Source organism: Melospiza melodia, chromosome 16 (genome assembly GCF_035770615.1).
Source record: "Melospiza melodia melodia isolate bMelMel2 chromosome 16, bMelMel2.pri, whole genome shotgun sequence".
Lineage (NCBI taxonomy): Eukaryota > Metazoa > Chordata > Aves > Passeriformes > Passerellidae > Melospiza > Melospiza melodia.
Window position 1 is genome coordinate 963,366 of NC_086209.1, and position 261,635 is coordinate 1,225,000.

The 261,635-nt window shown below is 55.7% G+C and overlaps 12 protein-coding genes across 29 annotated transcripts; 3 read left to right on the top strand and 9 right to left on the bottom strand.

Annotated features, from left to right (window-relative positions):
* Positions 1-22,686: 22,686 nt before the first annotated feature.
* On the bottom strand, positions 22,687-26,782 carry LOC134425529 (small ribosomal subunit protein eS4). The gene is made up of 7 exons (XM_063170188.1): positions 26,743-26,782; positions 26,451-26,528; positions 25,754-25,934; positions 25,225-25,322; positions 24,027-24,198; positions 23,449-23,606; positions 22,687-22,847 (listed from the first exon to the last, which is right to left on the bottom strand). Exons 1-7 carry the CDS (start codon positions 26,743-26,745, stop codon positions 22,746-22,748), a joined length of 792 nt encoding a protein of 263 aa, XP_063026258.1. The 5' UTR covers positions 26,746-26,782; the 3' UTR covers positions 22,687-22,745.
* A 651-nt stretch (positions 26,783-27,433) lies between these two features.
* HDAC8 (histone deacetylase 8) lies at positions 27,434-46,365 on the bottom strand. 4 transcript variants are annotated; one of them, XM_063170184.1, is made up of 11 exons: positions 46,228-46,365; positions 45,763-45,815; positions 44,269-44,399; positions 42,540-42,681; positions 40,179-40,291; positions 39,115-39,192; positions 38,630-38,738; positions 36,891-37,063; positions 35,175-35,269; positions 33,049-33,154; positions 27,434-29,568 (listed from the first exon to the last, which is right to left on the bottom strand). In XM_063170184.1, exons 1-11 carry the CDS (start codon positions 46,309-46,311, stop codon positions 29,174-29,176), a joined length of 1,479 nt encoding a protein of 492 aa, XP_063026254.1. In that variant the 5' UTR covers positions 46,312-46,365; the 3' UTR covers positions 27,434-29,173. The 4 variants fall into 4 exon arrangements, with proteins under 4 accessions (XP_063026254.1, XP_063026255.1, XP_063026256.1 ...); XM_063170185.1 differs by having other exon boundaries at positions 46,271-46,359; XM_063170186.1 differs by lacking the exon at positions 46,228-46,365 and adding an exon at positions 45,959-46,076.
* Positions 46,366-47,052: 687 nt separating this feature from the next.
* On the bottom strand, positions 47,053-67,663 carry PHKA1 (phosphorylase kinase regulatory subunit alpha 1). 2 transcript variants are annotated; one of them, XM_063170182.1, is made up of 33 exons: positions 67,503-67,663; positions 67,241-67,399; positions 66,713-66,760; positions 66,077-66,245; positions 65,629-65,711; positions 65,373-65,453; positions 64,865-64,963; positions 64,614-64,760; positions 64,238-64,291; positions 62,674-62,796; positions 62,468-62,563; positions 61,615-61,722; positions 61,343-61,421; positions 60,763-60,897; positions 59,617-59,726; positions 58,838-58,982; positions 57,828-57,906; positions 57,330-57,409; positions 55,350-55,526; positions 54,862-54,956; positions 54,554-54,693; positions 54,269-54,425; positions 54,029-54,108; positions 53,751-53,829; positions 53,535-53,664; positions 53,057-53,158; positions 52,537-52,652; positions 52,190-52,228; positions 51,430-51,474; positions 51,003-51,173; positions 50,432-50,485; positions 50,094-50,294; positions 47,053-49,843 (listed from the first exon to the last, which is right to left on the bottom strand). In XM_063170182.1, the coding sequence occupies exons 1-33, from the start codon at positions 67,578-67,580 to the stop codon at positions 49,670-49,672; spliced, it is 3,633 nt and encodes a 1,210-aa protein (XP_063026252.1). In that variant the 5' UTR covers positions 67,581-67,663; the 3' UTR covers positions 47,053-49,669. The 2 variants fall into 2 exon arrangements, with proteins under 2 accessions (XP_063026252.1, XP_063026253.1); XM_063170183.1 differs by lacking the exons at positions 51,430-51,474; positions 52,190-52,228.
* A 5,285-nt stretch (positions 67,664-72,948) lies between these two features.
* On the bottom strand, positions 72,949-74,817 carry BMP15 (bone morphogenetic protein 15). The gene is made up of 2 exons (XM_063170907.1): positions 74,499-74,817; positions 72,949-74,009 (listed from the first exon to the last, which is right to left on the bottom strand). Exons 1-2 carry the CDS (start codon positions 74,815-74,817, stop codon positions 73,234-73,236), a joined length of 1,095 nt encoding a protein of 364 aa, XP_063026977.1. The 3' UTR covers positions 72,949-73,233.
* A 2,945-nt stretch (positions 74,818-77,762) lies between these two features.
* On the top strand, positions 77,763-89,732 carry SHROOM4 (shroom family member 4). Of its 2 annotated transcripts, XM_063170189.1 has the most exons (10): positions 77,763-77,903; positions 81,227-81,378; positions 82,473-82,604; positions 83,081-85,070; positions 85,268-85,329; positions 85,742-86,341; positions 86,515-86,937; positions 87,021-87,207; positions 87,777-88,049; positions 88,131-89,732. In XM_063170189.1, the coding sequence occupies exons 1-10, from the start codon at positions 77,778-77,780 to the stop codon at positions 88,398-88,400; spliced, it is 4,215 nt and encodes a 1,404-aa protein (XP_063026259.1). In that variant the 5' UTR covers positions 77,763-77,777; the 3' UTR covers positions 88,401-89,732. The 2 variants fall into 2 exon arrangements, with proteins under 2 accessions (XP_063026259.1, XP_063026260.1); XM_063170190.1 differs by lacking the exon at positions 81,227-81,378 and having other exon boundaries at positions 77,838-77,903.
* A 4,645-nt stretch (positions 89,733-94,377) lies between these two features.
* Positions 94,378-116,334, top strand: DGKK (diacylglycerol kinase kappa). 5 transcript variants are annotated; one of them, XM_063170191.1, is made up of 30 exons: positions 94,378-94,484; positions 95,457-95,701; positions 105,672-105,782; positions 105,898-105,978; positions 106,206-106,310; positions 106,519-106,651; positions 106,838-106,944; positions 107,367-107,492; positions 107,641-107,743; positions 109,208-109,370; positions 109,467-109,575; positions 109,742-109,881; positions 110,016-110,097; positions 110,557-110,648; positions 110,911-111,010; positions 111,257-111,497; positions 111,721-111,819; positions 111,930-112,029; positions 112,436-112,543; positions 112,996-113,092; positions 113,171-113,278; positions 113,418-113,531; positions 113,664-113,798; positions 113,884-114,050; positions 114,164-114,281; positions 114,369-114,455; positions 114,548-114,664; positions 114,744-114,846; positions 115,363-115,493; positions 115,885-116,334. In XM_063170191.1, the coding sequence occupies exons 2-30, from the start codon at positions 95,504-95,506 to the stop codon at positions 115,957-115,959; spliced, it is 3,450 nt and encodes a 1,149-aa protein (XP_063026261.1). In that variant the 5' UTR covers positions 94,378-94,484; positions 95,457-95,503; the 3' UTR covers positions 115,960-116,334. The 5 variants fall into 5 exon arrangements, with proteins under 5 accessions (XP_063026261.1, XP_063026264.1, XP_063026266.1 ...); XM_063170194.1 differs by having other exon boundaries at positions 115,366-115,493; XM_063170196.1 differs by having other exon boundaries at positions 114,563-114,664.
* Positions 116,335-116,480: 146 nt separating this feature from the next.
* CCNB3 (cyclin B3) lies at positions 116,481-121,030 on the bottom strand. 3 transcript variants are annotated; one of them, XM_063170910.1, is made up of 12 exons: positions 120,967-121,030; positions 120,261-120,379; positions 120,096-120,179; positions 119,818-119,936; positions 119,227-119,329; positions 118,826-118,927; positions 118,570-118,662; positions 118,177-118,314; positions 117,583-117,738; positions 117,148-117,297; positions 116,859-116,989; positions 116,481-116,710 (listed from the first exon to the last, which is right to left on the bottom strand). In XM_063170910.1, exons 1-12 carry the CDS (start codon positions 120,968-120,970, stop codon positions 116,638-116,640), a joined length of 1,272 nt encoding a protein of 423 aa, XP_063026980.1. In that variant the 5' UTR covers positions 120,971-121,030; the 3' UTR covers positions 116,481-116,637. The 3 variants fall into 3 exon arrangements, with proteins under 3 accessions (XP_063026980.1, XP_063026979.1, XP_063026978.1); XM_063170909.1 differs by having other exon boundaries at positions 118,826-118,924; positions 120,096-120,191; XM_063170908.1 differs by having other exon boundaries at positions 120,096-120,191.
* A 3,009-nt stretch (positions 121,031-124,039) lies between these two features.
* Positions 124,040-134,548, bottom strand: LOC134425533 (protein eva-1 homolog C-like). 2 transcript variants are annotated; one of them, XM_063170198.1, is made up of 8 exons: positions 134,434-134,548; positions 131,268-131,467; positions 127,154-127,277; positions 126,829-126,981; positions 126,522-126,665; positions 126,294-126,365; positions 125,862-125,951; positions 124,040-125,166 (listed from the first exon to the last, which is right to left on the bottom strand). In XM_063170198.1, exons 1-8 carry the CDS (start codon positions 134,513-134,515, stop codon positions 124,781-124,783), a joined length of 1,251 nt encoding a protein of 416 aa, XP_063026268.1. In that variant the 5' UTR covers positions 134,516-134,548; the 3' UTR covers positions 124,040-124,780. The 2 variants fall into 2 exon arrangements, with proteins under 2 accessions (XP_063026268.1, XP_063026267.1); XM_063170197.1 differs by lacking the exon at positions 125,862-125,951 and having other exon boundaries at positions 134,434-134,526.
* A 1,958-nt stretch (positions 134,549-136,506) lies between these two features.
* LOC134425536 (chloride intracellular channel protein 2-like) lies at positions 136,507-145,301 on the top strand. The gene is made up of 6 exons (XM_063170206.1): positions 136,507-136,891; positions 141,263-141,372; positions 141,794-141,919; positions 142,904-143,010; positions 143,395-143,576; positions 143,721-145,301. The coding sequence occupies exons 1-6, from the start codon at positions 136,835-136,837 to the stop codon at positions 143,880-143,882; spliced, it is 744 nt and encodes a 247-aa protein (XP_063026276.1). The 5' UTR covers positions 136,507-136,834; the 3' UTR covers positions 143,883-145,301.
* Positions 145,302-145,307: 6 nt separating this feature from the next.
* LOC134425535 (interleukin-22 receptor subunit alpha-2-like) lies at positions 145,308-158,121 on the bottom strand. Of its 2 annotated transcripts, none has more exons than XM_063170205.1 (10): positions 157,382-158,121; positions 155,724-155,865; positions 155,220-155,340; positions 154,295-154,467; positions 153,397-153,575; positions 152,814-152,967; positions 152,404-152,531; positions 151,907-152,074; positions 150,440-150,517; positions 145,308-146,908 (listed from the first exon to the last, which is right to left on the bottom strand). In XM_063170205.1, exons 2-9 carry the CDS (start codon positions 155,776-155,778, stop codon positions 150,488-150,490), a joined length of 1,008 nt encoding a protein of 335 aa, XP_063026275.1. In that variant the 5' UTR covers positions 155,779-155,865; positions 157,382-158,121; the 3' UTR covers positions 145,308-146,908; positions 150,440-150,487. The 2 variants fall into 2 exon arrangements, with proteins under 2 accessions (XP_063026275.1, XP_063026273.1); XM_063170203.1 differs by having other exon boundaries at positions 145,308-147,022.
* A 151-nt stretch (positions 158,122-158,272) lies between these two features.
* On the bottom strand, positions 158,273-165,294 carry FAAH2 (fatty acid amide hydrolase 2). Of its 4 annotated transcripts, none has more exons than XM_063170199.1 (11): positions 165,097-165,294; positions 164,916-164,998; positions 164,507-164,640; positions 164,024-164,233; positions 163,501-163,620; positions 162,879-163,014; positions 161,968-162,085; positions 161,513-161,632; positions 160,497-160,608; positions 159,678-159,872; positions 158,273-159,064 (listed from the first exon to the last, which is right to left on the bottom strand). In XM_063170199.1, the coding sequence occupies exons 1-11, from the start codon at positions 165,292-165,294 to the stop codon at positions 158,889-158,891; spliced, it is 1,602 nt and encodes a 533-aa protein (XP_063026269.1). In that variant the 3' UTR covers positions 158,273-158,888. The 4 variants fall into 4 exon arrangements, with proteins under 4 accessions (XP_063026269.1, XP_063026272.1, XP_063026270.1 ...); XM_063170202.1 differs by having other exon boundaries at positions 161,129-161,632; XM_063170200.1 differs by lacking the exons at positions 158,273-159,064; positions 159,678-159,872 and having other exon boundaries at positions 160,503-160,907.
* Positions 165,295-202,924: 37,630 nt separating this feature from the next.
* On the bottom strand, positions 202,925-218,983 carry TSC22D3 (TSC22 domain family member 3). 2 transcript variants are annotated; one of them, XM_063170216.1, is made up of 3 exons: positions 218,637-218,983; positions 204,723-204,774; positions 202,925-204,172 (listed from the first exon to the last, which is right to left on the bottom strand). In XM_063170216.1, exons 1-3 carry the CDS (start codon positions 218,957-218,959, stop codon positions 203,927-203,929), a joined length of 621 nt encoding a protein of 206 aa, XP_063026286.1. In that variant the 5' UTR covers positions 218,960-218,983; the 3' UTR covers positions 202,925-203,926. The 2 variants fall into 2 exon arrangements, with proteins under 2 accessions (XP_063026286.1, XP_063026287.1); XM_063170217.1 differs by lacking the exon at positions 218,637-218,983 and adding an exon at positions 205,061-205,240.
* Positions 218,984-261,635: the final 42,652 nt, after the last annotated feature.

Consider the following 261,635-nt stretch of genomic DNA (forward strand, 5'->3'; position numbering starts at 1 on the left):
CAAAGTCTGTCTGTCAGCTCTTTTTTACCATTTATTGGTGGACACTGCTTTCTTGTAACTTGATTGGAGGTCAGATGTTGCCATGCCTCACCCCCTAAGCACCAAGCTTTTCCATTCCCAACTGACATTCAATGGACATGTGTACGCCTTCTTTTTACCTGTTCTAGGCAGCCCATGCTGCCTGGTGGGAACAATACAGAGGAGGGAAAAAGGGAACTGTAATATACGTTGGGAAATAATTCATGCTATAAAAGAATGTATTTTATAAAGATTGTGAAATCCAAACGAGTCTCTGACCACAAGCAGCCTGAGAGGCAGACATCTATTCAAACTTTGAAATTCCTGAAGAAGGCAGGATAACAGTCGGCATTTAGCTTATGAATAGACACACCCAGTCATCGGAAGATACCTAAGAGCGATCATTGCCCTGTTGATAACATCGATCAAGATAGCTGAAGTCCTCAGAAAGATACGTGTGAATACGCAACTTCCCGGGATTCGATCAACGCAGGCTATCAACCAGGAAACGGCGATTGTCCAGCTCTGCACAGTGAAAGAACCAACTATGAATATGCAGAGTTACAAAAGAAACTTGGACTCCTTTGCCTCAGACATAATAAACTGTATAAAACATCCGCGCTTAGAAGTGGCTCTTGTGAACAGGGAAGGGTCCGATGTGTAAGAGGTTGGATCTGGGATCACCCCGTGCTGAACCTGGCTCGACGCTTTCTCTTTGGCTCTGGTGGTTTTGAGGACCATATTTTGGTGGCGGAAAAAGATAAATAAATATTTTCTAATTTTTGATAATTTGGCTTTTGATTGATCATTTATAACAATTCTGGTGACCCTGACGTGATTTGAATTTGCGGTTTGGGGACCTCTCTCCAGTCAGGAGGTGCCCCACTGATTTCAGTAGTGTGATGGGATTGGGAGTTCGTAAAACCAATCAAACACCGAACCAAAGCCAGAACCACAGCCAAAGAGGGATAAAATGGGCCCAGAGCTTTCAGAAACTCAAAACACTATGAAGAGGGATTTCCAAGACTGCGTTCCTTTTTTTCACTTGGAAAATTGACGTGCACAAAGAATCCACACAGGAAAAGGAACCGTGAGTACCGTGTGGTTGAGTGGGATGTGATCGAGCATGTGTGTGAGACGTGATTCTATCACAAAGCGAGTGTGGGCCCCAAGATTGCAGTTCCACTCTCCCGCAAGGGAAGTGGTTGATCAAGGGGGAAGCGAGTGCTTTTTCTTGTTACATGTGGGAGCTGGGACTCGTAGAGAGTTCAGGGGGTTGATCACAGTTGGGGTCAGGAGGGGAAAGAATGTTCCCGAAAGATTTCGGTAGCCAGTCCACCTTCTGATCTGGAGAAGCAGGTAAGAGAGCTCGATACTAGTTGAAAGACCCATGGAGCAGTTCTCTGTGCAGCTGAGTAGACTTGTGGTGTTTCACAGACTTAGGAAATCGATACCGGACCAGACTTGGGACTCGCGTCGAGAATCTCATCCGAAGGACTCAAGGTGAGAAAAATAGCAAGTGGGGTTTTTGGGAAAATGGGACTGAAAAAGAGTAAGTGCCAGAAAAAGCCCCTGGAAAAACTTCCCCAAGATCCCGAGAAGGTTTTGCCTGAAATCCCGAGGGGAAGCCCATTGGGATGGATGTTGGAACATTGGGACGAAGCCCCAGGAGGGTGGGGAAATCCAAGGAAAAGATGATACATTTTTGTATGGAAAAGTGGGGGGTGGGGGCGGGGAAAAGGAGATAGTAAAATACATGGTTTGGCCAGTGTTTGGCACTTTCAAGATAAGTACGTGCGAATCCCTGTACAACCACGTAGTCGATCACCGCCTGCAGGATTTTGAGTAAATTGAGTACGCTAAGATGTGGAAATACACTTGTTCAGGATTGTACCCTATCAGAACTCTCAGATGCTCAGCAAACCTGGGCAAGGAGTGGGAACCACTGGAAAATCTTCCATCTCCGTACCTTGTCCCTCCGCCCCAGCTCCTGCCAGTCCAGGTACCTCATGCGCCCACGTTGCCTCCCGAGGCATCGATCCCACAGGGAGAGGCTTCGGTGCCACTGCTCCCACCGGAGCTGGCCGCAGTGCCTTCCCTCCCACGTGAGCAGGCATCGGTGCCTCCACTTCCATGATAGCAGCCCCAGCCACCGACCCTTCCCAAGACTGAGGAGAAACAGATATTTTCCTCAAAGAAAGCAGGCTCTCCTCCCGCCCATCGAACAAGGCGAAGGACAAGAAGGGCAACCAATGGAGGTAGTGATAACGAGGAAGAAAAGACCAGGAGGTACCAACGGCTCTGGGAGTTATCAGCTTTGTACACGCGCTGATCAACACTGGGGACATAAAGGCTTTCAAGAAAGAGATGAAGAAGTTGATGGACGACCCTTTGGGGATGGCAGAAAGACAAGATGAATTCCTAGGAATCAGCATCTACACGTACGAGGATCTCAATGCGATCCTGAGGTTGCTGTTCAACAACGAGGACAGAGAAATTTTCAGACAAGCTGGGATCAAGGACTGGGAGCAGAGAAATCCCCAGGGGGGAGAGAGGAGATCAGAGGTGGCTGGACCAGAAGCCATTTGGAACACCCAGACAGAGGAAGTGGGACAGAAAATTATAAACTTGAGAAATATGTTAATACAACATATCTGGGAGCCGGTGCTGAAGGAACAGAACATGAGCAAAGTACTCAGGGAATGTCAGGGAAAAGACAAGACCCCACGAAATGGCTGGAAAGGCTCTGAAAGAGTCTAAGAATGTATTCTGGGACAGACCCTGAATCCCTGACTGGGGTGGTCTTGTTGAAGACCCAATTTGTGACAAAATCATGGGAAGACATAAAGAAGAAATTGGAAAAGATAGATGAATGGCAGGACAGAGAACTGCAGGAATTGCTCTGAGAAGCCCAGAAGATCTACAAGAGAAGAGATGAAGAAAAGCAAAAGATTCAGGTGAAAGTGCTAGTGGCTGCAGTGAGGGAGGCACAGAAACAGGAACAGGTCAGAGACTCGGCAAAAACAGCACTAGCGAAGAAACAAAATCCTTCCCAAGGGAAGGGCTCAAACAACCAGAAGAAGGACTTTGAGTGCTACTACTGCAAGCAAAAAGTGTACATTCGGAGTAATGTCCCAACAAGGTCAAAGATGAAACTATGTTTCAGGAAGATTAGGTGTGTCAGGGGCTTTCCAGTTTGGGGTCTGGAATACCAAGGAAGCCCTTGATAAAATTGAGAGTGGGACCCCACAGGCAGGAGATTTGGTTTTAGTAGATTCTGGAGCTGAGCAGACCATGGTGCAGCAGTTACCATGAGGGTGCTTTCTGAGCGATGACGCAATGATGGTAATTGGAGCAAAGGGGGAGCCTTTTAAGGTTCCAATCATAAAGAATGTCGAAATAGGGATGGAAACTAAAAAGTGTATAGCAAGTATGTTATTGATAAAAGATGCAGACTTCAATTTCCTGGGAAGGGATTTGATAGTGGCATTGGAAATTGGTTTAGCAGTGCAAGATTCCCAGCTCAAGGTGAGATTGTATCAACTCACCACTCAGGATGAGGAGAAAATTAATCCGAAGGTTTGGTATGTCCAAGGGGAGGCCGGGAGACTGGACATAGAGCTCCAAAGGAACGTTGAAGCTGTGCATATCCTGGCACAACATCCCGATTTTGGCAGTGCAAAAGATGGATGGTAGCTACAGGCTAGTGCAGGATTTAAGGACTGTGAGTCAAAGGACTAAGACACTGTTCCCCACGGTCTCGAATCCTTACATCCTGCTGAACAACATCTCTCCTGAGGACATGTGGTACAGTGTGATTGATTTGAAAGATGCTTTCTGGACCTGACCTTTAGCAAAGCACAGCAGAGATTACTTTGCATTTCAGTGGGAAGACCCAGAAATGAACAGAAAGCAACAACTCAGATGGACATCGTTGCCTCAGGGCTTCATTGATTCTCCAAACCTTTTCAGGCAAGCACTCGAACAAGTGCTGAGTCACTTTGTACCAACAGAGGGAACAAAATTGCTACATTATGTAGATGATTTGTTGATTGCAGGTCCAAGGGAAGAGGATATGAGGATGAGCACCAAGTTTAAAAGCTCATTAAACATTTTAGGGGAAAAAGGACTAAAGGTGTCTAAGTCAAAGTTGCAGTTCACAGAGCCCGAGGTCAGATATTTGGGACATTGGTTAACCAAAGGGAAAAGAAGTTGGATCCTGAAAGGGTGGTGGGGATTATTGCCCTACCACCCCCACAGACAAAAAGAGAAGTAAGGCAGTTGCTGGGGTTGTTGGGATATTGCCGGCAATGGATTGAAGGATACAGTGAGAAGGTGAAGTTTTTGTATGAAAAACTCACCACAGACAGAATCAAATGGACAGAAAAGGATGAGGAGGAATTTAGGGGTGTCAAGGACGCACTCACAGCACCACCAGTGCTGAGCCTCCCTGATATGAGACGGCCATTCCAGCTGTTTGTGGACGTGAGCAATCACACAGCCCATGGTGCGCCGACATAGGACTGGGCTGGGGTCAGGAAACCGGTGGGTTACTTGTCAAGGCTTTTGGACCCTGTAAGCAGGGGCTGGACCACCTGCTTGCAAGCGATCATAGCTGTAGCATTGTTGGTGGAGGAAGCCAAGAAAATAAGTTTTGGAGCACCTTTGGTAGTATTCACGCTGCATAATGTGCGGGGTATACTACAACAGAAAGCAGATAAATGGCTCACAGATGCTAGGTTGTTGAAATATGAAGCCATTTTGATTCATTCATCGGATTTGGAATTGCAGACAACAACCATGCAAAATCCAGCTCAGTTCTTGTTTGGGGAAGCCTCAGAAAAGCTAGTCCATGACTGTGTGGAAGCAGTCGAATTGCAGATAGAAATAAGACTAGATTTGGAAGAAGAAGAATTGGACAAAGGGGAAAAATGGTTTGTAGATGGCTCAAGCAGGGTGATTGAAGGGAATAGGAAATCAGGATATGCAGTTGTGGATGGGAGAACAGGAAAAGCGATAGAGGCAGGCCTTTTGAACACAGGTTAGTCGGCACAGGCTTGCAAATTATACACAGATCTGCGAGCCTTGAAAGGACTGAAGGGAAAAAAGGGAACGATTTTTGCAGACTCTAGGTATGCCTTTGGGGTGGTTCAAACCTTTGGGAAAATTTGGGAGGAAAGGGGGTTGATCAACACACGAGGATGGGGACTGATGCACGGGGAATTGATGCAGCAGATTCTGGAAGTGATAAGGGAGCCACAAGAAATTTCAGTTGTCCATGTGAAGGGACATCAGGCAGGGATGCAGTTTCGGACCCGGGGAAACAATTTGGCAAACCAGGAGGCCAAAAGCCTGGCATTGGTGACGGTAAGGTCCCCAGAGATTGAAGAGATTGAGGTCCCAGACAAGCCTCTTCAACCCTCCCAAAAGGAGATTGAAAGTTATGAGAAAATAGGGGGAAAATTGGAGGAAGATAAGTGGAAATTACCAGATGGGAGAGAACTAGTCTCTAAAGGTTTTACCAGGAGAATTTTAAGGAGACTGCACCAGCGAACACATTGGGGGGCTCAGGCTCTAGGTGAACAATTTTTGAAGTTCTTCGGGTGCAGAGGAATTTATGAATTGGCCAAACAAGAGGTATAGGGATACCTGATCTGCCAGAAAATTAACAAGACTAAGGCAAGACAGGCAATCCTGGGGAGTTGCCCCATTGCATACCGAAATTTTGAGAGAATCCAAGTTGATTTTACTGAGTTGCCCAAGGTGGGAAAGTTCAAATTTCTGCTTGAAATGGTGGACAAATTAACCCACTGGGTGGAAGCTTTCCTCAGTCCAAGGGCAACAGATCAGACAGTGTCCAGAAAATTGCTGGAAGAAATTGTGCCCTTATATGGGGTAGTGAATTACATTGACTCAGATCAAGGGACTCATTTTACTTCAAAGATTATTAAGCAGATGGCAGAGGCACTAGGCATTCGATGGGAATATCACACCCCGTGGCACCCCCAGAGCTCGGGACAAGTTGAAAGGATGAATCAGACCTTGAAAATGCAGTTATCTAAATTAATATTAGAAACTCAGATGTCCTGGCTGAAATGCCTCCCTCTTGCCTTGCTTAATATCAGGACTATGCCTCACCCAGAAACTGAGCTCTCACCATTCGAATTGCTATATGGAATGCCATATAAGCACGGGATGCCGCTGGTACACCCCAGGTTGGAGGACAGCCAGATTCAACTGTATTTACTAGTGATAAATAAAAACCTACAGGAATTGAGAAAACAGAGGATAGTATCTCAGAGCACCCCTCTGGGATTTGCTGTCCACAAAATTCAACCAGGTGACAGGGTGCTTGGAAAAGTATGAAAAGATGTACCCCTCTCCCCTCACTGGGAAGGCCCCTTTCTTGTCCTTCTGACAACGGACACGGCCATACGGATAGCGGAAAAAGGTTGGACACATGCGTCCAGAGTGAAAAATGTCGAGCATCAGGAGGAGGCTCCCAAGTGGAGGATCACCTCTTCTCCAGGCGACCTAAAGATCAAGCTTCATCGTCCACATAAATGACCGAAGGGGACCGGATAGGTTGTATACTGTCAGACTGTGTGTGCTATCCGTTTGAACACTTCAAGTGTGAATATTGTCAAGGGGTTTTTGTTGTGCATTGTAGAAGGGGGCAGAGACCAAACGAATTGTGCATCTATTACAGCGACCTGAGGAGGTCGCTGGGGTGAGAGAGAAGGACGAGAATCTTATTTCTTGATCAGAAGGCTGGATTTATTGATATATGATATATAATACATTATAACTATACTAAATAGAATAAAGAGAGAAGTTGCAGAGCTGCTAAGCTAAGCATAGAATAGAAAGAATGAATAACAAAGTTCTGTATCCAGGGGATCTGTCCCCGAGCTTGCTTCTGTGATTGGCCCTTAATGGTACACATGGAAACATGAACCAATCACAGGTGCATCCTATTGCATTTCACAGCAGCTGATAATCATTGTTTACATTCTTCTTCTGGGGCCTTTGCTTCCCAGAAGATGAACAAATCTGAAAGAAAGGATTTCTGTGAAAAAATGTCTGCGACATGCACCCAGTGTTTGGAGGAGGAGCTTGAGCTGACTGACCACAATCTAACCCTAGTCACAACTTTAGGTATTATCGAATTAGACTCACAAGAGTGGTTCCACATTTTTCAGAATGGTGTGTGTGGAAAGCTCAAATCTAAGGCAGAGATATTGGATGTGGAGTGCCAAAAGTCAGTCAAGGTACCGTGCAGCTCACATGCTGTCAAGATACTGAGGTGGAGCGCCTATAAGAGGAGGTATGCGGCAACGTCCAAGAATGTATTCCCTGAAGAATACTCCTGCTGCCACGAAGATGGTCTACCTCGCTGCTGGTGGCACGCCAGGTGGCGGAGGCAAAGGCAGAGAAGTGCGCCTAGTGGGAATCCTGATTGGCCTGAGCCTAGCCATGTGCGGGACACAGAGTCTGCACATTGAGGCCCTGATCCATGATGGAAATCAGAGCTTTGTGGATGAGTGCAGTGAGTGTATTCAGATGGTCCCGACTGAGCCAAGGGACAAGGGGATCTCAGCATACCAAGCCCCAAAGGAAAGCATCAGGTAGTCTGGCAAGTACTGTTTGACAAACAGCACTCGGGTAAAATTGTGTAGAATGGGCAAAAAGATCCTGTGTTTAGATCTGAAGGCTGTGACACAGAACAGACAGCCAGACAAGCACAAACACGGAATAATGAAAAGAAATGTGGAGCCAATGTCGATCCCCATTTGCAGTCAATGTAATCGGACAATGTGGGTCAGGGGAAAGACGGAATCGATTTTTGTCGCATATCATCCAGTGAATCCATTGTGTTGTGACAATTCAAAGTTGGGAACATGGGTGATGAACAGGAAAATGTACTGGGTGGGAAGAAATACAAAGTCTGATAGCAAATTCACCCTGAATAGAGAGCTGACCATATTGGATTTAGCACAGGCAAACAACGATAGAGTTTGCAATATGATAGAGCTGTCTGTTTTGCGAGGAACAAAGATGGAATAGATCCTGAGGGAAAAATGAAAGAAATTACCCAGGAACTGAAAATAAGGGAGTCCGAATTAAGAAAGAAAAGGGTGGAGCAAGAGAGGATTAAGACTCTGATTGAACAGTACAAGCAGCTTGAGAAACAATACGCTGATGGGGGATTACCTTCCCCAGATCAAAACTTATTCATTGATTTGGTTCAAGAGATTGCCACCAAATTGGGACTGTCAAACTGCTGGATTTGTGGAGAGCTGAAATCAGCAGAGAAGTGGCCCTGGAAGGGTGAGAGTTTAGCTCTGGAAGAGCTTTTGAAATGGGACAATCCAAGGGTCTCAAAATTGACACAGAGACCTGAGGGATGTGTGTTGGACCAGTGAGTGATGGGAACAATCTGCATCAGTCAAGAAGGGAAGGAATATACTGAAAGGGTGGGATATACTCTGTGTATAACCATTTTGTCGGTAAATTCAAATAGTAGGAGCAAAGTCTGGCAACCAGAACCTCCTACAGGATGCTGGAGTCAGAAAAACGAGAGAAATTGTGATTGGAATGGTCAGATGGGACTTTACTGGGTCAAGAGTCCCAGAGCTAATCTGTATCAATCCTTGGGAGGGCTGAAAGAGTATTGGGGCAACCCAGGGAAAATTAATATCAGGTGGAAAGACCCAGATGGAATTGATTGGATTTGTGGAAAGAAAGCGTACAGTGAATTACCTCCCAGGGGGAAGGGATCATGCACTTTGGGCATGATCCGGCCAGTTTTCTTCACTCTTCCTCGAACAAAAAGCAACCTGCTAGGGGCCCCACTATAAGAGACCTTGAACAGGGAGAGAAGAAGCTTGAAGAAAATGATAGCTGTCATAAGTAGCAGGCAAACTTGGGGGGAGGAAGAATAGACAGCAGCAAGGCTAATTGATGATTACGGGCCAGCCACATGGGCTCAGGACGGAAGCTATGGATATAGGACTCCAATCAATCTGCTGAACTGATTGATCAGGCTGCAGGCAGTGGTGGAAATTGTGTCAAATCACACCTCAGAGTTCCTGGACTCATTAAGTCGGCAGCACACTCAGGTACGGGCTTTTCTGTACCAAAATTGAATAGCTTTAGACTATTTGCTGGCCGGGGAAGGGGGAGTGTGTGGAAAATTCAATGAATCAGAGTGTTGCATTGAAATTTATGATTATGGAGAGACCATAAGAGGTTTGGCAGCCAAAATAAGAAAGTGGCCCATGTCCCAGTTCAGAAATGGAATTCAATGTTACAGTCATCTTGGTGGGACAGATTATTTGACGGGGCCTGGTGAAACAAAATAATGGTTTTTGTGTTCTGTTCAGTAGCAGGAGTCATATTCCTTCCATGTCTAACACCTTGTTTTATTAGACTGATACATTCCATGGTACAGGGTATGCAGATAGCAGTAGTACCTGTGGACCTGGAGCTGGCTTCCAGAAACAGCGTGTCCAAAATCATGAGCCTGGGAGAAGGAAAGTGTGCAAGCAGTGCTGCCAAAGTACTGGCAAAATTTGAGAAACAGGTCACACGCAACGAGAACAAATATAATGGTTATCAAGGGATCCCGCAAGGATAACAGGGCGTGATGAGAATTTAATAAAGCCTTCTCCTTGTAGGAGACCCGTAGAGGTGGAGGGTAGATGTAGAAATTAAATAGATAATAGTAATTTGGGTTGTAGAGGGAGCATGAATTAATGTGTTGATGTAAAAGGGGAGGGATTGTAATATACGTTGGGAAATAATTCATGCTATAAAAGAATGTATTTTATAAAGATTGTGAAATCCAAACGAGTCTCTGACCACAAGCAGCCTGAGAGGCAGACGTCTGTGTCTATTCGAATTCCAAAATTCCTGAAGGCAGCAGGAGAGCAATCAGCACTTAGCTTATGAATAGATGCACCCAGCGTGATGATCACCACCATCTTCAGCCATCGGAAGATACCTAAGAGCGATCATTGCCCTGTTGATAACATCGATCAAGACAGCCTTAGTGGTCAGAAAGATACGTGTGAATATGCAACTTCCCGGGATTCGATCAACGCCAGCTATCAACCAGGAAACAGCCTTTGTCCAGCTCTGCACAGTGAAAGAACCAACTATGAATATGGAGAGTTACAAAAGAAACTTGGACTCCTTTGCCTCAGGCATAATAAACTGTATAAAACATCCCCACTAAAAGTGGCCCCCTGAACAAGGGAGTGTCCGATGTGATAGAGGTCGGATCCAGATTCACCCAGCAACGAACCCAGGCTCAATGCTTTCTCTTTGGCTCTGGTGGTTTTGAGGACCATATTTTGGTGGCGGAAAAAGATAAATAAATCTTTTCTAATTTTTGATAATTAGGCTTTTGATTGATCATTTATAACAGAACTATGGGGAGAACAGAGGATATTTAAACTACAATAACATAACTATACATCAATAAAGCTTCTCTTAATATTCACACAATATTCATCCCTTAATTGCAAGAGCCAATCATCTCATTATCCATTGATAATATTGTTGTAGTGTGTTGTGTTATGTTAGTTTGCCCAGTTGCTCTCCCATTTTGTATAATGGTTCTGTCCTCAACTGTTTTCCTGCCACTGTATTGTCACTGTTGCTATGGTTTCTCCTGCCCTATGCCCTGTCAATCCCATTGTTATATAAGTTCTTCTCCCCCTGTTCCCTTATATGGGAGCATACTCCTCCCTCCCTGGGCCCTGCCAGTCACTCCCTACTCCACCTATTTTCCAGAATGTTCCTTACTTCGGGAGCTATGATTGGCTGTGGGACCGGGGCCCCTCCTTTGTTATGTATCGATTGGTTCCCTTTTACTGTCTATTACCCTAAGTTCACTCCCTCTACGCCCTGGATTGGTTCTGGTTGAACCCCACCCCTGGATTCCTCCCCCCTTTATAAGTCTGTTGCACTCGTTGTTTGTGGTCACTCCCTGTTGGACTTGTGTTGGGTGCAAGCCAGATTGTCATTCCCTGGCTGGCCTCCATCTAGGCAATAAACCTGACCGTCCCCAGAGAGTGTCCGTCTCTCGTCTCGTCATTCCTTGCAGCTTGGTATTGGACTCACAGCGACCATCTCGTCCCCACAGATGCAGCCCAAAAGCCACTGCCACCGAGGGGCGTCCGTAGGAGCGATCCTGGGGCCCTGTCACCGGGATTGACTCCCCACTGCTGCAGTGGGCTGTTGGCCGCCCTTGCTAGCCGGACGGACACTATTCAAGGGCTGCTGACTGCTGCATAATATCTGTAAACAAGTATCACATTTCCCTCAAAAGAAAACAAAATGCCAGTAAAACTTTTATGCAACAGTCTTCATTATCTTTAGATGGCTTTGGAAGGGTAATAGTTCTGTATTGTGCATCTCAAGGCACAAGAGACATTTTCAAACACCGGTGCAGACCGACAAATCCTAATCTCTGCCAGCAGACAAGTTCTTTAGAGCATTCCCTCATCAGAGAATACAGACAGTGAGCATATTTCAACTCATGGCTCAGGTCTATTCCTTACCAGTCACTAGGGAAATAAACTTCAAAATACTCTGCAACCGTTGTAAAATCACTTCTGCTGCCATCCTGGACTTGGGACCCTGACAGTCTGGGAGCCCCCCCAGCAGTTCTGCCCCGGAGCCAGCCCGTTCCTGGCCGGCAAACCTGTGTCCTCTGCTGCCAGCCCCGCCACAGGTCACGTCCATGGATCGGTCCCTGCCGCAGCCACTGAGACCCCGCCGCTCGTAGGGAGCGCTCAGACACCTCCCAACCTTGACAACCCCAAACCTGGCGTGCCCAGGTGCTCCTGACATTCTTTCTCTTTCTCTCATCAACTTATCCTCTTTCCTCTTCAAGGAGGGCCCGTTCTGCCAAGGCTTTTCTGGTCCCCAGTGTGGCATTGAATAACCTCTTAACAACCATGTGTTAAGATACTTCTCTGCCTTTCATGCAAAAAACTTGCATTCACACTTCTGGTCTCTTCTAGCACCAAGATGTCATCACTTCACATTCTAACATCTCAGAGTTTCCTAACTACCTCTCTACTTCAACTCCTCTCTTTCTTCTCTCTCAATTGTAACCCTTATGGGATCGATATTTAATCCTCCCCTATTTCCTTCTCCAGTCCTAACTTCTTTGTTGATTTTTTTTCTCCATCCTCTTGGCTTAATTTCAAAACTCTAGCTCTCATTTTCCTATTTTCTGATATAACTCTTATTCTTAATTGCACTTGTAAGACTCTTCCCAATAAATTGCTACCTTCCCCTGGGACCAATAACACATCTCCCATCTAAATTTTAGTTTCTTCCCTCAATTACCGCATCTTTAATGACCAGAAATGTAAAACTTTCTCTTCTTGCCCCTGTTACTTTCACTATATGTTTGCTCACACTATAACCTTTTGGAACGTTTAACAGGCAGGTTCTCTCTCTCCCTGTGTCTATTACAAATTCTAATTCTTCTTCTCAGGGACTCACTTTTAAAGTTATCACCTGCTCCAGATGGTATTTGTCCCCCCCCCCCAAAAATTAGAGCCTATGACTTTTTTATTTTTTTATGGGCCCATTTCTTTAAAGATTTTCAGATCTGCTTACTTAGGACCATTTTCCTTTTTCTCTCAAGTTTGTTTATCTATTTATTTGGAATTTCTTCTTTCCCCTCTAAAAGCTGTCCCTCAAAAACCTTTTGTTTTCATATTTCACCTTTGATATGCTGTCTCATTTATTCTCTTGGTTATGTAATTACGATAACTATTAATGGGTTTACTCCCCTCCTCATTATTTTAACCCCACTCAGGAGGTACAGTTGGCATTTTGTCTTCTCTGGGGGTCCCCACAGATTATCTTTTTCTTAAGCTTTTATTTCAGTTGCTCTCATTAATTGCTTTTCTTCCTGAGAAAAACATTATTTTCATTACCAACCACATCTCTTCTCAAGTATAAATGTTTGGACCTAAAAGTTGGTCTAATTGTTCAGCTATGCCTATGGGATCCTCCAAATATCCCTTTTAATTATTTCTTAAAATTTCAGACCTCAGACAAAGTCAAAGGAGCATTTACAAACTCTGATCTGTCCCCTCTTATGAGAACCTCTCTTAATGGAAATAGACCAATCTCTTTATCCCATTCTTTTTGGATTTTTATCTTCTATAGCCTTTCTCCCGTATTTTTAGGAAGAATCAGGAGAGGGCTTTTTTCTAACTGAACTTTTAGTGTTGGGATAAGGTGATTCCTTTAGAGAGTTCCCCTGAGCAGCCGGAGCTGTGGTTACCAAGGGAATGGAGCTCAGAGCAGGACGGGGAGGCTCGGCACAGCTCAGGGTCTGGGGGCTCCAGAGGCGGGGTCTGCAGCCGGGATGGCCCGAGGGGATCGGCACAGCTCAGGGTCTGGGGGCTCCAAAGGCGGGGTCTGCAGCCGGGATGGCCCGAGGGGATCGGCACAGCTCAGGGTCTGGGGGCTCCAAAGGCGGGGTCTGTGGTTGGGATGGCCCGAGGGGATCGGCACAGCTCAGGGTCTGGGGGCTCCAGAGGCGGGGTCTGTGGCTGGGATGGCCCGAGGGGATCGGCACAGCTCAGGGTCTGGGGGCTCCAGAGGCGGGGTCTGTGGTTGGGATCGCCCGAGGGGCTGTTCCTGTGCAGACCGAGCTGGAGCGGGGATCGCCCCCTCACGGCTCACGGTGGCTGATCCGGCACAGACAAAGCCGGGACTGACCCCGGCTGCGGGAGCCGACACAGCCAGGGATGGGACAGACGGGACAGATGGGACTCTCTTTCGGTGCGGCCAGCGCGGTGACCACGGTGCACAGGGCAGGACAGACCCGCACCCCCGGCACGAACTGCGGAGCGGCCGCGGGCCAGGCGGCCCGACTGGGACAGACGGACTGGGACAGACGGACTGTGCCGGAGCCGGCACAGGGGCTGGGGGGGTGCAGCTGCGAACGAGTGGGGGAACGAACGGGAATGGATGAGGTAATTTTGTTCTCAGCTTTATACTTTCCCCGTTTTTCTTTTACTGCCTTTCAAAAATGTTATTTTCTTACAGTCTCCCCCCTCCCCAGCATGTGGTATACTCTTTTTCTTCTGGATTAAACGGTTTTTACAAATAAATCCAGAGTTTAACTTAACTTAAATCTAAACTTCTGCTTGGATACTTTGAAATGGTCGACGAGCCTTCTCATACTGTTTTTCTCATCACCCTTTTATTTATCTTTTGGCAAATTATACATGTTTCAGGTACTTGCTTTTCTACTCTAAAAGTCTCAGTGCACCTATAGTTGTTTTAAAAAAATGATCACACAAAGCCCGAGTATCCCACCGGGCTTTTTGATACATGTCCTCTGCTATTCCCTAGTAAGAGTTTTATTATCTAATTGTCTTCCATCAAGACGTTTCTTTTTCCCCAATTTATATTGTTCGCCACCTATCTTGTTTTAATTCCCTTTTTTTTTGCTTCTCTAAACTTTGGAATTTCCAATTTTTTTTCATTTTGAGTTAATATTAACTCTTTCAGCTCTATTTTCTGCTGCATCTTTAGCTTCTTGATCTGCCAATTATTTCTTCTTATTTCTTATTTTACCTTTTGGTGTCCTTTAATATGTATTATTGCTATCTCTCTTAGGTAATTTTAATGCCTCTAAAACCTCGAAAGTAAGTTTCTCATGTACTAATCTTTTTCTTCTTTAATTAAGTAATCTCCCTTTCTAAATTTTTCTTTAGGTATGTGCTACTCTAAAGGCATACCTTGAATCAATATATAACTCCTTTCTTTTGTGTTAATTTTTCTAATGCTCTTTTAAAGTATATAATTCACAAGTTTGCATGTTTTTTCTCATCAACTTCTGCATATCCTGTATTTTGCAAGGAGTTGTATTTCTGTTTGTTAACATAACTCCCAAAGTGCTATCTTGGGGTATTTCTGGTGGTAATTTTTTTGCTTTTCTTTTCCTGTATCCACCTTACTGGATTTCTGTCTCATTTTTCAATTTTCTATCTATTCATCCCCTGCTTCCATTTTTCACTTTTTACTAACAACTTAAATACCACTTTTCTTTCAACTACTTACACCCCAAAAAAACCCTTTTTCTCACACTGCTTTTCAATACAATCCACCTCCCTCCAAGAGATATGGTGAGGCTTAAAGTGCACAATCTACATTACCTACACTTTCATTCGTCTACATTCACTCACTTTTATTTCTTATTCACTTTCACACATTCCTTCACACTCTCAAGACACAAAGTGGATCCTTATTGCTAGAAAATCACAGGTCCTTGTGGCCCCCTCTTTCGCTTTGGGGTTTACCTCCAGGTCTCAGTGTCACCAGGCCCCCTAGAAGGGCCCTGACTCTGGCTGCCTCTGGTGCCCGTTCCCCTGTGAGGCTGTCTGCGTGTCTTTCACACTCTTCAGCTACAGCCCCTCACACGCCCAGGGAACGCTAGCTTGGTTCGCAGGTCACTCGCTCCTCTTGGGCCCAGAAGCCCCCACCCAGCCGGGAGCTGCAGCCTGGTGTGCAGGTCACTCGCTCTTTCCACACCTCCCCCTTCCCACCTGCCCAGGAAGCTGAGGCTGGCTCTGTGTGGGTCTCACTCTCACACACCACAAAACAACAATAAGGTACCTTTTACTTTCACATCACCTATTACAAGTTCAGGTGTTAGTGGCCAGTCCCGGTGCTATTGGATATCCCTCAACCCAGCTGTGTTATCCAACCCCAAATGCTCTTGGGCAATTTTCCCCTCAATCCTGCCATGTTATCCAATCCCAGATGCTCTCGGGTAATTTTCCTTCAATCCAGCTGTGTTGTTCAACCTCAGATGCTCTTGGGCATTTTCTGTCCCTCAACCCAGCGGTGTGGTACAACTACAGATGCTCTTGGGCATTTAATTTGTTTTGCTGTGTTGTCCAACCCTGGATGTTCTTGGGCATTTTTTTATCCCTCAATCTGGCTGTGTTGTTCAACCCTGGATCTTGTTGGGCAAAAATTTTTCCCTCAATCTAGCTGTGTTGTCCAACCCCGGCTGCTGTTAGGCAAAATTTTCATCCCTCAATCTAGCGGTGTTGTCCAACCCTGGATGTGGTTGGGCAAAATTTTCATCCCCCAATCTAGCTGTGTTGTCCCACCCTGAGTGTTCTCGGGCATATCCTCACTCGGACAGAATTCTGCTCAACCCTGCTCTTGGATGCTCTTGGAATATAAATCCCTCAACCCAGCAGGTTTTAGGAGCCCCTCCTGTCCTGTTTCCTAGTGGATTGGCTAGGAAACCTTGCTCCCCACCTCCGAGGGGTCCAACCCCTCCCTGAGACCCAGTCCCAGTCACCCCCGGGGATTCTTTCACTCTCTTATGAGTCGCTTTGTCTCTTTACTGGCCGCTTTTCCAGCGCAAAGTCGGAAACGCAGCGTGGGAGACTCCGCACTCACTTGGCAGGTCTGGGACAACCAGCCCGCCTCTCATTTACACGCATTCATCCCCCCGTTCCTGCCCCCCGAGAAATACTTACCAATCCTTTTTCCTTCCCGGATTATTCGTGCGCACTACTAGTCCTAGGGGGCCAATTACCGCGGTTGTAGGGAGCCTTTTGCCCTTCTCTTTGTTTTATTGCCTCCTTTTGTCCACAGATCGTAACCTGCGTCTGTCGGTCACTTCAGGGGAAGCAGAGCGAGGCTGCCAAAGAGGGCAGGGCGCGCCTTCCCCACTCGGACTCTCCTAAAGCACCGGCAGCGAGGTGTTAGCAACCATCCTCTGCTACCAAATTGTGAAAAACGCCAATCACTTGCTTTTAAAATTTTAAAAGTTCAATCGTAATAAAATGGTTAAAAGGAATAGTAACACAATTAGAGTAATAACAATTTGGACAAATTGAATTAAGACAATATGAGACAATAAAAAACAAAGAGTTATGGACGTCCGGGTACCTTTTTCTGGGCATCACAAGCCCAAAAAAGGACCCCTGGTAACAAAGGATTAACCCTTAAGAACAATAGCCCGTTGCATATTCATACACTTTATACATTATGCATAAATTCCATTCAAACACAGGATTCTGTCTGGGCAGTGTCAACTTCTTCCTTCCAGTCCTAACAGCGCCTCCAAGGCGGGAAGAAGTTCGTTTCTTCTGATAAGAAGGCAATAAATTCCCTTTCTCTCATAGATTTAGGTGTCCTGTGGCTGCTATCTTGCTGCAAGCCCTTTCTGTTAAACAAAGCATCTTACATAGCATAGTTTCTATTTTAACAATTTTTATAACCTAAAACTATATTTAACACAGTACTTAAGAAAATTAATACAACATTATTTTCTAACACAACACATATAATATTCATTTAAATATTTGCGAAAAGCCAATCATAAAATACATGCATTTTTCACACTCTGTGTTTATAAATTGAGACAGAGCAGAAGAATGACAGGACTAAGGCAGAGCAATGGGGGGGAAAAAACAATAAAAAGACAGAAGACAGCAACAGGCAGCAGGCCAGATTAACAAGAAAAACCAGGAAGAGCAGACCAATATAGAAACCAAGGAGTGAGAAAGTGGGATACTGTGAAAGGGAGAAGGATGCTGGGATAGAGACAATGAGAGCAACAGAGAATAACAGAGATATGAAGAACAAGAAAAAACAGGGCCAGCTGGGTGGAGTAATAAATATCAGGGTTGGGGAAACAGCAAAAGGATCACACTAATAAATGAATGGCAAATTGGAAAGGGAAAGTGTGAGAAATCAGTGGTCACTTTTAAAATTTCAAAGGTTCATTAAACCTTAACAAAAATAAAACAAAGGACTGAATAAGAAAAAATTACAACGCTGGAAGTCTCTGTGACCAGCAGCCACGTGTTTGTCTAGAAAACGAATGGTCTGCTTTTTATACTCTTGGCCCGTCCCAAAGTCTTTTCAGTCAATTCCTTCTCTGCCATCCATTGATGGAGATCCCTTTCTTACAACTTGATTAGCGGTCAGGTGTTGCCGTGCCACACCTCCTAGTAACAAGCCTGCCCCCCCAAATGCCCCGACCAGTGACTACAGTACAAGGGGGAAGGGAAAGAGGACTATGGGGAGAACATATAACGTAACTGTACATCTATAAAACTTCTCTTTACTTACACATAATATTCATCTCTTAATTGTGAAAGCTAACCATCGTATTGCTTATTTATAACACAAGTGAGATCCAGAACTGAAACAAACAGCAACAGTTAGCAAAACAAAAGGATAGAGAGAAATAAAGGAAGGAGGAAAGAGATAGGAATGCAGGAACACACTGCAGTAGACAGAGGTACAGAGAGGAAAAAAATGCCAAAGAACAGGCCAGATAAATTGTGAAGAGAAAAGAGGCATATTCACCTCAGAACAAATCAATGGAGAAGTAAAAAACAGCTGTAAGCTGCAGAAGAGAGACAGAGGATAAAAAAAGGAGACAGAACTGGTGAGGGACAGAAGCACAGAGAGAAAAAGGAAAGGGGGTGTGGTAGCGTGATAGATGAGTAATGCGATGATTGACTCTCACAATTAATAGACAAATATCATGTATATAGGTTAACAAAAGTTTTATTGATTTTTTTTTTGTATTTTTGATAAGGTTTAATAAACCTTCCTAAACTATGAAAAGTGAGTAGCTGTTTCTCACAGGTAGGAAGAGGAAGCAAGACAAATAAGAGACAAAAGGAGAGGTATAGGGAAGCAAAATAAAATAGTCACAGCAGCATGTGAAAAAAAGCGGGTCAGGAGAGAAGCAAAGAGGCCTTGAGACACACAAGACGGAAGACAGGGCCCAAGGGACCTTAGACTTACCTCAGCTGTGATTCTTGGATGATTCTTGGCACTGCCGGGAAAATTTACCAGTTTGGATGCATCTTTCCCCTTCTCACCCAGTGAGGCAGGCTTTCACTTGTCTGCAGAGACCTGCCGGATGGCCTCCAATTTTTATTTGTCTTTTTTATGGCCTCTCCAGTCTCTGCCACAGCAGCTCCTCTCTGAGCCAGTAAGTGCTCATCCTGTCCCTCTTCAACCTACGGCCTGGAGGGAGTAAGGCTGGTACTAAGGTTGGAAATTATATACAGTTTCAGTTTTTCATGTAAAATTTTTAAATTCTAATGTAACTTTAGTCAGTTTAGCTCGCAGTTGCCCAGGGAGAAGAGAATTGAAGTTTCTTTTCAGGGGACTGGTTCACCAGGTGAGGTCTGATGAGCTTAAACTCAAGGGACTGGAAGTAGCTCAGAAGATACACAAAAGGAAATAACCATTAACAACCATCAACATCAGACAACACTCCTGGTGTGATCAGAGACACCTGCTCTGAGAAAACAGAGATAAGAATGAAAACCTAATTAGCATTGAAGGTGAAGAAATCCGTATCCAACAGGAAACCAAATATTAAGAACTGTGCAACTTGGAAATAATTGAGATTGAACCAACTAATTTCTATGGGTTTTGACTGTATAAAATACGTGAAAAATGGAGTAAAGAGTTGAGTCATTGAATTATTTTCTCTGCACAATCTGGGCAATGTGTGGATGAAATTATTTCTGTTGCACATCCTGGCCAGAACAACATCCTGGCCAGAATAAAGTAATGCCTTGATTCTCTAACACTAAAAACTTTGAAGAGCTGTTTTTGTTTTTCCTGCAGTTTCAGTGACACTAATGTGAAAAGTCTGTTCACTCTCCTGTGAAAATTTAAAAAGTTTAATAAAGGACCAAAGGAGACAAGGACTGCAGAGCAAAGGTTATTATGGCCGGGTGCATCTTGGCACTCAGCCAAGACCATGCCTGCTAGTTTGGAAACACCCTTTATACACTATTCTACTACATCAGCCTGTTACATATTCATAGGCCCTTATGCATAGTAAACATTTTCCCCAAACTAGTTTACATGTTCCAAGAACTGTTCAGCATGGTTCCTCCTCAGTTCCACCTTTTTAGAGCATGTGTATTCCTTGGTTGGGGTTTTAATCCATTCTTATCATCTCCTGGTTTTGGGCCTTGATCCACACTGCCTTCAGACGGCGAGTGCTGATAGTTGGCAAATCTGTAGCAGGTGTCCTCATCCTGTGTTCACTGGATGTTATTTCATCCAAGCAGGCATTTTAACGCAAGCATACTTATATCAGCTATTTCACTAAGCTTAATTAACAACAGAAATAAAAACAGCATCTTTGTCAGAAAGTTACTTTAACATCCCACATATAAATCCATTTTAATATTTGTGAAAAGCCACTATTATAATATGTATCTATAACACTAACGACCCAAACAAGCCCCAGGCGGGTGCAGTCACTGGCATCATTGCCTGGGGATGCTTCGGGGAAGAATGGACATGCAGACGCTCAGCTGCGGCCTCTCGCAGAGGGAAAGAAGCAGCAGCGACTGTTATTACCGTAGATGCCTTGCACGAATCCCTCATTCTGCAGGGGCTTCTGGGGGACACCTCGACGGCCAACCTGCCGCGTGGGGTGGCTAGTGGACACAGGGCAGGTTTCAGGGGCGATGCTGGAGCAGAGGCAAGGGCACAAGGCGAACAGGGGCGGTCGAGAGGCTCAGGAGAGCTCTGGCCACATGGAGAGACACCCAGCTCTGGCCTCGAGATGTGGCCGCCCCCGCCCGGGCCGGCAGCCGCGGCGGTGGGCTGTAGCTTCTTCCCTGCCATCCGCGGCGACCCCGAGGCGGCTCTTCCTCACTCGCTGAGGCTTTCTGTCATCTCACCGCTGCCGCGACCTCATCCCTCTTCTGCCGCTGCCACCGCCCGGCCCCACGCCCAGTGCTCTGCCACGCCGCTCCCAAATATCCGCGCGGGCACCAGGCCCGGCGGCCGCGAGGGGCACTCAAACGTTGGGCGGCAGCAGCGCTCCGACAGTACCGGCGCCGCAGTTCCGCGCTTTGCACTCCTAGCGGCGCCGACATGGTGCCCGTGGGACGGCAGCGGAGCGTGCTTACCGAGAGGCGGCTCCCAGCCCGGTCCCGCACACGCGGGTTTCGCTGGGCACTTGCAGTGCGGCAGTTTGGCCAGGGGGCGGCAGCAGGGAGAAACCCCCTTTGGCGGTGAACGCGCATTCGCGGCTTTCTTGGCTGCAGGAGCAGCTACTAACCGCACGGTGGCGCCTCAGCGGGGCCGCCTTGGGGGCCCTGAGAGCGGGAGGACACAGCCGAGGAGCGGGGAAAGGACACGGAGGGAGGCGGGGAGATGCACGAGAAACACGCAGAGATGACATACACCAGATCCACCCGCGATGATGCTCAGCAGACAGTTCATTTGGGATAACCCACACGAAGCAACCTCATGCGGCCAACTGACCCGCAGTGGATAATCCATTGCAATACCCACCCCCAAACTGCACACACCACCTCGAATTTTCCCACCTGTCGTTTTCATTGCCATTTTGGAATTTTTTGCTAGTATAACAACTGGGTTTTTCTTTCCCAAATATTCAATTTGCCTATTTTCTAAAGCTTTTTCACAACATAAAAACCAAGTGACATTTGCTTTTGGCTCTGTGCATGAAAATGTGGGGATTTTCCCCACATTTCTAGCTGCTCACATCTGTGCATCACAGGACAGCCCAAGCACCAAGCCCACTGCCAGCACCATGAAAGACCCTGGAGATGCTGCTGCTCTGAGCCTGTGCAGCATCCAGAGGGAGCAGCACAGCAACACTCGAGGGAACATGGGCAGTGCCACAAGCATTCAGCTTTCCCGAGAGCGTAACATCAGAATACAGCTGGCTGCAGACACTTCATGAGACTCAATTACATTTCACCATGGACACCTGATGAAGCTGATAGAAGATGCCAATTTTGCAATCGTGCGCATCTGTGCCCCATCCATCTTGGAAGACAGGTGCTCACAAGGCTGACGCAAGCAGGCACAGTGGGAGAGGCCCCAGGACTCCTCTTCCCCAGGCTGAGCAGAGCAGAGGTTGTGCCCTCAGCCTCTTCTATGCCTCCATCACTCCAGCTTTTCCACTGGCATTGCTCCAGTGCCCATTACTTGCCTGGACCTGGTGGTACACCATGCACAGCATGCCCAGGCACAGACTCCCCTTTCCTACAATGCCTCTTTCACCCTTCCTGGCACAGCCCAGTTGTGCAGCTGCCCTTCCTGACTGGACGCACTGCCCACACCAGCCCACCTTGTCCTCCAGGGCCATTCCCAATGTCACAACCAGTCCCCAGCTCCTTGGCTCCTGAAGGCCAGGCTGATGCTCAAGTGTCCCCAGCAGCCCATTCCCCTCCGGCTTAGGTCAGGCTGTCAGTGTGATCACTTGCACCCTCCACCTCCACAGAAAAGACATGGAGGAGCAGTCCCACTTGGACACTTAGTGCCAACACCCTTGAAGCCAACAAAGCTGGGGTAGCCCCTCAAACTGATCTGGCACTACACTACAGGAGAGCCCAGCTAGCTCTCCCCATGTCCTTGCTCCTCCTGCACATCCAGAAGCGTTCGTGCAAACACCTTTGCAGGGACAGACAGAGCAGTCTGAAGGCTCTCCCACCCTTCCTCCTTGCCCTTCTGGAATAAGGCTGTGGTACTTGCTCAGACAGGAGAAGCAGGACCTTGTGGGGAGCAGGGCCTGGCACTGGCAGCATGGCTCCCCACCCTAGCCCCAGAACACTCCCCAGCAGTCAGAGCCATGTAGTAAACAGTTTAATTAACACACTGACAGCACCAGAGCCAGCCTGAGCTGGACTTTATCCGCTGCTCTGCTTGGCCGCCAGTCTCTTGTCTCTCTCTTCAGCAATGGTCAGGCGGATGCCCTTTCCACGGGGCAAGGAGATCCATGGCTTGTTGCCCTGCAGCAAGGGAGAAGAAACCACTTCACATCAGGAAATCCAGACAGCAACACAGCTCTCTCTCTCTAAGGGGGAAAGCAGCACAAGCCCACCCCTGCTCATGCTGGGTCAGGTGTACATGGTGATGGCACTGGTGCAGCAGAGGCCCCTAAGGAAGGTGCCAAGGATGCACAGGTCTACAGCTGCCTTTCAGTCACATCCATGAAGAATGCGCTTCAGCCAAAACCAAAACACTGTCCCTCCATAACCTCAACAAAGAGTCTTCAGGGATGGCAAAACAGCAGAGGTTTTCTGGGGGGCACTCGGAGTCACAGCAGCTGCTCAGATCACACCAAGTCTGAGCACTGGTCAGCCCCCAGGTCTACGGTTTCAGGGCTGCTTCTTGAAAACACAGTCATTGCTAAAGTTGCAAATGCTTCTTCCCCTTCCCAGAGCAGGAAAAATACAGGGAGCCGAGTCAGAACTGAGGCCAGCACTGAAGCTCCACTGTGTGGGAAGACAGCTGCCCAAGGAAACAGCAAGGCTCTTTCAGCCAGCAGCTCCTCACAAGAGAGAGCCCCTCTCAAGAGAACCCCCCCACTTGGCACCTCCACAGCCTTACTTTGCCAATAACGAAGATGTTGGACAGCCGGGTGGCAAAGCTGTTGCCGTTGGCATCCTTCACATGAACCACATCAAATGACCCAGGGTGCCTCTCCCGGTTGGTGATCACCCCAATACGGCCCAAGTTTGCACCGCCGGTCACCATGCACAGGTTACCTGAGTAAGGGAATACAGGTGTGATAAGAGCTGGCACCACAGGTGTGATAAGTGCTGTGAAGTCCTTCCACTTGGGCTCTCTGCCCATTACCAAACATTCCCATCCCACCCGTGCTAGCACTGCTCACAGCTCTGTGACTGAAACTGTCTCTCATCACCAAAAGACAAGCTGAAGCACCTCTCCACCAGCTCGCTGCTTCTACCTGGCGCCTCAGAACTGCCAAGTCCCTGTGAAATGTTTCCCACTGCAGGAAGAATCCCCTGCTCCACCTCCAGGTGGACATGCTCCTGGGAAACAAACCCCTTCTCAAGGTTGACACCGCTGCCTCTCTACTTCAGTACAAATATGCCTAGCATTTAACTTTGACTGCTCTCCGCGGCGGGGAAGGGTACAGGGCTTTAATGTGATGCAAGACCTACCTGTGTCAAACTTAATGAAGTCTGTGATCTTGCCTGTCTCCAAGTCAATCTGGACCGTATCATTCACCTTGATGAGGGGGTCTGGATAGCGGATAGTGCGGGCATCATGAGTGACCAAGTGAGGGATTCCTTTGGTGCCCACAAAGATCTTCCTCACCTTGCACAGCTTGTACTGCAAACAAAACCCAACATCTCTCAGCTGAGGCAGCGAGCAGTACCTTGGACTAGGGAACTCTTGTACTCCAAAGAGCCACCAGCCAGCAGAACACCCAGACACTCAGGGCTTACACATGAGCCCACGGAGTGACCTGCCTCAGTAACTACTTTTGAACAGCTGCCAAGCAGCTCTGCTACAGCCCCACACCAAAACACCTTTGCTGTTGGCAGTAGCAGCCCACCTTGAGCTTCAGCCTCCCCACAAACACTGGCTGCACTTTCACAGCCAAATCTTTACCAGGACAGTTCCCTTATTTTTCCCCAAAGCCTATGGAACACAACAGAGACAGAGGCTGCATTTCTCCAGGACCGAACAGAGATCTGTCCCCTCAAGGGCACTGATTTCTCTCCTGCCTATCACCCTAACTCCCTCAGGCCTCTCTGGACCTCACAGATCAACACAGAGTAGTCATCAGAGAAGAACATCACAAGGAGAACTACACCATAGTTGGCTCCAGCACAGCCAGCTCTGCCATCCACACAGCTGCGTGCCTGCACAGCCTGCCTTAAAGAAGGAGATGCAAACCAGAGAGCGGCACTGCAGCTGAGGAACACCATGCCTGAGTTAAGGAATGCATGAGGAAGTTGCTCCCCAGCATCTGGGGGGAGTACGCAGTTTTGTTGCTCTGGGAAGAAGTTCAAGGCTTTTTTGCCACAGACAGTTCCATGTTTCTAGTCACTGTTAGCTGGCAAAGCCAAGACTCCCCTCCACCCCAAAATTCTCTGATGCCAACAGCATCATCTCCGGCACCAGACAATGACCCTACAGCCATCTGTGAACTACTTCAATGTAACAAGGAGATCTCCCCCCCCCACACACAGGCTTCACCACAACTCTGAGTGCCCCAATCCCAAGTGCAACATGGCCTCAACTGTCAGAGAAGAGAGACATCAGCTCTCATTCAGGAGATACCAAAGAGGAAGGACTGCCCCAACCAAACCCAAGTGGGCCCACCCTTACACCACCATCAAAGCTCCTCACCTTGGCCTCCTCAGGTGTGATGCGGTGAACAGCAAACCGGCCCTTGGTATCATACACCAGGCGGAAATGCTCACCTGTCTTCTCAATGCTGATGACATCTGATTGCAGACAGGGAAATATAACAGCAGCTGTTATCAGCTCACTACCCAAGACCCTAACTTAGGATGAAGTTCACGCTTAAAAAGAAACAGAAACTGCTGAACAACACTTAGGATGTGACTGATGAGGCTGGGATTTACCCTTGAGGAAACACTCACAATCTTTTGCAGGCAACAGACTGCAAATTAGCAAAAACTGCTGAAGGCTGGAATCTGAACAGCAAGGTACTCAGGTCAAGCAGGCACTTACAGGCTACAAGTATATGAGTATGGTACTCACTGGAGTGCACAATTCCAAACTAAGCAACCACTGCTTATATTTTCTTTAACTCCAGCCGGGAAACCTTACCCCTCAAATAATGCCAGCCCTACAAAACACTCTCCTTCCAGTGTAGAAGAGTTGCCTAAGGAATTGCCCCAACCCTACTCACCCATGAAGCCTGCAGGGTAGGTGATGTCGGTGCGGACTTTGCCATCTATTTTGATGAACCTCTGCATGCAGATCTTCTTGACCTCATCTCCCGTCAGAGCATACTTCAGCCGGTTGCGAAGGAAGATGATAAGGGGAAGGCACTCCCTCAGTTTGTGTGGGCCTGTTGATGGGCGGGGAGCCTGCCGACAGAAAGTTTCTGCTGGAGGCTCAAGCAGCATCAACCACCCCACAGAAGGAAACCATAGCGCCAAGAGCTCCCGCAAGACCACGGAAGGGCAGCGGCACAAAGCGCAGCTGCCACGCAGGCAGCGACCCAGCGACCGGCTCAAGCTCTCTGTTCTTGGTATTCACAGTAGTCTCCTTAAGTCCTGCCAGCCTCACAGAGCACAGTCCCCAACAGAGCACAACCATCCATCTCAACTCGGAGGTGGAAAAGCACAATAGACAGATTAAAAGAGTACATCCAACGACCCTATCACATCCTCCGCAAACGGGGGAACACGAACGCTATCCACAAAGACCCTACCTCCTGCCGCTTCCAACTGCCCTTGTTCACGGCCGGCCCCACGCAGCACCCGAACACTTCTCCTGATGTGACTGCGGCTGCCATGACCCCAGGCCCCACCTCCGACCCCAGACTGAACCCCAAACCCACGCCCGACCCCAGCTTTAACCCAAACCAGGCCCGCACTCACGAAGACGCCCGTCAGCTTGTCCAACATCCAGTGCTTAGGTGCAGCCACGCGCTTCAGATGCTTCTTGGGGCCGCGGGCCTACAGGACGGGACGTGTTAAGCGGTGTGTTACGGGCCGCCGCCAGGCCCTGCCCCCCCCAGCCATCCCTCCCCGGCTCCCTCCAACTCCCGTCCCCCAGACCCAAGCGCCGAGCTCCCTCCCGCGCTTGTCGCGCAGGGAGGGTGGCCACAGCCCGCGGTGAGCGGCGGATGGCGGCGGATGGCGGCGGGGAGCCGCACCACCGCGCTCTCACCATGGCTGCGCTCTGCCGAGAAAGGGCGGGTGCTTCCGGCCCGCCGCGGAAGTACAAAGCATGGCGGCAGTGACATGCGTCTCCCCCTGGAGGCTCGGAGGTCCCGAGCCGCTCGCGAGGCGACAGATCGGGACAGCTCGTCCCTTCCCGGCGACCCCGACGGGGACACCCCGCTCCGGGACACGGCTCTCCGGGACTCCCTGCTCCTAGCCGGATGCTGTGGTCATCCCGGTTATAGCTGATGGCATGGGACAGCCCGCTACGTTCTGGCCCTGCGGTTTCGGAGAGCCCAGCCAGGGATAACACACCTGTGTCCGGACCTCTCCCTGCCCACACCTGCCCTCCCACACCTGTGTCTCCCCCCTGCCGCGGCCCCTCCCCGGGTAGAGCTGGGACCCCACGCAGCCCCAAACCTGATGCCCGGCCTTAGCGCCCACTACTGAAGGCGGCTCGGGGGTCAAGCGGTCCCAGCTGCCCTCCCCAGGGCGGCAGACGTGTCCCCACGATGCTCCGGAGTCCCCGGGACAGTCCCAGGCTCCCGCATCCTGCCAGGCAGCCCGGTAAGCGCAACAGCCCCACACCTAGCACGTCTCCGCAGCATCGCTCCCGTAGCAGGGTGTGGCTGGGACAGAGGTCCCATCCCCCAGGGTGACTCTGTCACCGAAAACGTCGGGATAAATGAAACTCTACGTTTAGATTAGAAAGCAGCATTACTTTATTCAGAGTGCTGGGTGAATAGAGGGAGCTCCACCTATCACACACACTTGCAACTTACACACTTTGCACACTTCCAAAACTTTTCATTACTTATGCAAAGCAATTAATGTTCATTTGCTATAAAATACATAGTTCTCTTCATTAATTAGTATTTTATCTTCTACTGGTTACAGATTTCTTACTTCTCATGCTCATGAGCCTACATTTTCAGTCGTTATGATCTGTGAAAAATCTGTTCACTCTCCTGTGAAAATTTAAAAAGTTTAATAAAGGGCACTAAGAGACAAGGACCACAGGGCAAAGGTTATTTCAGCTGGCTGCATCTTGGCACTCAGCCAAGACCACACAGTTATCTTTGGGGATACCACTTAAATACCTTTCTGTTACATCAGCCTGTTATATATTCATAGGCCCTTATGCATAGTAAACATTTTCCCCAAACTAGTTTACATGTTCCAAGAACTGTTCAGCAGGGCTCCTCCTTGCGTCTGCCTTTTTAGAGCATGCAGATTCCTTGGTTGTGGTTTTAATCCATTCTTATCATCTCCTGGTTTTGGGCCTTGATCCACACTGCCTTCAGACGGTGAGTGCTGATCGTTGGCATATCTGTAGCAGGTGTCCTCATCCTGTGTTCACTGGATGTTATTTCATCCAAGCAGGCATTTTAACACAAGCATAGCTCTTTCACTACTATGTCTAAGTTTAATTAACAACAGAAATAAAAACAATCTTTGTTAGAAAGTTACTTTAACATCCCACATATAAATCCATTTTAATATTAGTGAAAAGCCGCTGTTATAATATGTATCTATAACATTATCTTACTATCTTTTTCCCAGATAAGACAATTGCTGAATTGTCTTTGTTAGTTTCTTTATTTCTGGGTCATGCAAAATGTTCTTGCAGACTATAAATTTTGCATTCCATGAGTCCAGTTTCAGCTGGACTCTCCCATGCTTAGTCCAATTAAGTGTATCAAAGTTGGCTTAGCAAAACTTAAAAGTTTTAGTAATTTTCCTGACCTGCATTCCTACAATAGCAGTTTATGAAAAACCTTGCTAAGTGCTTGGCTACGGTGGAAAATTACACTGTTCATGATTGATTAAAACAATTCATTAAAAATTTTAACTAGAAAAGTTACTAGGAAAGTTGTATAATTTTCAACAACAACAAGGATGGGAACATCATAAGCCGAGAAGACACACTGGAGCTTTGGGGGGCCCACTCTCCTTCCATCAAGGGCTGCTTCACACAATGTCCTTCGCCGAAATGGACAAAGGGCACAGCCGTGGGAACAACGATCCTTCCGGATTTCATTACACGGCGGCTGGAGACGCCTCGCCCGTCGGGCCCACAGCGACGCCGGCGCGTTTTAGGACGGGCAGCGCGGCCGCAGCTCCTCCTCCAGCCCCGTCCCACACTCGGCCGGGTGTCGAGCGTTCCCCGCTGCCGCTGCGCTGGTGCCCGGGGCGCCGGGACGCTGCTCACTGGTGAGGTGAGGTAGGAGGCCCCCGCCCCAGCCGCGCTCCGACCGGCAGGTCCGACCGGGAGTCGAGCTCGTGGTGACCAAGCCAGAGCTCCGGCAGCTCGTCCGCCCTGCTGAGGCCAAGCTCCACCACCAGCGACCTGAGCACCTTGTCGGCCGGGTCCGAGTCGATGAGGCCGGGGCCAGCAGCCTGGAGGGGGCGGCTCCCCGCGGCTGCGTCCCCAAGCCCTAGGCGAGCGGCGAGCCGGGCTCCGGGGGGCTCCAGAGTCTCCCCGGGGCGCGGGTCTGGACGTGGAACTTCTGCAGGCACAAGATGGCCCACAAGGAGGTTCGGACCCGCCTTGGGGGACCACAGGGGCGGGGAGCAGGCGCAGTCCCTACCGCCGGCATCTCTTCGGCCCCGAAAGGGTAGCAGCGCAGGATCGCCACCACGAGAGGTCCTTCGTGCCCCGGGGAGGGGACTGTCAACAGCTCATCTCCGGCGTCCACGAGGACACTGCAGCGCCCAGAGGAACGCGGGCTGCCCCAGGCGGGTCTGGTACAGCGACGTGCCCGACAGGGAGGGACTGGAACGGCGCTCCGGCTTGGCTCCCTTGCGTGGGCGGCAAGACGGCCATCCCACTCTGGATAGGGAATGTGAGGATTTCAACCCAAGAGGCATCTCACCTAAAAGCCACAACCCTTGACACTTGTGGGGTTTCCTATTGTTTATTTTCCCAACTGTGTTCCTGAAACAGCTCCCACAGCTCTCACAAGGGCAGTCTACCTGCTGTGGGGACAGAGCACATGGGGCCCCGAGGTGGGTCAGAGGCAGCAGTTGGCCAGCTTCTCTACTCCCTCATTCCTCGCATTTTTCCCTGGATGGGCAGTCCCAAATCCTGACATCTCCCCAGGGCACTGGGATCCTTTGCTAGAGCAATGGCAGCAGCAGCTTTCTGCCAGTGGTCACCACACAAGACTGGTCTCACCACAGCACACGACACCAGGTGCCAGGGGTACATGGAAGCAGGCAAGAGGTCAGGAGTCATGGGAGCCACATCCTGCTGACCTGTCTCCATACCAGATTTCCTGTTCTTTCAATCAGCAGTGAAAAACAACAGAGCAAAAAACAAAGCCAAGGCCAGGCTGGGAACCCCTTTGTCTTGCTGTTTCTTCCAGCATAATCTAATTAAAGCCACAGGAAATATGCTTTCCTCCAGTGACTAGGCATCTTTATAAAAAAACAGCACAATAAAAAGTCCATGGGCTAGGAGAATGAGGTGACAAGGGCGACAGAGGCCAGGTTTCATGGCTCCTGGCACTGGGAGAGTTCTGCTCCAGATACCTGTATACCTGTTGCCTTGCTGAGACACCTCGTGGCAGCTCTCATGGGGCACCAGAGCATCTGGAAGTTCATCCAAGATCTCCCAGAAGAGGAGCTGCCACAACGCCCTGCATCGCCCTTGACATTCTTGAGAGGCTCTCCAGGCTCTGGTCCCTCTGTGCAGGATTTCAGGAGCTCACAAATGGCTTTGCAGTAGGTGGGAAGGGGGAGGGGGGGTGTGCTGTGGAAAAGAGCACTGGCAAGACAGGGTGGGTGGAAGAAGAAAGGAAAGAGCTGGAGGAGTATTTCAAGTATTTTATTTTTTAAAAATTCCCAGTTAAAACCACAATGGCTATGCCTTTCTGTGGGTAAGAAACACAACCAGGGTAGCTCTCAGGCTCTACTTCCCAAGTGGGCAGCTCTGAGGCTGTGGCCCTGCCAAGTAGGTAACACAGCACTGGGCTCCAGCTGGGGAGGGCTCACAGCTCTGAGCAGCTCCTCTCTTAAAATACATTTAAAAGCAGTTGTGAGAACAAACTGTGGTGTTAAAAAAGGAAGGGGAAAGGAGCAAGGGAGGCTCTCCCAGCACTGGACGGCTGTGGCTGGAGGGCCCACACTCCTGCCTGGGAAGAGCCACAGAGCTTGTGGCATGCGGCAGCTTTTCTTCTTTAAAGAGAAAAAAAAGTTAACCAACCAACAGTACTTTCTTTGAAAGATTCCCTGCAGCCACAAATTTCATCAGTTGTTCACATAAATATGCTGTCTTCCCCACAGGAAATGCTCTTGCCTGAGCCTTCCTTTTCTGCTAAACAACGTGCTTCAGATTCCCTGCAAACAAAAGGAAGCAAAAAAAGGGTATTTCCACTGATATTTTAGCCTGATGGAGTGACCTGGCAAGGGGTGCCACTCCCATGCCTGATGGACTAGACCATGATATGGGAATTCCAGCCTCAGCACAGATCTCAATTCCTGCTGACCCCTCACTCCCTCTGCAGAGGCTGCTGCCCTCATTTGAGCCAAGCTTTGGAAATTACCACAAGGGGACCTTGCCAATGCTTTCACTATGCTGAATGCTGCTTCGGGATTTATGGACCAGCATCCGAGATGGGCATGCTCACTCCCTGCTGCCTTGTCCTTCTTTCAGGCTGGATTCACAGACAGGAGTGCACAGCCCTCCCCCACCCCTTCCAGCTCTGGAGTGATGCTGTTCCTCCTGCCCTCTTGGACATTTTCCCAGGGAAGGGATGCCCTCTCCCTAGGATTGGCCTGTGCTTGGTAATGGACACCTGAAGGCATCCACAGCCACTGGACTTCCTATCCTACTTCTAACACCAGCACACTGCAGAAAAGGGGTGCCAAGCCCCATCATGCTGCTCTGAGCCCCTCTTGCAGAGAGAGACAAGACAGATGGGTAAGGGCATTGAATGAGTTTCAGTGCTGGAGCTGGCAGAGCTCACCGAGCTGCCTGTCCTGGACTTGAAGAGCTTCAAGTCCTGCCTGCTGGAGACCTGTTCCAATTCCAGAAAGCTATTTCCCACAGCCTCCTCCTGGACCAGCTGGAAAGACACAGACTGGATGGGTCGTCTGCAAAGGGGATAGGGAGGGAGCTAGCAATGGGTGGTGATCAAGGGACTTTACATTGTCTTGCAGCCTGTCATAAGTGGGGTCCCCCAGGGACCGATACTGATACATATTGCTCAACATTGTAAATTACCTGGGTTGAAAACAACCACAGCACCCAACTGGGTGCTGCGGTGAACAGGTCAGAAGGAAGAGGTATCTTAAGAGAGTAGGACAGGCTGGAAGACTGGGCTACAAATAACAGTTTTAAGTTTAACAAAGGCAAAACCAAGGTCCTGCTCTTGAGATAGAAGGTGGCCAGTTCAGGCTGGGATTTGTGTGACTGGGAAGCAGCTTTGTGGAAATGGATGTGGGGATCCTGATAGGCAGCAAGCTGAATGGGATCCAGTAGTGTGCTGCTGCAGGAGTGAAGCAAACTATATCCTGTGCAGCCTGTGTAGGAGCATTACTAAGAAAAACTGGATTATCTCATTCCAGGTCCATCAGACAAATGATGAGTACTGTGTCCAGTTATGATCCCCACAAATCACGAAAGACATGGACAGAGCAGAGAGGGTCCAAAGGAGGACCAAAAAGGTGATCAGATGCTGGAGAACCTGCCCAATGAGGAGAGACTCTGCCTGTGGAAGAGAAGGCTTAGGAGGGACTTCATCACAGTAATCTAGTACTTGAAGCCTGCTCTGTAGGCTTCAGAGGACAGAAGCTCTCTCTTCACAAGGAGGCACATGGAGAGGACAAGGGACAACAGGTGTGAGTTGCACCAGGAGAAGTTTCACCTTATTTTAAGTGCTTTTTTTTTACAGCGAGAACAATCAATCACTGGCGGAAACTCCCCAGGGATGAGGTAGCGGCCTCACTGTCAGAAGTTTTCAGGACATGACTTGCTAGGTAATCTTGTCTATGATCCCTTTCCCACTAAAAGTTTGGACTAGGTGATCTTTGAAGTCCCTTAGAACCTGGGCTGTTCTATGATTCCAAAAAGGACAAGGCCCCATGCTCCCCTACCCAGCCAGAGCAAAGGCAATGGCAACTTTTGCTACAGGAACCCATTACTCTGTACCACCAACCCTGAAAATCCCAAGGGATGTGGGAGGCCAGTGACACTGCACTAATGAGCAGCCACGTGAATGTGGTTCATCTTTCCAGTCAGTGAGAAAGGCTCCAAGAAGCTTTTCTGAAGCCCTCTCTAAAAAAACCTGTAAGCCTGAAGCAAACACACCTTTGATAGAGTTCAGAATTTCTTGAATTCTCTGTGGCTCATTGCGGTCTGGTCTGCAGCTTGGTGTGATCTCCAGCACATAATCAGGACCATACTCTGTGAAGAACTGCAGGGAGGAGGAGAGGAAAATCAACAGAGAGGTCTCTGAAGGCTGAGGCTAGACAGAGGGCTCCCCATGGGTTCCTGTTTGTAAAAAGGCAAAAAAACATTTCTCTACCTAAGGGCCACATGTAACTTCACTACATCAAGGTGGTACTTCAGCAGTGTCTGTGTCCACCTGGAGTTTTCAACCGCTTCCCAGTTCAAGGGATGGGAAGCAGAGCCAGTGAAGCAACCAAAAAGCAGTCAAATGTCTATCCCAATGCTTTATTTGGGAAAGCTGTTGACACTCATTTTACACACAGATACCTGCAAATGGGATTTTTTTACTATTAAATTTCAAGTGCTGTAATCACATATCCTACTTGTCACTTCCCATCCTGCTGAACACTGCACTGACATGACTGTGAAACACCTGGGAAAGGAAAAATCAGTGTGCTGGAAGGATACTGTGTCTCTCCTGGCTGAGTGCTCAGACAGCATGCAGGAAATCTGCAGCACATGGGGTCGATGTGCTAACGCAGAATCACAGGTTACTGTGAGCCACTGTGTCTGGCCAAGACAGGGTCAGTTTTCAGAGTAGCTGGGAGGAGGCATGGCCAGGACACGGAGGTTATTCTACACCATCTCTCATCATTGCTGAGGGCAGGGGAAAGGGACTCTTCCAGACAGAAGGGATTCCTTCCAGCTTAAATAATGTGGCAGAGGAAGCCATGCGGTTTTGTCTGTTGTCAGGGGGCAGGGGTGTTTCTATGTGAATTGTTTTTTGTTTTCTTGTTCCCTCTGTCATTAGTATTGTCACTGTTATTATTTAGTAAATTGTTCATGCTCTTAGCAGGAGCACTAAATTGGAAAGTACCATTCCTAAGACAACTTTAATTGCTGCCCAGTATGGAAACAAATTTGATTCTAAGCATTTGTTCATATTAGGTAGAGAACCACTGGTCACAATGCTGCTTGGTCTGTTCATGTGGGTGTGGTATGTATGTGTGAGCATATATGTGTTCCTTGTGATGATATTTTTCAGAGCAGGAGAGGGATCAGGACTGTTTTGTTGCTGTACTCTGTGATACCAGTTTATGAAATTATAACAATGGCAAGGAGGGTCATTTGGGATGTGTATTCAGTGTTCCTCTCCTACCCTTACCTTAGGCACTACCTTTGTTAGTCCATTAATAATAGTACTCGGCCTGAGGGAGAAACAGGAGAGGATGATTTTTCCCAACTTGTCACTCCCTCTTCCTCCTTCAGGCCTGTTACAACAGCTTTTCAAGAATTTTGAATTCTCTTTGGATGTTACAGAAAGTATGTTCTTGTTGCTATGGTTGCTATGTCTCTTATGTGTCTCCTCAGTACAGCTGATAACATGTTTAGAGTCAGTGGAGTTCAAACCATGTTGAGAGTCAGGACAGAGATTTCTAGGAAGGTCATTCAGAGATCTGCCCCAAGGGTGGACAGTCATGAGAAGCATAGAAAATGGGAGGAAACGGGCCAGCTTCTGGGGAATTCTCTGCTCCAGTGGTTTGGAAGTTCATCCCTGTACAACTACAGGACCCTAATATAGTGACAGAATATTTGCAAGGTGCATTCTGTGTCAACTCCAGAGAGAAGCAACTTATTGGAATGTGCTGGGCCCTGGCTACTCTTTACCAGACACTGCTGGTCACGAGACAGAACCCTCAGGGGGAGGACGAGGAAAGCAGAGCAACAGGCACTGTGGTCACTCAAACTTCAGCTGAAAAAAAAAATTAAAGCCTTGAGAAGGCAAAAGGCACATCCTAAAGAGCTCTTTGAGGAAACCACGTAATCCTTTTGCCCATCCTCTCTGTTACTATCTGAGACTGGAGTTTACGGGCACATTAAACCCCTCACAGAAAGCTGCAGACAGCCTCTGGTTTTGGGCACGAGCACCAACCATACTGCTACATAAGTGTCTTCACAAAACAGGACTGTGTGGCAAGGATGCTGTGTGGATTAGGCAGAACAACTGGCTCTTCTGCAAGGAGACGGGTTTTTCAAAGCATTACCTCATGATCAGGGATCTCAGAGGACAGTGTTCTCCCAAGGATGACCCCAGTCAAGTATGTCCAGCAGCGAGCGGTGTTGGCAAGGTTGTAACCTCCTGTTTCCAGCAAGAATTGGGATTTGAGGAGGAAGAGTGAGGAACGGGAAAAGAAAAAAAGAGATTTAGGTGGAAGGAACAAATCATGAAACCACTGTGTGCAGGTTACATGAGTTCAGCTATTTCCTCCACTCAAGCCATGCCCAAAACCTGCCTTCTGCACCTGCTGGCTACACAAGGCCAAGTCTGAATGACAGTGTATGCAAGAGCAGACCACTCAAACTGAACCCCAGTTACAACCAGCGTGGCAGAGGCCAGTCCTCCAGCCACCATCTCAGAGTCAGGATGAGCTCACAACCCCATGTGCTCAACTCTCTCCTGGCAACAAGAAGAGCCATTCTCAAGTAGCAGGCTGCAGCAGAAATGGGGGCTTCCTCCTTTTTAATACCAGCCTTTGACCTATGAAGCAAAATACACATGCCCAGCCATACCCTGGTGAGCTCTTCAGCACCGTCATGTTTGAAAGGACAAATGTGAAACTCATCACTATAACTTGCAACTGTTTTACACTGAAATGAGATTTCACAGTGAGCAAGAAATGGTTACCTACATGGTAAAGGAACATGAGCCCACAAGGAGAAACCTTAGCTGAAAGCAATCCTGCAAGAGACTCAGGTATGTTTTTTTCCAGAACAGAGGACTAGAAGAGTAAAGGGAGAAAAGCACTTTGACAAGACAGACCATATTATTCTGATATTCCCTTCTGTCTGCAGTGGGTTTTTTTCCCTGCTTTTTTTTTTTTTTACTCCTCCCCCAATTTCCACTTCAAATGCTTCCACATGCTCCAGTGGTGGACACTCCTTTGCTGTTTTCACAAGTGACACATAGTTGATCCTCATTTTTTAACAGAAGTTTTGTGTTTTGTTTGACAGGTGACATCTCCAGCACACTCACAGACAAGCCACAGCAGGACTGAACACTGATAACCTTTCCAAAACAAAGGACATCAGGCACATTAAATATTAGCCTTAATATGCTATACATGATTTCCCCATCTAAAAAAGGACAACACCTAGACTGCTCCGGCTCCAGTCATGGAGCTCAGGGGCTTTCCCTGGCACACAGGGGCTTTTGTGGTTCTGAAATGCTCTGTTAATATAACACCTGTCCTGTGCTCTCCCCACTGAACAAGCAGCTGATTAGGCAACACAACAAAGTCCAGCTTAGCTTTCACTGGGTATCAGAGCCCTGCTGTATCTTGCAGGCCTTGTCCCAAGCCCCTGCTTGAATCTTAATGAAACCATTCATCACCAGGTGCCCAAGGTAGGTTTGGGAACACAGTGTTCACTTTTAAAGTGAAGCGCCAAAGGGCTGATCAGTAGAGATGGGAATCAGAGATGTCACTGAGAAGTCAGGGTCAGTTTGTTGGCCTCTCCTCTTCTCCAGAGGAGCCATGCAGCTTTTAACTCAAGATCTGAGTCAGTACTGAGACTTGCACCTGTCAGTATAAATGATTTCAGGTGTGAGAAAAGAGTATTATGCCTCAGTGCATCCTCCTGACACTGCCCAGCAGTCACCCTGCTAAACCCTTGCCAGTCCTGAGCCCAAGGGCAGGCAGGCACTCGAGGCAGGGTCACAGGAGGACAAACACATTTCTCTGAGAACAGCAGGATGCACTCACCTCCTCCCAGGACAAGAGTTGCTAGCTGCCACTGCAGGACATACTTAAGGCACTTCCCCACTCCCTCAGGTGTCATGTTGAAAGAGCACATGGGGTCTCCAGCAATGGTGTCCGCCCCCAGCTGCAGCACAACTGCATCAGGGTTGAAGGCAGCATACACCTCCTTCAGCACTCTAGAGAGAAGAGAAGCAGTCCAGTTACTGCCAGCACAGCCCAGAGGAATGCTGGTGGCATGGCCCTGGTCACTCAGATAAACCAATGCCTCTCAGGGTTTCTGCATTCTCTGCTTCCACCCAACTCACACCAGTTACACTACCTCTACTCCCAGCCTCTGCTCTGAGCCTTCTACCTCCACAGCAATTTTAGCTCTCAGAGCACTTATCAAAAGGCTGATGAATGCAAACATGATAACATGGCAGAGGGGGATCTAGTCCTCACCAGTTTAGTGGTAGCATCAAACTCCACATTTACAGTCTGCCTTTTGGCTGCACGATGGTCCAGGGGCTTTTCTGCCCTGTGAAAGTTATAGTGGAGGTCAGGGTCTGGCAAAACAACCACCCTGAACTCTCAGACACCTCTCACCAGGACAGGCCAGGAGAGGACAGGAGAAACAGAGGAAGACTGGCTAGGGTCTTACTCTCCTCTCTCCTGTATGGCTCTTGAGGCAAAACTATGAGGAGAAGCTCTGTGCTGGATGTAGTCAGCCTGCAAAAACCAGCATTGGACAGAGCTTCATGCTTCAAGCCCATTGTGGTTTTGGGAAATACGGGCAATTACCCTCAAACAACAGCTGGATGAGACATCCATGGTCATGTCCATGGACTGCCTCCCAGCCAGGATAGATCTCAGAGATCTCTAAGTCTCTTTGCAGAAGCTTCAGCTCTACACAGCTTGAAATCTATTGTAAGTTATGATGTCCTTCAGCTGTGAATGCACGCAGCAGGCTCCTCCTGAATGGGTTCCTGACCCCAGAGCTGCCTTTTGAAAGCATGTCCTCCAGCACAAAGAGGGCTGCTCTGCCCCAGCAATGGCAAGCACCAATAAGCCAACAGGAGGCATGGCCCCCTGCATGACTGCCCTACTGGCCTACAAGTTTAGAGAGGTTTCCGCCCTCAAGTGTTAGAGGTGGACATGCTACCACATCCTGCAGCCCTGCACTGAGACTCCTCTCCCCTGGAAAAGAACAAGACCTGCAGCCCAGTTTTGACATGGGCAACAGCTTGTGAGGTCCACCATCATCTGAAGGACACAGGGGACTGCCAGGAGGCAGCTCTGTCACTGTCAGATATTCAGCCTACAGCCTTTTATTTTTCCAGCACAGACAGAAGGTGCTAGGAAAATGCTTTTAGCTAAGCCCCAAGCATATGTTCCACAGTCAGAATTCAGAGCACTTACTTGAAGAAAAAACATCTAGCCCTAAGTCCACAGCTAAAAAATACTTGTCACTTCTCAGTCTCTTCTTAGATAGACACCTGTGGAGGTGTATCTAAGGAGACAGGCTAACCCACGGCAGAGACCCCTCCAGCCACCCACAATGTCTCTGTATATTCAGTTTGTCTAAGGATTCATACAAGACCTCTGACAACTTAAGAGTCCATGTTCATTGTAATCAAAGGCTGCAACAGGGGAAGGGACAAGGCTTAAGAAAGGACTGTAATTAAAAACACTAAGCTGTGTAGTATCTTATTCTCTCTCTAAAATCCCATCCAAGCCAGCTGTATAAGAGCAAGAGGGCTTACGATTCACAGATCTGGTAATATTTTTCATCCTGGATGCCATCTTGAATGGGCACATTCACGCTGTAGTAGCGACCTTTTCCCAGGCCAACATCTGTCACATCACCAGTGCCTGCACAAGAGAAACACCCCAATTAGAAGGGAAAGTAAAGCAGCAGCAAGAGACGCGTGGGGTGTCTCAAAGGCACGATGAGAGCCAGGACATTCAGCATGTGTATGAAGAAGTCCACTTGCCACCACCAAGAAAGGTGGGGTGGAGTGACCCAGTTCTATCCTTCACCCAATTCTGCCATGCAGCATCAAAGGAACTCTGCCTAGAGCTCAGCTACAACCAGAAAGGGGGAAATGCAAAACATGTAGCTCCCCCTCTTTCCTTTTCCTGGGTCGTGAGAAGAGACAGCAAGACATGCTTTTACATCTTGTCTTTATGGAGGCCTCACCAGTGACGTGTGAACCAAATGAGCACAAACCTCACAAGTTCAACTTGCCTGGGAAAAATCCTGGTGAAAATTTGTGCAGAGAAACAGTCATGACCTTCGAGGTGAAACTAAAGGCATCCTCAACTCCTATTAGGAAATTGAAAAAAAAAAAAACGTTCACGCATCATTTATATAAATGACAGTCTGAACACACTGAGTTGCTTGATACACACAGGCAGCAAGCAGAGAAGGAGCACCATAAGCAAAGTAGAAATGCAGATCTGGCTCAATACGTCTTCAGTCCACAGAGACTGGAGTTCAACTGCAGCAAAGATCACAACTGCTACGAATCTGGCAGGTCTCGTGCTAATCAGTACTGAATGGATCTGAATATCTCACGTCACTACCCATGGTTGCAGCACTTGCCTGTGCTGCTAGGCCTGTGAAGCTGGGAGAGGGATCCAAGCAGGGCTCACTTGGCCAGAGCCTGGCTCTGATCAGAACCAGTGCTACTGGGCTCTCTTGCTTTTTCTCAATGCTGCTGTGGTTCAACGTGCATTTTCCTTAAAGACACTATTAAGACAGCGGGCATGGAGAGGGAAAAAAGAAATAATAGGAAACTTAACAGAAACCAAATACAGGGAGAAAATGGAACAAAATTAAACACGTCATAAAATTTAGGAGAGCAGGAAATGTTAAATGGGGTAGAAACAATGTCCCTGAAGGAGGGAGCAGTTTCGGCAAGGCCAGCTTTGCCTCTAGATTTATAGTATCAAGCCTTCTTTTAAAAGCAGCACTTACTACTGGCTACTTCCCTCTTGCTATGGACACTTTAACAATTAAACCCTGACACCAACTGCTCTGCCAGGATGGGAGACTGGGACACATTATCTGTTGCTTTAGGTACAAGACTTCTGCCCAGACCCACAAGAGAAGTCTGAGGAGCAGCATTGGGCAAGTCTGTAAAGCAGGACAAGGCATAAATAGATTGGGGGAACTCCACTGCACCGAAAGGAGCCGAAGCCATGGCTGTTGCAGCAAGTAAACCCCTGCTGTGCAGATAGGCCTTGCCTTCTCCCATTCCCTCCTGAGTCTGTGCAGCTGTGCTGTTTGCAGCCTTTGCTGGGCCTTACCATCCCCATGATGCAAATCCAAATCAATATAAAGGATGCGGTCAAATTTCTGGCGCAGTCGCAGGATCCCCAAGACAGCGTCATTCAGGTAACAGAAACCAGAAGCTTCATCCCTGTGAAAACAATGTGTGTGACATTGAATATTGCCAATGCAATCACCACTGATTTCAGCATTCTCACTTTAGCTTTGCAAGTGTCCACCTCACAGGGGCACAGAGGAGTACAAAAACTCAGCCCAGCAGTGACCAAGAGACGGGTCAGGAACAGTTCAAAGCATGGCTGGGAAGCACAGAGAACAGGACTGCTTGCCAACTGCTTCTCAACTCTGGGCTTTCTGGCAGCTGGGTAAGCATCAGTCAGCTCTGCAGAAAGACACTGGTTTGAGGAGGGTACCTCTGACCACTGCGCTGTTGAACAAATAAAATGTTAGCTTTCTGCACCTGAGACATTTTAAAGAAGTTCAGAGCCACCTGACTCAAACCCACTCTCTCTGAGGCAAGAGGACATCCCCTTGGCAATTTTCCTGTGAGTTCTGGACTGGCATAGATAGGCAGCCACTCCATCCCTGCTGTCTGGGTCACAAGTCCTGGGATGGTCCTGGCAGTGAAAGGCAGGCCCAAGCCAGTCACAGGATTCTCCTGCTGTTTTAAAGTCTCAGGCTATGAAGGTTAAGCCTCTTGCCAAAGTAACTCCCTCCTTTCTCTTCCCAGGAAAATGCAAATGGCATGTCCCACATGCAGTCCTCAAGATACAGCTCCTGGGCTCAGCCAGAGAGTCCCAGCAGCTAAACAGAGGACAGGTGTACCATGTAAAGATATATCACTGACATTAATCAGGGACAGCTTAATTGCTGGCATCAAAGGAACAAGAAAGTTTCTTGACCGCTACTCCAGCCTCACTCCAAAGTGAAGTCTCCCTCACCACTTAGCACCAGTCCACATGCTAAGTTAAATCTGCTCTGGATAGCTATTTTAAAGCGAAGCTTTATACTTGGCAACAGGAGTACCCAAATTCCTTTTCCACAAATTATATCAGGATACAAAATGCACCTCTGGGAAATTCCTCTTGACTTCCAGTCACAGCACTCAGCTCATTCTCTCTGATATTTCCTGCTCAGCAACAGCTGGGAACAGTGAGGAGCAAGCCAGGAGTGGCACAACCACACTCGCTTTCACTCTCTGCAAGTGCCATGGAGCACATGTGTTTTCCAGTGACTCTCTTCATTTATGGTAATGCTGAAAATGGAGGTGTTAACAGGTATCCTGAAAATCTGACTCAACTGTGATTATGTACTTCTCCCCTCCCTCACAGCCCACAAGGAAGCTTGTCTTGAGCCCTCTGTCCATGCAGTAATACACATCTCTGAAACTCAAAGCAGAGCAGGACACCACTTCAGTCAAAAGCAGAGCAGTGTCGGAGCTGCAGTTCAGGACCAGCATTTGGGATTCCCCTCTGCTGCCCTAAATCCACCCAGCAAAGTTCTGAGTATCACTGCCAGAACGGAGGGTGAGGCTGCCTTGAGAAAAGGCACTTACTCAGCATCTTACTCTCAACCCCAAAGGCATCCTCTGAACCAAGAGCTTCCAAAGCTCCAGGTCATTCCTACCTTTAGGACCCTGGAAAGAAACTAAACCACCAGACAGCAGGTGTTTTTGACAAAAGGAATGTATTTTGGTTTTTGACAAAAGGAATGTATTTTGCTAGGACACAGGTCCTAGAATCAAGCACCTGCAGTTTGGAGTCAGTCTGACTGGACTTTCACATTGGACTGGCATCTACCCTGAACCATCACACACCAAATTACTGGGGTGACTGGGAAGACTCCTTTGGGATTGGTGAGTATTAAATGCCTATTTTTAAACAGACTCTTTGCTTCCCAGAACAGTGCTAATAGCTCAGCAGCAGCAACACTGCTAAGACTTTTTCCATTGCAGGCATTTTTTAAGCCATGCAATCCAGACAGAATATAACAGGAGATTTCCCAAAAGACATCAGTTCTGCATAGAGCGAGAGCTCAGCTCTGCTGAGTGCAAGTCTCCTTCCACAGCAAGCTGCAGCTGAAGCCATTTGCAGCCAAGTGCCCACCAGGAAATGGGCTGAGATGTTGTGTGAGTACACCTGCCCCAGACCTGCTCTGCAGCACATGACAGTGACAGCACCAGCTCTGGGCAGTGACCTGCCTCCTCTCAGGCCTCTGCCCTGCCCCCTGTTTCCTTCCTCTCTATCTCCTGCCTTCCCTCACACCTTGCTTTCTCTCCCAACTAGATCACTGTGCCCTGAGGGTTCTCAGGGAAGCTGGGAGCTGGGAAGCAGGGTTCAGACACCAGATGAGAAACCGCAACGGAAGAATTGCTTTCTTACTTCTTTGCATGATGCCACCCTCCAGGCCAGTTAATTGCTACTTTGCACTTGCCATCCAGCAGGCACTGGGCTGCAGTGATGGTGGCTCCTCCCACAGCCGCTGCATACTCAAAGATCCCTTCAGTGGCTGGACAGTCGTAACCTGCAGGTAAGAGTCCATGTAAGAGTTTGCACCTCAGACACAACAGGCCTTTTCCTCCAGGGGAAGCACATTCCTTTTGTTGGAGTCTTCAAGACAGATCCAGGCTGGAGCAGCCTGTTCCTGAAGAACTGACCCCATGGAGGACCCATACTGGAGAAGTTCTTGAAAAACTACTACCCATAGGAAAGACTAGCACTGGAAAAGTTCATGGAAGAGAGTGTCCTGCAGGAGGGACCCCACACACACATGGGGCAAGAGTGAAGAGGAAGGAGCAGCAGAGAGGTGTGAACTGACCACAACCCCCATTCCTTGTCCCTTTACACTGCTTGAGGGGGAAAGTAGAAGAGCAGTGAGTGAAGCTGAGTCTGGGAAGAAAGCTGGATGAGGGGGATGGTGATTTCAGTTTTATTTTGAATTCTCACTATTCTACTCCATTATTAATTGGCAATAAATTGAATTAATTTTTCCATGTAGAGTCGCTTTTGCTGGTGACAGTAACTGGAGACTCACCTCCCTGTTATTATCTCTACATGTTCTTTTCCACTGGATTTTCTTCCCTCCCCCCCCACTGAGGGGGAGAGAGACTGTATCTTGGTAAGCACCTAGCAATAAAAACCCCAACCACACTACAAAAATCAACCCACTACAAAAAGCAACAATCCAAATGTTTTCTTGCACTCAGTTCGTTTAAAAATGTGTCCTGAATCAACTTTGAGTTGTGTGCCTGGGTTGCTGAACCTACTGGTTCCTCACACCAATCTCACAAAAAAAACTACTTTCAAGTCTCTGTCTACCTGACCAGACCCTGGCATGGTCACTGACATACCTCTTCCCTAAAAATGGACATCCACAAACTAGCCAAGCCTAGATAAACTGTAGGTCTATGTCTGTAATACGATCTCCACTTAGTCCTACAGCAGCCTCCGTGCAGCTGTTGCCCACAAAGCTTGATATCAGGGCTGCTTGTCTTCCTGTAGACAGAGCAGCTTCAGGAATGTAAAGTCTAAGGCACACTCATGAGAGCAGCAAAGAATCTGCAACTCTGCCTCAGTTCTGGGTCGCTCTTCCCATTCCTGATACCAAAACTGCCCATAGCCATCTCACCTGCTTTACCTGCTGCATTTCTCAAGCTGTCTTAGGTCCAGGAGGGCAAGAGCCCTCTGCTCCACACGGAAGTCACCAGATTGCTCTGCAGCTGCTCTGGTCACTACAGCTCCAGGCCACTGTTCACACATGCCCTCCCCACAGCAGGCTTGCAGCAGCCAGTCCCAGCTCCAGCCCGAGGGCAGCATCAGGGTCTTCCATCCCATTCCAGAGCCTCAGAGCAGCAGAGCAACCCAGTCAGCAAGAGACAGGCCAAGCTATACAGAGCAGCAAAGTGAGGCTAGCTCTACCCTCAGCTGGCACCAGGGAAAGTGCCAGCCTGTCAGATGACTGCTGGGGTTCAGCAACACCCCGTTAAAGAATGTTTCCTTTCAAAACTAAGTCCAGCATCCCCCTGAGCTCACCCCTCTAACTGCAGCTCCAGCAAAAAGCATCCTGGCCCTGGCACTCAATTAATCTCTTGCCTAAGATGTGCATCCTTACCCAGTCCATACTCCACAGACTCCGGGTGGTCATCATCCCCCTCCTCACTGACCTTCTGCAGGTGCTGCAGGTAAGCATCTGTGTGGAAACTCGCCATTTCCTCCATGGAGGCCACTTTTGGCTTGACTATCCTAAGCAGAGAGGAAGAAGGGATCACATCAAGGCAAGAGGATCCAGTGTTCAGCTGGAATATCCAGCTTTAGCCTTTAAAATAAGAGCCTTCTTTTGGCTGTTACTGTTGTAAAAGCAAACAAAACTCCCTCTTCTTCTTGCACTGGGCTGTCACTCAAGTTAGAAAGCCACCCAGCTGAGCTGGAGCAGGCCATGCCCGTGGTTTGGGGCGCCCACCCCTGTGAAGAACACTGCAGGTGCTGCCTGTATTAACCTTCCCACTTTGCTTCAAGTTTTTTTTCCCTGTTCTGCATGTTCTCTCTGTTTGTGCATTCCCCAGCATATCCAACATTCAGTTAACACAGAGGAACTAATGGAGGGAAATGCCCAGGCCCAGCAGAGCCCTGTGGCAGGACCTCAGCCTAGATCAGGAGCTGTGCAATGCCTCTCACATGCTGTAACCTGCACCAAAGCAGAGACTGTCACTGTTCCAAGCAACTTGCACAGCACCTTCCTGGGTCTGGGTGCTTTGCAGTATGCCTAAACAAATCCTGCAACACACTGAACCCTCCCCAAAACTTGGACAGTGGGAGCACGCACAGGCAGTGCAGCACAGCTCCGTTGCTACAGGAAGAACATAGGAAGCTCCCAGCTCCAGGCTGGCCCTGATGCTTCCGATCCCATGCAAGGGCAAACAGTCCTTCAGGTCTGCTCTATAATGATGCCTGCAGTCATTTCCCAAGCACACTCTACCAGAAAAAAAAATTCTTTTAAAAAAGAAGTCTCAAAAAAACCTTCTGGTTGTGCTGAACTGGAGTACATTTTTTCTAAGATTTTAGGAGAAGCTTCACAAGAGGGACTGAGCTCTGCCTTTCTTATTTCTCCCTTCACCTTGACGCCCCAGCGTCAAGAGCTGAATGAGGCAGCAGGTACCTCACTTCTCTGCCCCAGATCTCATCCGGTCTTCTCTCCTGAATAGCACGCAGACCTCACAAAAAGTCTCTCAGATATATTACAATGCACCTAAACAATATGGTCCCTCTCTGCATCAGCACTGACTGATCAGTGGATCTGGAGCAGCACCAAGACTGTCACCCTACTCAGGAGTCTCAAGCATGGGGGTGATACACACTCTGTAGAGAAAGCACAAGGCTATAAGTGCTCCACCAAACCAGGAGGTAACCATAAATTACACCTGCCACAATTACTGTAATCGTGTCCATGTAGCAAAACAAACATTTTCCTTTAATCCCGCAAATACACACAGTGAGGGCTCCTATAATCACACCACCAGCAGGGACAGTGTGAAACTTGAAGTTACTCAGCACCTTCCAAACCTTAGTGGAGACTAAAACATTCCTTCACAGAAACGGGAGCACTTACTTCATTTGGTCAAGCAAGCAATATGCTTCAATCAGTGAATGCACCATGCTGGCCTAAAGAAAAGAATAAGACTGTGAGAGCAGGAAACATAAAGCCAGCAACCAGGGGCCCAAGGACTCGCAGACGAGGTGTGGCTCAGACTCCTCCCAGCAGCGACTTTCCCTGCCCGGGTCCCTTCTCCGGCCCGTGCCCATACCGTGTGAAAGGGCCTTCCGGTGTCCCGGGCAGAAGCACAGCCGCGCACGGCCTCCCGGGAAAGGGAATTGTCGCTTCAGTGTCCAAGCCCGCGGTGCCAGGGGCGATGTGAACGCACAGACGAGCCATCCCCGCTCTAACCCCACACTCCTCTCGCCGGGAGTTTCCCCCGCTTCCTCCTTTCCTACCGCCGTGCCGGGCGCCGGCTGCCCGCGCCCGGGCCTCACCGCTGTGCTCCCCGCGCCCCCTCGCCCCCGCCGCGGCGCTGACCCGCTTGGGCACTTTGCAGAGGGAGTCGCAGAGGGTCACGTACTCCGGGCTGTATACGTAGACCGGCGGCGGCACCGCCGCCATGGGAGCCGGCACAGCCGGGACCAGCGCCCGCAACGCCGCTAGTCAGGGCACGCCACGACCGGCAGTTCCGGCCCCGCGGCGTGCCGGGAGCTGTAGGCCCGCCCCGCCATTATCCTTCCTCCTGCCGCGTAAGAACAGGCAGCCTACGCGTGTTAGAGGCATTTTTATTGGGGTCTCCACGCAGCTCGGGTGGTGTTTATTCTCTAAGAATGTAATTTTAAAAAGCCCGTGGCCTGCACGCAGCCCCCCACGTGGCGCCCGCCCTGCTCAAGGAGCCGCAGCTCAGGAGATGCCCGGGCCCCCCGACCCCAGGCAGCTCCCACCGGGTCCCTCGGGTCAGAGGGAGGCGCCGGGCAGGGGCTCGGGCCCTTTAAGGCTCCCCTGACGGGAGCAGGGATCACCAAGGGAGGGATTAGCCATGATAAGAAAGATGTGTGCTAATGTCTTTACAAACAATTCCAAGGGTGAGGGTACGGGTGTTAACGTCTTAGAAATGGGTCTTAATGTTTCTACCCACTTCAAGCCACAGGTTTGTTACAAAACGCAGACAGTTTGATTCCTGAAACAGACAAATGGGTCCACACGAGCCTGAGTTTCTGAACTTTGGGGGAAAAAGACAGGCTCGAGGGGAGAATATGTGGTAGACCGTTTGGGAAGGCTGTACCTTCCCAGTATCTCAGCAGATGGGCTAAGAAGGAGGGCAACAAGCACCTGGGAGTTTAAGATAACAGGAAGCTGCACTTTCTGAAACCTAGAGAGAGCATATCCCACAGGCTGATGTCCCAGTGGACTCTCTCCCTTTATTTGAATAAAGTTGCAGGACTCCTCTGTCTCCTTTATGGACATTGGCTTTTCATAGCATGATCTTCCCTACAACCACATGTACAGAAGAGCTTCTGCCCCAAGAGACCACCTGGCTTTGAGGCCAAACCAACCTGGACATCAAAAAACACAGGCAGGCACAGAGGAAAACATCTGGCTTCGGAGCCAGCCATATCCACAGTGGAGTGGCCGACTTTTGCCTGGCAGCCACTCCTGCACTCACAGCCAGCCCAGGGTGCACCACAGGCTACATGGGCTGAGAGTGGCGCATGACACGGGCACTGTCACCCTGCCAGCTCGAGAGAAAAGTACAGCTGCTGTCCATCACCCTCTCAGAAGGAGCTCAGGCTGTGACATCTACCTGGCAGAATCCACATCTTCTGTGCTTCCTAGAGTGGATGTGGCTCCTCAGACAGAGCTCCCATGAAACCACACAGCCATCCAAGCCTCTGGGTGCAGGGACTGCCAGAGCCTTTCACTGGGAAGCAAGGCAGTGGTGAGAACAACTGTGTTCAGTGTGGCCAAGATCTGCCCACCCTCGGGGCTCAGCTATGAGAGGATGTAGAAAGATTAAGGGGCATAAGGGAGTCTGAGAAAGACTCGTAGAACCAGGCTCTGCCCTGCCTGACAGGGGAACAGCCACCCCAGAATACACAGGTTCAAGGGGATCCTGTATGCTCCCTTGCCAGGTGAAAGCAGTAACTTAAAAGGAGTGGGTGGAGGCAAACCCCCTTCTTGCCCACCTTGCTTCCCCACATGCCTCTGTACAGCAGGTATGAATCTCTCCTGTGGAAGGCCAGGCAATGGATGATCGGATGTTAGTCCATCTACACCAGAGGTGTTGCCATGGCTGTGATACCCCCAGACCATGTCCACCTCTACAAGAAAGATGGGTTACAGTTGTAGGTGACTCCTTTCTGAGGGTCCAATGTGCCACACAGACAGTCCTCTTAGGGAAGTCTGCTGCCTTCCTGGGGCCCAGGTTAAGCACAGCACTAGGACACTTCCCAGCCAGGTTCAGCTTCAGACTGTTATCCACTGCTGCTCTTCCATGTGGGTGGCAATGAAACTGCAACACACAGTCCAAGGGCAATCAAAGGAGACTTCAGGGCCTGGGGATGGTTTCTGGAACAGAGTTTCTTTCCTCTGTCCTTCCAGTTGTGATCAGTGACATTGAAAGAGATGGACTCAGTCTGCTGAATATATGGCTTGGTGGCCGATGTCACTGCCACAATTTCAGGTTTTTTAATGCTTTTTCTAACAAAGCATGCTGCGGTTAGATGGGATCAACCTTTCCCAAAGGGAAAGAGGATCTTTGCTCAGAGCTTTGCTCACAGACAGCTGTAAACCAGTCTTGGAGGAGGACATAGATGATATCAGGCTGGCCTGTGACAAGCCGTGGGACATTGCAAGGTCAGGGGGTGCAAGTGAGAGTTCTTGGCCTGTTGCTCAACATGCTGAGTGTACTGGAGCACACCTGAAGTCTTAGGGAGGTGAACTAGGGAGCCAAAAGGGAACCCCACTTCCTAAAACCACTTTCTGGCATGTATGCCTGATCCTCATTAGTCCAACTGCACCATCCTGAGTGGGGGCTGACCTGCATGGTAGATTAGAGCAGGGATCTGCTATGTCCCCATCCTTCTCTGTGCCCGGCTGTGGGAGATGGAGCAGAAGCCAGAGATGAGCATTAAAAGCATGGTTTTGATTGCAGAGCTAACACTGAGTAGCCAGCTCAGAGCTGCTACACAGGGCATGAGAACTCAGGAATCTGTCACTTGGCCACTAGAACCACTGCCAGGGATAGAGTAGATGGCACATAAGGGCTGTCACTGGCATGTCCCAGCTAGCCAGAAGCCCTGTACTAGCAGCTTGGAGGTAAAAGGGATCCTGGCTACCATAACCTCCCCAGCTCTGCACACAGGACACCCAGCAGGGGATGATGGGCTGCCTGCTACCAAGCAGCACAGCTGTGGCTGGGCTGGACCATATTGATTTTGGATGTGCTGGGAGAAAGGCTCAGGCACCATCCCCTATTCCTCTAGCAAAACTTTTCCATCGGCAGCAGGAAGAGCAAGAGCCTCAGCCTGCACTAGCATAAATCCTGCAGATTTGGAATAATAAGCAGCACAGAAGAGGTTAAAAACTGCAAACCTGTTAGAGACAGGGAGAGTTTGAGCTGGTCAGAGAGCATTGTAATGCCGAGCACAAGAGTCTGGTCAGGGGAACCCTTTCCAACTCCCTCAAACAGAGGTCTTTCCAGGGATGATGAATCAGGAGGAGTCATGCAGACAGAACCTTCTAACACAAGCACGCTTCAAAGCTCAGCCTTTCCTTTGCTCTGCAGGCCACACAGGCACAGGTCAGCTTAGGACACATGCCTCCTGTGGAGTTCCTCAGAGGGCTGCTCACCCACCAAGAGGCCAGGGCTAGGAGGAGAGATGCAGACTGCCTTGCAAACTAACCTAGTGTTCATCTTTACAAGCTGTATGAAACAACCATCCCAGAGCACCCGCAACCCAGTGAGGAGCTGCAAGAGCTACTGCATGGAGCAGCCATCTGTGGGCAGAAAGTCGTACACATACAAGGCCACCGACTTGGACAGGTAGGTCATGGTGCCAAACCGGCCGCTTGGTGCACTGTCATACAGCAGGCTGCAGATGCCTGTCGAAGGATCCCTCTCCAGCATGTGCTCATCAGCACCCAGGGCTTTCTGGATTTTGGACAGAGAAGCAGAGAGACATCATTAGGAAAAAGGGCAATCCCATTATCAGCTTCCATCCCAAGTATTTTCTGTTGCACTCAGTGTGACACAATGATGATGAGGAGTGGGAGGAAGACACTATTGCTTTGCTGTGCCCCATGAACACAACAGGGAAAACACGCAGGGCTCTCCAAGTGGGTGAGCCCTCCACAGGTATGGGGAATGTAGCCAGCAGCCCTGGGTGAGGCCTGGCCCCTACCTGCTCCTCATAGAAGAGGTCATTTGCTATGTGCAAGATCTTTTCCACAGCTATGATGCCACCAATGGTGTGCACCTCCATGTCCACCAGCATGGTGAGCACTAAGATAGCTTCCACCAGCAGCTGCCTGTACTCTGGCTGGGGCACACGGTTGAGGACAGATTCCACATGCACAGCAAACTTCATTTCCCCTGGGGTCATCTGTGAGAAGGTAGAAAGAAGTGTACCTAAAGCACTGTATCACCTGCTGAACTCCTGAGTTATGCTGGGCAATCACCCACGGTAACCAGCACACAGCAACCCATGTGCCCCATCCCCCATTCACATGAACCTCCTACCTCTCTGGTTGTTGAGGAGGGAAGAACAAAGCCCTCCACGGAGAGACCATGGCACTGCAGAACAAGAAGGAGAGATCATGGTTATGGCTTGGAGAAGCATCATGCTAAGATACATAGGTCCAGCCCACGAATTTGCTCCCACTTGAGCACTGGGGCATGCTGCCCATACACCTCAGCGCCGCCTCCTGACTCCATATAGCATCACTCCTTTGCCATCAGTTCAGCATCAGCCAGAGCCCCCTGCATGGGGCTCTGCTTCCTGGCTCACCATGCTGAGGATCAGCTGTGCCCAGATCACCTTCAGCTGTGGCTCCAGCCATGCATTTGTCTGCTTGATGCATGAAGCACCTGAGCAGTTCCCCTCTGCAAGGTACAGGCTGAGGCACGTCCTACAAGACTACAAGGCAAGTGCACGTCTTCTACAGCTTTCCAAGGTCAGCTGCAGGCCTTGTCCCTGAAGCATATATCTACACAACATCAGGGACCAGCCCCGAGTGCCTAAGTCCCCTTGGCAAGGCTGGTGCCTGCGACCAGAGGCTCACATGCATGGAGAGGCACCAGTCTAACTCACCTTCTGCAGGACCTTCCAGACCTTCTGGTAGAAGCCCACAGGGACACGGTTAAGGGCCCCATCCAGCCGGCGCCTCCGCTGCCACTGGCCCTGCCGGCTGTCCGTAGTGCCCTGGTCTTCTAGCACCCTTGAAAAGGAGTCCTTGCCCAGCAGCTCTGTGTGTCCAGCAGACTGGGCAGACAAAACAAGAACCACAGAGACTGCTGCAAAGTTAAATATCCCACAGGAATGCAGCCTGCTGCTGCTGCTCAAGAGTTTGTTGTTTGAAGTTCTCCAGCCTCATTCCCAAGACAGAGCTGCTACCCCCTGCCCCCAGCAAAGCCCACCTTACAGCCCCAGCTCCCTGTAGCATCCCCCAGAGCACAGCTCCTTCCTGCAACCACAAACAAGACAGACCCCATGTGTGCAGCCAACAAACATAAGTTACCAGAGAGGACCTGAGGGTGGTGTCTCCGGACTGCAAACTGAGGGGCTGAAGGAGAAAGGGAGAGACGGAAATGAGACCATGCCAGAGCAGGGCAGCAGTCACAGCAAACAGAGCAGCAGCAGCACAGATCACGGTCAGGGGCCAGGGCTGGCTGGAGACAGAGGGAGTTTTGAAAGGAAAGCTGCAGAGGGCTGCACATGCCAGAGCCACAGCAGCAGTGGGTTTGCACTGGCCTGCACACAGGAATAGGACTGCTACTGCTCTGCTGGCTTGCTCGTATGGGCAGGGATTTAGTCTTGAGCAGACAGAAGGACCAGTAGGAAGGTCACTGCCCACAGACAACCCTGTGTGATGTCAGGTTTCACACTGCAGCAAGTTGGCCCTAGCTGCTGGCATCAGCCTGGCCCCAGCAAGCTCTGTCCTCTGTCTCTTTGATGACAAGACATGTTCTAGAGCTCAGGACTCCTCCTGGACATAGGCACAAGAGGAGGTCATTGACATTTGTAGCTGACCACAGGCCTCCTTCCCCAGAGAAGAAATAGCTGGGGAAGCTGCAGGCAGGACCCAGTGAACTGTCCAGCAGAGTCACTGCTGGTCATGGCACTGGCAGCATCAAGCCATCCTGCTCAGCAGATTTTGTGGGTATAATGGAATGTATTTGTAGCTGAGGGAACCTTATTGACTTGTGCATGCAGGGAAGCTGCCCTGGTGCATGGCATGAGGGGCAAAAGCTGAGGCTGCAGGACCAGGGAGGCTTCACCTTACTCCCAGGCAGAGATTGCCTACGTTTATCCAGTTGCTGCAAGAGAACAAAATGAAAGTTCTGCTGTTGGAAGATGCCCACCAAGATGCTGGCCACACCTGAGACACCACATGGTCCTCCTCACCCCTGCACCTTCTCAAGCACCCCTGTGCTCCCACTGAATTGCCAGAGCAACCCCTACCCACTACCAGATTCACCCCAACTTTCCCCTCAGGACAGAACTGCAGACAAAATTAGCTCCTGGAAGCATCTGTGTCTCCCACTCTTCCATCAGCTCTGTCTGGTTTGTAGCTGGTTTTCACCCACAAGACCTGTCGTGAGTGGCCTGCACCACCTGCCCTCACCTGTTTGATTTCACTTTTCAGCCTGACGAGGCCAGTGCGCTCAGGCCTGGTGGTCCCGACAGCTTCCATGTCACAGATGGAGACAGCAGTGGTGAGTGACGAGTCCACTGAACGCACTGGTGGGGAAGAGAGGTCTAGAGTGGGCAACATTGCTCAAGGCATGGCCATCCCTCGTCCCTCATTGCTGCCCGGGCACCGGGACCTCTGCATGACCTTGCCCTCAAACATGATAGCATCACAGATCCATGAGCACAGTACAGAACTGCTTCAATTTAGATCCAACCAGGTCAAGTGTCAAACTAAGCAAAACTCAAATAGCCACGAGATTCGGGACTGATCCCAGAAATCACTCAGCCTCATTCCTTATGAAAGGCAGAACTTCCTGCTGGACCCCTCCAGTACTGAAGCATCTGTGCTGAACATGGGGGAGAACAGGGACAGCGCTCAAAGGTAGGAACACGTAGATCTGGCCATGCTGTGCACTCAGCTTTGCCCTGAGATGCTCTCTGCTGCAACTCACCACTCCTTTCCACCCCAAACTCCTTGCCAGAAAGGATGTGGTAGAGGAGACTCTTCATGTCTGATGGGCTGAGATTCATCAGGTTCTCCGTGGCTTCTCCAGCTGGAAAGAAGAGAACTGTGATTTTGTAGCCTATCTCACAGTCCTCCTAGGACATTTCTACCCTGCATGCCATTCTGTGACCAGGGGGAGCACTGGTACAGGAGCTCATCTGGCAAGGACATACACTAGGCTCCTGATGTTGCCTATAAAATGGAATCTTCCCATGGCCAGCCCAACACATGCTGGGATGGAGACTGCAGTGCAATCACTTGTTTGTACTGCTCAAGAACATGTCCAGCTGCAGACACTGGCACTTCCATGCAGGGTCTTGTCTTAGCCTGAGCTGCCCACTTTTAACAGTACTACTTTCTGGCTGACAGAGCCCTAAGCATCACAGCACCTACCCCAGCAAGGGTGTTGTCTCTGCCACATGTACCTGAACAACACAGGGAGTGTGCCAGCTCTGTTGCCATCACCTGGATGATGAGCCCAATGCGGATGCGGAACATCTCAGCAAACAGTGCAGGCTGTGTGCGTATGTACATGGCTAAGTACACCATGATCTCCTAGAGGGACAAAGGCAGATCACCTCACTGCTGCTCACCAGGGCAGATAGCCAGCTTTAGGCTCCCCTGACACCCCAGCCCCTCACCTGGGTAAGGATAGACACACTGAGGTTCTTCTCACTGGCTTCATCAATAAGGTGAACAAGTTCCTCATAGGGGATCGGGCTGGGGTGTGGACAAACAGCAGAGCAGGTGAGAGGCAGCAGAGCAAACTTTGCATACCCCCAGTCTGTACAGCCCCAAGAGAAGAGATATAGGCTGGGGACAGCCGCCCAGGACCACTCCTGCCCATGGACCCCAGAGCAGCAGGCTCACATCCAGACCCAGCCCAGCATGCTTCGGGAGAGAGAGGTGCCACACTCACGTGGAGATTGTCTTCTCACGTGGCTCTGGGGGCAGCCCCACTGTCAAGTGTTTCTGGTGAGACAGGAGGTCAGTACAGGCCTGGGGACAGAAAGGCAGCTGCTGTCAACAGCTGAGGGTTTGGGGGCTCAGCACAAGGCAGAGGGAGACAGAGCTGATGCAGCCATGGTTCTCCTGCTCACTCTGCTGCCTCCTCCCTGACAGACCTCAACCTGTTAGAGGCTGGCTGTACAGCTGTTACCTCATCCAGAGCTTCAACTTTCTTCTTGAGGATACCAGAGATGTAGCGAATCAGGGCCCACTGGCGTGTCTCCCCCACCCGCACATACAACTCAGTGAGGAGCTCCTTGATGGTGGGGCCAGGCTCACTATCAAGCCCTGTGTGCCACTCGGGTCCCCTGTGAAGATGAAGGAGGTGCTGCGTTATGTCCAGCAATTTGTCTGTCGCAGCTCCCTGGCAAGCCCCCTGGGCTGTGCCAAACTCCTCTATGCACAGTGAGCCCTCAGGACACAGAGATCATCCTACTTGAGGATGTGGAGCATGTAAAGGATGTCTGCTTGTTCCTGCAGTGTGGGGCAGATGCGCAGCTGGTCCACCAGTGCCTTGCAGTCCACATTTCCGTCCTCATCACGTGGCAAGTTCATCTCTGCATAGAGCGCGTGGCTCTGGAGGAAGGGAGACCTGTGCTGATGATTAGCATTACCAGCACCCTGCACCAAATGGACCCATGCATATTCTCCCTCATCAAACAACAGGACTTCCCCTTGCAATCCTGCAAGGACACTCTGGCTATAGCTGAAAGGATAGCTCAGTCTGGGAGAGACAGAACTCACCTTGCCATCCAAGTCATGCTGGTGGAGTGAACTCAGAAGCTTAACTGACTGCTGCGATGCCTGGAAGATCCTGCTGGGGACATACATCCCAACATCTAAAAAAAACCCCACAGGTTGGCAGAGACACATCTAGCCCCAGTCACCACTACGGTGCCTCAAACTACCTCAGACACTGACACTGCTCCCCACCCAGTCCTTGCAGAGAAGTTGGCTATGGGAGAAGGAGCCCCTGTCCACCCATTCAGAGGAACACCGCAGGGAGCTGCCATCCTTTATTGAGTTTTCATGGGGCTGCCCAGGCACCAACTCCAAGACAGTCCATGGCCAGGACTAACATGATCAACATAAAGCGCCTCTGCCCAGGTGAAGGCTTAGCTTCTCTGCAACCCACGGGAACCCTAGCATCATACAGCTGTGAGAGCTCCCAAAGCACTTCAACCTCACCCCTGGGCTCAAGGGAAGATGTGGAGGGTGTTGGAGTTACTCACTCTGGACATGCAGGTCCTTGGCCTTGGATGCCAGGGACATGAGGTCACGGGTGGTGTGGACAGCAGCCCTGAAGCGGCTCAGCCCTCCCCGCTGGGTGGTCGGAGGCAGGTTTGACTGCGGAGTCGTGCGCTGCAGCAGGTGATCCAGATACTGAGCAACCTCATCGTCGGTGTCCTCTGGAAGGGAAAGCAGCAGAGCAGGAGTTCAGCCACTTTGAGTCATAGCACCAAAGGCCCAGAGAGCTCCCACCTGTAAGAGAAAGCTTTGCTGGCTGCACAAAGTGACAATGTAGGGCCAGTGCTGGCAGCCAGGTAGACTAATGGACAGTGCCAGCAGCCAGACACACAAAGCACCCCTGTTCCTGCATGACTCCTGCCTAGGACACTGCCTGCCCTAAACTGGGGCTCTCTCCATGTCCCACGTTGACAAAGGAAGCAACAGCATGTTGCTGCAGCATGTCTCTGATCCAAGCCTGTGCAAGGACAGGAACGTCCCACTCAAACCCTGCAGGAAAACCCTCACACTCCTTCTCTCCAGGGAAGAAGTGGAGAGGTACAGCCAGAGGCAGCTTGTCCAAGCAGAGACCACTTACAAGCACCCAAGCACAGCAAGGGCATCTTCCAAGTAGGACTCCAGCAAGGGAGCAAGGCAAGGTGGGTTTGCAACAGTTATTTGTAAGTTGGAGTTACAGGAAGAGTTATGGTTCCTGCCTTGCTCTTTGCCCAGCTTCAAGCAGCTCCCAACACCACATCAGGATCACCAGAGGCACCATGCACTAACAGCAACATGGAAGATGGTGCTCAGAGGCCAGGTCTCTGCTCAGTCAGGAGATAAAAGTGAGGGGATGCCCCTGGGGGGGAACTGCCCCAGATAAAACACAGATGTCAATGCACTAACAGTGGGCCAGGGCAAAGTTATGCTGCTCTCCAACTGGCAAGCTCAGAGATGTGTTGGGCCCAGGAGACAAGCTGCTGACTGCACCTGAAGCAGCATGGCATCCCCTTTCCACCCCTCAACAGCATGGCTTGTGACAGTGCCTGAAGGCTAGGCTGGAAAAGTCCTCTAAGCACCACCCTTGAGAACATTAACCTGGCTGCAGCATCTGACCACAGGAAATCTAAAATTTAGCATCTTTGAGATGTTGTTGAAAGGCCAGGCAGATCCTCGCGCTGGAGCTGGGAGGCAAAGCAGACACCTTGGACAAACCCTGATGCAGCCTGTAAGGAGGCTGCGATGAAGTGAGAGAAGGGCAAGAAAAATGAGCATTCAGAGTCCCAGCAGTGCATTCACTGGCTGCAGGAGCTGCAGAGGTAAAACAGATAGTGGGAAGGCTGATGATGACCAGTGCTAGGTCACACAGGAGATGTCCGGAGGCCTGCTTGAAAGGGGAACAGCAAAACTTGCACCCTGCATGGTCCCAGCACAAGGTGGGGGTCCCTTATGCTGTGATGGGCCAAAGCATTCTCAGGTACTCTCTATACAGCAGTGAGGCTTCAATTTGGCACTCACGGGAGTAGCTCTGCCAAGGGGAGTGGCAAAGGCTTTGGGAAAAAACAGAGATTAATTAGGTGGCTCTTCCCCACCACCTTGGTCAATGTGCTATCACCTTCTGCACTGCCATTTATGCATCAAAGACCCTCAGACACATCTCCCAAGCTGAGGCAGGCTGCCAATCCTTTATCTCTTCTCCACACAGCATCTTATGAAGGTCAGAGCTGCTCATTCCAGACAAGGTTGACAGAGAGCCAGATGGGAACATGGTGAAAACCCAAGCACATGAATAACACAGCGGTGTATGCTGGCAGGGAGGTTGGGTGTTATGGTTGTAAGAGTGAGTTAGGCATTTGCCACCCCACAGCAGTGACTGGCCTGTTTTCCCTTACCATCCTCTGCTATCTGCAAGCCATGCAGCCACTCCTAGGTGTCTAGCTTCTCAAAGCTGTCACTGCTGAGCCTGTAACTCATGGCAAAGACCTTACCCTCTGGCCCAGGGTCCATAAAGCTGAGGTGCGTTCGGCATGATGTTGTCAGGAACTCCGACAATTTACCAGTCTGAATTCTGGGCAAGAGACAGGAAGGTCACATGGAGAGGAAAGGGGAGGTGATACCCTTGGCTTTACCTCCTGGCTCCTGCCCTTTGATGGGGAGAGACATGTTCACCAGGAGCATTCACACACTGGTGTCTACTTTAGCTGCTTGCAACTCTTTCAGCTGTGGGTAGGCATGGAAGGGGTGCCCAAAAGCTATTAGAGAAATCCTGTAGCCATGGATTTGATGACATGAAGAGCCATGTCCTCTCTTTCATCTCCTCTGTTGGGACTGTAGCCCTAGGGAACGCTGATAGCCTAGCACACCCCAGTGTATCTTCCCCAGCTTGCTCCCCTACACCCTATGCTCTGCCCAGCAGGTATCCTCATAACCAGGCTCTTGGAGGCCATGAGCCCTCTCCCTACTGCACTGCAGGAAGCTGCACTCACCTTGCACCACCAAAATACCCATCCTGCAGCTTCTGAAGCATTGCCAGCACCGTGGGATGCACACTGCTGCTGGTTTCATCTGTGTGGAAGATGCACAGGCAGTCAGGCCCTCATGCTCAAACTCACCCCCAGAATGTAACCCAGGACTAGGTGAGCATTCAGACACCCAAGGCACCATGGCCAGACCCTTACTCTGGGGTATGTGGTCAGGCTGTGGTACCAAAAGCACCACCCAAAAAGGGAAATTCTGGACTGTCCAGGCTGGATTCAAGGAAAACCATGCCAGGATGCACTCCAGGCTCCACGGATTTCACCCTTGGCTGAAGCAGACAGTACCAGACAGCAGCCCCTAACAGCCCCCTGCTCTGTCTCTGCCTTTCACATAATGAAGCAGAGGAGTGGGCTGCTGTCGAGGTCAGGAGACACCACAGCAAAAGGCACAGAAATTAAGGGGATTTTAAACACACAAGGAGAGACAGAAAGGCCTTAGAGCAGAACAAAGTCACTTTCCTACACCGGGCTCATAGGGAACCTGTGAGCTGCTGCAGGCAAGCCAATTCTACTCTGTGCCTTTGCTCCTTCTGGTTTACTGTTTTCCCCTCTCTGTTGACTAGGAAAGCCTTTAGCAGGTGCTCAGTCTTAGGGAAGAGTCAAGACACAGAAAGAGCACCAAGAACACTTCTACAGAGAAATTGTGGTTTTGGTCTTGCTCCCAAAAGGCCTTTCCACAAGCCTATTTGCCTGGAGCCTGGATACGTCAATGCCAGCAAACAGCCCTTGAGCTGCAGGTACTAGTGCCTGACAGACAACCCTGTTAGCTGCCAGGCCAGCTGCCCACTCAACATGGCTCCTCTGAGCAGTAAGCTCTGCACAGGACACTACTGGCAGCTGCAGCCTCACCATGTCCCTGTTATTGAGATGGTCACATATTTGCCCACCCCCTTCCTCCTGCAGAGCCATTTCCCAGGGCTGCTCTAAGCAAATGCCTTGTCACACTGGAGCATCTATACCGAGCATGGTGTGGGAGATGGGGAAGGTGATGGTTGGTCGCCCAGTCATCCTCCACCGGCTGCACAGGTAGGAGAGGTCTGTCCTCAGCATCTCCACAATCATCTTGTTGTCAAGAGCCAGGTAGAACTGCTGCTGGTCTATGAACTGTGAGGACAGCAAGAGACATGATCAGCCCTACATGTAGTCATTAGGTCCTTATGGTGCCACCTATGTCTTCCCACAGGCACACAGTCAAGCTAGCCATGCTGTGCCCCCAGAGGGCACCTGCCTTTGCACTAACAGCTCATCCCTTACTTGGCATCAGCTAGTACAGCCCAGCAAGGGACCCTCAAACCCCAGGGCAGCTACTGGCCACTAACAACTAGGGGGACATAACTAACACCATAGCTCAGCAGCAGCAGCAGCATCCAGCACCACACAGTGAGTCCATGTTGTGCCTGTTTCAAGTGAATATGCACTCCCCATAGTGCTAGGTTTGGATTACTGCTTGTTCCCTGGACACACGTCCCTGGCCTGCCATCAGCATCTTCCTGGTGTTCTCGTCAGGGTGAGCAGGGATTTTCATCCAATACTGATCATTAAAAGGCTCAAGCTGTCCCAACATCCACACAGCCAGGACCACCAACTGTGCTGCCTCATGCTACAGAGTTGGACTACTCCACACTGCCAGGCTGTTTAGAGAGTGTATCTTAGAACGAGTACCCAGCCATTGAAGAAATTTTCTGCCCAGTTTCACATCACAGAATAGCTAGGAATGAGCCTCTGCAATGTCACTCACCTGTGGGGTAAAGGTAAAGATGCTCTTCCTGATTTTGTAGAGCTTGGAGGTCCCAAGGACACCCATATGCCGGTAGGGCCGTCCAGTAAGGCACATCTGCTTGTTGCGGCCTGGGAAGGCAGGGAGAGGAGTTTTTAGTACAAGCCTTCTCATGAAAGGCTGCAGCAGCAAGTAGTGCCAAGCATCTTGTTACCAGCCAGCAGGGAAATGCTGGTTTGAAGTTGGGATATCCCAGAACTGTGTGTCAAGCTGGTACAGTTCTAAGGGACAGTAATTCTGTCCCCAGACCTGCCCAGAGGAGTAGAGACATGGTGAAACAGCGACACACAGCCTGTCCTGACTTCTGCAGTGTCACAGCTTCTGGTCTTCGGGCACGTCCGAAGCAGGAGCAGTGCTAGGGGTGCCCGTCTGCATAGGGCTGGGCCCCCTAAGCTGACAGCTCTATCAGCATTCCAATTGCTCCTGGATGACTCCCAAGGCCCAGGATGGTGCAGCAACAGCATTACCCCTTGCTTGTCAGCTCTGGCAGCTGCCAGGCTGCTCCCCTGCCCATGTCACACTTGGCCTTTTGGTGGCCTAAATTAGCTGCCAAATCAAATCACAGCAGATCAGGTGTCTCCTTTGGCCCAGGCTAAATCTCTGGCTCCTGCAAAACAAACCCCATGCCCAAGGGTCTGCAGCATCAAGGAGCAAGCATGCAGAGGTGAGCACATCCTCCCTTCACACTCAGCCCTGCCCCCCCACCAACAACAGCCATACTGCCTGAGCTCTGGGCCCTTTTTGCCAGGGACAGCCAGAGGACGCTTCCCGGGGTCTGGCTAGCCTCCCCCGTCCAGATCTGAATACAGGAACAGAAGACAACTCCTGCCCACATAAGGTTCAACATCTACCAGTCTCTTGTCTCTTCCTGGGGTGACTGTGCAACTGCAAGCCAAAGCTCTATTCCTGTCACAATCACACTAAACAGCACTGTCTGCCACTTTGTTCCCCTTTGGCATCAGCGGCGTTATCAGGCCTAGAAATGGGCAGCAGAATCCTCATCAGCCAAGCAGAGAGCAGGACATGACTGTCTATGAGCAGGAGTGCCAGGCGTGAGACAGAGCCTTCTGCACCCCATTTGCTGCAGGAGCAGGGAGCCCAGCTCACCCAGCCGGGCATAGATGTGGCTGAGGATGCGAGCAGGCTGCACTCTGATGGGGTAGACGTCGGCCACAGTCTCCACGTTAATGCCTTCCTTCTGCAGGATTGCCTTGATCTCCTCTGTTTCAGCCAGGATACACACTGTGGATGGAAGACAGTCTCAGTGCAACAGAGGCACAAAGGTGTGTGACAACAGTGCCCCATGCCTTTGGGGACACATACAAGGCACCATACCACAGAGAAGAAGCTGTCTGGGGTCCCTTGGGAACCAGTTCCCACTGCAGAAGTCTGCTTTGCTCCTCCTAACACTCTATACACACAAGTCTTCCTCACCAAGTGGCAGGAAGACAATTTTCAACCTCTCTGCAGAGGAGGCTGCAGCAGATGATAGTTTTGTGGGTCAACACGGGATGAAATGGAAGGACTTGCACCCCATCTTCCACCTGCCTTGCAAGGGCTGAGACTGGGCTGTATTGGCAGCAACCCATCAAGCAGAGTTACCCCAGAGGCACCTCTGAATTCTGCCCAGCCAGAGTCCTCCCCACCTGCCAGACTCAGGGGTTTGGGACTGGTTCCTTTCCCTCACCTTGGACCACCACATCAGGTTTAGGGACAGTCGCGAAACGGCGGTTGAGGGGATCTATTTCACCAGGAGCTAGAAACCCCTGTGGGAAAAAAGGTATAAAGAGATTAACATTTTATGGGTAGGGTAGAATGGACGATGCCTATGGACAACTCACCTTTAAGAGGTCCTGGGGGGTGGAGGTGACAACTTCCCCATGGTGGGTGGCAGCATTTGCACCTTCCCAGCTCAGAGCCTGGTCCCACAGCCCTCCCCAGCACCCAGGGTGACCCTACCTCAGCCATCAGACAACCCAGGATGTAGAGGGACTGTCCCCACATGTGTGGCAGCTTGCCCATGGGTATCCTATCCACAGTGTGTGGATTCCTGTATTCTTCATCCACCTGGGAGACAAGTCAGGAGGTCAAGAAGGGATCTATAGACACAGGATGCTGAAGGAAGCATCCTCACTGCATCTTGAAGTCCAGCAGTTCAAGGCTTAAAACAAGGCCTGACAACAGCATTTGTCACAGAGCCAGGTTACATTCCTCGTCTCTTACTATGACTTCCCCAGGCATCTGTGTCAGACAACAGAGCAGCTGCTCAAGCCATGTTTGGTTTCTCAGCTCAGGCCATCCCACTAGAGCCGGCATGCCCCAGGAGCACCCAGAGATGCTTTCTGATACTGGTGAGGAGCAAATCTCTCCTGGATAACCTGAGCATCAGGAGGCTACTGCTCTTAGCCCAGGCCCACACAAATTCCCTCACCACTGATCTGGAGCTCAGCACCACCTACTCAGCCCAGGTCTGCTTGTCCTGAGCTCTCAGAGCACTCAGTCTCTGAGCAAGCAGATTGTCAGCAAAGAACTCTTGTGTGTGGGAACAAGAAATGCTTTGGGAAAAAAACCCCAATTTTTATCACAGTTTCATAACAGCTCCAAGCCATCCTTTTTATACATGAGGTTTCCATGCACTACGTGTGCCCCTTCACTAACAATTTGGGTTAAAACTTAAAACTTAATTATCTGATAATAAGACCAGGAGTTTCAGCACTGGACTTTCATGATCCTTGTGGGTCCCTTCCAACTCAGAATATCCTGTGATTCTGTAAGACACTCCTGCTTTCCACCATAGCTCAGGTTCACTCACCTTATCTGGTGGGACACTGTAGAGCTCTGGCAGCAGGTGTACCCCATTCTTCCCCTTGATAAGAACCCCTTCAAGGGCTTCCCGGTACTCCTGCACCTGAGAAGAGAGGAGAGGAAATCTGCTGCCAGCTACCTGCTTCCTTCCTCCACACACTGCTCCTGCCAAGGAATTTTTTCCACTAGCCCAGCAGGTCTCACTTCTCTTACCTGCTCCATGTTTCCACTGAAAATCCCATCAATCATCAAGTATGCCCAGAAGAGAGGCCACTCACACTCAATGTTCTCAAACAGCTTCAGCTCAGCAGGTTCATAGTAGAGGCGTTTGGGGTCCTGTAAGTGACATCAAGGCAGGTGGTATGTGACAGGATCCCCTCAAACTGACAGGGCTTCTCCTCCCTGTGAGACCCTAGCCTCAAATGTCCTCCCAGCCCTTATTTGCAGATAGCCAAGGAAGAGCTGAAAAGCAATTTCACCTCCAGCCTCTGTTTTCTCCACTGGACTACCCCCTCCTGAGCCCCCTGCACTGATAATGGAGAGACTTACCCTTTCTGGGGTCTACATCCCCTGTGCCATGCTGGGTCCCCTCTGCCTTGCCTGCTCTGCCTGAGCCTCTCAGCATCTGTCTCCTCCAGCATCATCAACCTGGCCCAGCCAGGTGAGAGGGCTTGGCCTGGTGACACAGGGCCAGAAAGGTTCCTTCATGGCCCTCCTGCCATGTGGTGCCACTGTGAGCCCAACACAAGGGAACCTGTCAGGATGAAGAGCTGCCTGCCCAGAGCCCTCCCACCACATGGCAGGAGGGCTGTGTGGTGTAGTGTTCTGTGTGGTGTAGTGCCCTTTCTTCAACCTTCCCTGCTAACTGCTCTGTCTGCTGCAGAGAAGGGAGAATGTTTGCCTTAGCAGACTGTTCAGGCAGACAGGACAAAAGGAACAGATATCTTCTACCTGGACTCCAGCCATAAGTTTCCAAAATCCCATCTGACTCCAGCTAGATGTATGCCTCTGCAGGCCCTGCTGTCCTTTCCATGCCTCACAGCTCCCCAGAAGTAAGTAATCCACAACTCTGCATGCTGCCAAAGCTCATAAGCACTGGGAACACTGGATTGGAGATGCTGCTCTGGCTCTGGAGGAGAGGCAGCCACACATACTGCCTATTATGGGCAGGTCTGCAGAGGTGCAGCAAAGGAGAAGCATTCAGAAGTACTCAAGACCAAAGGTTACAGGCCCAGCAGCTGGTGATGACTTAAGAGCCTCTAAATATCATTTCCTAGATCAGCAGTTAACAAATGAGACTGCTGCTTACAAAAATTTCCTGTTATCTCTCCCCAAAGCAGCTAACTCTCCACTTGCTCCCAGGGCCATTCTGACAGTACCCAAGCTGACTGCTGGTCTAGGAGAGACAGAATTAGCTTCGTGACCTCCAGAGGTACCTCGCTCAGGGCTGATGCAGCCCTGGAAGAGCCCACCTCAGCAGGGCTCCCATGCTGGGCACTGATCCCACCTTCTACCAGACTAAGAAAGACACACCACCGGGTCTCAGGATACAGGCAAAGCCAGTCTCTGGCCATCTGCTATGGGCGTGGGTGGGACATACCACCTTCCCAATGAGCTCTGGCATTTTGGGAAGTGTTGCCCAGACCCATGACACTGCCTGGGGCTTCTCAGGGCTCCTGTCTTCCCAGTGCTCCCTAACACAGCCTTTGTGCTGCATCCAGGCAGGCTGCTGCTTGGCAGTCAAGTTGTGCCAGGCAGCAGGGCTGAGGAGCCTCACCTCTTTGGGAGTCCTGTATCCATCCCGGAGGAAGCGGCAGCAGCCATAGCGGCCCTGGAAGGGAGGGAAAGATTGGCTGAGCAGAAGGCACAGTGTGAGGCATCTTGTACTTTCAATGCAGAAGCAGGGGCAGGGTGTTTCCTTCAGCCAAACACCCCCTCCCTCACTCATCCAGCACTCAGGTGCCACAATCACAGCCTGGGGCCAGAGCACACAGGGCTGCTTCTTTGCACACCCCTGCCACAGGTCATGGAGACTGGGACAGGACATGCCCCAGCAACTCCCCACAGAACACGTTTTTGGGAAAAAAAGGGCTACAACAGTCTGGACTGCAGCTGTCTCCTGGGAACAGTGAGACAAGGGCAGAGATGCTCACCTGCAGCTTGGTGATAATCTCCTGCTTGGTGATTTCTACCAGCTCGCTGTCCTCCACAGCAAATGCTGGGTAGGAGATGACAGAGAGCACACTGGCATCCACCTCCTTGGATGTGGAGGCCCTGGGCAGCATTGAGTGGAGGATCGACTGGGCAAAGGGGAAGGCAAGGTGGTTAGGCTGTCAGGCTAACACTGCAAACCCAGTAGATCACAGTTCCTCTGGCAACAGTGTCATGGCCAAGGGGGTCTCACCTGGCAGTGCTGCACTTCGTCTGACAGCACCCATATCACTGACTGCGGGCCTCCCTTGGCTCCAAAGAGATCCAGCTCATCCAGTGCCTCCAGGGCAGCCTGCAAGCAGGGTGAGACACAAAGAGACATGTCCTTTACCTTGCTGTTCATTTGTAAGAGCTCTCATTCCATGCTAGTCCCTCTGTGTAAAGCACTGCCCAAATTTAAAGGAATTTGAACCCTGCTGTGGTTGCAGAACATCTCTGGTCAAAATGGGACATCTCCAGACATCAAAAGGGTCCGGGACATTTCTGCCACACACCCCCAATTAACTTTTCACTCCCAGTTCAGGCAAAATCCAGGCTAGAAGGGCACAGTTTTATCCCAGTGCACAAGAAAATAGGTTCCTGGGGAACCTATCACTGCATTGAGCCTCAGCAGTTCAACATGCCCAGCCTGCCCTGTCAAAAAGCAGCTCAGGGCCACTGGTGCTCCTCATCCCACCAGCCAGCATTGCTTCCCAGCTCACCTTGGCCATGCCAACAGAACTGGCATTCAGCTCGGTGATGCCCTGGTTTGTCTTGTCCCCACGCTCCCATATGCCAAAGTCCTGTGAAGCAGGCACTGTTTCAGAACACACCGAGAAAGCCTTTGAATCCCACCCATCCATGGTGCTTCAAGAAGGTGCTGGTGTGGCTCAGGTGGAACCCACAGCTGTTCCTGGACACCAGTGCAGTATCGCCACCATCGGAGCACACCCCTCCTCCCCAGCACATGCTACCCACCGCAGTTTTGTAGGCAGCTTCGATGTAGAACACAAGGTTCTGGATAAAGTTGACTTCATCCAAGCTGTGAACTATGTGAAGGCCTAAAGCAGAGGGAAGAATTCACATTATGCTCCAAGCCCACAGGCATACTCAGAATGGGGCTGCAGTAACCCAGGGACGATTCCACCCCACTGCATGCCTGCCCAACGGGAGCTATGTCCTAGCTGACTCCATCTCCACTCCCACCCCTTACTGGGCTGCACTGGGGCTTCAGACAAACGGGCTTTTGGAGAGACCAACATCAAGGGGCCCAAACCCGCCTCAGGTACTGTGAGCATAAGGAAACAGTGGGGGTCACAGAAGCCATTGCAACAGCTTGGTACCCAGGACACTGCATCCAAACTGAGACTCTGAAGAACCTGAAGAGTAGCATGCTCAAAGCTGCAATGGGAGCCGCCAGCATTACCTGAGGCCGTCATTTGTGCAAGCATGAGGAGGTAGAGGGAGGTAGCATCCATCTGTAGGTGACCCCATTCGTGGTCTCCTACCACGGTGGCACAGGTGTGGGTGTTATATTTGGCATGCAGGCAGTCCCTGGTGCTCTGACTGTACTTGAAGGCCTCTACCTTGTCCACCTTGAGAAGGGCAAAGAGATGCAGGCATTCATTGAACCCTGTCTACAGAGAGAACTGACAGCTCCTGAGCCAAGGGCTGCCCTATGCCATGAGTGGAGCACATGGAGTCACACCTGGCAGGGCAGAAATTCTGCAACCCCTGGGCTGAGCCCCACTGCCACAACTGCACCATGCAGAGAGAAAAGGGTTTACCCCAAATGCCCTCAGGGAGGAGGAGCTGTAGAATCCTGCCAGGCCTCATGACAGGGAGCAGCTGGCAAAGGCTCCACTGACTGCCAGCCCACAACTCAGGAACTTCAATCACACCCATGACAGATGCTCACTCAGAACTTATTTCAAGACTTGCTGGAAGGGAGCCTTCCCTCTGCTCATCAAGGAAGGCTGGGGGAGCTAGGACAACAGCCTCTGTGGTACAGCAGGGCTTTAAGGAGACCACATGACACTCAGAGGTACTCCCCAGCCCCTACCTGTCTCATCATGCACTGGAGCAGCCCCTGCATCAGCTTCACCACGCTCTGCAGGAACAAGGAAAATAGGTTTGTTAATCTCCAGGAGAAGCCCTGACTCAGGATCAGCTGGCCGCTGACCTTTGTGGGGCTCAGTGTCCGTAATCAGAGCCCCTGCTCACATTTTCACAGCCCCTGGGTGACAGCAGAGGGAAGATTTCTTGGTCTGCCAGCAAGGCCAGGTTGCCATGCTGTGCAGGAGGACAGAGGGCATGGCTGCAGGACATGGCTCCCCAGCCCTTGAGAAAACGTCTGTGGCCCCAGATCACCCCAGAGCCAGAGGTCTAGACCCTCTGGTTGGGCTCCAGTGTGGTCTGGGAAGAGCAGGCTCTGACATCCATTCCCACTGCCTCCCGTGTCGGGGGAGAGCCGCGTCCTCGTCCTCACTGCACTGCCCCTGACCCAGCTGTGACCTGTGGCTGACCAGACCGGGGTGACTGCGGTCCCCGAGTGACACCAGCCCCGCCCCCGGCTCCTGCTCCCTCCTACCTGCTCCAGCTCGTAGGCCTTGGCCTTGTCCTCGTCGCGGTCGGCATTCTTGCGGTAGGCCAGGCCAAGACCCCACACCGCCAAGATGCTGTACACGTTGTCCCGGACCCAGGCGTCCTGGTGGTCGGCGCTGGCGGGGAGCAGCCCCGTCACCGCGTCCTGCGGAGGGGACGCACCGTTCACACACAACTCCCTGGCCCAGCGGCCGGCGGGGCGCGCCGGGGCCCCGGGTCTGCTCCCCATTCCCGGGCAGGGTCCGCACCTGGTGGCGGAGGATGGTCTGCTGCACCAGGCGCCCGTAGCCGTCCAGACGTACACCCGAGTTGCTCCGGCTCCTCATGACGGCGGCTACAGGATGGGAACCGGCACCGGCGGGACGGCACGGGTCCTGTCAAAGCCCCGCCCCGCTCCGCCCCGCGGCACCGCCTGCTCGCTGCCGCCGACGGCGCTACCCGAGCACCGCTACAGGCCCTGAGCGGCCGCCCCACCCGCGCCGCCCGGCGCTCCTCGCCGGCGGTGGCTTCGGTCCACGGGGCGCTCAGTGCCGAGTGGGCAGGACCTGAAGGACACGGAGGCCCCGAGGGCGGGGCGGCGGGGGCCTTCGGCGCCCCCTGCCGGGCCAAGGCCGAGCAACGCTGAGCATGGATACGCGGCTGCAAGGACAGACACCCGGACGGACACACGGATAATCACATACACGGACGGACGCGCGGACGCACGGATACCTGTGCCGGTGTGGAACACATACACGGACTGGTGTGTGGTGTGGCGCAGGGACGCAGGATGTGTTCGCGTACTGGTGTGAGACTGTACCGACACACAGGCGGACACACCGATAGGTACGCGTACCAGTGTGCGTCTGTACGGACACGCACACGTAAGCTAGGTGCAGACACAAAGACACGCATGTGGACAGAGGCATGGAGACGTCCATAGGTGTGCACGTGCACGTAGGAGCATGGGCATGCACACACATGCACACTTACAGGTGTGCACTTACACACCTACCTGCACTGGAACACATGCACAGGCAGACTCGTGTGCACACATACCTCCACACGCACACATGTGTACACAGCTATGCTTTGCTTTTCTGTGTGTCCATAGCACACAGAAATACACACACACTTGTGCACCTATGTACGTTCACAGGTGTGCAAACCTGTGGATACCCACAAGTACCCTCACCTATAAGCACACATATGCATAAGCACACAGTCACACTTCCCATGCACATACACAGTCATGCACATGGGCACACACAGGCTTACACTGCATACACCTGCATGCACAGGTGTGGGCAGACACGTGCATCATACAGATGTGCACCCACACAGGTGCACCAGCAGCATTTGGGCACACAGTGGGTTCCTGAAGACCACAGCACGCCTCATCCCGGGGACCCTTTTGGGTAGCTGGGGGCCAAGTGGGTGCTGCATTGGACTCTGCAGCTGTTGGGCGAGAGACAGGACCCCGCAGGTGCCATGTGCCACCCTGAGGCACACATGATCCTGTCATCCATGTAATCTGCCTTTGCACAGCTGGGCAGAGGCAAGAAGGTGCTGAACGTGGGCAGGGTGCATTAGGTTTATTTTCTGTACAGAGCATCTGGAGCAGCCCAGCCACGGCATGGCCCCAGGGAGCTAAGCAGCACAGTCTCCCCCTGGCCCAGCCCACAGGACATACGGCTGCTGGAGAGTCCTGTCCCAGCAGTGAGTGCACACTGTCCCTTGGTCTCTGGGGATTCTAGTGCACAGTGGACATTCCTGGGGATGCTAGTGGCTGTCGGCACTCATACTGTGGTGGGGCACACCCCCAGCCCTGTGGGGCAGAGCAGCCAAGAGCACTATGCCAGGGTGTCCAGAGGGAGAGCATCCCTGAGCTGGAGGCAGCTGGATGGGGGGGCCAAAGCTGGGCTCTGCTGGGGGGTGCCTAGGCTGGAGTCACTGGAACTGGAGGACACCACAATGGTGGGCACAGGAGGTCCCTGGTGGGCAGTGAGGGATAATGTAGGGGTGGGGGTCCTAGAGTCGAGAACTCCCAAAGTTGGTGGGGTTGGGTTACTTGTGAGGCCCCATGGCTGGGGACATCAGAGTACAAGGAGCAGGCCACAGGGCTTGTAGGGATGAGACACATTAAGAGTCCCAGTCATGCACACAAGCCTAGGCAGGGGGTGATGTGGGGGATGAGCAGGGGTCCCCAGTTACCACAGGCCCTGCTGACACACTGAGTGCTGTGCCAGCAGTGGGCACCCAGGGGTCTGCTGCTCTCCATCCTCTAGAAGGGTGTTGCATGGGCCATCTGGGGGGCCACATGCCTCCCACCCACTGGGGCTCCTGGAACACCCAGAAGGGCAGATGGGGAAGTGAGGAATGTCCTGAGTCACCTGGCACCTGCCCTTCATGCCAAGACCCCCCTGGAGGGTGCTGTAAAGAAGCAAGAGGAGGGACAGGAGTAGTGCTAGGCTGATGGTGATTCCTGGGGATGGTAGTGGGGACTGCACTGGCCCTATCACCATTCTGACTGCTGAGGCTTCCATAGTCTTGCAAACTCCATCTGTCAGGTGCCTCCTCTCAGGCACTGCTCCTCTCAGGTAATGGCTCTGCACAAATATTTCAGTGGCCCTGGGCAGAGAAACAGCCCCAGCTGGGGGCTGCCAGTATCTCTGCAGGGCACCCACAAGGCATCTGGATTCTGGCTAGCACCGTTTGCATCCAGCTACAGTCCTGGCAAGGTGCCTGGGGAGCACCTGTTCTCCACAGCTGGGTGATCTCCATCCTGGTGCCCCTGTACTGTGCCCAGCCTAGATTTACCCCAGCACTGCAAGGGCACGTGGGACACATCCCCCCTCTGCCCAGTGCCAGCCTGCAGGATGTGGGGTGTGAGGTGTTCATGCCCACTTAGGAGGGGCAGCAGGAGGGATAGTGAATTGTGGGATCTCAGCACCTCAGGATGGAGGTGCAGAGAGGCCGAGAGCACCCTTGGGGGGCTCGGGAGTCCTGGAATGTTGCCAGAAGTGTCTGGTGGCTGGACTTTGATCCTACACAGGAGACGACACCTGTATGAGGATAGGAGGATTTCACTGGGGTGAACGGTGAAGGGATAAGTTAATTAGAGTGTAAAACACAGGGTTTAGGATTTCTGTACAGGGGGGTCTAAAGAAGTAAGATGGAGGAATTGGGGCGTGTCCTGTCCTTCTTCTTGGCCTCCATCTTCTGTGGTGATGGTGGCACTTTGGGATTGGTCATTACTAGAAGAGCACCGGTTAATAAGGGTAGAAGGTATTGGGGAAAAATTATAAATATTGTATACGTAACTTCGAGTATAAAGATAGGTGACCGCCCCGGGGGCTCTCAGTGTGCTCATGGCTGGCTTGCTGTGCAGACCTCTGTTGGGCTGAAAGAAAATCTTTTAGATAAACAATTAATAAACACCGAGACCGAGAAAAGATCAGAAGTCTCTCCTCGTCCTTTGAAGCGCGGGCTGTCCAAGGCCACCCCGGGCCTTTCCAGGCCACCTAAACAGCCGAGAAACCGACAGTGAATGGGCACCCTGTGGAAACAAAACAAAGCCTCAGTGTGGGGTGTGGGGTTTGGGGCAGGGGAAGGAGCTCAAACAAGGCAGAAGGGAACAGGGATGCACTAGCTGGCCTGGGGGAGAGAAAGGGGCTAGCAGCAGCTCCACAGGCAAGATCCCTACCTGAGGGTGGGTTGGGGCGCATGTCCCCAAAGCCAGGATTCCTGGTGGTCCCCAATGGAATGCCAGGCTGTGCCCAAGGGCTCACATAGCTGCGGGATCTGCAGGAAGATCATCCCTGCAAGGTGCACCCAGGCAACAGGCCAGGGTCACTGCACCCTGCGCCTGGCAGTCTCAGCAATGATGCAGGCACAGAGCTGGGGTCATCTGGGGACAGTGAATCTTTCCCTGAATCACTGCTCCTCCATCTCTGTGGCAGCACCTTTCCCACAATCAGCACAGAGGTGATCCTGATGCTGGAGCAGCCCCTAGGCACCCATGGGTACTCAAGGAAGGGGCCCATCCCAAAAGACTCAAGAGCCTGTTGGCACAGTGCATAAATGGACACGGGGCTGGGGTGACAAACGCCAGTGCTCACCCAGGTGAGCACTTGGTCCAAGGGGTGCTGGCAGCAGCTTGGGGGTGAGGGGGGCACTGGCATCTAGGGGTATCCAGGGCTGGGAGCATGCCCCTCTCCATGTCTTTTATCATCACTTGTCTGCATGAATCAACAGAACATGGTTAATGATTGATAGGGCTCAGATATGTGAGCTTCCAAAAAAGCAGATGTTCCCCAGTCATCACCAAGACGTGGCTAGCTGGGGACAAGGGGCAAGAGAGAACCTGGGGCTCTGTGGTTTCTCAGTCTTCCAGGATGGGAAAGAAACTTTGAGACTGGCAGGAAAGGGAGGGATTGGAGTTGACAGCAGCCCATCCAACAGCAAACACGGGAAAAATAAAACTGCTGAAACATCCCCATGGAGCTTGGGCCAGCAATAACAGATGGGGCTGGACCCCAAGCAAGAGGAGACCCTGGCAAAAGCATGAGCTGTGGAGAAACAGCACCCAGGTGACAGCGCTGGTGCCAAGGATGATGGCTGCCACCTATGCCTTGCTGCTCAAAGAATGGAAATTTTGCTCCAGCACTGCAGACAGGGCATCATATCCAGCAACAGTCAGGTTTGTTTGCAGATACCTACCCACAATAGCAACAGCAGAGAAATGCCTTGGCCATGGTGACAGACAGCCCCAGGAGACCTGGCTCATTGCTCTTCCATGGTCTCCTAGGACTTGCCCCATACAGAGCGATGCGGGGCATCTCTCATTCCCAGACCCATGGAGGCAGCTGCCTGCAGCCACATTTGGTCTCCTCTGCACTAGGGCAGGTCAATGCCCCAGGGGAGGCACTTCTCATAGGCCCTGCTTGAACCAGCTGGGATTTACCCCTGCACCCGCCCCCTCCAGTGAAAGCACAAAGGCAGGGCACAGGGATACAGCCTAGTGCAACCTATCCCAGGGTGCACTTGCTGCACCCTAGGGGCAGTGCAAGAACAGGCCAAGATGGTCTTTAGCAAAATCAATCAATTTATTTATTCACAGTCAAGAAATAGAGAAGAGTCAGGCAGCAGGGGTGCTGAGAGTGGGACTGATCCTTCTGAAAACAGGGACATGCCAGGAGCCCAGCAGAGCCCAAGGCCTGTGTGACAGCAAGAGTGCAAGAAGGTAGAGAGACATCTGCAACAGGAATCTGACCTCTGGGAACAAGACCTGAGCCCTGCTAGAGGGCAAGCCAAGGAGCTGAAGAACAGGTGTGTCAGAGGAAACAGCAGGCAGAGCCCAGCACAGGCAGCTGCCTTTGCCTCTAGCACCGGAAGCAGAGATGGCAGCTCAGGTCCCTCCAGTTTTTCACAGCCCTTCCAGAGCAGAACTGCAGGGAAGGAGAGAGGCTTCCTCACTCCAGCCCAAATTCTCAGCCTGGTGAGATGCCTCTGCAGCTGAGACTAGATAGGGACGGGGTGCACGTGAGTTGGGAAGGAATGCCACAGGCAGGGTCACATCAGATCCTGACACCACCAATGTGTCAGATGCAAAACACAGACACCTGGACTTCCTACCCTCCCTGCCCTCCCTCCACCAGGAGACTCCCAGCCACCTCCCAAGAGCTTGGTACTCCTGTTTAGGGACACAGCTCATATCTGAGAACATCAGGCCAAGCCCCCCTGCCCACCAAAACCAGGCAGCAGCCATGGGGGCTGCAAGAAGGACAGATGCCACGGGGCAACCACCCCAGCACAGGTTCCTGCCTTTAAAAACCCACAATTTACATAAAACTGTCATTGTAAAACCTCCCCACTGAGCAGCACTGCATGGGGAGGGGAGATGAGCCAAGTGAGCCCCAGGCAGAGCAAGATAAACCCTAAAGTCCAGATCTGCAGGAAGAGGCAGAGCCCAGGGGTGATGTGCTGGGGCAGTGGAAATTACCGGCAAGTGCAGGACTCTGCAATCATGTTCTCATACTCCTTGTACAGGATGCCTCCATTGCGCTCAATCATGAGGACACTGATGGGGCTGTAGCGATAGGGCACACAGGAGGGCCGGGGCACATTGGCATCCACAAGCTGATGAACAAAACTCTGCACCACAGCATGGTTGGGTGCGTGGAAGTCATAGCGGAGCAGGTGGGGACAGGTGCCCTTGCAGTAGCGTGGGTTGTAGCGGTGAGGAGCGATGATCCAGTGGTCCCAGCCCAGCTGTGCAAAACTGACAGGGAAGGGGCGGAGGGAACAGTCACTCTTCTCCCCTCCCTGCTCCCGCAGGTACTTGGGCAGGTCATGAGCCAATGTCCCTGTATCACGTCGGTGTCGGTGGGGCTCTGCTGCCAGAGGTGTGAACCCTGCCTGAGTGTCGTTAAGGTAGAGAAGGAGGAAAGGGTGGCCGGGGGCCACAGGGGCATCGTGGCCTCCTGCTCGGCCAGCACGCACACAGACATGCCGCAGTGCCAGGCTCCCCATGCTGCTGTTCCCCAGCACCAGGTAAGGGGTGACATCAACTTCGGCCCAGCCATCATGGGAACGGGCAGTAGGGCTGAGCAGCACCCTGGGCGGCTCGCCAGCCATCACCAGCTCCAGAGCACAGAGAAGGCGACCGTGGGCCAGTGACAGACTGGGCAGGTAGACCACAGTAGCTCTGAGGAGGTGCTCGACCTCTGGCTGGCCCTCCATGTGGTAGGTGAGGGCCTGCAAGTACCAGCGACCTGCAGGGAAGCAGTGACCAAGTACCCTGTTAGCATAGTGCAGGAGGCACTGTGGAGCACCCCTTGCTGTCATGGTGCTGCCACAGTCCCACACAGCACAGCAGAGCCTGTGACACCCATCTGCCCCAGCACAAGGCAGAAGCTGCAGCAAACAGAAGCCATGAGACAAGGCTTGCTGGTGGAATGAAGGGCAAAGAGTCTGCAACATTTCCTATCCTCTCCACCAACACCATTAGCCTGGCAGAGCATCAGGCAGAGTAGGAAGGAGAGAAGGGCACACAAGGGCCAGCTATGCGCTTGCCCACCTCACCCCTGGGGCACAGCCTTGGACTCCTGCCAAGTGGAACCCCACAGCCAAGTGCAACCCCAGCCAGGACACTGTAGAGAGGGGGAAGGAAGCAGGCAAGAGACCTCACCTTCAGAGCTCAAGCCCACCCTGCTAGCTCTGCTAAGCACACATACCATCCTTAGTGCTCACCGGTTCCTTACCTGCCCAGGGCTGACTCCCATGGGAGCTGGCCTGCACCAGGCGGATGGTGTTGGTGCCTAGGCTGCGGCTGCGGCGGGGTCGCCCTTCGCGGTCAGCAGCACGCCGGTACAGATTCAGCATGTAGCGCAGGGGCTGTCCGCTGGCTGGCCCCGCCTGCCAGCCCAGGCTGCCTGGAGCCCGCGTTTGCAGGGCCTGCAGGAGGGGCAGGGTGGGGACAGCAGGCAGGGAGCCAAGGGGCAGTGGGGACTGGTTCGCAGCTTGGGAAAGGGGCAAAACAAGGAGAAGGAGGAGGCTGGTGAAAGGGTAGGGCATAGCCATGATAGGTGAGTGTCGGCAGGGAGCAGGTAAGAGGGACAGGGTGGGTGGGGCTGGCCAGCAGAAGAATTAGGGAGAACCTGCAATCGTGCTTCTCCTCACTTGGGAGGCAGAGCTGACTGTGGGCACCAGCAAAAGGATCCCAGCGTGCTTCCAGCTCCTATCAAGACAGGACAACCACACCGGCTGCTTCAGCTTGGCACAGGAACGGAAAGGTGGGGGGAATCTGTATGCAAAAAGGGGTACAAATTCCAGACTAAAATCCAGGAGCAAAGCTGGCCCAACAGAGCCTGGCTATGGGAGCTGTAAAGGTGCTGGGGTAGGGGCGTGGGGTGAAGTGGGGTGGGAGAACCAGCTCACTCAGCCCACCTGCTCTCGGCTCAGCCTCCTCCTACAGGGTAGGAGGTCCTTGCCCAGGCCCATTTTAAAGGCATGGACTCAATCAGGTTTTAAAGAGCCAGAACCTCCCTGGGTCCCAGGGGAGTGGGGCCAGACAGAGCCTGAGAGGGTGCTTTCATGCAATGAGAGTCCCTCCAGCTACCTCCACTCTGTGCTGACATTCCATCAGCAGCTCATCACCTTTGTGCCCATTGCTGCATGCTGGTCTGCATTGCCCCAAGCAGGCACAGAGCCTGGAGTTCTGCTCCCCAACAGCCCCACAGCACAGCCAGGCTGCCCAGTGCCTCACTCTATCCAGCTGGCACTAAGACACATGGGTGAGCAGAGTGACCCTGAGCCCAGCAGCGGTATGTCTGGGTAAGCCAGCAGTACCCCACTGTAGGCATCATCCTGCCACCACCATCACCATGCCTGCAACTTTGCCTACCTTGACCAGTTTCCAGGTCTTTCTGCCAGCACCTGCTCAAAGCTGAGAGGTGAGCGTGGTGCTCACCCTCTCGCTGGCGTGGGCCATTCAAGTCACTTTCTGTACTGGGGACAGTGCTTGCCTGGGAAAGACCCTCTGGGCACACCACAGTGTGGTTTGGGCAGCTGCATCAAGTCCCACCTCCAGAGCCCCTGGTGCTGTGCCCTGACCCACAGTACACTGTTGCTCTCCTGCTGGGATGGAAGTGGCCAGGGGGTGAGCACACTCCTTGGGAATCACTGGTGCAGGCACAGGGACATGGGGAGAGCTGGAGGGATTGTACTGGTGTCTGCTGCCCACTGTTTCTGGTGCCAGCTGGGCACAGTGCTAAGGGCTTGGAAGGGCTGTGTAGGGGTGTGTGTGGTGCTAAATGTGCTATGGGGCCAAGTGAAGAGCCAGGGCACAAGAGCCCTCTTGCCTGGCCAGGCAGCCCTTGTTACTCATTTGGGAAAGCGCACAAGGGGCAGACGAGCCAGTGAACATTGGGAAGTCTGGGCATGGCAGCAGCCAGTCGTGATTTGGGGGCATTACAAGGCAGGTGGGGTTGGGGTGGTGGACATGTCAGTGGTGGACATGTCAAGGCTGTATGGGGGGAGCTATGAATCTCTCCTGGGTGGGCTCTAGCACTACAAATAGCCCAGGTACCACTCCCCCTGTGCCCTGTGACACTCTGGCTGTACTGGTCTGGCTGAAGCTGGGCTGCACAGGGAGCAGGCAGAGTTCAAGAGAGGTGCTTGTGGACAGGGACTAGCAAGAAAAACTTGAGACCCTTCCAGCACTGAATGAACCAGCCTGGCACTGCAAGCTGACCCTCCCAGGCCGTGGCGGGCAACCAGGGCTGCAGGCGCTGCTTGCAGAGCAGAGCTTTCCAGGCCGGTTGTCTGGGAAGGAGATGAGTAAGAGTCATGGCCCCAGGCGGGAAGGGAGGAGCAGGACTCTTGGGAATCCATGCCGATCCACTCCCACCATCCCTGGCTGCTGTTGCTGGCTCTTCCCCCTGCCTCAATTTCCCCCAGGTGGTACAGCTGCCTCTCCTGGGTGTAGCAGGGAAAAGACAAGGGTGAAGAACGGCCAAACTGCCAGGTATGCCCTAAGGTGCCCGGCAGGATATGGACAGGGTGGGGGCTGGCATGGGTAGGTCAGACAGAAGCCAGCAGCATGTGCTGGCCTGCAGGCAATGGAGCTTGGGGCACCAGTGTGACTACATGGTGGGGAGCCAGGGGGGTTGCATCACCCTACTGCCACCCCCTCGTACCCAACTGAGTGCTGTTGAACTGCCACCGTGCCAGGCTAAACTGTGCTAAGCAGTCCCTGCTGGTGTGCGTTCCCAGTGGCACCATATTGTGCTGAACTGGGTCATTTTGAGCTGAACCTGTGCATGGTAAAGCTAAGTCAAGCCAGGCCAGGCTCTGCTGACTGAACTCTGCCAGCCCTGCTTATCAAAGTCAATCAAGCTGAACTGCCCTGAACAAAATTGGGCCAGGTCAAGTGGAGCTAAGCCAGATGAGACCCCTGCTTGTTCTGTGCTGTACCAAACTTAACTTTTGGCAGCCCTGTGTCATGTTGAACTGAGCTGAGACAAGCCAGAATGTGCCAACCCAGCTGAACTACACCGAGGCATGCCAGGCTGAGCCATGCTGGGTCAGTTAACCCATGCTGGCCCCCCTGCCATCCCACGTTGAGCTGAGCTGTGATGTATCGTGCTGCACTGAAGTTTGCCAGCCTTCCATATCATGCCATGCTGGGTTGAGCTGGACTGAATTGAAATACGCCGGCTGGGCTGTACCAAGCTGAGCCAAGCAGCTCACTTCAGGTCCCTGAGCTAAAGGACGGCATGCCAAGGTACTGAGTAGAGAGGTGCTGTGCTGTGCCATTGTGTGCAGAGCCATGCCATGAGCTGCGCTGAGCCGCGCCGTGTTGTGCCGTGCCGAACTGTCCGCCGCCGTCCCCCCGCGCCTCATTGGCGGCGGCGGAGCAGTCCCGGTGCGGAGCGGCCCCGCCCCGCACTCGCCCCGCGCCGCTCAGCCCGGGCGGGCGGGGGTGCAATTTCCTCCACAGTTCGGGGCCGGGCCGGGATGGGGCTGTAGCTGTAGCCGCCATGGAGCGGGCTGAGGGCCGGCCCGGCGCCCCCCAGTACGTGCATGTGCAGCTGCAGGGGGGCGCGCCCTGGGGCTTCACGCTGCGCGGCGGGCTAGAGCACGGCGAGCCCCTCATCGTCTCCAAGGTAGGAATAGCCGGCAGAGCCCCGTGTGGGCTCCGCGACATCCCCCCGCGAGGGGCCTCCCGCCCGTGGCGGGGCGCGGGAGATGGGAGGACACCCGGGGCGCGGCGGCGTCGGGGGTGCGGGGAGCCGCGGCCGCGGGGACTTGTATCCTGGCGCGGCGGGACGGGGACGGCCACTCGCACCTACGATCTCCGCGGCCCTCCACTTAGAGTCGCAGTGAAGAGTGAGAGCGAGAGGGGCGGAGGGACAGCCCGGGCCCGGCGGCAGGAAGAAATTCCTCTGGCACATCCGTTGGGCTGGCGGGGGCGGCCCCCACATTCTCCCTCACGTCTTTCCCGGTCCCGTCCCGCGGGCTGTAGCCGGGGGAGGTCAGCCCCCTGTGTGCCCATCCGTCGGTGCCGCGCCTCCGGGCGTTCCGGGCACCAGACTCTGCGGGACGTTTAGTGCCACGGTGGGGGAACCATAGTCCGTCCCGTCATGCTCTGGAAGGCAGGGGCAGGACCGTGCCCGGGACGGGGTTGGCGCCGGGGTGCGATGCCGAGCGGAGCCCGGCCGCAGTCGGGAGCAAATGGTGAGGGTGACCCCTGCGGCCCCGACGTCTCGCCACACAGAGGGTCACCGATTCCTGCGGCCCCCGCCAGCGCATCGCTCCGCGGGGAGACCCGCAAGGCAGCGGCCAGGGGAACTCCAATAGCCACCCCTCCGGCGTGCCCGGACGGGGTCCTGTCGCCGGACGATTTGGCCGCCTGCCCGCCCGGTGTCGCCGTCCTGCTGAGCCGGGGTGCGGCGGGCCGGGCTGGCGGCCCCGGGGCTGCTCCGTGCCTCGAGCCGGGCCGACTGCGCCCCCGGGGCGTTCCACGCCCTCGGCGGGACGCGGCCAGCGCGGTCTGGCTGGGGGAGCTGGAAAAGTGGCTCCGGTCCCAGCCCTGCGCCCTGAGGTGGCACCGCCGGCGGGTGGGGAGCCGGGCGCCGAAGGAGTAACTGCCCGCGTCCCCACTCGCTGCTGGCCTTCGGGGTGATGGGTCCCCGTGGGTCCGCCGGAGGAGGGATGTTCCTCACTCACCACTTTTGAGAAGGGGATTGGCTTGCGGGCCGCGGGGTATCGGCCCCCGCGCTCCCACGAACACGCAGCCACCGCGTGTGCTCGGTAGACAAAAGGGGCTTGTTCCAGCGCTTTGTGCGTTCAGGGGAGGGTCCCCCCGGGGTCACCGCTCCGCCGCTGCGGCCGGCCGAGGTGTGTGCGGAGAGGGGGCGGCCCTCGTCTGTGGTGCGGGGGGTGCGGGCCGGAAAGAGGAAGGGCGTCCCCGCACGCGATGACTGAGTTTGGCTTCTGAGCCCACTCCGGGCAGGATCCCTTTCTGTGGCAGAGTCCCACGGCGGTGCTCACATGCGGTCTTAAGCCTTCCATGGGGCTGCAAATGCCCTCCGGCACAGGCTTCCCTGAGCACGTCAGGGGCAAGGCGGGAGGTTGGTGTGGCGCAGGGTGAGCACAGCTCTGGCACTGTTCTGCTTGTGAGTCCTAAGACAAGTTTCTCCTGAGACAGGCAGACATTCCCGTGAGCCATCTGGTGCCCACCATCGGGGCCCAGAGTGAACTCCAGGGATGGTGTTTGGGAAGTGTCCTGGGCTGGCTCAGCCAGGCAGGGAGCAGGCAGTGGCGTTTGGTTGCCAGTGCTGAGTTCACTGGTGGCAAAGGCAGAACAAGGGGCTGTTTGTGCCAAATTTAGCTCCTTGTGAGTGATGCCAGGGCTGAGCCTGTCCATCCTAGTGCATGTGATGGCCCAGACATAGGTGCAGACCTAGTGGTGTCCTGCAGCAAGTGGGGACACCTTTTATCTCTGGCTCATCCCCATGGCGGTGGCAGGCAGGACTGGTGGGCACGCATCTGGACAGAGGACTGAGGTGAAGGTGCAGCCTGCCTTGCACGGTCTGCTGGTGCCTGGTGGTGGGCAGCAGCATGGCAAGGGGTAAACCCAGGTGCTCCACTGACTGCATGGTAGGACTGGGAGCCCTCACAGACAGTCAGGGTCCCCTGCCAGGAAGGCAGCCCCATGGCTGACATCTGGGTAGGAGGGCAGCCTGCCTGCACAGGCAGGCACATTGGGCTGTGCCCAGCCTGGGTATGGCATTACAGTGCTAAGATCCTTGGGAAAATGGGAGAGCTGTTGGTTCTGGGCACAGCTATGCCAGGCAAAGCCATAGGGCAGTGGTGCTCTGGGAAGGAGGCTTGGCTGCCCCTGCCTTTCTCCCTCCGAAGGTGACATTTTGTCCAGGGGTAGTGAAATACCTCCTGAGCCCTGCCCAGCATTAGGGCTGGAAAGTGGTGCCCAGGGGCACGTGCACAATGACTGACCTGCTAGGAAGCCATGTGTGCTCCCTGGCACTGAGGTCTGGCTGCTGCCCAAACTGGTCGTGCAGGCACTTTGAGCAGAGGTCATTCCCTGGCCAGGCCTGGGAGCAACTGGGCAGGGTGAAGAGCCCATGGGCAGGGTGGGTGCAGGAGTCCCAGCATGGGGCCAGGTTAGCTCTGCCGTGCAGGTGGCTATAGGGTCTTGCCACATCCACACTGGGCATGGGGCACCCCAGGTCCTGCCCCATGCACCTGCATGCCCTGTGCTACTTCCACCACGGAGAAGCAGCTCCAGTCGCTTGCCAGCCCTGTGGTGTGGAGTTGGCAATCCCTGGCCATTGCAGTGGCAGGATGGGCAGAGATCAGTGCTGGCAATGGACACTGCCTAGCCCAGCCGGGCACTGCTTGTCCCAGGGCTGCCAGGACTGCCCCTACCAGCTAGGGCAGAGGGCATGGACCAGGATCTCATGTGCTGGCAGCACCATGGCTATACTTCCTCTAAGCACAGCAATACAGGGTGCCATGTTCATTTTGGCCATGGGTGTCAGGGAGGGTAGGCATGTGCCAGGGCTCAGCACTTCTACTATTGTCTCCTATGTGCACATAGGGTGGGAATAGCATCCTTTGGGCATTGAAATCACCACCGGTGCCCAGACAGGCTCTATGTGGGGTTGGAAGCAGCAGCAGGGGGCTGGCATCCATGCTGGACAAAGGGCCCTTGTGCTGCCTGCGAGGGAATCTGCTGGGATGGGACATTTTTCTTTCTCTCCCCTCCCTGATGCCCTTGCTCAGAAATTCACGCGACCAGAGAAGGGGGAGAGCCTGGCCCCACAGATCCCTCTGGGGTGCCTGGGGCTCAGGTACCTTCTCGGAAGCCTCTTTCTCCCCTGACACGCGGTGGCCATGGAACATCCCCTGGGATATTCTGGGGGCTGTGCCCCTGCCCCCCTTGATGCCCCTCTCTGTCACCCAGGTGGAGGATGGGGGCAAGGCTGCACTGTCCCGCCGGCTGCAGCCAGGTGATGAGCTGGTGAACATCAGCGGGACCCCACTGTACGGATCCCGCCAGGAGGCCCTCATCCTCATCAAGGGCTCCTACCGCACTCTGAAGATGGTTGTTCGCAGGTTGGCAGTGCTGTGGAAGGGACACAGGGAGGGCCAGTGGGGCTTCACCTGCCTGGGGGACTGGCAGGAACCTGGAGGTGCCCCTTGCTGGGACAGGGTGGGGAGCAGCCCCTTTGCTGCTGTCAGCACTCCCGCTAAGTGGGGGTGCCACATCCAGCAGAGCCAGGGTAGTGCATCAGGCTCACCACCCCCTCACTGGGCGGTATCCTCAAGCGTGGCCGCTCCTCTCCCTTCCTGCCTGCTTGCCTGCCTCCTGCCTGCCTGCTTGCCTGGGAAAGGAAGGAGAGGCAGGGCTGGGCCTTGCAGTCCCTTCCCCCCCAGCCCCTCCAACTGCATCCATTCCCTGGCTGCATCCTGACTGAGTCCAGCTCCAGCAGCACTCAGGGGCAGGGACGGCGCAAGGGCACTGCCCAAGGGGCAGGGATCCCACGGGACTGTGCTGGGGCTCAGCATCATCCATGGTGAGTTTGGGGGTTCTGGGAAGTCCCTGTGCTGACCTGACGGCTTGCCGCTCTTATCCAGTCATTAAATGTGGCAGCACTTGGCAGTTGGGAGGTACAGGAGGTGGCTTCTGACCATGTCTGTGCAGTGGCATTTGTTGGGTGGGCTGGAGATTCCTGTGGATGCTGTGAGGGGTGGGACAGAGACCAGCACAGGACCCTTCCTAGAGACATGATGTGGCTGGTGCTTGCTGCAGATACTGAGGGACAAAAGAACAAGGGGGAAGGTCAGGCTTGCAGTGGAGACAGATGTGGCCCCAGTGTCCCTTGGTGGAGCTAATCCAGTCCCAGCAGAGACGCTTGCCTTGCTCAGGTCATTGCCTATGGGCTATGCAGGGGCTGTGTCCTAGGTCTCCTGTTAATGCGGCAACAGGGATGCTGCAGTCTGGGGAGCCCTGGCCAGCTGGGTGAGCTGTGAGATCCCCTTGCCCAGTGCCGGGTGCTTGCAGGACTGGACCCTCCTTGCTGCCATCCCCTTTGGGCGGGCACTGGCCTGGGGGGGACCAGGAAACCCCGTAGGAAGTGACTTCAGCCCCGGTTCCTTGGCCTGGCTTCCTCCCCATTCTTGTCCTTTCCCGCTGTTGCTCTTGGCAGGAGGAGCGTGCCCGTCTTCCGGCCCCATTCCTGGCATGTGGCCAAACTTGCCGAAAGCCGCCCAGACGTCCCCACCATGCACTGCCCGGCTGATGCCTTCAGCTTCTCCTGGCCTTCGGGGTGTGATGTCAGGTGAGACCCTGGGGGCAGTTATGAGACTGTGCAAGGGGAGAGGGCAGACAAGGACGCCCCTTGGGTTGTGGCAGTGGGGGTGGCATAGGGGGTCCCACGGTAGTTTCGGGCATTCCTCCTCATCCTGCACTACCCTTTCCCCTGGCTGTTTACTCCCAGCTCCCGGCAGGAAGGGGCGGTGGCTCTGCTGGAGACAGCCAGGAGCTGCTTAGTCCCACTGTCCCGGCTGCCAGAGCTGGGAGGTCTCGAGTGGCTGGAGTCACACACACCCTGTGTTCCCTGTGCCTGTTCCCCTTGCCAGTGCCAGGCAACCTTGGTGGTGGCCCCAACCCTGGGGTGAAGGGCAGGTTGGGGTAGTGCTGCCCTGTGCTCTGTTGTCCCAGGGAGGGTGTTGGGGGGGGATGGGCTCCTTGGAATCTCTGTGGAGCTGGATGAGGGGCAGCAGGTGCCTGTAACACTGACATGGGGCTAGGCAGCAGCAAGCTGTCCCTGCAGTGGAACCCACTGTCCTGGCACTGCAGCACTGACCGGAGCAGCTCCATCGGGAGCATGGAGAGCCTGGACCATCCCAGCCAGGCCTGCTATGAAGGAGACCCCTCACCCGTTGACCAGGGCATGTACCACAGTAAGCGGGACTCGGCCTACAGCTCCTTCTCTGCCAGCTCCATTGCCTCTGACTGCGCCCTCTCTCTCCGTCCTGAAGAGGCCGTGTCCATTGATTCCAGCCTCCAAGGCCCCCGCAAAGCCCCTGACAGGCACTACCTGACCACAGGGGCTGAGCCATCTGCCAGCTGGCACCCTGAGGCCTGGCGGGCACCAGTGCCCCCCCAGCCCCCTGTCAGGAGGGACAGCCTGCGAGCAGCCCCAGCTGGCAGAGGGGACAAGTGCCAGGCCTCAATGTCAGCGGATATGCTGCATGCCAAGGGCCGGTGGATCTCTGACACCTTCCTCTGCCAGCGGGATGGGGAGGCAGAAATAGTGGGCAGGAGGAAACTGGCGCCATACCCCACAAAGGACTGTCTCTCTGCTGACCAGTATTACATGCTGAGCTCCCACCCGGACCGTTGCCCAGCTGAGCCACTCCTGGGGGAGAGCATGGAGTCTGACAACCAGCCATACGTGGATGACAGCATGCACCAAGTGCCTGATGCCACAACAGCAGGTGACAACCCATTGCTGTCCCCTCTCAAGGGCCACGTGTCGCACCGTCACAGTGCTCCCGAGCAACTGCTGGCCTCCCAGTTCCGCTCTCTCCAACTGGGCACCAACAGCGGGCGAGCCTCTCCAGCCCCCAGTGGGCAACACTGGACCTTGTCTCCGCTGCATCCTGAGGGCAGCCGAGGGGGAACCACAGGGGCTGCCCAGGATCCCCCGCACTGCCCAGAGCCTGGCTGCCGCCCACCGCCCTGCCACTGCTGCCCTGAGCTGCAGCAAGCCTGCGGGCAGGATGGCCGGGGGGCAAGCCCAGTACTCAGCACTGAGGGGCCAGTGGAGGAGGAGAGCCGTGGAGGGGCCCGGCGGGCTGGGGGTCCTCCCCACCGCTCTGCTCAGATGCGCCGCCGCAGCGACCGTTTTGCCACCAGCTTGCGCAACGAGATCCAGCGGCGCAAGGCCCAGCTGCAGAAGAGCCGGGGTCCTGGTGCGCCTCTGCCTGGTGAGGAGCCAGTGGAGGAAACTGAGGAGCCCCCAGAGGGCAGTGTACTGGCAGAGCGACAGCCTGCCCCGTCTGAGTGTCTCAGCCCCGCACCGAGTGAGGAGAGCAGGAACTCTGGCCGCTCAGCAGATCGGGGCATCCCCACTCCTGACCCAGCCCCTAAAGGGCCCTTGTCCCCTGAGCGGGTGGTGCCAACAGCCAGGGGCCGCTGGCGCTGGTCCCCGGAAAACAAGCTGCAGCCACAACACTCGCCCAGCCACAGTGAACTGGAGGGCTACGGCCAGGGCCCGGCGGCCTGCAGCTCCCCACCACCACGGGGCAGCGACGAAGCAGTCCTGCTGCCCTTTGCCGACCGCCGCCGGTTCTTTGAGGAGAGCAGCCGACTGGCACCACCCCGGCACAGCAAGCCGCCAGCAGGTGATCCCAGCACCTTCCAGCCCCCTGGCCCTGAGCACCGGGATGTCCGCCGCCTCTCTGTGGACCAGCCCTACAGCCCACCCTCACCCAGCCGCCCTGGCTCCGCTGGCCCCTATGCTGAGTGCTGCCGGGAGCAGCCCCACTGCTACAAGCCACTGGGGAGGCCAGGGGAGCTGGATTACCTGCGGGGCTTTTCCTACCCCTACGGGGTTCCCCTGCGCCCTGAGCCCTGCCGCTACTGTGGAGGGGACCTGTGCCCGCCACCACGGCCCCGTGGCCACACATGCCGCTGTCACCCTGTGTCCTGGGTGCGCTGCCCTGACTGCTGCTACCCAGCTACCCATCCTGGGCGACAGGAGAGTGATGCCTGGCCCCTCCGGAGAGCTTTCGTTCCAGTGAGTAATGCCCTGTGGGACTGTGCTGGGGAGCAGCACTGACACTCCCTTGCACCCCTGGACTATGACCCTGGGTTGGGGTGGGGGGTACTGTTCCCCCATTTGCCCTGCAGACTGCCTGCAAGTCTTCTGTGCCTGAATGGGGATGGGACAGCGGTGCTGGGGGATGGATTTCACACTGCCTCCTTCTCACACAGGAATTTCCTCAGGGTGAGTGGGAACCACCTTCAATCACCAGGAAAGTCAGCCAGTCCATCAGGTGAGCCCATGCCAAATGCCACGGTGCTGGGATGTGTGTGCCACTCAGTGGGGACCTCAGGGAATGTGGGGACTGCCTGGGGGATGTGGGGACTGCCATGATTTTGACTGGGATGTAGAAAGTGCCTCCCGTACTTCCTTGGCCATCCTTGGCTGGTGCTCTTTGAGGCAGAAGGAGGCACGCAGGGCAAGAGTGTGTGAGGAGGTGTCCACAGCAAAGGTGGTCCCTCCTTACCCTTCCCCAGGGTTCTGGGGCCATCTCTGGGGAACTGTGCCCAGCAGATAAGCCTGAGCTTCTCCCACCAGTGTGACTGGATGACTAGCTGGGGTAAATGAGGCAGGGCATGAAATGGGCCTGAACTGCCAGATGGGTGACTGTGTATGGGAGGATGGGTGCCTCCTTCTCTTCCTAGTGAGCTCTCCAGCTGCCCACCCGGTTTCCCAAGGCTTGGCCCATTCCACACCTGCCTTGAGAGCACCGAGCCAGAGTGGCCACCCTGCTACCGGGCCACATCCACGCATGACCTCTTGTGGGATAGTGACCACCTGGCCCAGACCCCTGAGAGCCCCCCGGATCCGCTGCACCGCCCACTAAGGGGCAGAGCCTTCTCTGAGAGCCATCTCAACCTGGAACCTTCCAGCCCCTGGGGCTGTGACCAGAAGGACCTTTTCCGTGCCAAGCTGGACCCTCCCAGCATCCCCAAAAAGAAGGGCCCTCCACCTCCCCGCCCACCTCCGCCCGACTGGGAGAAGTACAGACAGCGTCGGGCATCCCAGCACCCGCCAGATGGTGCTGGGCATGGCTCTGCCTTCTCTGCTGCCCCAATGCCAATCCGCAGCATTGCTGTGGCAGTGAGGGAGCGGTCACAGAGCCTCACTGGGGAGCAGAAAGGCCAGTCCTGGGGGCACACTGCTTGCCCCCCTGCTCCGTCAGGTGCCTGGCCCCGAGCTGAGGCCCCCAGATCACTCCGCAGGACTCCTGGGCCCGATGCTGCCAACGCTGAAATTTGCAGGCAAGTGGTGCCATGGCATGGGGGTGGGCTCTTGTACCCTGTATCAGAGCATCCTAATCCTTAGAGCACCGTGTGGGATTTTTGTGTTGCGGACTGTCCCTGTCCCTGACCTCTTTCCCTGGCATGGCCATAGCCCTGAGGGGAGCTGACATGCCCTGGGTGGGTGTTGACAGGGTGTCAGGAGCCGGGGAGAAGCGGACAAAGATGAAGCGGTCTGGGGAGATGGAGGAGCAGCCCCAAAGGCTCATCCAGAACCAGGAGCAGGGCCGTGCCAGTCCCCGTGGGGTGGGTGAGTGCTCCCTGTCCCTGCATTGTGGCTCTTGCCCTGCCATGCCGGAGGCACTTAAGCCCAGTTCTGGGGCAGTGGAGGGGGTGAGCTGCCAGGGCAGCTGGCCCCAGCCCCGCTGCATGGACTCTGAGGAACGACTGTGGGACGTGGCTGTCAGGGACCATTCCCTGGCCAGTGTCCTCGCCCCCTTGGCTTCCCCTGGCACCGCCAGTGAGGTGATGGGTGAGCTGCTGGTGGCTGGGGAGCGACCGGCCTGGCGGAAGTGTCTCCAGCAGGACTGGCACCTGGAGGCCCTGCCACTGGACAGGTAGGGCTGTCACACCACCGGGCCCCATACCAAGGGCAGGCTGACACCCCCCAGTGCTTATCGCTGTATCTCTGTCTCCCCAGGCAAGGGTTTGAGCCCATCTCGCTGCCTCCCAGGAGTGCTGCCAGCTCCAGCACCTTCCCAGTGCACTTTGGTGTTGCAGTGGGCAAAACTGAGCCACTCAACAAGGTAAAGGCACTGCCGGAGGTAGTGGAGGGGAGCTCGGAGGATGAGGAGGAGGAGGTGGACCATGAGCTGGTGGAAAAGAAGGTACAAGACCCTGCTGGGAACAATTCCCTTGTGGTTCCCCACTGTCCTGGCCAGGTGCTCATGGAGACTGGGTGCATTTCTGGATGCTCACGGGGACTGAGGCATCACTGGTTGTTCCTGGGAGCTGGGGACATCACCAGGCACTCATGGGCATGGGGGTAATTGCTGGACACGTGCGGGTACCAGGAACATTGCCATATACTCACATGGGCCTGGGGCATTGCCAGATGTCTCCAAGGACCAGGGGCATTGTCAGGTGCTTGCAGGACCAGGGAGTCTCACCAGATGCTCGTGGGGACCAGTGGCATCTACAGATGCTTGATGTTTGCAGGGACTGGGATGTTCCCAGATACCCACAGGGACAGGGGCATCCATTAGGTGCACATGGACTCTGGGACATGGACAGATTCTTGTGGGGACTGGGAATTGCCAGTAGCTCATGGGAACCTGGGGTACCACAAGGTTCTTGTGTACTGTCGGCCCCAGCACAGCGCCCCTACGCCTCCGTGCCAGTCCCCTGATCCCATGGGGAGTGGCCCCAGTTCCCCCTGACCCCTTTGCTCTGGCAGCTGCAGCTGATCGAGAGTCTGAGCCGCAAGCTGGTGGTGCTGCAGGAGGCACAGCGGGGGCTGCAGGAGGACATTAGTGCCAATGGGGCACTGGGTGAAGATGTGGCTGCTCGCCTGCAAGCCCTCTGCACCCCAGGGGAGTTCGACAAGTACCGCCTCTTCGTGGGTGACCTGGACAAGGTGGTCAACCTCCTGCTCTCCCTCTCGGGTCGCCTGGCCCGGGTGGAAAGTGCCCTGGGCAGCCTCGGGCCACACGCCCCTGCTGAGGACAAGGTGGGCATGGGGGAGGGGACCCTCGCCCACGAGGTTTTGGGCTGCGGGATGCCCTGCCAATGCCAGCTGTCTTTCCCACAGCTGGCCCTGCGGGAGAAGCAGCGGCTGTTGGTGGCACAGCTGGAGGATGCCAAAGAGCTGAAGGAGCATGTGGGGCGGCGTGAGGAGGCAGTGGGTGCCATGGTGGCACGGTACCTGCCCCCTGAGCACCTTCAGGACTACCAGCACTTCGTCAAGATGAAGTCAGCCCTCATTGCTGAGCAGAGAGAGCTGGAAGAGAAGATCAAGCTGGGCCAGGAACAGCTCAGGTGCCTGCGTGAGAGCCTTGGCCAGGCCTCCAAGGACTGCTAGCCCCCCTACCCAGTCTCCCTCTGGGATCCTGGCTGTGATCCCAGATTGCTATCAAAGAGGATCCAGCCCCTTGTGGATTCTCCCAGTGTCTGTTCATCTGTCCAGCCCCTGCCTTTTATTTATTTTTCTGATTTACCAGGCAGGGGAGGGGGTTGCCAGTCCAGGTGCTGACAGGAGTTGTTGTGCCACAGAGCTGTCATGGGCTCTGGCCACTCAGCAGCCTGTGGCCCAGCAAGACCAGATGGATGGATGCTACCACCACTCTCATGGGTCTTTCTATGCCTATGAGGTCCCTCCAGCTTGTCCTGGACACCAGTGCCTGTCTTGTATCTGGTGCTGCACCACATGCCTTAAACATCCCCCAGCTACTATTCATGCAGCATCTGAAAGGGTTAAACCACGCTCACCAGCTGTCCTGTCTGTTTGCCCAGCTCTGTCCATCTGTGGGGGGGGGGAGCTGAAGGAATTTCAGCCCCAGCATCCTCTTCCTCCTCATTGTGTCAGAAACAATGGTCCTGGCCAGCAGGTTCTTAACCCACTCCCTGCTGGCTGAGAGACCACAGGGGGCCGAGGTGAGTGCCAGTAGGTGTTGTGTACCTGTGTCTTGGGATGGTACCCTGCCAGGGCACGGATGTTGGGACAAATACACTGAGGCCTGCGCTACTCTCTGTCACCAATGCTGTGGGCATGGAGACAACCCAGCCTCAACCAGCCCTCACCTGTAGCTTCTAACTCAACACCAGGAGCGATTAATAGAGGAAAAACCACATTAAGGACAAAACAGGGTACCTGTCCCCTTCTTTCTGCTGCAACAGCCACAAATAGCACTTAGATGTCACCCCTGCCACTGTCCATCTGTCTCCAGGGCATGAGCAGGTGCCTTCATACTGATTTTGCGCAGGGGTTTAATGCAACCAGCAGGAGCTTGGGGCAGGGGGGTAAACGTTTTGGGGAGGCATGTAGGCAGCAGCGCTTTGGTGTGGCCCCATAGCTGGACAACCCAGCCCAGGGTTCAGGCAGCATCCATGCCTGCCTGTGAGCTCCAGCAGCAGCCCTGCTGTGTTGTTACCCCTGCTCTGGGCTACCCTTTAGCCTGTTAAACACTACATTTCACACTTGCCTGACTCTACTGTGGGATGGTGCCTGGCAGGAGTGGGGTCCTCAACATTCCCTCCATCTCAACCACCCCAGAATCATTGCTAGGACCAAAGACTGCACCCCCTGGGGGCCATGCTGCTCTCGTGGTGGGGTTCAGCAGCCCTGCCTGCATGTTGCTGCATGCCATTGTATCTCTAACAGTAAAGCAGCAGCAGGAGCTGCACTTCTGTTCTAGCTGTCTCTTGCATGGTTTGTCCCTGTGCCCCAACAAGTGGCACTGGAGCAGAGAGAGGGTAATTGCTCCAGCTGGGATGAATCAAGGCTTAGCAAGCTCTTGGAAGCTGAATTCCCCCGTGGCACAGGGGGCACCTGAAGTGCAGCTGTGGGCAGGGTCTCTTCTGCTCCCAGTGCTCCTAGGCTGAGTTGGGGCACGGGTCAGTGCCTGGACTCATCCTACATGCCAGGATGCATGTAGGAGTCACGGCGCTTGGGTAGTGGATACAGGGTTTTCCCTGGCAATCTCTCGGGGCATAGCTGCCAGAACTTTTGGGGCAGCCCCAGGGAGGGGGTGGCCGTGCCCGGGGGGATGTCCCCGTGCTGCTGCTGCTGCTGAGCCTGTTCCGGGTGCCCCGATTCACCGGGGTGCCCCGATTCACCGCGGTCCGGCAGGGGGTGCCCGCTGCCCTCCCCGGGAGCTGCTCTGCTCGCCGGGAGCGCCGGCGGCCGCTGGGCGGCGCCAGTGCTCGGATGGGGCATGCGCGTGCAGGCGCGGGGGGGGTGTGGGAGCGCAGGTGCGCGCGAACACGCGCGGGGGGGGCTAGCGGCGCGCGCGTGCGCAGATGTTGGGAGGGGCCCGGGGATGCTCCAGGGTGAGCACAAGTGCACGGGGCCAGTGTGAGTGTAGGCGAGTGGGTACACACCCCCACAGTGCACACACACCCCCACAGTGGGTTACACACCCCCACAGTGCGTACACACCCCCACAGTGGGTACACACCCCCACAGTGCACACACACCCCCACAGTGCGCACACACCCCCACAGTGGGTTACACACCCCCACAGTGCGTACACACCCCCACAGTGGGTACACACCCCCACAGTGCACACACACCCCCACAGTGCGCACACACCCCCACAGTGCGCACACACCCCCACAGTGCGCACACACCCCCACAGTGCGCACACACCCCCACAGTGGGTTACACACCCCCACAGTGCACACACACCCCCACAGTGGGTTACACACCCCCACAGTGCGCACACACCCCCACAGTGGGTTACACACCCCCACAGTGGGTTACACACCCCCACAGTGCACACACACCCCCACAGTGCGCACACACCCCCACAGTGCGCACACACCCCCACAGTGCGCACACACCCCCACAGTGGGTTACACACCCCCACAGTGCGCACACACCCCCACAGTGGGTTACACACCCCCACAGTGCGCACACACCCCCACAGTGGGTTACACACCCCCACAGTGGGGTACATACCCCCACAGTGCACACACACCCCCACAGTGCGCACACACCCCCACAGTGCGCACACACCCCCACAGTGGGTTACACACCCCCAGAGTGCGCACACACCCCCACAGTGCGCACACACCCCTACAGTGGGGTACACATCCCCGCACAGTGGATACACACCCCCACAGTGGGGTACACACCCCCACAGTGCACACACACCCCCACAGTGGGTACACACCCCCACAGTGCACACACACCCCCACAGTGCGCACACACCCCCACAGTGCACACACACCCCCACAGTGCACACACACCCCCACAGTGCACACACACCCCCACAGTGCGCACACACCCCCACAGTGGGTTACACACCCCCACAGTGCGCACACACCCCCACAGTGCACACACACCCCCACAGTGCACACACACCCCCACAGTGCGCACACACCCCCACAGTGGGTTACACATCCCCAGAGTGCGCACACACCCCCACAGTGCACACACACCCCCACAGTGCGTACACACCCGCACACCGGGGTACACACCCACACAGTGGGGTACACACCCGCACACCGGGGTACACACCCCTACAGTGGGGTACACATCCCCGCACAGTGGATACACACCCCCACAGTGGGGTACACACCCCCACAGTGGGTACACACCCCCACACCGTTGTACACACGTGCATGCACACAGCAGCGTGTTGGCGAGTGGCTGGAAATGTGTGGCGTGCGAGCATATGGCAATGCAGGGGATACCGGCACATGCACATCAGTGCATACAAGTGAACATGTACGCACAGTTGGATGTGTGCACATACACGTGAGCACACACAGCTGAACTCTTACATAAGTGAATGCATGCACACACCTCTGAGCATGCATGTTCTCATAGTTGAACACATGCCATATGTGTGGGTGCACATGTACAGGGCACAGATCCATGCAGCTGCACACAAGTGTTAGTGGCGAGTGACTGCACGTGCAGGTGAATGCATGCACGGGGGAACTTGTCCTATGTCTGATGTGCACGTGTGAATGCATGCCCATGTTTATAAGTGCGAGTTCATAGGGCTACTTGTGCAAGCCCTTGCATGTGGATAACTGCAGGCACAGGGAAACTGTGCCCCATGACCCATTCAAAACACCATTGTCCCTCCATGCAGCTCCAGCTGCTGCCAGGTGTGACTGTCGGCCCACAGCATGGCAGCATAGCTGGCTTGCTGGATACAGGGACCCTCAATGCTGGATGTGGCCATGGCATGGGGTGTCCTGGGATTCCTTTGTGAGACTCCAGAACTGCAAACAGAACCCACAAAGGTAGGGTAGCCCCTGGCCCTGGTATCTGTCTCCCCATCATGATGATCTCTCCATTATACAGATCCCAGATCTGTCCCACAATGTCCCATACACCTGAGCTGGGGAAGGATGAGGATATGGCAGGTAGTGATGCTTTAATGAGAGACCCCTGCCACATGAGGGAGATGGGGAATCCTGGAGCATAAAAGTCCAAACCCCATAGTATGGTACACATAGTAGACCCCCCTCACTCCCACAGTCCATTACAGCCCAAAAAGGAAAGCCATGCATTGGGAAGGGACAAGAGAGCGCTTCCTGTCCCTGTACTGAGGCAGAATGGCCCAGCAGGAAGGAAGGGATATGGGGCTCTGCCAGCATGGAGAGCCCAGAGCAGCAGTGGGTGGGAGATGAGTGCAGAAGCCCATGCAACACTGTGGGATGGAAAGTGAGGCCAGAGCTTCTCTCCCCAGATGTTTGGTGGCACACCTCCTGTGTGCATGCATGTGTGTGTGCTCCAACACATGTTCCAGGGCATGCTCTATGCAATCACACCTCTGTGGGGCTATCTGCATGCATGCACACCACAGAATCACAGAAAGGTTTGGGGTGGGAGGGATTATTGAAGGATATTCTGTCCAATTCTTCCTGCCACGGGCAGGGTTAGGGTTAGGGTTAGGGTTAGGGTTAGGGTTAGGGTTAGGGTTAGGGTTAGGGTTAGGGTTAGGGTTAGGGTTAGGGTTAGGGTTAGGGTTAGGGTTAGGGTTAGGGCAGGAACATCTTCCAGGGATGTCGGGTTGCTCCAAGCCCTATCCACCCTGTCTCTGAACACTTCTAGAGATTGGCCAGCCACAGCTTCTCTGTGCAGCCTGTGCCAGTGCCTCACCACCCCCATGATAAATTATTTCCTCTTTCTGTGTAATCCAAACACACCATAAGTCACTTTATAACTGATGCCCCTTGTCCTGTCTCTACATGCCCTGTGAAAAACTCTCCTTTTGGAACCTCCTTGATATACTGAAATGCTGCTTTAAGGTCTTACTGGAGCCTTGTCTTCTAAAGGATGAACAACCCCATATCTCACAGTCTGTTTCCACAGCAGATTGTTTTCAGCCCTCAGAGCATCTCTGTGGTGTTCTCTTGACCCCCTCTAACAGCAGCACATCCTCCTTGTGCCGGAGACCCCTGATCTGGAGCCAGCACTCTTGGGCATGTCACCAGAGGACAGCAGAGCAGATGGGGAGAAGCTCCCTCCCTCATCGTGCTGCCCACCCTGCTGGAGATGCACTCAGGACATGGCCAGCCCTCTGCGCTGCCAGCACATTTGTGTGTGCGTGGAAGTGTGTGGCAGCATCTGTGTATGTGCTCGGCCGTGCCTCCATGTAACGCCATATGCCCATATGGTTGCATGGCAATGGTGCACACACTCACCTGTGCGTGGGGTGTGCGTGTGGGTATGTGCACAAAAATGTACGTGGCCACAGGGTGAATGCTCACCTGTGCCAGCCGTGTGCCTGCCCTTGTCCATGTGGGGAATGCACAAATATGTGCACAGTGGTAGTGCACGTGCTCGCCCATGCCCACAAAAATCTATGTGCAGGCACGGGGTGCATGTGCTTTCCCGTGCCCGGGGCGCGCAGGCCTGTGTGGTCTGTGACTGCTTGTGCATATGCCTGTGTGGAGGTACACACGCATGTGCGGCTGTGATGCCTATGCATGTGCTGGCCCTGCCCACCTGGGTGGCGCATACACAGGTGCACTGCAGTGGTGCATGTGCTCTCCCGGGCCCATGCATGTATCCATGCGAGGGGAGCATCCGTTTGTGCACGGTGCAAGCCGTGTCTGCCCGTGCGTGTGCGAGCCTGTGCACACGTATGTGCGTGAGCACACCCACCCGGTGTGTCCGCCGCGCCTCCGTGGGCGGGCAGCGCACACGTGCGTGCACGTGCTCTCCCGTGCCCGCGCGGGTGCCGCACACGGATGCGCGCGGGGGCGCGCGGGTGCCCGCTGTGCCCGCATGCTCGGGGCCGTGCGTGGGCCGCCCGCGCCGCGCAGCAGCGCCCGCCGTGCCGAGCAGGCCGGGGCTTGCGGCAGGGGCAGGGCCGGGGCCGCTTGCGGAGGCACGTCCTGGCGGGGCCGGGGGGCCTGCGGACGGCGGGCCGGAGAAGGAGCGACCTTGCACCAGCGGCGGCGGCGGCTCGGGTCGTGCAAGGTGTGTGCGGGGCGGGGGGCGCTCCGCCTTCTCCGTCCCGGGCGTGCTGCGGGATGCTCGGCGGGGATCCGGCACCCGGCAGCCCCGGGGCTGGAGGAGGCAATGCACCCGGGGGCGGGGGGGGGGGGGGGGCGCGGGCCGCAGCGCTGCCCTCGCTCCCTCCCTCTCCCCGCAACGCTTGTTGCTGCGCCGAGAGACGGCACCGCGGTTGCCGGCAGCCGCGGGGAAGGGGGAGGGCGCGGCGGAGCCGGCCCGTGGTAGGTGCATGGGGCCCGGCACGGCGCCGTGGGGTGGCCCCTGCCACCCCCAACCCGGCCACGGCAGCCCTGCTGTCGTCCAGGCTCGCTTGTCGGGGTAGGTGCCTCCACCAGTCCCTCCTCAGCCTTCGGGGCCGGCAGGGATGCCATGGGGACGGCTTCCCCCGCATGCGGGAGCCCCGCGCTCCCCCATCCATCCCAGCCCAGCCGCAGGCACCTGCTCGGGGCTCGCGAGCCACGGGCGCAGGAGGTTCACCCATCCCTTTCCAGCTGCCGGAGCCAGACGGATGGCGGGGTCCGGCTGCTGCTTTTCATGGAGATCCCTGCGCTGTCCCCGGCCACGCAGCGCAGCCCAGCACCTCGGGGGTGGGCAACAAGGAGAAATAGCACAGGCTGTGGGAATGGCTTCCACCCCTCTATGCACCAATGTACCAATGCCCGAGCATGGGGCAACCACAGTCTCCTGTGCCCAAGTCAGGGACAACGTTGGGATGCCAGGTAGGCTGAGGAATAGTTGGGACAGTGAAAAAAAAGGCAAGGAAGGAAAACTTTGCCTGCAAGGATGCCACCCTGAGTGACATTTCTGGGCAAGGATGCACCATCTCTCTTGATTTCCAGGGCTGCACCTCCCAGCTATCAGAGCCTTACAGGATGAGGGGGCATGCATGTCTCTTCAGGGCTTTTCCTCCATTCCTGTGTGTCCTTGTCCTCTCAGGGCTGTCATCAGGGGCTGCAGAGCTCTGAGCCAAGCCAGATTGGAAGATGGCTGAGAAGCTGGTGCCTGGGGACCTGTTCTCGAGGAAGACCCGGGAATCAGTGTCATCTCTGGACTTGGACAAGCTGACACCCATCTCACCCGAGGCTGGTGGTGAGGAGTCATCCGACAGCGAGGGCGAGCAGGAGGACAGTTCTCACAAGCTCATCCGGAAGGTTTCCACCTCGGGGCAGATGAGAAGCAAGGTCAGGGGTGGGGGATGCCGGTGGTGAGGGGCTGGCTGGGTGTGGGGTCACTGCTGAGGACAAGGCAGGGGAGTTTATCAGGGTGTAAATGGGTACAGGTTCTTGCTGCTGGCAGGCTTGACCCAGCCACAGCTGGGAGGATGTTGGCCCCCTGTGTCCTGTGGGAGGGCACATAGAAACATGCAAACCTCACAGTGGTAGTGTCAGCATTGGTCCCATGGGGCTGTGAAGCACGGATTTCATCCCACTATTCAGGGACAGGGTCTCTCCCATACCCAGAGAGCCCCTACCACATTGCCTTCATGCTGCATTTGTATCCCCTGGGTTCCCCTTACCTGTCCCTGGAAGAAGAGGACTCTTTTTAGGATGTTCCATGGATACTCTGGGACTGAGATTTAGGGTCATGACAGTTTTGTAGGCTCCTCGGATCCCACACCCTGCTGCAGGCATTGTGTGTGTAGGGCTTGGTGGGTGGCAAAATGGAACCATGCATCTTTCCTAGTGCCCTAGATCAATTTGGCTGTGCCAGCTCCCCTGCAGGTGCCATTCCCACAGATCTAGTCCCCAGTGGTGGTTTGCTGGACAGATGGGAGCACCTTTGAGATCAGACGTGACACTCGTATTTCCCAGCCATTAGCATGACAGCAGCTGGAGTATGTGTGCGTGTGTATCACAGTTTGCTCAGAAAAAGCTATTTTGATAGCTTACAAAATTTGCAAGATTACCCCTACAAAATACTGGGTGTGGTGCCTTTAGCCAGACAGGAGTGCGTGGTCAGAGGTCCCAGGTCAGGACAGTGAAATGCAATGCTGGCAGAAATAACCTGGGCCGAATGGCCAGGTAGGATGTGAGGAGAGAAGGAGGTTTGGGGGGACATTTTGGGGAGGGAGGATGCAGACACAGTGCTTGGAGGATGCTCTGGATGACATGCTGATCCTTTGCATCCACCTTTCAGCTGTGGGAAGGAGGTGGTGGAATGAGTCAAGGCAGTGCCTGAAGTGTTGGGCGGCACACGGGGGCTGCTAGAAATCCCCCTACAGCCAGCTTCCCGTGCCAGCCTCTCCTCAGTGGTGGCTGTGCTGCTCCGACACGGGGGAGAGCTCTGAAAACACAGCATAGGAACGTAGTTGTGGAAAAGAGGGCTATTACTGGACTCTGGTGTTGGGTGCTGAGGGCATGAAGGAAGGGGAATGAGGCAGTGTGGGTCTGGTGGCAGCTGTGGGGATGCTTGGAGCTGGGGCAGGCTCCCCTCCTGCTGTCCCTGTCTTGGCTGTTGTGCCAAGCCTGGTGCACTGGCATGAGGTGGGGCAGAGGTTACCTGCTCAAGGGTATGGAAATTGCATGCTCCCAACCTAGCACTGTGGGGTTTTTCCACTTGGCAGTAGAGACTTCTGGGGCATGGGGCACTGAAGGGGCTCTTATTGAGTCCCTCTGGCTGCTCAAGGAACATACCTCAATTTTCCCTTCTTTGAAGCGGGCTGGCATCAACTCTGCCCTCTCCAAGTTGGATGCCAAGTGGGTGAAGAGGGCTATGCTGGTGCAGGGTGTTGGGGAGGAGGCACAGTGGGAAGCCAGGCCAGTGTGCAGGATCATGGGGATGCTTAGTTCTGTGTAGGAGCCCTCAGCACCCTTCTGGAAGGGTGCTGGAGTTTGCCATGAAGCACTTGCCATGCTGTGGGGCACAGGGACATCACAGGGAGCCATCAGTGCCAGGAAGTCTGAGGGGAAGGGGCAGATGGCTGGGCTATGCCCATGTCCTACAGCAGCAGCACAGGAACACGAGCATGCTCTGAGCCACAGCCCAATCGCCAGAGCCCCCCATACCACAAGCAGGTTCTGGCCTCGCTGCTGACAGGCTGCACGTGGGGAGAGGCTGTCTCCCTGCCTGCGGTGGTTGCTGCCCATATCCTGCTTGGCATCAGCAATTAGCCATGCAGGAGGTCATGCTGTGCAGCGTGTCAGGGGAGGCAGGTGGCATGATGGATGAGCAGGTGGAAATGACATGTCTGGGTTAACAGCCCATGGAGCTAGGGGAGAGAGTGAGAGCTGGCAGGGCTGGAGCTGAAGGGGCCTGAGAGTGAGCTGTGTATGCCTCCCCTGCCACTTCTGTGTTTTCAGTGTTGCGGTTCAGTGTTTTTCCCGAGGATGCCTTTGCCCTGGTCCAGATGGGCAGGACTGCACTTGCCAGCCTGGCATCTGGTTGGATGGACTCCATCCTTTCCTACGGAAATGAGGATTTTTGGATGACATTGTGCAGTATCCGTGGATCTCTGGGCTTATATGAGTCCAAACCCGGCTCACTCAGGACCCAAGCCCACACGGAACCGCACGAACGAGATAAGAGACGAGAAGCGCTCCCTGCCACGTGGGTCAAAGTGTCCAATTTGTTAGTGTGGGACAGATCACCTCTGGTGTCGGCGACCACCCAGGCAGCAAAGAGAGCGTGGCTCACCTGCAGTGGGGTTTTGTGCCCCAGGTGGTGCGGGCGGGGAAAGAGAACCACGGTCAATGGGAGCGACATCCGGGAGGGGTGAGGGGAGGGACCATCCGTGGGACAGACCGCAGGCATACAGAACCAGGGGGTTATGTGAGGGGAACTCATGTGAAAGGGGGAACATGCCATTCACGTGACCCAAAAACATTTTTCCCCAACACCCAGTGTAACTAAATTCCTATTTAGTGCAATACAACAACATTGCTGCTGCCACCCAGGTCAGGCTTACAGCCCTGACACGGCACATGTGCTGCCTGTCACTCCAGCCACGGCCACAGGGTGTGTGCCATGGCAGGCACCTTCCTGAGTGACACCCCTGTCTTGACATCCTGGGCACCCAGGTGGGGCTGGGGCAGGGAGAGGGAATCATTGCCTGCACCCCAGGGACAGGTACCTAAAGAACACAGTTTATAAGGGAGAGTTCAGTGCCAGAGTGGCAGCTCCTGAGACAGCAGGTGGTGGGGTGTCAGGGCTCACTGTCATATTTTGGGTCAAATGGGGTGGGTGGGGTGCTTGAGAGGGTCTATAGGAGCCTGCCATGTTGCGGGGCTGGGAAAGGTCAGGACCCCCACCCCATCCACACTGACTGGGGAGGCCTTGGTCTCTGGTGATGGAAGCAGGCAGCTTCTCCCACTCCAGGGTGGTGTCCAGCCCCTGGGACAGGAATAGGTGAGGATCATTTTGGGATCTGTTGAATCCTTCTGATTGCTGCTCCCCAGTTCCAGTGCTTCTGCACTCTGAAAGCTCATCCCTTCGTCAAGCCTCCACATCAATCACATCCCCCCCACTCCACACCTCCAGGCTGGAACTGTGCACACCCTGTGGGGTGCTTTGTGCCAGCATTGCTGTGGGGGCGGCGAGGTCGTTGTGCTCAGTGACAAAAACAACTGCCAGATGCAGGTGTCCCTACTGGAGTGAAAGGCTCCAGGATGGATGGAGTCTTGCTGACATTCTCCCCCCACCCCCACAATCCTCCTCAATGCATCTGGGGGCTGCCAGTTGCCTGTACCAGGTTTTAGGAGTGCAAGTGCAGAGTGGGAGGGGGATGTGATGCTGTTTCCCAGCACTGGTCCCCTTAGGGCTGGGCTTGTAGAGGAGGTGAAGGGAAGAGAGGGCCTGGTTCTGGGGCTCACCAACGCATTTGAGTTGATAGGGGTGGTGGGTCACATCCTGCTCACGTGTCTGGGGCATTCATTCCCCGGCCCTGCCTCAGCACAGGCTCTCCCAGCAGCTGCCTCCCAGTGAGGAGGCAGAGAGTGACCCAGCAGTGCTGTTTGGCTCAGCAAGTGACAGGTCCTGGGGTGATTGCACCCAAGCTGGGAGGTAGGGGCATCAAGGGGAACACAGTGGGGTGCATGCCAGGGATCCAGGGTTGCCCGTGGCATGGGAACAATGTTCATGGCCGTGGTGAGCAGGGGTAACCATGGCTTGTCTGCTGTTTGGAAAGGGGAATCCTGTTCCTGAATTCCTGATCTTGAGGTACATCACAGCTCTTTGGTGGGGCTGAGGGACCCACCAGAATCCTCCCATGGGGCTCAGGGAGGTCAGTGGGGTTATTGGTACCCCTGTCCTTGCTGCAGGTATTGAGCATCCTGCAGGCTCAGAGTGCCCCAGGAATGAGGCAAGCTGTACCTATGCATAGTGGGGTGTTGGGCTGCTGTAGGGAGCCTGGTGAGGCAGTGCTATAGAGCCAGGCTGTGGGGAATGTTGCCCACTGAGTGCTAAATCCTGGCCAAAAGATGAAGAAAGAAGGTAGAGCTGGCTGGGGCCAGGCCTGGAAACCTTTCTTCTGCAGCAGGAGGATGGACCACAGCTCCTGGGCAGTGCACCCTCTAGACTTGACGCTGGTGGGACACTAGAACATCTCTCATACAGAGAGAGCCTGGGAGAGCTGGGACTGTTCAGCCCGGAGGGGAGACTGTAACCACGGAGTCCCTGGTTTTTGAAAGGCAGGGTGCAGCAAAGGGGGAACCAGGCTCTTCTCAATGGTGTCTGCCAATGGAGAGAAATGAAAAAATAGGAAATTGCACCTCAACACAAGAAAACACTGTCTGAGACCAGAGAGGCTGGGCTTGCTGTCATTAATCAGGGCTCACCAAGCTGGTGCCTGGGGTGTGAAGATAGCCCCACTGTCACTAGCCGGATGTTTGTGAGGTTACTCAAGCACTCTGCCCTCTCCATGCTAACTTTTTCTGTTATGTGAATGTCGTTCTTGTCCATCAGCTCTTTCCCACTCCTGCTGGGCAGAGTGGGAGGGCTGTTCCCACCAGCATTGGGGCACAAGGTGTGGGGGTGAACTAGTAAAGGTTGGCCTGATGCAGGATGCTTGCACGCATGATGCTTGGGGACCGATGTGGCTGTAGATAGGGAAGGATGACCTCATTTCTAAAAAGCAGCTGCTGGATAATGTGCTCTAGGGGGGTCGCCTTTCTTCTAGGGGCTCCTTTCCTCATTCCTCTCCTCCTGTTAATTGTCCGCTGCCTTTTAATGGTCTTATGGGCACAATGTGAGGGCGTGTCAGGACTGGTGCTAGAATCTCCTTTTAAGCATCCACCCAGCACAGGGAAGGGATATTGTGGTTGGTCCTACAGTGGCAGAAAGCTCCATCCTCTGGGAGAAGCTGAACTTGTGGGGCCATAGCACCTGTCAGGCACCGAGCCCCTTGACTGCCCAGTGCCGGAAGAGCTCTGCTGTGTCACAAAGCTTGATAAGGTTTCCGACTGACTCCCGCCTGTGGGGTGCCTAGCAGCTGGTGGAAGCCCTGCAGCTGGGCTGTTTGAAGTCTGCCAGCTTTGCTCTGCTGTCCTGGTGCCTGCTGGCTCAGCTGGGGGATGAGCTCTTATGCAACTGGACCCCAGCTTGTGCCCAGTGGGCTGCTGCACTTGGAGCAGGAGGGTGGCTGCCTGGAATGATGCTGGTGCAATGCAGGTCGGTGTGTTGACAAGTTATCCTCTTTTCCCTCTTCTCCTATTGGGTGAGGCATCGTGTGGTCACAGGGACAAGTATGTCCCTTCAGGAGTGGTGTAGGGTGGCCAGCTGTGTGGGCAGATAGTGTGGTGCTCAGGAGCCACATGTATGGCATTCCTGGGTAACAACCATCCTGGCTCTTCTCCAGGCACCGCTTCGCTGTCCAAGCCGATCCCAGCAGGAAAACCCTCCTGCCCCAGCTGTGGTCCGACCTGGATTCACAATGGGCTCTTGCCAGGAATGGTGGTGACAGAGCTGGGAGAGGGGGGTAACGGAACAAAGCAGCATCCTGGGGCTCTGCTTTAGGGCTGAAGCAAGGGCTGGCATTTCGGGTTGTAACCTGACCTGGAAGAATCCCTGGACTGCTGTTCAAACCCCCTGCTTGTGCTGAGCACACAGGCAGCCTGTGGCATGATGGCCTCTGGAAACCTGCCCAGTCCTGGCACAGCACGTGGCTGGCCATCCTCCCAGGGCCATTTTTACCTGTGTCCTCTCTGAGGCTCTGCTGCCACTTCAGCTGCATCTGACCTGGAGGTGGTAGTTTGTCTGCAGACACTGTATGGTTTAATTCTCACCTTTCCCTTCCTGCCCTGTGCCTCTGGGATTCCCCCGGTGCTGGTGCTGAGCCCCCTGGGCTGGAGAGAGCAGGGAGGGACCTCGGGATGGGGCAGTGGAGTGCTGGGACAGAGCCCGACAGGGGAGCTGGCCTCTGGCTGCTGCTGGGCAGGTTATATGTGGCTCTGGGTGTGCCGCCTTGGTTGCTGAGGTGAGACCAGCTCCGGCTTTGCTGAGGCTCCCTGCAGTGCTGCCTGGGGCTTTCCAGAAAGAAAAGCTGTGGGTGGGGTGAGTGGAGTGGCTTGGGTTGGTTTTAGGGTGTGGGTGGCACACTGTGCTTTACAGCTGTGCAATGACTAGTGCAGAGCTCCCAGCCCAGTGAGCCAGTGCTCCCATTGTCCCCAAAACTCTCCAGGAAGAAGAGGCAGTCCCTGTGCTACAGGTGCTCAACTCCAGCTCTTTTGAGCTCTAGGGTACCTAATAGCCACTTACTATACAATTGTGGTGACCCTGGTGCTCTGGACAGGGCTTTGGGGAGTTGGCACAGCAGGGGTGATGCCACCCTGGCATGGCCTGTCTGCCCTTGCCATTGTCACCCCTTTCCTGTTTGCAAAGAGGAAACCCTGGGCTCACCCAGCAATGCTGTGCAGCATACATTCCCACTGTGTGGCTGGGCCTGCAGCTGGCACTGGCCATCAGGTGCCTCTCAGGTGTCCTTCTGTTGTTCATTGCAAAAGCAGGGGTCCAAAACCGTGGAGCCGCTTGGGAGCTGCTCCCTGCCCCAACAGCTGGAGCAGGTCTCATCTGGCTGAGACCCATGGTCAAAAAATGAATTAGGTGGGTGGCTTACCACAGTGAGATCCCAAAACAGCCCTCCGTCACCCCAGACTTGTGTGCCTGCCCAGGCAGCGTGGGACAGCTGGACTCCAGGGCTTATTTTGGAAAGGGGACCTGCCTTATTTTCCCCTGGGAGGGGTTGTCTGGCCCCGTGTGGGCACCAATGGAACCTGTACCACGTGGCATCACACACCAGGGATGATGGAGCCTGGATGAGCAGCTGCTTACCTGAGGAGTTGTGCAGCAAAATGCTGCACATGGCAACACAGAGGGCTTGGGCTTTGATGCCCAAAGCAGCCTGAAAGGGTGGCTGTGGGGAGAGGTGCCCCCTGAGCTTCTCTGCGCCAATTTTGCTGCCCTGTGTTGGTTTGGCTAGGGATTAGTCTGCACTGGTGGAAAACTGAGGCACAGTCTCCCCAGCCGGGGTATTGGAAGTATTGTGGTGAAGGTGGGAGAGCTATCACGGGTGTGGTGGTGAAGGTGGGCGAGTCAGGGCAGCTGCATTCTGTCCCTGGGACGGCCAGGACTGTGACATCTTGGGGCTGGGTGATGACTTTTTGCCACTGTCAGGAGCTGCTGCTGCTGCTGGGGGTGTTTCGGCTCTGACCCTCCTTCGCAGGAGTGGGTGCTGAAATAAACAGGGCCAGGAGACTTCTTCTCCTGTGTAATGCCTTTATTAAAAAGTGATCAGCTCAGGATTGGGCGGCTCGACGGGTCTGCAGCGTCCGTCGTCTCCCAGGGCGACTCAGAGGAGGAGGATATGCGCAGCTTTGTCCACCAGGGGCACAGCTGGGGATCAGATCCTCTTGGGAGCCTTTTTGGGTCTCCTGATCCCATAAGATGGTGTCAGATGTTGCCCCTCCCACTCAGTCGGCCTGGTCTCAGCTCCGGGGTCAACTCCCATGGTCAGGGCGAGAGGGTCCGAAGGTGTTCCGCGTCTCTGCAGGCTCAGCACTCGGTTCCTCACGTCCAGACATCACTCTAGTCTCTCAACTCTTAGGTGGCTCGTTGTTTTTGGGGTTTCTCCATGAGTTTGGAGATGGGGGTCTCACAAAGCATTCTGGTCTTGCGAGTCACTTTGCATAACCCCCCCCACCTTCTCAGGTGTCTTCACTATTCTGGGAAAGGTACAACTTAGCTTCGGGCAAGGTCCCCACCCAGGAGAAGAGCCATTACCTCGCCCCAGCCAGGGCTTTTACTAATACAAAAACAACCATTAACGACAACGACCCGTGATTACAATAACAAAACACACAGAACTTGGGCAGGGCCAGTGGTCTGGCTGCCTTTTTGAAACTTTTTCTCATAAAAAAATATTAACCGAGTTTTTGTTCATAACAGGTGCCACCCTCCTAGGCAGCCCGTCCTTGCTGTGTCCTACCCCCAACGTGGCCCTGGAGCCAGGCAGAGTGCCCATGCCCAGCTGGCCTCAGCCCCGGCTGTGATAGCCCTGAGGCGCCAGCATGGACCCGCCCCTTCTTCCTTCTCATTGTCATCCTTTTCTTCCAATGGCCTCCCCGCCCTTCACCGTCACAGCTCCTGACACCACTGCTCGCTGTCACACACTGCCTGTCCTGTGCAACAACAGCGGTGACTGCAGCAAACATGGAACCTGTGCCTGATGAGGGCAGCCAGGTGTGGTGGATGTGGCGCTGGATCCCCCCGGGCTATGGCAGGACCCTGGCTTGTCCCCTGGTGTGGGACAAGGACTGCTGGGTGCATGATTTGTGTGCGGGTCTGAGGTCACAGCTGGACCCCCCTGGAGGGATCCCTGTGTGCTCTCACAGCTGAGAGGCCAGGACAAGGACTCAGTGGGGTGCTGGCACCGGGACCGCGGGGCTCTTTGAGCCTGCACTGACATTCCGAGGCACCACGGTGATTGATTGACCGCAGCCAAACTCTGCAGCAGTCTTGGGGAGTGATAAAGGCTTAGAACATCCCTCTTCAAACTCCAAGCTGGAAGAGAGCAGGGAACAATGTGGTGGGTGCCCCAGGGAGGTTCAGGAGGGTTATGCATTTGGATAGTTGAAGCTCAGGGAGCACCCCAGGTGGGGTTTTAGCTTCTTTGTGAAGGCTTCTGCTATTCCTGGTGGTTTGGCCATCTGGTTCAGACCCATGGGGCAGTAGATTAAGGCTGAGACCTGGGGCTGGTGTGTTTGCAGGCTGATGGGTGCCTGGCTGCCACCTTTTGCAGCACATGGGTTGGCACAGGAGTGCAGAGCCCCGCCATGCTTCCCTTGCTGTGCCCTCATGCCCAGTGCTAATTTGCTGTTAAATGTGGCTTGTCATCATGTGCCTGGATTGGATACAACCACTGTGGCAGCTAATTGCAGAGAAGCAGCTGAACAGAGCTGCCGGTGGTGTTTAAAGAAGATACAATCATAGATGAGGCAGTGCCAGAGCATCTCTGCCACCTCTTTCAGGCTCATAGCCATGTTGCAAACACTAATTAATTGAGTCTTGTAAACACCACTGCAAGAAGGGTAAATATTGGCAGGTGCTCTGTTTCGGGGGGGGCAGAGAACAGGCAGCCAGGTTGCAGCGATGCACTGGGCTGTAGGGGATGCTCTGCCTGCTGCAGGCTACCCTCAACCCCAGGTTGTCCTCTCCAGGGGCTGTGGGGGCAAGACAGAGCTGGCTGCGCTCCGGCTCTGCTCCAGCTCTGCTCTCCAAACCGGCTGGGGCCGCAGTGCCCAGGTAATGCCACTTTGAGGATGCAGTTGCTATCTCTGGGGCACTAGTCTCCTCTTAAAGGAAGCTCTGCTGGCTCCAGTTCTGCCCTTGGCTTCTAGGGAGCTGCAGCAGGGTGAGGATCTCCAGGCACTACCCTGGGGATGGAGAGGAAGAATCAACAGGGGAGCCTCTGCACTGCTGGAGACCTGCATCTTCTAGTCCTGCCATGCCCAGCAGCCTCCTTCCAGATCACACAGGCAGTGCCCAGTGCCCAGGCGATGGTAGGCAGGGAACATAATTTGCCCTGCTACATGCAGCAGAGAGTGAGCCCCAGAATGTCCAATCTGTGCTCCTGGGGACCCGGGGACTGGTGTCACAGGGGAAAATGGTGGCTTTGGTGATCCTGGGGGGCTACAGGAGCTCAGGACACTGTGGTCTCTGCAGAAGAGCGTAAAGGAGGGGCTGTTGCTGAAGCAGACGAGCTCCTTCCAGAGGTGGAAGAGACGATACTTCAAGCTGCGAGGCAGGACACTTTATTATGCTAAGGATGCCAAGGTAGGCTGGAGGGTGCTTCCAACATGCCCAGTTTGGGGGGGACCCGAGCCTGCCAGCCCAGGAGGGGACAGAGATCCCTGCCTGGTGGACTGGGGCTCTGGTTCCTCCCTCGCAGTCCCTGATCTTTGATGAGGTGGACCTGTCTGATGCCAGTGTGGCCGAGACCAGCACCAAGAACATCAACAACAGTTTCACGGTGAGGGAGGTGTGGGGCTACCAACTGCACCCTGTGGAGACCTTGGAACCGTGTGGGGAGGCACTACAGATCTCCCTCATCCCCCTAGAGCCACGGAGCACTCCATGGCATGGCCTCCTGCTGCTTGAGGCGGCACTGGTGTGCCAGAGATTGCTGGGGTCTGTGCTGGGTTCTGGCTGGCCTGGCAGTGGCCTTGCCAGAGAACGTGGGGATGGTGGCTGTTGCAGGTGATCACGCCTTTCAGGAAGCTCATTTTATGTGCGGAGAACCGGAAGGAGATGGAGGACTGGATCACGGCCCTGAAATCTGTCCAGAAGTGGGAGATCCATGAGGTGATGTGGGCAGGGTGCTGAATGGATCTGTATTTCTGTGTGGAGTGTGTTTCCCTCTGTGTGCCTTTGATTGCCAGAAAAGAGCTGTTGGCCTTGCCATAGCCCCACAAGGAGGACAGGAGTTGGGCTGGGGGGACTCAGGAGGCCGGGAGAGAGGGAGTGCCGGCTGAGGGTTCCAGGCACTGATGGGGCAGGGCTGTGTCTCCAGGCCACACAGTTCAACATGGAGCACTTCTCGGGCATGCACAACTGGTACGCCTGCTCTCACGCCCGCCCCACCTTCTGCAACGTGTGCCGTGAAGCTCTTCCAGGGGTCACCTCCCATGGCCTCTCCTGCGAAGGTCAGTGCTGGCATCCTGCTGGGACGTGGGCAGGGGTTGGCATCAGGGCAGGGCAGCCTCTCAAGGCTGGGTCAGAGCAGGAGTGGTGCAGGGTGATGCCCACTGCCCAGATGCAGAGAGGTTTGGGACCAGGGATGTGCATGCTGTGGGGACCTTCCCTGCTCCTCACTGCTCCTCCCCATGCAGTCTGCAAGTTCAAGGCACATAAGCGCTGTGCAGTGAGAGCCACAAACAACTGCAAGTGGACGACTCTGGCCTCCATCGGCATTGAAATCATCGAGGATGAGGACGGGGTAAGCAGGGGAGTCCCTGTCAGGCATCCTGGCAGGACAGATCCTCCATCAGAACTAGCCTTGCTGTGCCCAAATCAGGAAGCAGGAAGAAACTGTAGCTGTCCCCTGCACTGTACGGCCTCTGGGCTTGGCTCTGCAGGGGCGTAGCTTGGGGACACCTCCTCTGGAACCCTGTATCAGGATCCCTTTTTGCTGTCCAAGTGGGGTCACCTCCAGACATTTTCTGGGGATACGTCTGCCCTGCCTAACATGCTGATGGCTTCAAGCAGCCAGGTGGGCAGGGATGAGAGGACATGGGAGGGGTCCCAGACCCAGCTTGCCCTGCTAAATGGCACTACCTCCATGGTGCTTGTGGAAAGAGGTGGCCTATGATCTTTCCCTGAAGTGTGAAGGATGCTATTGGTAGCTGCTTTTCTCTGCAGGTGGCCATGCCCCATCAGTGGCTGGAGGGGAACTTGCCTGTCAGTGCACGCTGTGCTGTCTGTGACCGCACCTGTGGCAGTGTCCGGAGACTGCAGGACTGGCGCTGTCTCTGGTGCAAGGCCATTGTAAGGATATACCCACACACCCTGTCCCCACCCCTCTCCCAGCACAGACAGCACTGCCCCTCCTGTGTGCGTCTCTGGGAAAGCCGATGCTGAGACTTTGGTGCTGCGTCCCCCTGCTCTGCTGATACAGGCATTCCTGCCTTCCCAGGTTCACAGTGCCTGCAAGGAGCTCCTTGGCAAGAGGTGCCCCCTGGGCCAGTACAAAGTGTCCATCATCCCGCCAACTGCCTTGAACAGCATCGATTCTGATGGTGAGTTGGGGAGGGCACAGGGCTGCTCTGGTGGGGGGGACAGGCTGTTTGGGATAGGGCTCTGTGCTCTCTGAGGTCTTCTGGAGGCTTTGACTTGTTGCACTGTGCCTGTTTTGTGGGGCAGCAGGAACACTACCTTCAGTAGGCTCCAGAGTCAACGCCCTTCCCTTAGTTGAAGGCTGTTTGTTGCCTTGCACTCTGTTTCAGGGCTTGGTGGTGTTCTGTGGGCTCTGGGGTGGCATTTCTTGCCTGCATGTGGCTTTAGCTGCTCCTGCCAGGTCACCACTTGCAGTGGCTGAGGACATGGTGCCTCTGTGCTGGGATCAGCAGTGCCGACCCTGTACCCCTGAGGTGGGCTGTCCTCTGTTGCACCTCAATGGTTCAGCATCTCTCAAGGCAGGATAAAGCTCTTGCTTGGGTTATTTCTCAGTGTCTGAAGCTCAGCTGTTTTTTGGCAGTGCAGAGCACAGCTTTGCCCTGGCACGGGACACTGCAGGGAGAAGCCATTTGGAGTGTGGGGGGACCGCCCCAGCTGTCTCCTTCTCTTGAGGGGCCCAGCTGGCCTCCGCTGAGTAAAATCTGTTCTTCTCCTCCGGATATTTCTTTCTTCATTCTTTACTGCTTTTCACCACTCAGCTCAGCCGGTGGCTCATTTGCCTTGTTACTAATTGGGATGCTGTCAGGGTAACCATCACGCGGCTGCTCCTCAGCTCCAGAGCCTCGGCTGCTGGTGGCTGATCCCTGGCAGCATCTCTGCCCTGTCCCTCTCCAGCAGCACAGCCATCCGTGGCTGTGGCTGTTGCCCACCCGACTGGGAACAGCTTAGCAAGGCCTCAGTCCCCCCTTGCCCTGCCATGCTGTCCTGCTGCAGCATATGAGTGCTGCTGGCAGCAAGCTTTTCCGCTGCAGCCCACGCTCTGACTCAGCAGCTCTCAGTGCTTTGTGTTCTGCTGCGCTCAGCTGGGCTGGGAGTGGAGATGGAGCAACGGCCAGGCAGGAAGGGGGGGGCTGTGGGGATGTTACCCCCATGCTCCTGCTGTGGTGGGGGTGCTCCTGGTGGCAGCCCATGGGGCTCTAAGGGCAATAGCTGTGGGGCTGGTGCCAGTGGCATGATGGCTGATATGGTCCCTGCTGCAGCATTGCTTGGTCTGCCAAGGGAAGAAGCCTGCAGACACCAGCCAGGGAACTGGGATAGCCAAGATGTGCCTGAGGCAGGTGCGGGCTCTGGGCCAGCTGTCAATTCTGCTCTGCCTTGGGCACATTTCTTTCCCCATCTCATTTCTTTAAAAGCATAGTGCTTCCTCTTGCCTCTGCCCCTCACCTTCCCCCGGGCATCCCCATCCCTGCCCCTCCTGCCCCAGCACCCCACAGATTGGGCTTGGCACAGATGGAGTGTTCATACTCTGCTCTCCTGAAGTGTGTGTGGGCAGTGAGAGCTGGGGCTCGTGTTTGGGCTTACTGCAGGTTTCTGGAAAGCCACGTGCCCCTCGACCTGCTCCAGCCCTCTCCTGGCCTTTGTCAACTCCAAGAGTGGGGACAACCAAGGTGTCAAGTTTCTGCGCAAGTTCAAGCAGTTCCTCAACCCAGCCCAAGTCTTTGACCTCATGAATGGGGGCCCACACCTGGGGTAAGCACCAGCCTGAGCACCCTGGAATTGCCTTGCTGGGATCCCAGTGGGCACCTGGCACAGCACCTATTCCCTCTCTCCTTGCTCGCCACCCAGGCTGCGCCTCTTCCAGAAGTTCTCCACCTTCAGAATCCTGGTGTGTGGTGGGGATGGCAGTGTGGGTTGGGTGCTCTCTGAGATCGATGCCCTTGGCCTCCACAAGCAGGTGAGTTGCGAGTGCCTGGCATTACTAGTGCAGGTTGGCACCATCCCCAGCACTGGGACACTGTGTTCCCCAGGTGCTGCCAAGCAATGGGCACAGCAGAGTTGGGGGTGTCACAGGTGCCCCTGGGGGCTGCTCTGAGCCCCCCCACTCTGCCTCTCTCCTGCAGTGTCAGCTGGGTGTCCTGCCGCTGGGGACTGGTAATGACCTTGCACGGGTCCTGGGTTGGGGCAGCCTATGTGACGATGACACTCAGCTGCTGCAGATCCTGGAGAAGCTGGAAAGGGCCACCACCAAGATGCTGGACCGGTGAGCAGGGCACGGAATACATGCCTCTTTGTCCCTCCTACCCTGGCATCTCTTGGGAAGCCTGTTCCAGTTCCTTGCCTGTCCTGTGCTAGGGGGCCAGGAGATGACAAGCAGCCATGGTCTCTGTTTGGCAGGTGGAGTGTGCTTACCTATGAGGCCCCCAAGCAGTCCCCCTCAGCACTGAAGGAGGAGGAAAATGGGGACTCCGATATCCAGGTGGGAACTGTTGGCATTTGGGGGCTTGAGATGGGGAGGGCAGGCTGGAGGGCAGGTTCCTGTTCAACCCAATTCGGGGACACAGGGAGGCATGGCACAGGAAGAGGGGGGTCCCTGGGAACTGGGGCTCTGAGGGGGCTGGAGTTGGCTGCATGCAGTGAAATGAGCCTGGCAGGTCTCAGCCTGGCATATGCAGTTGGGAGCAGGCAGAAGGCGAGGTAGAGCTAGCCTGCCTCTGGACAGCTGCTTTGGACTCTTCTGTGTGCTCCTGTTCAGCCCCTTGCCCCAGTTTCCCTCCTGATGTGACTGACCTTGCCTCTGCCCAGCAGCAGTGGTGGGGAGTGGGCTGAATAAGGGCTGATCATCCCCAGTTCAAGGCTGGCTGGGCAAAGCTCCATCCCTGAGCGGGGCACACGGCAAGGTGGCAGGTGTCCAGCTGTCTCCACCTGTGTCCCCCAGGTCCAGATCTCCCATTACGCGGACTCTGTTGCCTTCCACCTGGCCAAGATCCTGGAGTCAGACAAGCACTCAGTGGTGATCTCCTCTGCAAAGTAAGGAGGGGGCTGTTGATGGGGGTGCCAGGAGCCCCTTTTGCTGGGCTGGGCCCTGTCCTCAGGACCACTGCACCCCCCTCGGCCAGGCTGTCTCAACTGGCCTCCAGCAGCTGCCGGCTGTGCTGGTGCCTGGCAGATAATGCTGGCTGTGCTGGCCTTCTGGAGCAGCAGGTGTTACCCCAGCAGGCGCCCTGGCTGGCATCTGTGCCTCACTGGCCATGCTGTGCCCCTCTTGACCTCCAGCCACTTCCCTTGGCAGGTTCCTCTGTGGCACTGTCAATGACTTTGTGACTGAAGTTGGGCGGGCTTACAAGAGGGCGACGGAGAACAAGCAGGAGGCTGAGCTGATGGCACGGAAGGTGTGTTGCAGGGGAGCTGGAGGGTTGGGTCAAGCTGGTGGCACAGCCTGTGAACAGGGGATGGGCTGCTCCGCAGCCTATGCCCTCGTTGAGCATGTATTGGGGTGTGCCATGCTTGGGGTGCCCAGGCATGGGGTGTCCAGGTGCTTGGGGGTATCCAGGCACTCATAGTGCCCAGGGAAGCACCCAGCACTGGTGGGGGGCAGCAGCTTGTGGCAGGTACTGAGTGGGGTGAGTGTCCCACAGTGCGCCATGCTGAATGAAAAGCTGGACTCACTGGTGCGGGAGCTGAATGAGGAAGCTCAGGCCATCATGGTCCCTGAAGAAATGGCACAGGCCACCCACGCTGATGTCAAGGACCAGGAGAAAGCTGGCAGCTTCAATCCCAACCCCCAGCCTCGCATCTTCAAATCCAAGGAGCAGCTCATGCTGCGGGCAAACAGCCTGAAGAAAGCCCTGCGGCAAATCATTGAGCAGACAGAGAGAGGTGAGGGAGTGGTGGGACCTGGCAGCTTCCCTGCTGCTGCAGCAACCTGGCAGGGTCTGTGAAGCCACACTGGGTTGGTGCTGGACCCATGTCTTTGTTCTCCCCTGGGATCCTTGGGATGGCAGCAGTGGCCCCACCCTGGGCCCTTCGAGCCCACAGGCCTGACACGAGGAGGGGCTACAGGGCTGCACAGACTCCCTGTCATGCCCCTCTTTGTATCCAGCTGTGGATGAGCAGAACAAGCAGACCCAAGCCTACCAGGGCAGTGTGGGCCCCAGCAAGGACAGCTCGGAGGAGTTCAACAAGGAGGAGGAGAAGCTCAGTAAGATCCCAGCAGGGCATGTGGCATTTTGTGGGGGCATGGGGGTGAGCTGTGGGATGGGCTCAGGGTGAGAACCCATGTGGCAGCTACCTCCCTGTCACCCTGGCCAGGCTCCCGGCGGGTGACGGTGACCTCTGCATCTTCCTCCATCGTCCTGGAGCGGCCAGACACCTTTGGCAGCTTGCAGTTCCCTGAAGACCCCAGCACCCTGTGAGTCAGGTGTTCTGCCTGCCCCGGAGACCCTGGCCCACTCTTGCTGCCCAGGAGCAGAGCTGGTACCATGCTGCCCCTTTGAGGAGGCTGCTGCTCACCGGTGTGGCATCCCTGGTACCAGGCCCTCCTTGGCCAAGCAGTGCCCATGCTGGGGGATCCTGCCTGTGGATGGTGTGGGATCTCTGGCTGATGCTTTGAGCTTGGTGTTCCCACCTGCAGGCAGGTCCTGGCTGTGCCATGGTGACTGAGGGAAACTAGCAGCCATCCCTGCTAGTTTTGTTCAGGCTTCCCAGTGCCAGCCGCTCTGCTCCAGTGGGTGTTACAGCACATCCTCTGGTGCCAGCCCAGAGTCACCCAGATGTGTGGCTGCTGCTCAACCTGCTTTCCCTCTTGCTGATTTCAGACACTTCTTGGAGAAATGTGTCATGAATAACTACTTTGGCATTGGCCTGGATGCAAAGATCTCCCTGGAGTTCAACAACAAACGTGATGAGCACCCCAAGAAGTGCAGGTTGGCTGGAACCCCTAGATTTCCCCCAGGAAAAAACATGTACCCCTGGCTTTCCAGTGCCATCAAGTTGCTGGGAGCCATGGGGGTGACTCAGGCCTACTGTGTTGGAGATCCTTCCTGCAGCAGATTTTGTACCTGCATCCATTGCTGGGATGAGCACCCCTTGGTGGCAGGCTGCAAACACCTCAGAAAGGGTGAAGACCTGAGGACTCGGTGGGATTTACTTGCTCTGCAGCTGGAGAGAGGGACATTGCCATGCTGGCGTGGAAGGGTCGAAATCTGGGTGCAACATGCTGCACCTTTGGCTTTTCTGGGAGGTAGCAAGAATTGAGGAAACTAAGGTGGGGCCAGCCATCCGGGACTGTTCAGCACAGTGCCCCAGGAAGGGTGTGGAGCTTGTGACAGGCAGTGGGGAGCCCACAGCCCCTCATCTGTTCCACTTTGCCCCACAGCAGCCGCACCAAGAACATGATGTGGTATGGGGTGCTGGGCACGAAGGAGCTCCTGCAGCGCACCTACAAGAACCTGGAGCAGCGGGTACAGCTGGAGGTAAAGGGCTGGGAGAGCAGGGAAGGGGTGGGAGGGGCAGCATTACAGCAGATCCCCAGGCTTAGCCCTCTCTTGCAGTGTGACGGGGTGCCTATCTCACTGCCCAGCCTGCAGGGCATTGCGGTCCTCAACATCCCCAGCTATGCTGGGGGCATCAACTTCTGGGGAGGCACCAAGGAGGATAATGTGAGTGTTAGTACCATGAGATGAGTTGGGTGGCGTGATGTCCTTTCCCCAGTCCTAAGATACCCCAGGGCTAGGGTGTCCCTGCCTTGGGCACACATGGGGGAAAATGGATGTCTTCATGTGTAGTGATCCTCTACAGAACTTTGGGGCTCCATCCTTTGATGACAAGAAGCTGGAGGTGGTGGCAGTCTTTGGCAGCATCCAGATGGCCGTGTCACGGGTCATCAACCTCCAGCACCATCGCATTGCACAGGTAGTGGTGAGGTACCCTGCAGGACCACAACTAATGCCTGAACACCTTTGGGGCAGCAGTGGAGCCTGAAGCAGTGTGGCTCTGCTCAGCCTGGCAGCTATTGATGCCACCCCTGGGCTGTGTGCCCCACAGTGCCGCGTGGTGAAGATCACCATCCGGGGCGACGAGGGCGTACCTGTGCAGGTGGATGGAGAGGCCTGGATCCAGCCACCTGGCATCATCAAAATCCAGCACAAGAACAGAGCCCAGATGCTGACAAGGGACCGGGTGAGATTGAGGAGCTCAGCAAAACCATGCTAAGGGACATGGGGAGGTATGACAGTCTCAGAGGGGCCATGTCTGTCCCCTGCAGGCATTTGAAAGCACCCTCAAGTCTTGGGAGGACAAGCAGAAAGGGGAGAGCTACCGAGCAGCCACACGGCCACGGCTCAGCTCCCAGCAGTCCATGGAGTACCTGACCGAGGAGGAGAGCAGCCTCTTGCAGCAGGTCTCACGGGTTGCTGAGACCCTGATTGCCAGGTCAGACTGTGGGAAGGGGAATATAGTGGGCACAGGGAGGAGGGAACTGTGCTGTGGCCATGCTGTGCCCAGCCCAGGGAAGCCCTGGCAGCTCCAGCCCCTGTCACCCACAGGATCCATGAGGCAGCCAAGGCTCACAAAGCCATGGAGCAGGAGCTGGCGCATGCAGTCAATGCCAGCTCCCTGGCACTGAGTGAAGCCCTCTCCCACAAAGCTGCTGGCACTTCAGAGGTGAGTGGGGAGTGGGAGTGTAAGGCAGCCTTTACCCAGGCCCCATGGGGCCCTGCTGCTCAAGGGGTTACCCCCTCTGTGCCCCAGTTTCTCAGCAGGAATATGGCTGTGGAGATGGTGCTGAGCATCAAAGAGCTGTGGGCTGAGACCAGGGCATTCCTGGATGGGAAGGCGGTGAGTGAGGGACTGGAGAGCACCCAAAGCCCCTCAAGGCTGCTACCTCTGGGGGTGGCAGCAGGGTTGGGTATGGGCCCTGTCCCCCACAGCTGGACTCACCGCAGGAGGAGGAGGCCCTTCAGGGCCCTCTGAGTGTGCTGGGCCAGGAGCTGCAGCGGCTGCTGGATATCCACTGGCTGGGCCCTATTGCCCACCCTGCCGAGGAGGTGGGTGCACAGGGACCGGGGTCTGGCACAGCCCAGCCTCAGGGAGCTGTAGCATCCCACCAAGCCTGGCTTCTCACAGGAAGGTGCCAGCAAGGGAAGCTTTAAGCTTCGCCTCAACATCCCCAAGCCCAGGAAGGAGAAGGACAAGCTGCAGAAGCAGAAAGCCAACAGTGCACTCCCAGGTAAAGTGAGCAGTGTGCCAGGGAGAGACAGGTGGTGCAGTCCATGCTAGAAAGGAGCCCCCTGTGCTGTCCTATCCCTCAATCTCCTATTCTGGGAATGCTGGAGAAGAATCCTCAGGAAAGGGGAACGGGGCTGCTTGGGAGTGGCACCCTTGTCACCAAGAGCCCCTTAAAGCTTTTTCTGATTATCAGACATGCAGAGCACCCCAACCCCATAATTGCTTGGCTAAGGGGAGAAGGGGGCTCTGGTACAGCTCAGACCTTTGGGTAAGTCCCTTGTCCACAGCTGGGGCTCTGGTTGCGGGGGAGCAGCTCAGGTGCTCCATAAGTAAGCCAAGGAGAGGAGAGACCTCTGCAGCCCGAGCAGGCTGTGGCCTCTGGCCCTGCTGGAGTCAGGGGTGGGAGGGGGTGTGCTGTCTGCTGACCACAGGCTGCCATCACTGCTGCCTGCGCTGCTGTGTCCCACTGCCTCCACAGGCCCCAGCAGCCCACCACTGTGGTTTTCCTCCCTGCTAGCAGACAAGTGGGGCTCCGAGGAGGTGGCAGCTTGGCTGGAAACGCTTGGTTTAGGGGAATACAGAGACATTTTTGTTCGGCATGACATCCAGGGCTCAGAGTTGATTCTGCTGGAGAGGAGAGACCTTAAGGTACAACCCCCTTGTGCCTCCTGAGGGACTCCCAGCCCTGGGGAGCATGGTGTCCTCCATCCCTCCTCTCCCTATCCTTCCTGGTGGCAGGTTGGCCCTGCATCTGGTCTGCAGAGTTGAGCTTGTGCAGCTTCTGCACAGGGGAGGGAAGCAGGGGAGGAGGGTGGCCTTGGTCCTCCCGCTGTATCAGCAGCACCCGACCCTCAGCTGCATTCAGGCATGGGGATGTGCTTTCAAGAGGACAGTGGGCTTCAAGCAAGCACTATGCTCTAGCAAGGGAGAGCATGGGGAGCTGGACTGTGCCTCATCCTCCACCCTGTGGCTTGTCTACCAGCAAGGGCCAAGAGCTGCCCCCTGCAAATGCATCACCTCCTCTTTCTCTTTCCTGCAGGACCTGGGGATCACCAAAGTGGGCCATATGAAGAGGATCCTTCAGGCCATTAAGGAACTCAGCAACCTGCCTTAGGCTGACAGCAGGGCAGCAGCCCAGTCCAGGTGCTGGGTGGGTGCTGCCCCCAGGGAACAGGGGTTGGGTAGGGGAACAGGTCCCTGCCCTTGCCCCATATGTATGGAGCCTCCCCGCTTGCCTCGCTTTACCACTCTGTCCCGAGTGACCCTGGAGCCACTGCTTCTCCCCCAGCCTGTGGGGCTGGAGACACTGAAGCAGAGGTCTACCCTGATAGGTGTGTGGTCTGACCACCTGTCCCGCCCCATCAGGGTCAGATGGTCACCTGGGGCCACCCTCTGTGTGCTCAAGCTGGAGCCAAAGCAAAGTTTCCCCTTCCCCATGTGGGTATTTATGCTGTGTAAATATTTGGAGAGAAGATACTGATTGCTGCTGCTTGCATAGTGTCATTACTAAGGGGAAGGTGGGGAGGAGGGAATTGAGAATACCTTTCCCCCTGAGCTTCCTGCTCCCCACCAGTTGCCGTGCTCTCACCCTCTGTCTCATCACGACACAGGGAAGTTACATTGCTGGGGCTCCAGTGCCAGCATGTACAACAAACACATTTTATTAACAGCTACACATGACTTTTTTTCCCCCCCCCGCCTCTTCCTCAGTTAAAATTACTATTACTTATGTACATGGTACCACCCTGCTTGAGGGTACCCCATTATTTACAGGCTTATTCACAGAGTAGGGCTAGGAGCTAGTGAGTGTCTCCTCGAGCTTGAGCATGTCCATGGGGGTGACTTTGGCAACCTCAAAGAAGACCCTGGAAGGAACACATTGGCTTAGAGCTCCAGCACAGCCCACACCCATCCACCAGTGCTCCCAGATCCCTGCAGAGGCCCGGGGTGCACGCCGGTGGTGCCACTCCCTGCAGCAGGGACAGGCCTGAGACAGAGCCCCATGACTCTCACCTGTGTGAGTACTTGCTGCGCACAGCATTCAGCTTGTCACGGGGCTGGTATGTGAGCAGGAAATTCAGCCTCTTCACCAGGGGGTGCAGGTCCTGGGCACTGTACCCACTGTAGTACTCCAGTGTAGGGGTCTGCAAAGGGACAGCAGGGGCTAAGCTGTGTCCTCAATGACACGACAGTCATCATCATCCCTGATCAGCATCCAGATCTGACCATAGCCCTAGTGCATCACCCCACTCACTTTCCATTGCAGTGCCTCCCAGGGTGCCTCGGCAGGGACAGTACTCACCCAGCCCCCAAGGTTCTTCATGGTAAGGGCCAGCAGCAGGCAGCTGGCAGCCAGCTTGGAGGGGCTCTCGCGGGCATAGTCGTACTCCTGCAGGGTCATCTCGCAGAGGAAGCGGGCCAGCGTCAGCGTCTCCATGGTGGCACGGGCACACTGCAGCCGGAGGGCAGGGAAAGGCTCAGCCTTTTGAGCAATGCTGCTCCCCTTCCCAGCCTTTCTAGGATCTAGAATACAGCCTCTGGGGCACAGGTCAGGGATTACACACACCCAGCCTGTCACAGACCACCATCCTCACACCCTGAACCCTTTTGAGGGGACCTGGACGAAGTTTCCTTGCTGCCAGCTGGGAGCCTGAAGCCCCAGTGATGAGTCACTGTCCCCTGGAGCCAACAGAAGGGGTGCCTGAGGACACCCAGCCCACCCTCTGAATGCACTCACCTTGGCAAAGCGCCGCAGGAAGCGGTAGGGGATGGGGATGTTGATGTCGAACTTGAGGGTGCTGAGGATGCTCATCTCCATAGCAATAAGCTCCTCTCGCTTGTAGGCATCATCACAGATATAGAGGAAGTCATCCACACATGGTGGGCACCGCTCCTGTAGGGGCACAGCTGCTCAGCACCCCAGTGGGAGCTCATCCTGGCCTCACTCAGGAGATCCCAGCCACCCCGCAGGCCCTATGAGTGTTCACGCGCTGCTGGACTCAGCAAGGACTGTTAACACCCTGTGGGACTTTTGTCATGTCCATATTCCTCCAGCCCTTGGCTTGAGCTCCATGCCTGCATTAAGTAAACTAGGGTGTCCTGATGGTCTATGCAGAGCAGAGAGAAGCTGGCTTTCCAGGGACACCAGCACACAGGTTTCAGCCCATCATGACTGTATTTGCAGCCCTTGGGACAGGAAGGAGGAACATGACAGACATGCCACCCTGGCAGCTCTCAGGGCAGTAACCTGGCCTTCCCTAAACCCCCTCCAGGGACCATAGAGGCACATCCCCTCTGAGTCTGCACCCCAGGAGAGCACACAAAGAGTCACCTCAAATTTGGAGGCAATGAGGATGGCAGTGGAGCCGATGAGCTGCAGCTTCTCTCTCATGCTCACCACCTCCACCAGGTAGTGGTCTACTAGCTTCACAGCCAGGTACAGTGTCTCATGGTTCAGCTCAAAGTTCTCCTTCAAGAATGAGAGTGGGGGTCAGAACAGAGTGTCAGACAGAAGTTAGGCCTGGCCAGCCCCTTCCAGGCCTCACAGAGGCCAGGGGTGGCTATGGGCCAGGCTCAGAGGGAGGGATGTATGTTCATCCCTAGCCCACACAGGAGGAGGATCAGCTCCACACTGGGAATGCTTGCAGGAACCTCCGCTAGCACAGAGGTCACACATGCCAAAGGCAGCACAGGGGGTGCTCTGCAGAAAGCTGTGCCCTCTCACCTGCACCTCCACCATCCAGTCCACAAGGATAGCACGCATGTCCCCACTGATGTCTGTCTGCTTCTCCATGTAGTCAGGAAGCATGAATTTTTCCTGCCAAAGAGCCAGCTGTCAGGGACAGGGCAAATATCTCCACCTTCAAACAAGCCCCTTCTCACCCTGTGCAGTGGTCAGAGCCTCTGGGCAGTCAGTGGCCCTGCCTGCAGTCACTCCTTCCCTGGCCAGGGCTGTCACCCCCTGGACAGGCATCACCCACCTCTCTTTCCCGCATGTATTCAAAGATCTCCTTGGCATACTCTGCACTGGCGTAGGGGTCACCCAGCTGCTCCTTGTCAATGTCCTCCACTGCTGGCACCTGCTGGTATGGAAGAGGCAGCAGTAAGGGGGAGGCCCTGCAAGTGCCAGTCACCTTGTTGGGGCAAGGCTGCTGCTCCTCTGCACACCCCTTTTCCACCTGCCTTCATCACCCTGCAGTCCCTGCCCCACTCTTTCCCAGGAGATGATTCTTGAAGGAAGATGGTGGTGCACTTTGCCCTCCCCTCCCCAGCTTTCCCTCACCCTGGCTGAAGTCTCTCCAAGGCCCAGAGCACCACTGGTGGCAGCCACAGAGCAGTGCTGTGATGGGCCTGGGGCAATGCTGCAGCCCAGGGTCCCTACCCTCTGCTCAGGGGGCTTCGGTTCCTGTACAGACACCGGCTTCTCTGGCACAGGATCCACTTTGGGCTCTGCAGGAGCTGTTGGGGGAGTTTTCTTCATTGACCTGGGAAGGAAAAGAGCATAAATCATTGCTGGGAGAAGACCAAATTTCTTGGCTGAAAAGTGGCCTTCCAGAGACTTGCTGCTTCAGGAAGGGGCAAAACCACCCCTGAAATATCCCCATAGACTCCTACAACCACTTAGGTTGGAAAAGACCTTTAAAGATACTGAGGACAACAGTTCCCCCCGCACTGCCATGCCCACCACTAAACCATGTCCCAAGGGCCACATCCACATGACTTTTAAATCCTTCCATGGAAGGTGACTCTACAACTGTCCTGAGCAGCCTGTGCCAGGCCTGGACAGCCCTTCTGGGGAAGAAATTTTTTCTAATATCCAACCTAACCCTCTCCTGCCACAACCTGATGCCATTTATAGAAGATCTACTAGTTCCCTCCTGCATCTGGCTCAGCTTCCATCACCCAAGGGAAGCCCCTACTACTTGTCCCCATGGGATAAGTTTGCAGCAAACCCCTGCCCCCAGCTACTCACTTTTTTAGGTTGATCTCATTGTTCTTGGCCACCCCTAAGGTATTATGTGCCTTCTGCGCCTTGGGTGGAGCAACCTTCGCAGACTCCTTCTTCCCTGCCACCACCTGGTTCTTGCGAGCCTGTTTGGTCAGAACAGGGGCATACAGGGGCTGCACAGCAGAAAGCAAGGTATGCCCTGCAGGGAGACCTCTCCTCTTCCTAATGGGCATGGGGCACGCCCCCCACCATGGGGAGCTCACAGGGGGTACCAGAGCCCCCACCCTCACACAAGCACTCACATTGGTGATGTCTCCAAACGCTGATCTCTTCTTGGGCCCGCCCTGGGGTGAGGACGAAGACCGCTTGGCATGACTGCTCTCCTCCTGCAGTAGAGGCTGTTAGAAGTTGGTGGTCAGCGGCCCCACAGGAGCCCCCCCTACAGCCCTCCTTGGCTCCGTGCTCACCTTCTCAGGATTGACGTTCTCTGCAGCAGGCCCTGCCTTGCCTGCTCGGGACTGCTTGGTGCTCAGCACCTTGGCATTGCGTGGCAATGGCATCCTTTCCCTCGGTCTCTGTGAGCAAGCTGGGGGCAAATCATGATGTGATGGAGGCTACTGCCCACCTGCCTCCAGGGACACCCTCCTAGCTTGAGGCAGCACAGGGGGAGGTTTATCCCTCCTGGGGGTTAGCACATCAGTACTGATCCCTTTCCTGAGCACGGCAGGTGGGTGGTGCCCCAAGACAAGCCCAGGCTCGGGACAAATCTGGCTAGAGGTGCTCCCAGGGAAGAAGGGACACAGACCCCAAAGACCCCCACCAAAAGCACTCTGCTGGGTGAGATGGCAGGGGGGACAGGCAATTCCTAGATTCCTGCCTCCCAGAGAAGGATGCAAGGGCTTGCACTTCCTCGGAGAGCTGGAGGTCTTGGAGATCCCCACTCTCCCACAACCCTCAGGATCCCCTGGGGGAGTCGGGAGTCCCAAAGTTCCCCTCTCTCCTGCATCCCCCGGAATTCCCAGGAAGCTGGGGATCTTGGAAACCCTTACTCCCTTGCATCCTCCAGGGTCCCCACGCCTGCCATCAACTACGGGCCCCAGCGCTGCCCACTCTCCCGCAGCCGGGGGGGATCCCCCCACTCACCCATGCCCGGGATGTCTCCTCCCCACTCACCCATGCCCGGTGCGCTGTGCCGCACCTCCGGCCCCGGCGCTTTTGAAAGTAGCAGTTCGGTAGCGGCCGGCCAGCACTGGCCGAGCCTCGCCCAATCAGTGCGAGGCGATGCCAGGCGGCGGCCAATCGGCGGGCTCAGAGGGAGGCAGTTGCTAAGGGGCAGGGCGGCAGGGTTTAAAATTCAACGCCGATGACCAATAGAACGGCGAGCATGCGGCAGGGGCGGGGCGAGCGCCGAGCCGGGCGGGCAGCGATTGGTGGGAGCGGGCGCCGTTTAAATCCGTTCTGCGAGGCCGTCGTGGAGGCCGGGCCGCAGCGTGGGGGCGGCCGAGGAGCGGCCCCGGCCTTGCCGTCCTTCGGGGCGGGTGGAGCGGCCCCGGCCTTGCCGTCCTTGCCGTCCTTCGGGGCGGGTGGAGCGGCCTCCGCGGGCGGCTGGCTCCACTGCGTCCACCGCCCCCGTCCGCAGCCGTGGGTCCGAGGCCTCAGGGGCTGCCCTTTCCCACCGGGCTGGGGGACAGGGTGTTATGTGGGACAGGGTGTGCTGGCCGTGCACCTTCCTAACCCAACGTCGGGAACAGAGGGCTCGGATCGCTCGGATAATCACAGAACAGTTTGGGTGGGAAGGGACCAAACTGTCCCTTAAGCTTAAGCTCAACCCGTTCCGCCCCCTGCCATGGGCAGGGACACTTTAGACGAGCTCAGGGTGCTCCCCGTCCAGCCTGGCTTTGGACACTGCCAGGGATCCAGGGGCAGCCACAGCTTCTCTGGGCACCCTGTGCCAGGGCCTGCCCACCCTCACTTCTCACAGGGAAGATATTTTTCTTATGTCTCGTCTAACCCTACTTTCACTGTCTGAGGTAGCACAGGAGCAGCGTTCATGTGGTGTCGTACGGGCATGACTGACCAAGTTCAGGGTGAGGCTCGCTGGGACTGCCCCATCATCCGCAGCGACAGGGTCAGAGTTACCAAGGCACACGCCAGAGTCACTGTGATATGGGCTTGTACGAGATACGGGCCGCTCATCGAACATCTGCTGAGGGTAAGAGCGCTGTACCTCTATCAAGGACCAGCCTTGAGGCATTGCAGTTCCTGGGGAGAGCCGTGCCATGCAGCCTGGCTGCCGGGCAGGGAGAGCTCAGAAAAGGCTTGCTCAGGCTGTCAGTTGGCTTGGAGTCAACTTCATGTATCAGGAAAGGAATGCAGGAGACTGTCACTCACACCCACAGCTTGCTTTGTTCCTTGATAAACTAGTCTTGGAAAAGCCACCCACTTTTCATGGGTGAGACGCATGATCCATGTTTGTATCCTTGATGCTCAGTGTATCACTCTGCTCCTTTGCGAGTTTCCAGCACAGTTCTTTGCTTTCATGCCACCACCATGCAGTGGTCCTGTGCCCTCAGTAGCTCCTGGGGGCTTTAGCATTACACTGAGCTCTAGCACAAGTGAAGCCCCCGCTGAGGTGAACTCAGCAGAGCACAGCACTGCAGCAGAGGAGAGCTTCCCTTGGCCACCAGATTCCCAGAAAAACCTTTCAAATTCCTACGTTTAACCAAAGAAAATCCTTTCAGATAAATGCACACTCACGGGCTGCTGTTGTGGGTGGAGTTGATGAACCCCTGGCTAGGGAAATACAGCAGTGCCAGCATCTGGGGGGATTTAAACCTGCTGCCCAAGGGCTACGTGGGCAGGATCAGGCACATGGCTTGGCTGCATGCAGGCAGCTCTGACACATCTCCAGCAGAAAGACCTGGATCATGGACAGCCAGGAGCAGAATTCTGCTCACAGGTTAAGTGGAGGTTTAAACCTGGGTCCCACACATCTTGGGTCCCTTCAGTCCCCAAAACTGGTCAGAGTTGCTGCAGCCCCAGCCCACCTTGTTCCCTCCTTGGCCATTTGTCCTCTCCAGACCCAGCTCCCCCTGTGTTACTGCTTCCTTCTTTGGCCTGGGTGCTCCCTGGGGCTTGCTTGCTGTTGGTTTGGGATCCTGTGGGATCCAGGAGCCTGCCTTTCCCTGTGCATGTTAAAGCAGTGCATAGCCCAGTCAGAAATACAGATTGGGTGCATACTAGCCAGGCAGAGCCAGGACACATCCCACTGCCAGTGGTTATCCTGTGGGATAAGATCCTCAGCCAAAGCTCCCCTCCAAGTCTGCCCACAGCCCTGTGGAGGCTGGGATGAGCTGCCTGCTTTGGGACAGGTTCACGTCTGCCTATCCTGCCCAGGCTTGGCCCTGGGAAACAGGCTTTTCCAGTCTCCAAAGCACTGCCATGCTGGTGCTCCTGGAAAAGCTCTTGGGAATCCCAGCCCTGCTTCAGGGGTATGACTCCCACCATGAAAGCTGAAATTGCCCCTGGACGTGGGGTGTGTGGGGAAAAGATGAGGAGAGCAAGAAGTGCCAAGGTGAAGCCATGGGTGTGCAGCAGGAGCTGTGCCAGCTGTCCAAGTATTGAGGCAAGGCTGTGGCCTCAGTCCTGCTCACAATCTATGGATGCTGGGGGGCAGCTGGAGGTGAGACCTCCACAAGCTCCGACATTCCCCCAGCAAACCCCCAGATCAGGGAGAATGCAGGTCCTTGGCTCCTCTCGCTAGACTCCTGCTGTGTGCTGACTCAAGAGCATTTGTGCCTGGCATGTCCCTTTCGTGAGGAAAGCTGGGTTTCTGCTTCCATCCAGACTCTTCCCACAGCACTAAAAGAGCCTGTGCTGCCTTTTCGAGTTGGAGCAGACCCCAGCCCCAGCGTGGCTTCCTGGCACCGCAGGACTGCTGAGAAGCCCCTCTGCACAGTATCTGGGGAGCTTTGCTCCAGGATTGCTTGCCAGAGAGGAAGCCCCAGGCTGAAGAAGAGCAGCGAGTACAGGGAAGCATCATTCCTGGGTCCCAGATGGACTGCTTTTCCCCTTTCCCTTCCCCGTATTCTTTCCTGTGGTAAAACAGGCCCAGCTTGTTGCCTTCCATGGCCTAGTGCCAGAAGTGCTGATGGGAGGCAAGGTACTTCTCTGCACAGGGAGGGCTGAACTTTGCCTTGTTCTTTTTCCCCTTTTCATTATTAATGACCAAGGTCAGGGAGAGATATTGTGCCTAAGAGCTGTTGCATTTATTCACTGGAAAAAAACACAGCAAGTTAAAACTTGGGGTCTCCTGCCACTGGGGAAAATAGAGAGGAAAGCACAGAGCCACAGGGGATGACAGAGCTCCTGAATGCCTGCAGGTAGTGAGAGCCTGTGGTTATGCTGAGCTGCCAATGGCCCCAGCCTGGGGAGCAGCTCCCTTGGCACAGAGGGCTGCATGGCATGCACCCTGGGGGGCTGTGCTGGTGATGCCCGCTGTGCTTGCGCACCCACTCCACCTGCCTCTTCCTATGTCCTGGCCATTCCTGCCTCTCTGCTGCTGACATAGTGCCTAAGTGCAGGGTGTGTTTGCAGCACCAGGAGTGGAAGCCAGTACCCAAGGAGAAATAGGAGCAAGCAGCTTCAAAGGGCTCAAGATAGGCTTGGCACAGCTGATCAGGGTTAAACTCTAGAGCCAGACAATGCAAGCTGAGAACAGGGAGGTTAGGTTAGGGTTAGTGGCATCTGTGGCAAAGAAGCCCATGGCCCACAGAACCATTACACAGCCCCTCATCACACTGAGAGTCTGCATGTCACACCCAGCTGGTGGAGCAGTAGATTGATGGACACACTGGAGCTGCCATGACCCTGCTGCTGCTCAGGATGTCCAGTCACCCCAAGGAGCCCAAACTCTTATGTCTCTCTGATGTTGGATCCCACGGAGCCCGCACCCCTCTGCTGCACTCCAGCCATTTTCTTCCAGTTCTTATTTGGTGGCCGATTTGATCTTGTGTATGGCATATGGGCTTGACTCCTTGGGCATCCAGATCTCCTCCCCACTGTGGCCCTGGTGCTCCACTGCTCCCTCCATCGCTGCCGTCAGCTCGGGGCCGAAGATGCTGTCAGTGGCCCGGTAGGTGCGGGTGAGGCGGCGGAAGGAGGAGTCTGAGGAGCTGTCATCAGGGATGTCTTCATCCTGCTCATCCCGCAGCTTGGTCCTGCCCAGCTCTGAGCTGCTGCCCAGCTCTGGGTCTTTGAGAGCCTCCCCCACCTCCTGGAGGAAGGTTGTTTTGGGGCTGATGATGCACAGCAGCAGCATGAGGCCTCCTGAGACTCCACAAAGAAAGTAGAGGGCAACTTTCTCTGGGACACCTGAAGGGAAAAGGAAAGAAAGACACCGGGGTACAAACTGCTCTGCAGTCTGCGGGGTATCAGTGCCTGCAAAGCCCCTCTGCCAGGCATACGGGAGTAAGAGGAGGGAGCAGGGATGCCCTCACCACCCAGGCTGCAGAGATAGGACAGACCCTGCCCCAGTGATCATGGAAGTGTCACCTAGACCCTCATCAGCATCCACCAGTCCTGAAATGGGCCTTTCCCCAAAGGAAACCTCCACTGGGATGTGGGGTAGGCAGAGCAGGGGAAAGAATAATTCCTTGTGGGATTAAATGAGTAATTTCCTCTGGCAAGGGAATTTTTTGCCTGCAGAGAGGTGGTCTCCATCAGGGCCTGCAGACAGGGCAGGAAGGAAAAGAGCCACTGGGTAATGCGGCCTGTTGGAAAAGGAAGGTCCACAGGCAGGACTGTAGCCACACCGTGACTCTTGATGCTGTGGGTCTTTGAGGCTCGTTCCACCTCTGAGCTCCCACCCTACCTGTCCACCCCAAACCCAGCATGGGTGCTTGGTGCCCTGCTCCTTTGTGTGCCTGTTGGCCCTGCTGGAGAGGTTTGGGGTCTGGCTGCCTCTGAGATGAGCCCTGGGTTGAGCTGGGGCCATCCGTGATGTCAGCCACCCCCCCAGCCTGTCCTGTTTCCCCAGGTGCTGCATGAGACCCAGGGAGGGCACATACCCCAAAGGTGAGCAAAAGCTGCCAGAGAGCTAGAAAAAATCATGCGGTCTTCCTGGAGCCTGGAGAACCTGGGCCCTTTGTACCAGCCACCTGCAGTGACAAGGGGGTGCAGGCTCAGGCACGAGGTGCTCTCAGTGCCCCGTGTCCCGGGTGCCTGCTCCTGCCTGTCCTTCCCCATACCACACTCCATCCTTCCTGCACAAGTGTCTGCTGTCCACAGGGATGACCCTGTGTGTCTTCCTCTCCCCTGCTCCCAGTAGATGCCACCTCCATCCCCTCAGAATAGGCACTGACCAAGGGATGGTTTCCACCATGGGACGGGGATGCTAGGCTGGTACCAGGGATGCAGACAAACCATGGAAGGGCTGGTTCACCCCAGCACAGACATGGTGCCACACTGCTTGTGGTGTAACCTTCCTCCCCCCACATTACCGTGTATGTAGTCCGAGAGCAGGAAAGGGTCCGAGGTGTCAGGGCCCACCTCCTCCAGCAGCTGCTTGGGCACTGCAAGGAGAGCACACACCAAGCATCACCACCCTGCTCCTCCCCTGCAGTTCCTGCTTCCCTGGGGGGTCCCATACCCCTGCCTGCCTGGCATGGGGTGGGCAGAGACACTCCACCAGTGGCCCCCATGCCCCTGGCTCTGTGGGGAGCTCTCACCACAGGTGTAAGAGACTCGCAGCTGCTTCTTCATGCCAGGGAGGCACGGGTCTCCGAAGGTGGCCTTGTCAGCAGCCACAGTGCAGTTCCCCTTGCGGTGGCACTTCTTGGAGACCCTGCGCAGAGCATCTGGAGCCACACACTCTGCAGAGACATGAGGCATGGACCCATGGGCAGAGCTGCTTGCCCCTCCCTGCTGGGCATCAGCCAGCAGAGGCCAAGGGACACAGGTACAGCCCAGTGGTGGACTTGTGCCACACTCTGCATGACTCCTGCCCCATTTCTGTCTCAAACCATTTTGGCATACCTATATGGGGTTCTCCAGTGTTCAAGACATCACATTCTGGTTTGCCCCGCAGGAATCGTCCATAACTTGCAGAATAAATGGCCAGGATGGATTTTGGTCGACACTGCAGCCTGAGCTTGTCATTCTCGCACACGGTCTTGACCCGATGGTTCCCTAGGGAGTGACATTGCTGAGTGCCCTGATGCATCCTGAATCACCTCTCTTAGGCCAAGGGAAGGGTTGAAATAGGGCTGCGGGGTGCAGGAGCAGCCATGCTCTCCTCCCTGCCCCTTTCTGAGCAGCTGAGGTCAGGGAGAGCCCATGCCCAGACCGTGCTCCACCTCACCTGGCCGGCACTTGTAGGAAGCGATGAGATACTTGTGTGTCCCAGGGCATGGGTCTGGCCCAAAGACCTGGCTGTGCACTGAGAACTGGCACCACTGCTGGTCCTGGCACTCAGCCAGCAGCTTCTGGAGAGCAGAGTGGAACAGGTGTGAGTTGGGTGAGAAATCCTGAGGCTGTTCTCACATCCTGTGCATCACTTCCATCACCATGCTCAGGGAAGTGGCCTCTCACCCTACAGAAGTGTCCCATAGCTGCTCCTGCCCACGCCTGATGCAGACATCCCAATTCCAGTGCCTGTTCCTGAGCCATTTCCCCTCCTGCACCCACTGACCTGTGTGTCCAACACAGCTGTTACTACCTGTGCTGGCATCCCAGTAACATAGCGTACTGTACCGTACCGTACCGTACCATTCCATACCATACCGTACCATTCCATACCGTACTGTACTGTACCGTACTGTACCATACCATACCATACCATACCATACCATACCATACCATACCATACCATACCATACCATACCATACCATACCATACCATACCATACCATACCATACCATACCGTACCATACCGTACCGTACCGTACCATTCCATACCGTACTGTACTGTACCATACCATACCATACCATACCATACCATACCATACCATACCATACCATACCATACCATACCATACCATACCGTACCGTACCGTACCGTACCATTCCATACCATACCGTACCATTCCATACCGTACTGTACTGTACCGTACTGTACCATACCATACCATACCATACCATACCATACCATACCATACCATACCATACCATACCATACCATACCATACCGTACTGTACCGTCCCGTACCGTACCATACCATTCCATTCCATACCATACACCATACCATACCGTACCGTACCATACCATACCGTACTGTACTGTACCGTACCGTACCGTACCGTACCATTCCATACCGTACCGTACCGTACCGTACCATACCATACCATTCCATACCATACACCATACCATACCGTACTGTAGTGTACCGTACTGTACCGTACCATACCATACCATACCATACCATACCATACCGTACCGTACCGTACCGTACCGTACCGTACCGTACCGTATCATTCCATACCATACCGTACCGTACCGTACCATACCATTCCATACCATACCGTACCGTACTGTACCGTACCATACCGTACCATTCCATACCATACCGTACCGTACCATACCATACCGTACTGTACTGTACCGTACCGTACCGTACTGTACCATACCGTACTGTACCATAACATACTGTACCATACCATACCATACCATACCGTACCATACCGTACCGCACCATAACATACTGTACTGTACCATACTGTACCTTGCCATACCATACCGTACCATACTATTCCATACCATACCGTACCGTACCATATCATACCGTACCATTCTGTACTGTACCATACCGTATCATACCGTACCATTCTGTACTCTACCGTACCGTACCGTACCATTCTGTACCGTACCATTCTGTACTGTACCATACCATACCATACCATACCGTACCGTACCGTACCGTACCGTACCGTGCCGTACCGTGCCGTGCCGTGCCATGCCGCGCCGCGCCGTGCCGTGCCATGCCATGCCATGCCATGCCATGCCATGCCATGCCATGCCATGCCATGCCATGCCGTGCGATACCACACCGTCCCACGCTATAACGGACCGCGCGTCTCTAACACCCGTGCCGGCGCGCGCTGACGCGGCTCCCTGGGCTCGCAATGTCCCCGCGGTCCGTGCAATGTCCCCGCGTGGCCGCAAGGTGGGGACGAGCGTTCAGCCACGGGCCGGTCGGGCCCCGCCCGTGCCCGAGGCGGCCGCGGCCCCTCTCCCCTCCCGCGCACGGGGCCGGCCCGCGAGCAGCCGAGGCGGGCCCTGGGCTCTGCCGGGAGCCCCTGGGTAGCCCGGCCTTGGGTGGCTGTGGGACTCCCTGCCCCTCCGTTTCCCCTCTTTGTCCCCACAAGTCCCAGAGCAGTGGCTCCGTAGCGGAGCAGAGGCTGCCGGCAGAAGGGAGAGGTTTATTCCCTTGCTGCTGCTTCGTGACTCAAGCCCGGGGATTCCAGCGCCCACAACGGAGCGTCTTCTCGTCTCTCATTATCCTCCTCTGTCCCTGACCCTCCCGCCCAGCTCAGGACTGAGCCTCCGCTTGGTCTTCACTGCCTGCCAGAACGGAAATTCACTAAGGAAATACAAGCAATCTCTGTTCCCAGTTGCTGCCTAAGCAGAGCTGAGCTTTGGCCGCAGCTTTGCTCTCTTTGCTCTCTGCTCCAGACATCCCTGCTCCTTAAGCAGCAGCATGTATTCCAGCCCTGTGCCAGCATGGCCACCCTACCTTTACCCAGTATAAACCTGAGCTATACAGACCTGCTCTCAGACCTGCCCTTCAGTTTCCAAGCACCTCTGCCAGGCCATACTCTCCATCCTGCAGAGAGGGGGATCCTGACCCGTGTTTGCAGGATGGGGCATAGGACCAGCCTGGTGCTGTGCCAGCATGGTCTGGCTTGGTGCTTGCAGAGCTCCTGGAACATGCAGAATCCCAGAAGGGGATGTATGGTTGGAGCAGGACCAAGCAGGAGAGCCCTGTGAGCTCCTAAGTAGGGCACTGGCTCTTTCCCTTTTCTTGTAGGCAGCTGCAGTCACTGGCTTTGCAGCAGGTTTGCCCCAGCCCTAGCAAGGAGCTGGAGCAGGGTCTTAGAAAAGCAGCATATGAAATGATGTCCCCATCAAGGGACATTTGCATTAGCTTTGGGGATGTTTCATCTCTTTTCTTCGGTCAGCCTCTGCTTTCCTACCCTTTCCCTGCACCAACTGCTGCCATCAAACTGGCACCCCTTTGGTCTGCTTCACTAATCCAGTCCCTGGGACCTGCCAGCACAGATGAGAGCTGCTTCTGGCAGCTGCCTACTGTGTGTGCCAACCCCAGGGGATGCAGCCACAGGGGTGAGTGCAGCATCTCAGGGGGTCCTGTCTCATTTCATGAACCCAACAGCCTGGCTATGGCACTGCCCCTCTCCCAGAGGCCAGCCCCAGATTCCAGGGCATTCTCTGAGCCTGCTGCTTCCTGTGGGATTGCTCCAAAAGCCATCTCAGGACGCAGCAGTGCCGCCTGTGCCAGGCTCTACTCTGGAATGCATGGCAGAACATCTCTTTCACCCTTAACTTCCAAAAATGGTCTAGGAAAAGGGCCCCACAGTGAATGACAGATGATACAAAACTGAGAGGAACTGCTAACTCCCTTGTAGGCAGGGAGGTCCCATAGAGAGACCTCAAGAAATTAGAGGACTGTGCAATCACCAGCCACAGGAAATTCAACAAGGGAAAGTGCTGGATTCTGCACCTGGGAAGGGGCAACCCTGGGTGTATGGACTGGGTGTGTGCTGCGGGTCCTGGTCAACCACAACCTCAATATAAGTCAGCAGTGACCTAGCAGCCAGGAGGGCCAACCTTGTCCTGGGGGGGAATCAGGCTCAGCCAGGCCAGGGAGGGGATTGTACACATCTGCTCTGCATGGGGCAGACTCACTTTGAATATTGTGTGTAGTTTTAGTCACCATAATATAAGGAAGATATGAAACTATTAGAGACCATCCAAAGGAAGGCAACAAATACTGTGAAGGGCCTTGAGGGGAAGCCTTATGAGGACTGGCTGAAGATACCTGGCCTGTTCAGCCTGGAGGAGTCTTGAGGGGGTCCTCATTTCAATCTACAACTTCCTCATGAAGGGAAGAGAAGGAGCAAGTACTGATCTTTCCTCTGTGGTGACCTGTGACAAGACCCGAGGGAACGGGCTGGGGTTGTGTGAGAGCAGGTTTAGGCTGGATGTCAGAAAAAGGTTCCTCTCACAGAGGGTGGCTGGGAACAGGCTCCCCAGAGAAGTGGTCTCAGCACCAAACCTAACAGAGTCCAAGAAGTGTTTGTGATTTTTTGATTCCATTATTCTATAATCCTGATGCTGATGAAAACCTCCTGAGGGAATGGTGAGGCTGCATTGCCTGCAGCCCCCCAGGCCAAGCAGGCATCTCAGTGATGTGGAAACAGAGGGTTGTGCAGCCTGGCCCCGGGATCCCTCCCTCACCAGGTGGGCAGTGGCAGACGTGCACTCGGTGCTCTCCTGGGAGGCGTTGCCGGGGCTGGGGCAGAGGTTGGTGCTGGGCACTCGGCGCCCATAGAAGGCCCCGAGGATGCTGATGGTGGTTTTGCGAGGGCAGACGATGAGGAGCTGCTCTCCATCACAGGTGTGGGCAGTGTGGTTCCTCAGCACCTTGCGCAGGTACCCTGGAAGGGGAAAGCAGGGGTGGCATTGTCCAGAGGTGACACCAGGGCCACAATGGTGGCACTTGGGCACCCAAGTGCTGGTGGCAGTTAGTATATCTTGGGATGAGGCACTTATGGAGTGAACAAGATCAGAGAAGAACAGCAGCAGAGAAGATGGGCTTGCAGCAAACCTTGCATACAGCATTGCTGCCAGGAGCCTGGAAAGCAGCACAGAATAGCTGAGCTGGTTAGCAACAGGAAAGGAAAGATGGAGGCAGCACAGCAAGTCAGAGAAGATGGACAAATCCTGTAAGGAGTTGTCAAGTGTTTAGAGAAAATTAGGCTTGTTATGGGGCCATGGTGAGGAGAGAACAAGAGTGAGCCAGAGATGGTCCCCCAGTGATGATCCCTGGAGTCCGGGTGAGGAGGATGCTCTCTGTCACAAGTCTGTCACAAGTTGAGCCATGAGCCAGATGAGAGAAGGGTCCAGGGGCTGCTGCAAGCTCCCACAGCTGGCTGGGTCAGTATGGATGAGTGTGAGCCACAAAGTCATCACTTGAGCCCAGCTGACCTCAGGTCTCTGCTGAAGAAGCCCAGTGTGTTGCTGCAAACTATTCCTGGCCCACAACCCTTTCAATGGGAGCTGGCTCTTCCCTCCTTGAATTCCCATCACAGAATGCTTCTTCCTTTCAATCCTGCCTAGTTCATGTCCCAAACTACTGCACCTGTTGTTTTCCCTACAGGGGACAACAAAGTGGGACTGTCCTGTGCAGTCTCTCCAAGGGCTTAACATGCAGCATTGGCTCCAGTTAGCATTGGCTGTACTGGATGGGCAAGGAGTCTGTTTTAGTAAGAGCTTTTCAAGCTGCCAGGTGCTCTGAGCAGACACCAGTTGCTGGAGAAGACTGAGGAAGCAAGAAAAGCTGACAAAATGTGATGTGTAGGCCCTGAATGAAGCACTTTGCATCTTTGAATAAAACAAAACGAAAGAGGAAGCATCATAACCAAAGGGGAAGCATTATTTTGAGGCTTGGGAGACTGCAGCAGGGCAACATGGGGCTGCTGAGCAGATCACAGACCCCAGACCCCAGCTCTGGAGTCTTTGGAGGAATGTGCAGCTCAGCCCCAGGCCAGTGCTGGGGCCTAGGGCAGGACATGCACCCTGTCCCCCAGCCCCCAGTGTGTCAAACTCCTCCAAACCGAGACAAGAAGGTGGGAGCACCCCCCCCACCCCTGCAAACTGGTGCCAGGCTCAGCAGCACAAAGGGCCCCTTTCACCTTCAGTGCTGCCACTAACCCTTCAGCATCTGCAGTCAGCATCCCTCCCTGGGATGTCAGCGGGTGCAGCTGGGAGCTGCCTCCAGCCTGGAGTGAATCTCTCCCTTGGCATTATCCCTCACAAACTGGGATGAGCAAGTGGGTGGCCACAGCATCCCAGAAGCAGGCCCTCAATTGCCTCTCTGCATGATGGAGGAAAGAGGAAAGGAGAAGTACAGGAGGGTAGATGGCAGTAGACAAGGTGCTCTAGCCAGGTCAAAGCTCCAGATGCAAAGATGCTCTTTGAATGGCACAGAGCTGGATCAGACCCTTGGAGTGCAGAGCTCATGAAGAGGGGACAGGACAAACTGTCCTGTCCCTCTCCTCCGGTTGCCCCATATCACTGGATGCTGGGGCCTGTGAGGGGCACAGGACCCTGCCCAGGCTGCCAGCCCCCATCCCCTTCCTCTGCATCAGGCCCATACCTGGCAGCAGTCAGATGCTCCTGAAGGTTTCAGAGCCACCCTGGCCTTGACCTCTGCCTAGCACTGACTCCAAACCCAACCCACACCCAACACTGCTGGATGTAGGGCTGCCTAAACTCCCCACTGCTGGGCAACCTTGGATGCAGAGGGCTCAGACAAATCCTAGGGATGGCAGGCAAGTCAGGGGAGAAATATGAGAAGAAATGGGTTTCCCCAAATCCAGCCTTGAGGCAGCCACCCTATTCTGCTGTCATGCCAGCTGCAGGCACCAGTGGTTTGTATTTTAAAATTGAGGCTCAAACATTGCCACAGAGGTTTCTCCATCACACCCTTTTGGGTCAGTGAGCAGTTGTGAAGATGGTTTTTGGGTGGAGCCATGTCAAGGAGGCTGTAGGCAGACTTTGTGAGTGATTCCTGCCAGTACAGCTGACTCAATCTCCGGTGCTGTGGTTGTGCCGTTAGCTCTGCCCCGATGAAATCACATCCTCCTCACCACAGCCCACACTGCAGCATCAGCCCTGCACCCACCTGGGCTCAGCTGAGGAGACGGAAGGCGTGCATGGCTGTTTTCAGATGATCCCTGGGGAATGCCTGGTGCCCAGCCTGCCTGCACCTGTCCTGACTGTTCAAAGAGCTGGGACAGAAGGGATCCCAAATTTCTGCTTTGTCTACACCTATAAGGTTCACCGGCACAGCCCTGGGGAGAGCTTCTGCCTCATGCTGTATCCTCTGGCAGGGGACCCTGCAGCACCCCTGCTCATGAGTGCTCTAGCTGGGGCACAGCCACCAGCTCCATCTAGGGACCAGGTACAGCTTCAACCCAACTCTTCCCTCTCCTCCGAGCAGGGAAGGCTGGCAGGGTAGCCCTGAATGCGCCTTCAGCTCTACACACTGCCCAGCACCGAGGACATGAGCAGCGTGGCTGAGGGGATGCTCAGCAAAGCTCAGGGACTGGCTTGATGTTTGTTTCTTTGAATTTCTGCCTGCAAACCGTCCGAGAGAGCTCAGCGGAGCTGGGGAGCCACTCTCACGCACCCCAGGGCTGTGGGATGTGTGCAGTGTGTTTTCAGAGAACACCGCGGTGCGGAGATGAAGAAGCCTTAGCATTTTGGGGAAACTCACTCTGGCCTGCCATAGTTTATACCTCACTTGTCCCTGCCCCACCAAAGTGCTGTCGCTTGTCTCTCCCATCCTACCAGCGCAGTTCTCAGCATCCCCCTCCCGCCCGCCTTCGCCCTGACTCACCGGACAGCTCCGGGCTGGCCTCCAGACGCACAGCGAAGCAGAGGAGGACGGCGGTCACCGCCCGCCGGAGCAGCCCGGCCATGGCCCGGCCGCCGTGTCCCACCGGCCGCTGGCACCAGCCGGGGCTCGGCGGCGGGCGGGGCTGGCGCTGCAGGGGACAATGGCTCGCTTCTCTGCCCTGCCCGTCCCGGCGCTCGGCGGGCACGTGGGCACTCGCCCTTAGCCTGCTGCCCAGGGCCAGAGGCTGCTCGGGACGGCTGGGTCACTCTCAGCGCACGAACACTTCCCCCAGGGCACCCTGTCACGGGTGAGCCGTGCCTTGGCATCCCGGTGCTGGCAAAGAAACTGACAGCCCCTTCCCTCCCGCCTGTTCCCCCTGGGCACAGGAACGGGGCTTGACAAGGTTTCCAAAGTGCCCCCAGTTTTCTGCCAGACACGGTGAGACAGAAATCCAGATAAATGTGTGCTGTAATCTCAATCTCGGCAAATGTCCGGCCATTCACTCTGTGAGGAGGAAGGGAAAGGCTCCTTGAAGTGCCTCCCAGGCGGCTGTTCCTGCAGAAAAGACAAACACCCTGCACCCGACAATGTGGGAAGGGACCTCTTTGCTGCCACGTTTCTGCCCCCCGGTCTCTGTGGGGCCAGGTACTGGGCATTCTGGCACCTTGTGAGGAGGGCACCGTGTCATACTGTGCCTCCCACCTGCAGGACAGATCTCTGCTTGCTGCTTCAGCTGGAGGGAAATGCCGTGGACTGGAGCTGCTGGCTCTTCTCCCGGCTGAGATCAGCAGAGACAGCAGCAGCTGGCAGTGCCAGGAGCCATCACAGCTCTCAGAGGCTCAGCACTGCCCCGGCAGGGGTAGCTGGGGAGGCTGTGGCAGCAGTGGGTGCTGGCACACCTCACCCGGGGTGCACAGCACGAGCTGCGTGGTGGGTGTTGAGCTTGTGGTGGAAGTAATGCCATGGCCCTGGGGGACACTCATAGTGCTATCAATACATACCTCTTGATTATGGGAGTATGAGTCAGAGTGTCCTGTTCCATTGAGTAGGGTTCCAAATTCTCCCAAAGTTTTGATGGGGCAGAAAAAAATTTCCCACTCCCTGCAACCCCCAATGTTAGCACCCTCTGGGCTGTGTAGCAGGACCAGGGGAAACATCTTTGTTGGGGAGCCAGCTCCAGGGGTCTGCAAAATAATTTCCCATTCTAATTGCCTTGAGGGAGATTGCTGTCTGATCAGGGGTTGATTATTTGGGGAAAGCTGGAGCTTATCTGAGCTGGGGGGGGCCGGCTGAGTCAAGCATTGGGGATCCCCATTTTGTGCAATGGTACCAGCTATGTGGTCTACGGTGCAAGACAGGTCTTGCCTAAGAGTCAAGCCTGTGTGTGCTGGGAAGCTGTCTGCTGTCTCTGCAGCCAGGGTGATCTGACTGCAAACAGTTCCCTCCCATCCTGGGAGGAAAGCAAGCTGTTCATCCTTCCTGCAAAACAGCCCAGTTCCAGGAATGGGGCCCTGCTGAAGGTCAGCCCTGAAGACCTCCCATCCTACCATCCTGCTAAGCACCACATAGCTGGGCAGCTGCCAGGGGCACTGTGGGGCTCCCCACTGCTCCCCGGCATGCTTCAGCATCTTTTATCTCCTGCCTAGCTTAAGATTTTGCAGTCCTTCCCACCCAAGGGCTATGCCCCACCTTCAAAAAGTCAGTGACATGTGCCCAGACTGCTCCACTCAGCTTCCCTGAGCACTTGCCCCGTGCAGCCCAGCTCCTTGCAGCAAGGGGTGCTCAGACAAGCCACACAGGGATCCCCTGAGGGTGCCGGGCTGGGAGAGGAGCCCTACATTTCCTCCGGGTGGCTGCCTGTCATAATGCAGCTGCAGAAGGCAGCGAAAAGGTCAGCCAGGTTCACCCCAAACTGATAAGGAAGCCCTGGGGTACTGGACACCAGCATGAGGGTGGGAGAGTGGCAAAGGGCCAGGACTGGAGCAGCAGGAGAAGCAACAGGCAAGACACTTCCTCTATAGACCCCTGCTCCCAGCTGGGAAGACTTAGCAGCAGTGCTGTGGACCAGAGTTGCTGGGGATGCCAGCCCACTGCTCAGAGGCACTGGAGGAGCACCTGGGTGGGTGCGATAGACTCTGAATGTGACCAGATAGACCCGTGCTGAGTCACGTCTTTGAGGCCCTGCAGCTTCCTCCCTTGCTGGCGGGTCCTGGCACACACCCCATTGCTCCTCCCTTCTCAAAAGGAAGAAAAGTGTGAGCTCCAGCCCTCTGCGGAGTAAGAGCAGCCAAGAGGCCCAAGGCACTGGCCCTCTGAAAGCCTTCCCCCATCAGAGCTCTGCAGGGCACGGATCCACTCACACAGCAGCGTGCGGCCGGCGGTCTCTCCCCACACTGCAGGAATGGACAGTCGGCAGCACAACACCCCCAAGGAGCCTGAGATCGAGCTGTTCGTGAAGGTGGGTCTCAGGGGGGGCAGTGACTCTTTGGCTCACCCTCACCAAGATCCAGCTGGGTGCAGGTTTTCATGTTCTGTGAGGCTGGAGATGGGTACCGATTTCAGTGTCACTCGCCACAAGGGCTGGCTAAATGGTTGCCCAAACAGGGGGACTACATGGTGGTGTGGGGACTGTGGGGACTGTGGGGACTGTGGGTGTCACACTCAGCAGTCTGAGAGATGCCCTGGTCTTGTGATGGTTGTGCACCCCAGAGAAGTGGCACTGCTGGCAGCAGCATGATGAAGGACTGGGAACACACATGCTTCTCAAAACCCAGATAAGACAAGCCCCAGCCTGGGAACAACAAGCAGGAGGGCTGGCAGCAGCCACTTCAGCCTCTTCTGAGGGCAGAGTTATGAAACAAGCATGGCTGGCTTGGGGAACTGGTGCGGGACTCCACATGTGGGCAAGATGGGGCAGCACCACAGAGGGCTATTGGCTGAAAATGGTTTCTGTTTTTTTTCCTGTTAAGCAATTTGCTGAACCCTTTCCTTGGAATAGTTTAACTCTCAAGTTCAAAATATCTGCAGTGGCCATGGGCAGTGCACAAAGAGAGGAGCCAAAGCTGGTGGCCGGTGACTGTGTCTGCCCACAGCGATGCCAGGGGCCCTGCTGACAATGAGAAGGAGGCAATGCCTCTCTGTGCCACCTCATCAAGGTTTTAAGGGTGGTTTCTCTGTAGGCACTCGGGCCCATGGGCTTCATTGCTCTTCTCCTGGGGCAGTTTGGTGCCCAAAAGGTCAGAGACACCAGCTTCCTTGGCACAGGCACCCAGCAGTCCTAGGCACTGAATGGTGCCTTCCTTGGGTAGTAGTTAGACATATTTGCTAGAAAGGATTATCTGAGCCTTCCCAGGAGAGTTCTTCCCCTGTGCCAAAATTGTAGCCACAGCACTTCTTGATGGACATTGAGCTTTGCTGAGCTGGGTCTGGACAAGTGTATTCTTGGTAAAAGTAATCTGCCTTGAATTCTCTGCTTAACACTTTTCCTTGAGACGGCTGGAAAAGAAAACACATGAGGTGGCTGCAATGGCAGCGGCACATTCTAGGGGATTTTCAGAGGGAAGTGAAACAGAAAACCAGCAGCATCATCAGGACTTCCCCTGTGCTGTAATTCAGCGTGAAAAAACCGTCCTGGTTTGTCTGTTCACAGAAAAGTTGATGCTGTGCCTCCCCCTCCCAGCACTCAGGACTCAGTTTTACTTTTAAAGACACAGTGGCTCCAGCTGCTGACAGGAACCTTCCTTTGCCTTCAGCACCTCCCCAGGCTGGGAATGCCCCAGACACAGCTGTTGCTGTGAGCAGTGGCAGCTGTAAATCATGGGGAAAGCTGGTGCTCCCACACAGCATGGCATGGCATGGCAGGGCACCCTGCCTAACTTTCACTTTGGCACACACTGGAGTTACCATGGTAAGGATGGACAGGTGCAGAGCAAGTCCCACTTTACCCTGGGGTTGGGGTGGGTGGTTTCCAAGGGGCTGGCAGTTTCTCACCCTGCCATGTCCCTGGCAAGAGCATTGTCTTGTTGCCTGGGAGGCTCTCCCTGCCTGGGAGGAAACTCTGCTTTGGAGCTCCACCAGGCATTTAGCTGCTTTCTGGCTCTCGGGGTAGTTGTGGAAGCTGTGGTAGGTTCCATGGGGACTGAATATTTAGCAGTGCCCCAAGCAGGCAAAGCTGTTTCCTCCTCCCACTGCATTTAAGATTGTTTCACCATGGGGAAACCACAGGAACTGTGAAGTAGCTTTGGGGTTTCAATGCCCTATGCAGCCTAGTGATGCCTCAGAAAGTTGGGGCTAAAAGCCTGCAACCCTCCTAGAGATTCTGTGCTAGTCCACGCTGGGTTTCTCTATCATCTGAGGGTAAAAGATTGAGGAATGTCAGTCTGTGCCCTCCCCCCGCCCAGTTCCTGCGGCAGCGGGAGGAGCAGCCGAGGCTCTTTGGGGAAGGAAGTGCAGAGCAGTGACTCCCCCTGCTCCGTGCTGCTCTGCGGTCAGCAGCGAGGGACAGCACATGGCTGCAAGGCTCCTCTGAGGGCTCCTGGATCCCCGAGGCTCCCCCCACGGCCCTTCCAGGGCCTGATGCTACCACAGCAGCTGGTGGAGCTCCCCCCCAATTCCTCCAGATAAGGGTTTTGGCTCTGAGCATCCTGGTACAGGCCTGATTCTTTCTTCCGTCAGAGGCCATTTTGATTTTCTTTCCACTCTAGTCCGAAACTCCTCACCTCTCTCTTTTGAAAAGGGAAGGGGGAAGACCAGCCTGACCAACTCAGACTGGAGAGTGGAGCTACCAGACAAGCATGGGAAAACCTGAAGCAGGTGACCAGAGTCTATGCCCAGAGCAGGCCGTGCGACAGGCACCCCTCCCCTCAGTGACCCCCAGCCCACCCTGCCCCACCGCTGTCCCGATGCCCACCAGGGCTGTGTGCTGCCATGGCTGAGCACAACAGCTCCTGGGGGCACAACAGGACAAATTAAGCCCTCTCATTCCCAGCCTTGTGACAGGCCAGGGCAGTCGAAGAGAGTGCAGCCGGCAGGGAGAGCAGGGAGGAAAGCATTGGTCCTCATGCTAGGCAGCCACAAAAGCACTGGCTGTGCTGTTGATTCTGGAGATGCTCCACAGCACGGCCGTAGTTTGGGTCGTAGGTGGCAGAGGTGCTGGGGAGGGGCAGCAGAGATGCCTTGTGCTCTTACCCATGGGCAGCCCTTGAGGCTCTTCTCTGACTCTCCCCTCCAGCTCCTTCAAAGGAAGACTGAGACCCAGTTTCACTCCTTTCCAAAGAAGCTCTATTTGCTATCAATGACACAGGATGTTCCTGAGCTGTCGCCCCTCTGGGAGTATTTGCTATTAATACACACTGACCAGCCTCATGTGTAGATTTCAGTTTTACTGTTGGGCACACGTCCTAGGGAATCAACGTTTCTCAGTTCCCATTTCCTTCCTCAGATTTCGTGACATAAAAAATACTTAATAAAAGTAATTTTTGGTCCTCTGGAAGGACTGAAAGGTCTTGGCATGATAGAAAAACAGAACCCCTGCTCCAGCTTACTACCTGGAGTATTGGAAGATTGTTTTGATCCTTTACAGTCCCCCTAAAGGTGAGTTTGATGTCAGTGTTCTCTTCCTGGAGAAGCCGTGCACTCCATATTCCACAGGTTTTTGAGTGTCTGTGGTGAATTGTAGCACCTACCTCCAGCCCAGGAGAACCAGGCCCAGGTCTCTGTCTCTCAGCCATCCTGTCTTATGGTCCCAAAAGAGGTGTGAGCTCTGGAGCCATGTCCAGCTGCCCACCCTGGATGTTTTTGCTGCTACTTGACTCTGCCAGATCCTCTTAAATCTCATTGCCCTCCTGCTTAACCTCAGGGCTGCAGCTCACTATCATATATCAAAGCAGAGTGCAGAGCTGCCCACTAAGGCTCATGTCTCACCACACACGGCTCCAAGGGAGCAGCATCCTTCTGTAATAGGGCTGGCATGAGCTGTGCTGCTCCTCCCTGCCAGGGCAGGGTGGCCATGAGCTGGAGCACCACACCTCACATGCAGCTTAGGAACCTGGTAATTCTCTTAAAGAAGCTGAGTTTCCTGTGAGCCATTTTACCTCTTACCACAGCACAACTTCCGTCTCACAGCAGCATCTCAGCCAGGTTTTGTGAACGGGAGAACTTGCTGTATCCTCTTATCAAACTCCTCATAAGTTGTTTCAGTTGTTTTTGCGAAGGATATTTTCAGCTGCTACATAGCAAGGCAATGTGCTTCACTCTGCCTGTGTCTGTGCTCATGCAGAGGGGCTGCAAAGGGTTCCTTTAGCAGCTGACAGTCCGCTCTGTTTCCTCCCAGTGCTGTGTGGGATGCCAACACAAATTCTCTTTGGCACAATCCTCCAGCCTGGGGCAGGCTGCTGGGTGGCTCTTGGGCTGGCCACATAGTGCCGGGGTTTGTTAACCACACATGAGATGGGAGGCAGACATGATCAACACATGGAAACAAATTGCTATTTTCCTGGCAAACATGAGCTCATTTCCCTTCTCCCACTGTCTCCAGACTGGCGTCCTGGCCAAGAGGACCCTCCCTTCCTCCCCATCCATTAGCAAACACTTTCTGCCTCCTTCTCCACTTCCTCCTGGCTTGATCTCACATTTCAGGGAAGGATCCAACCCCTTGCATCCTGAGTATGCTCTTGGTGGCCCTCAGGGCCCTGGCTCAGGGTGGGTCCTACAGCTGAGCCCCCCGGAGTCGGGAGGGGCTCCCTGCAGTGTGCTGTACCCAGTGGCTCTGCAGGTCTGGGCATCCGGTCCGTGAAAGGGTTAAATCTTCATTTTTCTGCTTTCCTGGCAGGCTGGTCTGGATGGAGAAAACATTGGAAACTGCCCCTTCTGCCAGCGCCTCTTCATGGTGCTCTGGCTGAAAGGGGTCAAGTTCAATGTCACCACGGTGGACATGACCAGGTGAGGTGGCACTGAAGCCCTGGGCCAGCACTGGGGTGGGATAGGCCCTGCTCAGCTCTCCCATCAGCACTTCTTCCCCCTGCCTGCTCTGTAGCCTGTGTGTCCCTGCACAGGGACAATCACTGCCCACACACTGCCCACCTCACTTGGGCAAGTGTGGGTCAGCACGGACTTGGGCCACCTGCCAGTGTGCATGGCCCAGGGACTCCCTGTCCTGCTGGATGTGGGGATGACTGATGGACCACTGGGCAGATCCAGAGGCTGGAGAGCACTTGTCAGCTCCCTGAAGCCAGCAGAGCTGGGAATGTTCCTGGTCCTGTGCTACCTCCTAGTCCCCACCTCTGCTGTGGCTGCTTTCCTTGGGGACTGGTGGAGGCAGATCTGCTACAGGCTCTGAGCCAGCTTGTTTTCTCTGCTCCAGGAAACCTGAAGAGTTGAAAGATTTAGCACCGGGCACCAACCCACCCTTCTTGCTGTTCAACAAGGAGCTGAAAACAGACTTCATCAAGATTGAGGAGTTCCTGGAGCAGACCCTGGGTCCACCCATGTAACTGCAAACTCACTCCTTCCCCGTTTCGGGGCCTGTCACAGTGTTGTCCAGGGCGTGGCAGATTGGGGAACTGAGGCAGGGTGCCAGGAGGTGCCCCAGGGCAGCCCGGGCAGGCGGATTCCCCCCAGCCCCTGAGCCTGCTCTGCAGGGCAGCCCTTTGGTGCTGAGGGGCTGGGTCCCCTGGGCAGGGCACGGGGACAACAGGAATGGAAAAGAGGGGGAGGAAATGCACCAGCCATTGCACCCCTGCTCTGGGGGCAGAGGGGAAACATGGGGAGGTCCCTGCAGGGACCCTGGCACTGGTGGGTTTGCCACTGGCTGTGGCAGCTGGTCTTGAGGTAGAGGGGAATGTGAGACCACATTGCTTGTTTATGTTCAGTGCACTCAGCTAATGAAAGCAAATGCCCTTGCTTGACAGCAGCAATGCAGGTGACCCATAGGGTGGTTGGGGAGGTGGTCTTCCCTGAGCTCACTGGGGAGCCCTCCCCCATGCCCTGGGTGGCTGCAGGCCCCCCACTGCTGCAGAGGAAGCTCAAATACATTTGTCACCTGCCTCCTTGAATGTGTCTGCCTTGCAGCACACCCTGGAACGTGTCAGCAAACAGAAGACAGTTCCTGAGGAAGTCATGGGGAGCTTCTGGCTTCCTGAGACCCCTCTGTGCCAATGTGTGTCCTCTGGGCTGGGCCAGAACTGCCTGAAGGCAGAGCTCTGCCCTGGGGTTCTATTGCCACCAGTGTTCCCAAACTGTGGAGTATCTGCCCTGAGATTGTGTCCTGGCAAACAACCCAGATAGAAGACACAGCTCACAGGGTGGCAGCTGCAGTAATTTACATCATCATGATTCTCCCACAGACAGATGAACATCCCCTGCATCCTTCAGTACCAGCCCTGGGCTCTGTGGCCCAGGATCTGACACTGCTGTATCCCTGCTCCATCCCTGCTCCGTTCCTGCCTGCACTGACATAAATGTCTTTTCCAAGGTATCCACACCTGAGCCCCAAGTACAAGGAGTCCTTTGATGTGGGCAGTGACATCTTTGCCAAGTTCTCGGCATACATCAAGAACCCACGCAAAGAAGCAAATATCAGTAAGGACTGGGGTTGTTGGACTCTTATCAACCATGCTGCAGCACGAGAAATGCTTTTGTCTGCTGGCAAATCCTGCCTTGGGCTTAAGGTTCCTGCTGCCTGCCTCACCAAAACCTCCTTGGGAAATGGAGGGGCAGAGGGGAAGGATAAAGGCAGTTCTCTTTTCCCTGCACAGGGATAACAGCAGAGCATAGGGTGATGCTGCTGTAGTCCCCTGGGATCAGAGACGGGCCAGGGTCAATGCTGTGTCCTGATAGTGTGGCCCTTAGGGCTTTTTCCCTCTCTGCAAAACCTGTGGGAGGCTCAGGCAGCCCAGCACAGCCTAAAGCTTGCCTGGGAATGCAGGGCACACACTCACTACTCTTGGTTTCCCACTCTTCCAGATTTTGAGAAGGCCCTGCTGCGGGAGTTTCAGCGCCTGGATGTTTACCTGAACACTCCTCTCCCAGAGGAGATTGACCAGGATAGCGTGGAGGACATCACCATCTCCAAGAGGAAATTCCTGGATGGAGACCATCTGACTCTGGCTGATTGCAACCTTCTGCCCAAACTGCACATCATCAAGGTAATACCATTGGCCCCCGGGGCCAGGGTAGGGGGGGTACCTGCTCCAAGAAGAGTGGACAGGGAGTCCCCGTGCCAAAGCCAGAGAGTGAGTCTCCGCCAGGTCTTGGAAGTTTCAGCCTCCTCCTCCTTCACTCTCTTCTAGATTGCAGCCAAAAAGTACCGTGACTTCGAGATCCCAGAGGACATGACGGGCGTCTGGCGGTACCTCAACAACGCCTATGCCTGTGAGGAGTTCAGTCACACCTGTCCTGCAGATGAGGAGATCGAGCACACATATGCCAGCATTGCCAGGAAGATGACCTAGCGTGGGGAGGCGTGGGGTGGCAGCATTGCCCTGGCTCAGCCCTCCAACTCTGCAGCCCTGACACAACCAAAACCAGCTGATGGAGAGACTGGAGAGGGTTTACAACATCGCTAGCTCCTGCCTTTCAGAAACAGCACCTTGCTTCACAGCCCCTGCCACTGCCTCCTCCTTCTGTGCTGCTGGCTGCAGCCCCTGGGCACCAGCAGTGCTGACCAAATGTATATACTGCTCCCATCTGGGTGTAGCTGCATCCCTACTCCCCGAAAATGTTTCTCACAGCCTGTGACTATGTGTCATGGGAAAAGCTGAGGACTAGCCTCCTGCAGTAGCGCTTCCTCATCAAGAGATGACACCCCCAAATAGCTAGGCCAGCCCAGCCTCCCCATTGCCATCTGTCAGCCCTGCGTGGTCCCAGCCATCCTGTGCTTGTCGTGGGATCCCGGTGCTTCCCCTGGGCTGGAGCTGTTTGTATTTGCCTCTTGCCAACCTGCTCAGCACCTGGGGCTGGCATTTGGACAGCCCTCTCTTCCAAGACATCAGCTCCCTCTGAAGACACGGAAAGGCTTTGCCCATCACATTGAAAAATTGTGCTCACTGTTGAGGGCTGTGACATGGGTCTGACTCCCAATGGGACATGGGGGTAGGTGGGTGCTGGGGGTGATGCCTGGTGCAGCAGTGCCAGGACCTGCTATGGGCAGAAACAAAGGGTCAGGGGAGCTGCAAAGGGCCTGAGGATGAAGGGCTGAGGATCAGGGCATCCCTCCTATGACTGCCAGCACCCAGGGCCATGTGCTGCTAGCTGCAATGGCTCCTCCCAGCTCAGAAGTCTTTGTGCTTCGCCAAACCCCGCAGAGGGTGCAGCCATGCTCTAGCTCCATAGCCTCTAGTTCCCACCAACACTTCTGGCACCTGAGGCTGGGAGCAGCCACAGGGTAGGGCACACGTTTGGTTTCCACACGGGAAAGTCCAGGAGAACAGACAGCAGCTGTTTGGCAAAGTGCTGTGTCTGTGGAAAGGTGTGGGCAGTGCCCCTTGGCTCAGCTTGCCTTCATATCCTGTGTTGCTGACATGAAGCATCAAAGCTGCTCTGCACAGCCATGACATCCTATGTTCCCCCTCTGACACTTCCAGCTTCCCCAGGACTCCCACTAGACCTTGAGAATTCAGCCAGCCCTCCCTAACCAACCCCAGGCAAATGGATACTGTACAGTGGGCATGGTGGGTTCTGTGGGAACTGAAGAAGCGAGCAGAGCCTCCTCAGCCCTCACTGCCACTTTCCTCTTTGCACTAAATGTGTGTCCTCACAAGCCTGCCTCAGATAGTGCTGGCTTTGGGGACTGGGTCTGTTACTAATGGGTTTTGGTTTGTTGTTTTTTATAAACTAAACTAAGAATAGCAATAAACTATATTTTAATATGCCTTTCTGGTGTGCTGTCAGCCAGGCACGAAGGCTGCTGGCATAGAGGGTGCTGTGCAGTGGTGGGGGCTTTCCTGCAGTGGAAACTCCTCTGAGGTTTAGCAGAAGTGAAGCTGTAGCTGCAGACTCTGCTGGCCTGGATCACTGGCTCAGATCAGCCCAATGTGGCTTGGTGCACGGGGCTCTTCCTCCCTGGGGGCAGGACTTGGCACTTCTCCTTGCTGACCTGCACAAGGTCTGGCTTTTCAGAAGCTCTGCTCTTCACTGTGGTGTGTTGTGTCAGTGGGAAGCGCTGTGGAAGGCTGGGCAGGTTAACCCTGGCTCCAGTGGGGTTTGGAGGTTGATCAGAAGAGAGAGAACATGAGGCCAAGGTTTGGACAAAACACATGGATCCATGCTTTCTTTTTGCATGATCTTCCTTCCTGAGGGCTACCACGTGTCTTCTGCTCTTTTCACATCTCTGCAAGAGGGCAGTGACAAAGCCTTTGGGCACCTGGGCATCCCAAGCTGATTCTCAGTGCATGCTCCAGTCCCTGGAGACAGGGCTCAGCCAGTGGCAAGGCTGGTCCTCTGCTGCCAAGAGCTTCCTTGCTGGAGCAGTATTGGACCTTGCTGGCATTGGGAGGAGCCTCTCCTCTTCATCCCAGAAGCTGGCTGTGCAGTTCCTCCTGGAAGATGTGTCTGTGAGCTCCAGGTGGCTGATGTAACCCTCAGCTCCCTGGCTGGGGTCATCAGGGGACACTCCTGGGGTGGGTGCAGACGGGAGAGGTCAGTCTGGGCTTCACAGCAACAGCAAAGTGGCACAATTCAGAGCAAGTGCCGGGCTCCGGGGAGTTTTGGAGAGGGAAATACTCATCCTTGCTCTCTGGAAAAAAGGCAGGCAGTGATGGAGGCTGGTGCTCCAACGTCCCAAAACACCATCCAGGAGACAGGGTCATGAAAGATGGCTTTTCTGAGAGAACAGCACTGAGTGGTGCACGCTCTTCCCAAAGCTGCAGGTACAGAGGCAGCCCCCAGCCGCTGGCTGTGTCTGCTGGGACCTGGCCCAGTTCTCCTATGTTGAGGTTTTTCCAGTTCCCATTAGAGATCTTGTTTTTTTTCCCCTGACTTCAGTTTCAAATTACCATGCTATCAGCCAACCAGAAATGCTTCTAATTACTTCTCTTCCCCTGGAAGGCTTTAATTCAGAGAAATCCAGCCAGAATGACCTCAACCAGGCCCTTCTTGTTGTGACTGCAGCTCGTGCCCTACCTCACTGAGCACATTTCCTAAGGGCAGTGGGGAAGTGACTGACAGGCAGAAGAACATTTTAAACTTTCAAGAGCTTAAAATCCTGAAGTGTTATTCATGGAGGAGACAGGGCAACTTGTTCTGTGCCTTTCCCTACCTGCACTGAGGCTGGGGCTCAGACAGGTTGAACAGTGTTTGCTCCATAGGTGCCACATGGAAAGTCCCTCTGAAGTCTTGGCATGAGATCCACGTTTCTCAGTCTATTGTGTCCTCTCATCTTATGGGGTTGGACATCACAGTGGGACTTTCTTGAGGAAGACGGGACAGGATGATGAGCAGCCTGAGCCTCTATTATTTAATCACGAGGCTGACTGTGACCCTGCTGACCACAAAACAGAGGCTCTCATTTCTCATGGAGTCGTTGAAGGTGCATTATCCAGAGATCATTGGTTACCTCTGTTTGCCAGTACCCATCTGTCAGGCATGGATACAACTGGAAAACAGTTGAGATGAATCTATCATCCATTTCAAGTGGGCATGCCACCCAGATGGGACTTTTCTCCTAACAAAAACTTTATCTAGCCTGTTTTCCATCCTCTGGAAAATAGAGGATGGAAAAAAATCAGAATCCTGCTAGGTTTCATGACACAGAATGAAAAATCCTGGAGACAGGCTCATGCCATTTGCTGTGGTGCCACGAGAAGGAAGCACACAACCCCCCCACCCCAAACTCAGAGTGCATCATGAGCCAATATGCACCCAACTCAGAGGGCAGCTTGCTGGTCCTGTCTGTCACCAGGAGCATGAATGATCCCAGGTGACAGAGAGCTACTGGAGCAGTGTCAGGAGGTGAGAAAGTGTTAAGCTGAGCTGCTGTTCCCATAGGCTGCAGGACCAGAAATCCCCTATCCCCGTGCATCTGAAGGATGGGAATCACAGGAACTGGCCCTGTGTCACAGACCCTGAGAAGAGCAGTGGTGAGTGGTGAGGACAAGACAGGGGAGGTTGGCCTGCAGAGTAAGGGGACCTGGTGACCAAGCTAGATGGTAAATGAGTCTGTCAGGTGCCCTTGGCTCCTTCTGAGTGCAGACACTTGCCACACATCCCCAGGTGAGGGCACACCCAGACCAGCACATGAAGTAGGACCAATTTTGCTACCGTCTCCTGGGGTGACCTGAATGTCCCAACCAACCTGCTTGGGTCCCAATCCACTGAATTGCAGGAAAGCTCCTGCATGGAGAGAAACCACACAGGTGTGAGCAACCAAATTCACTACTCTGCAGCCTGTCAGCTCTGCACCCCTCTTCATGCATATCCTCTAAACACACCACACTCAGGCTCCAGCCTCTGGGGCTCTCACAGTCCCCATCCACATCCTGCTCAGCTTCCCAACCCAGGCAAGCAGCTCAGACCACTGAAGGGAGGTGCAGCAGGAGTCAGCGGTCTGGAGGCTGCAGCTCAGACCTGCCAACCCACAAAGTCTTTCGGGGCTGAAGGATGGGGTCCAGCTGTGATGCTGCTGCTCTGTGCTGCTTCAGGGACCTACCTGGAGCTACAGACCCATCACAAAGGCAACTTGCACAGGGAGGCTGAGTGACAGGGCCTTAGCGAGGTCTGAGGTCTTTGCCATATACACAGATGGGCCGGACAGCACTTGAGGTGGCGGTGAGGATTTGGCACGGCTCTGGGCTGTCCCAGAGAAGTGGCAGGGCAGTTGCAGTGACAGGCAGGAGAGAAAGCAGACTGAGCAGAGTGGGCACAGGGTCAGAGTAGACCCTGCTGTTTGCAGCTCTGCCTCCCATGGTTTTCAAAGTCTAATGGTCCTGGGTACTGCCAGCCCACAAAATATAAGAGCTTGATTTTCCCCCATCATTTCAGAGCCACCACATCTCTCGTGGCTGACAGGTACAATGGTTCCCACTCAGTGACTGTGAAAGCCCCATTAGCCCCCGAAGAGCAATTTTCCAGTGTACACCATTTTCATAGGCTGGCAGCTCTGCTCTCTGAGAATTAGTAATAAGAAATACGCTCTTGCACAGTCCTAAACCCACTGTTTCTAATAAAGAGCTGTTTGCAGCGGCATCTCTCTTGTTGCTTTGATCTGGCACCAGCAGAATCTGAAAGCACCGCAGAGAGAAGGAAGGAGCAGGGGATGGATGGTGGTGAGTCAGAGCTTTCAGCAGCCCCCGCAGCAGCAGCTGCAGGCACAGCGCTGTGCTGAGGGCCTGAGCCAGCTCCAGAGATGGCATCTGACCCACGATGACAGTGCTCTGGGGTGGGCTGGCTGCCTAAGGCCCAGTCGCTGGCTCAGCCCTTTGCAGGCTGTGGAGGGAGCATGGAATGCTGAGGGAGGACCCTGCTGTGTGCAGGTGACTGAGGCTGCAGTGGTGATGGAGGGACTGCTCCAGGGTCCTGTGCAGACCTGCCTGGGGCTGGGGGCTCACTCCTGACCCACGTCCATCCTTCAGCACAGTCCAGTCCTGTTCAGCACACAACAACCTGCACCAACGTGGGATCTAATTCAGACACTCCACCCAGGCCCCACGCTGCACACAGTGGTGACAGGTCTCTGCTGGGACATGCTGGGACCTCACCCCGCAGCGAATGCTGCACTTTCTCTCTGCGATTCTGCAGAAACCCACATGCTACTCACACCTCTGAGGCAAAGCAGAAACCCCCTCTTGCATCCACTTGGAAACTTCAGCTGCTGATGGCATCTTGAAATGTCACAACCTTTCTGTCTTTTTCCACTCCCCATGAACAACTCTTTTATATGAGTGGGAACATTCCAGCTGTCCAACCACCCCTGGGCAAGCCCCTGCTGTAGTGAGTGACTGCTAAATGATCCATGGGGACCCCAGCACCCTTGTCCAGCCACAGAGCTGGTCCTCTTCAGACTTGCAGAAGTCTGGCCAGCTGTGGCCAGCTGTGATCAGAGCAAGCTGTGATCAGATCGTGCCTCAGTGCAAGCCCAGGTCCCACAGCACAGCAGCTGTGGGAGCCAGTCTGGTCCCATTGCACTGGTCCAACGTCCTGGCAAACCACCCAGGACGGGGCTGGAGCAACATGATGGACACTGCTGGGCCTGGACAAGCTCCCGCTTGGGATGTGGCTCCTGCCATGAGCCTGTGGCACAAACAGCAGCTCTGACTGATGCTCCTGCTAAGAGGTGCCTTGCCTGGGACCATGCAGTGACCTTCCAGAGTAGCGTGGGGTTGGAGGCCCTGTGAGCTATGGGGGCGAGGCAATTGATCAAACAGGGCTGCAGGCATGTAGGGCTTCACCCCCATGACCTTGAGGCAGATCAGAGACTGTGAGGGACAAAGGAGATGGCAACTGGACACCAACTTCATAGGTAGAAAAAAGCATATGGGTAATACATGCATTCCTCAAGCAACTCTTGGGACCTGTCTCTTTCCTTTTTTTTCTTTTTTTTCTTTTGTGTGTGTGTTAATTCAGCTCAATTTCTTCAATACATGACATGTCCTCACATTGGCTGTGAGAGATTGACCTGGGCCAGATGCCAGACACAGCCCAAAGCTGCTCTATCACTCTCCCTCCAAGGTGCCGATCCCCTGTAGCAAACCTGTTTCAGCTTGGTCTCCTCTTTCCATGGGGCCACAGGTCCTGCCTGCCAGCAACTTGCTCCAGTCATGATCTTCCTTTGGGAGTCATGGCCTCCTTTGGGATCCTCCCTGAACTGCATGTGGATCTCTGCTCCCCCACGGACCCTTGTGGGCTACAGGGGCCAGCCTGCAGTACGAGGCAGGGATGGACCATGGCTGGGGTGTCAGGAGTGACAGGGTTGGAACATGGCCCTGCACAGCCCCAAAGGCTCCCTCAGACTGGCAGCACTGTACCTCCATGCCCTCCACCAGCTGCCTGGACACTAGACACCAGTTTCTCTCACCTGTTCCCAGATCCAGAGTAATTTTGTGAGTCCAAGAGCCTGGATTTGTCACTGCATTTTGACTCCACTGATTCCAGCCTGCAACACAGCACAAGGAGGTTTCCCCTGACCTCTGCAGCTTCAGGCAATGCCTCAAAACACATCCCGGGGGGGGGAAAACCGCAGGGAGGGGCTTCTCAGCCATAAATCACCCCAGCGCTAGCAGGAGGAATAATAAATGTATCCCATGGTGCTAAAAAACAGTCTTTTCCCACCGGAAAGCAAGACAGAGATTGTGGGTGCAATTTTCTGCCTGGAAAACCCCAAGTTTACCCTGTACTTTTCCTGACTGCTGCACAGGGAAGGGTTGTGCTGGGTCTGTAACACAGAAACAATGAATATAGAAGCCAGTTTTCTAGAATAAATTAGTGATATTTAAAAACAACTCCAGCACAGAATCAACATTTCCACAGAAGTAAAAACCCCAACATTTTTTTCATTAAAGAGCTTTACAAATATATATGTATATATGAGTGTTACATTAGTATAGATACTGTACCATACATGCACACATACAGACAGATCTCTAGATAAGAGTTTTGGGGGTTCAGCGTTGCTCCATGCTCCCTATTAGGTGTCTCAAGAGCACCAAATCCGCAGAGGAAAGCTCTGGATCCCGCCCGTCCCTGGCGGCCGTGCCCGGAACGCGCCCGTGCCTGCCCTTGGAGCCTGCCCGGTTCCCCCCGCAGCCCGCCCCAGCAGGCTGGGACAGACAGACAGACAGACAGACAGACAGACAGACAGACGGACAGACACAGACAGACCGCCGTTCCGGCCGGGGAGCTGCGGCAGGCGGCCTGCGCTCGGCTGGGCCCGCTAAGGCTCGCTGCCCGCCGGGGCCCGGGGCTCGTAGCCGGGGAAGGGAGCTGCCCGCAGGCCGCTGCGGGGCGAGGGGGGCAGCGGGCACGGACACGGCTCGGCCTGCCCCGGGGAGCCTCGCTGCACCGTGCTGTCCCCCGGTTCTGGGTCAGTCCCGCCGCCCCGCAGGGCCTGGGGAGCACAGGGGCGCTGCCCTCCCTCCGTCTCCGCGCTGGGCAGGAGCCTCACGGAGCTAAGCCGGATCCAGTGCCCAGCCGTGCCCAGACTCTCCTGCAGGCGCTCCTGGCTGCAGCTTCTGCTCGGCACGGGCAGAGGAAGGTGGCTGTCTGCTCCCAGAACTGGGCACTGGCATTTAGAATAAAGCTGGAGGTGCAGGGGGAGCCATATTTTAGGAATCTGGCTGTCCCTGTCACCTATGTAGCTGTGTCCAGCCAGTCCCATTAGCACCAGCTGCTCTGGCAAATCATCCCCATCACCTGCCTCCTCATCCTTCTCCAGCTGTGAGGGGACCTGAGCACCTAAGGCATGCCCCAGCTGACTGTGGGTGCAGGACGGGTCCCTTCCCTCAATGCCGTCGGGGCCAAAGCCGTTGGCACAGTAGCCACTCACATCCTGGACAAGGCCTCGCAGGAGCCGTGGGACCGTGGCTGATGCCTGCACAGCTGTGGATGGCCCGTGGGAGGGGAGCACAGTCTGCAGGAGCAGGGCCAGTGGGTCCTCCTCAAGCTGCAGTGGAGGCACCTGCATGGCCACATTCAGCTCGCCGTTCTGGAGAGCCTGCAAAAACAAAAGCAGTGACATGGTCAGCCTCAGCTGGCTAAAGCCCTGCCAGCTAAGGGGTTGTGACAAACTATGCTGAACACCAAGGGCTCCACTGCCTGAGACCTCATCCTCTGCTGTGACCCATGGCTGGCCAATGCCCTCCACCAGTACGTTCTTCTTGGGGGACTGTGGTTCAGACGGCAGGGGAGACACCTGGGTACCAAAATAGGCTTGGTGATGTGAGAGTTGGAGGAAAGGAGGTGCTGAACCCTTGCAAATGCAGGGAACCCTGGCTTGGCTATGGCTACACACAAGGTGGAAGTTGGAGGAGGATCATCACTCACCAGTGCTTTTGGGAGGCACATCTCCTGAGGATTGGGAAAGACATGCAGCTGCACGAAGCACATCCCGGCCACACTCAGCGGCAGCAGCAGGAAGAAGGCGCTCAGCACAGCAGGGACCCATGGAAAGCCTGGCAGGACATCACAGCAGGCTGAGGGATCACTCAAACACATCCCTCCCGCCCACTCTCTGTCAGTGCTTCCCATCCATGTCACACTGGGATGTTTCAGGAGGCAAGCCCAAGGCAGATGACAAGAAAGCATCACCACGAGAGGTCCCCACTGGGCAGCACCGGGCCACAACCCTGACCACAGTGGCTGGGGGTGAGGTATTCACACCTCCACATAAGTTTGTGCTGTGAGCAGGATCTGAGATGCCACTGTGCCAGCTGAGTTGGTGAGAGTGCTCCCACCTGAGGGGGCTGCTGGAGTCACCAGGCACTGCTCAGCCTCCTGGCTCCGCTCCCTGGCAATGTCTGCTGCCACCGTCCGGACACAGTACTGTGTGCTGGGCTTCAGGTGCCCAAAGGTGCAAGGCACTTCCTCACTGCTCCGTTTGCAGGGCACCTGAAAGCAGATGGAACAGGTGGCCATAGAAGCTGGAGGTGGGGTTTGGGCATGGCTCCACTGCTCTGTGTAGCCTCAACATCCCACTTGCCCCATGACCCCTCCTCCCAGGCACCTCCAACACTCAGTTCTTTGCCCCAGGAGGTGTTCAGGTCCTAGAGCATCTCCTGAAACACCTGTGGCATCACTTTTCATCTGAACAGAACCAGTCCAGTTCTTTGTACCCAGGGGAGGGAGGTGGTCTCCTGCCTTGCTGAGGTGGGAGCCCCAGACTGGGGGTGCACGGCACCTCACACCTGCAGCCAGGTGTGGGCAGGGCTGCAGCACAGGCACCCCCACACCACTACAACCTGACATGGTGGCTTTGCTGCACCAGGAAAGCTTCTGCAAGCCCTGCACCTCTGGGCCCTGCCCAGCTAGCACACAGACCTGCTGGACAAGCAGGTCCCCCTCGTACAGGTGCAGCCAGTACCACAGCTTCAGCAGCACTCGGTTGACTGGCTTGTAGGAACCAGTCCTTCTCTGGTAGGGAGTGGGTGGTGTGATGATGTTTACGCTGAGGATTTGGTCCTGGAGCAGCCAAGACAGCTTGGGGGGGCCAACAATTGCTGTAGGGAAGGGGAAAAAAAATCAAAAATTAAGGCCTTCAAAGGAAGGCAGACATCTCGTTTCTCTAGGAATTATATTTTTCTGTCTGATATTCCCCTCTCAGAACACAGAAGCTCCTCAGGTCTTGCCTGATGGCATTTTGTGCTCTGAAACCAGCTCTAGGAATGGCAGCCACCACATCTGTTTATTACAACAACTTCTCTGATGGAGGTTAGAGGAGGGTCCTGAAATTTTTCTGGCTCCAGGAGACTGCTAGGTTTTTTGGACAGAACAGCCAGTCTGACTGAGAAGAGGCACATTCCCACACCAGGCAAACACAATAGTCAGGATGAAAGGATCACCAGAGGGTCTGCCGGTGCTTCATCCCAGACCAAGACAGGGGAGGAAGATGAGCCTTTCAAAAGCCAAGCCTGGAGGCATATCCTCTCTCCTGCCCCATCTCGCTGCATTCCCCAGAGACCCAAATTCTCACGGTGCCTTGCTGGCCTGGGGGCCTCCCACCAATCCCCTCACTGTGCCTCCTCTGTCCCTCTGCTCTTCACCCAGCTATCTTCCAGCAGCTCTGCCTTATCCCTTTCCTCTGGTTAGGGCTCTTGACTCTTTTCCCTCCAGTATCCTAATGTGCTTTCCCACTGTATCCCATCAGATCTCTCCAAGGTCCCCTCTCCCCATTGGCCCCCCAGGAAGAGCCCAACTGGAGAAGCTCCCCAGTCCTTACTGTCTCTGTACAGCTGCAGCTCGCTGGAAATGGCCCACGCGGACTGCTCACCTCCGGCCACCACTCTCACCCGTGCCCAGTAGATATCATGAATCCTGTCAAAATACAGCTCACACACACAGGAGTTTCTGCTGTTCCCCCCATAGGCGCCTGCCTTGGTCCAGTTTGAGGTTCTGCCCAGGGAGAAAGCACAGGGATTGCTTCTTTTCAGCATGCTCCGAAGCCCAAAGGGAGGGCAGCCCAGCCACTGCCATCCTGCCTGGGTGGAAAGCGTAGGGAGGCCCAGGCATCAGCCAACAGCACCCCCAGGATGTGTGAGGAGGGGCGTCCCTCCTGGGGACAGATGGCATCTGGCACTGTGCCCTGACCTGTGCTCTCCACCATGGAAAACCACACAGCTGTGGCAGGGAGAGCCCCCCAAGGAGTTGGGGCTGTTGAGGCTCTGTGCTACAAGGGAAACTGAGCGAGTGGCGATAGCTTGAGCCTCAGAGAAAGGTGACTGTGCGTGGGGGGCGTCTTAGCAACACAAGAAGAAGATAGAGTCAGTGGTGCCCAGCAAAAGTACAAGAGGCAGTGGACACAAGTTGAAATACAGGAAATCCCATTTAGCATAATGGGAAAAAAAACCAAATCCAAAACCCCAGTCCAAAAGCAACCCCTTAGTTTGTTACTGGGATAGTGACCAGGAAAGGGACCAAGCTGTCCAGGGGTGTTGTCCTGAAGTTGTACAAAAACCACCAGGACACACTCCTGAGTTGACCTTGCATGTGCAGGGGTAGGACCAGCCAATCCCTGCCAATTCCACTGCTCTGTTACCCTGTGGCATTTACTGCCAGATGACAGTCCTCTGGCTGCCAGGGGTCCCCAACAGCCTCTGCCAGGGTGTAAGAGGACCAGACCCCTTCACCCCCTCCTCCCCACCCACCTGTTCCTCCACTCCACCTCATAGGTGGCAGAGCTGGGTGAGCTGGGGTCTGGCTCCCAGCGCAGCAAGACGTGGAAGTTCTGTGCCTCCAGCCTGACGCGCCGTGGCCTCAGTAGAGTCCCTGGGGAGGGAGCAGAGGGGTATGAGGCAGTGTCCTGCAGGGTCACCTTGTGGCACAGGTTCCTCAGCCTCATCCCAGCACAGGCAAACTCTGACTTCAAAGCAGGTGCTCAGCACCTGTATCCCCCCCAATTGGTCACACACTGAGAACACCCTCTCCACACTTCTGCCAAAGCAGAGACACAGCTGACAAAACAGGAGAGACAACACCCTGACACAGCTGCTGCTGGCCCGGGGGTTTTCTTTCTCATCACTGCTTGACCACGACTTGGGCCTCTCCTCTTCACAGGTACCTTCAGTAGGTTTGAGAGGTGTCCTTGTGCCTCCTCCGGCCCTGCAGCCAGCCCCCCCCAGACTGTGGTGACAGCTTCAGCACTGGCTTACCCTGGAGCAGGGAGCAGCTGGCCAGGGACAGCAGCAGGAGCAGGGCAGGGCTCATCCTACCACAGCTGTGCTGGGGGCCATGGAAAGGGATGGGTGTGCTGGAGCTGTTCTGCTACCCACAGACATAATGTGCTGCTGGAACCTGGGATTAAAAACAGAAGCTTCAGCCAGTGACACTGCCTCATGGAGCCCACATGCCTATTGTGGCACAGAGGTGTCCACTATGGAGGGCAGGGGACCTTCTGCTGCGTTCTGGGGGTGCCACAGGGCAGGTACCCTCAGGGCTGTGGTGGTAAGTGGACCCACAGGGACAGTGGGCAGCTGCCACACTGCTATGGCACTATGCACGTGCTGCAGCAACCTTCTGTTGCACCCACCTCTGGCACCCCGTGGTGAGAAGTCACACTGCCTTTGTCACCAGGATGTGGGTCTGAGAAAGCTCCTCACCTGAGGCTCACGCCACTGGGGAGGTGACTCAGCGCAGCTCTGGGCATGACTCACACTGGCACAACCTGTGACACCACTGCCAGGACACCCCCAGCCATCCCACAGACTCCCCGTACGGGGAGGGCACCATGCGCGACATCACCCACGCAGCAAAATGGGGCACAATGAGCGCTGTAAGCAGAGACTCAGACCGTGAACCACAGCACAGGCTGGTCCAGCTGGGCACCTGTACCTGGCCAGTCCCTTCTTACCTTGGTCTTGCCCCACCATTCAGGCACCAGGAATCTTTCCCTGCTCTTGCTGGTCACGGAGGTAATCTTCCTCTCCTGGAGCGGACTGCAAGGGCTTTGAGGCTACCAACACCAACCTTGTGGTTGTGGGGACACATTCCCCCATGAAGGTGGGGAGCCCAGGGCCACCTCCAGAGGCAGAGGGGTGGGAGCACCCCTGACCAGATGGGACACCAGTGGGGCTGCTCACCACTGTCACTGCTTCTCACTCTTCCCATTTCACACCAACTTTTCACCATTACAAGCGCAAGCACCTCAGCACATGGATACAAAACATTGCCCCCATGTTTTCTCTGTCCCTTGCAGGATCAAGAGCTTGAAACAAGGAGGAGCAGTCAACAAGCAGGGACATGCAGCTGCAAACTGTGGGTGAGGGCTGAGGCGAGACCTCTGAAACACCAGAGCTGAAGCACAGGCAGTTGGCCTAGTCCCCCCTCGCTGAGACCAACAAGAACTCTCCTGGCTTTGCCACGGAGCCCATTGAAGGAGGCAGTATTTCTGCCCGAAGGGAGAAAGAGCCTCCAGGGTTGTTCCTGGGGCTTACAGAGGCACAGAGCTGGAGAACTGATGGAGACCCGAGGACTGGCTGCCTGTGCAGGCAGGGACAGGGCTGCTCTCACTGCAGAAGGCAGCACAAGGGAGGCAATGCTTCCCTGAAGCAGCAAGGTGACTGCAGGCCAGTCCCTGCTAGCCCCCCTCTGAACCCCAGCACATCCGTTCCCCTTCTGCCACGGCCAGAGGAAAAATCCCAGCAACTCTCCCTCCATTGTGGCATTAACTGAGATTGTGGGGATTAACCCCCTCTGCTCTGCACATCCTCTCCTTTTCTGTATCCCCATCACACTACCCTGAAGCACCAGCATTCCCCCCAACCTTGATCCAGCATTTCCTCTCTGTCCCTTTGCAGTATCAGAAACCTACCTCACCAACCACTGTTAAACACAACACCCTCAGCTCAGCAACCTCACGTGTGGCTCCGAGTGTTCACTGGAAGCGTTACCACGGTCTGCTCAGCTGCCAGGCTTCCTCCAGATGGGAGGCAGTCTGTGTTGTCTGTGCCACCACGCTGGGAGGCGTGATTTGACTTGGGTCGTTTGTACCTCCTTTGCCGAGCCAGGGTTTTTTTTTTTTCCTTCCTTGCTTCCTCATTAGCAACGTCCCAGCTGGGCACGGGTGCTCAGCAGTGCCCTCTGCACACCAGAGCCGAGGTACAGCCTGTCCCAGCAGATGCACTAGCCCGGCACGGACCATCAGTGGTGTGGGGACAGAAAGGAGCAAGGGCTCAGGACAGGGGTAACACATGGCAGGGCAGACACAGGTCAGGACATCCCAGCAAACCAGTAGCAGGTTTTATCCTTGTCAAGAGCAATGCTGCGGGCTGGGCACACAGGGCTGGGCCCCCTTTTTGCCCTGGTGACCATGAGGGACCTGCACGTGGCTCTGCACCACCTCAAGAGCTCCAGGCCTCTGGCAGCCCACTGGGACAAAACAGCTGAACTTGTGCTTCCCAAGAGCTGTGCAACCATTGCAGGACTAACAGAGCCATTGGGCAACACTGTGGGGCTCATAAGCACCATTCAACTCTGCCCAGGGCCCAGCAGTCACTGTCAGCCTGGGCACTCCAAAACAAGAGCCCTGGAGTGGCCAAGTGTCACCCGGGGGAGCGATGCCAGCATCTCCACTGTTGTCCCTGCGCCACTTCAATGGCCAGCAGGGCTGGGTAGCCCTGACACATCGCTGGTAGAAATGGGGCTGGGGCCTGGCAGGAGCTGGAAGGCAGACAGACATGAGGAAAAGGACACATAGCCACAGTAGACTGGACAAGCTCTTTAATACCTGGCTGAATACCAATGCTGAAATGCTCCCAGCTGTGTGCCTGACAGCTGCACACACTGCAGAGCCCAGCATCCACCACCGCACAAAGCGCTGTTGGTGAGGCAGGCCTATGGCTCCTCCAGCCCCCCTCCCTTTTTGGTCAAAGGGTGGGGGCAAGCCTGCAGGAGACTGGGAGGACTGGGGGGGCTAGCCTGGGTGCAACAGGCACAGTCCAGCCCTGTGGGCAGGGTCAGGCCAAGGAGGACCCCCACGGGCCCAGGCAGCCCTGAGGGGTGCTGCACAGCTGCCCTCCGCAGTCTGGAAGCACGTCCTCTGCCCAGCTCTCACGCAGCGCTTTGAAAGCAGAAAGGTTACAGAGCTGGCCAACTCCATGGTCTGGAAAAGGTGGGTGGGTGCCCACTGCAGGCAGGTCTCTCCCTGACAGAGGGTGCCACAGGGATGAGGACTCGGTGGCAGTGGTCCAGCTGTTCCTGTGCTGGAGACACCACCAGCCACTCCCAGCAGGGTGCAGGGGGATGCAGAGGGAGCAGGCAGTGCCATGATGGGATCAAGCATCAGCACTTGTCACTGCCTCTGTCCCTGTCGCCCAAGGTTAAACTTCCCCTGGCAAAACCCATCCTCCAAAGGCTTTCTCCAGGTACCGGGCCACCGCCAGCGTCAAGTGGTCGTTGTAGGAGGCCGCCACCAGCTGGATGCCCAGCGGCAGCCCCTCGCGGCCCAGCCCCAGCGGGCACTGCGTCACCGGCAGGCCCAGGACATTGAAGATGGCTGCAAGAGAGAAGGGTGGATAGATCAGAGCGAGCACAAACTCTGGGATACATCACTGCCTGGCTCTCCCACCCTGGGCAGGCAGCTCTGCCATACACAGCACCAAGATCCTGGGAGCTGGTGCTTCATGCAGCAGTGCAGAGACATGGTGACAAGGGACAGCACTGGCCAGAGATTCCCAGCGCCACATCATGTGTATAAACAGCATCCACGAGGGATGGCATACACTCTGGCATGCCAAATTTGGGACATTCCTGTGCCAGGCACCAGCTCTCCATCACTCCACAAAGCAAGGCAGCACTGACACCACATGGGAACCGCACAAGGGGCCCCAAGCTGTACCCCAAGAGATGGCAGGCTTCAGGTTCCTGCTAAACCCCAATATCACACACAAAGTCACACCTGCCCTGCTGTGGACAGGCACCTTTGGCAAAAGGTAAAAGATGCCACATGGTATGAAGCACGACAACCCTCACTCCAAGAAAAGACACGTCTCTTTGCTGCACAGCCCACTGTCAGCAACGCAAACACTTTGGATACAACACCCCAGCTGCCACAAGGAGATCATTTTGGTAGCCCTAGCTGCAACCCAACAGGAGTCAGGGCTGCTCACCTGTGTAGGCAAAATTGAAGGGCATGCAGATTGGGGAGTGGTGCTTGGGGGCGATGGTGGGGTGTGAGGGGTAGAGGAGCACCCCATCTGGCCCCAGCAGTGCCTCCATCTCCTCCTGTAAGCTCTTCCCCATGCTCACCAGCTTGGCCTTCCCACTGAGGTTGAGGTTCACCAGCTTCTCTGTCAGTCCCAGGGCTGCAGCAAAGAGTAGAAATGGGGACAAGAGCATATGAGAGGACTGTGGTCTGTGTGGGGCAGAAACAATGCCTAGCCACATGCAACATCCCCAGCTTCTGGGGTGGCCCCCCAAGTACCCCTTCCTGCCAGAAGCCACAGCAGATTGCCCCTAGCACAGCTTTGTGAGCACCATTCCCCCAGCTCTGCCAAGGGACAAGCATTCAGCCTGCCCCTTCCTTCCAGCTTTTCCAGCCAGTGGGGCTGAGCACAGCTGGCACAACGACCCCAGCACTCATTAGACAGCAGCACAATGGTGTTAATTAGGATTCTGTAGTACCTGCTGCTATAAAACAAGATCAGTGCAGACCCTGACTGAGCCCTCTGAGCCCCAGCAGTTCTGGTGTGGCTCACAGCAGAAGTGAACCCTGCCCCCAGCTCCATCATCCTCACTTCTTCCTCCAAGGTACCCACTCCCATCTATCAAAGATCCAGACTCTTGAGCTAGCCTTCAAAACTAGGCTGAAGCTGCTCAGGGCAAACCCCGAGCTCCTCCACTGGGCATTGGAAGGGCAATACCTGCGTTTAACAACCTGCCCACCCCAGCACTGCCTGTGCACTTCCCAGGGCCCCTGCCAGCATTACCGATAGCCGGGAGAGTGTGAGAAGACATCCCCACGAGCCACTTCACCAGCTCCCACAGCGGCCACACTGGCTTCCCATGGTCCCCCAGCAGGTCTGTGAATCTTTGTGCCTCCTGTAACACACCCACTCCCCCTGTCAGCAAAGCCAACATGCAGCAGGGAGGCACAGGCTGGCAATGGACAGTGAAATTTCAGTTATCTCATCATCCCAATGTGAGGTGTTCCCGCTTTCACACAGGAGATGCCCATCAGGTGCTCCACAGCTGACACTGATCCAAGGCAGCAGCAGGAGCATTTTCCCCTCCCAGAGACAGCAAGGAGATGGAAGAGCCTCCCCAGAGCAGCACCGAACCGACACAATGCAAGGGATAATGTCCCAGAGGCATTTCCTCCTGTGATACGACGACTGGACCTGGAAGAAGGAGGCAGAGGAGCCAGACAAGCCCTCCTTGGTGTGGTGGGGTTGGGCTGTTTCATCACCGCCTCTGTGCCAGGAATGCTAAGTTATGACACTCCCACAAGTTTGTTTTATTACAAAGTACTTTCCTGCATGCACAGATATAGCGCAGCAGCTGCAATGCCAGGGAAAAATTACACAAGCAGGCTCCTGCTGGAAAGCTGCTAGTCCCCTGCCTGTCTTGGCATCCCAAAGGGTGTTAATCCCAGCCTACAAGTCAGAAGACACAGCGTGCGGCAAAGAGCAAGGCAGGATGCCCCCCGCTTGGTTGACTTACCAACCTGCATGGAAAAGGTCAACGTGCCAAAACAACAACCTTCCCCCTCCCAATTACCACACTGCTCCTCTGCTGAGAGCCAGGGCCTCAACCCACAGGACACAAGGGAGAAGGTGCTGTGCAACTTTAGAAAGAGGTGAAAGGAGACCTGGGGGGACACATGGAGCAGGGAGAGCCCCTGGGTAGGTTTGGGAAGCCTACAGCTCTCCACAGCTGGCCCCGAATAGCTGTTTCTTCCCTGCTGCCTCCAAAGCTGTGCCTCTGCCAACTCACTCTGACACACCTGTCCCTCACTGTCCTTGGATGACATCATGGCTGACCAGATCTGGAAAGAATACTTCATCTTGTGGATTGCCACATGCTGAACCTGGACCCCAAGGTCACTTTCAAGGTGCTCCACCACCTGAAGGGAAGAGCAAGGACGGGTTGGTTCCCATAAAGATTTGACACCTGCCATCAGCCCATGGAAACTACAGAGAAGAGTAAGGGGACCTACTCGCAAGATCTTCCCCTTGTGTTTTCTTGAGCCCCGAAGAAGAAAAAGTTCTTTTTACTTTTTAACCCCTGAAAGCACAGGACTGGGATGCAAGGCTGCCTCCCCAGCCCTTCATTTTGCCAGCTCCTGCAGGAGCCACACACAGAGCAGCTCTTTCCCCTCCCCAGGGCTCCTTTGACTGGTCTCCCCAGGTTCTGTCTTCAGGCTCACCCCAGTGAGTACCATCCTCTGCTGCTTCCTACCTTCTTTTGGGCCTGCAAGATCTCCTTGTCCACAGGTGATACAAAAATAGACCCGCCATCATGATCCATGCAGTGGAATTTGATTTTCTCCAGCGACACTTTCTCATTCAGTTTCAGCCTGGGAAAGAAATGGTGCTTTGTCACAAAGCCATCCCCAGCTCCTCTGCCGCTGCTAGAGGTTCTCACACGCTTGTTATGTGTCCTCAAGAGACCCTGCTCTGTCCCCCAGAGTGGCAAGGTGAGACTCTGAAGACACAGACACCTACTGCCCACAACACATCCAGCTGCTCACCTGCCCCCTCAGTCCCATCAAGTTTCTGTTGGGAAAGTTCCCATTTCTCCAGAAGCACCTTGTGACTACAAACCCTGGCTGCAGCCAAGGCTGGGATTGCACAAGAGCCTGGGAAAAAGCAGAGTGGTAATGGAGAGAGCAACAGTGTGCAGGCTGTGGCAAAAAGGAGGGGTGCTCCATGTGCCCCATCTCCGCTCTGCTCCTCACTGGCACGCAGCATGGCTGCACTTGATTGCACGGACCAAAAACTGAAGGAACTGAACTGGCCATGATGTGGGGATGGAAAACTCCTCATTCAACAACAGGAAAAAAGGTGCTGCAATATCCAGGAGCAAGGCCAGCCCTGGGAAGGGTGTATGGGACAGAGCTAGGAAGCAGCTCACTGGTGAAGGGGCACCTGTCAGTCTGCCCACGGCTGCCAGTTCCTGGGAGCACGTGGGTGCTGGGAAGGGCAGTCCCAGAAGCCAAGGTCCTGCTGAAGGCAGCAGCAGAGGAAAGAAATCAGAAACAAGCAACTGGGCGGGGTGCAGACCTGTCTCGTTCAAAGGCCTCATACACTGTGAGGACCACAGAGCTGCTGACTCCAGCTCAGCAGCTTGGAGCAGTGGGAGCAACTCACTTGCTGACCCCAGGGCCGGCCATGACTCTCAAGACAGGCTCCAGGTCCTCGGCGTAGCGGCACATGGGCCCCGTGCACAGGTAGCTGGTGCGCACCCCCTGAGCGTTGGGGAACTGGCCGTCGTTGGGCACCACCCCTGAGAGCAGAGAAGTCAGACACTGCCCTGGGTATTGCCTCCAGATGGGGACAGCCCTGCTGGGGGGTCTTCGGGTGCACGGAGACACGGTTCCCCAGGGACTGTACACCCCACAAGTGCTGATGGCAAGGTTCACGGGGTGGGGATGGGAGGAAAAGCACCCAAGTCAGGACACTGAAAGACAGAGAAATATCCCAGCAGATCCCAACCTTGTGAAAACATCCCATGCTGAGGATGCCATACTTGGGTTAACCCCAGCCTGTCTCCCATGTGCCTGGCATTCAGCCATTGGGGTTGGCTTCCAAACCAACTTTGAGTGCTTCCTCAACAGGCTTGTCCCATACAAGAAGTTACCTGACTCCTTACAGCAATCCCACCAGCGACCAACATAGAGGTGTCCTGAAGGGGTTCATCCCACAGCCCCCATTCCACCTCATGGTGTTTCTGCTGGTGGGGAAGAGGAGGAGACCCCAGCACCCACCTTACCTGTTGTGGGTTTATGGCCAAAGACTCCATTGAAGAAAGCGGGCATTCGGATGCTGCCACCGATGTCAGAGCCCACACCTACGACTGAGCCGGCAGCTGCCAGGACACTGCCCTCCCCACCTGCACACGAGAAAACACGGCAAAACCCCACAGATTTATGGTGCAAATCATCCAGGAAAGCAGGAACACCTCACAGGGAGGGTGGGGGCCTAAAAAGCAAGAGGGGTGGGGGGACAACACCTTGGCTTTAGTGATGGGTAGGGGATAGCTGGGGTCCGTGGGCCAAAGGGATTTGCCTGCCCAAGTACAACAGGGCAGGCTGAAGCAATGCCAAATGAAACACCCAGAAGAGGCAAAGCAGCTAGACCTCCCAACAGCCTACAGCAGTGCCCAGGAAAGAGGCCTGTAAGCTCTGCAAGAGCCCAGGGACACGTTAATAGCTGTGTGCAGAGACTTGGAACTCTCCCTCACTGCATTGTAACCTGCCACTCATGCAGGACCGTGCCGAGGCGCTGGGGTTCACCTGAGCTGCCGCCCACAATCCTCTGCAGGTCGTAGGGGTTGTTGGTCCGCCCGTAGACCCTGTTGCTGGACTCGTACCACATGCAAAGCTCGCTGCAGTTGGTGACACCCAGTGGGATGGCACCTGCCTGCTTCAGCCGTGCCACCACAGTGGCATCCGAGGTGGCGATCACATTGCGGCGGTTGACCAAGCCAGAGGTGTTGGGCATCCCTGTGGTGCCAAGGTCAATAGGAGGGAGGCATCAGGGCCAGTGCCCTGAGATGACCCAGAGCTGCAGGAAGCAGGTTACCAGTGAGGGCTGCTCCTCTGAAGCACCTCAAGCTCTGTAGCATCTGTGTGCTACAAATGAACACAAACGCAAAAGCCCAGGCAGAGCCTGGTGCAAACCAGGGAAAGGGAGACTACTTCCCTCCAAGCACCTGCCACAGCCACCCGCCACTCTGGGGAGCACATCAAGCACTGGAGGCATAAAGATAAACCCACCATAAAGAGAAAAGGCCTCCTTAACGGTGATGGGAACTCCCAACAAGGGGAACTTCTCCTCCAGGCAGTCATCGCCAGGACTCTCCGCAAGCAGCTTATCGACCTGCCGGGCTTCCTGCAGGGCCTCCTCGAACCTGCAGCAAAGCACCCGGCGATGTTCTGGCGCTGGATCAGACAGGAGCGGGGTCCCCGCAGGGCGGGTGGGCCCCAAGTGCGGCAGGAGCTTGTGGGGGGAGTGAGACTGCCTGGTCTTTGCCGGAGCCGGGAGCGGCATCCCGGCCCGGCGCTGCTGCGGTGGCGGCGCGGGGATCCCCGTGCCCCCGGCGGAGCGCAGCGGTCGGGCTGGGGCCCGAAGGGAGGCAGGCGGAGAGCCGCTGCCTCCTCGAGGGTGCCTCCGCCTCCAGCTCACCTGTCCTTAACCACGGCATTGATGAGGGGATTCACCTCCTTGATCCTCTCCACGTACGCCTCCACCACCTCCACGCACGCCACCTGGGCACGGGGCACAGCGGGTCCCGCCGTCAGCCGCGGGCGCTGCGCGGACCGAGACCCGCCGCCCGCGCTCCCCCTCCCCGGGCCGCGGGTGGTACCTGCCGCGCGCGGAGCAGCTCCGCGAGGCGCCGCGCGGGCAGCAGCAGGAGCGCGCGCCGCGGCGGCGGGACGGAGCGCGGAGCGGCGCGCGCGGGGCCGGCGCGCGGCGGCGGCAGCAGCGCGAGCAGCGCGAGGCAGGCGCGCGACAGCAGCCGCAGCAGCAACGCGAGACAGCGCTCCGCGCGCGACAGCGCCATGACGGCCCTGCGCGCGCCGCCCCGCCCCGCGCGGAAGTGACGTCAGGGCGACGCACCGCCCGCGTTGCCGTGGCGACCGCCCGGCGCCCGTGCCGGTGCCCAGGGCCGCGGCGGCCCGGACCTCCCCGGAACGCGGCCAGGCCCGGCGGGGCGGGGAGAAGGGCGGCCTCGCCCGCCGTGTGCCTCGTGCGTGGCGCTCAGGCCCGCTCTGCCCGCCCGGGCCGGCCCGCTCCTCGCTCCGGGACAGAGGCAACGGCTCGGGGGCGCACGCGGCAGGCGAGCTGCGCCGGCGCCAGGTGCCAGCGGCGCTCCCGACGGGCGGCGTGTGCGGCTTAGCGAAACGCGCCCCGGGCAGGGCTGCCCTGGCAGCCTCACCTGGCCGCTTGCGGCGGCAGCCCGAGGCGCCGGGCTGAGCCCCGCTGCCGCAATGCCTCGGAGCTGCCCGCGGGAATGTCCCGTGCCGGACGGGGAAGGAGACGCTTCCCTTTCCGGCAGAGGTTGCCCGTCCCCATCCAGAAGCCTGTCCTCTGGGTCAGACTGTGCAACAAACGCTCTCCTGGGTGTCTAACGTGGCTACGGGACATTAAGAACTATCAGTTTAAGGTTGACGTCAAATTATAATGTTCTTTTGCGGTACAAACACGAAGCCTCTTTCTTGAGCTTTTCCCTTATAAAATACAGCTCTTATCACACTTATTTTTAAACACACTCTGAGGTGTTCAGATGCTTGATTATGAAAACAGCACTGAAGAGCACTGTATAATCCTCAACATTCAGGGCAAAAGAATTGGTAATGCTGGGGAAAAAAAATACTGTCTTTTAAAGCAAGGGTTTAAGCAGCATGTATGCATTACTGCATCTCTTCCCTTCCACACAGTTGGCAATTGAATTATCAGCACAAAGCAAGGCTACAAAAGGATACATTTCTTTTGAAAATCTTTTATGACCGAATAGTCAACATATCAGCATTTATAGAACAATCTGCAACACACACACCCTAGAAAGCCATCGGCCGACCTCTGTCCCCTAAAACCTAAGCTGACACCAAAGTCATCTTGATAGTAGTTCTTTTTTCACAATCTTATCAAGGATACTTTCTTTGCTCCCTGCCTGATGCAGGGAGAGGAGAGGAGAGGAGAGGAGAGGAGAGGAGAGGAGAGGAGAGGAGAGGAGAGGAGAGGAGAGGAGAGGAGAGGAGAGGAGAGGAGAGGAGAGGAGAGGAGAGGAGAGGAGAGGAGAGGAGAGGAGAGGAGAGGAGAGGAGAGGAGAGGAGAGGAGAGGAGAGGAGAGGAGAGGAGAGGAGAGGAGAGGAGAGGAGAGGAGAGGAGAGGAGAGGAGAGGAGAGGAGAGGAGAGGAGAGGAGAGGAGAGGAGCTGATAAGGGCTCCCTCAGAGCTCAGGAGTAAGTCAGGTGTCCTCTATCTTCCAGAGCTAAAATAGTTTAACTCCTCTGAACTACCCTCCTGAATGTAATCTCAGCAACTTTTGTCAGTTTTTTCTCCCTCAAACTCTTAGTGGATTTGCTGTTTTCCCCCCTTCAAATCCTGCCCAAATGTTGGCAAATAGGGGTACAAACCAAAATATTTCTGTCACGGGTCTCTGCCTGTGTTGCTGCTCTGCAGAAACCTTCCCTAACTCTGGCATTTTCTTTGCTGGAAAATGTCTTCCTTAATCTTTGTCTTTTTTCAAGAACAGAGTTTTGGAATTCACACTGGATCAGCTGCTGCACTGCTCTCTGTGAGCTCCTCTTGTCCCTGCTTTTCCTGTTGCTCACCAGTGCTGTGCCAGATAGCAGCTCAGGCTGCTCCTCCATTAGGTCAAGGTGAGGAGTTTCCTGGGAGCTGAGCAAAAAGAATGGCTGCCAGAGTTCATCATAGCCCAGTGGAGCTCTGTTTCCATGAAAAATGGAAAAAATAGGATACAAGGTGCTCTAGAAATAAAGCAGTAAGGTCTGGAAACCTAAGGTTGAAGTGATTTGGATTGTTTTTCAGTTACCATAACCAGCCAACCAAGCGAACACCACTCTAGATGCACACTTAGAAGCCAGTTAATTCCAGTCTGATTGCCAAGAGCAGGGAGGCTCAACAGAGTGAAGCTCACCCATTCAGACCTGTCCCACCAAGGAACACCAGCTGCTTAGAAGAAAAACATGTTTCCAGGTCTTCCACTCTGGGAGTTTATGCTTGTCATTATCCTCAGTCACTTCATTACAACCAAAGGCGTTAAAGAACACAAGAGGTTATCAAGGACACATGGAAAGCTGGAGTGGTTCTGCTGGCTGTGTGGATGTGTTGCAAGCACTAATTGCCTGGGAAGCCATGGAACAGGCTTTGGCAGCTGAGTGGGAGGCTGGCGGGAAGAAGAGGTGTGCACTGATTGGCAATACCACAGTCTGGCTGCCTTCACAGTGTTCTCCAGAGCTCCTCTCAATCTAGTCCCCCATGCACAAAAAATACCTTTTTGGAAATTAAAAGAAGAAAAAGAACCTGATAGCACAATTCTTTGTGAAAGGAGTCCTTCAAATCTTATCCTTAAAATAACGCTTCCAAAGAAACCTGGGGTTTGTGCAGCACATGGGGGGAGTGGGAAAGGATGTTTAAAGGTTCAGGTTTAAACACAGCAACTCAGATGCTTAATTCCTCGCTGATCCCAGAAAAAAAAAAAACCCTGAATGTGATGGCAGTTCCTCCAAGCCTGCCCTTAGCCAGATCCACCACGGAGGGATTCTGTGCTCTGCATTTCCATCAGCTGTCTTCTTGCATGCTGGCCCGGGATCCATAGCAGATGTTGGGCGCCCATGCTGCTCACCTGGGGCTTTGCAGATAAAGATCTCTGACCTCACCTTGCTCTCACTGAGCAGGGGGCCTGGTGGAACACAGGAGGTCCCCAACACCTCATTCCTGGAAGGGCAGGAGGGCATGGAAGGAATCCCATCCTGCCTGTGTGAGAACACAGCAGCTGGCACTGCCAGGGTCCTGGGCTCTCTTGTGCAATACTGCCATGAGATCAGCACCCACGGACGCGCGGGCAGGGCAGCTCAGGCTCTCCCGGCTTGTCCTCGGTTCCGGCACGTCTGCGGCGGGACCGGGCCGAAGCAAGCCTTGCACAGCTGCCAGACGCACTGCCGGGAAGCAGCCAGAACCACCTGCAGCCGGGCACAGCCTCTCTGCAGGGCAGGCTGCTGGGACTCGGGGGTCGCGGGCCTTCCTTCTGCTGAGCACCCCGGGGTCGGGACCGTGCCACGGGAGGTCGCTCTGCCACCGCCGATCGGTGTCGCTGGCCCTGCCCCGCAGGGCCGCAGCTGTTCCGTCTGCACGGAGCCAGGGTACACTGTGTTCACTCCGAGTCCTTGATTAAACAAAATGTTTATGCGTGCCTCTGCTCCAGAAAACATCTTGGCGGCTGCACGCAGCCTGTTTGCTGCTGCTGCTCCAGCTGCACTGGAATTGGGGCAGGGTCTGTGCGATGCTTCAGGAGCCAGCTGGCCTTCCTGGGACAGTCCCCAGCCCAGGAACACCCCATCTGTCCCCGGTGCCTGCACCCTTCCATTGGAGGGACCTTGTCTGCTGGAGACGGCTGTGCCCTGCGTCCCCTTGGTGCCAAGCGGCGCTGCTGCCCCTTTGGAAAGGCTGGGCGGGGGCATGCTTTGCTTCTTTACCCTGAAGGAGTGACACCCCCCTCACAAATCCACCACCCATTCCCCACTTAAAGCAGGGCTTTGGGGTGCATCTTGAAATGACAAGAGCAGCTAAGCCATTTCCTGGGCTCCACAGTGCCTCCAGGTGAGCAGAACACTCCGACACTGCCTTCCTGCCATCGGGCTGCTGCACCCACTGATGATGGCTATGGACAGCACCATGGAGTTGGGTGGGCATAGCCAGCCCTGTCTGGGGCAACCGCAGGGGCTCCAGGGCCTGACTGCAACTCCATGTCCCCTGCCTGTTTAGCCAGTGTCGTCCAGGATGTGCTTGCTTTCTTCCCTGACTGAGGGGCCTGTGTCAGTTGTGCATATCTGGAGTTAACTGGGAACAGGCTGGCCCTGCTGTGTCATCTCTCAGGCATCATGCAACCACTGGTCTGTGCCTGGAGGGCAGCCCTCAGCCAGATGTGCTGTCACCACAATTACTCTGTTGCTCCAGCTGATACCTCCAAACCCCTTGGAGGGAGTGGGCTATCTCCCTCCCCAAGCCATATACCCTGTGAGGATGGAGGAGCATGCCCTGGGTGAGCGGGGAACAGCACGCTGAGATCATTTACAACCCTGCCAGGGGAGACCAAGGGAAGGATTCTGCAGTACTGAAAGAGGGCCGAGACCAAAGCTCACAGCTCTGTCCTTGAACTCAGGAGACCAGAAAGGAGAAGGTGTTGATGGCCACTCAGATGACATCAATCCACACCAGACTCCCAGCCTGGAGTGTTTCCCAAGAGCACAGGCTGTCAGCAGAGTGGGTTGCCCAAGCAGCTTGCGTGCCCCTGCCAGGCTGTATGCCATGGCTCTTGCGAAACGGTGTTGATAAACACTCCAGGGCATGCCAAGTCCTGCAGGATGACAGCTGATGTGCTTGGGCTGTAGTGAGTGCCAGCACAGTGAGAGGAATTTTCCACTCCTCTGTGGCAAGTGTGCCTGACCCTGGTGAGGGACTGTCCCCAGAAAGGCAGAGATTGTCTGGTGTCCCAGCTGGCTTGTCAGGCTCAATAAACCCCCTATGCAAGGGCTGTCCTTAGGCACATGGCAAAGCAAGGGGTGGTTGGGTGGCCTGGTGGCACCCTACAGGGCTGGGTTAGGGCCCCACCATCCCCAAGGAGACCCCACCACCCCCATTTCACCATGGGGCTATTCCTGTGTCCTGGCAATGAACTGCCTCTTAGCTTCCCCTTTCCAAGCATATTGGCCAAGTTGGGTGAGCCATATGCTTCTCCATTCCCTGTCCCAAGGACTTGCTTTCCTGTGATTCTGGTCCTCTTTCCATATTCCCTGAGGGCAATGGGTGACCCTTGACAGGGCCCTCCAAGCTGCCTGGGTAAGTTCTGCCAAGATGTGTCTTCTAGCAAGCTGGAAATGCCTCAAAGACCAGCAGATTTGTGGTATGGTGTGCTCGGACCTGTGCTGGCCAATGTTTGGTAATTACCATATGAAAGCCCAATTTGATTTGACCAGTGTGTCCTGGAGCTGCAGTTCCTTTCATCCATGCTGCCATCCCACAGTGCTCTCAACAGAAGCATGAAAAGCTTGTGCCAGGCAGCACAGCCCAGGACAATGCACCTGTGCATGCTGCTACACGTATCCCTGTCCCCCAACACAGCCTGCAAATACTGTGCCATCAATGGCAAAGTAGCGAAACATCAGCCAACACCTGCAGAGAATGGGGGCTCACAGGTCTCACAGGTCTCTTGTGAGGACGGTATGTTGGGAATGAGAGCTGTGGGATGATTCCTTCCTTCCTTCCTTCCTTCCTTCCTTCCTTCCTTCCTTCCTTCCTTCCTTCCTTCCTTCCTTCCTTCCTTCCTTCCTTCCTTCCTTCCTTCCTTCCTTCCTTCCTTCCTTCCTTCCTTCCTTCCTTCCTTCCTTCCTTCCTTCCTGCCTTCCTGCCTTCCTGCCTTCCTCCGCTTCTATTTCTCTTCCTTGCTTCTCTTTTGCTGCCACCTGTCCATACCTCTGCTGCCACCCTGGTGCTCCCTTGCTTATCCTTCTGGTATCTGGGTTAGCAGCAGCAGAGGTGGGCTGCTCATACCATTTCACATCTGGCTGCTGCCCTGTGCTATGCATGGTGGCAGTCCCAGCCCAGCTGGACTGTGATGGAACAACACCACTGCTGTGACTGATCAGGGTCCCCATGTCCCTTCAGCCTCCAGGTCACTGGGTACTGGACCAAGGCACTGTGGGAGCCGAGACAGTGACAGAGTGATGGGATGCACTTGCTGAGGGTCCTTTTGGGAGCACATCCTGGGAACAGGCACATGCAGGGGTCTGCTGCCGTGTGGGAACCTGTGCTTTGGATGGACAGTGGCAAGAGGAAGAGAGAGTTAGGGCAGCACACACGGGAACACTGCTGCCTCTTGGCCCCAGCTTGTGCCATCATGGCTTGTGCCTGTGGGCAGAGGTGACAGTGGCAGCGCAGCTTTTGGTGCTTGCACCTCTCCATTCAGGAGAGACAGATTTTGGGCAAAAGGCGGCAGCAGCAGCGGCAGCGAGCCTCGTCCTGCCCCCGGCTGTTTGGGACATGCCGTTCTCTCAAGTGCCGATAAGAGCAATCAATAATAAAAGCAAGCAGATGGAACGCGAGCCCGGCCTCCAGCCAGCGACCTTCAGGAGCTGGGTCACTGGAGCAGGCGCAGGCGTTCTGGCAGCGGAGCAGCGCCGCGTCGGGAGCCCGTGCAGGGTAAACACGGCTGCTGCAGCGTTCGGACAGCGCTGCCCGAGAGCGTGGCGCGGTCCCCGGCCCCCTGGCATGCAGCCTGACAGCACCGGGCACCGCGGCAGCCCGGCACACGCCGTGCAGGTCCGTGACGAGCCGGGCCGGCGGCCAAACTCGGCGGAGCGCGGGCCCGGACGCCGCCGTCCCTGAACCCGGCGGCCGCGCGCATGCGCACGGGAGGCACGGCCGGCCGAGCCTCCGGAGTAACCCCGAGGGCTTACATAACCGTGAGGCTGCACAAACATGACCCGCTCACCGCCCAGCTCAGCGAGATAAAGCAGAAAAACAGCAACCCCAGCCCAGTGCCTGGACACGGCTGGCCCAGGCTGCTTGGGGCTGTGATGTGGGAGGGTCGGCAATGTCCTTGCCAAGCAGCTGTGTGGCTCTGGAAGGGCCTGGAAAGTTCGAGCTGGCCCAGCGCCAACATGGGCGTCTGCCTTCTAGCAGGTTCTGTCTCTTTCTGAGCTTCTTGGAGCTGCAGCGAAGCTCAGGGTTTTGCAATTTTCTGGGAGACAAAGGGCTGTGGGGCCACACAAAGTAACACCTCCTGCCCCAAGTGGAGAGTACTTTGCCCCCAGGGACAAAACAGCCTTTGCGGAGGGGATGCAGAGGATCCCAGCCTTAAACGGGAATGGCCCTGCCTGGTGCAAACACAGGCTGTTTCTTTGCTGCCCAAAGAGCACTTCCTTCTCCTGAGCATTGACATGACAAGGGGTTCGGGACGTGCTATCTCATGTCCTCTGTTTTGGGGACAGAACAGCCTCACTCCCATCAGTACTCTCAGTGGGAGGATTCTGGCCATGGCACAGGTACTCCACAGTGCTGGCAGGCTCTGTGTCCCTCACATTCTTCTCTCCCCGTCATGGGGCCTCGTCTGTATCCCCAACCTGAATGTGACAGTGGCCGATGTCAGCTCTGTCAGCTCCATCTGGCAGTTCCTGCACTGCTATGGCCATGTGTGACCCTCTCTGGGGTCACCCTAAGCTCACGTCCTGTCCCATCAACTTCCCTTCTGCAGAAGTCCCTCTCTATGCCTTTGCACCTCACCTTGCCCAGGGCTGCAGTTGGACCAGCACAGGAACCTCCCCACTAGCAGCACATGGAGGAGCTGCCTTGGTTGGGCTCTGGAGAGGTGAAGGCTGCTGCTGCCACAGTTGGGAAGATGTGGGCATCACAACTGCCTTGTGGAAGGCCAAGTCTTGCACAGCACAGGTGGGTGGGAGAAGAGGCACTTGCTTCTCTGTGCAACACGGGGCAGCAGGTGCTCCAAGGCTTCCCCATCTGGATTGTGCCCTGCACATTGCTCCCCTTCCTCTGGGCAAAACAAGACAACTTTGCCAGCCCTTTGAGTGTCTGTGGCAAAGACCCACCGAGAAAAACCCAAAAATAACCTAGAAATAGTAGAGGAGGAAAATAAAAGGGGGAGGAAAAATAAAAGGGGGCTCTTTAATGCTTAGCCAACAGCAGAACCAGTCGTTGCCTGGCAAAAATGAGAGAGGAACTGAGAGTTAAAATAAGATCTGCTTGCAGGGAGCCAGCCTGGGCAGCCATGTTCCCAGGTTTCCTGCAGGCAGGAGCAATGTGCTGCTGCCTGCGTGGGCTGAACGTGTGGGAACTGTATTCCTGAGCCACATCCAAGGTCTGCACTCCTCCAAGCTCCCAGTGGGGATGCAGGGACCCCTCCCTACACCAGCAGGATGCTCTCCACCACTGCCTGTGGTGGACAGCTGCCTGTGGCCCCAGGAGTCATTCCCCTGCAGAGGACAGTAGGATGGGCTTTCTCCTGATATACTGGGTATAGCTGGTGCCACTGACTGCAGGTTTGGGATACCGGGCTTCCAGCAGTTGCTGCTATGGGGAGCAGGGATGTGGCTGGCAAAGCCTGGGAAAAACAAGCAGAGTGAGGGAAGCCAGGCTGTGTGTGTCCCCTTCCTGGGCCATCCCAGCTGTGGGATAGCTGGTAGGCTCCTTGTGTGGCAGTAATGGGAACAGCCTGCTCACTCTGCTGCTGCCCTGGGTCTGACCTGAGAGCATCGCTGCTGCCTCACCAGGTTTCACTGCAGGAATGGGCAGCTTCTCACAGTGAGTGCAGGGAACCAACCCCTTCATCCCATTCATAACAGCCAGGCATGCAGACTATGGATGCCTGTGGCTTTCACTTGGAAGGTGCTGAAAGCAACCAGAAAATAGTTATATAAAAAATCATTTACAGAGTCTAGTCAAGTGGATCAGGCATAAGCCCAGCACATCCCGTCCCTCCTGTGGCATGCAAGGCCAGCTCTCTGGGGCAGGAGCAGCTTGCTTAGGACAGCCAACAGCTCTGCTGGGCCCTCCCCATCATGGATAGCAACCAAGACAAGTGTTCTCCATGTCAGAAGTCTCTCTTCTGCTTGACCTCAAACACACCTGCAGGCCTGGAGTAGCAGAGGTGGCTCTCATGAGCCCAGCTGCAGCAGCGATAGCTTATCTCTTACTCAGTGTCGTGGCCATGGCTCTGCTCCTCCGGTGGAGCAACGTGATTGCAAAGTGGTAAATAAAACACTCGGCTCTGCTCCTCCTCAGCACAGAGCAGCCACATCCCTTAGGGGACTTCTATTATGATGTCCAACCGGCCAAGTCCTGCCTTTGGAAGCTGCTCCTGAGCCCACAGGGAGCAGTCTGGGTGGCTCTGCCCTCCTGATGCCAGGAAAGCCCAGAGCACTGAGCATCTTGACTGCTTTGGAGGAGTCCTGTGGGTGGGAGCATGGGGCCCTGATGAGAGTCTGAAGGACTGCGCTCCATAGGAGTCTGACCTCAGTGCTTTAAATTCTGTGGGCTGGAATATGCATCTGGCCTGTTCCTCTTGTGCTCCTGCCAGGGGCTTCCGAGGAGTGCGTGGCAGTCATGAGCGAGCAGAGAAAATCAGGTGGTTTGTGTCAGGCCAGAGTGTGTGAGAGTGGATGGAGGGCATGCTATGGGGATGCAGAGCAGAGCTGGAGTGCCAGGTTTGTCTCCAGAGCTGAAGCTTGAACCTTCCCTTGTGTCAGGCAGGTCGAAATCTAGTCTGCCCTGAGCCTACAGGAAAGCACATGATCCTGCAGCTCTTGTGCGGCTTCTCACCCTGGGCATGGTATGGCAGGTGCACCATTTTCCAGGACTCTCTCCTAGGTGAGGGCAAACCTCACTGGCTGTCAGAGCCTGCCCTCCTATCTAAAACCTGTCAGGGACGTGTCCCACCCCATTCCCTCCATAGCCTGCACAGTCCATAGGGCTGTCCTTGCCAGCCCTGGGGCTCTCCCCAGCCCCTGCCCGTGGGAAGGCAAGTGAGCAGCAGGAGAGCTGCTTTGTGGGACCTGGTGGCTCCAAGCTGGCTCCAGGTTGTGCCAGCCCTGGGGCAGTTTATAGGACCATGGTGTCACAAGTTGGGCAGCCAAGGGAGGAAGAGCGCTTGCCAGGCTCCCAGGGCTGCCTGTGCCCAGAACAAGCTCTCCGAGAGGCATCTGGACCCTGCCCCATGGACGCTCACTCACCTGCCTGTGCCAGGGCCACCCACTCCTCCTGCTCTGCCCTGTGCACAGGGACTGTGCCCTGAGTCAAGGCATGATGCCCTGCAGCACCCCTGGCTCCCTGCACCATCTCTGACCATAGCACACAGTATGACCAAAGCATCTGGAGCCCAACAGGGCTCTGGGTCTGTCCTGTTTATGTCCTCAGCTGAGTGAGCCCCAGCCTTAACAAGTCTGCAGCATTGTCCTCTCTGTACCCAACTGGCTTCTGTTCCATTCTTGCCTGTCCTTTCTACTGCTTGGGTTTGCTGCCTCCCTCTCCTTCCAGGGCAGCCATCACACTGCTTTCCTTCCCCACCTCACCTGTGCCAGCTCCTGACTGGGCCACAGCACACACTGCTCCTTGCCTGCTGCTCAGTCTCAACCTGGGAAGATTTCATCCCCAGTGTTCCAGCACTGGGAGAGGGGTCTGAGCAGACTCCATGATGCTGTGCTAGTCTCCTGGTCCTCAGACAGAGGATGAGGCCCTCACCACACTCCCTTGGACAGAGGCAAAACCTGTGCTAGTGATTTGGCCTCAGACCAGCCTTGCATTTCTCCCTGTAGTTTTTTGGAAGCTTCCAGTTGCTGCTGGGAATTGGGACCCTTAATCACTGGTTGGGATGCTCCAGCAGCTGGAAGGGAGGTGTGATGCAACCCAGTGAGGGATATTGGGACCAGCTGTGGCAAAATGGCCTTCCCTTTGATCAAGTAATGGTGCCTCCCCTTGTGGGGTGGACTTTGTGCAACTTGAGGGAATGTGAGAATTCTGTCTGCACAGCCTGGAGTCTCTGTTTCCAGCGCTACCATTGCCAGGAACAGAGGAGCAGGGCACCCTCTCAGGATTCTCAGCATCGCCTGTTCTCTGCTCATGGCAGAGCAATGTGGGCCTCATGCCCTCGCTTCAGGTGGCCAGGAAAGTGAGGCAGAGCACTATGCCGCAGCCTGGACCCTCTCGGGCTCAGGTGCTGTTTGGACCATCCTGGTCCCCAAGGAGGTGACACCTCAGTGTTGCAGCCCCAGCTGTCCCTTTTACCTGGGGAGGTGAGGCTGCCTGTCCCTGGAGAGGCTCGGGTACTCAAAGGTGACCTGAACCCACTTCCCATGGCTGCCCTTTGGCACAGCCCTATGATACACCCCTTGGAACAGGGCTCGCAGTGGCCTTGCCCCGTCCTGTTCCCTGTCCCAGTTCCCAGTGGATGTGTGTTAGGCAGCTACGGCTGCGCCAGGGCGGTGGTGTGGGATCCTCGCTCCTTCCCCAGCCCGAGCTGGGAGCAGGGGGCGGCCGGGAGCTACCTGGGCTGTGCTGTGCTGTGCTGTGCAGGGCTGGGCTGTGCAGGGCTGTGCAGGGCTGTGCTGTGCTGTGCTGTGCCGTGCTGTGCTGGGCTGTGCCGTGCTGTGCTGGGCTGTGCTGTGCTGTGCTGTGCTGTGCTGTGCTGTGCCGTGCTGTGCCGTGCTGGGCTGTGCTGTGCTGGGCTGTGTGTGCTGTGCTGTGCTGTGCTGTGCTGTGCTGTGCTGTGCTGTGCTGGGCTGTGTGTGCTGTGCTGTGCTGTGCTGTGCTGTGCTGGGCTGTGCCGTGCTGTGCTGGGCTGTGCTGTGCTGTGCTGCCCGTGGGCTGCCCTGAGCCCCGGCCATGGCCAGGAGATGGCAGCAGCCCCTTACCCTGTGCCAGGCCAGGCCTGTGGGGCTGAGACCCCTTCAGAGAGGCGTTTCTGCTGCTCTGTTTCCTCCTCTGGCAGCGTGAAGAAGCAGAGCTTGGCCCTGGGCTGGAGGGCAGCCGGGTTGGAGGGGCTCCAGGGACACTTTGGGGTGAAGATGAGGGGACAGGATGGCTCTGAGCAGCACAGCAGGGCTGTGGTTTCAGCCCTGCACAGCACTGAGGTTTGAGGCAGCAGCGCGTGGAAGTCAGAAAGAACAAACTGTTCAGCTGCCAGCCCTTCCAGCTTCTGCTTTCGAAGTTATCTAACAGCCCAAACAAACACGAAAGTGCTGGCTCAGCCGCAGCTGGCTGGCCTGACCCGTTCATGTGGGACACAGCCCATCCTATTCCTAATCCTGCAGCCCAGCCTTGCCAGGTCGTTGTTTCTCCATGGGTGGGTAAGGGGGTCTGCTCCCCCACTCATCACTGCAGCTGTTCAACCCCTTCCAGTGCCACCACTGATGCCTCCTGGGCAGCTTCTTGGGATATTACTGCAGGGATGACTGGTGGTCACTTGTCCCTGCAGAGATGGACAACCCCATGGCTCAGAAGCTGCCTTGCACTCTGCTCGGTCCTGCTCAGGCCGAGCAAGCAGCACAGGAGTGCTGTGGAGATGCCATTTGCAAGGGGCAGGGAGGTAGGATTGACACAGAGGTGCCATGGTTGATCTGTGTGTAGAGGAGAGCACTGACCCACCATCAGCGAGTGCTTCAGTGCACCCACAGCTCTGGAGATGAGCACAGGCTGCAAGACCCACATGGTTCAGCCATGCATGGGGACAGGGACAAGCCTTCATGTCCTCAGTCAAGCTGTGGGAGCAAGAAGCTGCCAGGTTAAAGGATGGAGGAGGAGGGATGCAGATTGTGCAGAGGGGGACTGAGTGCCTGGAGAGCCCAAGCAGAGTTCTGTGGGTGACAGAAAGGGGAAGCTGCGGTCTGTGACCAGCTCTGACAAACAATGCTGGGCCGCGGTGTCTTGTCACACTCACCAAATTCACACGGGAGGGGCGGGGCGGGGGGTGCGGGTGGGAGGGCGAACGGGGAAGGGGTGGAGAGCTCTGTAAGTCCTTCAGCCTTCCTTCCTGTGGCCACGGGCTGAGGGTATATAAACAGTGGAGCTATAATTATCTGGGGTGGTGAGCAGCACTCCCAGCTGCTGGCTGCCATGGGCACAGCTGGAGACAGCCGTGCAGAGCTCCCAGGGCTGGCACCCAGCTCCACTGCTGCCCATCGCAGCTCTCCCAGGAGATTTCTGTCATAGGGGAACTGCTTTCCATTGTGTTAAGCAGATCCAGGATGCTCAATGGGCAAAATGGACACCTGAGAGTTTCACTGAACTTTAGGAAATTTGGGCCAGAGGCGCTCCAGGATGCTCTCAGAAAGCACTAATGCCCATATGAGTGCCTTGAGTCTCTGGGTGCAGGCAGATGGTTCACCTGAGCACACCAGTGCATGTTCACCATGGGTGGGAGGAGAGGAGAAGCAGGAGAAAAGGGTCAGGGCAATGCTGGGAGCTGCTGGGGGCGGGGGGGTAGGAAGGATGAGAGGGGGTTTTAGCAGGTCCTTGTGTTGGAGAAGTGCTGGGGCAGTGCTCAGACAGGACAGAAAAGGAAGGACCAGAGTGAGTTTGGAGTTTGTTCCCTGGAGCAGATGGAGATGTGTAACCTGGAGTGGAGATGGCTGTGTCCTCTGGGGCATACTTCACCTGGTCCCTTGTGTGGCTTACATCATCCAGGTCAGGCTGAGGTAAGCTCCAGTTTGGGCTGTGATTTCTGGAACTCGTGGGAAATGGTGAGCAGGGAGTGAGGAACTACGTCACTGTGTAAAGACACCTGATCGTTATGAAGGGCTCAGTCCAGGCCTGGCTGAATGGCATAGAAAGTAGTTGGGGTTAGTTTGTGCTTAAAATTTACAGCCCCTCCAGCGTCCTCACCCTCAGCTGAGCACAGTGTTTGCTTTTTCTTCCCTGCCTGGACTCCAAGACTGAAAAGTGCTGGGAACATTCCATGTCCTACACTAAAAAAACCCCAAAAGACATGCAAGAGAAAACAATGTTCACATTTGGAAGCAGAGAAGGAATCCATCATTTCAAAACCAATCCACACTTGGCAGGGAGCTGGGTAGGGAATGGAAACAGCCACCTGAGCAAGCTGAATGGGTCACCAAAGACATTCTGGTGGCCCAGCTGTGCTGCCTGCTTTGGGGCAAGTGGTCTTGCTGGTCACCCTGGGAAGCCCAAAATATGCCAAATTGAGGGAGAGGTTTTGGAGTATTTTAGGGCACTTTGGCGCAGGCCATCAGTTCTTGAAGAGCTTAGCATTGGTGAACACAGGGCAGGAAGTGTCAGGCAGTGACTCCAGTATCAGTGGTGACTTGTCACAAAGAGGCAGGCTGGGTCAAGCATGGGCACATCTCCTCCCATGGAGGGTGAGCTCCATGCCACCGACTGGGGTGGTTTGGGCTGGCTCTGCCACCCTTCAGTCACATCCTCTGTCTGTCCTGTGACTGTGGATTCCTGGCTCCAGTGCAGGCTCGAGCCATTCACATCTCCTGGGGATCTCAGCCCCGGCACAGCACACTGCACAGGAGCTCCTGGATGAGTCCCAGAAGTGTGGGAGGGCTGGCAGATCTCACCTCCTGCCTGCCTGATCTCTCACCCTGCTGAGCACCGGCTGAGAACAGCTTCAGCCAGGGACAGAGGGGAGATCCAGAGTGCTGCATCACAGGTTGTTGCAGCAGGGACACCAATGACAGGGAACCAGCAGTTTGCCAGTGACCACGTTCCCTTGCAAGGGAGAAGGGGACAAAGGATCGTGTGCAGACTCCAGCAGCGATTGCAGGCACAGACGTGGTCCCTGTGGAAGGTCTGCAGCAGGGTCAGGGTGAGGAGAGCCCCTGCTCAGGGCAGTGGCCGTGCTGCTGCTGGGAGGGCAGCCCATGCTCCTGCTAAGTAGCTTGGGAAGCCAGCCAGCACCTGCAGCCCCATCTCACCTGCCCTGCTCCTCCTCTCCTGTGGGGAAAGACAAACCTGGGGTTAGCTGTTCCTTACACATTCCAGATACTTACCTCCCAGGATTCCTGCTCTGAAGGACTTTGTTGATGAAAGACACAAAGCTGGAACAGACTGTTTGGCTGATGAAAGACACAGTGCAAGTTGCCAGCAGTGCAAGTTCCCCTTGTGCTTGCATCAGGCTCCCAGGTTTCACTGGGGCAAGGCACAGGGTGCTGGCTATTATCCTGTTTGTTTCATTGACCTCCTGTCCCAAAAAGGGATGAGGAAGAACCTGCTGCCATTTTGTCCTTCTGGGGAGACTGGCAGGGGAGCTGGAGAGTACAGCTACATTCCATGGGTGCCCTGAGAACAGGTTGTTCCCCTCAGCTCCCTCAGTGGGACCAGAGAGGGGATTTGGCCCAGGGCTGTGCAAGATCTGTGGCTGGAGGGTAAGGTTTGAGGAGGATGCTGAAGCTGGAGTGGGAGCTGATGTGTCTCTGAGGGAGACAGAGGCATCACCCTGCAGCATCAGCACTAGTTCCTCTGTCCAGCACTGGTTCCTCTGTCCAGGTGAACACCTACCCACACAGGCTGACCAAGGACTTCTCCACGAGCATGGGCAGATGGTGAACCTTTCCCACTGCAGTGATGCAATCCTGGAATCACCCCTGAAGATGCTCGTCCAGACTCCACTTTCTGAGCTGACTCACAGTCTGCTTTCATCCTGGAACACCCCGTGCCTGCAGGGTGCCTTTCCCAAGCATCTGTGGGGGCGAGAGTTCCTTGTCATCCAGCCCTGCAGGTATCACACATCCCAGAGGATCCGGGGGCCTGCAGGGCCTGCATCAGCAGCTGGGGCACATTGGGGTGCAGGCTGGGCTTGTAACCCAGGGCATCAGCAAAACATTTGTCCTTTCCCTGCCCTGTGGAGACGATGGGTCCCCAGGGCAGAGGTGACCTCCAGTTTGTGTGAGCAGCATGCTACTGAGGATGAGGTGGTCTTGGCAGAGGGATCCCAGCAGGCATTTCACAGTCCTCATTTGACTGCCTCGGGCTTGGCTTAAACATGGGTTGTCTCCAACCCAGTGAAAAGAGCTTCCCTGATGAGATACCATCACTTCCTTGGTAGGACTTTGAAGATCCTTGTGTGTCCCTTTCAGCTCAGGGTATTCTATAATTCTACTCCCTAAGAGCTTCTCTGTCCTCAAGGACCTGCCCCTATCACTCTCTGCTGAAGCTGATCCCAGAGGGAGGTGTGGAGTGAACCCCATCTCTGTGCCTCTCTTTTACTTATGGGTTGTTTTTTCCCAGCACAAATACATCTGGGCTGGCTCACGGGCTCTGTTTTCTTCCCTGGGCAGAGAGTTGTGCCAACAAAGCAAAGTTTCTTCCTTATCCCTCCCCTTTCTAATTATTTCCCCATGAATCCAATTTCACTATGTCCCGGAGCCGGCTTGGGTTCCCTGTTTACATGAAGTTGAAAACAAGGGCTGAGGCACCAGCTGTTGGCAGCAGAGCATGTCCTTCCTGCATTGTCCTTGGAGCATAGTGCAGTTTCCTGGCTTGGCTCTTCCAGGCGGTGAGACTTGTGCTCCTTCCTCCAGTAACGAAAGACAAAGGAGCACCCATGTTGGTGCAGCAGGGCCCCAGGCAGGGCTGTGAAGCTATGGCTGGGCCCTGGGATGGGTCCTGGGCTCATTAACCACACTCCTGGCATTCCTACCATCCCTTTCCTGTGCACCCTGTCTGGCTTCTTCTGGGACAGCCCCTGCTTGGGGTTCCTGTGGTGCCACCTGTCCTCACTGCTGGCCCTGCCACAGAGCTCAGATGGCCTGGGCATGCAATGGCCTTGGCAGCTTAGCACAGCCCAGAAGAGAAACAACAAGCCTCTTTGGGAAAGAGGTTCCTTTGTCTGGATCCTTTTCTGTTTCATGCTGGGAGGCCCTGGAGTGAGTCTTTGCAGAGGAGCAGCGTCACCTGGTCGGGGGAACTGAGAGACACACATGGCAGATTAGGGGGTGCAGCAGCCCTTGACCATGCATCCCAGGCCAGTCTGGCACTGTCAGAGGCAAAGATGGTCCCCACCAGCAATGGCCACACCCCGATGATCACCCTCTTGTTGGAAGGAGCCAGCTGAGAAGTGGTGACAGTAAGGACAGGATGGCTCTGGGAGGTGGCAATGTCACATGCCATGGTTTCTCTGGTGTCTGGTGAGGCTGCTGCCCAAGCTTGCCTGTTCCTTGCCTGCCCGTTATGACCATGGAGAGATTGTCATTCATCAGGTCATGGTCTAGCAACATCTGCTTGTTTTGCTTGTGTTTAAGGGAGCGCTGTGGTCTCCCCTAAATCCTGTCTCCAGAGAGGGGGATTGGTGCACCAGCCCTCTGCATCCTGACTCCGGATGCACAGCAAGAGCAAACTGCTGTCTCACCTTGTTGGTGGCCTCGTGCCCTGTTTGGCCAGTTCTGACATGACTGACATTGGAAGGCACCTCACATGGCATCTCCTGGTGGCAGAGGGTCTCTGGGTTGCTCTGTGCTAGGGAGCCCACCAGGTCTGAGCGTGCCCCAGGCTGGAGCTGGGTGCTGCTGGTGTGGCCCAGGGGGTGCTGCCTCTCCTGCTTGCCCACAGCACTCAGAGGCACCAGGGTGGCTCTGGGGTGCCCAGGCCCTTCCAGTGTACAGCTTGAGGGGCTGCATGGCACAAATCACATCAAAGGGAAATGGGACAGAGAAGGGCTTGTAGGATGGAGCTTTTAGGATGGAGCAGGGATTTGGTTATCAGGCAGAACTATGGGAAGCAGCTGGCTCCTGTCTCCCTGGCTGCCTGGGTGCCATCCAGCCTCAACAGAGCTCAGCCAGTGCTCCCAGCACTTCCCACACACTCGGCCATCACACAGACTGTTTGGGATGGCTCTGGCACGACCTGGCTTCAGGGAAGCCCAGCCCTGTGGCTTGGGCTGTGCTTGGTCACCAATGGTGGCTGCAGAGCTGCGGATGCTCCTGACTCACAAAGGCCTTTCTGTCTGAGGAGGGCTCGTACTGTGATTGTCCCTGTCCCAGATTCAATGCTTTTTCACACACTGCTCATCTTTCCAGGGCAGTGAAAGGGCCTTTGTATGCCAGCACAGTGGCTCTGTCCCCATGCAGAGTCTGCCCCTCACTCCTTGGATCACACTGCATTGTTTGCACTGGGTTTGACCAGACCATGAAGTATCTTCTCATGTTCATCTATCCTCCTGGCAGAGCTGTCTAGCTGGCACTGCCAGGCAGGGAGGGACACTCGTTGGCTGTCCCCTCTGCAGGTAGGGCCTCTGTCTGCATCCCTGCAGCGGTGTGTCCACTGTGTTCCCACAGCGCCATGGGGCAGTGCCACTGCCTGTGTCCATGCAGGTCCGTGCCGTGATGTGGGCTGGGGCATGATGACTGTGCTGCTCAGGGGTGCAGACCTCGGGAGAGGTGATGTTCTGGCAGGTTGGGTGTCCCCTAACAACTGTGGCAGGGTAGGAAGGGCAGTGTGAGCCCTCAGGCTCTTGGGCTTCCTGGGCATGGAGCGGTGGTGGAAGGACTGTGCCTCAACCCAGGAAAGTTTCTTCAGCCCAGAGCTGAGATGGGGCAGGGGCCCCAGGTGATCGTGGCTGTCTCAGACCCCAGTTGCCCAGAGACCATCTGCAGAATGTCCCTGGGTAGCCCAGAGAGTGCTAGCTCTGGGTATCTTTGAAGTCAGGCCTTGGTTTTCCCGAGGGAGGATTTGGCCTGAGCCAGGAGCTCCAGAACCACCCAGCCCAGCAGCATCGTTGGGCTGGGATTGTCCCCAGCGTGTCTGTGGGGTGTAGGGAGAAGCCAGGAAGCTGGAGCAGTTGCAGTCAGAGATGACAGCAAGGGAGGGCTGGAGCACGAGGCACAACAGGAGTGCAGGCTTGGGAGAAGGCCAAGGCACAGGTTTGTGCTAGCAGCAGAGGCTCTGAGTAAGGAAATCCCCTTTTATTGCCTAGTTTGTTCTGGCTGGGCTCAAGGACAAGGATCTGAAGGTTTCCCTTGAGCACCATCACTGGCCCCAGTACATGGTGTCCGCCTGGCGCAGAGCCCTGTGCAGCTGGAGCCAAGTGGGGCAGTGCTGGGCGCAGAGCTGTGTCTGCCACCCCGAGCCCACCCAGCTATGCTGCCTGCAGCTGGATCCCGGGGATCTCACCGCCCTGGGAGGGTGTGCGTGCGCACGTGTGGGCACACATGCTTTGTGCACGCAGCTCGGGCGCACAGGATCTGAGTGCCAGCATGAGAGTGGGTGTATGTGTTTGTGCAAGCAGCTCCTGTGCAGGCTCCGCCCTGCGCCGCTCGCGGTGAGCGCTGCAAGGCTGTTCTCTCTTCTGTTATTCCTTGACTGTTTTTTTCTCCTCAGATGCCAGCATTTAGTCATTTCACACCCTGGGAACATCACTGCTTTTTCCTGGCAGCCACGCTGGTGCCGTGTGTGGGATGGGGAACCTGTGGAGCTGTGGGCACGTGGTCTCGGTGTTGTCCCCTCAGCGCAGGCATTCCGTTGCTGAGGGATGTGACGCGATGTGCTGGTTTGGAAATGTCCATCTGATGGAGCCATATGTCAAGACCAGGGCCAGGGGACACTGAGTTGTGGGCACCGTGGCTTTGCTGTGTCTGGGGATGGAGCCTGGGCCCCACAGCCCTGCCCACTGTCAGACGGGCAGGGCAGGACAAGGGAGATGGGATGCCAACCCTCTTTTGGACACTGCACCAAGTAGGAGAAAAGTCTCTTTCCCAATATCAGCCACATGCTGCTGTTTTCTAGTGGGAGAGAAAACCACTGGCTGCACACGTGTGTGCCAGCACACGCCTCAGCCCAGCTCATTCTGTGCCCCCAATCCTGCCATGGCCCCAGGCTACAGCAGCACATGTCCTTGCAGGTCACCTCAGCCATCAGAACGTGTCCAGTGGCAACTCTGTGACTGATGGGGCACAGACAGGGACCCTGCTCATCCTGTCAGCCCCTCTCTGAGGGCCTCCTGCCACCTGTAGCACCTGTTTTCTCCCACCTCCCTGCCTCTTTCTTAAGGTTTCACCCTTATTTCAACAGGCAAAACCATCCACCTACCATGCACCTTCCCTCCCTCTCTGAATCCAAGCTATTCTTCCTCTTGTTTTCAGCCAGCTACTATCCTGGAGTTAAAAATAACAAGGAATTTACAGCCCTTGACCTTGAACTTGGCCAAGTGCTTCCACAGATTGCAGTGCTTCCATTTTGTGCAGTGTCAGCAGAGTGCTTGTTGGCTCATCCTGGATTTTTCTCCATCTCCACAAGTCTTTTCCCCAGGGCACAGTACTGGCATGCTGTCCAGACTGGCACCGGCCAAGAGGGATGCTGTGAGCTGGTATGTAAGAGGGGTGGGGCTTCCCACAGTCAGGGTCTGATCCTGGAAGTTCAAGTCCCCAAGGTGTCATGGGATTTGGGGCTTTTGTCACATCTTTTCACATTCTGTCTAACAACATTTCCTTTGCTGATGTTATTAGTGTGGATTTAGAAAGGTTCCCAGATTTTTTCCTCCATAATTGGGAATGCAGGAAACTCAAAGGAAACTTGTTCAGTGTCATTGTCTTTAAAAGGAAAATTGGAACTGTCACTTAATGCTGGGATTCCTGCAGCCACAGGCCTCAACATGGACCCCCAGCCCATATTTGCAGATCATTGCTATTTCAGGGACATGACAAGTGTGTACGTCCCTGTGGCCCTTCATGTGCCTCTGAGGTGAGGCAGAGCTGCTGTGATTTGGGCAGGACACTGTCACAAGGGGGTTTGATGGAAGCAGGGAAATGATACAGCTCCACCGCACCTGTGGGTGGGACACAGATGCACCCTCTAATGCACCAGCAGGTGTGAGACATCCAGACCCCTTGCTCTGCCCTTTCTGCCCCAAAAAGAGGTTGTGGACCATGGGCTGTGTACACACCCCAGGAGGGGATGGAGAGGGCTGACAACCCACCTAGGTCAGCATGGACCCGAGCAGGCAGCAGAGCTGCATGGATGGACCAGTCTTTGGGAGCACCAGCCCCTTGCCAGTGGTAGGGCTGGGACCATCGCCTGAACGGGAACGTCCTGCACCGCTCCTGGTGCTCCTGACACCAGTGTCAGTTGTGACATGAAACTAGTTCACCCATCTGGATGGATGCAGTGGAGTGTGACTCAGCCTTCTGGCTTCCCATGGTAATCCAGTTCTGATGAAGGGTTCTGCCAGGTCGCCCAGGATCGTGTCCCTGCTGTAGGACAGGGCTGAGTCCTACTGTACAAGGGAAAGCATGCAAGGTTGTGCCGTCCTCTCCCTGCCCCAAATTAGCACACAGCCCACTTGACTGTTTCCTTGTGGGATGAGTTGGGAGTGTTTGAAGAAGTAACATTGATATTACTGCAGGCTGACAGCACAATCCTTTCTGTGACGGAAGCCCAGAGCCCCTCGGCAGCTTGGTGTGGGCTGGGCCAGCACAACCTGCTGTGCTCTGCCTGGAGATGGGCACACAAAGCTGTTGTGTGCAGGTGCTGCTTGTGGCCTCCCTGCTGTTCACTGTTGGCTGCCAGTGTCCCAGCTGCTCGTGCTGCTGTCAGTCGTGTGCCGAGTCCATCACTGTGGCCTTGGGTGCCAGTGGGTCCCCAGAGAGCTGGGCTGGCTCTCACCTGGTTTAAGCATCCCAAGAGGTAGCAGCTAAATTGGCCCTGCATTTTTCCATTGTGGCTGTTTCCAGTGCCTGCTGTCTTATTCCCCACTTGGTCTGGGGAGGCCAGGACAGGCGAGCTGGAGCTGTCTGGCTGTGGAATGCCGTGGAGTCTGGGCATGTGGCACCAAAGTGCCAAGCAGCTCCCAGCAGTCTGCAGAAAGGCTAGGTGTGCTAGGCAGGGCAAAGGAACTGTGGGGAGAGAGCAGGCAGTGCTGCTGGTGTTGTTCAGGGGACACTGCCTGGGTATTTTTTGCCTGTGTTGTTTCCCAGAGCAGGGGCAGTAAAGTTTGGCTTTGGGAAGGGAGCCCACAGGGAGTGGGAATGATTCATTGACTGAATTAAGCAGATTTATGAGGTTATTTCTCAAACGTGTGTGTCATGCCATCCTGGCTTGGCTGCACTGCAGCACTGCTGCTAGGGCAGAGCCTGCCAGACCACAGCCCTTCCAGCAAAACAACTCTAGTGGGCAGCACAACTGGGAAAAACATAGCAGCACTGGCTTGGTCTGCACGGGAGGCCACGCATCCACACATCCCAGGGCCAGGCTGCTGCTATTCACAGTCACTGAGGAGCCCTGGGCAGGGGCAGGGACAGACCAGGGCTCAAGGAGTTTGAGCTGCAGTTGGGGATTTCAAGCTGGAGAGTAACTTGCTGGTGAAAAGGTGCAATTTCTCCTTTTTCCCTTGTTTTGCAACATCTGAGTTGCCTTACCAGGAGCTGAGGGCCACTGTTCTGCAGAACAGATGTCCCATTGGGCACTGGATGCCATTGGGGCCACAATCCATCTAGGAAGGATGCACTGCAGAGCTGTGGTGTCTGTGAGAGGTTTGAGACTGACTGTGGGGTCGTGCCAGTCCATGGGCCCCAACAGGGACAGTGGGAAGAACTCAGGAGGTGCAGTGCCTGTGCCCAGCACTGGGCTAGGGTTAGGGGACCCACAGCTGGGGTTGTGCTTGGGTTATTCCAAGGAGTGTCCATGCCTGAGGAAAGGACACTGTTTGAGGATGGTCCAAAGGAAACCCTCATCCATTCCTTTGGATGCTCCAAAGGAGACCCCCAGGCTGTTTCTCAGGTTCAGTTTTCTACCAGCACTACCTCTTAGCCATGAGGGACCTTCCCATCAGCAGTGAGCTCCCCCAGAAAACATCACCCCTTCAGCTTGGATGGAACTTTTGGTGTCCTCCCTGCAGTGCCTGCCACACCCCAGGGCCATCACAGCCCTGTGGCACCCCCAACCAGGGACAAGCCTGTTTTGCTAAATGAGTATAAAATGAATCCTGGGACATTCCTGCCTGAGAGTAATTTAAAATCTACTAAAAGAGGTTACAACCTTCCAAGAAATATGTCTCTGGGAAGCTGCCCAGTGGAAAAGAGGACAGACCCAGAACATCCCAGCAGTGAGGGAAGATTGAAAACAAGCTAGGAATAAGAAAATGACTGTAGATATAAACACGCCAGGCAGTGCCTCAGCCTCTGTTCTTTGGTTGTTGTTGTTGTTTCTAAAGCTTTGATTTGGAAACTTGCTGCTATTTATAGCCCTCCCCTTTCCCCACAGTGGTTACTGTGCTGATCCCTTCCAGATGCTGGCTCCTCACAGACCTGTGCTTGGGGGGGCTATTGGGAGCTGGGGATTATTTTGCAGCATTGCAAATCTGGAGATATGAAGGGGAGGGGTGAACAGCCTCAGCACCTATGTGAGGGTGGGTTCACAAAGCACATGGCAGGAGTGAACCCACACAGGCACCACGGCTGCCGAGCTGCAAGAGCAGCTGCTGAGGAAAGATTTTTCCTGGATCCATTCTTCAAAAGGATGAAGGAATCCCCTACCATACAGCCCCCAAGGAGCCCCAACATTCCTGTAGAGCGTGGATGTGCTCTTGGCAGTTCCTGGTGTAGACAGCCCTGGTCCCTGGGACATCCCTGTGATGTCAACATCTCTGTCCACCTCCAGCAACATCTTTCCCCATCTCAAAAGGTTGAATGAGTTGTAGGAATCCCATGGAAAATCTGAGTCTGGGCTTTCCTGCCTGTGAGAGAAGTTTGGTGGTGACTCAGTGGCTGGTAACCAGGGCAGCAGCATACAAACAGGCAGTATGGAGCACGAGGGGGGCAAGGGGGTGCTGGATGGAGTAGGAGGAGTGCTGGAGACTCAGGGCAGCTGGCTCCTTGCCTGGCAATAAGGAGGCTCGGGGTATCTGTGCTGCTCCATGATGGCATGGGGGTTCAGGGCCTGCTTGAGAGCCACCAAGGAGAAGGTACTTTGTGATTCAGAGGAGCAAGACAAAGGTTTCTGGAAGCCTGATGCTGCTGTGTCCCGGTATGGGCACAACAGAGATTCCCTGGGATAGTCCGGGCCCTCCCAGCTGAGATGTTGAAGCCCAGGGAGAGTCAGGGGGTCTGGAAGCAGCTGTCCCTTTGTTTGGGTGCATTCAATGGGTGGCAATGGGCAGCAGTAGAGCAGCTGTGATTTTGGGCCTGGTCTTTTCTTTGCCTTCTCAAGAAAACTGCTCCTGAAAAGCATCACAGCACAGCTCTGGTCTCACCTCCCTCAGGATTCCCCTGTTCACTAACAGATCAGTTTTAAAACGCCTTCAGCAGGTTCTGGGTCTGTGTGCTGGGACAAGCAGAGAGACCCTGGGGTGCCTGGCTGCGGGGGACGCTCCCCCAGGAGTGGCCCTGTACACCCAGCTCTGCAGAGGCACTGTGGGGACAGCCCAGCCTGGGGACTGTTGGGGGAGTTCTCCAGCAGAGCAGGGCTAGGGAGGGAGAACTGGGCACAGGGAGTTTTATGCAAGTTTAATAGAGGGGGATTAACATTCTCCAGAGATGCTGTGAGGATTTCAGGATGGCTGATCCTTGGGAGACATTGTTTGTACCCCCAAACCCACTCTCCTGCTGATCTCTCCCCTGGCTGGTGAACCCTGGATGACTCCAGCTCGGCATCTCCCTGGATGGTCTGGCAGTGAATCAGGATTAACCTGAGGGTGCTGGGAAGCATTTCACCTGTGAACAGGACGCTTAAGGGCAGCAGCGTCCTGGCCCTTGCTGGATGCCCTGGCGTGCTCAGGATGGAAAGCGAAGGAGGCAGAGGGAGCCTGTGCAGAGGTGGCTCTGCCTGAGTTACTGTCACTCGCACAGCGGGGACACGCCAGGGGAGCTGTTGGCTAATCCAGAACCGGGCTGGAGAGCTGGGGACACCCCATCTCCGAGCCTGAACGTGCTAATCGTGACCCAGGCTGCCGGATGGGCGTTCTAGGAAAGGCAGAGATGCCCAGGCATGGTGAGAAGGGGAGGTCGGGCAGCAGGCGGGGCCGGTGGCCAGCTCTGAGTCACGGCCGGCTGATGACGTCGTGTCACCCGATTTTGTGGGAGGAAGCAGCAAACGCTGAGCTGTCGCCACAGCAACTGCTGTTTTCCTGCCCGTCTGGGGAAATGATGATCCCATGGGATGTACGTTTTTGGGCTGGTCCCTCTGCCTTGCACACACTCCTACGTCTGTCTCGGGCTACTGGCTGGGCTGAGTGGGCAGCGGTATTTTAGGGCTTTTGGAGCTATTTTGGGCCGTGCTGTGCGGGCAAGCGGAAGTGACAGGTGTTGGTTCCTGCTCCCGGAGCAACGGCCGCAGTGGGGACGGGGCGGCCGGGGCGGGGCAGGGTGGAAGGCAGCCAAAGGAGAGCCGCGAGGGCTGGAAAGATGCTCATGGCTGGGCAGCATGGTGGGGAGCTGGGGGGGATGCTGGAGAGGCTCCTCAGCCTCCCAGGAATACCGCCCTGGTGCAGGAGCTGTGGGATCAGCTGCTGTGGTGCAGCAACTTGTTTCTCAGCCCTGGGGATTTTTGCACTGTGTTTTGTGAGGTGCTATTTCAGGCAGGCCAAGAAGCGGGTTGTTTTCCGAGAAACTCCCTGGCTCCAGCAGGCAGGCATGTATGTGAGGGGACAGTGCCATCTGCCTGCTGGGAGAGCCGGCAGCGGGGCGGGGGCACCGCCATGGCACTGGCAGGGGGCTGCAGAGCTTCAGCGTTAAGGACGGACAAAAGGAACGGCTGGGCTGATCCTGTGAGGAGTGAGTAAAACAGCCTGGAACGACCCGCTTTGGAGCAGCACACCCGGGTCTGTTTCCGCCTCTCCGTGTGAGCCTGGGCACATCCCTCCCCTGCACTCCCTGTGCTTGGCAGGGGCCAGCAAGCTCCCACTGCGAAAGCAGAAGTTGGCCCTGGCCAGGCCTGGCACAAGAGGAGCGAGTGGCAGAGGCAGCTGCACGTGGGGGCACGCTGGGCAGCGCGGCCGCCGCGCCACAGCCTCATGCTTCTACTGCTCCCACCCATCTCGGTAAACAAGTCCCGGGAACAGAGATCTGAGTCATCCGCCAGCTCAAAAACACCCAAACATGGTCATGGCCAAGCAGCAGCTCCTCCGTGGGCCAGGCGTGGAAGGGGCTGCAGCAGTGGTGCAGTGCCTGGGCACAGTGAGGATGCAGCAGCCCTTCCTGGGACAGACAGAGTCAGCAGTGGGACAGCCCGAGGCTTGAGGATCTCTGTTATCCCATGGCTGTGATGCACCCAGCTGGACAAAAATGGGGATGGCCCAATCCTGCCAGCCCCAGGCATGTGGTGTGCATCAGTCCCTGCGGCACCAGGGGCACCGTCCGAATCTGCTCCTTGTCCAGGGAAGGATACAACAGACATGGCAAACACATAAAGAGACCAGTTTAAATAAATTTTTAACAAAGTCCTACTCTGCATGACTGCGCTCAGCAGCAGTATAACCCTGCTGGGGACAGAAGCTTTTTGGGTGTCCTAAGGCACGCCAACTTGGAGACCCAGTTCATGGGGTCAGAGCAAGGTAGGGGTGGGTCTGGACTGGGATCCAGCTGTCTGTGACCACCTTCTAAAAATACAGGGCATAGCACATCTGGGCTTTCAGCCCAGGGGCCCTCCCCACCAGACTCCATCTATGCCAATGAGGCATCATCTGAGGGATCTGTTAGACCTGAAAATTGGGAGATTCCCAAAGGAAACAGTTTGCAGAAGCACAGTGCCTCTTTCCATGTTTACGGTTCATTAAAAATAAGCACTCATTTCTGATGCAAAAATTAAGCTTGAAACGGGAAGAAAATGTTTTGCATTTGATGTATCTGGGAGTTGATCCTTCTTGGAAGAGGTTTTGGCTGGAAAGCCCCTTCAACGTCTTCCAGGCCCCAGTGCCTTAGTCAGTACATGTGGGGACATGTGTTCCCCACTTGCACATGATCCCTCACCAAGACATCTGGATGGGATGAGGGGGATTCAGCTGAGGGGGATTCTGAGGACTGCGGACCCAGCTCTAGCAAATACCCTGGAACAGGTTGCCCTGTGCTGCTCACAGCCGGTGGCAGAAGGTGTGGGAGCTGGTGAACAGACCCAGGCTGAGCAGGACAACTTGCAAGCTCGTGGGAGGAAGAGGAGGAGGAGGCTGAAGGCTGAGCCCTGGCAGCATAACCTGCCAGTGATGGGAGCATCCCAGGGTTGGGATGCAATGAGATAGGCTGGAAGCAGGGGTACCAGGCCAGCCTCAGGGTTTGGTTCCTTCCCTCAACCTTTCCCATGAGCTGTCCACCTCCGTCTGCCCTGCTGCCCTGTGGAGGTAGGAAGGGAAAGGCATTTTTGGCCTGGTGCCCTCTTGTCACTGCGATGGGAGCAGCAGGCAGAGAGCAGCTGTGCTTATTTAGTGCACTGTGCCTGGCTCCTGGCACCTGCCTCCTGGACACCACAGGGCTGAGTGCACTGTGGTGACAGGCCTGTGGCTCGGGTGGGGGTCAGATGGCCATACACCTCCAAGCTCTCTCTTCTCACGAAGCCCTGTCAGCTTTCAACCCCCAGCTGCTGGCCCCTCTTGGCCATGGGGACTGAAATGTCCCCAGGGTGGTGGCAGGGGCTGGTTCTTCCAGCCCTAGGCAGAAGTTGGTGACCCCAAGCCACAGGGCACAGATGCAGCCCGAGGGTGAGCACACTGGCTGCCAGATCCAGGCCCTGGTTAGACACCCACTCCAAGAGGGGAATTTTGTCTTCTTGCCTGAGTTCCTGCAGCCCTGGAAGGTCTATGCTGGCCCCAAGCCAGTGCCTGGATTAATTAGTATGTGGCATTCCCGTGCTGCAGCAGTGCTGTTGGCAGCAGCCTCTGGCTGCCTAATTGCGCCCAGCGTGTGTGCAGAGTGACCCTTGCCCCTCTCCCTGGCCAGCCCTGCCACGGGGCCTGTGGGTCGCCTGCCAGCAGGGTTTTTTGTGGGGGGCAGGCAGAGGGGAGCAGAGCCGGGTCAGAGCTGTTAAAATGATGCGTTCCTTCTCTGTTTCCCCAGTACAGGAATTCTGAGCGGTCACAGCCTCAGTGGTTCAGGTACTGCTGCCCCTCACAGTCAAGGCACAGGTTCTCCATGTGTGCCCACATGTCCCCACACTCCTTCTCCTAGGCAGGACTGCGTGGACTGCAGGCAGACCTGCTGCTGCCACAAACCCCTTGGTGTAATGCAGGCCTGCCTTGGAGCAGGGATTTGCTCCTGAGCTGAGAAGGACCTTCCTCCACTCCACGCCGTGATACAGTGGCAGGAGAGGTGTGAGCTCTGTCACGGCTGCACTGGACGTGGTGAGGCACAGCTGGGGCTGCTGGAAATGCTGCGGGTGCTCCCAGGGTGCTCAGCCCTGCGAGAAACAGGAACGGCCCTGCTCCCCCATGGCATCCTGAAGGAAGCAGGCAGCTGGGGCAAAGCAGGAGGGATGGGTTCCCTCACTGGGTGCAGGCTGTGCTGGGTGTCTGGGTGGGTGCTGGGTGCTTCTCTAAGTGTAAAACTATAGAAGACTGAGCAGTTACAGGAAGCTGGGGAATGTTTTCCTTTGTCCAGGACAGCTGCTAAGCTTTTGGTTAATATTAGCTCCCAGGCACTGCTTCACCACCCCAGGAGTTTTGGCGCAGCCGTTTCACTACCTAGGAGAGCTGGCAGTTCCAGCTGTGCAGCAGAGCCCCTCCAGGACCTGGAGGTTGAGAATGATCAGGTGGCATGGAGGGAGAGAGGTGGGCAGCATTCCTGCTCCAACTTCCTGAAGGAGCAAAGCCCGGGCCCTGTCAGCTGGGCTGGGCTCCAGCACTTTGGGTTTAGCTCTCTGGCAGCACCAGCTCTGGCTGGAGAGGGGCTGGCACCAGACTGCTGTCCCAGGGTAATCCCTGGCCCTCTGCAGCCCACAGCCCAGGCCTGCTTGCTGCTCCAACCCTTAATTCTCTAATTCTCTAACAATCACTCCTTAATAGTAGCCTTTTCTGGGGTGGGAGGAGAGCTGGAAAGCCACGTGGGCCAGTCCCATGACCAGGGCATCCTCCCTGGCAGGGTTGTGAGCAGTGACACCCACTCTGGCTGTACCCCAAAGGACAACACACCAGGCATTGGGGACAGAGCGAGCCGGTCCCTGGCAGGGACTGACCTGGGGAAGAGGCACAGCCCTGGGATCAGCAGGGAGCTTTGGAACTGTCAGCTCATCTCCAGACCCATCTGTCCTCTTCAGTCCTGGAGCATGCGTGGAACAGAGCACAGTCCCGGCTGTGGGCCCTGGGGCGAGGGGCAGGCTGCTGTGAATACCCTCCGAGAGGGACAGAGGCTTGGCCATTGCCTAAGGCACTTCCTGCCCTGGGGCATCGCTTTCCCACTCCAGTGACAATGGTGATGATGCCGGCAGTGATGCAGTGGCAGCCAGCTGTAGCTGTTGCTGTTATTGTAATTACAATAATAACAATAATAACGGTAATTACCCAGCTAAGGAGCCTGCATCCTCTGCTGCTCAGTGCTTTGCCCTTCAGGCTCTTTGCCTGGGTCCTGGCCCTGCTCCCCTTGGTCCCTGAGCCCTTCTACTGTGGAGGGACCAGAGCTCTGGGTGGTGTCAGCACCAAGGATTTCTGCCCCATATCTGCCACTGGACCCAAATTCCCAAAGTGCAGCTGCAGCAGCATGCAGCTCTGCTCTGTGTGCAGCAGGGTCTCACCTGCACCTCCTGAGCCTTCAGCCACCCCAAAGGCTGCCTGGGGTACCTTGAGGCTCTGGTCCCACTGAGCATGGAGCCAGGCATGTGCCTTAAAGCACGTGTGTGTATGTGTCAGTGCCATGGCTGCAGCGCTGAGTATGTGTCCCTGCGTGAGTGCAATGTCCCACAGTGCTGGTGACACCAGGGCCAGCAGCAGCACCACCACTGCCATAGCCACAAAGGCTCCCTCTGCCAGGTAGCCCAAGCCCATGTCTTATGTGCCCGCAGAGCTGCCCCTGCCTCCTGGCACTGACCAGGGACCCTGGTGTTTGTCCAAGCACTGTCCCACTCAGCCCAGAACACCTTTGAGTCTGTCTCCCTGGAGTCACACCCCAGAAGTTTTCTGCATCCTCCTGGTTAGACAGCACAGATCCCTGCCACTGTGCTGTCTGTCCGTCTGTTTTGGGCTTGTGGGAGTGCAGCTCCTGTGTCCCGCAGTGACCCGCTCAGCCCGCCCGAGGCTGCCCTCATTCCTGGCCATCAGTGCAGGCTGTGCTTGTGAGCCTTGCTTTGGCCCCTGCAGTGCTCCTGTCCCTGCTCCACCCCAGCCACTCTGAGGCCTGAGCCCTGGCGAGGGGAAGGGGGCGCTCAGAGAGAGAAGGCACCAACTCCCTGGCCCCAGCCCCATGGGGACCCGGCCATGCTTGCCCGTCTTCCCTGCCACTCCCTCTTTCTCCCTCTTTGTGCCTGGCCAGGGTCGTGGGGACCTGAGGCAAGAAGGGCTTTGATGTGCAGCTCTGCTTGGTGCCACAGCTTCTGGGCACAGCGGGCTGGCACCAGAGGGGCCTGGGCCAGGCGGCCACTTCAGAGGTGCCTCTGGCTTACATCCCAGCATGGCGCTGCCTTGTTTGTGCCTGGTGAGGCCAGGACAGTCCCCCAGCACTTGGCTCCTGCTGTGATATGTTCCCAATAAGGCTTATGGAGAGCAGCAGGGCCAGGGGAAGCACTGCCCCGGGAGATCAGGCCTCATGTTACACAAGAGAGCAGGTGCTGCCCTGGGGATGGCGAGGGCATCGGGGGGACAGGGAGACCCTGGGGGTGGCCCAAGAGGCCGCACAACTACAAAGCCTCTGGCTCCTGCATTGCTGTAGCCATCCAAGAAATTGGTTTAATTGGGAGCTGCCAGGGCAGGAAGCTGGTCCCAGCTGGAAGCCACGGCGCCGACACGCAGCCCCGTGCCCTCGGCCCCTTGCTGCTGCCCGGCACGGGGCAGGGGCTGCTGCTGCGGCCGCGTGAGCGCAGCCCGGGCTGCAGGAGCTGCTCTGGGCTCAGTGCTGGCCTGGAGACACCCACAGCGAGCTCTCCTGCTCTCTCCTCTCTCTGTAGCTGTCGTTAGGCTGATGGAGCCCCTTCACACCAAGGTGGGATGGCACTGCAGCTTGGACCTTATTGGGACAGAGACAAGGCCCTGCATGCCCTGTGCTCACAGCTGCTCACCCTGCACAAGCCCCTGTGCTGTGCATTCACCCACGGGAGTTCCCAGCCTGGCAGTCGCCTCGCTGATGGAGGCCAGACAGACAGAGCCCAGCCTGGACTCTGCCTTTGCCCCCGCCCTCCCTGAGCCTCGAACCTTCCACAGTCCAAAGGTTCCCTCCTGGAGAATGAATTACAGACTGCTGGCAAGGCTGCGGCCATCAGCCTCACTCCTGGCAGTGGCCACCCCCTGCCGGCTCTCCCACTGTGGGACCATCTCCTCGGAGCTCCAACCCAGCTGCAATGCCCCTGCCACCACATCACCTTTGTCACTCGTGGTCAGCCCATGCTCTGGGGGGCTGGAGAGGAGGCCAGGGCAGCTGAGGGCCTCCAGACCCACAGACAAACCTTCCTACACCCTGGCTCAGGCACCTTGGGAGCTTCTCCCAAGTGCACGGGGCTGTTCAGCATCACAGCAACTCTGCTGTGATGACGCTTCTACCAGAGTTTGCTCATTGAAAATGGGACCATGCTGATGTTCCATGTTCCAGAGCACCAGAATGCTCCCAGCAGGGCAGGAGTCCCATTTCATGCCTCTAGGACCTTTGAGACGGGACATTTAGCTATGTTTGGCTCAGAGGTGGCCAAGGACTATCTTTAACTTTGACAGTGTATCTATTGCTGTGGGCACCAAAGAATCACTGAATTGACTGATAGGAGAGTGCAGGAAGGTTGAGAGGGAAGTTTCTCCAGGGGTGGAGAGGAAGAACTGGAAGTGTTGTGCTGCTTTGCACTGTGCAAGTACAAACAGAGCCCATCCATTCTCCAGGAGAGCAGGGGCTTTTTGCAGCCCACTTTTTGCTATGTCTTCCAAGACCTGGGTACCCCTGGTGTCTGCTGCCGTGAGCCCTTCACCTGAGGTCCCCTTCTCTGAAATGCCAGGGTGGCTGCACAGCAAAAAGCAAAGGCCAAAAAATCGCTCTGGCTTGTGATCCCAGAGCTGGGAGATCTCCTGCTATAGAGCCAAGCCCCAGCCCTGCCGGGGTTACAGCCACCAGCTGCAGCAGGCCAGGCCCAGGCAGGGCAGTGCGGGGCAGAGCAGGGCTCAGACATGACAAATAAACTTGACCACTGTGTGGCAGAACCAGCTGGAGTGACCTTATGCCAGGGCCCTGACCTCCGGTGCAGCAGCCCGTGACCTGTCCCGTGGCAGGGCCAGTGTCTCCAGTGGGAGCAGAAGGGCCATCACAGCTGACTCCCAATGGCAGTAGGATCTTGCTTTTGCAGCGCCAGGGAGGGGCCTGGGGCCTTCTGGGGTTCTGCTCTGTCCCACTGCAGCAGACCACCAGCTGGCAGTGGGGTGGCCCCACACACCTTGGCTGTCAGCAAAAAGCTGTGCAGAAGTTGTCAGGACCTGGCACCCTGCCTCGGCCAGCACAGCCAGTGTTTACTTGGGGGTGTCATTTGTGTTCTCTTACTGTCCTGGTGGCTCTTGGGTAACCTCTATCCTGAGTAATCATTGACTGGCCTGGGAAGACTGGCAGGAGACACCTCAGATACCAGAGAGACCTGAGTGCTGAGCTCAGGGGAAAATGTCCATGTCACTGTCTGGAAACGGTGTAAACCTGGCACAGGGCTGCCCCCAGTGTCGCCCATAGCAAGATTAGGAGCTGTCTATGCCTGCCTCAGCACGGCCTGCAGGCAGCCCTGCGCTGGAGCGGCAGTGGGATTTGGAGGAAGCAGACGGAGAAGTCGGCCTTACCCAGGGTGCAGGACAAGCCTTGTCCCTCTGTTCTGCCCTCTGCTCTGGGAGCCAGGCAGTGTGGGCAGCTGCTTCTGCAGGCAGGGCACCACCCAGGCGGCTGGGGACTGAGACAGGCCATGGGCAGCCCCCAGACGTGCAAGATAAGCCACTCCAATGGAGGCAACCCCTTTGTGACTTGTGTTCTCTTGTAAGCCCTGGCAAAGTCTGGAGCCTGGCGCCCAGATTTCCCACACTGATTTTCCTGGGGATTATGCTGTTTCTAATGATCAATTAAAGCAAATTGGCCAGGTCCCCCAGGCCCCTAAATCCCAGTTAATCCCTGGCACCTTCTGTAACTCCAAGTGCTCATTCATTAAGCGGCAGTCCCATGGGGACGTGTTTGCTCCAAGCGTGGCTCTTCCCACATGAAACCTTCCGGGCCTGGGTTGTTTGTCTGGGTTCGAGAACTTGCTGTTTCTAATTGAGTTGTTTATTCTGGTGCTGTTTGCTCTGAACCAATCTCCCTTTCTTGGCTGGAATGAGGAAGTTCACTTTCTCAGGAACATTTTACTGCTTAGCTGCCTCCTTATCGCCACTAATGATCCCATTAACCTCCTAAGAGCTGTTGTGCTGGCTCTGGCATGGACAGGCAGGAGGCATCTCAGGTTGTTTGTGCCTTTTGCACTCTTGTCACCCTCCTGCATGACCCACCTGTTTTCCACCTGCCTCAGCAACTTTTGTCGACAGTATCTCCTGCTTTTCCCTAACACAATCCGACACACTCCATCCCCTTCCCTCTTCTCTCATCCTCTAAGCTTGTCTCTTTGGGGCTGTTCGACCTTGTTTCTACCTGGGAATCTGAAGTCCTTTTGCTACAGCAGTCCCACTCCCACAGCTGTCCCAGCCCTGGGGAGTGTCTGTCCCGAGGATTACACACAAAGCCACCTCACCATGGGTACAAAGCTGTGGCTCCCTGTGTGCTGACCCATGGCAGAGTGGGGGCAGATGGCTCCTCACTGGGCTCCAGCTGGGTGGGGGTGACAGAGCAGCCAGCATGTCTGGCTCCCAGAAGCATGACACCCCTGTGCCACAGCTGGACCCAGCCAGACCAAAGTGTCACAGAGTCATGGAATCCCAGAATGGTCTGGGTTGGAAGAGACCTCTAAAGGTCATCTCCTTCCAGCCTCCTGCTATGGGCAGGGACAACTTCCACTAGACCAGGTTGCTCCAAGCCTCCTCCAACCTGGCCTTGAACACTTCCAGGGATCCAGGGGCAGCCACAGCCACTCTGGGCACCCTGTGCCAGGGTCTCACCATCCTCATCATAAAAATCTCCTTTCCTATATCCCGTCTAATTCTGTCCCACTTGTCCTATTGCAACAGGCCCTGCTGACAGGTTTTTCCCTCCACAGGACTTGACCAGGCTGGGGACACAGCTGCAGCCCACAGGGCACAGGCCATGGCATTATTTTTATTTTTGCCAATGGGAAAACTCATCCTGCAGCATAGGAGGATGTAGAAAGGACACCTGAGGACTGAGGGAATGAGCCAGCTGCTCTCCTTAGGCATCCCCAGCAGTGCTCAGGGCAGGGAGAGGTGCTGTGCCAAGGGCAGCTGGTGGTGGTGAGGTGTCAGCAGGAGTGCAGTGCACCCTGTGTGCCCAGCACGCTGGGGTGGCTGCGGTCTTGCTGCCAGGTTACTGCCTGCTGTTTGTTTCACTTCCTGATACCAACAAATGTCTGTGGCTGGGTGTCAGGGCAGGGTGCCGGGGACACAAACTGCCAGGGAACACCGAGTATCCATCCCAGCAGCCCTGCCCCGGCCCCTGCCCTGACAGGGAGCCCTGGGCACAGGCAGCCCCTGCCCTCTGCAGCCGGCTGGGCTTGCTCCAGCAGGTCCCCATCCCGCTGGGGCTGTGGGGTTGGCAGTGTTCCTGGCAGGGGGGGACAGCCCTGGCACCTGTGATGGGGCCAAAAGCCCTGAGGGGGCTGTGGCTGGCACTGCTGGCTCCTGGCCCAGCCCTAAGCAGAGGGCACAGGCCTGGGCTGGCTCCCCAGTTATGTAAGGGCGGCATGGCACTGGGACAGCACCAGCCGCTCCGCCAGGACTGCCTGTGCTGTTTTGGGATGTGCTGCCCCTACCCCACAGGTGCCAGTGCCCGTTGGGCTGGCAGGGCTGGCAGAGGGCGCAGTGCAGTGTGCCTGTGGTGGGCAGCCCTGCCAGCAGCTCCTGGCATGCGTGTGCGCTGGGAGCAGCTCCCTTGCCTCTGCCTGGGCCGTGGCCTGCCTGAAACCTCCGACCCAGCTGGGAGTGCTTGGAGGCATGCTAGGGTCTCAGCCTGACTCGACCTTGGGAAAACCCCCTGCACAGGGAATGTGAACAGAGGGGAAACTGAGGCACGGCAGAAGGGTGGGTGAGCTGTGGGAATGGGCTGGACGAGGACCCTCAGCTCTGGTGCAGCTCCTCTGTGCCCTCCACCCACCCTGCTGCACAGGTTCTTGGCGGGTGGGCTCTGCACGCTTGGCTTGTTGCTGGTGCATCCTCACACTTGCATCTCGCCCTCTGCAGCTGTCCCAGCTGGGGCAGGGTCCCAGTGCTCATGGAGTGCTTGTGCAGGTGTCCTGGGAGGCTGCTGCACACAGAGTCCCAGCACCGTGGCTGCCTGTGTAGGCTCCAGCTGGGCCTTGCTCTCACCATGCACCAACCCCCACGGCACTGAGCTGTGGCTCGCCTGGGGCTGGCACCACGGCTTGTGCCACTCTCCACTGTGCAGCACAGCTTCCCCTTTGAGAGGGCCCAGGCCTGGGCAGCTGTGTGGGGCTGAGCTGGATCCACGGGGGTGCGGGCACCAAGGAAAATCCCACACATGCATGTGTGGAAAATCCCACACGCATCTGTCTGCACAGCTCCCGCAGGACTGGGCTGGGCTGGGACATGATGTTCGATTTGAGGAGCAGGGAAGCACACAGTGTTTGAGACACAGGGAGGGATGTTGCATAAGGCCCTTCTGCCTGGCTGGAGTGGAATCTCCCCAGGAGAACACAGTGAAGGAGTGAGAATATGCAGGGCTGGGGATGTCTCCCATATATCCTGGCCCTCGGGCAGACCCTCAAATTCTGCTGCCCTCCCTGTGCTGCTTCAAAGCCCCTCCCAGGTGCTGCTCCCCCGCGCTCGCTGCACCGAGCATCCCCCACACAGGCTTCCCACCCTCTGCAGCAGCTTGCACCTCCCGAGCCCTTTTCTCTGTCATTCTCCTGAGCTGAGCCAGTTGGGGTGGACCCAGGGCTGGGCTGGGAGACCCTGGGGGCCAGGGGAGGCCGGGTGCGGGATGTCAGGGGGTGCAGGATGCCGGGGTGCTCGTTAACCCCTGCAGCACCGTGGGGCAGTGGGGAGGTGGGCGCCCTGCAAGGGCTGCCCTGTGCCATTGGCTGGCACTTTGTCACACCACGCCACAGGACGGGAAAGGCTCTGCCTACCCGTGGGAGGAAGGCTGAGCTCTGAAACAAGTGGTTGGGAGCGGGTGGCTGCAGTGAGCGCGTTTTGCCACAGCCTGTCCCCGTCTGCCTCTGTGCTCTGCAGGACCCCAAGGCTGTAGGGACGGGACAGAGGACGGGGAGAGGCAGCAAACAGCACTTCCAACACCATCACTGCTCCCCTTGAACACAGCTGGATTGAGGGTGCAATTAAAACAAATGTGGCACAGAGCTCATTGCTGCAGGCCAAAGCTTCCCCAGCCAAGAGGGGCCAGGATGGCCGGACCATTTCCCAGCACCCACCGCAGTGACCTGGACAGTGCAAGCACAGCTGGATCCTTCCTGGAGCAGCTGTAAAACCTGAGAGGCTGGCAGCACTTGGGGGTCTGCTCTGTGTGTCCCCTACAGGCTGCTGCAGTGCCTGTGTGTGCAAGGGATGCGTATGCACGTGGTAGAGGAGCCTGAACCTGTTTACACACACACAGAGGAAAAGTTATTAGACACACAGGGAAAGTCATCACACACAGGCACTCACAGGGCACATGCGTGTGCCCTTGCACTAGAGCACTCGCAGGGCTGCCTGCACAAGGCTGCTGTGGGGTCACCGTGTTGAGACAGAACAAGGAGGAGAAAGCCACCCAATAGTGATTTCAAGCCTGTAGCCCGTGTTTTGCTGTTTACCCAGCGTTTCCAGGGTGCCAACCACCCCCAGCTCTGTGACTCACACAGGGCTGGGACTGAACCTCCCTCACAACAGCAGAGACACAAAACTGTGTGGAGCTGTGCTGCTGCAGCACAGGGTATGGCCAGCTAGCTGCTCCCCAGCCCCAGGCACTGCTGGCCCAGGGAGGGCTCTGGATGGCCCAGATGTGTCTCTAGAAAACCTCACGGGAGGATACTGCACCTTGCTCCACACATCCTGCCAGCCTGGGGCTCTGCACAAACACCTCCAGGCTTTAACCTGCAGTAGCCATCAACAGCCCCAGAGATGGAGGGTTTGCACATTTTTTTGCCCTCCCTCACATACCCCATGGGGTTGAATCAAAAGCTGGCCGTGCCCTAGAACAGGGCTGGGGGATTCCCCACCTCTGTCCAGCACTGTCCAATCCAGATGACCCAGATGACTTACTCTCGTATTTTGAGATTATATCTAACGTCTTGAGATAGCCCAAAATGAAAAAAAAACCCCAACCAAACAAAAAAAAATCTGTGAGAACAAGATACACCAGAGGAAGAGCACAGCTGGGGGTACATACAGCTCCACACAGCCTGACAAGAGCCTCCTTTCTGCTTGTGCCCCCACGTCGGCCCTGTTCAGGTGAGACACAGGGAACAGAGACCTGCAGGTTCACAACACTCTTCCCTACCACACATCCAGCCCCTGGAAGGGGCTGCCTGCTCACATTTCCAAAAACCCATCTTGGCTCAGCCAGGGCCATCTAAGGGGAACTAAACCCCACTGCAAAGGTGGGGAGCTGCCAGGTTTTCTCAGCTGGGGAACAGCATCAGCCCAGTATCCTCACCAGTCCCATTCCAGCAATTCCCAGTCCCTTCCCCACTGCCACCACCCTCCCGCCCCTTCCCAGCCACAGACACAGCTTGGGGCATGGGTATATATAAAAAGTAGAGTTTATTGCCATTTCTATCTAGATTTACACAACAGTGTCACCGCTTCTGACATCAAAAGCAATGTCCCGTCACATCCCAGAGAACGGGCCAGGGACAGAGGGGAGCCCAGGAACACGGGCTGGCTCCTCCACCCCGGTGGGTTAGAGCACAGCCTGCCTTGTGGCTCTGCCCAGTGTTCAGTCCAGATCCTCCCAGTGCTGCCGCACGGTTCTGTCAGGTGGGATGCCAGAGAGGAGTGAATCTGCCCCCTCCTTGGTGCCACTCTCCATAGCTGGCTGTCCACTGCCAGGTGCTCACCATCCCAGTCCGCCTTCGAATGCCCCAGATGTTGAGATGGGCATGGCTGACCCAGAGCGGGCACCCCACAGCCTCAGAGGCACCTCGTGCACATGTTTATACATAGATACAGCTACAGAAGATGCCCAAACTAACAAAACAAGCTTTTTTTCCTTGTAATCTCCACACTGCTGTGCGTTCAGCCACGGTCTATGTGCAGCTGCCACCCCTGGTGCTGCTCAGTCTGGGTTGGGTTCCAGCAGGCTCCTGGGTGGCTCACGGGACACAATCTGCTTTGCTCACTAAACATGGATTTCCCTCCAATGCCAGGCTTTGCCAGAAAGAGACACCCCCTGCAGAATGCAACCACGGCCTGGGGCCCGGCGTGCGCTCCTTCCAACCGCAGGTTACCGTCACGGTGCCAAAGACTGCCCACGCCTGCCGGGACAGGCACCCCAGATCTCCTCCTGGCACCTGGGGGGCGGCTGGATGGGGAGGGGGGGCCAGCTGCCCCTGTCCTCCTCGCAGAAGAGCATCCTCATGACGGAGATGGCCACTGGCTCTGCGGGCTGGCCAGGGCTGCCCGAGGGGCACGGCGCAGTGCCAGGGTCTGGCAGTCCTTCGTGTGAGATGAAGGTGGAAACGATTTTGCAGGAGATTAAGTAGAAAGAGTTCTGTGGCTCTGCCCACCCCGAGGACAGAGCCACCTTACACCGCAGAGCCCCCGGAGTGCTGAGCCGGGGCAGCCACCCCGGGGCTCTGCTCCTCAGGGCACAGCACCTCTGCTGGGAGCCGCGACTGGAACTTCTCCAGCTGCTCAGGACTGGCCAGGGTCTTCAGGAGGCTGTTCTCACGCTCCAGCTGGGAGTTTTTCTCCAACAGTTCCTTGATTTGCTCTTTCAGGACCTCCACTTCCTCCCGCACGGCATACATTAGATGATTTTTCACGAGATCCTGCAAAAGGCCAAGGAAGAGACCAATTAATGGAGAGTTAATGCTCAAAGGGTTGATCCCTTCTGTTCCCAAGTGCTGGGACAAATGCCAAATGGTGCAGAAGCTTTTCTCAAGGACCATCCCTCCCCACCCCAGTGCACTCTCGGAACCCTGGCCAGGGCTTGGTGCTCATCCAGCATAGCTCCCTCAGCCGCCATCTCTTTGGTCTCTCTGCATCCAGAGGCACTTTCCAGCCCCCTCACCTACTCCGGCATTTGGGGGGGCTGAAGCTCCCGAGCACCCAGGGAACGGGAACCCGGCTCGGGCAAGCCCAGACCCCGAAAGTTCCCCTCCACGTCCACCCTCGCTGGCGGCGCACTGCGGAGCCGCTGGAGCCAATGAGCTTCGCGGCGGTCGCAGACAAAGAAGAGCCGTGCCTGGCAGCGCCACGGGGAGTGGGGACCCCCACCCTGGGCCGAGCCCCCCCCGGGAGCGGGAAGATCACCCCCGTGCACAGCACCCGCGGGGTGACGGGGAAGGTGCGGGAGGAAGGGGCAGAGCTGCAGCTCACCATCGCCTGCTCGATCTTGTTGTCAATGGCCACCACGCTGGCTCCGGAGGCGCTGCAAGAGAGCGAGAGGCCGAGGGTCAGCACCGAAATCCTCCCTTCCCCAGGGGTCCGTGCATCCGCGACACCTCGCCCCCAACCAGCGGATCGGGGCGTCCTCCTCCCCAAGGGAATTCCTCATTTCAGGCACCGGTCGCGTATGTCCTTTGCTCCCGGAGGAGCGCTGCCCCCCCACCTCATCCCCGGGGGTCGCAGCAGCACCCTCGGGCACTGGGACGCCCCTTCCCCCAGATCTCCGCGGCGAATGGCGGGGACGCAGGGCGCACCGGGGCCGCCCCTACCTGTTGTCGAGCTTCACGGAGACTACATCCCCCCCGAGCAGGGAGGAGAAGAAGGAGATGGAGAAGTTGTGGAGCTGGTAGACAGCCACCTCCATGGGGGACTGGTACATGCCGGTGCTCATAGCTGCGGGCGCAGGGACACACACTCGCACAGACGGAGCAAAACGCACTGCCGGGGCCTTCCCGCCGCCCTCGCTTATATTGGCGGCGCCCGCCTTGCCGGGAGGGGCGAACGCGGCGGAGACCGCCCGTCGCCCGCAGCGCCGCGCCGGGGGCTGCGCCGGTACTGCCCCCTACTGCCCCCGGTACTGCCCCCGTACTGCCCCGGTGCGGCACATTGCCCCTCAGTACTGCCCCCTCACCCCGGGTACTGCCCCCGGTACTGCCCCCGTACTGCCCCGGTGCGGCACACTGCCCCTCGGTACTGCCCCCGGTGCGGCACACTGCCCCCGTACTGCCCCAGTGCGGCACACTGCCCCTCGGTACTGCCCCCTCAGCCCGGTACTGCCCCTCAGTACTGCCCCCTCACCCCGGTACTGCCCCTTCGGTACTGCCCCCTCAGCCCGGTACTGCCCCTCGGTACTGCACCTCTCTGCAGCCCCTGCGCCCCTTCCAGCACAGCGCCGTCCAGCGCAAGGACCCCGCGCTTCAGCACCGTCCCCCCCAATCTGCACCCCCATTCCACACCCCTCGTCTGTTGCAGGCAGAGTCCTGGGACCCCCGGCACCCCTCGTACAACCCCCCATAGCCCACAAGCCTCAGCATCCCGTTCCTGTGCTCCTGGGCACCCAGGATGGGGATTCAGTCGGGGGGACACATGCATCTGCTTGGGGGCCGGGAGAAGGGGTGAAGCCGGTCTGCATTTGGAGATGCAGCCTGCAGGTCCCGCACAGTAAGGCCCCGTGACTGTGAAAGAGAGGCAGGAGGGAAAGGGGAGCCATGGGCATTCAAAACAGAACCCGGGTGGCAAAATAGAAACGTGAGAGAAAAACAGAAAGGGGCTGCTAAAAGCCGGGGTGAATAAGAGAAACAGGTATGTAAAACAAACGGAAACAGGAGGGACAAACAAGAGAAACGAGAGCAGAGAAACAACCCAGGCGTAAAAAACAACTCCAGGAGGAAAAATGAAAGCCTGCACGCAGAGAAAACCCGGGATGCAGAACCAACCCAGGGTATACAGAACACACCCTGAAGTTGCAGAACAACAGCTGCGGAGTGCAGAACAGCGCCCAGATACAGAACAAAGCAGAGGTACAAAACGAACTCGGGGCACAGGGCAAAACAACCCCACGGTGCAGAGCCAAGCCTGTGTGCAGAACCTAGAAAGAAATCTACGGTGCAACAGATTGACCTTGGTTGCACAACAAATTCGGGCTACAGAACACGCCCTGGGTGCAGAACAACAACTAAGGGATGCAGAGCACACCTGGGGTCCAGAACAAAATCGGGCTCCGTAACAAACTCGGGAGCACCAAACACCACCAGCCCAGGGCGTCAGAACAGCCCGGGGTCACAGGACAGCGACGCGGGGCGGGGCGGCCGCGCGGAGCCCCGAGCGCTCCGGGCACCGAGCGCGCCCTCGGCCCGGCGGCCCCGCCCAGCGTTGCATAACCGGGCTGCGGGAGGGCGCCCCCCGGCGGGCACGGCCGGCACTGCAGCGGCTGGGGCGGGGTCCGCAAGGCTGCGCCGAGCGGCGTCCCCGTGCGCGCGCCCTGCCCTGCCGCCCCCGTGCGCGCTCCCCGCCGCCCCCGTGCGCGCTCCCCGCCGTCCCCGTGCGCGCTCCCCGCCGCCCCCGTGCGCGCGCCCTGCCGTGTGCACGACGGGTCCTTCCCGCGTTCACAGACAGATTTATACACAGAGCAGGTGGGTCTCCTCCGAGAAGTGGAAGCAGCGCCCCTAAAATGCCCCCAGCACCCTAGGGGCTGGGCTGGCACTGCCCACCCTGTGCTGCCTCCACTGCCCTTGGCTGCCCATTTATCTCTGCCATCTGGATCTGGGGGGACTTTGCTCAGTGGCTGCCTGCTGCCCCTGACCCCGGGACCTCACTCCCTGCTGGGCATGGCGAGGCTGATGCTGGATGGCAGACCCTACACACGGCACAGTATCCAAGAAAGAGTTAGTGCTGGCAGGGCATGTGCACTCCAGGGATGCTGCAAAGGACACTCAGCACCCCGATCCAGGGGGCGCTGAATATGACTGGCACTTGGCTGTTGGGAGAGGCCAGCGAACCCTGACTTGTGGGTGTGCTGCTGTGCCCCTTCCTCAAGCAGGGAGGGAGAGCAGAGTGGAATTTCCCCATCAGAAAGGGAAACTGAGGCACAGCGCAGCACACCTGCTGCTGGGAGCAAGACCTAGCCAGGCAGCTCCCCACAAACCCCATCTCAGAGCAGAGTGAGGATGCTGTGCCATCTGTGAACTGCAGCCGGGGCATATGTGGGTGCCCTGGGACATGCGGGTTTGATGGGTGGATGTGAGAAAGCATTTTCTCCCTGGTGGGCCCATCTGGGACCTGGGGGAGGAACTGTGCACATCCCCCTGTGTCAGCACTACTCCGGCCCCTGCAAAGCTGCTGTGCAGGGGCTGAGCAGGGTGCTGGCACTGAAGAGAGCAGGCAGGTGTCTGTCCCCCAAGCCCCGAGGCTGGCCTGTGCTCCTCCCCTCACCCACACCAGGCCCGACTTACCAGTCCCTCCGTCTGAAGAGGCTCGGGGAGTACGGTGGCTGGAAGGCCATACCACCCCGACCCTGCTCCAGCCCCTCGCTCCAGATGCTGGCTCTGCCTGTGGCTGCGTCCCCCAGCTCGCAGTGGCAGAGACAGCCTGGGTGTTGGCTGCATCCAGGGGCTCCAGCCACAGGGTAAACACGCTGGGAGATGACCTCAGCTGCACTCAATTGGCCCTTTCAAGGCCGATGGCCAGTGTGCCATCCCGAGCTGCGCGGGTGCCCCCCTCCCTGGGGAGATGAAAGGCCTCTGTGTGCACTTGTCCCCAGAGTGGCCGGTGGTGGGCTTGGTGGCAGCCCCTGGAACACAGATTTGTCCCCCCGCTGGGACAAGTCCAGACCACCCACACCAGGGGATGTGAACTGAGTTTGCCACGGCATCTCATGAAGCGTGCGCTTTCACAGGGGAGAAGACAGGAGAGATGGGGAGAGCATTTTCTCCTACAGTTGGGCCACCTCCTGCCTTCTGCAGAGAGCTGTCAACAGCAGGGAGCTGGGGTGGCTGGAGCCCGGCCTGCCCCAGCCCTGGCAGCTGTGCCTCTGTGTCACACCTCCTGCAATATTGCCTCCCAGTCCTGGTCCAGCCTCCTTCCCAAAGGAAGCCCTAAATCATGAGTGGCAGGGACCGAGGGCTCCAGAGCCGGCACACCAGAGCCTGCCTGGCAGTCCTTGTCTCACAGCTTGAAGCTCCTGGTCCCTGCCTGGCATCTTCCTGATGCAGCACTCAGGCACCAAGGACTGAGAAAAAACCCCGGATATTTCTGCAGCTACTGGAGGGCAGCTAGAAAATGCTTTGGGGGAGATTACTTCAGCTCTGCCACCTCCAATATTTTTCCCATGGAGTTGGGACTACTGCAAAAATAAACTGGACTAAGCCACCGATTTCCCTGCAGTCCTCCTGGCTCTTTCCAGCCAGCACTGCTCAGGGCATGGGTTCTTCACTTAGGCTGGGCAGGATCTGTTGGCCTTCGAGAGGCCGCAGCAAGGGATGCTCGGGAGGATGAAGAAGCAGAAGTTTCTTTCCTGGCATTCAGTTAAATGGGGGATCCCTACACAGGCGATCAGGCTGGGCAGGGGGCTGCAGCCCCCTCGCAGCCCCACACCTCACACGGGGGCTCCTGAGTGTGTAGTGGGGTGCACACAACCAGGGCGCACCTTGCAGCCCCTACAAGCAAGTGCTGCCTGCACACGTGCGTGCACACACAGCACAGCCACACACCCACATCCCCTGCATGCACACGTGTGTCTGCAGCCCACACGGGCGTGTGCTCTGCACGCAGGGGCACGCCCTGCACATGCATGTGCACCTTGGTGCACCCTGCTTGCACACATGTGCGAGCACGTTAGTTTAGTACCTGGAGCTGATGATCTTGAGGGTCTTTTCTGCCCTGTGACTCTGTGACGCACACTTTGTGCTGCTGCTCTGCTGGCACCCCCTGCACACGCTGCCCTGACCAACAGTGATGCCCAGCCCTGCCTGCACGCCCTGCCAGCGGCACAGGGCACAGCGGGAGGGCACCCCCAGCGCTCAGGCATCCCCTGCAGCCCTGCTGCCACCTCCACGGTGCGAGCAGCAGGCTCCCGGCTCTGCCGCATCCTGCTTGGTGCCAGCTCTCTCCAGGAGTTCCTCTGAGCTGCCCCAGTGCCCCCACAGCAGCAGGGTCCTACACAGGGCTCCAGCTGCACCCCAAGTGGTGGGGGGGGCCCTTTCCTAGCACACCACAGCCCTGGCCCTGCCAGGCTGCTAGCAGCCACCTCCTCTCCCATCACCTGCTCCTGCTTCTCCAAGCACAGCAGGGTGGGCAACACCCACCTTGCTCTTCCCAAGGAGCAGGTCACCATGGACTCCCAGTTACCCCGTGGCACCAGTGATGGGCACTTGGAGCAGGCTGGGCAAGAGGGGCCAATGGTGTGAAGTGCATCCCCGAGGCAGCAGCCTGGCAGCTCCTGCATCTGCACACAGTGACAGGAGGGTCATCAGGCTGGGCCCAGCTTGTGTCTGTGGTTATTTTGGTAACAGCGACAGCAGCCGCAATACAGGGCAGTTGTGACACTAACTGTTGTGCTCTCTGGGGAAAAAAGCACCCACAGTTGTCATCAAGCAGTGAGGAGAGGTAGTGACGCCAGCCAATGATGATATCACCCCAGCAGTGGCCCTGCAGGACACCCCAAAGCTGCCAGCAGCCCCTCAGCCCTTACACAGCCTGTGCCTCAGCCCAGAAGGTGCCAGCCCCGCTACTGGGTGACATAAAGTGACAACCCCCTCCCCAGCAATGGGACTTGGAGCTCTGCAGCCACCACAGAGCTCCGCCAGGCTGGAGCAAGGGGTGACAGGGAGGAGGACGAGGGGATTATCTCTTGCTGCCTGGCATCCTGCACCTGCACAGTGCTGTGGGTCAGGGGACATGCCCTCTCCTCACAGCCCCGGGGACAAGCCGTGCTTTTGTACTGAGCCCCGTGTGTTGGACCTGCTCCAGGCACTGCAGAGCCACACACCGAAGGATGCTCCTGTCCTGGTAGTGGCCAGTGGAGCTGGAGGGGTGGCTGGGGCTTCAGGAGCAGCCCTGGCTCCCCAGACTTGGCTCTCCCCCTGCTCCAGGCTGTGCTCATGGCTCCGTGGCACTTTTCCTGGCTTGCTCTCTCCCAAGGACTCAGCTCAATGGGAGGAAGGCCCTTCAGAGGGTCTGAGGCGTGGGAAATGTTTATAGCCTGGCCTCAGAGACACTGGAGAGCAAACTGGGAAAGGCGCAGAGCCAAGGCTGCCCAGGCTGCTCTGCAGAGCCAGATCTCCTGCTCCAAGGGTCAGAGCGGAGTGGGAGAGGAAAAGCTACTGCTTGCAAACACAGCTAAGAAAACTCTGCCTGTCACAGCCCCAAATCTGCAACTATGGTGGTACCAGCCAAGGGGCTGGAAATGCCAGCACCAGGGCATCCCTACCATGCTCTGCAGGAACGGGGGAAGTGTGGCTGGGGACACTGGTGATGGCTGGGGCCTGTGGGTGCCTCTGCCAGGAAGGGCTGGCTGTGGGACAGGGCCGAGGAGCTCCAGGTCTTGTCCAGCAGCTCCATCCTGGTTCTGGGAAAGGAGAGGTAGTGCTAGGGGCTGCCCAAGGGCAAACAGGCAGCTGAGTCTGCCCTGGAATCCCAGGATCCTGAACAGCAACTGCCTGCCCTGTGGCACTGGCGTGGGGCTTTTGTGCCAGTCCCAAGGGCTGTGGGCCTAGCACTGCCAGAGCACACCGGTTGTCCAGATCTTGGTTTCCTCCTCCTGGGGATTCCCTGGCTGAGCTGCTCCCTGCAGCCTGGGACTACCCTCCAGCTCAGCTGGTGCCTCCTAGGAACTGTGTGAGACACACAGGAGCCCCATGCAACCAGGAGCCCTGTGACATGGGGACCCAGGTCATGCCCATCAGAGCCTTGGAGGGGTCCCAAATCCCCCAATTCAGGGCACATGCTGCTCCAGAACAGCAGGTAACCCCTTCTGGGCACACCCGGACATGCCTGGGCAAGGATGCACCCCCTGCCTGCAGAGCTGGTGCTGGTGGCCTTGCCTGGTCCCAGTCCTAAGCCAGGGGACACCAGAGTCACGTGCGGCCCATACAGAGGTGGTGGCCCCTGCCACGCTGGGGAAGCCCAGAGACGGTTTCAGTGAGGGAAGGCCAGAGGGAAGCTACCCTTGGGAAGGCTGACAGGGAACATGTCCTCCTTCCCTTCATGCCCAATGGAGGCAGAATGAGCTCTGTGGCCACGGGCAGGGGACACAGGTGACCCACCCCACCAGGCAGCAGGCATGGGCAGGGATTGCGGTGTGGAGACTCCTCCAACCTGTCGGGCTGGAGGCAGTGTGGGGTGGTGGAAGGAGCCCTGGTAGGCTCCTGTGTCCAGCTGTGGGGCTGACTGCTTCCTCTGATAAAGGTACTTGGCTGTACTCCCAGTTCTGTTTTTTTCTAGCATGCGAGTGCACACCCTCAAGCCAGCCTGCTGAGAGCTGCAATTTTTCTTTAACTTTGTCTCTGGACCCTCTTCTTCCTCCTGTGCCCCTAGCAGGAGTTGCCTCCCAGCAGTAGTGTGAGGAGGGGAGGTAGAGAGGACCCAGTTTCAGCCATGTTGGAAGCCAGAGAGGACCCAGTTCCCTTCTCACCATGTTGGAAGCCCCCAGAATCACAGCTTCCCCAGGCATGCTGGTATAGGAGAGGAAGAGGAAAAAAGGCTCATTGGGTTGTTACCAGCCCTGGATCCTGTGGCCAAACATCCTACCTTGCTGGTGTTTGTCAACACCAGCCCCGTGCTGCGCTGCCAACCCAGTGCAGACACCCTGGTGGGTACCCTGCCAGGGACTGTGGGGCACCCTCGCACCTCACTGCTCCCCCCAAAGGGTCCCACAGCTGCCAGGTGCTGAGGTGAGAGTGCCAGGCATAGCACAGCCCAGTGAAAACCCTGCAGCTTTCTCTGAGCACCACGCCAGCTGTTGGGGCAGTGCAGCTAACCTCCACCATGCTACCGGCTCCCATGGACCACGGATGCCCAGCCCCAGGGAGGATTGCAGGCTGAACCCTTGGCAGAGCTTTAATCCACAAATCTGTCTGCAGAGCAAAGTGTTTCACACCCAGGGGCCGGGCTGGAGTGCTGTCACTGAACTCGGTGTTATCGCTCCCTGCCTACCTGTGCCCTGCCCCGGCGCTCCTGCCAGCCACGGCTCTGAACTCAGACCTGTCCTTGCTCCTGAGCTTACTGGGTCATCCTGGAGAGCCCCAACTGCATCACCTCCATGTCCTGGGTGCTCTTTTCGGGTCCACTTTCAGGGCAGTGGGGATAGAGCATAGGTGGCTGCAGCACTGAAGGGACGTCCCACAGCACAGGGGCTGGCGGTGCCCTCGCACCCCTCAGCAGGCACGCAGGGGCTGCCAGCCCGGGCTCTGCCCCCCAGCCCCTGCTTCAGCTCTGCAGGGATCCTCAGCCCAGAGGGGAACCCCAAAGCTGGGCCTCTGGCATCCTCCAGAAACAATCCCAGGCCCCTTTTCAGGCAGGAGCAGGCGCTCCAGAGCCCTGCTAGGTGCTGGCAGCTGCTGCCCTGCGGCGTGCAGGAGTGCCCGCTCACTAATTGGGAGGCAGCTCGTTATGTAATGAGGACGGAGGCAGGGGAGCTGCGGGAGCTGTGCAGCACACCCCACGCTACCCAAATCTGCTCTTCCAGCCCAGAATAAGCCCTGTTTATGGAACCCCTCAGGCCCTTCTCTGGCCCCTTCCACAGGTGCTGGAGCCTGGTGCTCTCCTGCCTGGCCCAACGCTCGAGGGGAGCCCCAGCAGGAGCCCCAGCAGCCCCTCAATAGCCGAGGGACAGCTGGACCCCAGCCCCGCACAGCTGACCCGGCAGGGGCTGGGGCAGAGGAGCAGAGCTCGGCTGGCACCCACAGCAGGTCAGGCAAGGACACGGAGGGCAGCACGGCTCCAGCAGACACGGTTATTAATACCCTGCCTGGCCTTTGCGTGGAATCCCGGGCATTTCAAATCAGGACCTTCACTGAAACCCTGCCGTCACTGACATTTCAGAACAATAACAACGTGAAAGACAATCGGTTCCTGGCAGGATGCATACCTGTGGTGCTGCCGAGGCTCTCTGTGTGCCCAACCTCAGCAGCCAGCCATCACCTTGCTTGTGCCAACCCTTGGGAACAGCCTGAGAACACCCCCTGCCTCCAAACCACCCGGAGCAGTCCTGCTCCTTGTCACAGGCATATCGCTGTGATGGTCTCGCTAAAGGACATGGAAATGTCTTGTCCTGCCCCATGGCATCTACCACCCTCTGCCAATCTGGACAGGGCTGCCATCCCCAGGGAATTGCAGGTGAGGCAAGGACTGGATCCCACCCTGATCCTGGAGTCTGAAGGGCCCAGAGTTTCTTCTCTGCCACTAGAGCTGTTCTGCAGCAAAAGCCCCCTCAAATATATATATAAAACTCAGCACACAGACAGAGGATGATGTCCTGTCCCAAAGCCAGCCACGCTCAGCACCTGGATAAATATAACTCAGAGCTCATTTGCAAAGCATCGGGATGGGTTGCAGCCTCTCTCGCCTCTCCAGCCCTCTTCCCCCAGCACACACCCTGGGGTAAAGTTGGAGATGATGACCTCAGGAGTCTTTTCCAACCTAATGGGTTCTGTGATTCTCTGCCCTCTACCAACAGGGCCTCAGTCCTCCCCAAGGGCAGGATCCACCTGGAGCCTCACTGGCCTTGGCAGTGCACATAAAGCACACGGACCCATACATGGTCACGTCCCCTGGGCACACACACAGCTGCCAGGCTCTGACAACATATATCCCAAGCCTTTCCAAGCCCTTTGGTCCCAGGCAGGTCACGATGCTCCCCAAAAGTACAGAGTCAGCTTTAACCCTCTTTGTGCTGGGCAGTGGCCAAGGAGGTGGCGTCAGGTCCCAGCACAGACTGTCCAGGATCAGGCCGTGTCTCACCAGGAAGGGATAATGTGATGCTGGAGAGAGGAGGCATGATGCTGGGATCAGGGCAGAGCCCTGCAGCCTCCTTCAGCTCCAAGCTCTTCCTCATCTTTACAGTTCAAAGCTGGAAAAAATCCTGTCCAGCCTTTTCCCCATAGGGCCATGCTGTCATCCCTGCCTCACCTTGGGACACCTACTTCTGCCTGTGCAGAGCCAAATGCCTGCCCTAGCAGATGGGTAGTGCTGGAGAATCCCCAGAGAACCAGGATGACAGGCTGCTGGGAAGCTGACGTTGGCATCACCAGACTGGCTCAGCTGTGCCAGCCCCCTTGGCCATAGCCTTGTGGTCAGGGGCAAATGATTCCCTCCCAAGGGGCTGGAGGGGCTGAGCATGGCTCTCCTGTGCTCCAGAGAGTACTGAGAATATCCTTCTGGAGGAGCTGGGTCTTGCAGGAGCAGGCAGGGACGGGCATGGTGCATGGCACGGCACAGTGCCAGCCCCTGTGAGCCTGGTCTGCTGGGCCGTGGGATGGAGGTCCCAAGGTATTGAGATGCCCATGGTGGAGACCAAGCTGAGCCAGCTGCCTGCCTGACATCTTCCCGAGGGTGGCAGCATTTGGGTATGCCAAAGTAAGCACCTCCCAGCAGTACAAGCTACTCCCTGCCACTGAAACAACATCTCCCCAGCACCTCAGTGGTGTGCAAGGCTTGCAACCAACACTGCAGGCCGCAGGTCAGGCCACGTGCATCTCTGTCCTGTGGGAGCAAAGCAAAGAAAGCCCTGGTGCATGGCTCTGGAGGGCACGGGGACCCTCCTGGCCCCCTCCATGGCAGAGCTCAGAGCTGTCCCAGGGCCAGAAGAAGGAGAGTAGCACAGCTTGGTCCTACACCCACACCTCTCTCATGCTCACTCATGGCCCCTCTCCCCATCAATGTGTCCTTGTTGCTTCAGCCCACTCGACCAGCTGGAATGCTTGCCCTGGCCCTGCCACCTCGGGATGCCCTTTATGCCCTGGCTGCTCTCCTCCTGCATTGCTGCTGCAAAGTGACACCCGACAGACAGGAACAAGTGGTGCTGTGACACAAATGCCACGCTGGTACTGCTGCCCTGGCAGCTCTTGCTTGCTGGCCTGCCCTTACATTGGGAAAGGCAGTGCTGCCCTTGCTTTGCCCAAATTTGTGCTTCCCCCACCCCTCACACAGAGCTTCCCTGCCTCCCCGTGACTCCCATGGCTTGCCCAGGCCTGGGAGAAAGTCGCCCTCAGCTGCTTTCATGGCTCAGACCAAAGGATGGGTCACTGCCCAACCTGTTGGATTGGGCAGCAGCTCTGGCAGTGCCTACAGGCTATGCAGAGGTGTCCCCTCACAGCCTGGAGCAGGATGGGCACAGGCTGGCCAGGCTGCCACGTGCTGCCTAGGAGTGGCTGGTGTGTAGCTCCTCTTCCCACCCAGAGCCAGGCAGGTCTCGCCTGGATCACAGGCTAGCACAGACCCAGGGGCTGCTTCCCTGCAGGGCCGACCTCCTCCCACCCCCCTGGCTCCCCTCAGCCACCTGGCCCAGGAAAAGGTGGTCATGGGCCTGCTCCCCTGGCCTGCACTCAGCTGGGCTTGTGTTTGGGTCTGGGATAACGTTGGCATTACAAAGGGATGGCAAAGAGGCACTACAGAGGGACAGCTTTCTGCCCACTTCACTGGCACCTGCAGGGAGAAGGTGTGCCCAGCCAGGGTGGTGGCAGCTGCCCTCCCTGTACCTGGTGCTTCCATGGGAGCATGATCCCCTGGCACTGCTGAGACTTCCCTGGAAGGCAGTTTGGGATGCCCTGTGTGAGGACACGGTGGGGAGAAGCCCTTTCTGCACAGGATCCTGTGCACTCCTGAAACAGCAGGGCTTTCTGCAGGAGCATGAGCCCTGGAGGCAATTGGTCCAGAGCACGCCTTCCTTGTGCATCCCTAACAATATCCCTGCTGTGAGCAAAGGGTATGGAGAGCCTGGCAGGGACCACCCAGCCAGAGAAACCCCCAGAGACAGGTTAGACATGCTGAAATGTGTGTTGTCTCAGAAGCCCAGCACTGATCTGACTCTAACTGAGTTGTCTCCAGCCAGGCCCAGAGCCAGGCTCAGCTCTGGGTTTAGGATCTTGGGCATCCCATGCTTGTCCTGGATGTCAGCTACATACGAGGATGTGTATCCACACATCTTTCCCCTCCTCCTGTGCTGCTGTAGGAGCACGTCAGCCAAAACAATGGGCACCAAATGGTTTGGGTTCCCTGGTGCCAGCAGCAGGGTGCCCTTATCAGGCATGTTATCGGGGTGTTCCTCTGGCACCCACAATCCTCCGCTGCGTATGCTATCTCCTCTTGGATGTGTTGGCTCATTCCCCAGAAGGAGAAAGTTCAGGCTGCAGCAAAACAACTGCAAACACAGGTGTGGGCACACCTAGCTCCAGTGCCCGGGGCCATGCACCCAGCTCCCCCGTGCTGTGCCACCTAGGGGTGGCAGGGGATCACCCAGGCAGCCTCCGCACCGAGGTGCCCGGACACCGGGCATGACAGAGGGACACAGCTTTGCACCACAGCACAGCCCAGCCCGTGACAAGCACAATGCATGGAGCTTCTTGGGACGCATCACACAACAGGGCATGGAAGACGGGCAGCAAGGATTGCCAAGGCACACTGACAGCGAGAAATCCCTGTCCCTTGGCATCTCTGCTCACTCCCTGCCTCACCAGGAGCACCACAGGTGCTGCTCCAGCAGCGATGAGTTTGAAAGCAGCCTGCGGTGCCCGTATCAGTGGCCTCTGGCCCACAGGCACTGTCACCGACTGCCCCAGCAAGCCGTCCAGGCGCTTGGCTCTGACCCCAGCCCTGGTAGCCCGTGCTAGGGACAAGGTCTTGCTTCCCCCTTCACCCACGGTGCCAACTTGCTGCAGCCTCCCGGGGAGGAGGGGAACCTCTCGCTCCTGCTCCTTCTCAGCGGGGCAGGTTCGCTGCTCCCCGTCCGGGCCAGGCACCAGCGCCTTGGCAGGTGTCCCAGCTCCTCCCTTCCCACCTGAGCGGCAGCTCGGCGTTATGTAAGTGCAGGAAGAGCAGGGCCGGCTCGAGGCAGCAGCTCTCGGCGTCAGACGCTGCTGGGCGAGGAGGCGGGAGCGCGCCGGGGCGGCTCACACGCGTGGGGCAGCCACGTGTGAGCCCACCCGCTGCCGCGCAGCCCGGGAGCGCGCCCACGCCGCGTGTGCCGGGAAGGGGATGCTGGGGTGTCTCTGAACGCCTGGCTGCCGCTCCCCGTGCGCAGCACCCACCCATGGCGGAGCAGCCAGCCCCAGAGCCGCTGCCCGCCGTGCCAGCCAGGCAGACATCTGTACCCGAGGCACCGATGGGCCACAGGTCTCCTCAGGGTAGTGGATGTGTCCCACCTGCTGAAGACGCTGGAAGTCTCGGGCACCTGCGGCACTACTGGCACAGCTCAGCTCTCTCGGGCTGAACTGGGGAGACCCAGACCTGCTAGCCCTCACACATGCTGCTCCCACACAGGGTGTCACCAGAGCCAGCCCCATACGGCGCCAGTGCAGGACCTGAGACAGCTCTGTCCACTCCTCCCCTCTGGGGTTCACCTCATCAGGGCTGGGGAGCCTCCAGAGTGGCAGCCCCCAGGACCCCCCGTTCAGCCTCCTCTGTTCTCACTGCTAGAGGAGGGAGCAGGGCAAACCCCGCAGTTCTGCCTCCTCAGTCTGCCGGGGATGGATGGGAGCAGCCCCCAGCACGTTCAGCTGGGGGACACAGGCAGTCTGCCCAGAGCAACCCCGAGACCAGCTCGGACAGGGCAGAGCCACTTTCCAGGCACGGGAAGCACCACTCCAGGCCAAACCTGTGTCCACTCCGGGGGAGGGCCAGGGGAGCTGCTGGAAGGACAGGAGCTGACATTGGGACTCTCAGACTCCCTAGCCAGGCTCTCAGTGACACTCAAGATGGCTTTCGAGGCAGCACAGCTGCTTCCCAAGGAACCTGCTGCGCTCTCCATGCAGGATGGGGCCGATGCCTGTCTGTCGCTGGACACTATCCATGCCCCTGCGGGCACTGTCTGTGTGGACAGAGGTAGCCAGGGAGATGAGCACACGGTCCAGCGGCCAAGACACACAGCTGGGGGCTGTTGTCACTGCCCGGCAGACACAGGGCACCACAAGACAGGCACGGCAGAGCAAAGCCACCCGGACCCGCACCCGGGGACGGGCTGGCACCACGCACAGACTCCGTGCCAGACGCGGCCTCTCCCCACCCAGATTCCACCGCCGCCGACACCCCCGAGCCCGGGGGTCACACGAGTCCCCTTCTCTTGCCAGCTCCGAGCCCGCTGCCCCGGGGCACCCGGCCCCCGGCAGCTCCCGGGCTCCTGGCGGTGACACCCACCTGTGGAAGAGGAGGAGGATGGAGAGCAGCGTCTGGTCGATATTCCTGTTGCAGATACCCTGGTTGAAGAGGTAGCAGGGGTCCCGCACGACGGGTTCCAGCGAGTCCTGGCGCATGATGGAGCTCAGCTTGTCGGTGTTGAGGTTCTGTCGGACCAGCTGCTCCCGCAGCTGCCGGAAGCTGCTCACGGTGGGACTGCCCGGGTTGTTGTTCTCGCCGCCGGCCCCCTCCTCCAGCCCGCTCCGGTTGGCCAGATCCAGGCAGCAGCTGCAGCAGTCCAGCCCCACGGGCGACCGGCACTCCTCCGTGGGCGACGAGGACATCCCGGGGGGGCCCGTGCCTGGCCACGGCGGCGGCGCCGGGGCCGCTCCCGGGGCCGCGGAAGGCGAGCGGCTGCAGGACGTGCCCGGTGCCGAGCGCCGCGAGCGGCCCCCGCCCGCCCCGCTCCCGTTCCGCCCGCCCCGGCCCCGCCCCGGCCCCGCCCCGGCCCCGCCCCGGCCCCGCCCCGGCCCCGCCCCGCTCCCGTTCCGCCCGCCCCGGCCCCGTCCCGGCCCCGCCCCGCTCCCGTTCCGCCCGCCCCGGCCCCGCCCCGCTCCCGTTCCGCCCGCCCCGGCTCCGTCCAGGCCCCGCCCCGCTCCCGTTCCGCCCGCCCCCGCTCCGCCCCGTCCCCGTTCCGCCCGCCCCGGTTCCGCCCCGGCCCGGCCCAGCGCATCCTGCCTCCGCTCCGCTCCTCGCCGCTCCGCCCCGAGCCGTCGTTCCCCGGCAGCGCACCCACCCCGCGCCTGGGGCCGGGAAAAGCCGGCCAGTTGTAACCTGAGGTGACGCGGGGTGACGAAGGGCCGCGGTGCCCCTTTCCCGGTGGGGATCCTCGCCCCGCTCTGTGCTTTCCGGCGGTGGCGCGGGCGCTGAGGAGGCTTGCGCTGCCCGCGGCATCACTCCCTGAAGCATTGGTGCGGGCAGCCCGCATGGCCCCGGAGACGGCACAGGAAATAGGAAAAAGGGGATTAAAGGTCCCAGGATGGGAGGAAAAGCCAGGAAGGACCTGGCTTCGCTGCTGGGAACGGCTGAGAGCTGCCTCGTCCGAAGCCAAGCCAGGCATGAGTGGAACGCACGAAGCCTGGGGGCTGTGGATGTTGGGCACATTGAGAGTCTCGGCAGATGCCTGGGGGTCGGGGATATCCGAGGGGAAAAGGGACTTCTAGGAGGAGGAGAAGTGGCTTCCCGGCACTGCTGCATCTCAAGGTGAACATTTCTGCCACCACTGAACCGCACTGGGGGCTAGTGAAGAGTGAAGAGTGATTGGGGCACATGGTGCTGTCCTGGTGGGGCTGGGGTATGGGACAACACCTCAGGGAGGTGGGGACCACTGGCCCAGGACCCTGGGAATGAGATCCGTGAAGGCCACAAGGTACTGGCTTTGAAGAAGTGCAGAGATGGGGTGAGAGGGAGGCTGCGAGGTTGGGCTGGTGGTCAGTGAGCCCCAGGGACCAGCCCAGGTAGCCCTCACCCTTGAGAGAGATGAGCAGCTGGGAGCAGGTGGGGAAGGGCTGGGCAAGGGTCCAAGGAAGCAGAGCTGCCACGGGGAGGAGCGGGCAGGCTGGGGAAGCCCGCCAGGGGCAGGCAGGATGTAGGGACGGCAGGTGGGTCTGTACAGCAGGGTTGCAAAAGGGCTGGCGGAAGGAGCTTCAGGAAGCAGCAATAGGAGGATTGCAGCATGTCTGAAGGGCACGGGATTGATAAGAGGTAAACCAGGTCAAAATCTGGCCGGGAAAGCCACTAGAGCACTTGAAGAGCAGAGGTCCCGGTGGCACCAGCGTTGTTAACGGGGTAGCTGCTGCCACTGAAGAAGTGGTGGGAGCGTCCAACTAACATTCCTGTTCTCTGCTTAGCATGAAGAAGGAAGATGCATGCCTTGAGGATGAAGCAGTTTCCAGGCCATTAGTAACCTGGAGAGTCATGAGACTCCCAGATCCACCACAGATCCACAGCTGGGATAGTGGCCACGGCGAACTTGGGCAGGGTTTCCCATGCCAGACCCCATCGGACCTGGCGACCGGCGGGATCCGACTCCCGCTGGAGGTGGCACCAGCCTGGCCTCCAAGTGTGGGCAGGGGAAACTGTCAGCCCTGGAACGATGCTGAAAACAAGTGAATTCCTAAAGGACGGACAACCCACAAGCTGCTCCAGGAGTGTCCTCTCCTTCTATGCGCTGGGGGATGCTGAGGGCTGTTTTTGAGGTGCTTCCTCAGCCCTCCTTGTGGGCTCTGAGGGAAGGAAGGGAATTGAGTCATACCCATCTGCCCTGTGGCAGGGGCTAGTGAGGTTCCTGGTGACCCCATTGTTGCGAGGGAAACAGGAGGGCGCTGAGATTTCTTCCATCCTTTGGGTTTCAGAGCGGCCCCCGCGAGCTGCGCCCCGGGCGGAGCGGAGCCCCACGGTGTGGGTGGGTGCCCGCGGGCCCGCGGGAGGCTGCTGCCATCCCGTGGGCACACAGGGAAGGGCGAGCTCAGGGCTGGCACCCCTTCCTCGGCCCCAGCTCCCCCAGCGGCTCTGCCCCGGGCCCCGACAGTGCTGGAGGTGGCTTCGGCACAGGTCGGTGACTCCTCCAGGCTCCTTGTGCCTTCTGGCTGTGCCTTCTCGCCCACGCCCCGCCAGCTGCGCCAGAGCTGCCACACAGGGCTCGGGGCTGCTGCCCAGCCATCAGCTCCTTGCTCCTCATCAGCAACCAGCACACAATCATGGGCTACCACCTTCTCACGTGCAAGCCACGATGAGCTCTCTAAAGCCCCAGATCCGGGAGCCACATCCTGGTTCAAGGTGATCAGCTAGTGGTGGCAGCTGGAAAGTAGGTTTCCTATGTTTAGCTCTGGCCTTTTTGGGTCCCGCTGTTCATGGGACTGGGACAGTGCTAGTTTCTGCACACCTGCTTCCCTCAAGGGCACCCACGGTGCTCCACACTCACACATGTCATTGCAGCCCTAAGCCACAACTGGCACAGGGTAGCATGCTGGAGAGAGTGAGGACTCAGCTGGCTCGGGGGCAGGGCAGGGACAGCTTTAGCCCAGAAGCCTACTGCACTCAAAGGGGCTCCATGTTAAACCCTCAGCTCTGAATGGGATTCCCTACCCCTGGCTGAAATGCAGGGTGTTCTGCTCCCAGCTCAGGGCAGGGACTCCAGTCCTGCCTCGACTTCTTCTGCAGCCCCCTGGACAAGAGGGGGTAGTGGACTGGGAAGGAGAGAACAGGGGGAATGTGTGGGGGCCTGGGTGCAGCCAGCCCTGTGCCAGCCGTGTCTCCAGCCATGTGCCATCTGTCTGGTGCCTGTCCAGGTCCCCCAGCCACAGCCCCTCTCCCCAGCGCTCCCTTTGGGAAGGCCCTCACAGGGGAGAGAAGAGGCAGCACCCTGCCCTGTTCTCAGGTGGTATCCAGATCACCTCTGCTCCTCAAAGACCCTGCTGCAGCTGGCTCAGAGCCAGGCAGGGCTCTGGGTGCAATCTGCCTTCCCTGTTCCTTGCCCGTTGGTGAGGTGGTGAGAGCTGGCTCATGCCGCTGGGCCATCTGCTCCAGGGGAGCCCACCAGTGCCAGGCCCCCTGCCAGGCGAGCCCCCTGCGCCTCCACGGGTGCTAAGAATAACCAGCGCCGTCAGCAGCCTCGGTATTTGCAGCACCGCCAGTGCCACCCCCATGCCAGCCTGCTGGGCACAGGATCCATCTGCTGCCTGACGTAAGTCACCAGCCGTGGGGGAGATGGGGGGGCAGTGTTGGGGGCCATGTGTGGCTCTGAGGAGGGGTCCTGTCTGCCTGCCCCCCCCCGAGCTCAACAGGAGGCTGTGTGGGACATGGCGGTATTGCTGCCCAGCGCCCAGCATGGGGAGCTGCCTGCCTTTCTTTAGTCCTGCTTTTCCCAGCGTTCCACAGACACCCTGTCCCCAGCTCTGCAGCACCCCTGGGAGATCGGGGCAGCCCCCAGGGCTGGTGCCAGTGGCTCTGCCTTCCTGCCTGCAGAGGGATGGGGAGCCAGCAGGCTCAGTCACCTGGAGTCCCCATGAAGGGAGATGAGCCGCCCCAGAGGTGGTGCAGAGCAGTGTGTGGGGCAGCTCCCCTGAGCACCAGAGCAGCTCTTTCCCCTGTGCGTGGGGCCACATGAGCTTCATGTGTTGGGCAGAGATCTGCAGCTGGCAGAGGAGTGGGCTGGGGATGCCTCTAGCTGTTGCCACTCTGTTATTGGGGGGTCCCACCTGGACTATTCCCCAGGAATGCAGAGCTACTGCTTCTCCTCTGGGACCTATATGAGCTGCATTTGCCCCTGTGCCCAGGCTCTGAGGAGAGGATTCTGCAGGGACACTGTGCTCCTACCAAGGGCAAACAGTGCAGAGCCTTCTTCCCAGGCAGTGAAGGTGAGCCATGCAGAACCAGGCTGGGATGGTTTCTCTCTGTGTGACACTCCAGTAAATCATATAGGATATGCTGACAGCCTGGGCCAAGGCAACCTGTGGCATGTGGGGCTCCTTGCTCTCCTTTCGGCATGGGGACTCACACAGCCCCGGGAGTGGCCCTGGGCACAGTGGTAATTGTCCAGGGGCATTGCCTACTGAGACAGAGGGTAGTGAGCTATTCCAACACAAGGCTTTTCAGCTCATTGACGAGAGATTAAAACCAAGCTGGCATTTCCACGGGACTGATGAAAGCCTGGGGTTGTCTGGTAACAAAGAGGTAAAACTTGCTGTTCATCCGCATGGCAAGCACTAATTGGCACCGAGAAACCATCTTCAAGCTCTGTGAGGAGCACAGCAAAGGGTCATAGGAGCTGCAGGGATGCACTGGGGGAGTATTGAAATCATTATGGCACCCAGGAGTGTGGGTGCTGCTGGGAGAGCTTGGGGTGGGCAGGCAGGGCTCAGCTCTGTGCCACTTCGCCTGTTTGGAAATTGGGGTTTGGAGTTGAGCAATCTCTGCCCGTGGTTTGAAACTGGGGGCACTCCCTGCAAAGGACAGGTGAGGTTTGGGGTAGAGGTTCAGTAGGGATGGAGCCACACTGGTCGTTTGGGCATTTTCAGATTTAAATTTTTTTTTTTTTTTGTAAAATAGCCTATGCTTCCCTCTGGTGGGGAAGAATTGCTATGCCAGGGGAATAAAGTCTATGGATGCAATTAGACATGTCATACCACAGTGAAAAGCCCTCCCTGGATGCCCACAGTGGCTGTGGGTGATGAGCCACCTGTTGTGCCACCCACAGGTAATGCCCCTGTCTATGCCTGGAGCTTTGCACCTACCCACTTTCCTGCCTTCATTCCTAGCCTGTGATTCTCAACACGTTCCCAGGTGTCAGGGAGGTTGCTCCCCTCGCTGGTGTTTTGCTCCTGCTTGGCCCAGGTGAAATGAACCCAGAGGGCCCCAGAGCTGTTGGCTCTTGCACCACTGGAACAGAGCACACAGGGCATGGTGGAAGCTTGGGGAGGAGGTGGGATGGCAGGGTGTGGGATGTGGGAGGCTGGACCCCACGAGGATCATCCCAGGTCAGGTGCAGATGGGGCAGCTGAGTTGTTGCAGAGGATACACAAGGTGGTGGGAGCCATCCCTCCTTCCTGCAGCGGACTCAGGAGCACACAGCCTCCCAGGCTCGAGTGTATGTGTGTATGTATGTGTGCATACTTCCCTTCCTCATCCTCACCTCTGGGGGGCTTCTCTGTGCTCCAGCTGGTGTTGGCAGTCATGGCAAGTACCAGGAATATCTTATTTTTGAAAGAATGTACAAATATTCAATGAGACGTTACATCTTTCCTCCAAGACTTGTTACCTGCCTCCCCACAGCAATAAACTCCAGTTTTGAACGTTTTGAATTAAGAAGGGCTTTTGGCTGTGAGTCCCTCTTTCCAGCCCTTTTGGAGAAGGAGGAGCAGGGTGTGTGAGTGCCTCAGGGCTTGCCAACACACCCACCCTGCCAGCTCAAAGCAGCAGCAGTGGATTTAGCCTGAGGTGCTGTTGCCTGGCACCTGCTGGTCCTGCAGGTAAACCCATTACTGGTGCCACCACAGAGTGGTGATGTCCCACTCCTCTGGCAGGGCTGCCTGGCATGTTGCTGGAGGTGCAGCAGATACATCCCCTTCCAGGCTCATCTCTGGGGACTGAAGGGTCACGGGATGAGAGCACAGTGGGCTGCAGGTATGTTTGTTTGGACGGTCCTGGCTCCTCCTGGCTGGGTACCAAGCAGGCCCTCAGACTCTGAGCCTTGTCTGGAGAGATTTTGGGGATGCCACCGTGCTCAGACCTTTCCCTCAGCCCATTTCTTTTGCCCAGCCTCCTATACCTGTCCTCAAATTCCCATGGTGGGCATGCAGCAGGTAGGGAGACCTTGGAGACCTTCTTGCCCTGGAGATTTGTGGCAGTGTCTCAAGGAGCAGTGCCTGATTTGGCCCTCACCTGTGGCCACCCTCGAAGACACAGGAGCTTCTCCTTCAGTTCCCATCTGCCCCGTGCTCACAGCATGCTGGCACCAGGCAGGGATTGGTGTTTGCTCAAGGCTCAGTGTAAAATAATCCCCCCCACCCCTCTCCTGGGGTTGATGAGTGCCTCCACCTTCAGTTTGTCCTGTGAAGGTGGAAGAGCCTCAGTGTCAAAAGTTGCTGCTGGAGGAGGTGTGACACAGCAGCTGGGCTTCCAAAAACACCTAATTTGGGATATTAAAAAATAATCATCCCTGCAAAGCAATTCATTTCTCTGGAAAGCCCCTGCAGTTTTGGAATCGTTTCTTCCCTACACTTGTTAATTTATGGGAGACATTTTAAGTGTTAATTTACAGGAGAGATTACAACTTATCACAAAGCAGAAGCAGAAAAGCCATGGTTACAATTTCCAAGTCTGACTTTAATTAACATCACTGATGGGCTGCCCAGCTGTAGCAGTACCAGGATCTGCCACACAGTAAATCCTGCCTGAAACACTCACTCGAGTGACCGCAGAAATGTGGGCTTTATTAATATCAATAAAGTTGCTTTATGGCAATTTAACAATTTAGTCGTGCTCAATGCTTATCCAGTGGATGGCCAGGTGAGTGGAGAAAGTCTTGCCCTTGCCAAGTTTTCTATGGCCAAGGATGAAGATGGAGGCTGGCCAAGCTGTGGAGATGAGCTGGGCCTGTTCTGGCTGCAGGAATCGAGCACTGACCTGTGGCTCCAGCTGCCTGCCCCAACGTGTCTCGGTGCTGGGGTCTGTGGGGACGGTCCCGCTCACAGCCTGGCCAGGGAGAGGCAGCACTGCCTTGCTGTGGTCACAGGGAGATGTTCCCTGGCCGCTCGCTCCCTGAGGCGCAGCCTCGAGAGGGGCAGCCCCTCGAGGTGTGTGCAGGGACCTTCTCGGGGGGCAGCGTGTACAAGGGGCTCGCAGCTCCCTGTGTCTGGCGGCTGTGCCCTGGGTGGCTCAGCAGCAGCACAGCACAAAGAACAAAGGCAAAGGAATAGGGAGGGATCACTTGCTTGAGTTCCAAGGAAGTTTATTTCCCCAGGGGAGTCAGGGACAAGCGACCTCAACTGAGGGCAAAAGAACTGCTTTTAAGGAAGGGAGGGAATAAGGGGAGGACACAACTTTTCACCTACAGGAAGGCATTAGGGCAGGGGTGCAGGGTAAGGGCTATCTAATAGAAGACAAGAAGGGGAAGGAGCAAACCTTACAATCCAATCTTACTTTGAGGAAAGGATGAAGGACAGGGAACATCCAGAGTAAAAAGGTGTGCTATCTTTGACAGACAGGGGTAAGACAAGGGAATGAGGGAGGTACAAGCAGACTGACAGGGGGATTGACATACACTTGGTGGGAAAATCTTGGGGTAAACAACTCAGGATTGAACCATCAGGGAAGCCAAATGGGGTACGAGGAACAAACCATTACAAACTTATAATAAGGAATATTACAGAAGAACAAACTGTAAAATAACAGACTACCACAGAAAAGTAAACCTGACACTCCCAGATCCTTACATGCTGAGCTGGCTGGCGTGGGGCAGTGCCATGGCAGAATGGGGGGCCTGGCTACACCAGGGCAGTTGGGGGCTCCAAGCAGCAGCAAGGGTGGACAGTCCTTCAAGGTTACATAGAGAAGGAGCTGTACTAATTAATGATGTCCCTGTGCTGCTTTTGGGGAGGGAATGAGCGGAGCTGCGTGTCCCATCAGTGCTGGGGCAGTCTCCCACCGTGGAGATGCCTACAGTCATCCTGGGACTAGAAACTCTCTGCCATCTTCTTGGCAATGACACCAGAATGCACCCCTTGGAAGATGGGTAGGTGGCAGGAGCTAGAACATGATACACACACTGAGCTCTCTTCTGGAGGGTGCATCCCAAACCCTGCATCCAGCTGCAGAGTTGTTGTGGAACCAGCTGTGCTCCAGTGACACCCACAGGGCTGACCTGTGCTGTCCCCCACCCAGATCCTTCTGGGAGAGGACATCCTGCTCCGTACAGCTCACCTGTCCCCAGCTGCAGGTGGTGAGATGAGCCGGGACCTGTGATGGGCAGCAGGTGCGGCAGGTTCGGGGCAGCTCCCTGTCCCTGCTCACAGCACAGGAAGAAGCAAAGACGCCCGTGTGCAGACACTGAGAGGCGAGCGAGAGCAGCGGCACACGGGGACACGGGCACACGCGGGGGTTCCCCGTGCTGGTTCCCCGTTTCTGTCTCCGTCCCCTGGGATGGCAGCAGGGCCCAGCGCTGCCGCCAGGGCCGTGGCTGCAGGAGCGGCCTGTGGGGCCCTGGGGAGCCTGCGGGGACCGGGGCGGGGGGCGGGCAGGCCCAGCGGCAGTGTCCCGGAGCCAGGGTGTCCTTCGTGGAGCCCGGTGGGATCTGAAGGGGAAGGATGACTGCTGGGCAGCGATAAACTGGCAGAGCCAGGGAGCAGAGGCAAGGGGCAGCCTGGAGGCCGGACCAGGTGGGCAAGGACGGGTCCCAACCTCCCCAGGGGCGGGGGCACAGCACCCACCTGCCCAAAGGCGAGGGCTACGAGGTACCACAGTGTAAGGGATGCGATCATAGAATCATAATTTTTGTTGGCAAAGACATCTGAGGTCACTGAGTCCAGCAATTAGCCCCGCACTGCCCTGGTGCCGTTTGGCCCACAAAGCCTCCTGAGCCTTTGATCCCAATCATTATAGACGTAATGAAAGCACTCCGGCTGCCATCCCTCTGGTGGCCGCCTGTGCAAACACCAGGGGGGAGAGCAGCCCTAAGGAATTAAAGTCTTCCAGCAGATTCTGTAGCAAACGGATTCTGATCCTACAGATGGCCTTTGCACAGGAGGATACATCTGCACAGGCATGAGCGCAACACCCCAGTCTGATTCAGGTGTTTCACACCTCTATCATACTTCTGGACTTGGCAGAGAAAATAAGGTCCCAGGCTGTTGGCTGCTGGAACCCAGGAGAACATGGAGCTCTTTTGGAAATGCTTCCAGTGAATGAGGGATGCTGCTGGCTCAGCTGCAGAGGGCTCTTTGGATGAGAGAATGAAGGCTCTTTGCATCCATTGAAATGTCCCAGAGATGGTTCTGGGGTGATGACGTGCTCTCACAACTGAGAAGGGTTGGGAAAAACACTCAGGGCAGCTGTAGCTGAGGACAGCAATGACAAGAAGGATCCGGGCCAGCATGGCAAGGTTGGACCTGCTGGCAGCAGAATCCCTTGTTCCCATGCTTTTGAAAACAGGAAGCCAGTCCCAGGGAGATGGTGGGGAGGAAACCATGAGGGAGGAGCTCTGTGGACCCCTGGACCTTTGCAAAGGGCTCCTTGTTCCCACCTGGATTTCTGGTTCTGCTTGGACTCTGTGAGCTGCTGGAGCTCTTTTTCTCAGGCAATGTCCCTAAGCCTCAAACAGGAATTAATGGGCTCATGAACGGAATGTGAGTCTGAGTGGTTTAGGGAGAATGTCACTTCTAACAGCTGGCGTGGGAACCAGGTACATGAGTGGCTGCAGGAAGGTGGTGGGTGGAAGAGCAGAGTCCAGCCTGGCTGCAGCTGTGTGGGATTCACAAACACCCCCAAAGTGCTCATGAGATAACTGGGGCACTGATGGGATTGGCACACTGTTAGCAGTATGGGGATTACAAACTCCAGGGCTAAGTAAACCAGGTAGCACAGGCTGTGCTGTGATGGGCTACTATTCAACCAGCTGGGAATTGCTCATCAGAAGCTGGTGCAGAGCAAAAGAATAAACAGCATAAATAACTTTAGAATGAAGTAAAAGTTTGTTATAAGTTTAATGTAATTAAGGTAAATTAGTCATTACATAATGGTGAGACATGGACATGTAACAATGCCCTTTGGGTCAGTCTTATTTGCGTGGCCTTTATGAGTAAGAGCTGCTGGGATCCCTCTGTGGTGTAAGTGGGTGCACGATGAGGGGAGCACCTGCACCCTAAGTGATTGGACTTGTGTTCCTGAGCACAGCCTCTCTCACTCTCCAACATCCAGGCTGGGTTTCCTCAGGGACAGGAATAGTCTCAGCACAAAGAGAGAAGACAAGGCAAGATGCTTTCCTGTCAAAGCCTCATTATTCAAATTCAAGCTCCTCTTCAAAAACCAGAATGTCAAGAAACAGCACAGCTCAAGCACCAGTGCTCTCGTGGGAGAAATGTTAAAAGTGGGATCTTAAGCATCTAGTTTCTGTAACACAGGAAAGCCTTAGGTTGGTTGTGCCCTGATGGATTCCCCAGGATGACTTCAAAGGAGCCTCTCTCCCCAGCCCCCAGCTCATCACCGGTGTGGGGTTTCATCTGAGGAGCCAAAGCCCAGGGGACAGAGAGGAGCCCCTTAGAAGCTGAGGTCCTGGGAGGCCTTGGAGGGGTGGTTTTGGTTTCAGCAGCACATGGTAAACCTCATGCTCAGCCCTTTCCATTTCCATGCTGTGTAACAGTCTCCCTGCTGCTCGCCTGAGTAGCGCAAAGGTGCCTGGCCAAGGTAGTGCCCCCAAGGTGGGGGAGGCACAAATGACCTTCCTTACCCCAAAGAACTTCTTTCCTTGAGCACTGCTTTGGGAGATGTGTGAGCAGGGAAAGACAGCCCTGGTCCCAGACCCTCTCCTTGGAAGAACATCCTGCCTGCTCCCTGTTTGCTCCCTGGGGGACAAATAGCCCTGTTTGTCTGCTGCAGCCTGGCTTGTGCTAGGTATCTTGCAAGGCCTCAATTTAAACAATGAGGGACTTCAACTTCAGATCACAACCTGACACCAAATAAAGGACAAACCTCATACAGCTGAGCTGGGCTGTATGTCCATTGGCAGTGTCCTGCCCTTGGGAGGCTGCTTGAGAGTGTGGGCACTCCAGGGACAGCAGGGAACAGGGTGGCTCACAGGTGGATAGTTGTCTCCACGGGAGGACAGAATTCCCAGACCCAGACTGGTGCCAGGGCTGTGGCTGTCCCAGGGCTGTGTCTGGACTCAGCACTGCTGTTGCCCACAGGAAGGGCCTTGTTCCCAGGTCTCTGCTCCCATATTTCAGAGCTGGGGTTTTAAGCCCTTGCAATTTCCCAGTGAAGGAAATCCCTTGGCACCCTGATCTTTGGCACCCTTTGAGTGCTTTGCGGCATTCCTGGGAAGAGGGGTACCTGGCTGGGAAATGAAGGTGATTTTTCTGCACTGTGTTCCTGTGGGCTCACATAAACCCATTCTAAACTCTCTGAGGATCCAGAGACAGGAGTGAGGAGAGAAGGGCAGAATTCAGCCCCACCATCAGAAACAGCCCTTGCTTGGATGTATTGTCAAGCATCCTCAGGGCTCATCAGGGGTGGGAATAACCTGCTTTTCCTTCTCTACTGCTTCCTTTCCATTAGCATCAAGTTTCAGCAGTGTGCTGGCACCATGAGCTTTGGTTGCTGCTGTCTGGGACACTCCTGTGTCCATGTGAAGTCCTGCTAAGGCTGACCTGGAGGGGACTTCCTGCCAGAGCATAAGGACATGGACCTGAGGTGACAGCAGGCATCTTGCTGGGTGAGGGCTGCCTTGGTCAAGGTCTGTTCAGCACAGATTGTTTTGTCCATTAATTGCTGGTGCATAACCAAGGCACATTCAGCATCAGGTGTATCCCACACAAGGGACCTCAGGAGATGCTGATGGACCTGACACATTGAGCAGAGTCAGCCTGGTCCCTCTTGCCCCTCGTGATGTTGGTGCACGCTCTGGGTATGCTTTCCCAGTCTCGGACTCCTCTTGGCTCTCCCACATCTTCTGGTGCTAAGGAGGGTGTCAAGGGCCACGCTGGAGCACGGGGGCAGACTCCCAGTCACCTCTGCCTCGGAGCAGTCCCTCACTATTGTCAGAGTGCTGCTCCGGTGTCGCTCCTGCAGAGCTGCGTGCCCCAGCTGTGTCCAGCTCTGGGGGCACGTGCCCCTCGGGGACAGGCTTAGGAGGAAGGAGCTGGTGATGCCAGGAGAGAGACACCGGCTCGTGCTGCCAGCTGGATGCCTCAGCATAGCCAGAACACGGCACCAGCTCCCAGCACTGGGCCCTCACCCCATCCTGGGGCACGGCTCCAGCCATCCTTACAGTGTAACTTTCAGGATTTTAATTAAATGCCCATGAAACACTCATTTGAGATGCTTAATTTAAAGTGAGAGCTAATTAATATTATGGGCCTGGGCCACCTCTGTTTCATTTCTGAGTTAATTCCTGGTCTGTGCTGGTGGAGGTGCAGAGAGCAAGGAGTCTCTGGCTCCTAGGACAGTCTAGACAGCCCTAGCTGTGAGTGTGGCTGGTGGCCCAGGCAGAGCCTGGTGGCCCTGTGTGGGGCTGGTGGCCCTGTGCAGGGCTGGTACCTCACTCAACCTCCTTGCCAGGCTGGCTCTCACTCCAGCTCAGCTGAGCAGGAGGAAAATAGGGCTGAGTTGGGCCCCTGTCCCAGCTGGTGCCACAGGGCTGGACTCACACCCAAGCACCCCATTCCAGGGACAGGCTCTGCTCTGCAGCAGTGTCCCTGCTTCCAGGGACTGGCTCAGCATGGCATTGCCTCACACATTGTTTGCCAACCTTGCAAGAACCTTTTCCCCCACTTCAGAGCGGATTTGCTTTCTCATGGCTGGCCTCCCCAAGATCCCCAGTACCTTTGCATTGATTCCCATGGCCATGGGAGCTTGGAGGAGCTTCTCCAGCAGCATCTGCTCAGCTTGGGGATGCTCAGAGCACTCTGTCCAGCCTCCCAGTCCCAGGGTGTCCCTGATTATGATCTCATTGGGAAAAACATAGAGGGGCAGCCAGCCTCCACCTGCTCCCTACACCTGTGAGCCAAATGGCCGCCAAGGGGGACAGCAGTGGCACTTGGCAGAGCCCCTTGCTGCTGGCTGCAGGGACACTGGGAGCCAGCCCACGAGACCTGGAGAGCAAAGCTCCCGCCAAGAGCAGCCCAGGGCTGAGGAAGGGACAGAATTCCCTGCTAGAGCTGACACCATGCCTGAGGCATGGGAGGAGAAGGTAGGAGGAAGGGGTGGTCTGTCTCTCCCATGCTTCAGACCCACTGGGAAGGGGCTGTGGGTGGCTCTGGTGAAGGTGTCCAAGTATCCAAGTACTGGGGTCCTGCTGGAGCCCCTGGCATGGTGACCCCATGCCTGCAGGGCTGCATGCACCACAGGGAACACAGATGGGTTGTTTTTGAGGGCCTGGCAGACCTGCAGTCTCCTGCTTTATGGCTGACTGTAAAGGGCCTGCTATAAACTGTGATTGAAAACATGAATCATTTCACTAATTAAACAGAGTTAATTCCATGCCAGGAAATCTGTCTCCTTGTCAGGATCTTTGTTTTCAAATGGGAATAAATCTCAGGCAAAGCTAAAGATTGGCTCCTGAACGCTTTATCACCAAGCAGCAGTGATTTATCCTGCGATTTACCATGGCACCAGAGAAAGAACAGAATTAATAATAAATATTCATTTCTAAGCCACGTGTGCTAGTTTGAAAGACAAGTGTCTTCTAGGGAAGGCAGGAACCTCCCTTGGAATGGAGAATGTAAAACCCCCCTCTCCGAATTATTATAATTTTGAAATTAAGGGGCTCTTAGGTAAAGATATGAGCATAGGGATAATAGTTCTTTACTGGTATGTATAACAAGGCAAACAAGAGGGCATTCAGGGTTCGGGATTCCCAGGCACTCGGGGTTTGACATTCCCGGGGCACTCCAGGTTCGGCATTCCCAGGGCACTCAGAGTTCGGCATTCCGGGGGCACTCGGGGTTTGGGATTCCTGGGACACTCCAGGTTCGGCATTCCCGGGGCTTTTGGGGTATGGGATTCCTGGGGCACTCGGTGTTTGGTATTGCCGGGGCACTCCAGGTTCGGGATTCCTGGGGCATTCAGGGTTCGGCATTCCCGGGGCACTCGGAGTTTGGCATTCCCGGGGCACTCGGGGTTCGGGATTCCTGGGACACTCCAGGTTCGGGATTCCCGGGGCACTCGGGGTTCAGCATTCCCGGGGCACACGAACAGATGTTGCTCGGTCCCTCAGGGCTGAGCTCCAGCAGTGCCGGTGATTTCTTCCCCCAGTAAGCAACAGCCTGCCCATCCTCCTACGCCAAAGAGCAAGAGAGCAGCTGCCCCAACTCTCTCTTTTTACCTGCTCCCCATCCTAGCGGTACCTCTGCCCCTCAGAGAGAAACTTTCAGAGAAAAAAAAAAGGTATAGTCAGATGCTCTATTCTTCTTCGGACTTCAGACACTGTCTTTTGTCTTTTTTAATTACCATAAGTATCCATAAGTTAGTTAGTTAGTTTCTTAGCAACTTATAGGAAAAAAAAAATCTGTAAGTAAAATAAAAAGAAAAAAAAAAGGAGGCAAAAAGAAAAAAAAAAAAAAAAAAAAAAAGAAACCCATCCCCCAACACCACACCAAGCCTGGAAATGTCTAAACACCTACCAGAGCAGCATTACCATTCCACGTTCGATTTGGCTTGAGAGCAACTCGCCAAGGCCAGCCTGGTGTGGTGAGGAAGATGAGGGCACTTTGGCCACTGCCCTGTCTGGCAGGCTCGGTCAGGGGGGGTTGTGTGCTCCTCCCACATCGGCTGGTGAGGATGACAAGGAGGGCCACAAAGAGAGCTATTTGTGCTTTAGAGCTTGTAGCAAAGCATCAATCGATGTGCTGCCCTACTCTGCATTGCACTGGTTCCTGCTGAGAGCAGTTTGGGTAAGGGTGGCTTGATGCTCATATCCCCTCTGAATCACCAGACTCTGGGCATGGCCTGATTCAAGGTGGGAAGGAGATTCTCTGGATAGCCTAGGTTTCAGGAGGGGTATGCAGGTGGCCCAAGTCCCCATCCTGACCAGGTCTTTGTTCACTGTGGCCATGAGCCTCTCTCCTCCTGTCCCAGCAAGCTGGGACTCATGCTGTCCTCATGGGGCGTGGTGTACCCACGCTCTTTGCAAAGAGCCTTGGCACTTATGCATGACAGTAAATCCCTGCAAATGCTGCTGGCAGATTTCTTTCCAGTGCTGGGAGAGCTGGAGGACCACATCACAACGGTAATGTTAATATCACAATGGTAACATCACTATGGCTGCAGCACTGTGCAGGTACAGCAGCCTATGGTGGGCTTTTTCTAGTGGGGTCCTGTGGTGGGAGCACAGGTTCTGCCAGCCCCCAGTCCTAAGGCTGTGCCTGGTCCCACCAGCTCCCATTTGCTTGTAGTGCCTCATTGGTATTTACAGAAGGTTTCCAGGGAGTTACCTCACATCCACCAGTTAGTGTCTCAACAATGACAGAGCCTGCATAAACACTGGAACAAGGCACGAGCAAACAATGACAAATAGTGCAAGGTGTTCACCTAGGAAGATCCTCTGACCTGTGTTAGCAGCATCTGCACAAGGCAAGAGACGACGTGGAGCAGCTCAGAGCAGTGGGTGCTGCAGCTGAAGCCAGATGTTCATGTTACTACAATGAGGGGGAAGGAACCCCAGCCCTGAAGGAACCTCCTTCTCCTCAGCCTGCGCTCTCTGAGTGGATTTATTTGCAATCATGTCTTTGCAGCAGCTCAGCCAAGCAGCCCACAGCATGCTGGAAGGACCATTATGGTGGGATGTGACTCTGTGTCTTAGGTTGGAAAATGCAAGATGTGGCTGGGGGTGTGTATTCTATTACCATCTGTTTTAGACATGGGGCAGTTATCCTCTGTAAATTGGGCCACCTGTTAAAACCAGGTGGGGCAGTTTCCTTTCTCTCTCCCACACCAACCCTCCCTGCAGGAGATCTCTGCTGTCCGTGGCCACTGAGTGTCCCTGCAGGGCTGATCCAACCCCACCATCCCATGGGGAGATGGAGCCAAGCATTCCTGCCTGGATCCAATCTGAGCCTGGCACAGCACAGCAGCCTTTGCCCCCTGCACTGCCAGAGGAGCAGCTTTCTGCTGCCCTGCATGGCCAGAGGGAGCCCAGGCCCATCTGCAGCAGCCCTGGAGCTGCAGAGGAAAACTCCCCCCTTGTGCAGGATCCCTGCTGCAGCAGAGCCACAGCTGGCACTGCAGGAGGGCTGAGCCCCCATGGCATGGGGCTGGGACACCGCCCTGGCACACAGGGGGCAGGGCTTGCTCTCACTCTGGCAATATTGTCTTGTATTACTCACATATCTTTGCCGAGATAGAGAGCCCCTTAATTTCAAAATTGTAATAATTTGGAGAGAGGGGGCTTGCATTTTCTGTTCCAAGGGAGGCTGCTGCCTTCCTTAGCAGACACCTGTCTTTTCAAACCAAGGCACTCTGGGATGCCAGAAGAAGCTGCTTACGGCTGGGGCTGTAGTGCAGTTGTCGTGGAACACATCCCCAGATTGGCTTGTCCACTGTAGATGTGGCCCCAAGCCCTCATCTGGTTTATAGAGGGTACCAAGTAGGGATGTCACTGCCTCAGGACCATAGGGCTCACCAGGATTCTGGTGGTGCATCCTTGTGCACTGCTGTGCCTGTATCCATCGCTGCTTGAAGGCTGTGGAGAGACCAAACCCCTCTCAGCTCTGCAGAAGGCTTGGGGCTCCATGGAGGACCTGCAGAGAGGACTGGGGGACGTGCTGTGTCCCCCACTACCTGTTTGTCCTGCAGCAAACCAGGTTGGGATCTCTTCTTCACAGCCCAAAATCCCAGCACTACCCCAGTTGTTTTCTGCTGCCTTCAGAGCACTGGGAGGGAAGGATGGGGGCTTGTCATTGTCAAAATGATGTTAATTGGCTGCTCAGACTTCCTTCTGCAGCCCACTCAGACTTCCCCTGAGCCACTCCAGTCCTGACAGAGTTTGCAGGTGCACTCAAGCCCGCTTTGGGACCTGGGGTACATCTCCATCCCATTCCAGAAGGGAACTGGGGAGCACTGCCCGGGGTATGACTGGGCACCTCGAGACTCACACTGGGAGAATGGGAATCAGGGAAGGGTTTGCACCCACATCCACACCCATATCTACACAGATGTGAGTGAGTGTGCTGTGACCCACCGTGGCCAGTGCAGGGACAGGGATGTGCCGCTGGGCACGGGGACGAGTGTGTCTTGCTGCAGAGCGTGGCTGACATGGGGCTCTGCAAACCAGCTCTGCCATTCCAGGTGCTGGGTTTGCTCTGAGTGTCTTTATCCAGCAGCAGCAAACAGCAATGAGGTAATTAGAGCTAAACCATGGAGTGCAGCAGGAGAGCACTGCCCTGCGCTGCCGGGAGCTGTGCTGTGCTTGGAGTTGCTCTTCCCACAGAACTAGGCCTTGTCTCCTGCACATGTGCTGATATAAAACTTGCTCCCTGGGTGATTTTGAGTGACAGGAAGAAAACAACTTTATTACCTTGAAAAACCACCAGCACTCATCACTTCTGCTGCAAGGCAGGTGGGCACTGCCAAGAGTGAGAACCAGATCAGGAGCAGGCAGTGGCTGGGGGCAACTGGAGAGGGATCTGGCAGTGCCCTGGGGCAGCAGAGCTGTCATCAGCAGTGCAGGGAGCTGGGGGGCTCTGAGTTGTGCCTGGGCTTCCCAAAAAGCCCTTTCAACACCTTACTCCCTTTCAGCTCAACTACCTCCAATCTTCAGTCCACAACTTGTATCACTGCCAGATGTTTTCTCCTGCTGTAAACAAGGGATTTTCAAGGAGATGATTTTCAAAACCCATTTGTATAGTGAAGAGCAGTAGATGAGAATATCACTGACAGTACAAAAGGCCTGGGAAGGATGTGAATGCTGCTGGAAAAGTTTTTTAGGTGAGTAGATGCTCAGGATTGTTTTGCCAATGTTTTCAAAGCATGTACCATTTATGCACAGGGTGCTCTAAGTCACCCGTGATGGCCCTGAGGGGCTCAGTTCTTGCCTCCAAAACACACAGAGGGACTTACTAGAGAAAATTTTAACAAACACTTTTGATGGTTTCAACAGTTTCTTGCTGTCTGGGAGACACATCAGTGTGTCCTGGCCAGAGCGTCAGGCAACACAACCTGCATTTTTTGTTGGCTACTACTAATAAACAGCTTCAGAAATGGTTCAAAGGGTCACAGTCATCAAGAGGTCACTTGTGTTGTTCTAACATAGGTCTGAAAAGGGGTGAAAAGGAAGGTTTGGGACCCTGGGGATGATGACATCCTAGTGTGCTGGTGAGGACTGTGAGGGCTGTGGGCCCTATAGGTCCAGGGGTAAGTACAAGGATGATGCTGTGTGTGGCCAGGATGATGCTGTGTGGGGTGCAGGGGGGGATATGGCTGCAGCACCAGTTAGGCTGGGCTCTCTGGTCTCAGGGTGCTGGCAGAGCAGGCTGACCAAGTGTTCTGGGGACCTCCACAGCCCTGTGCTCACTTTCCCCCCTTCCTCTGCACCCCATCCCATCTCTGTTCTGTTTCTGTCAGTCTCTGGCTGTTTCAAGCTCTTTTCCAGGGTGGGCTGTCAGGCTGGCTGTGGTTTGAAGCAGAAGCTCCTGACATACCATAAGCACGTGGTGAATGGAGAGAGTCTGCAGGAGCAGTGGGAGATGTGGTGAAATGCTGCGGGCGCAGCTTTGAGCTGGCAGCAAGGTGGGAGCCCCCGGAGTGAGGGGTGGGCTCTGTGCAGTGGCTGCATCCCCTCAGCACCCTGAGCAGGAGCCAGCTGCTGGGATACTGAGAGGCTGGGCTGGGGCTTGTGGAGGAGCTGCAGCCTTTCTAAAACCCTGGCAATGTCCTTTCTGTGGTGAGAGCCATCAGCCTTGCCTTCACCCTGCACCCACTTGTACCTCCATGGCGACTGGTGGTAGCTGGGCACAGCTTTACCCTAAGACCAGCCATGCTGGGAGGCAAAGCTCCTGCACCGACAGTGCTGGGAATGTTGCTGCCCTGGTTCTGTGCTTCCAGCAGGCACCATGGGCTCCCTGCAGCAAGAAGGGTAGCTAGTGGTTCTTCTCATCTCCTGCCTGCACAACAGCACGGATTGGCAAAAGTGGGTCAGTAAGGGGGTGAGATGTGCTGGTTCCTCTCTTCTGGGCTTTAGCTCAGCAGCTGGGAAGCCCAGCACCCTCCGGCAGCCAGAGCCTCCCGTGGCTCCTTGTGGGCTGGGGGAGATGGAAGAAGAGCAGCGAGTTCCAGATTAATTGCAAGTTCAATGACTGTGTACATGAATATTTAATTATCTACATCTGCCATGAATATGCATGATATGCAGATGTGAATGGGAGTCAGCAGAGAGGTGGGTTTAGGCAGGAGAGCAGAAGAGGTCTGGAGTGGGAGGAAAAACTGGAGCCAGCAGCACCCGCTCCCAGGGAACCCACTTGTCCCTGCACTCTGGCACACAGGGACACCAAATGGGTGGAGCTGTGGGACTGCAGGGGACAGGCTGGGGCAGGCAGCATGGCACCAGGGTGGTGTGTGGCACCAGGGTGGTGTTGGCACCAGGGGTGGTGTTGGCACCAGGGGTGGTGTGTGGCACCAGGGTGGTGTTGGCACCAGGGATGGTGTGTGGCACCAGAGTGGTGTTGGCACCAGGGTGGTGTTGGCACCAGGGGTGGTGTGTGGCACCAGGGGTGGTGTGTGGCACCAGGGGTGGTGTGTGGCACCAGAGTGGTGTTGGCACCAGGGGTGGTGTTGGCACCAGGGTGGTGTGTGGCACCAGGGTGGTGTTGGCACCAGGGATGGTGTTGGCACCAGGGGTGGTGTGTGGCACCAGGGTGGTGTTGGCACCAGGGGTGGTGTTGGCACCAGGGTGGTGTTGGCACCAGGGATGGTGTGTGGCACCAGAGTGGTGTTGGCACCAGGGATGGTGTTGGCACCAGGGTGGTGTTGGCACCCAGGATGGTGTTGGCACCAGGAGTGGTGTTGGCACCAGGGATGGTGTTGGCATCAGGAGTGGTGTGTGGCACCAGGATGGTGTTGGCACCAGGGGTGGATGGTGTTGGCACCAGGGGTGGTGGGTGCCCGCGTTGGTTGCCCTGCTGGCTCACACACATCTGCACTGTGCAGAGCAGGCCTATTCCTTTTGGCAGGGAGAAGCAAGGACACATTGAGAACTTCCCTTGTGTCTGAGAATATATTTCTATTTCCCAGCCCTCCTCAAGGACAGGATCTCTCAAAGAGCTCCAGAGGTGCCCCAGGTCACCAACAGCCAGCAGATGCTCCACAAGCCAGGCACCCCAACACCCCAGCCCAAGGCATTGCTGCCAGATAAGAATAATCTTCTCACAGGAAGGAATTCCTCCCTGTGGGGATGCTGAGGCCCTGGCACAGCGTGCCCACAGCAGCTGTGGCTGCTCCATCCCTGAAGTGTCCAAGGGCAGGTGGGATGGGGCTGCAGTGCAACAGGTGCAGAGCAAGGTGTGCCAGGGAAAGCCTCATATCCAGTCCTGTGGGATTGTTATGGGGTTGGTGTTGCTGGGGCCAGGCTGACAGAGGTGGGTACTGGGGTGCTGTGTATCTGTCAGCACAGAGCTTTTTATTACTTGTAACTACAGCATGAAATAGCTTTGTTTTGGGGTTTTTTCTGGCATTAGGAAAAACTATTATGATATGGGGACAAGGCTGTTACTCTCCTTAATTTTCTCATCAAGAACACTGTTGGTGGCTCCTGGGGCAGAAGGGCCACGGTGGGGCCACATCTGTCACTGTCCCCTGTCTCTCTAAGACCGCCCAGCACCTGGGCATCCCCGTGAGGTGGCTCTGTGCCAGCCAGGTCTGTGCCATGGGGGGTGTTACATCTCTTAAGCTTTCATGAGAACAGCTCAAGAGGAACAAAATATACTGCCCCAAATTCTCTGGAAGGATTATTTTGGTTTAAAACAGCATTTCACATCAAAATACATGAAATATGTACTCTAGCTTCCTCCCAAAGAAGAAACAAATGTTTCCCCCAGCCCAAGCTTTGGTATGAATGTGGTGGTGAAGAGCCAGTGCCTCCCCAGTTGCCAGCAGATGGGGATGTGCAGGGAGAAGCTGGCTCTGGAAAGGGCTCCCGGCCGTTCCTGGAGGATGGGAGGGGAGCTTGTCTACCGACACCCCAATGCTGCTGCTTTTCCTCTGCAGCCCCTGTTTGAAAGGGATTAGCTGAGAACATCAGAAGCATTTGCTTTCAGGACTGTTGGATGCTCCCCGGGGCTGGCTGCGTGCTCCCTCCGGAGCGCACAGAGGAGGGCACCCGTGTGCTGCCTCAGCTCCTCACAGGGCCCTGCTGGGCAGCGAATTCGCTCTGGGGCTGCAGCTGCGGCCACATCCCCTCCCAGCCAACAGAGCGACGAGAGGGCTGCAGTGGAACTCGGGGCTCACTGGTGGCTGCTGCTGTGGCAGAGGGTCCCACCAACCCCACCATGGCCACTCGTGCCCTCCTCCAGCCCCTGTCCCTCCCAGGCCCACCAGGGAAGGCATCTGATGGGTCGTTGTCAAAGGGACTCTTGGGTTAGGTCTCCTTTTCCCTGCTGCTTTTGCCAAGATGTAGTAGGCAGTATTGATGCTGAACACAGTTCGTGGATTCTTTTAAGCAGTTTCCCTGCACTGCACAGATTGCAGCGCTAATCTTGTGTTCTGAAAAATCATTTAATATTTCTGAACCCACCATTCCCCCACATTTCTTCTCTGGAGTCCTTGTTCCTCATGATGTCCTGTCACATGCACATCATTTCTGTAGAACAACAATCTTTGAGAAGGAAATAAATTACATCCTTTCAGTTCTTCAAATAACAGGAGTTGCTCTGAGAGCTCCGGGATTATATTTCCTCCTTCAAGGTTTCTATGCAGAATGATGTTGCTGAGGGATGGACACAAAGAGGAAAAGGCATTTGCCACAGAGTGAGCACCAGGCTTGGGGCTGGCAGCAGCAGCTCACAGGTGAGCCCCAAGGGGTTTAGAGAGTGCCAGCAAGCTCAGGGACAGGGCAAGGGCAGGACCACAGCTGCTGGCAGCTGCATCCATCAGCCCTGTGCCATTACATCAGCCCTGACCACCAAAAAGCCTGGAATCTAGCAAAACTCCTCTGCTGAAGGATCTGGGGCCACCTTCCCCCAGGAATGCGCCTGTGTGACCTTGTAAGGACCCAGTGCCAGGACACACTGGGAGCAGAACTTGCCTTTCTGCTTTGCCCAGTCAGCTTTAACCCAAATCCTCTGCAGTGTGTCTGGGGATACAGCTGCACACCAGTGCTGCAGCAGCAGGGCACAGGGAGGGGACAGGCAGGACATTGAATGGAGTCAGTCAGACTGAATGGACGATGCTCAGGGGGAGACCTCTGGCCTGAACCAAGGGCTTGGACTTTGCTTCTGTGTTTGATCTTTCCCCCAGGGAATCAGGGAGGAAGGGCAGGATTTTCTCTGGCTTTGGCAGCTTCTCTTCCTGCTTTTGCAGATCTAGGTTAATAAATAAATCAGTGCAGCTTATTTTCCAGCCCAGATCTTCTGGTGCCCTGGTTTGCTACACTGATGGGTTTGTTCCCATCAGTGAGAGGTGGTAGGTGAAGGGCAGTGCAGCCATGGGAGACCAGATTCCCTGTGTGCCCTTGGGCCAGAGCAGTGACTCGGGATGCGCTCAGGAAAGTGTCACATGGATTAATGGCACGGTGGCCCTGGGGTTGTGTCTGGGGTGGTGCTGTCCTCTACAGCCCTGCCTTGGGAATGAGGGTGTCCATGGAACCCCTCCAGCATCTTGTAAACTTGCAGCAACAGCACCTCTGGTGCTCAGGTGTGGCTAAGAGGATGAACACACCTGCTTCTGCCTCTGGAAGATTAGGGAAGAGGAGGACAGGTGCTCATCACCAGTCCCTTGAAAGTGGCGGGTGCAGAACTACCTGCACTGGTGCTGCAAAGAGCCCACCTGCAGCACAGAACCACTGGCCCTGAGGAGCTCAGAGAGCTCAGCATGGAGCCTGTCCCCCTGTTGGGGTGCAGGAGAACAGGGCTCCCAGGGGCTGCCTTCCATGTGCCCAGAGCCCAGCTTCCAGCCCAGTGCCACTGGGGTACCAAAGACCAAACCCACGAGACCTTTCTCAGCTGGTAGAGGCTGCTTGTGAGCCAGAGGGGATCACGCTGAGGGGACGCATTGCAAGGGGACCCTCTCCTTGACCCAGTGCTGTCCAAGTGCTCTGTCAGTGGGCTGCAAGGAAAGAGGGGGGGATTTCAGGCTGCTGGGGTTTCAAACATCAATAGAAACATGGCAGATGTACAGAGTGGTGGGAGCCAGAGGGGAGCAGGACTGGCCAGGGTGTGGGTGCAGCTCCACTCTGTGCAAAGGATCCAGCTGCTCCTGCCTTTGCTCCGGAGCCAGGACGCCTGTGCCTGTCCTGTGCACGGCAAGATGCTGAGGGGTTGGGAGAGGCTTGAAAGCCGGTGACAGGAGGGTGGGCTTGTCAGGAGGACTCACATCAGCCTGCGAGAGCACAGAGGCACCTGGCAGGGTTGCTGGGCTCAGCTGACCGTGGGCATCGCTGCCTCCAGGCTGCTGCCGCCGGCGTTCCCAGCGCTGCTCCTGCCTCTCGGGCTCCCTCACTGCAGCTCCTGGGGCCGCCTTGGCTGGAGGAGCACAAACCCTCGCTAGGGGACAACAAGACTCCCTAGAAACGCATCCTCTGGAACACAGGAGCTGTACGTGGGGCAGAACTGCTCCCTGCTCCCAGAAAACTCGCCTGGGAGGAAGGAACAAGCAGCCCACATGACCTTGGCGCAGGGAGAAAGGTTCTGCCGGGTCTGGGAAGGGGCTGACACATGAAAAGTGCATCTCTGGCCCCCAGTAGCATCACGTTCTCTTACAAAGGTCTTTAAGACCTTTTATTCAGAGATTGGAGACAGATGGCTCAGTCCACTGTGCTGTCAGGGAGGGCAGCCCGGGGGGCCAGGACACAGACCCTGGTGCCACTGGTGCTGTTGGTTCCAGGCAGTGACGTGGGCAGCAGAGGAGCTCAGGGGGCAGACAGCTGCCCTGGGGCTGTGCTGTGCTCTTTGTGTCACAGCAGCACAAATGCTCTCTCACCGGTCACTGACATCAGAGCCATCAGCGCTGAGAATATCAAAAGTTTGGGAAACTGCTGGGGTGGGAATGCTGGGGATGCTGGTCGGAAGGGTGGGGATGTTGTGCAGCGCAGCCCTTGCTGCCAGGCTCAGCTGCTAACATGCCCCAGCAGTATCCATCAGTGATCAATGGGCCACTTCAGTGTCAGGTGAAGGAAGAACAGGATGGGACAGAGTGGAGAGGAAGCCCCACACTGGCCTCTTGTGCATTAAATCGTGCCACGAGTCCTCAGCAAACCTCTGCTCCACTGAGCATCGCACCTGGGCACCTCAGTGGGTAAATTGCTGCCCTAACACTGCACATCCCATCACTTTTTTTCAGGAGCAAGCATCTCTTGAGAGGTCATTCAGTACCTGTCAATGCTGAAAATGTCTCTCCTCAGAAGCACACAGCACGCCTGCTTGCAGATCCCACCCAGGAATGACTGCCAGGGGATGTGGTGGGAGGAGGTCACAGATGACCAGGACTGGGCATCTGTAACCCATGAACTGTGCAGGTAATTGAGTTCCTTCACAGCTGCCTCTCCCTATGGACAGGGATAGAGGTGACTCTTGGCTCACGACCTGTGCTAGAGTTTGGCTCAGCTCCAGCCCATGGGCAGCTCCTGGCTCCAGGCTCTGGGCTGTGAACAGTCCAGGAAGGGGGAGAACGGGGTCAGTGCAGAACAAGCCCTGCTCACAGTCACCATCTCCTCCCTGTCCTTGGACCCAGCCAGTACAGACTGAACCAAGCTGAGAAATCAGATGGCTGAAAAATAACCTTTCTTTCTTGCCTTTCTTTTTCTTTGGGTTATTTCTCAGCTGGATTTGTCCCTGCTCTGGTTCACAATGCTTTGCCCCTGCTGTGGGTCACGAAGGATTGGGCACAGCAGAAGAACAAACTCCTCAAACTGTCCCTGGAACCATGGGAGGTCTGTGCCAAGCTGTGTCAAGAGGAACAGGCGCATGGGCTGGGGGCCAGTGTGATAACCCCAGGGCTTTCCAGCCCAGCTGACACCCAGCGTGTCCTTCAGGCAGCACTGAGGGAATTCCAGAAGGGATAGGAGGCTCTGAATCTGGGCTGCAGGCAGAGGCAGAGCCAGCCCTTGGGGCACAGACAGCAAGCTTTGGGGTTTGTACCCTGGGGTATTGGAAGCTGTGGCTGCCCCATGCCTGGAAGTCTCCAAGGCCAAGTTGGGCAGGACTTGGAACGACCTGGTCTAGAAGACAGTGTCCCTGCCCATTGCAGGGAGGTGGAACTGGATAAATTTTGAGGTCCCTCCCAAACCAAACCTGTCTGTGATTCCATGATTCTATGATTTGTATAATGGGATTTGTACTCTGTGTTATTATTTGTACCCTGGGATATTGCTGTCTGAGTTTTTAGACATCCAGCCTGAAAACAGGGAGAAATACAAGTGCCCACCATCTGTTACCAGCAGCATCCTTCCCCTGATTGTTTGTGGTTGATGCCAGTCACCAGTTACCCACTTGACATGTAAGTGACTCTAATTGAAATTTGATTCTATTTTATGGCTGACATAATCCATATGTGGTTTAATTTTCTATCTTCTTTTGCAGCTCCAACAATTCAGTCAGGGCTGGGGAAGATTTGAGGCAAAGTGGCAAATATTGACCCTTCTTTCCTAGAGCCCATCCTGCCCTGAGCTGGGTCCCTGCATGGCCAACCAGGGACCTCAAGCAGCCAAAGGAAAAGAAGGTTTTGGTTACCTGAACAAAGTGTCTGCTCAGCTGGGTGTGGGGTGACCGGGTTTGTCTCCCAGACACAAGGGGACTCCAGCAGCCCTGGCCGAGGACTGATGACCATCCTCATTCTGCTCCTGCTCTGACAGCGTGGCCAGGCTGGGGCCCATGGCACTGTGGAATTCCTGACGTGTTCCCAATGTTTGTATTTTCTCAGAGAATTCAGTGAGGGCGTTAGGTGTGAAGAATGGATCTGCCTTGGAAAGGGAGGTGTTACCAGGATGGTGATCTAAAAGGAGTCAGCAGAAACATAATCAGAAACCAGACTGGAACTAAACTGAAATCTTTTTTGTTTTAACCCTGGGGACTGGCATGATGCTGCAAAGCAGCTGCTCTTCCTTGGAAACAAGGAGCCAGCTCTCCTGTGTCCTGATGGAGAGGGATCAGTGCCAGGATCACAGCAGCACCAGTAAAGAGGGCTGGTTTTTGGACTCTCACCCAGTTCTCTGATACTCAGTGTTCCTCTAGACCAGGGACATGTAATCTGGAGACAGGGGCAGCATTTCCAGCGGGCTCTTTGTGCATGGTTCCCGGGGTTCCCTGCCTGGCCCTGGCCCCAGTGCAGGTGTGTGGGATGGCCAGTCTGACACAGCAGCTCCACAGCCTCCCTCTCGCTGTGCCATGGACCAGTGTGGAGGGAAACAAACCCAGTGTGGGCGAGCAGCAGAGCCAAGGCCAGCACTCCTGGGTTTTGCTTTGATGTGTGTTTATTTCCAAAGAACCTGGACTGAAATTAAAAACCTGGATGGAGGAGAAAAGGTTTTTAATAGCAGTGGGTCTGCTCTCTTCTGGTATTACCAGCACTGGCAGAGATTTGGCCTTCCACACAGGCTGCCCAGCAGACTCACAGCCCTTCCTATTGCCCGCTGCCATGAGATATTGCTCTGGTTCCCAGTGCCACATGCCAGCCCAGCTGTGCCTGGTTATGGTGGTGGCAGCTTTCTTTGGGAGCAGATGGCTGACTCCCTCAGCCCTGGTGGCATTAGCTCCCCTCTCCTCCTCACTAATATTCACGTGTTTTCCCCTCTCCTGGGGCTGCTGTCCCTCCGTGCACTCCAGTGAGGGCTCCCAAGGGCTGGAAACATTCACAGCCCACTAATGAGGACCTTTGTCCCTGGTCTGGCTAACAATTAGATCTTGCTTCAATTAGTGCAAGAGAGGTGACCATAGCTAGTCAGGCCTGAGTCCTGAAGGCAATTTCCCTGCTGGCCAAAGGAGAAAGGAAACAGAGGTGCCAGGGAATCCCTTCTCTTCCTGCACACCCTGCCCAAGCAGCCCCAGCCACATCGCCCTCCCCAGACCTACAAATCATTGAGCAACGGGCACAAATTCATCTACTACATCAATTAAAACAGCACTTCCTCTTATTTTTTTCACTTGCAGAGAAACAAAAACAGTGCTAGGAAGGTATATAATTATGGCTTATGATGGCAAATTTTACATCTCTAAATTGGAGTGTTTAATTCAATTAGCCGTTATAAAGCTCTCATTTTGCCCTTCAGATATTAATAAACTCAAGAACTTACAACTCACTGTATTTGCAGCTCTCATCGCCCCAAACTGCTGTTATTTATATGTTTCTAAGCTGTTTCTAAACAGAACAGATTTTTATTGCTCTCTGGCCCTATGCCCAGAATGAATGGGCAAAATTTTGGGGAAAAAAATTGAAAACTGAAAACTTCTCTTTCTGTTTTTATCTCCTTTGCCCATTTCACTGAGGGGTGTATGAGCTGTGAAAAAAACCCCAGAGGTTAACGCAGTGGGGGTTGTGTCTGAAACCATTCGGGAATGTCAGAGAGGAGCATCCTGTGGGAGCTGCACAGGAGCACTGCCCTCACCTCGTGTCTGCCATCATGACGCTGCTTTTGGGAGCTGCTTCTGGAAATGGGTTTTCTCTGACCCCTTTGGGTTGTGTGCTGTGGGGCAGGGCTGCAGCACACATGGACACAGCCCAGCCCTGCCAGCACGGGGGCCGAGGTGTGCAGGCAAAGTTCAGCAAACAGGGTTGCCAAAGCGTGTGTTTGTTCACGCTCTCTGGGGATGTTGGCTCAGCAGCCAGGCCCCAGAAGGATTTTATTCCCAGGGCTCCGAGATGACCACAGGGTGATCTCTGGGATGACTCAGAGCATGCTTGGCTGAGCTCAGGCAGCTGTGCCCAGCTGAGCTGTGCTGTCATGAGATACAGTCCTGGAGGTCTTGTCAGCTTCTTGTTTTTACTTGTGGGAAATTGAGATAACTGGGGGAACCCAGGCTAGAAACCATCCGGGAACCATCTGTGATGCTCCTGGAAGGCTCCCTGCCGTTCCCTGTGGCTCACCGTGTCCAGTCCCCGGGTGCCCACACAGCAGGATGCTCAGGTGCAGGAGGTTTCCCGCCCACACTGGTACAGTCAGGCCCTCTGTCGCCCCTGAGGAAGGCAGTGCTGCATTAAAACGGAAAGAGGGAAAATTCAGGTTAGATATATGGAAGAATTTGTTCCCTGGCAGGGTCCTGGCACAGGGTTAGGGTTAGGGTTAGGGTTAGGGTTAGGGTTAGGGTTAGGGTTAGGGTGCCCAGAGCAGCTGTGGCTGCCCCGGGATCCCTGGCAGTGCCCAAGGCCAGGCTGGACACTGGGGCTGGAGCAGCCTGGGACAGTGGGAGGTGTCCCTGCCATGGCAGGGGTGGAATGGGATGAGCTTTAGGGTCCCTTCCAACCCAAACCATTCCATGACTCTCTGTCCCCAGAGGTGTGTGGATAATGGGGGTTTTGGAGATCACCTGCCTCGCAGAGGTTTAGGGAGCCTGGTTTTGCCTGGTTCCCAAAGCTACAACCCTTACTGGCCACGCTGAGTCAGTGAGGCCCCTGGTTTGATCTGTGCCTTACAACTGAGTCGAACGGTGGCACGTCCCAGGTCACTGTGGCTGTGGGCAGGTGTCAGGGCTGAAAATGGGGACAATCTGCTGTGTGCCAGTGTGGAGCCCCGGGCAGGCACTGCCTGCACAGCCCCACACACTTGTCTGGGAGCAGCGCCTGGCAGGGCAGAGCAGGGAAGTGGAGATGTTTCATAACCAACAGCAGTGGAGGAGATGAGGACTTGGACACACATTGCTTCAGACATGCTTCTGACAATCCTCTAGCTCCAGACTCTTTCAACTTTAGCTGGAAAAGGTTGAGCTATTAGTTCATGGTGCAGAAGAGAACTGCCCAGGGCTCGTGGGGCCAGGAGGGTGATGTGAAAGTCAGAGAATTCTTTTGTACAAATGTTCTTTATTTTCCACTCTTTCCCTAAGTCCCTGAGGCTTTTCAACTTTTACGTCTGTACTCTTGCGTGGCAGCTGCATTGACCAGCTCTGTAGTGTCAATAACCCATGTCACACAGCATTCTGGAGGGCTCATTGGCATTGGGGAACACAGCAGCTCATCCTGGTGCTGGGATCCACTTCCAGAGTTGTCTTCTAACCTAAACTGACTTGCATGCATAGGATGGGAGCAGTGGGAATGCTGAGGACTGGAAAGAAGGATCGGTGTCAGACCAAGCTGAGGAACCAGGTGAGTTGGAGCCTTGTGAAAGAGCATCACTGCTGTGAAAACAAGCTGCAGAGAGGGGCTGGGATCCAGAGGAGCAGAGGAATATGTCAGTCTTGGCACAGTGAGCTCTGAGATGGGCACTGAGTGTGCCCTGGAAAGGCTCCTTCCAAGCAGGAGGCACCTGTGGCACTTCTGTATCCCTGTTTGAGAGAGGCAAGTGTTCTGAACCAGTGTTGAACAGGTTCAGTAAGAGTATCAGAAATGAGAAAGCACATCAGGACCAGTGATTTGTTTGAGGAGTTCAGGCAGTAATTCTGTCGGCAGGTTATCAGAAAAAAGTGCTTTGATTTGCAGAAATTCCTTCATGATTCTCAGTTATTCAGAGCGCATTGTGCTGCCTCAGCTGTGCGGAGGGAGCTCTGTGCAGTGCTGGCTGTGGTGGTGGCCCTGGTCCCACCCTGGGGGCTCAGGTCATTGCCTGACATGGTCCCGTGCCACAGCTTCTGACCAGGACTCCAGTGCAGTGAGGGGAAGAACAGCAGCATCCCATCCTGCCTGAAGAGCTTTCCTTGGGATTTCTCACACCAGGGATGTGTGACCAAAAGTGTGACAAATGATTGAGGTGATGCATGTCTGCTGTCACCCCAAATGGTAAGCTGGTGCGGCTTTCTGAAGTGGGAAATTACCTCTGAAGTGGGAAAACCTGCTTTTACAAATGTTTCACAGAAGGAGATTAGTGAGTAAGCTGGGGACATGAGGTACATCCAGCTGTCAGAGCAGCTGTGGCTGCCCCTGGATCCCTGGCAGTGCCCAAGGCCAGGCTGGACAGGGCTTGGAACACCCGGGGACAGTGGGAGGTGTCCCTGCCATGGCAGGGGTGGCACTGGATGGACTTTAAGGTCCCTTCTGACAAAAAGCATTCTGTGATTCTGTGACACCTGGGAGGGGCTTTTTGCCAGCTGCGTGGTGGGTCCAATCAAAGCTGCCAGCTACAACCTCAGCATGCACAGACCGAGGAATTTTTAAGAAAGCTGAATAAAATGTGCAGCATGACCATCGCCATTCCTGAGTCACACGTCAGTAGCATGGCTCTGAATCCCAGCCTCTGCCAGATGGATGCTGGGCAGTCTTGGTCAGCACCACAGCACTCACCTCTGTCTCCTTCCTGAGCACCTCTCTCCACATTGTGTGAGATCCTGGCATTGTTTTTACTTTGTTTGCAGAGATTTTGCTAAGGAATCCCCAGCAGTCGAGTGCTACACAGAGCACTGGGGTGAGCAGCTCATGGGCATCAACTCCAATTGGCCAGGCCAAGACACCCATGAGGGCTTAAGCTGCCAGCCCCAGCTGCCCCACAGAGAGCTTGAGCCTGCCCCACACATCCTCCTTGAGGGCCAGACTTTTCTGTTGAGGCCCATTCACTGTCTATCATTTTTGACACAGCCACGAGGACACTCGAAAATGCTTTTCAATGAAAACAAAACCCAGCATTTTTGTTTAATCTTTTGGTGCTGTCAAAAGCTGCTCACTGCCCTATTTTTAGCTCCCCCAGAACAAGCTGCATGAGCTGTGAAAGGAGCAGCATGTTGATGAGGGGCAGTTATTGAATGCCAGCCTCCCACTGCTCCCCCACACAGGCTGAGCCCAGCAGGGCTCCACACTGGGAATCCCTCACTCACAGGGCCCCAAATGGGGGGCTTGGTCTCTCCTTGCTGTCAGCATGAAGTGCGAGTTGGCAAAGACCTCTGAGGTGTATCTAGAGCTCTTGGTTCGTCATCAGCATCTCCCTGTTGGCAGAGAGCAGTCCAGTGGAGCCCAGCATGCCAGGGCATTCATGGATGTGCTCAGCCCCTGCTGAACTCATTCTGCCTTTGGCTCAAGGCTTGAGCTTAGGTGTGCTGGGAGAAATTCCCATTGTGGGTCCTTGTTTGGGAAAGAGCTGCTCCCTGGAGAGTTTTGTCCCAGTGAATCACCCTGGAAGGAGATGGCAATGAAGCACAGCTGGATGTTGGGGAAGGGCAGCACTTTCAGCTCCCTCGAATATGCTACTGAAGAAGGAATGAGCTTGACCCAGATACATGAAATAACACGGTCCCTGAAAAAGCACTGCAGCAAGAGCTAGAATCCCACATTTATTAAAAAACCAACTTACTTGCTGTCCACAGATACACAGCCCAGATCTAGGATTGCACTGGGATACAATGGCATCAGCATGGGCTGAATCCAGCTGATGCACTGCCATGGCTCTGTGCTGGGGCTGTGCCAACACTGCTGCTCCACCTGCCCTCAGCATTGCATCTTTTTTTCCTCTTGAAGTCCAGTTTGGGCAGAAAACACGGAAAGCATCTCCTATGCCAGACACCTGACAGCCCTGGATTAGTGCTGGGGATGCAGACTGTGCACTGGAGCTGGAGACAAAAAATGCCTCAAATTAACTCCTCAAAGCCCAAATCCTGGAGTTTGCAGCACCATAGGAACAGTGATGATAGTTCCTGAAGGTTTATGCTCCAGGTCTGGAAGGGATGGGCTGCCCATGGCACAGAGGATTTCTAAGTGTTTCATGCTGGCCATCCATGTCTGGTGTATTCACTTGCTGTGCACATCTCCAGGACACCCGCTTGCCCTTACCTGGGTGTGTTTTTTCTTCTTTGCAATGACTCTTCCCCTAATTAGGAGCCATAAATATGATTCTACAAAAATTTAGGTTAGGCTCCATGTGTGATGGAGGGAGGACTTTGTACAGACAAATCAGCTTTAAAGCTGCAGAGTGGAAAGGGATCTTTGCAGGGATTTTAATCCCAGAATGTTTCAGTTCTTTCCAAAGAAAGAAGAGAAAAATGAAGAGACAGGGAAAGAACCATCCACACATCTCTTTTAAAGCCACTAAGGGAAGATTCCCCAAGGTGCCCAGTCGAGCTGGAAATCCTCCTGCATCACTTCTCGACAGCTCCTGTCTCTGCTGGAGTTGTTATCCCAGACACGTCTGTGTTTTGGCACTCAAGAACTGACAGACATTGCTGGCACCCAGCTGGACCCAGGCTTGGGGGCCATGCAGACCCCTGTCTCTGACCCATCTTTTCCCTAGGTGTGCCCAGGACAGGTGAAGGTTTTCTCTTTTTCTCTTTTCTCTGACTGGCATGGTTGGTGATGGAGCCAGTCCAGCTGAGACCTGTGCTCAAAGCAGCCAGCAGTGGCCATCGGGGCCAGGAGGGACAGGTGGGTCTTTGCCATCCCCGCACACCTGAGCTGACACAAAGGCACAAACCGTGTCCTGCTCCTGCCTTCCCCTTGCCACGGGCTGTGGGCATGTGTGATGTACACCAACAGCTCTCCAAATTTCCAGAGGGCTCATTTTATGCCCCTTCTGCATTTCCCTGGAGGGGTGAGTTGATCAAAGTGTTTTGATCAAAAGGTGTCGGAACACTTGCAGAGATCAGCTTAGAGCCTTTTTGTACCGTGGGTGTGGGAGAGACCCCACAGTGCCATGCTGCACCCACAGGACATGAACAGGAACACTTGCAGAGATCAGCTTAGAGCCTTTTTGTACCGTGGGTACAAGGAGAGACCCCACAGTGCCGTGCTGCACCCACAGGACATGAACAGGAACACTTGCAGAGATCAGCTTAGAGCCTTTTTGTACCGTGGGTGTGGGAGAGACCCCACAGTGCCATGCTGCACCCATAGGACATGAACAGGAACACTTGCAGAGATCAGCTTAGAGCCTTTTTGTACCGTGGGTAAGGCAGAGGCGCCACAGTGCCGTGCTGCACCCACAGGACATGAACACAGAACAGCCCTGTGAGCACCAGCAGAGCAATGTCTGGCACACTGAGCAGGGGTGTGTGTCCCAGAGCACCCACTGCACCACAAGCAAGTTCATTAGCAAGCAAGTGGCCCATCACTTAATCACCTGTGTGGTGTCATTGACCTCGTGTCCAGGCACAGGGAGGGAGGTCACATTGTTCCCAGCACCCTGCTCTGGGACAGTGTGTTTTTGCACTGGGAGAAAGGTGTAAAAGCCTGTGGTTGCTCATCTCGGGCACTGCCAGCCAGCCCCAGACAAGCAGCTTGTTAGTTCTTATCTAAAACCAGAAATCTGGATGGAAACCTGAAAGCAAAATACCCCAACCCTCTGAAAAATGTCTAGAACAGCATCAGAGTGTTTCCCTCTCCAAGGCAGCAGCCACTGGTAAATGAGTATATCAATAACAAATGGAAGATGCATCCAAAAAATGAATAGTTGAAGTTTCTTTGCCCCGGCAGGTCTGCCTCATCCCCTCATGAAGCCAGGACGTCACATGAGGTGGCTGGTGGTACTGGCAGGAGATGCCCACAGTCTGCACAGAACTAGCATGGGAAGAGCCAGTGGTGATTAATGCCTCGCACTTCACCCTAGAGGTCCCTAAAGCCTCCTGTTTGGTGAGTGTTCCAGCACCTGTGGTGTTGGTCTGGCTTTGTTCATGTCTAAGTTGCAGTAAAACTGCCAGAGGGGGTACTGGGACACTGTACAGCTCTGTAGGCCATGTGCAGGGCTCTGGGCTCTGTGGGGAGGCAGCATCCCTGTCTGCCCCCAGGACAGAGGCAGATGTGTCTCCCAGGCAGCTGCCATGGGCAAGGATATCATCTTCCCGTGTATTTCTGGTGGCTCTAAAAAATAATTCCAAAGAGATCTTGGCATCATCCTCACTGTTTTTCTGAGAGGCGTCCCACAGCAGGGACCCCTCCACCCCTGCAACCAGTATGGTCTGACCAAAGGGTGAGTGTTGTGTTGTGTTTGTATTTGGCATGTTTATTGTTTGATTTGTGGTTTGGTAGTCCTTTTGGGTTTTTTCTCCCCATGTTTTTAGAGTGACACAGACCTGCCTTTGTTGTTTAATTGAGCCAGGTGTCGTTTATCTGTTTGTTATTTAGCTATTCCCTGCCAAGTTTCAAATCTGCCCCCCCCCCCCCATCCAGTTGTTAACCCCTCCTATCCCAAGCAGTTTTCCCCCCTTGAAATCCTTCGCTGGTTTATCCATTGTATTCCCTGCCCTGTGTTCCACCTGCAGCTCTCCTGATTAGCTGAACGTTGTATCCTCCCTTGAGACCCCCCCCTTTATGAGCTGCTGTTTGCCCCCAGTTTGGGGCTGGGACCCCAGGACTCGGGGAGTGTAACATCAAATAAAGCAACGCCGAGCCCCGGCCCGTGCTGTGCCCCTGTGTCCCTGCTGTGCCTCTGCTGAGAGAGGGGCACTGCCACCCTCCCTCTGTCACCATCCAGCCGGACACGCGAGGAGCGGCGACATTCCCCGTTACCCACAGGCACAGGACTCCACCTGGGATCCATCCAGCAGCTGTGGCAGGTGGTGACCATTCCCCTGGTCCCTTTTCCAAGGGACTGAGCTGATTCCTGTGAGCCATGGAACGCACGGGTTCCTGCTCCCCACGCTGGTCTTGTGCCATAACTCCCTGCTCCTGCCCATGCCGAGGCTCCTCAGGCAATCTCACAGCTGCCCTCCAGCCTTTTGAAGAGTTGAGGATTTGGGCCAAAGGATTTTAACTGCTGAAGGCAAGTCATTCAAATGGGACAGGGAAACGGCACAAGTGCTGCCTCTGGAACAGGCTATGGAGCATCCTCTGCCCACAGGAGAGCAGCAGCAGGAGGAGGATGCTGTGCAGAGTACGGGATGAGCCCTGGTGGAGCCACAGACACTGAAGTGAACTCCTACACTGGGATGTGTGGCTCACTCCTCCTGCTTGGCATCATTCCCAGAGGTTAATGTGCCCTTCAGGAGGCCACACCGACCCCTGCTCAGCCGGAGGCAAAGAGCACCCATTGCTGTTCATGCTCTAGGGCTGCTGGAGACCCTCTGAGCCCCACATGCCCCACACACAGAGCTGGCAAGGGAGGGGAGGGACGGGACTCACCACAGAGGGATCAGGCTGTGCTGTGGCCAGCCATGAGGGCGCTTTCCAGGAGCAAAACTCCTGTGGGCAGCAGGCTGACGCCAGTTTCGGGGCTGGGAGGTGCTAGAGCTTATCCTGACTTGCCCCACACAAAGCCAGGCAGTGATCCCACCTTGGTTCCCCTCAAAGCACCTTGGGTCTGAGGTATGTAGGGTGTCCAACTCCTCCCCAGGGTGCTGAAAAAAGAGATGAGCCAGTGCTTCAAAGGCAGCCCAGAGCTCCCTGGGTTCTGTAGGTGATTCACTGCATGTAGGAAGCCCCTCTCCTGCTCCAGTGCTGGGACAGATTGTGCTGCCAAGCCCAGCCAGCCCAGCTTTGGCAGCAGGGCTGGTGCCAAGAATGGGGAGCAGAACCATGGCTGAAGACAGGATCACCACGGGCTCACAGGGGCAGGGCTTAGGCCAAGTGCTGTTGCACGGCCACTTACGTACTGCATCTGGCCACTGAACAGCAAAATGCCTTGAAAAGGCACTGGCTGGGGACAGGCAAACTGCCACAGGAATGCATGGGTCACCTGGAAAACACAAAGCAATGTCCCTGCACCCACATTGCTATAGCTGGACAGGACAGAGCAAAATTATCTGTAAAGGCTTATCCACAGCTATCCCAGCATTTAGGGATGCATTGTAGACTTTGCTGGGAAAACATGCTTAAAAATTCTAATCTGAGCCTTGTACTTATCTGACCTACTCAGCACCACATGATCTGTGCAGCAAATCATCTGGATACCAAGTAATTACAGCCTGGTGCTAATAAATGAGCAACAAACTCATAATTATCTGCAGGAGTTTTGATGAATGATTTTTGGAAAACCCTCCATGACTCTTGCTAAGTTTGGAAGGACTCAGATCCATCTGTGCCTGTGGGATGAGGCAGTGGGAAGGAGGGTCACGCCTGGCACAGCGCGGGGCTGCCGCTGATGTCCCGGCTTACAGGGAGAGTTCTGTGCCCCTCGAGGTCTCTGTACAGCCCCAGCTCTTGGTTCCTGTGGAGCAGGGCAGACAACCCGTGCTTCTGTGGGCAGAGCACAGGGACAGTGGCACTTGGGCCGGCCCTGGGTGGCTCTGGTGGCCATCCAGCGCATCCACCTGGTGTCCATCCAGCCGGAGGGGCAGGGCAGGCCCCGGGCTGAGGGGCTGGCAGGGAGCTGCCCTGCGGTGCCCTCATCCTGACTGGCTCCCAGCATGGCTCCTGCCGTGCTGCAAAGCCAGGAGAGCTGCCTCACACCCACAAAGGGCTTGGCACCAGCTGATCCCAGCCAGAGATAATGGCAGCGCCGGGAGGGAACGCAGCCAGGGCTGACTGAGGCGCAGGCAGCGGGCAGGGCTGTGCAGCACTGCTCTGCAGGGGCACTCCCAGGGCCTCTGGGGGATCCTGCTGGGGAAAACCCCACTGGTGACGTGGAGGGGGTGAGGCCACCTTCAGCCAGACCTTCTCCTGCAAACATCCCCGTGCTCATCCCCGCTGTGCCCAGCACTGGGTTAGGTCCCCCTCAGGTGACCCTGGGCTCTGGTCCCCCAGCCCCACATCTCTCTCTGTGCGTGGGGATGGAGATGAAGGCTGAGGATGAGGCCAAAGCACACATCAGCTCAGCTCCATCGCCTCAGTCTCCCATCCGTGGCTTGTGCTTGGGCTCAGCACACACCCAGTCCCTTGGGACTCTTCTGGGTTGTGCTGCTGCTCCCATCAGGCAGGACAGGCAAGCCCTGGGAGCATGTGGCATTTTGTGGTGATGCCCTGCAAAGGCTATGGGCAGCTCTGGAGCTCCTCTGCCCACTGCAGCCCACCTGGGGTTCCCCCATCTCCTGCAGAAAGCCTGGGGAGGAGCTGAGTTCAGCCCAGCCCATTGAGCACCAACCCCTTCCAACAGCAACATCCCCCAGAAAAGCAGCATCCCGTGCTCTGAGCCAGCTCTTCTGCCCTCCTGAGCTGGTGGAAATACTTTTTGCTAGACCTGTAAACCTTTGTGAGTGGCTATAAAGTTGCAAAAACTCACCCAGGGCACTGCAGTGGCTGTGAGGACTGACCCAGGCCCTCCCTGGGGCTGCCTGCTGGAGGGGGCACCGGGCAGCACAGTTCTGAACACTCTGCTCGCTGTGGAAATGAATTGAAAGCAATTTTTCCCTCCCTCTGTCAAGCCAGCAATGTGTTCCCCAAACACAACTCTCAGTTGGCTGATGGGTGTCTCAGAGGGCTTCTTCACCGACAGAGTGAAACACCTGAAGCAGAAGTGCTCTCCACAAGTCCTCATAGCCCTGATTTGTGATGATTTATCCTTGGCAGTGAGGCAGAAGCCATTAGGATGGATGTGCCTGTGAAGGAGCACATTTCTTGTGAGAGCTGCAATTGCAATAATGAGCTGTGTGAGAGGGAGACCAACTTTTCCAGCAGCAGCAAAGCAGCTCCACAAACCTCGGGATGCGACCAGCATGAAGGGACTGTGTTGGGAAGTCTGCTTCCATCAAACAAGCATCAGATCTCCTTAAGACCTCATACTGACATTCTCTTTGCAACTGTGAGTTGCTGGGAAGGCAAGAGACTTGCCTTACTTTAAGTAGGTGGTGAGGTATGGCAATCCTGCTGGAGCTTTAAAAGTAACAAAAATAGGTGTGAGTGCCCTGCTCTGCAGGAATTTGGTGCTGGCTGAAGACTGAGATGCTCAGATAGCTGCACAAGGGTTTGGTCAAGCAGGAGCCTCTCTGGGAAACAAGGAGATAAACCACCTCCATAACAACTTCTGAGCCCTTAGATGTGAAGTTTTTACCCTTTATCTCCGTCCAAAAGAACAATATTTTTGTTTTGCCATGTCAGCTGAGAGCGGGGGCAGCCGGGGTGACCAGGCAGCTCCCCACACTGATCAGCTCAGCTCTGGGCCCCGTCTCTCTGGAATGAAGCACAGGCTGGTGGTGCTCAGAGCTGGTGGTAGAGATCCCACCACAATCCTCAGCAAATGGTTTGAGTTACTAATCACCCTCCTAATGAGCTGAGTGCATTGTGTTTCCCCTCTGAACTGCTGGTTGATGCTCCCAGCTCAGCTTTGTGCCAGACCTGTGCTGGGTGAAAGAAGCTTTTCCCACTCAGTGTCAGCTCCCCTCGCAGGTTTTCACGGGCTGGACTGGTGTCACCGTGTCCTCTGCTATGGGAAGTAGCTGAAGTTTTGAAGCTTCACCAATGCTTTTCAGCTTCTCTGCACGGTTTCAGCTCCCATAAGGGATGTCCCTTCCCTTCACCAGCCCCAGCACCAATGCAGGAAGCAAGACAGTCAGTGTATGTGTACACCTGTGCATGGTTCCATCCTCCACCTCCTCTTCTTCCTCCTCCAGACTTCAATTTCCCATCAGGCCTGAACATCCCTTTAATTTGGAGCCGGCACACACGGCCCTGCTCCCGAGCCCCATGCCTGCCGAGGGAGGAGCAGAGCAGCAGGCACTTGCACCCTGTTGGACCTGCTGGGCCTGCAGGTGCCTGTTCCACAGGGAATTCCTCTCCTGACACCGGGGAGTCACAGCTGGCTGGGGGAGGAGAGTGGAGGAGAAGGGGCTGGAGCTCAGGGAGGCTTTGAACCTCGCTCGTGGACCTGAGGGCTGACAGCCTGTCCTGAGGGGGCAACCACACTCATGGGCAGGGTCCTCTCCCACCAGAGTCAGCCACATCCATCAATGTCCTTGTCACCTCATGCAGCCTCACTTATGTGCTTTCAGCATCAGTTGCTCTCCCAGCTCCTCTCACTGAACAGCAGCACATCACGTTATCCTTGAGATGAGCTTCTCTTGTTCTGATTTGCATTTTGTTCTGTTCTGCATGGCCTGCCCCAGTCTCATCTGACTGGCTTGCCACAGCTGGACACAGTGAGGCAAGCTCCACTCTCCAGGCTGCCCAAAAGCTCCTGGCCTCTCTCCTGGCTGGAGAGGAGCCAGCTCCCTGCCCAGGGCTGTGTCCAGCTCTCTCCCTGGGTTTCTGCTGTTCCTAAGGTTGGCTGCCTCCCGGGAGCCTGCCTGCTCCTGTTGCCCAGATAAACATCTGGGCTGCAGGCTCGCCCTCCCCACGGGGCACCTTGCAGCAGCTCTGCCTGTGCCCCTCTGTAGAGACCGTGGGCAGCCAGCCACGCTCATGAGCCAGCCTCGAGCCTCTGTTCCACGGCCTGACTCTGTAACTGCCCTCAATGTGCCTTCTGCGCCCTCCTCTGCCTCAGTGACCAAGACAGTGCTGTTTAGGACCATGAGTTATTTACTGAGGGTGGGCAGCGGGCACAGGACAGCCTCATGGGCCCCACGCATAGGGATGGGCACCTGCTCGGCCAAAACAGGGATCCTGCTCTGGCAAACCTCAGCCCTTGTCTCTCCAGTTCCCTGCCCAGCACGTGCTCCCATCCAGAGGTGCTACTGTGAACCCCAAGGGAGGATCTGCTGTCTTTTGTCCCTCCTTAAAATCCCTCAAGCTCAGCATTCATTTTTCTTCTCTCTACTTCCAGCTGATGAGGTGTGAACAGGGAGGAGGAATCACTTGCTGGGTGCTGCAGGCAATGGGGTAGGGGAATATATAAGCTGGGAGAGCACATCTTTCCTTTTTGGAAAGTCTTTGATGTCCTTTGAGTGCAGATGATGACTGTTGAGGAAATTTTGAGTGCTCTGAATTGAGCATATTGCTTTTTTCTGGTTATAAGCCTGACCTAGGTCTTACTAAGTGCATATTTACTTTGTTTAATTGCTAAGATAGCCTAATGCTGGGGTGAAAAAACTATAGCAATGGAATACCTGTTACGTGTCAGTGTGTGAGGCTCAAAGAAAGTGGGAGGTTCGTGCAAACATGGAAGGGCTGCCCCGAGCGTGCGTGAGCCGTGAGCTGGGAAGGGGGAATGCTCCTTGCAGCATGGTGAGTCAGGGCAGCCCTGGTGATGCCGGGAGCTGGCTGGGGCTGAGGAAGGCTGCTTTAGCTGCTGAGAGCTGCCTTCTCTTTTGCACAGCACAGGGGTTACCTGAAACATTGCCCAAGCCACTGTGGGAGCCTCGTGACAGCAGCCTGAGCTATCCTTGGCCAGGACCTGGTGAAGGCAGGCGTGGTGTAACCTCCCTTTCCCTTTGTGCTATCACAGGGATATGTGTGCACAAAGGGACATTCTCAAATGCAGCTTTGGAAATATGTCAGAGGAAAGAGAAATTCTCATAAAAACGCATTAGAAATCTCTGGGCTTTGAGAGCCAGCATTGCCCGTGGAGGCTCCATTGAGCAGGTCCAGCAGCTGAAATCAAGTTCCTGGGGAACAGTCCAGCAGGGCTGCCCTGCTCCTTGCAGTGCATGTCCCACTGAGAGCAGTGCTGTGCTCTGGAGTGCGTGCCCTTGGGAGTAACTCCTGTACTTCCTTCTTGTTTTATTTCCTACTCAATTGATTGTTTGGGGGGTCAAAATCGTGTCCTTGGGTATGGAGGCCAGTAAACCATCTGGGAAAAGCTTACCCCACTCCCCTGGAGGGACAGCCCTTAAGCAACAACCTCTTGGTCATGGCAAAGAAAAGAGGCTTCCTCCAGAATGCATTGTTGTCGTATGTTGATTCCATGTATCCCATTGGCCTTTCCCCTTAGTTCTGCTCCTGTGCCCTCATCTCGTTGGTTCTGATGTCCTGCTCCACCCCTCGCTATCCCTGTATAAACCCCTGCTCTCTGTGCCTGAGTGGGTTCTTGGGGCCTGGACCCCTCTGCAGTAAGAGCTCAATAAAGACCCTGTGTGGAGCCCCAGAGCAGGGCTCCATCCCTCCCTTCCTGCTGCCTGTGGAGCCCCAGAGCAGGGCTCCATCCCTCCCTCCTGCATCACTCGTGGCTGTGGCAGCGAGACGTGCCTGTGTGCCCAGGATGTCCTTTAAAGCCTCTTCTCTGGGAAGGTCGGGGCACTCGGCCACCTGTGCCCACCACAGCCCTTGGGTGCAAGGCTGGACAGGCTTGGGCCCTTGCCATCCATGGGCTGGTGCAGGCGCAGCTCAGGCCAGCACAGCCAGCTTTGTGCACGGGATATTGTGTGGAATGCAGAATCACAGGGGTGTGGCACTGACCCCTGAGCTCCCCAAGCATCGTGCAGGTTTTTCCCACATGAATGTGTGACGGTGGGGACCCAAAGCCCAAGGATGCCAGGGAGAAGTACAGGCAGGGTGTCATCCCTCTGCATGCCTGACCTGACTTGGGAGCCTTTTCCTTGGCACAACAGGTGTTTGTGAGCAAATCTGCTGCTGAGCTCCAGCATGGGAGAGTGCAAATGGCATTGGCAGTACAGAGATGCGCAGGAGATGGCTGGAAACCTGGCTGGATAGTTCTCACCTATCAAAGCCTGCCTCCCTTCCCTCCTGAGGGTCCTGGGGGACGGAGGCAAAGCAGGGGATTGCTCACAAACAGGATGACACAAACATCCTGTGACCCTTCTGAAAGGGCTGGACTGGATTGGGGAGCATCCAGGGTTGGTTTGAATGCAGAAGAGGGATGGACTTGGGAGAACAGACTTTCCTCTTCAGAAATCAACCTCAGAGCCTGTGAAACCGCTCATCTGGCTGCTGGGGCTTTGGCAGGTCTTTCAGACCACGGGGCCTTCATAAAGGTCTAAACGCTGCCACTGAGCCCTTGCGTGAGGATGAGGCATCGCTGTCATCCAGCAGAGTAAATTCCGGGGCGGGTGAGCGCTGCGCCTCCCTCGCCACGGGAGAGGTGGAGCCGGGGACAGGCTCTGAAATTCCAGGCCTCAACATGAGGTGGTGCACAGCATCCACTCCTATCCCTGCCCTGCCGCCCCCTTCGCAGCAGGATGCCTTTGGGGAAAGCTGGCGATAAAGGAGGTGCTAATGAGAACTGGAGAAATGAAATCATCAAAATGTATAAAAGAATCGAGAAGAAATTCTTCTGGGGGAATTCATCCATCCAGCCCTGCTCATCTCCACACTGCCTGCCTGCTCTTCAGAGGGAGTGGGAAGATGGATGCAGAACTTGAAAGGATTTTTTTCTTCTGTGCTTTCTACTGGAAGAACAAATTTTCAAGGGGGAATCCTGCTTTATAACCTCGTGTTATTTATTCAGTCGGCATCCCAGGCACATGGCACAACTCAAGCGTTTCCATTCCTGTCTGTGCAATGAGGATGTGAGTGCAGACCAGCCTTGGGCGGGAAAATCTCAGTTCCCTGACTCCAAGCAACACACTCACAGCCGTGTGATGCAGGACCTGAGGTGGTCCCTATTCAGAATGCACAGGTCCTAGAAGGGCTGCTGAGCTCTTGCCACTCTGACAACGACACTCCTTTGCAGGCAGATGATCCCCCCACCCTGGACTACTACATCAGTGTGAGGAGGTCTACCCTCCTGCTGCCCTGCAGCTCATTAAAGTGCCATTTGAACCCTACCCCTTCTGTGTTTTGAGT

Excerpts from the sequence above, each read along its gene's own strand:
- LOC134425533 (XM_063170198.1), bottom strand. The coding sequence starts at position 134,515 with ATGGCCGGGCTGCTCCGGCGGGCGGTGACCGCCGTCCTCCTCTGCTTC. Across the intron at positions 126,366-126,521 it reads GCGAGTCTCTTACACCTGTG|TGCCCAAGCAGCTGCTGGAG; the intron begins GTGAGAGCTCCC and ends CTCTCCTTGCAG. Across the intron at positions 125,952-126,293 it reads GCTCTCGGACTACATACACG|GTGGCTGGTACAAAGGGCCC; the intron begins GTAATGTGGGGG and ends TTGTCACTGCAG.
- LOC134425536 (XM_063170206.1), top strand. The coding sequence starts at position 136,835 with ATGGACAGTCGGCAGCACAACACCCCCAAGGAGCCTGAGATCGAGCTG. Across the intron at positions 136,892-141,262 it reads AGATCGAGCTGTTCGTGAAG|GCTGGTCTGGATGGAGAAAA; the intron begins GTGGGTCTCAGG and ends CTTTCCTGGCAG. Across the intron at positions 143,011-143,394 it reads ACGCAAAGAAGCAAATATCA|ATTTTGAGAAGGCCCTGCTG; the intron begins GTAAGGACTGGG and ends CCACTCTTCCAG.
- FAAH2 (XM_063170202.1), bottom strand. The coding sequence starts at position 165,294 with ATGGCGCTGTCGCGCGCGGAGCGCTGTCTCGCGTTGCTGCTGCGGCTG. Across the intron at positions 164,234-164,506 it reads GGAGGCCTTTTCTCTTTATG|GGATGCCCAACACCTCTGGC; the intron begins GTGGGTTTATCT and ends TTGGCACCACAG. Across the intron at positions 160,609-161,128 it reads CCTTTGGGATGCCAAGACAG|GAGGCACAAAGATTCACAGA; the intron begins GCAGGGGACTAG and ends GGTGTGTTACAG.
- HDAC8 (XM_063170184.1), bottom strand. The coding sequence starts at position 46,311 with ATGGCGGCGGTGCCGCCGCCGGTCTACGTATACAGCCCGGAGTACGTG. Across the intron at positions 40,292-42,539 it reads GGGTGGCATCATGCAAAGAA|GGATGAAGCTTCTGGTTTCT; the intron begins GTAAGAAAGCAA and ends TTGTTTTCACAG. Across the intron at positions 35,270-36,890 it reads AACTCTTGTCCTGGGAGGAG|GAGGTTACAACCTTGCCAAC; the intron begins GTGAGTGCATCC and ends TGCTGGAAACAG.
- LOC134425529 (XM_063170188.1), bottom strand. Across the intron at positions 25,323-25,753 it reads CTACCCTGCAGGCTTCATGG|ATGTCATCAGCATTGAGAAG; the intron begins GTGAGTAGGGTT and ends GTCTGCAATCAG. Across the intron at positions 23,607-24,026 it reads CTTCATTAAGTTTGACACAG|GTAACCTGTGCATGGTGACC; the intron begins GTAGGTCTTGCA and ends TCCCTTACTCAG.
- LOC134425535 (XM_063170205.1), bottom strand. The coding sequence starts at position 155,778 with ATGAGCCCTGCCCTGCTCCTGCTGCTGTCCCTGGCCAGCTGCTCCCTG. Across the intron at positions 154,468-155,219 it reads GAGGTGGAGTGGAGGAACAG|AACCTCAAACTGGACCAAGG; the intron begins GTGGGTGGGGAG and ends CTCCCTGGGCAG. Across the intron at positions 153,576-154,294 it reads GCTGCAGCTGTACAGAGACA|CAATTGTTGGCCCCCCCAAG; the intron begins GTAAGGACTGGG and ends CCTTCCCTACAG.
- DGKK (XM_063170191.1), top strand. The coding sequence starts at position 95,504 with ATGGCTGAGAAGCTGGTGCCTGGGGACCTGTTCTCGAGGAAGACCCGG. Across the intron at positions 112,030-112,435 it reads CCTGAAGACCCCAGCACCCT|ACACTTCTTGGAGAAATGTG; the intron begins GTGAGTCAGGTG and ends TGCTGATTTCAG. Across the intron at positions 114,665-114,743 it reads TTGCCCACCCTGCCGAGGAG|GAAGGTGCCAGCAAGGGAAG; the intron begins GTGGGTGCACAG and ends GGCTTCTCACAG.
- CCNB3 (XM_063170908.1), bottom strand. Across the intron at positions 118,663-118,825 it reads AATACATGCGGGAAAGAGAG|GAAAAATTCATGCTTCCTGA; the intron begins GTGGGTGATGCC and ends GCTCTTTGGCAG. Across the intron at positions 117,298-117,582 it reads TCCTGCGGCGCTTTGCCAAG|TGTGCCCGTGCCACCATGGA; the intron begins GTGAGTGCATTC and ends CTCCGGCTGCAG.
- BMP15 (XM_063170907.1), bottom strand. The coding sequence starts at position 74,817 with ATGGCTATGCCCTACCCTTTCACCAGCCTCCTCCTTCTCCTTGTTTTG. Across the intron at positions 74,010-74,498 it reads TGGGAGTCAGCCCTGGGCAG|GTCGCTGGTACTTGCAGGCC; the intron begins GTAAGGAACCGG and ends GCTTCCCTGCAG.
- TSC22D3 (XM_063170216.1), bottom strand. The coding sequence starts at position 218,959 with ATGTCCTCGTCGCCCACGGAGGAGTGCCGGTCGCCCGTGGGGCTGGAC. Across the intron at positions 204,775-218,636 it reads ATCCTCCTCCTCTTCCACAG|CGCCTCCGGAGCCAGCGTGG; the intron begins GTGGGTGTCACC and ends GCTCTCTTGCAG. Across the intron at positions 204,173-204,722 it reads ACAAGATCGAGCAGGCGATG|GATCTCGTGAAAAATCATCT; the intron begins GTGAGCTGCAGC and ends GGCCTTTTGCAG.
- PHKA1 (XM_063170182.1), bottom strand. The coding sequence starts at position 67,580 with ATGAGGAGCCGGAGCAACTCGGGTGTACGTCTGGACGGCTACGGGCGC. Across the intron at positions 59,727-60,762 it reads CCACATCTATGCCCGGCTGG|GCCGCAACAAGCAGATGTGC; the intron begins GTGAGCTGGGCT and ends CTGCCTTCCCAG. Across the intron at positions 52,229-52,536 it reads TGAAAAGTGAAATCAAACAG|CAACTGGATAAACGTAGGCA; the intron begins GTGAGGGCAGGT and ends GTTCTCTTGCAG.
- SHROOM4 (XM_063170189.1), top strand. The coding sequence starts at position 77,778 with ATGGAGCGGGCTGAGGGCCGGCCCGGCGCCCCCCAGTACGTGCATGTG. Across the intron at positions 86,342-86,514 it reads GCCAACGCTGAAATTTGCAG|GGTGTCAGGAGCCGGGGAGA; the intron begins GCAAGTGGTGCC and ends GGGTGTTGACAG. Across the intron at positions 86,938-87,020 it reads GAGGCCCTGCCACTGGACAG|GCAAGGGTTTGAGCCCATCT; the intron begins GTAGGGCTGTCA and ends CTGTCTCCCCAG.